Source organism: Trachinotus anak, unplaced genomic scaffold (assembly GCF_046630095.1).
Source record: "Trachinotus anak isolate AG129_WGS33_773 ecotype Australia unplaced genomic scaffold, CSIRO_AGI_Tana_v1 ptg000033l, whole genome shotgun sequence".
Classification (NCBI taxonomy): Eukaryota; Metazoa; Chordata; class Actinopteri; order Carangiformes; family Carangidae; genus Trachinotus; species Trachinotus anak.
In genome coordinates, this window is record NW_027273884.1 from 4,218,814 (window position 1) to 4,507,171 (window position 288,358).

Here is a 288,358-nt window from a genome sequence, read left to right on the forward strand (position 1 = left end):
AGCAAAGACGAACCCACAGCAAGGCCTTGACTTTACTGCTGGCTTTACCCTCACATCTCTCATCAGTCATGCTTTAGTTGCAGCAGGCAGCTGTTTTCAGCAAAAAATCATAATGAACCCACTGTCCTTGACCTGCCCTGCACCAAGTGAAAAACAATGTTAGCAACCCAACATAATGGAGTGTTTAACAGCTACACAACCAGATATTTCCCCCGGGAGTAAATGGAGAACAAATCAGAGATTAATGAGGAGTGAATATTGGGCATACATTCATAATATGGATAGAAACAAGACTCCAAATGATTGATAATGTTGTTCTGTATCTGCTGGGGGTGTAAAAAAGTAACTGTTTGCTACCACATGAGCCATAACAACTGTAGGAAGTGATTATGTCAGCGTTTTTGCTGTTCTGCCCTCCGGTCGGCAAAAATCTGTTAATGCAGGTTTAAACAAACCCAAAAGTGACTAACTGCCTGACCAGCAAAAACACTGAACTGATCTAGCTGAACTTGAAAGATTAGCTCGCTAACCTGCTTGGTTAGCTTAATGGTTGGAGCACATTTTTTAGCAAGCAGCAACTAAACACTAGTACCAAGTACAAAGTTATCACGCATTTGCAATTAGCCAGAGAACGACACAATCACAAAATCACAGAATCCCAACTAATGTCAGTTAAAATGAGAATATTCAAATTTCTTTTTAGGTTCTTGATTTTTGACCACTGATGGAAGCAGATGTCAGATGTCTTCTCACCAGTAAGCGAATATATACATATATTATTATTATGTGATTTGAACATCTAGCCGTCTGCATTTTCAGTTACACACAATGTATCTGCAGCAAATAGCAGAGTAGGCAGCAGAACAAAACCTTATATCTTTATTTGATGTCATGCACAACAACATTACAGCAACATATCCCCCTCCACTTTTTATTCTGTCTAAAAAAAAACACAACACCAGCAGTGGTCCTCTGTTGTCATGGTTCCAGTCTTTAAATAACAGTCTCACTCTCATTATTCAGCCTCAACGAATCCTTTCGCTTTTAGACTGGACTCTCACATTGAATTCACTCTGCAGTTCATTGTAGATTTGATGGAGCAACAGTTTTTTTTTAATCTATGGCACATCAGAAGGCTGACACATTACAGATATTTTAAGGTGTTACTGAGTGAAATTAGGAAAGGAGTTCCTGGAGATAGATAACTACTTGAAGAACACCACTTATTTCACATTTGCATTCAAATTCACATCAGTATTTTACTTTCTGGATCAGTGCATTTACATTTACTCATTTGGCAGAAACTTTCATCAAAAGCGACTTACAAGTGCACTTTAAGTGCAATGCTTATATGGATGACCACAGTCTGGTATTGTGGGTGGTGCTGAGTGATTTCTCCCCTGCTTTGCATATAAATATGTATCTGCTACATTTTATAAACCCTTTTCAGACATGGAATACATACATTTAGTGGCTTTCTGTTATAGTGATGGATTTTTATCAGTCAGACATGTCTTCACATCAGTGTTTGTCATTGCTTCATACAGACTTTGAAAGCACATGGTGTATGTAAAGCATTTGCTGGATATTTATTTATTAATCTATGCAGTTGGCATGGATGAAAGTTTAACTTAAGGAGGCAGCGGGTCTGTTACTGTACTGTGGTTGTACAAGTTTTTTGGCCTGACTGCAACAGCGGGCCAGCCCTATGATCTGAATGGCCCTGACTGACTCACTGACAGCCTGAGTGATCACATTTCCACCATTGGTCAGCTGAAGGCCTCGTCACTGAGCTGGAATTTCTGGCGCAAACAGGTTCAGTTAGGGGTGTGTTTACAGCCTGCACTGTTGCCAACTTAGATGAACTTAGAACAACTTACACTGTGTCTATATTTAGAAGCTTTTTTTTTTTACAAGACTGGGTATATACCTGGTACATGGCTGGACTGTGCATGGGTGCCAACAGGGCGCTTAGGGCTACACCTCTTGTTAGAGGCAGTCTACTTAGCTGCTCTGGTTTCCTGCAGGTGCTCAGGAACTGCAGGGAAGTGGAGGACCGCTTCCAATACACTGAGACTTGCCTTCGTTATGGAAAATAAGCTGCTTTCACTACATGTATCATTATAACCAAAGGAGCCAGAGGAATAACTAAGCATAAAACACACTGAACAGAGAGCAGGAGAGAGGGAGGGAGAGAGAGAGAGCTCTAAACCAAAGAAGCTAGCAGAACTGAACAGCATATAAACAAGGGAAACGCTGGCAACTCAAAAGGAGACAAAACACTTACTGCAGCACAGCAATAAAAGCCCTGTGTGGGGACAAACATGGTCGACGTGCAGCTGCAGGAGAGTGGTGTGGAAATGGCTGATGAGAGCAGTGACAGGTAAATTGATCAGCTGATTGCAATCTAATCATACTTTTCTTTAAGTGTAGTAGCACGCTGGACCACACACAAGGACACACCTAGTATTGTTCCCTCTTTTGTCTTGGTCACACTGCAACATGGAAATTATTTTTAGATCAGTTTTGGCCAGTAACACAGTACTGTGTAACACATTACAGTGATGTGATTACTTTTTTACATTTTGAAATTCAATTATGACATTGCAGGCACCAATCTCAGTGACACACCATTATTTTGACATTTGGTGGTCTGCTTGTTCGCGCTCTTGCTGTTAGATGGAGGGTTAATATCAGCTTGGTGTTCAGTGGGTGGTTCAAGATAGTGTTCTAGGCTGGCTGATGTGCCAAATGTTAGACGCCAGGTATGCGTACATTCAAGAGTCACTTTTTTTTTGGAGAGTTGGAGGGTGTGAAATTACACTTCTGAGGTTGAGACATCAGGAGAATACATAGCCCACTTCTGTGTGCAGTCACTGAGGCTACAGTTGTAACTACAATGTCATTTCCACATGTGTTAAATACAAAAGATGCAACTAGTGGGTGTGGATGATTTGGGATGGAAAACTTGGAATGCCAGAGACACACTAGATGCTGCATGTGTTCACACTGGCTGCTTTTATGGCCGGTCGTGGCCACTGTCAGCTCTATCTGTCTGCATAGAGTTTGCAGGATACTTGAATGTTGAATTTCTCTTCAATTTCAATTAATTTCTGATTTATTTTTGACAGAAAGTGTCCGTAAAATACCACTGTCTCCACATGCTGCGGCTGAAATGGTTATGGTTCATGGTGTCACTTTTGTAATGTAATATTGCTAGCTCTTTTCTCTGTCTGTCCTTTCCACAAGATGCACACATCACATGTGAAAAATAGGCGAGACACCGAATCTCTAGATCATGCGACGCAGCCACGTCAGAGAGATGTGCGTCTCATTCATTAACATGAACAAGACATTCTGCAGCCGCCACGCTCACGTGACACATCCAGTGTGTCTCTGGTCTTAGCTGTCTAATTCATTTCATTCCTTTTTCTAATAGAATAACATAAATGCTGCATTTCTTCCTCGCTGCTAAAGAGGTGAAATTATTGTCACCATAAAAGCCTAAAAACTTGAGTAATACAATTCTGTTTCAGAGTAAAATACAAGTGGCAACCCACCGTGACGTCACCCATCGGTTTGTGAACTGCCGTGTTTTGAAGCCTTGAGTTTGCAATTTGGCCGTCGCCATCTTGTGTTTTTTTGTTTTTTTGAAACCAGTAGAAACTATATTTGAATGAGAAGGTGGAGCTGAGGAGTGATCATTCAGTCAGCTTGGTGTTACAGAACTAATGCTATTATATGCTCCACAGCAATGCTGACACTTTGCCAAACAAATTCATAATATTGGTAGCAGCAAGTCAGTCAATGTTATCATGGTACTGGAGTCGATCACTAATGAAAACGGATATGTAACATAAATTGCATCGCGTTACTTACACATGGAGGAGAAGAAAAGCCAGTTCTCAAGCTGGAGGCCTTCAGCAGCTCATAGGGTTCTCCATCTCAGTAAAGTCAGAGCAGTATTGACTCCATGGTTGGACTGGGGAAAAAATACAGCCTTGTACTGCTAGGACCGCGGTCGACCAAATGAAACTGAAGAGCCAGTAAAGACATTGATGGAGCTGGCAAAAACCTAGAAAACTTTCTAGATGACAGTCCAGCCTAATGGAATTTGAGCCAGTACTTTCATGGCCAGCCTGTCTGTGCTCTGGTTTCTCTCTGTCTTTGTTGGAGGCCTTTTTAGACAAAAAAGTGATTTCTTCAATGGTGGACTTCTGAAATTCTGGTCACTGTCACCTGAAGGCTGCATACTGCACTGTGTCAGCTCACATGTAGGCGGTGCCTGTGTGTTTGAATGTAGGAAGGGCTAATGGTTTAACAGGAAGGACTCATGCATACATAGATGCACCAGCATGTATGCTTTCCCAAAGTGGTTATCAAAACTGAAAATAGAGAAACTACAGCACGTGTAAAGGGGGAGTGACTTCAGTCAGAATCAGAATCAGAATCAGAATTGGAATCGCCTTTATTGTCATTTTACATAGTACAACGAAATTTGAGCACTGCTCCCTTGGTGCAAACAATGGTAATTAAATAAAATAAACAAAAACCTAAAGAGAGCACAAAATTAAAAATAAAGGAGGTATAAAAAGGCAGGTAATATGTACAGATATTTACACGTGGTAAGAATGAAAAACCTGATTATTACACTTTAGGCCCAGTTTTATTGCACAGGTAATTGGTAGTTATACAATGTGATCATCCGGTCATATGGATTTCTTTATGTCTTTGTTGACTGCAGTGATAGCCCTCAGGAAGAAGCTATCCCTGAGTCTGTTGGTCCTTGTTTTGTGTGACCTGTACCTTCGGCCCAATGGTAACAGGTCAAACAGGTGGTTACAGGGGTGGGAGGGGTCCTTGATGATGTTGCCAGCTCTGCTCAGACAGCAAGATTTGGCAATGTCCTCCAGGCTGGGCAGAGAGCAGCCAGTGATCTTCTGGGCTGTGCAGACGACCCTCTGTAGTGCTCTCCTGTCAGCTGCTGAGCACCCCGCGTACCACGCTGTGATGCAGTACGCCAGGATGCTCTCTATGGTGGCTCTGTAGAAGGTCACCAGCAGCCTCTCCTCCAGGTTGTTCCTCCTGAGCACTCTCAGGAAGTGGAGACACTGCTGGGCCTTCCTCTCCACCGCCGAGGTGTTCGCAGTCCAGGAGAGGTCGTCGGATATCTGCACACCCAAGAAACTCATGGTGTGGACTCTTTCCACACAGTCCCCGTGGATGTAAAGTGGGGCCGGGTCTTCTCCGCCCTTCCTGAAGTCCAAAATGAGTTCTTTAGTTTTTGTGGTGTTCAGTTGGAGGTTGTTAACCGAACCCAGTCTATGCTCAGGACATCATTACTCCATTATATCTACTATACTATCTACTAGAATTTGTTGTTTAAAATCTCATTTACAGAACTTTTAAAGTAAAGCAGTCCAATTTATTAAAAATCATCTTGTTGCATTTTTGTACTTTTGATGAAAGAAGGACTTTAGAAGTCAGTATTTTGAGGAAATGACTGTCAATTGAACTTTTTTCAGCATGTGTGATTAAAGATACATGTTATGTTGCAAGCTCTTGGATTTTATCCGTGTCAGTGTTATCTGGTGCAAAAACAGTTCACTCTGGAGCCACTGGGGACAACAACTAGTGTGTTATTTTTGTGGTTTTCATTTTGATATAGAATGCACAATTTCATAGGAATGTCTCATTTTTTGTGTCTGACATTGGTACAGTGGATCTCTTTTATTGTGACATCTTTACTTGAGTGAAAGTGAAACCCATGGCACCATTTTGATCAGTGTCAACCCGTGTAGCTTTCTTTGAGTTTCCTGAAAAGTACTCCGTCGGAGTGAATATCACATCAGTGTTGGCAAGAAAGGCTTCAGTGGTCTCAATTTAACTGGGAATATACAACCACTGTCTAAATGGAATGAGAAACACTTACGTGTCTTCTCTGTAGATTCAACAGTCCATCTGACAGCTGAATTATGGATCTTGAAAATTAATCTGTAAAAGCGGCAAGGCATTGTCCTTTTAGACATTTCTTTTCAATTTGCTGGTCTGATGCATACCAAGCACTCCGCCTTGCCTGCTCAATGATTGCTTTGTACCTCTCCTCAGCCCCCACTCACTCACAGCTGGTCACTTCGTCTGGTTTCTAGGGCAGCTCGCCTCTTTCAGAGAATGTGTTTTTAAATGGCACCACTGGAGACTCTTTATGTCTCACTTTTTTAGTTTTGCAAAGCACTACTTGTTCAATAATGCATGTTCTCCCTGTAAAGGCCACTGCTGGCAGGGGGTGACGAGGTTGTTCTGTCTGGTGTGTTGTGTGATCATGTACTGATCTATGTGTACGCTCCAATTTATGACACACATACTGTAACAGAAGGTGAGACAAAGTTCAGACTATACAAGCCTCGTGGAAGCATTCTGACCAGACCTTAATGATACTTTGGTCTTTGGTACCTTTGGAATTCTTGTGGGGACAAAAAAAAAAAAAACAAATAACAAAAGCTTACAATTGTTAAATGTAACAATTCAGGTTTTGAGAAACAAGTGCATATATTATCTATAAATATATAATTTGATTACAACCAGATCGGTGGTTAGTCTTAAGCCATTCATGCATGAACAAGAAGTGTTTACATTCTTCATTAGACATGAAAAAATAAATATTTTGACATTTTTTGGGTTACATATATTTTTCATACATTTTTTGGCATGTCCACTCTAAATAATTAAATAATAAAAATATTGTCTAGAAAATAAACCAATAAAAAAGAGTGATGCCTACATTTGGCATGTTGCAGCTTCTCACATGTGAGGATTTAATACTTTTCTTTGTCGTCTGATAGTCAACTGAATATTTTGGGGTTTTGGAGTGCTGGCTGAATGAAAAAACCCAATTAGAACACATACTGGGTCTACAGCTGAGGGAAATTTTAATTAGCAATTTTTGCTATTTTATGCTTGATGATTAAAAAAAATTGTCAAAATGATTAGCAGATTAACTGATAATGGAAATGATCTCCGCAAATAAAATTTTTTAATTTCTTCTTTAATGTTCTTGAAATGTACATTAGTTCCTCTGTTCTATCATCTACGAGGATTGGCAATGCACCTTGGGGCACAGAGCAACAAGACACAGACAGATGTACTTCGTTTTTTGTGTGCATGCGACATTGCATAGTAATGCTTGATGTCCACTTTAGTTGACAGATAATCAAATGTAATTGATTGTAGCAATTAGAAGTTATTTGTTACCACTATAATTTTGTTACCTGTAAGAGTCTTCGGTGGGTGGACTGGACAGATATTCCAGAGGTGTGTTGCATACAAGTGATGTACCTATGAATCTGTGAGACCAAAGGATGATCGTCACTACCGTCTAAATAGAATGATAACCTTCGTTCCACCTACTTCTGAGACCTTATGTAAACAAAATCATGCCCATGGCCCCTGAAGCTATAAAAGCTAACCTTGAATGCCTCAGAGTGCTTCTAGCATCAAGGATAGTGACAGTCATCCATCATCTCACAGATCCATAGTTACATCCATAACCACAGCACAACCCCACTGACCGCGAACAGCAGTAAAAGCAAACCCAAGCCCCCAGAAAGACAGGGGCAGAATCAGTACGCGAAAGTACCTTACAGGTCCACACTTACCTCACCAACTACAAAAAGTAATATCGGGTATAATAGAGCTACAACAACAACTTGCAATTAAAGTAGTTCACAATGTATTGCTGTTGGCAATTAGTACAAATAATATGGAGCCATAGCTGGTATGCTAGCTAACTATCTCTGCCTAATAAACAATGCAATAATAGCTTGACACTACCTCTCAATATAATGCAAAGCACCACAATTCACAGGGACACAAGGCACCTGCACTGCACGGGTGATGCATTGACTGGTGGAACAGCAAAAGTAAATCAATCCCTTACCTGTACCTGGTCTGTGAGATGAGAAAGGCAAAGGAGATGAGCCAGAAGTTAGCCCTGCTTTTATAATGCGGTTAGTTACAGGGGGTCATGTGCATGATGGAGTACAAAAAAAGTTTTGTCTCCAGTTACTTATAATCGAGGTAGTTTAGGTTATAATCGATGGAATCTGCATCAACATTAGGTTTACATGAACTGAATGACTTTCATGGTGGAAAATAATTGTGATGACTTTTAAAACGAGTGAGTAAAATAAGCAAAATAACATAATATTCTGTTGCTTATAACTTTCTCTCTGAATGATCACATTGATTAGATCGATAAACAGGTGAGATGTTGTTACTTGCTTTAGGATTTCTGCCAGTTGCTCCCCTGCCAGTGCCTTTTAGGTCAGCTGCAGGATCATCAGCTGCAGGGTCGTCAGCTGGAGGCTGCTGTTCACTGATGTTTTGCCTCCTATTCCAGCACATCTCCCAGCAGGGGGGCAGTGGCATCTGGGGACATCTCTCCCTGCCACCCTCTGCAGCTGCCTTTACTGAGGTGTTCAGGCCCCAAGCGTTGTGCGTCCTCTGTAGCCGAAGTCAGCAGCTGGCTTTCTCCACCTCCTCTTCTATCTCCTTTACAATTTTCTGCAGGTTTGACCCTGTCATGCTGGCACCTTTGAACAGTTGGATTACTGATCCTCCTACGAATCCTAGGCAGCCCATCTCCACAGCGTACATGTTGGCTTTCCAGCCCGTGTAGCATTCTGCTACCAGCTCGGTGTACTTTTCATTTTCTATCGTGGGCTGTTGACATGCCCTCTTCTCATGGGATGGTGAGCTCTACCATCAGGACCCTCTTTCACCATTGCAGACCACATCACGATGTCCAGCTGCAGAGTGGTTGTTGTGTAACTTCTCTCGGGGAGACCAGATGCCTTTTCAGGTTCACCAACATTTGCTCTTTACCTGGCCTGAGTGTATGGCCTCTCTTCTGCGCTGGTGCTTGTGTGGGGCTGTCTGGCATGATGAATGCTGAGATGGAAAGCTTTGCTGTTTCTTTTGTGCAGTTTTCTGCAACCCTACGTCTCTCTCTGGCTTTGGCCAGCTTCATAAGGACTTGGTCGTGGTGCCACATGAAGCGTCCCGGGGTTAGTGCCATCTTGCGTCATCGTCATCATCTTCATCTTCATCATCATCATCATCATCATCATCATCATCATCATCAATTTATGGCCAAAATCAAAGCCCAGTCTTTGTCATGAATTTATGTTCGGTGAGTTTGACAGAAATCATTGCGGTTAAATCATTGTGAGCATGTTAACATGTTAATTGTAACATACTATACATTTGAGAGGCAGACATAAAAAGTTGGGGGTGGGGCTGATACCCCCAAAGCAACTCTAATGACAATAAACTAAATTTCATTCATCTTCATTATAGTTGGGTCTAGGCAAACTAATTTCTCAAAACCTGACAAATGATAAAATTACGGTAAATATCACTAGAAATAAGTGAAAGAATATGTTTTGACGATTTTGGTTAAGCAGTCCTTTTAAAGACTGAATTCTTTGACTGCTCTAGTGCTGTTACACAATCATTGTCATATGTGTACTTCCTCATACAGTAGATGTAACATAACAAATGTTTTTCCTCCCTTTTGGTTTGGATGTCATGATCATTGCTTTGACTGATAATCCTCAGATAAATGTATACTACAGCAGCCAGGAAGCTGGGGAGCAATCATCACTTCATACATTTTGATGAACATAGTTCAACAAATTAAATAAGCCTGTTAATCATTCCGTAAGGAATAAAAGCCCCTTCAGCCATAACAAAAACATAACTTAGTGATTCTTAAGAAAGCCCAGCTGCGGATAATGTGTTCATAGCTCCACTGTTCTGGGCTTTTCTAAATATCATTGAGGACATGAAGGAAAATCAATCATATGGTTGAGCTAGCTTCTTATTCACATTCATTTCTTCCAAATTGCTCTTTAAAATGTCACCGGCTGCAGAGCTACTGCAAGCAAGCAAAATCTTTCCTTGAGGGGAGGATGGGAATAGGATAGTCCATGGTTTACTTTTGGCCATATAGCTGCATTTCCAGCACTCTGAACGCCTGGGGATAACTAAAAGTAAAACTGATTGGGAAGGAAGCTTGTTCTTTGCTTGAAGGCAGGTTTTTTTTTTTTTTTTTTTTTTTTTGGTTGAACTGCTATGCACCAGCTATATATTCACATTTCTCATTAACATATTCCAATTCCAGCATTAGTGTGCATATCCTCAGAATAGAGTGCATGTAAAGATGAAAGTCATATCAATGTTCTTTCATTTATTAATATGCTATTTAATTATATAAATTAGCTGTATATTATTTTTTATATTTTCATTATCATCTTCCCTAATCATATGATAATAAATTAGTCTAATTTGAAAACCTTTCACCTACCTCTGAGCCTGGGGCTGCATGTTACACATTTTACATGATGTTCCTGTTTGTCCCTCCTGAGTGTGTTTCCATGGTCTGGGAGGTAATAGGTTTGACTCACCCACTTGGATACAAGACCTTCTGGTTTGTGCTGTGGTCTGCTCCTGGCTCAGAGTGTCCTGCTCTTCTCTTCATATAGTCAATTCAGATTATTTTACAGGTCAAAGGGTTTTCCAAATTATTACAGAATACAAAGCAACAAATTAAACAATTCACCCTTGCTGGAATATTTTAGGGTGACAACTCAATATAGGCCTATTTCATGGCAGGAAAACCACAGGTCTAAATAATAAAATTAATAACGGCTGAATAACATTCCATTCAGTTTCATAGTCACAATATTGTGAATGATGGCTGGCTGTCACACGTCCTGACTTCCTAGGATGGAGCCCTGGTTACTGTTAAATACCTGTGATTTTTCCCACTGTGACAATTCAAAGTAGCAAGGTTTCCATACTAAACAGTAGCACTAATTTCAACCAAATTTCAACCACTAATTTTTCAGTCGTGTGTCAATAATTTATTGTAGAAGAGGGTACAACAAGATGACATTAAAAAGGTCCAGTCAAGCCTCAAATTGTTGAAAACAATGTTTCATGTATTAATTTAGTTACAGGCTCCATATCACTGCACATGGACCTGATGTTTCCATCTGCTGCCATTTTCAGTCTCTTCAGTGGACATTTTGTCTGAAACCACTGTACTTCGTACAAATCAGCCATGTGTAAAAACTTTTTTGTGATATTTTGTGATATTTTGATATGAACCTGAACTTATTAACTTAACTTGATTAATTGTAGCTGGGCTTCAGCCATGGTTTTGTTTACAGGATTAGAAGTTATAATATACCCTCTGTGCAAGTCTACTTCTTCAGGGCAGACTGGAGGCTACCGTGAGCTGCTCAGGGCTAGCTGGTTAGCAGGCTAACTTCAGTAGAACAAACGACGTAATAAACAAGAGTTAACACTGGCGTTGCTTTCAAGTGTAGACAGCTCTTGGCAAGTAAAGGAATGAAGTTTGATGCTGAACTCACAATATTTCCTCTAGACTGGTAATAAAACAACTGTTGATGCTAACTTTGGCTAAATAGCTCCTTTCAGTCTCTTGTGAACTTTATGTGTTAGATGCTGTAACAGGCTGCACAGGGAAAACTCCCCAGGAACGGGTGTATTAGCACCTGTTTTGGGACTGAACTGGATTTAGGTTTATTGCATGTTTTCTTGGTTTGTTTCTTCTTCTCGCTCAGTCTGTGTGATAGTTTAGGAAGTGTTCTTCGTGTAATATAGAACATGGAAGTTTGTTATGGTTGTGAAAGAATTTGAGAAATGAATTATTTCTACTGTTTATGATGTGTGGTCTCCCTCTCTCTTGCTGAGGTATTATATCCCAGTGTTGAGGTAAAGGGATTGTGTTACAGATGACTGTTCTGTAAACTCTGACAAGCTACTCTAAAGTTAACTTTAAATGCACTGCAGCAGAGTGAACCCACTGCTCTAAGTCATGGTTTAAAAAAACGTATTTCAAGGTAAAGAAATAGCTGAAATTGCTTAAAAATTTCCATAATTGCATTCTAAGCATTCTTATAAAAGTTTAAGCTTGTAGAAGGAATTTGGCAGGCAAATGTCAAATGATGGTTTCATCAACAGCTATTTGCACTGCTGAACTGCTGAGGCTTAGCTATTTGAAATTCCAGTCTTTCACAGCATTTCCCCTCATATTATCATAGATTTCTGTTTTTATTCATGATTAATTCATATGTTCTGCAACAAACACTCTGTTTCTGTAGCTATATAGTCCTGTAATGATAATCTCACCATTACAATCAAATTCCTGTGGAGAGTTTAGCTGAGAGGAAAAGAAACTGTGGGGTTAAGTGTGTATCTGTCCAAGTTAAGATCAGCAATGAATGAAGAGGACAAACCTAAATTATTCATATGCTGACTACCTTTTCATTCATCTCTCAGAACCAGAAAGTGCTTCACCTCTGCAGGAGTTAATAATAGCTCCTTTAAAGAAGTAAAAGAGGGCAGAAGAGTCCAAACTGCTGAGGCTCAGAGAGAATATTAGCCAGTCTACCCTTCACCTGAAGATACTGGACATGCTGGTGTGATTCACCACGCCAAACACAGTCTTAGAGCATGTGGTTTATTGTGTCTACGGCAAGGAATTCACCAAATAAACTATACCATTAATAACGGTTGCAGCTGATGCATTTTTTTTTTAAATGTCTGTTTAAATGCTCTGAATTCCATAGTTGTGACTGAAGGATTATTTTATGATCTTATCATCTAGATTTAATCTTTGATCTTTAATACATCACATAAAGAATTACTGTATCATTGGGGTCAGTTTTGACACATCATCCACCCCACTGTCTGCCACCACCTTTGCTGTCACTCCACTGTCAGCTATCAAATAAAAGTAATAAGAATAACATTTAAAAAATATGTTTGATACCAGTTTATAGATAGGTATTAAAACCCTGTTTCCAAAAAAGTTCGCAAACTGTGTGAAATGCAAATAATAATTACTTAATAATTCAATTGCAAATAGAACAAAGACAACATATCAAATGTTGAAAGGCTGAAATGTTATTGTTTTATGAAAAATATCTGCTCAATTTGAATTTGATGCAGCAACATGTTTCTAAAAAGTTGGGACAGGGTCATGTTTACCTCTGTGTTCATCAGCTCTTCTTTTAACAACACTCTGTAAACGTTCAGGAGCTGAGGAGATCAGCTGCTGGAGTTTTGATAGTGAAATGTCCCATTCTTGTCTGATATAGGATTTCAACTGCTCAACAGTTCGGGGTCTCCTTTGTCGTATTTTCAGTTTCATGATGCTCCAGATGTTTTCAGTGGGTGACAGGTCTGGACTGCAGACAGGTCAGTTTAGCATCTGGACTCTTCTACTACAGAGCCATGCTGCTGTAATACTCTCAGAATGTGGTTTGGTATTGTCTTGCTGAAATATTCAAGTCCTTCTCTGAAGAAGACGTTGTCTGGATGGCAGCATATGTTGCTCCAAAACCTGTATATGCCGTTCAGCATTAATGGAGCCTTCCCAGATGTCCAAGCTACCCAAGCCATGGGCACTAATGCCCCCCCACCCCATAACGGATGCTGGCTTTTGAACTGTGCGCTGATAACAAGCTGGATGGTCCCTCTCCTCTGTAGCCTGGAGGACGCAGCATCCATGATTTCCAAAAAGAATCTGAAATTTTGATTCATCAGACCACAGGACAGTTTTCCATCTCACCTCAGACCATCTTAAATGAGCTCAGGCCCAGAGAAGTCAGCAACGTTTCTGGATCATGTTTAGATATGGTTTCTTCTCTGCATGGTAGAGTTTCAACCTGCATTTGTGGATGAAGCGACAAACTGTGTTCACAGACAGTGGTTTTCAGAAGTGTTCCTGAGCCCATGCAGTGATTTCCACTATAGCATCGTGTCTGTTTTTAATGCAGTGCAGGACCTAAAGATTGTCCCTTTGGCTATAGAGATTTCTCAGAATCTTTTAATGATATTATGAACTGTAGAGGCTGAAATTCCCAAATTCTTTGCAATTTTATGTTGAACATTATTCTTAAACTGCTGCGCTATTTGCCCACGCAGTCTTTCACAGAATGATGAATCTCTCCCAATCTTCACTGCTCAGAGACTCTGCCCCTCTGGGAGGCTCTTTTTACACCTAATCGTCTACTGACCTGTTGCCAGTTAACCTAATTAGTTGTTTGATTAGGTGTTTTTTTTTATTTTGTTTTTTTGTAGCATTACACAACGTTTCCAGTCTTTTGTTGCCCCTGTCTCAACCTTTTTGAAACGTGTTGCTGGCATCAAATTCAAATTGAGCAGATATTTTTTTGCACATCATTGGATTCTGTTTTTATTTACATTTTACAGAGTGTCTTGACTTTTTTGGAAACAGGGTTGTACAAGACATTTTCTGTCTGTCTTGCATCTTGGGAAATTCAGTTTGAAATTCATGCTGTGAGACTGCATTTGCCTTGATCTTACAGCACTTTAAAACTCAAGATGTAAGTGTAAAATGTCTTCAAAAGCTGAAGGAATGTCTCTTCTTTGACAGGCTAAATAAAACATTAATGGCCACAATGCTTTGTTGGCATGAACACATTAACCTCTCCATTGCCTGGGAAACCATTTACTGTGACTATAGAATCAATGGATATAATCAATGTGCATTTGCAGCACTGCATCATGTGGAAAAATCCTTTGTCCCAAACCACTGAGGTTCCTCTTATCATTTGATGTTCAAAGTTATTTTAAGGCTGCCCTCCTCTCATTGCTGAACATCTTTTTGTCCCAGTGTTTTCTGAGCTGTCTCCTGTGGCTAACACCCACTCTGGCAGAGAATTGATAACAGCTTGAGGATTAACTTCAGAGGCGCACTGCGTGTGCTGGGGGTCCCCAAGTCCCTCAGCTAAAGCATGGAGTCAAGAGAGGACAAAGCCTTGTCCCCAGGTGGCAATGGATGTCAAAGAACCAGCTCTGGAGGATACTGATTATTGTTAGTGTACATCCCTGTTTTAATTCTTTTTAGCAGAGCTATGAATATCCGTCCAGCAGTCATGAAGCTATTAATCCTAAAGAAAGATTCATTTTGTCACTTGACGATGCCCAGTATAAATGTCAAGACCGTCAGCTGCAGAAACAGACTATCTGTGGACAACATGGCTAAACATAAAGCTCAAAAAGCCAGACATAGTTTGCTGCAATCATCAGGACTTCAGCACTCAGACATTACGGTCTCTTTGTTTTTGCCACTCTTCTCTGCTGCAGCTTCTTTGTGACCACTATTACTTACTGTTGCACAACAGCTATTATACTTTGTTTTACCTATAGACTCTATATAAAGATGGACGTAGCCTTCGTGACGTCATCCATTGGTTTCTGAAAAGCGGATTTGAAGCCCAGAGTGGGCTGCCCTGCCATCATCATCTTGGCAGTGCCTGACTTCCACTAACTCCCAGCTGATCCAAAAATGAGAGAAGAGGTGTGGCATGTGTGGAGCTGAGACTTTTGTCCATGCTGGTTTAATAACTGTGGCAAGCATACGTTCCCATTAGCATTGTTAGCACAGCTGGGCTCTTACTTGAAGGCTAACCCAAGGCTAATTCATTTGCTGGCTAATTGGCTGAGCTAACAAGCCAGGTATGGTGAGCACAGGTACCTGCTAATTAGTGCTAACATAAAGATGAAATAATACTAGAATTTCAATCACATCAAAGAACAGGAGCACAAACTTCCTCACATTCTTTTAGTCACTCAACTGAACAGTAAGCCATATTATCTGTGCGACATAAAAATCCTCCTAAAGGCGTCAACACCACAAACATGGTCGAGAGGTCACGCACAGTTAGCTGAGGTGACGCCGCGCAGCTAGCAGACTGTGACGGCACCCACCTGTCACTCAAAGCAGCGATGCCCTCAATTATGCAAAACTTTGAGCCTTAATAAAATTTATATGGGTGAGAATAAAATTTCACCCCTGAAGAGTTGTCATGGAGGAAGAAATTAGCAAAAAAGACCAAAACCGTTTTTTGTACCAGGCTGCAAACATGTTTATTCCTGCTGTCAGTTTATGGGGATTGACTGGCTTTTGCAGCCAACCTCAAGTGGCCTTTCGAGAAACCACATTTTTTGGCACCTATGTGTTGGCTTCATTTTTCAGTCCCAGAGATTACCACTCAGTTTTACCACATAACCTTGTACTTTTGCCCAGGTAATAAAGAGGGCATTTTAATGGCAGCAGACAACATGTGTCACTAGTGCTTTGGAGGATACACACAGCACTTTTATATGTAGATCCTGTAGCATGTCCTTAATGCATGTGTTGTCAGCAGAAGAGGAAAACTGCCTGTTATTCCAACTTGGGTCCTCCCCATGTAGTCATACCACATAAATAACCTAAATTTGTTACTTTTATTATATGACATAGTTTTAGCAGTTTGTTAACAACTGAAAACAGTACAAGCAAATGTGTATAGCTCCTTTTAATGAAGTGAATTAAATTTAATATTTGATTTCATTTCAGTGTAACTGTCAGTGACAGAGAATTTCAGAGTGGCTCTGTGAGTTGAAATTACAAGTAGAAGACTAATGTGATTTTTTTTTCCCATTTAGCTGCTTGTAATTACCATCTTAATGATATGGCATTAATATGGCATTAATTATAGACAGTTAGCTAGTATGTGGATTTTCAATTTACAGACACTGAGGGATACCATATATAGAGTGTGATTGGTATCCAATCTGTAGCAGTGCAGAAACCATCCTATTAACATGGTTTTATCTCTGAGCAGTTATTGTTCCTGTGACATTACAGAGATGCATAAACATGAAAGTCACCTTCTAGGCCTTCCGCAGCAACTACAAAAAACAGGCACTGATATCATGTAATTACACACATGATTACAGTAGTAGTACTTCTCCCTCCATATTTCAGAAGCCACTGCTGTCTCTGTGACCTTGGCATGTGCAGATCACAGAGGTTGCCCCCATCGTTCAACAATGGCACAGTCTGTCTCTCTTTCCTTTCGTCTTTTCTTTGTCCTCCATGTCTCTTACATACATGATAAGAGAAGACAGGCAGGTTGAATGTTAGTCTCTTCAAAATGAGGATACATGCATGTTACTGGAAAGAGGTAAATGTCCATGGTCATTGCTCCTAGTGTTAAAGAAGACACCACACTCGGTAATTTTGTACACAGGTAATGGCTATGGAGTTAGCCCTGGTGCCATTAGTCAGCCTGACTAATGGCACCATAATTTCAAAAATATCAGATGGTCTCTGCATCCATCATCCATTGTGACAATCTCAGTCACTGCATCCAACCATCTTCGTTCCCATTTCATTCCTTTTTTATCTGCTTAAAAGACAGATAATATAAAACAGGGACAGAGACTGCAATGATTTAATCTGCCATATTTTTACCCTATGGAAACTGGCAGGAGTTATTCTGTATTCAGATTTCAGTCAAAGAATCCACATTTTTGTTAGTTAGTCTCCAAAGAAAGAGACAGATACAAATACATTTATAGTGCCATCTGCAAGCATTTGAACTGAAGAGAAAGAAATATGAAAGTATATGAGCTTGCCTTGAGAGTCTAACAGAATGTGCTGCTCCTTACACCCACAACTACAGCCAGTGTCACTGTGTCTTTTAAACTCCTAGAAAGAACAGCAATATCATCAATATTCATTATTACTTGCTGTTTGCACAGTTAAATAACTCATTTTCCACAACTGATACATATGATACATGCATCGAAACTACAAAGCTGCAAGGTTTCAATCAGTAGGGAGCAGGAGATTGCCCAACGTCCTCCCCCATATAAGCAAAACACGTGGAGGCTCCATGCATCCCAAATGGCATGACAAATGCTGGTGACTAATGACTAAATAGCCTCATAGACCTGCACCACCTGCTTACTGAGTGAGGCTCATTGATGCCAACACCACAAAGAGTTCCTGCTTGAGGATAGACAGAAATGATTTTAACTGGCACCCTGTAGCCAGTCAGCGGAAATCAAGCTGATCTGTAGAAGATGAATGTCATGGGTAATTTTCACAGCAGTTCTGCCAAAGAACAAATCTGTAAATGAAGTTTTATCTGTAATAAGTGGCTCAGTTATTATTCAGTTTTTCAGAACATTTAATTTTCTGGTCACTCTTTCCTGCTGGTTTCTGCTGATGTCACTGACAGCAATATGGGCAAAAACATAAGCATTTTCAAGAAACTTACAAATTGACAGTGTTGGGGAGTAACTAACTACATGTAATTAAAATAGTTTAACTACATTTTGCAGTGGCTTCCTGGTAGTTCAACTACATTCATATGTGCATTCATTCAGGTTGTCAAATAACTTTTTTGCCATTTTGTGTCATTAACTGCTGAAACTATAAACAATTTTAGGTCATCAGTGGAGAGGCCAAAGCCACAGAGAGTTACTACCTGACACTGAAAGACTTGGTAGCGTTTTAATGTCTTTCAATTCGTTGTTTTGGTTTCACGACCTGCAGTTTTTTATTCAATCTCACTGCGCTCTTCTGGGTCATTTTGACTTAAAAAGGGCATTTAGCAGCTAAAGAGCCAGACGTTTTCACCATGAGTTGGTAGAGAATGAAACACAGCTAAAAGGAGAGTGAATATTTTACTTAACTAAGTCAGACGGACACAAACGTAACATGATGGAAAATTCTACTCTTAATGCTTAACTTGAAATCTCTTCTCTTTCTCACGTTTTGTCCTGTTCGATAACTCAAAAAGGCGGCATGTTGATAGCAGAAAAAGGGAATTAAAAAAAACATGAATTAAAATTGTTTAAGGTTTTAGATTGAAGGATGAGATGAACATATTTAATCCTTCCATTACACAGTGCTCAGAAAAGCAACTCCAGAGATTAGCCTTTACAGCGCGACACTTGGTGTTAGCCATATGCTAATTCATGTTCCTTCTTTTTCACAAGTAAATCACGCCCACACAGCGAAGAAGAGAATACTGCTGGACAAGAGTGGTGGGAAGTGAGCCTATCATTTGAGGAATCTCTAACCCAATTGGCGCTGGCTTTAAATACCTCGGTTTAATTGCTGTGTCATGACAGGATAATTACCACTGTCATTCCAACCATTCAACAGGCCTGCAGACTACTGAGCACTTTTTGCCTGTTGGCATGGTTCTGCAGGGAATTTGTGGGGGCTGGTTGGCAGCAAAATAATGGTAGAATAAAATGAATATTAGAGTACAGGTGGCATTTAAAGATTGGTATGGACATCAAAAGAGAGAGCGATGTATTACTTCAAAGCTCTTCAGCTCCAGCTTTGGGTGACACTTGTTCATTGGTGCTAATGTAATCTTCACACGTTGCAAGACCACAGCAACACCATCCATGTTTCATGCATTTAATGGTTTTGACAAGCTTCAAAGCCAGGCAGGATACGATTGCTCTGAGATCATACCACTACTCAGCATTTGTAAAAGGGATATTTCACAGCTTTCGTGATAGTCGCCCAATCTACAATTACGTTAATAATAGGTTGTTTTTAAGCCTCAAACATTCAACTGTAGTCTTTTATGTTATGTTGACTCTTATAAATACACTGATGCAGTTGTCATGGGACTCTGTAGAAAACCTATGCACACATTATAAATGCAGCGTGTAAAACCTGCATTTTAAATGTGATTGCTAAGCCATGGTGACATTCTGCATGAGTTCATACCATCCTCAGCTGTCTTGAGCACTGCTTTCACATGACTGGCAACTCCTAGAAACACAGAGACAAAAAGACATCAGTTAAAGAATGCAGGGTGCCCCATTTTATGAAGTAACAGCTATGAAAAATATGAAAAAAAAGTGAAAGCCATGTAAATTTTGACTGAAAATATCAGCATGTTTCACAGGATTCTTGGCTGGCATGCTCTTCAGCTGAAGCAGTCCGTGGAGCTGGATGTATTTCAGGTGCTAAAAGGAGAAAGACAGTCATTGATGGCGAGGGCTTTAGGAATGTGCTGTGCACTGCTATGCAGTGCAGTGTAGCGCAGCGTGGAAAAACAAGCTGGTCAATAACTATGTAGTCAATAACCTTTATGATCGTGAACCTGTGTGCCTACACAAAGAAAATAAAGTGTTAGTCACAAAGCAGTGTTTTGAGGATGAAAACCAATGTCAAGTTTACCCTCAACTGTAACAAAATCTAAATATTCTAAAATAATTTTCTCTGGTAACGAAAGACCATATTTGAGCTTTATAGTATATATATGTAACTTGTGGGCCTCTGCTTTGTGTTAGTCAGGAATGATGATGCTGTGAGATCTTGAGATTTCTTTGGAGTTGATCTCCATTCATTCTGATGATGATGAGCTCCAGCTCTTACACAAAGGAAATAAATATAAAGATAAAATGGACTTAGTTTGCTACGTTTAAGCTTGTAGTGTTTAAATGTTAGGAACAACTTAGTTAAACTATGTTAAAAACAAATGCCTGAGCGTGCTGAAATCTGTATACTGACAGGTATATACCAATATTACAGTATTGTTGGTAACAAAAATATACACAATACACATTTAGAAATGATAGGATGGGATAGGCAGTAAAAAAAAAGAAAGGACACAGAATGACACCCTACTCTCCTGCAGGAGAATTGTGTCACAGCATAGGTCCCCCCCCCCCAGTCCTCCCAAAAATCACAAAAGGTAACAACTAGAATTAATGCAATAGATTAAAAGAGGATATGGAGTACCTAAAAAATGTAAATGTACTTAGTTGCTTTCCATCACAGGAGAGTTTGAACGTGCAAAACAGGAATCGAGTGATCAACACTGTAAAGATGAAAAAGTAAAATCCTAGAGCGACAGCATTCTTTCTCAGACACTCACAGCTTAGCACTTTCTCTTATCCTGTCCCTGTTCCTGTTGTCCATATCTTAATCCTGTTTTTGCTTCTATGATACAAACCTTTTTTGTGTTCTGTATTGTTTGTGTGGTATAAGCACTTAAGTTTTTATTCTGCCCTTCTGCAAAAGTAGTGGAGTGCATGGAGTTACATGTTGGATCATTGTTCAGCATTGGTGGAGCCCCATGACCTGTGCTAGATTTCTGCCACCCACTTGCTGCACATCTTTGGCCTATGCACAGACTCAGGACACAAACTCCTGAATGTCTTCTGAACAAAATCACCTCTGATGACCTACTGGTTCACTGTCATGTGCGCTGAGTCAGTTAGAACACGATTCACCTCGCTGTTGAAAGAAAGGTAAAATCATTGCCATGACAGTGTGAACACCAGATACACGAGTTTTGTTTTTGCTCATGAGCACATCTCATTGCGCTGCGCATGATTTAAATAAAACTAGCAGCTATTTGTGGTCCAAATTATTTGGCAGAATATTATTTTATGGTACAGCATGATTCAGACACACAATACTCCTGAACTGGGTTTTAGGAGCTCAGAGTGTTGAGCACAATATTTTCACACTATGGTTCAGATAAAAATAAGGTTAATTTATAAAAGTAGATGATATAGCAATAGAGAAATGCACCGGCAGGGCTGAACTCAGCAGGGTGACTGCAAAAATATATGCTACAGTAAAACAGGTTTTTAGTCTAAGTGAGGCTTGTTGGTTAGAATATAATACCCCTCATCAGGAAACAGAAGCCCTCTGCAGATCAAACAGTTGGTTCTCCTATTTATAGCTTTGGGAGAGAATTGCTACTTTTCACAAATATGAACGGGACTGTAGGTGGATAGGAGCATGGAACTGTGAAAAATGACAGTGCTGCCGTTGCTTTTGCCAAAATACTTTGCAATTTAGGCATTTTACATCCACAACATTCACCTTGATACCCAGCTCTACTCTGATGTTGATTCACTGCAGCCACAGTCTGTCATTTTGTCTTTTTATGTGGACATTAAGTTCATTATTCTGAGAGCTCTTCCGAAAGATTACCCCCATTACAAAATTGTTTTTTTATTCTATTTAGACTCCAAATAACAAATATAAGTTTGTATTGCCATCTAGTGGCTACCTCACGTATTGCAAACAGTATCCTCCCAATCACTGTACATTGCTTTGGGCATCACAAGTCTTGATTGTAGTAGTGAGCATAGCAATATACACACTATAAAAACTGTCTCACTATCTGTTTGAACTAGTTTTAGTTTTCAGACAAACTTTGAGATGTCCCAGTAATGTTTTTTGGTCCAGAACCTTTAAAACAGAGTACCTGCGATTCCAAATGTGACTTGATATTTATTTATGTTTCAATATTATCATATATTTGTTCTTTTTTCCCCTCTGATACAGCTGCACATTGCACACTTAGGATACAGTATGACTAAATTCAAGTTAGTAAAGCAATTCTTTTGACAGCAGAATAGCTTTGTCTTGAGAAAATACAACCACATCACAGGTTATATTTTGTTTGCTATACTATAATATTTTTGATGATGTCTGTGAACAGTAGCATTGGTAAGGATGTCCAGTGGCAGGAAGGTTAAGAGATGATGTAACCAGCCTGTTCTCCTCTCCTCTCATTAAATATTGTTGGATCACTTCAGTACTTTAAGCAAATGTAATATATTAAATATATGTACATATATTAAAAAAATTATATATCAAACAATTTCATATATTATATAGCTCATACAAACATGTATATTTTTGTATATATGCTTTGCTATGTATGAAACAAGAAAAACATATATAAGCATACAGAATTTTTATTCTTATTCATTGTTGTTTTAATAAAATTGCATATATAATCTTGCACCTATCTACATACAGTAGATCAAAAGTCAAACTTTTGGATTCCACTGTATGTGGTCACAACATATAATACCATTATAAAAATTAATCATATATGTATTAATATTATTCATATATGTACACATGCAGATTTTATTATGGGTGTTTCATAGATGTTTTAACTTATATTTCAATATATGAAGAGGATGTATATATGTAACATATATGGCAACATCACTCTTGATATAGAGACATATATGTCACATATTACATTTCTGTATATGTGGAATTAAAGAGCTTACTTGTCTGCATCATAAGATGTGACTATCTTATCTATGTCAGCTACCATATGTCAAACATGTTTTGAAAAATGGCCCAAATCACACATGTAGATATATTATTGCTGTGTGTTTGACCAAACAGTAGGCTGCACATATAAGGTAAGTTCTAACCCTGAGCATGGAGGTTTTTTATTGAGCTTGGACAATGTAGTTTGACAAAAAAAATTCTCAGGTTCACTGGAAATTTTCAACAGCTTTCAACCACATCTTTAAGTCCACTAACTGCTTCCCACTGTCTTTACCAGTGAATAGAGCTGGCTCAAGTGTGATCACATGATCTCATTAACTTCTGTTACATGATAACTGGTATTTGTATATGGGGTGGGGGTGGAGAGATGGACTGAGAAATAACACAGATGCCTTAGAAAAGAGCAAAGGCTCCAAATGCCCCAGTCTCACTTTATGGCAGATAATTTGTTGAACTTTGATGTAATGATCAATATAAACTTAAATAGAAATGTTATTGTTCTCACTGACTATGTGTAAAGTGTCATACTGTTCCAAATGTTTAAATGAAATACTTCACTGCTTTTCTTTTCCTGGTAATGTGATGGGCCTCCCACAAAGTGGCCACTGGGGTTAATGAAGTACAGATTGGAACGTGATGGGAACAATATTTATAGTTTTATTTTTATTATTGCTTTCATTATTCTTAAAATGGAAAACCACATTGTTTATGTTACTCAGAGAAAGCCAATAATGCCACAGTTCATGGCATAGCCTGTCTCTATAGGCCAGCAGTGGTGCAGAACACCAGAGGATCATGGGAGGCATTGTAGTAAGAGCTTTACCGTTCCATGACAATTTATTGACTCTGATGTCACCAAGTCCTTGAGAAGATAATGTTTACGCTTTGGCTCTGGATAGATGGAGTGAAATCTGTGATAGCACACACAGTTCCATCTGTGCGAGGGCCATGCAACTGCACACAAGAAATTCCAATGCTGCGCAAGGTTGGAATACTGAATGGGCAAATCTGGCAGCTGTCCCTGGGCCCACACTTCAGAGACTGGGATGGCCACAGATTGGACAACAATTCACTGTGCGTGAATTATTTATAGCAATTTAATATTGAACATGGAACATTTAAGTACAACTGAAATAAAAGAAAGAGGGAGTCACACATCTGTCTGTGTTTTTTTTTTTAAAATGGCTAAAACTCCCTACTCTTCTGTGGGTCTGCCCCCCCCGGACTACACTACCCAGAATGCACCATTACTAACGTATGTTGGCACGATTGGCTGACGTAACCCCGCCCCTGATACTCCGCCATACGTTGAGATTCTGACATGTTTACCGCAGAGGAGCCCACACCGAGCGGAGTGAAAGCTTGACGAGACCTCGGAGCGGAGCAACAGTGCCATGGCCGCTGTCGGTAGCATGCTCCACCGCTTAGTAGACAGACGCAACAGTTTCATTCACTTCAGAAAAGTCCTCGCACGGTGCGGCAATGGGACCGCGCAGCGGCCGTTTTCCAGCGCTACGCACAAGGAAAATGAAGTTGAACTTGGAGACTCGACTTTAGCTGCTCCCAACTTTACCAGGTCCAGGTCCACACAGGTAAAAGCGACTCCGTGACACTGCCTACAACTTGCCCCTGGTGGTGAGGGTTTCATTATCAATGTATAACCACACGCTAGATACTGGACTCAGCTAACGGTAGTGAATGACTGTCAGGTGTGGGTCTGTGACATCTCCCTGTACAGTTTAGGGGCAAATAAAGACTAAGACTCTGTTGATTACAACAGTGTGGCAGGGCTTTTGCAGGATGACGCCAGCAAATTGCAAGTTTACACCAGTTTATTTGGCTAATTCATCAGCAATAGGATGTAGACATTGGCTGTTTTAAATGCAAGCCTAATTATCTTTATCATCACCACTGTCGCTGGTTCAGTTGTAATTCAATGCTTATGTAAATAGCTGGCAAATAGAGAGTTCAGCAGAGATGAATCACAGGAGCAGATATCATCATGCGCTTGGAGGCATCACTTATTTGTCTAAAGCTTCATGAGGCGAACTTGATTTACTTATTAACACTAACCTTTTGATTTATACCTGAAACAGGATGCGTAGGCCTATTTTTTTGCATAGCAGAGCATAATTTTAACACCACTAAACCTCAAGATGTTATGAATTTAGAGTATGGTAGATGAGGTTTTGTCATTGTTCTTTGTCAGTGTCAGACAGGTACTGTCAGTGCCAAGGTGAATTAGGTCTAGAGAACATGTTTCTGAAGCTTTTTAAGGGCCTTTCTGAGAAGTAAAGATGGCTGTTGCTAAACTATTAATCTTGTATTTTCATCATTAGTTTTATTCACAGAAATGAAAAAGGAAAAGGGAATGCATGAAGATGCAAGACTCTGATCGGGTGCTATGATAGACTTAAGTGTGTCTAACCTACCGCTGAGTCACGTGTTTGTCTTTGTGCTGATGACTTCTGACATAACAGCAGCCCACTGTTGACAGTCAAAGGTCATGAGCGTTTTCAAAGCCACGTGCAACTCACTCTGTGTGACTGAATCATACTTTTACTTAAATGTCGCTAATTCAGGATGATCACATATCCCGTGTTTTACCCAGAATGCAGCACTGGTGTTTTGTATCCTGCAAAATTAATTCAGGTTCAGGGACACAGTTGCAGCCTGAGATTAAGGTATCAATATTCTCTGGCAAGACGTGAATGAGGAGAAAATAAATGTAACAGTATGTTAACAGAAGAAATCTTGAGTTTGATGAAAAAAATACTCCAAACATCACACAGCAGTGCCGCTCTACCCTCATTCTTGGCTATTTCTATTTGTCAGATCAGTTCCACAGTGTATTTTTCATGTTGTCTTTATCCCCAGGAGAAGCTAAGAGACAACAACATACTACCCTTTTCAGCATTCTTGACTGACAACTTTGGCCGGAGGCACAGCTACCTACGCATCTCCCTGACAGAGAAGTGCAACCTCCGCTGTGAGTTCCCACTATGGTGTGATAAAGGTGTCATTAGCCGATGTAGTTTACGCTCCCTAGTGCTTATCCAGGTACTTGAAGACACCACATTCAGTCATAATGTTCCTGCTGCTGTGACTATAACCACCTGTTTTACCGGTAAAGTTAGATTTGGTTATCATGGGGGTGCAGGGTCAGCTGTACAGGACAGGAGTCAAAGATGCTTCAGCGTGGGATATTTGTTTACTTTTGTCATCTGATTGAAGAACAGTCATTATGATTATGACAGTCATTAAGATGTTATGACAGGTTTCCTAAACTGAATGTCTTGTACCTGAAGAGTATAAGTCCTCTTTTTTGTCTTTTTCCTCAATGATGACATATTTCAGTTTTTAAAATATCTTTGAGAATTGGCTCAAATCAACTTCTTTTGAATTAAAAAAAAAAAAAGAAGTAAAAAATAAAACAAATAACAAACAAATACATGGATAACAACATGTGAAAAGATCACAACCACAAATTACACATATTGCTCAACCAGTGATAAGAACACCATGAAGCCATAAACAGAGCCTCTGCAGCTTTAAGCAACATGATTAAAAATTTGAATTGAGGTAGCCACAAATAAGTTTTCATAACGGTTGAGTTTACATTGGGGCACTGTGCGTTGTCTGCCAGAGGGTAAGAGCAAGACAGACAATATTCTCTGTGGCTGCTTGAGAATAAACAGCTCATACATTGACTGGATGGGGTTATGTTCAGTCCTCACTGTAAGCTTCATGGCATGTTATACCAGATGAGCCATACCATGCTGACATCCCATACCTGACTGTGCCTGGTAGAACCAAATCCATAATCCTCTGCTCCACCCCATGCACCCTGTTTGTGCGTATGAGCTGTAATCTCTGCTGTAAACTGGAACACAAACTTTCAGCTAAAGGTGTTGTCCAAGTGAACCTCAGGGTACTTGTAGGGGCAGACATGATTGATTGGTTCATCATGCATAACCACTGGACTAATTGTGTTTTTAAAGGTAAATGGAGACTACAAAAAAGAAATTGAAAAGGATGTGTTAATGTTTACATCTCTAGTTTAATATTTCATATTTACAGTACATCAGGTTGATCCACCTCGGTGGCACTTCCACCTCTAAGCACTCAGTTCCCAAGAGAACCACACCTACTGAAAAATAAGTGTACTCTTAACAATATGTGATGAAGGCATCTGTTGAGTGGCAAATTACATCTTTGATTCCTTGTTAATATTTTACCGCCCTTCCCATTTTCAGGTCAGTACTGCATGCCAGAGGAGGGGGTAAAGCTTACACCACGGGGCCAGCTGCTGTCCACCTCTGAGATACTGACCCTGGCTCGCCTCTTCGTCCAGGAGGGGGTGGACAAAATCCGCCTCACTGGAGGAGAGCCCCTAATCAGACCTGATGTGCTGGATATCATTGGTAAGAAACAAATAAAAGATGTAGTTGATAGGGGCCCGTTGTTTCAGTTGCTTCAGTTGATATTAATGTGTGGTAAGCTCTGTTGATCTTTATTTAGTCTGTCACATTAGTTCAGAATCACGGGTGTGCCAACTCCTGCCTAAGACTGCAGAAGACATGGAAAGCTGTTGTTTCTGTGTTGAGTTGTTTCAACACATGTCATCAGGTGTCACTACATCCACTTAGGATATAGTGACGCTCTTTTAAAACTAGCGATTCAGCTTTTGGTGTCGCAGGCTATGGATGATTCATGTCCTAACTCTGTTGACTACTCTGGAGCGGGAGGGGGGAACACTAGTTTTCCGTGCATGCCTTCAAGTTAAGATGGTTGGAGGGGAAAATAATTTTTTTACACATTTTTTTTTAAAGCTCTGTGCTTAGACTTATGAGGTATTATCATGTCATTTTAATTTTACAGCCTGATTTGTAGGTTAATGGTTACAGCTTTGGTCACTGAGGATGATGTTCTGGGGACAGTACCTCTGGGAGCAACATTAAAGCTTGACATGAATGAACAAAGCAATGTGGCGTGAATAATGCGTAATGTCTTTGCAGAAAGAGGACCATAGGCTGCTAACAGCTAGATCATCAATTATGACTGTCACATGTGACAGGCCATCCCTGTGACCTCACATGACCCTCATTAAAGTTGACTGAAGAGAATAATTTTAATTAAGTGGAAACAGTATTCAAAATTGTGATGTATTGCATTTGTATGTACATGAACAGAATATACATATATTTTTAATTTAATTATGTGTCTCAGGTATGGGCTGTGTGGTCAGTCTGAAAAGCATCCATGACATCCGTTAAAGGTTAGGGTTCGGTTTCACAAAGTTTACACACAGCAAACATACATTTAATGTTTTTCTTCTCTTGGTGAAGACCATTGTCATGTTTATACAGTGGTTTTCACCAGATGGTGTCACTGGAGTAAAACTAAAGAAATGTCTTAGCCAGTGAAGATTTAATTAATGTGTAAATTGGTTGCTGGAAAACATCTGTTGCACCGACCATTGAAAGCGATCAAATATATGGATTAGAAGTTACTGTAGCATCATGAGCCGTAACAAAACTGCTAAAAGCTGCTGCTTTAGGGGATCAAACTATATTCAAATTGAACTACCAGTTATTACTTTGATTTATTCATATGGTGTTATTCAGTTTAGAGTTAGTTAACCTAACCAACAATTAAGTCATCTAGTGTGACATTATTAGCACACTGCTTTGTATTTTGAGGTATATTATATTTATATTTTATTATTTATTATTATTGTGGGATGGACTTTGAAAATCTTCCCAGTTTATATCAGTATTAAACAGAATTTTGATTAAATGTCTGATCAAATCCTTTTTTCCGTGGCCGCCTGACACAATATTAATGCTGAACACCACATATAGACATTTGATTTGTTTTCTATTTCAAATCTTCTAATCTTATTTAATTGTAGAGCTTTGTGCAGCACATTGTTCGACTGTCATAGTCGGGCTGGCCACCAGCACTGGTGCACAAGTGGGCTGTGAAAAACGTTCTTACTGCCCCTGTCTGTCTGTACCTTAACTGACATGCACATTATATAACAGACACCAGTATCGTTGTTTTCACCCGCCTGTACGCTGGAATCACTGTCAACCATATTTCACATTACGTCTTTTACTCTTCAGTCTAAAAGGGTCAAATATTGGCAAGTTAACATTATTGTTGTCAGTTCAGTTGACAACAGCAGGTCTGTTGTAGCACATATGGTGTTTAGAGACCAACAAATTCACTAGTGTTGAAAAGTTTGAAAGTAATGGATATTATTTGCTGTTATTCTTAGTTCTTTTCATCATTGTGCTTGGATTTCCGACTTAGGAAACATGTGCTATGCTATGTTTTAGCATCTTATGCCACCAAAGTGTCTCTAATTTCAGGCACAGACAGTTTCCTTGCTTTAAGCCCTGTAATAAGATGACATTTGAACAGTTGGTGCAACCAGCTCCTCAGGAATGCTCATGTTTAAGTACAGTGTTCAGTCTGTGTCTCACTCTCTCTCTCTCTCTCTTGTTCCTCTTTCTTGTTCTCATGTTTGCTCCCTCTCTACAGCAGAACTGAGGAAGTTGGAGGGCCTGAAAACCATTGCGATAACAACCAACGGCATGAACTTGGCCAGGCTTCTGCCCAAGCTGAAAGACGTCGGCCTCGACCTGATTAACATCAGCCTGGACTCGCTTGTCCCTGCCAAGTTTGAGTTTATTGTCAGACGGAAAGGTAGGGAAAATATCTGACCCATGCTGTGAGACATAAAGGAAGTTGATTGATGCCTATAATGCAACAGTAAATGTAAAGGTAAAATTAGTAAAGGCTGCGTTAAGGCTGCAGTTTTGTTTCTCTGTTAGTTTGGCTCTGCTGTTTCTCTGTCTTTGTCAAATACCACAAGGTATTAACAGCCTGAATCAGTGTATATATGGCTGTTGTTGTGGGACAGTTCCATCAGGTTACAGAAGGAGCCTGTAAGCTCTAAACACACACGGTCATGGACTGGTCTGGAGGTAACAGCAGGGCAGAGCTCTGGGTGGTTGGCTCGTGGACGGTGGACACAGATGGACCGGCTGAGATTAGGAAATGAAGGAGAGGAAAAAAAGAGCGATGGCGTTACTGGTAAAGCAGAAAGCAACTTCTGAGCCAGCCTCCTTCCACAACACCCGATTTCAGTTGAAGGTTAAGCTTTCGGTGCTGAAGGTATAGCCTGAATGAAATCTTGTCTCTTGGCCTTCACAAAGCTTCTTTAGGATTTTAAGTACAACATACGTGGTATTTAATGGCTATTAAGATAATTGTAGAGGACTTAACATAAGCCTCACCTCCTACAGAGCAGCCAGTGAGAGTCTGCCTGGATTTGTGGCTTTTGTGATGAAAACAAATGATGAGTCTGACATTGGCAGTGTGCTGTTAAAAAGCTCTGGCTGCTGCTGAGGGATTAGTTGTAGCTGTTTACATATCAGTGGTTTGGACTCAGATGTTGAAAGGCAGTGAACAGAGAAAACAGAGCTTATGTTGTGAAGATCTGTGAAGCTGAAACAGCCCACATTTCAGAAACCTACTCTTATCTTAAGATTGTTTTATGCCTGCTGTATGGCTCAGTATATCAATCCATCTATTCATTATACCGCTTTCCTCTTGAGGGTTGTGGGAGGCTGGAGTCAATCCCAGTTGACATTGAGTGAGAGGCAGGGTATTACCTGGACAAGTCAATAGTCTATCACAGGGCTGACAAACAACCATTTACACTCACATTCACAGCTACAAGCAATTCAGAGTCGCCACTTTACCCAACCTGCTGCACAGTCTTTGGACTGTGGGAGGAAACTGGAGCCCCCTGAGACACAGGGAGACACATGCAAACTCCACACAGAAAGGCTCTTACTGTGAGGCAGCAGTGTTAACCACTGCACCGCCATGCAGCCCTGGCTCTGTGCATGTTTACCTAAAACTTTGACAAAGTTTGAATTGGTAAAATTGGTGAGATGCAGAATGTATCTTATCCAAACTGAAACATTCCATTATAAATCTGTTTTTTTTCCCAGGGTTCCACAAGGTGATGGAGGGCATTGATAAAGCTATTGAAATGGGCTACAACCCCGTCAAGGTATTTCATTCATCTTTTCAACTTTGCTTTTACCAAGAAATCTTTACTATATGTTAACCTCCCCCACAGTATCATCATGTATTTACTGATCACTGTGTGTGTTTCTGAATCTGCTTCGGTTGTCCATTTTCAACTTTATGCTATGTTTTAACTTATTTCTGGCCCTGTCTTTTTAAGTGTATTTGTTTTGTTTGACCTTTTCCCTAGCACTTTCACAATATGAACAAATCAATACATTATAGGGAGAATTTTTACTGAAAAACAAATATATTGTATATTGTACATTGTAATATTGTATTGATGACTGAAGCATAATGAGAAAGGAAAGGATGACAGGAAGGAGGAAGCTTGATGTGACCAATATTCTCCTTTCTGTGTATATGACTGTTGTAAGGACCATTGTCAGAACCAGCAGTTCATTCATCCATTTCTATACCGCTTATCTGAAACGGGGGGGCCATCACAGGGCCAATATATAAAGAAAAAAAACCACACACTCACACACCTACGGGCAATTTAGAGTCACCAGTCAACCTAACATGCATGTCTTTGGACTGTGGGAAGAAGCCGGAGTACCCGGAGGGAACCCACGCAGATAGGGGGAGAACATGCAAACTCCACACAGAAAGGCCCCAGGCCCGGGGTTCAAACCCAGCACCTTCTTGCTGTGAGGTGACAGCGCTGACCACTGCACCACCATGCTGCCCACAGCTCTTATCATAATATCATAAATCATAATCTGATTTATAGTTTTAATTTTTTTTTATATTGTAATTGTTTTTATTATTATAGTGAGGAACAACATTGGTTTCCTCTTAATGGTAAACTGCTGTGGCAAAACAGTCTTGGAAGATAATTTGTGAATATAATATTTCTTTCATGTTGTGACACTTTGCTCACAACATGAAAGACACTGAGCCGCTGAGCTGCTTCCTGATTTAGTATGTGACTACTTCACTGTGTATCGCAGCTCTATCGCACTGAGCATGGAACCAAACTAATGAACAAACTAACATCTAAGCAGGTTTGAAAAACCAGGCTAGCCTCCTGAGACCTAATGATGCAAGAAGTAAGTGATTCCTGTATGTGTTTCTACTGCTTTATCGTTAGTTTTTGAAATGTATAGAAATTATAAAAAGATGCAGTAACTATTTTATTGGTCTGACAAAGAATCCGTCTCACTGATCACAATGACAGCATATTTGCTAAGATGTGAAGCTGGTTAGATCGATGCCACCGGCTGCAGTTATAAATTCAGCTGTACTTGGCTGTAGTCCTTTTGTCTGGAGTCCAGGGAGGTTTTATCATCAGTATAGTCTGAGTGAGTGACCTTTATTTTACATTGTATATGCAGCAAATTTGTCAACAGAATGTAAATACCAGAGACTGACAAAGGGATGGTTCAGATGTGGAAGAAAACACAAGTGCAAGATGTCTACTGCTGTTTTAAACTTTCACATTCTTCATAAAATCCCAAAGAAAACAACACAGCACCACTCTCAGCTCTGCAAATCACTTCTCCTGAGTTATCCTTTGAGGAAAAAAAATATTAGAAACCAAAGGCAGAAATAATATTTTATATTTCTTGGTTTGTTGATGGCACCCCCTCGTTTTGCATTAATTCAAAGATGTGTAGATGGAGACATTATTTCTATACCGTCAGTCAAATCTTGCATAAAGCAGTAATGTCAGCACTCTGTCACAGGCAAAGGAGGCCGTCACACTGGGCCAAAAGCAGCCTGTTTCCTGCTAAGTCTACTTCTTCTAAGTTACAAACATGAACACGTCTTGTCCTGCACCATAGTATACCTGAGTGAAATCAGTTGTTGTTGGGTTTTCAGAGGGCATTCAGTTCAAAAGAGAAAACTGGTGTTAGCTCACCTTCTCCTCCATGGTAACATCAAGTTACAGACCCTCTGAAATGTTAAACAGGCAGTTTCTCAGAACCTGAATGCTGACTTCCATGGGAATAAATATAAAAAGTTATTTAAAAAACATTTAAATTTTGCTCACACCACTTAACATTGCATATTAATACCACATATTATTTATGAATACACTTTGTCTTTGTTATGATTAAATTTTTTTCTATACTGTCCAAGCCATGTGACCCAATGGTTCTAACTCTTCATGCCCCAAAACATTGGGTTAGCCCCGTATGACAATGGGTATCAATGCTTTGTCTATTTATGAATATTGTTTCTGCAGCAATAATATAATTTTATCAGTATAATAGCTTACATGTCATGTGAAATGTGTGGCAAAATGGCCCGCAGAGTAGTGTGTGTCAGTGTGAAATATTATGGGTGCAGTGCTGAGTGACAGAACTCGGACCTTGAGGTTGGAAACAGCTTCACTAAACTCTGATGCTAATAATCATTAGCAGTGGAGAAAACATTCAGCTGACAGCTTCTCATTTTTAGCTGGTGCTGAGCGCCGCTTTTGCTGGTTAAAATCACAAACTATGATGTAACGCCAGCTGACATTGTATCAGATGGCACTCATGTGAGTGCTGTGTCAGCACGTGTCAAGCACAAGTTATGATGAAAAGGAAGATCCTCCACTCTGTCATACCATTGTACAACCACGAGTGATCCTTTAGTGCCAACAAATCCAACAGAGTGAGGCATCTTCTTCCTAGTGGATTGCATCACTGTTACGTGCCGGAGTGGTGTTTGTGTATCTGTGTGTTGTATTCTTGGCCCCTCCCCTTTTTCCAGCAGGTGAGCCAGCACAGCTGTACCTGATTTGGCAATCAGAGCTGGAGTATAAGGAGCATTGAGGAGGCCTAGTCTGGGTCAGTGGGTCAGATGGCAGCGTGAAGGCTGTGTGTGCGAGTGAACGAGTGGCGACAGCGCTAAGATCATTGTTATCGGCCAGTGGGCCGGTTTGTTGTTGAGTGTACAGGTGCTGGTCATATAATTAGAATATCATGAAAAAGTTTATTTATTTCAGTAATTCCATTCAAAAAGTGAAACTTGTATAATGTATACATTCATTCCACACAGATTGATATATTTCAAGTGTTTATTTCTTTTAATTTTGATGATTATAACTGACAACTAATGAAAACCACAAATTCAGTATCTCAGAAAATTAGAATATTGTGAAAAGGTTCAATATTGAAGACACCTGGTGCCACACTCTAATCAGCTAATTCACTCAAAACACCTGCAAAGGCCTTTAAATGGTCTCTCCGTCTAGTTCTGTAGCTACACAATCATGGGGAAGACTGCTGACTTGACAGTTGTCCAAAAGACGACCATCGACACCTTGCACAAGGAGGGCAAGACACAAAAGGTCATTGCTAAAGAGGCTGGCTGTTCACAGGGCTCTGTGTCCAAGCACATTAATAGAGAGGCAAAGGGAAGGAAAAGATGTGGTAGAAAAAAGTGTATGAGCAATAGGGATAACCGCACCCTGGAGAGGATTGTGAAACAAAACCCATTCAAAAATGTGGGGGAGATTCACAAAGAGTGGACTGCAGCTGGAGTCAGCGCTTCAAGAACCACCACGCACAGACGTATGCAAGACATGGGTTTCAGCTGTCGCATTCCTTGTGTCAAGCCACTCTTGAACAAGAGACAGCGTCAGAAGCGTCTCGCCTGGGCTAAAGACAAAAAGGACTGGACTGCTGTTGAGTGGTCCAAAGTTATGTTCTCTGATGAAAGTAAATTTTGCATTTCCTTTGGAAATCAAGGTCCCAGAGTCTGGAGGAAGAGAGGAGAGGCACAGAATCCATGTTGCTTGAGGTCCAGTGTAAAGTTTCCACAGTCAGTGATGGTTGGGGTGCCATGTCATCTCCTGGTGTTGGTCCACTGTGTTTTCTGAGGTCCAAGGTCAACGCAGCCGTTTTAGAGCACTTCATGCTTCCTGCTGCTGACCAACTTTATGGAGATGCAACAGGACTTGGCACCTGCACACAGTGCCAAAGCTACCAGTACCTGGTTTAAGGACCATGGTATCCCTGTTCTTAATTGGCCAGCAAACTCGCCTGACCTTAACCCCATAGAAAATCTATGGGGTATTGTGAAGAGGAAGATGCGAAATGCCAGACCCAACAATGCAGAAGAGCTGAAGGCCACTATCAGAGCAACCTGGGCTCTCATAACACCTGAGCAGTGCCACAGACTGATCGACTCCATGCCACGCCGCATTGCTGCAGTAACTCAGGCAAAAGGAGCCCCAACCAAGTATTGAGTGCTGTACACGCTCATACTTTTCATGTTCATACTTTTTCAGTTGGCCAACATTTCTAAAAATCCTTTTTTAGTATTGGTCTTAAGTAATATTCTAATATTCTGAAACTGAATTTGGGATTTTCATTAGTTGTCAGTTATAATCATCAAAATTAAAAGAAATAAACACTTGAAATATATCAGTCTGTGTGTAATGAATTAATATAATATACAAGTTTCACTTTTTGAATGGAATTACTGAAATCAACTTTTTCATGATATTCTAATTATATGACCAGCACCAGTATACACGAGGTAGTGGCTGTGTGTTACTCCCTGTGGCTGGGAGGGTGTTTCCGTTTTCTGTTTGTTGTTCCTGATTGTTGCTTTTTTCTTTCCCAGGTTTTACCCGCTCCACCCGTTTCCCAGAGCTCGTTTTGCATTACTGTGAAAGGATTTTGGTTACTTTGTTTACTTTATAATAAATTATCTTATTTGCGACCTTAACTTGGTTTCCTGGTTATCCCTTCTCCCCGGTTTATTTAACACTGTCCCCACTCCCCTGGACGTAACAATCACATCACTGTCAGAAGTGACATTCACCCAGTTGAACTTTTAGTCATATATCAATAATTTCATCTTATAAACTTTATGTTTTTGAACCATGATCTATAGTATCTGGATCGAAAAGCTCATAAGTATCAGGTTGGACTCAGTAAGGGTGGATATCCAGTATTAAAGGACTGGGCTCTGAGTTGGGCCGGGTTGGGTCAGTTTAAAAATGTTCATACCTGTTTGATATTGAGCCAAATACTGGACTGGACGGTATTCTGAGTTTTACCTCTAAATGTTGCTTTTGACTCAGACGCTGCTCAGTGGACCTTAATGAGACTGAGAGAGTCCGTAAATGAGAGTGTAGTGACTCCAGTCCACTTGGTAGTAATGCACATCTGCCAATACTGGACTTCCTTCATGTTGTTGCTCTCAGCTCAGTGGGAAATTGCCCACGGCTCCTCAGATTGCTGTTATAGGATACTTTTTGTTTTGCCAGAACCTGTCACAATGAAAAATATCAGTTCAGCCGGTTTAATCTCCTACATGAGCGGGAAATCTGCCCAACTCCAGGAAAGAGGCCAAAAAGCTTGTTTGGGACATGACTGTTTTTTATACTGGTAAAAGGAAGACAACACAGGTTTTCAGTTGGCCTTTAAAAATATCAGAAACATTACTCCTCCAAGCGACTAGTAATGGATTAGTCCATCAGAAGTGTATTGGCAAAGTCTTGTAACAACTGCAGGCTGTTTTATACAATTAAATATTGATACCTACGTCTCCTTGAAGTCATTTTTTTTTGTCTGGATGCAAAAATATCCAGCTTCTCCATTTGCATTTGCAAATGGCAACATCCTTACAGCTGAGATATGACAGATTTATGAGGAAATGGATGTTCAGCTTAGTAATCAGTGGCTGTGTGCTGCCCTCTGCAGGTCAACTGTGTGGTCATGCGAGGCTTCAACGAGGACGAGCTGCTAGATTTTGTGGCACTGACAGAGAAGAAGCCTCTGGAGGTGCGCTTCATCGAATACATGCCCTTTGATGGTGAGTGCTCACTCCCTGAAGTGTTTTATTACACAGGTCTGAAAGGGCATCGAAAGAGCCATATTATGGTACTGACCATTTTCATACATTATTTATTCATAATTTAGGCATTCAAAGGATTTTAAATATGGAAATTTTTCAATGGAATGTGCAGAGCTATTCTGCCTACAATTCCCACTGCTGCCACAGACTTTGAACTTAAATCATCCATTTGAATATTTGATATATACAGTGATCAGATAACTTATTTAAGAATCAAGTAACACCACTGAAATGGAATTGGTTTTCCTTCGCTCACGTGTGAGGAAAATGTGCTCTGTTCAGTTGTGTTTGCAGAAACAGTACTGATGCACTGCTGATGCAGAGGTGAGTCTTGTGGTGTGCTTTATCCTGCACTGACACACGCTGTCTCTTCTCCTCTCTGCAGGCAACAAGTGGAACTTTAAGAAGATGGTGAGTTACCAGGAGATGCTGGACCGCATCAGGCAGCAGTGGCCCAAGCTAGAAATGCTTGAGACTGGACACACAGACACCGCCAAGGTCAGTGCCCACACTAATACTGCAGAGCCTCCCTTTGCTCTAAAACAGCCTCAGGTCTTTGTGGCATGGATTCCACAAGGTGTTGGAAACATTACTTTGAGATTCTGTTCCATGTTGACATGTTTGCATCGCATCGTTTCTGATTCGTCAGATGCACATTTGTGCTGCTGATCTCCTGTTCTACCACATCCCAAAGGTGTGACTGGAGAGACCACTGAAGTTCACTATCATGTTCATGAAACAGTTTGACGTGACTTAAGCTTTGTCTGAGCATTATCCTGCTGGAAGTAGCCATTAGAAGACGGTAAATTGTGGCCAGTAAGGGATAAGCATGGTCAGTAATAATACTGAAGCTGAAGCTCCTAACCTGTATTTGTATATGTGCTGTATATTTGCTGGAACTCTGGCAAAGATGATTTATTTAGGATCCGAATTTTCCAGAGGAATAAATGAGGATGATGTCAGCATAATGCTGGCATGATGCAACACACTCTTGTTAAACCAGTGTGCATCATTTAGGATTTCTCTGAGATGTATTGTTCTGACATTTGAAATTTTTACTTCCCGTTGGCACATTATTGCTCCTCATCGCATGTAAGTCGTTCAAACTCACAGCTTTCAGAATACACTGTGGTATCTTATCAGCAGACACACATTTGTAGAACTGGAATTATTAGATTGATAAATTAGCATTTAACATTAACTATTTTCTGACAAGTCTTATTTGTGTCCGGGTCTGAGAAAAAACATGAACGGAGGTGTTTGAGGCGAATCACTTTGTCATTGGTTTGAATGCTTGAAACTGTTTCAAAAAATCTTTCACAGGGATATTGGTTTGACACTCGTCTTTGTCCTGTAACAGACATTTAAAGTGCAAGGCTTCAAAGGTCAGGTGGGCTTCATCACCTCCATGTCTGACCATTTCTGTGGCTCCTGCAACCGCTTACGCATCACTGCAGATGGCAGCCTCAAGGTAATGCTACGTTTGATCTGTTAATTAGGTTTGTTTTTGTGACCATCATTGGTTCTCTTTGTAACGTCTTACCTACACCCCTCCCTGTCTGTCCTCTCTCAGGTGTGTTTGTTTGGTAACTCTGAGGTGTCCCTCAGAGATGTCTTGCGCTCTGGGGCATCAGATGAAGAGCTACTGCAAATCATTGGAGCAGCTGTGGGCAGGAAGAAGAAACAACATGCAGGTAGATTTGTGGAAAGTTAATTTATATACAACACAACATCATTTGTGGGGTATACTGACAGATACTGAGGAGCTTGGAGCTTGGCTGGGATGTAATCTCTTCCTCTGTGTCTTTTCAGGCATGTTCAGTATCTCCCAGATGAAGAACAGGCCTATGATCCTCATTGGTGGGTGACACGGCTGTACGTACAAATCTCTCACACTCAGTTCTCTCTCTGTCATGATTTAATTGTGATGGTTTGATCATTATGGGCTGCACCACCAGATTTTTCCCAGACATGAAAATAATCAAATCATGTGTCATTAGTAACCCTTTGAACATTTTTTTTGGAAGAGTAGGTAAAAATGTTTTATGGTCGGTCACAGTTGTGACTGGTGGGATAGGTTTTGTACTGAATTGATGTATTTCTCTTATGCAGTTGTCAAAATTCTTATTGACCCCAACCCTTTTATGAGCACATTTAAGGTCAGTGGTTTGATTACAGGCTGCTCATGTCCACATTTCATGTCCTTGGACAAGATACTGAGCCCCTAATTGCCCCTGATGTATCATCGGAGTGTGAGTGTGTATGCGGTAGAAAAGCGCTGTATGAATGGGTGAATGTGGCTTCAAGTGGTAAATTGGCTTCAAGAAAAGTGCTATATAAGTGCAGTCCATTTACTATAGTTGCCATCAACATGTTTATTTATTGTATGACCACACTGAACAAAGTAAGTAAGAGTAATTGCAAATACATTGATCAATATTAGACACCTTAAAGATGATGTGCATGGAAAATCTGTGTCCTATCTGTTTGTTAACAAACTTTACTCACCTTTTGTGTGGGAGCTTTGATGCAGCCATCTTCTTCTCATGGTGCAACCAGGACGTAAACAACATCCTTTTTTATTTTAATATTTGCTTGAAATGCATTGATAGAGCTTTCAGTGACATTATTATGGGATTAAATGGGTTAATTATGCAGCTGATAGGCGCATTTACATTTGAACTAAAAACAAACATTACAATCTTGTTTCCCTGAACTGTGAACAATTCATCTTCATCTAAATATAAATGTTTGTTGTTGTTGCTGTGCTGTTAAACAGTGCCCATGAACTCTTTGCCCAACAGGCACCACATCCCAGAGGCCTTTGTTTCTGCCGAAGTCACCAGACAGCCAGAGGGCCTTCCCCATTGTTTCCCAGCTTACAGACGAAACGTTCCTCTCTCTACCAGCAGCTCCTCACGCGTGTCGTTCAGGCAGCAGGAGAGTCCTGCACAGAGAGGGGTTTTTGTGCCTTCTAGATTGCACTGCTTCAACACAGGCAGCCCATGTTTGCTGCTCTAGAACCTTAATCAGTGGAGGTGCCCATGTTAGGTCACGTATCAACAAAGAAAAGCTCCATGTGACAGACAACCTCCACAGTGTAGCACCTCTTCACTCCTCTGACTTTGGTAGTGGTCTCACTCTCACCAGTTGTCACACTAAGAATGCAAGTTTTACTACACGCACAAATGACATGAGCAACATTAATGAAGACTGTCTCAGGAAAACACAAGCCAGGGGTCCTGATGCCTTCCTCAGGACCCCAGGAACATCTATTTTTTGCACACTAATGTTAGCCAAAATACATCTCAAACACCACAGTGTTAGACTGTGCCACAATCGGAGGTCCAGCAGAGACCCCAGTGTCAAACAGTCTGTGAGTGATCAGACCAAGACAGGCACAAATGTGTCCAACACTCAGCTTGATGAAACCACCGAAGCCCAGCTGACGCATACAGACGCCCAGGGCCAAGCCACCATGGTGGATGTTGGGGGTAAAGTTCCCACACGTCGAACAGCCACAGCCCGCGCCACTGTCCTCTTGGGCCCCACTGCTTTCCGGCTGCTTCGGGATAACCAGCTGGCTAAGGGCGATGCCTTGGCTGTGGCGCAGTTGGCTGGCATCATGGCTTCCAAGCAGACCTCGTCCCTTATTCCACTCTGCCACCCGCTCCCCTTAGACCACAGCTCTGTTGCCTTTCACCTGGATGAGCCGCAGAACGCCGCAGTCATCACAGCAACGTGTAGCACTACAGGCAGGACAGGAGTGGAGATGGAGGCTTTGACAGCTGTTTCCGTGGCAGCGCTGACTGTCTATGACATGTGCAAAGCAGTGAGCCACGACATCATCATCACAGATGTAAAACTGGTCAGTAAGACTGGAGGGAAGAGGGACTTTCATCGTCATCCTTCACCACCTCCCCTACCAATGACTGAATGAATGACTGAATGAATTAAAAGCATCACAACGATTGTCCCAACTTCCACTGGAGTTGTCATACTTTTCTACAAACTAAACTTCATGCCATCCAAATAATCTGAAAGTTGTTACACTTAAGTTTTATCCCCTTCCTGTCACCGTCTGCCTGTAGCTTGTTTGATTTCCTACTCCACTGACATTGTACCAGTTGAATTACTTCACATGTCACTTATCCCACACAATGAGTTCAAGGTCAAGTGCTTTATTGTTACTTCCATAGGACACAGTTGACATAAATTCCAACAAAATATTGTTCTCCCCAGTGCAACATACACAACAGTTGAAACACCAATAACACTGACCAGCCGCAGTTGTGTCTGTAGGGTCCTCTGTTTTGCCTGAGCGTTCAGGATCCTGATGGCTTGGGGGAAGAAGATGTTGTGTAATCTGGTAGACTTGGCCCAGATGCTGTGTGACCTCAGGAGTGCAAAGAGATGGTGAGAGGTCAGCGACTGGGTCGGAGACCTTTCAGATACGCCAAACTCTGTGGATAAGATAGACATGAATCATGTTATTTGAAAAGTGTTCATATTTAATTTAGCAATGCTTTTCAAATAACCTCTGTGTCATACATGACAGTCTTGTAATAAATACATGCAACTAGTGGAGAGTTCAGAATAGAGGAAAGGTGACAGTGTTGCTTTTTGTCTCTAGAGGGCACTCAAGTATGTTCCACAAGCCTCCCTGGAAGTCTTTCAGTGAACAAACATTGATGAGTGCATTTATCTTAGTCTACTTGGACTTTAGTGGTAGGTCCATTTAAAATGAAGCCCCTGGGCCTGAGGTGGAAGCTGGCACAGGTTGAAGTGGGCTGGAATGACCTGGAATGGTGCCTTCGATTAAAAGTAGGCCAAAATGAATCCGACTGGCTTTACCTTACATAATAAAGCTGGTTCATTTTCCATGTGCTGCAGCCTGTTGTTCCTTCCAGCTCATGTCATTGAGATGCTCATTCAACAAATCAGGAAGTAATGTCGCCCCGCAGCCCTGCCCCCACACTCTGATTGTTTGATCGACTGTGTTCACTGATTTAATGTTAGCTCAGAATGCACAGTACATAATTGTATGAAAATGAGTAATTTATATGATTGTACTGCCTGGTGAAATGACAGCTGATGCAGCTTTCATTGATTGTTTGTGGCATTCAGTTTGTCAGTGTTAGTGTCAGCACGAACCTCTCTGGTCTGGGAGAACTGAATATTGCTATTTTTGTATTATTGCAAATAATTGTGTTCAATCTGCATCCACCTCATTGCACTGATTTTTTTTTTTTTTTTTTTTTTTGAGAAATAAATGCAACTGTTACTCGCTGAAGGCTTGTTTGGAATTTATTTTCCCCTTTTAAAACAAAATATTCTACAGTCTTTTCGGTGATGGCTTAACTTTGTACACTGCACCTGAAACTTGAGTATTTTGTGAAGGTGGTTTCACTCAGTTACAGCATTACAGCATACAGCAAGAAATAGTGACTTGAATTTGATTTGGGCAGCCATTTCTTCCCAGTTTGCAGGAAAATTAGTTTTGCTTCAGGCAATGTGTCTACCAAAGCACAGCGATTTACAGAATTAGCACAATGAGCCTCAGAGTGATGGATGTACCCTCCGACCGTCCCATTGACTGCAATGCAAATTCAGAGGTGATATATCTTTATAAACCTAATTATGTACATTTAGGTAATATAATAATATGTACTGAATGAAGTTGTAATGGTTAAAAATGCTTGGTTCAATGTGACCAATACTTTTATATCTATGTTATTGCTTACATCTTCCTGTCCTTTTGCTGTGACCATGACAAAGTCTTTTCCACACATCGGTGGCTGGCGACAGCAGCGCATTGCAGCAATCACACGCATTTTAGTCAGAAAATGCAGAAATATATAGTTTATTGTGTTGCTGCTTATTCAGTTAATTGTTACCAAATCAGTGTTAATGCTTAGATTAGATTTTGGTGTTTTATTTATGGTTTATATGCCATAGCAGTGTTTGCACTACAACACCAGAAGTGTATTTTGCAGTGTGTGTAAGGGATGGTTTTCTAACTCTACTGTGACCAGTAGATTGCATATTTAACATTTTATCTTTGACAACTTGAGGCACGTATAGAGAATCTGTTCTAATGGTGTGTTTTCTGTTGCAGTTAATGGTATAAGCCTATGATTTTATGTTTTTATGTTATTAATGTATGTTTTTTTTTCACCAACCCGAGCACCCTGAGGAATGGACGCTCGGGGGCAGTGCCTCTCCCCAATTTCCAACACATACATACATACATACACACAGCCTGATGAATTTAGTATATATTTAATGTCTGTACTTCAATTTACAGACCTAAACAAAATGCCTCGTTACTAGAGCTAAATGATATGCATAAAAAATCTTATCGTGAGTATTTTGGCACATGGTACAATTACACTTGGAATAATCTTTTTTTTTAATTTCACTGAACAATATATAAAAATGATTTTTCTTGGCTCTTGTACCAAACAAACATGGTCCTGTAAATATGGAGAACATGATTTGTAGGCCAGGGCATCTCTGTAGCACCACAGTTTATGGTCTGGATCAAAAAACAGCTTCCCCTCAATCTGGATATTGCACTCAGCCATATCTGTCACAAGAGACGTGATAGTCTCTTATTATCAAACTGGCACTCCACGATCCCTGTGGACACACTTTGGTTAATTAAACAAGAGAACTTCAAATAAACCATAATAATCTGCTAGGACTAATTTGATTTGTCAAGAGGTGAACATGTGAGTCACGTACTGCCCTCTGGGTAATGCAGTTCACATAGGGTGAATAGGAATCACCCAGAACCTGAAATGGAGAGAGCAGAAAAGAGTACTGGCAGCCAGTGAGAAGTGCCAGTATGCAAGAAAAAGTAACGGTATTCTAAAGAGTAAAACAAAGAAGTTCCGGTACTGCGTCCAATACCAATAAAAGTAAAAGAAGTGTATTGTGATTACACTTGTCTTAAGGGGGTGGGATTAAAGAACAGCAGGAAGCTGTTTTAATTTTCTGGTGTATTTTCATATGCACTAGTAGTAGTAACAGATAACAGATTAAAGTCTGTTTGTTGGTTTGTTTTTGTTTTGTTTTTTTGCCCGGTCTCCACAGGTTTTTGGAGCTTGAGCCTGATAAAACAGACAGAGAGCTGTGTGGCCGACCCCAGGAGCCGACTACAGGAAGAGCCAGTTCACCTCCGGAGAGGAGAGAAGAGAGGAGGACAGGAGAGGATCGGAGACTGCTTTGATAAATAAAACTTCTTAAATAAATAAGGCTTAAATAACTGTAAAATGTCTTTCGAATTTCCAAGGTCAGGAATGAACTCTGGTGATATAATGACATTTTGAGTTGCCTTTTAATGGGGTCTATAACCATTTTGCATTAGCAAAAAACTCCATTCCTCATAATCATCAGCAGTAGACCGATAATTTTACCAGTGGTTTACTGTTTTATGCTATTTACAGAAGGAAATATTGTGCTTTTTCCTCTACATGTATCTGACAGACAAACTTTTGAGATTAAGAAAGAAAAATATATAAAAAGCTGGTAAATGTCATACAGTTTATAGATTTAAGCAGCTGTTTCTGCCCCTGACTTACAAAAAAGTGTGTATATGGTGGATATCTAAGTGTGGATATCTAAGTTCTGAGCAGAAATTTCCCAGATTCAGAGCAATCTCCAAAACATGAATACAAATGATGATTCTTGTCCTGGTGATTGTCTCATGACCCCCCAGGTTGAAAACCTCTGGACTAAACCTCCCAGCTGTGTAAGGCTGATCAAACTAGCTCATCCTTGAGCATCTACAGTAAAATACTGCTTATGCTTAGTGGCAATGCTGTTTTCTATAATCAATATCAGTCAAAGCTGCCTTTTAACTGCATGATGCACTTTTACTGAGTAGGATTTTCAATGCAGGGACTTTTACATGTAGCTGAGTATTTATCCACTGTTGTTTTGATCGGCCTATTTTTTATTCAAGTAAAGAACGTGAAAACTTGTTCAGCCTCTGTTTGACCTGTCACTACTTGACTTTACCACATCATCTTTAAGCAAAGATGGACAAAGTACACAGCTCCAATACCTGAGTCAAAGTATAGATACTCCTGGTCAAATATTACTCCACAAGTGAAAGTTCAGCCAAATTTTTACTTGAGTTGAAGTACTGGAGTACTTGCTTTTAAATATACTTAAATATTCAGAAGTACATTTTTTGTACTTCTTTTGTCATTTTTATGTTTTATGTATTTTTCCACATTTAGAGAACCCAATGACTCTGAAACAACCTACTGAATGACTGATGGTTGAACCTGTAGAACAAAAAGCTGGTAGCATATGATACTAAAGCTGTAGACATGATGGTAAAAACTCAGTTTAACACAAGGGGCCTTTTGTTATAATTTATTAATTTTATTTATTATTACTATTATTATTGTTATTATTATTATTATTATTACTACTATTATTATTAATATACTGAAGTACAGTACTCTAGTAAAAGTACTCTGTTACTGTTGTCCCTGTCTTTGAGTTGTTTCCAGTTGTGTTGTTGCATCTGCTCCACATGTCCAGGAGGTGACAGTGTTACCTGCAAAATATTACCTCTGCTTTCTGATCTATCTTGCAAGTGAGCCGCCCCTTAAACCTAAGGTCACAGATGGTTGAGAAAGTGGATTTGCATATATATCAAGGCTGAGTCCTCGCTGCAGTGTGCTCCAGATTTCAATCTGCACAGAGCCTTTGCTGTGTTTTGTCTCCTCTCAGAGGTCAGACTGTGGTGGGGCAGAGAGCTCAAGCCCTGTCTCAGATCTAGGTAAGCTCCTGGTCCACTGGTCTGTGTCCCTCAGAGACAGGGGCCAGTGGAGGGTGAGATAACCTGGATGTGAGGCACGATCGGAGTTCTTAATTACATTTACTTTGATAGATCAAAAGAGAAATTCTTTTTCTTCAAACTGAATATTACATTTCAGCGAAATGACACCAACCCTGTTTGTTCTTCTGAAGAAGCAGACGATGGATTTGCCCACAGACGAGAAGAACCAGGAGATGGCGCCAGGCTGTTTTGCTTGCATGAAGTGACGTTTGACATTTTTCACCCTTTGGTTCCTTTAATTTCATGGAACACAGCAACATCTCTACACAGCTCCACTTCTTACACAGTTCCTTGAAAACTGCCTTGTCAAGGTTTTTAAAGGTTTTTTGGGTGTTTTCTAAAATTGATGCCCTCAACTTCGGACCATATTTAATCCAACAGATGCTCCATCACAGCCTCTGACTCTGTAGTGGGAATACGTGCGATCTACATTTTTTCCTCAACTTCATTGGGAGTTCCGTGCGATCTACCTGCACTCCTCTTGCGATCGCCGTATTGGGCACCCCTGCACCAGACATTTGCAACGCCGCAGGAGGCTGGTAGGATTATACACAACAATGCTTCGTGCTGCACTCACTGCCGGAGTTTCTGTGCAGCGACGAGTGTGGTGCCACCCGAGGAGCTGGGTCTGGCGTCGCGTAGAGTGACGTCACGGACAGTCAAAACCGATCTGGGTGTTTGGAGCCGTTCAGACTGAGACGCATCTGTCCAAATGCGATCTGAAACTACCTCCCGAAGGTGGTTTCGATCTGGTTTCCAAAAATCGGATTTCATGTGATTTGTGACTGTTCAGACTTCAAAAGAGCCATCCAGGTCCAATCTGGATGGGCTAAACATCGGATTTTGGCTGGCAGTCTGAACGCGGCCTAAGACACCTGTCATACTGTCAATCAGTTAATCTACACTGAAACATTTACAAAGCATTCATCGCTGTAAATTAAAAGAAAAAAATCTGTGTGAAGCTTAGACTCTGAATAATCATTCCTCATGTTCTGATTGGTCTCATTGATGAACAGTATAGCTGTCACATACTGTAGATGATGTGATATTTCTGAGTGAGGATGACAGTAGTGCAGCTGAAAATACTTTAACCTTTAAAAAAGAGTGTTTGAATGTAGGCTGCAGATAGTCTGAAACTGTTCTAACAGCATTTCAGTTACTATAAATTTATTCATTTATGAAGATTTACACTCGGTTTTAACCTTGATACTTTTTCAACTAAGAATCACCAAAATCATGAAGCTGTTCCTGGGTCAGAATTATAGATCTATCAACCTCTGTCTGATCTGTTTCATTTATATTGTCATCTTCTGCTGCAGCAGAGCTTTGTCCCCATCCAGTTACAGCTGAATAAATATATTTAAATATTAATCTAAGAAACAGTAAATAAAAATCCACTAAATAACGTGATCTAGTGGATGACTGAATAAAATGTGGTATTTTTAACTTATTGACTTTTTTCAACAGCTCAGATTTTTTTAAAGATAAATTTGTTTTAATCTTTCTGGCTCCACTGGATTAAAATGAAGGGCGTGCTCTTTGTCAACCTGTCATCATGGTGAATCGTTGAATCTGAGCTCCTTTGATGATGGCATTTTTTAATTCCTCATGCACGTGGTTAACTCAGAGTGAACACACTTGAGCTGACTGAACTTCCTCAGATCAGCTGTTCTGGAACAGAAAGCTCAAAGTTTCCATCTCAGGGTTCATCAACTCGGTTCAGGGTTAGAGTCAGTTTGTTAAACCTGCTCTCACCCAGCCTGTTAGGATCAAATGTCTGTAGTTCTCTTTACAAACCCATACAAAGTGTCTGTTGCTACAGTTGCTGAATGACCTGTTTATTCATTGAAAACAAGATATACACTGTGTGGAAAAAACCTTTGGAACAAACATGCAGGGGTTACCACTAGAGATGTTGAAAATGTGCTGTCAGGAGATCAGTGGCATCACATTCACACACTCATTATCCACACATTATCATACATGTTATTCCATTATTTGAAAGTCACAACGTCACACCAACACAACTGGAAGCAGCATTAAACAAGTTTTAGCCCTCTACTTTCATCTGACCTCAACTGCACTCTCAACAACTGCCTTATCTGCTCTATGTTTAACCTAATTACAACATTTCTTTCCTTTTAGTTTCACATATTTTACTAATCACTCTTCTTTTACACTGTATTTTTGTTTTATTGCCCTATATTGTTCTGCATTTGATTTATTTCACACCTGTTTTGCCATGTGTCTAATCATCATCAATCATCTTTTACACCTTCCATTTCATTCTCTTGTATAGAAGTGTTTTGAATATTTACTTGTAAATGTATTCATACACTTATACATCTATTTGTTAAAGTTGTTAAACAGCCTGACATTTCCACTCACTAAAGTGAAGCAGAAAACATCTCCAGATCAGCTGCAGAGATGCTTCATACAGGTGCTTCAGGGGAAATGAGTTATGGCTGGAAGACTCACATAACAACGTGTAAGTTGTGCCCTGTGTCAAAAACATTTCAGAGCCTCTTCTTCCTCCACCTGAGCCTGTAGCTGAGTGAGTGTCCCTCTGACGTCCTGACTCCTGCTCCACCTCCTGCAGCCTCGCCTGCGCCTCGCTGCCTCCTCCATCCTTGTTGTTTTAGAAACATCCTGTTACATCCACATCCACCCCCCCCCACCCCACCCCCCACACCCCTCTCTCTCTCGCGGACTTGCGCTCACGAATTTCCCAAAATAAAATATCCATCCATCCCTTCATCCATCCATTTTCTATCGCTTATCCGGGTCCGGGCCGCGGGGGTAGCAGCCTGAGCAGAGATGCCCAGACCTCCCTGTCCCCAGCCACCTCCACCTCCGATCCCAGGCCAGCCGAGAATACCTCCCCTGGGCGGCGTCACCTCCACTGGCCCCTCTCCATGTGGAGGAGCAGCGGCTCTACTCTGAGCCTCTCCCGAATGACAAAATGAAATGAAATAAAACAAATCTTTAAGATCCGGGGCAAAACAGGCCTAACAACGCTTAAGCCAAACGACACATGGAAGCAGCCAGTGGGCCACAGTGAGAAAAATACTCTGCACATATCCGATCATCCATGTGCCCTGTCACAGGCGCACCGACACTTACAGTTAAGAGTTTGGCTACAGATGAAAAGAGTTTATTTGGGTCTAATGATTATCGTTTCTTCCAGACCGCCCCCCCCCCCCCCCCCCCCCCCCCCCCCCCACACACACACACACACACACACACATTCTGTGCCGCCTTTTAGCGTTATTATGACGTCACACTAGGTCAACGTATGGGAATCAAATAGACAAGGTGAATCATAGGACGTGGTAGCGAATGTTATGACGTCACAGTCGAGAAATCAAAGGACAGGGTGAAAACGTCACTGGTGACATCACAAGTAGAACATAGGTCGACTATTTATTTAATTTAAGTAATTGTCTGAAACAATGAACTGTTGAAACAACGAACTGAAAAGTTATCACTGACAGTTAAAGCAAGTATGTTTCAAAACAACTTCAACGCATCTCTGAGCGTTTCAGAGGTATCTGAGGAATCACGTCGCCTGCACGTGTCAGAGGAGGTAGAAATGTTTGGACCACGTGAGCTTCTGCAAGAAGTTCATGATCAGGAAATCAGCTGCTGCCATGAGCACAATTATAAGGTCCAATCAAACATATGGTCGCTTGAGGGGGAGTTAAAGGAGCTAAGGGCCAAGCAGAGAACATTTAAAAAAGATCAGGAAAACCTTTACAGGCTACTTGGTAAGTTGAAGGAGATAAATAACAAGTTGAGTGTAACAGTACTCAATGCAGCCAAGCTGGAGGCTGAGAACACTATACTAGTGGATTTAGGTTGTGAAACTGCAGAAATTAAGGAAGACCTAGCCCAGGTCTCATACCTTTTGTCTGTGGAGCAAACTGTCAGGCAGAAAAATGAAACCTACATAAGCGAGCTAGAAGAAGAAAAATTGGTTGTGAGTCAGAGGGAAAAAAATGTGACTACTGAGCTGACACGGCTTGAATCCCTAACAGAGAAACAAAGACTTGAAATTGAAAATCTGAGGGCTACAAACTATGACCTTGAGCATCCAGGAGAGGACGCTCAACATGACAACTGTGATAAAGATCAGCTATCACAAAGGGTGGTCGATCTTGAACACCTGATAGAGAAACTGCAGACAGAGGAAAAAAACCTGTTGGCAACAGTGCAGAATCTGCAGGAAAGTCCAAGTGATCAGAAGCACAATGAGAAAATGTTAAAAGAGAAGAACACAAGCCTCACTGAAGAGATGGCCCACCTTGAATGTGTGAGAGAGAGAAATCAAGGAGAGATTGAAAGTCTGAGAGCAGCAGTCCGTGATCTTCGGCGCCAAGTGGAGGATGCTCAACAACTTATCTTGAATAAAGATGAGCTCATTGAAAAACAAAACAGGGAAATGTCTCATAAGCAGGAAATGATGAAGGAGTATTATAAACTCAAAACCAGTATGCAACAATTACTCCTAGATAGCAGGACCTGTCATGAGCACAATGCTAAGCTCCGATCAATGGTAAGGGCACTTGAGGAAGACTTAAAGGAGGTAAGGGCCAAAGATAGCAACTACACAAAACAACAAGAAGAACTTCATAAACTGCATAGCCAGCTGGAGGAGCTAAATTCTGAGTTGGGTGTAAAGATACTGGAGGCAACCGAAGTGAAGACTGAGAACACCAAACTGCAGGAGTCAGTCTGTAACAACCAAGATATTAAGGAAGAACTAGCCTGGGTCTCAGACCTTTTGTCTGTGGAGCAAACTGTCAGGCAGAAAAATGAAACCTACATATGCGAGCTAGAAGAAGAAAACTTGGTTGTGAGTCAGAAGGAAAAAAATGTGACTACTGAGCTGACACGGCTTGAATCCCTGACAGAGAAACAAAGAATTGAAAGTAAAAATCTGAGGGCGGCAAACTGTGACCTTGAGCATCCAGGAGAGGAGGCTCAGCATGACAACTGTGATAAAGATCAGCTATCACAAAGGGTGGTCGATCTTGAACACCTGATAGAGAAACTGCAGACAGAGGAAAAAAACCTGTTGGCAACAGTGCAGAATCTGCAGGAAAGTCTGAGTGATCAGAAGAAAATCAATGCTGAGTTCGTGCTGCTTGAATCTCAGACAGAAGAAAAACAGGCAGAGAATGAAAATCTGTGGGTAGAGATTCATGCTCTGCAGCACAATGAGAAAATGTTAAAAGAGAAGAACACAAGCCTCACTGAAGAGATGGCCCACCTTGAATGTGTGAGAGAGAGAAATCAAGGAGAGATTGAAAGTCTGAGAGCAGCAGTCCGTGATCTTCGGCGCCAAGTGGAGGATGCTCAACAACTTATCTTGAATAAAGATGAGCTCATTGAAAAACAAAACAGGGAAATGTCTCATAAACAGGGAATTATAGAGGAGTATTATAAACTCAAAACCAGTATGCAACAATTACTCCTAGATAGCAGGACCTGTCATGAGCACAATGCTAAGCTCCGATCAATGGTAAGGGCACTTGAGGAAGACTTAAAGGAGGTAAGGGCCAAAGATAGCAACTACACAAAACAACAAGAAGAACTTCATAAACTGCATAGCCAGCTGGAGGAGCTAAATTCTGAGTTGGGTGTAAAGATACTGCAGGTAACAGAGCTGACGACTGAGAACACCAAACTGCAGGAGTCAGTCTGTAACAACCAAGATATTAAGGAAGAACTAGCCTGGGTCTCAGACCTTTTGTCCCAGGAGCAAAAGGTTAGGCAGAAAAACGACATTTATATCAAACAGTTAGAAGAGGAAAACTTGGTTGTGAATGAGAAGAAAAAAAATATGATTGTTGAATTGACGCGGCTTGAATCTCTGACAGAGAAACAAAGAATTGAAAATGAAAATCTGTGGTTAGAGATTCATGCTCTGCGGAAAAATGAGAAAATGTTAAAAGACAAGAACGCAAGTCTCACTGCTGAGTTGACCCACCTTGAAATTATAAATCAAGGAGAGATTGAAAGTCTGAGAGCAGCAGTGAGTGATCTTCAGTGTCAATTGGAGGATGCTCAGCAAGTAATCTTGAAACAGGAGCAGCAAAGTACACAGAAAAACAGAGAGATTTCACATAGGCAGCAATTAACAGAAGAACAGAGACATGAGAACCTTCAGGAAACACCTGCTGCAGAACCTCAACAGCTGGAGGCTCTTGCTGCAGCAATGAACCTTGAGCAGCCAGGAGAGGAGGCTCAGCATGACAACTGTGATAAAGATCAGCTATCACAAAGGGTGGTCGATCTTGAACACCTGATAGAGAAACTGCAGACAGAGGAAAAAAACCTGTTGGCAACAGTGCAGAATCTGCAGGAAAGTCTGAGTGATCAGAAGAAAATCAATGCTGAGTTCGTGCTGCTTGAATCTCAGACAGAAGAAAAACAGGCAGAGAATGAAAATCTGTGGGTAGAGATTCATGCTCTGCAGCACAATGAGAAAATGTTAAATGAGAATATCAAGAGCCTCACTGATGAGGTGGCCAAACTTGAATGTGTGAGAGAGAGAAATCAAGGAGAGATTGAAAGTCTGAGAGCAGCAGTCCGTGATTTTCAGTGTCAAGTGAAAGAGGCTCAGGAAGTCCACAGGGATAAAGATGAGGTAACACAGAAGCTGACCCATGTGGAGTCTCTGATGGAGAAAAAACACACAGAGGTGGAAAAGTTGAGGACAGCACTGCATAGTCTCCAGGAAAAGGAAGAATTTCTGAATGAGCAGAATAACATGGTTACAGCTGAGCTGGCCCGGCTTGAATCTCTCAGAGAGAAACAGAATGAAGAGAATAACAAACTGAAAACAGCCGTGCAAGATCTTCAGTACCAGGTGAAGGAGGCTCAACAACTTTTGTTCACTAAAGATGAGTTGATAGCAAAGCAAAACAATGAAATTGCTTATAAGCAGCAAGTGGTAGAGGAGTACTATACACTCACAAGCAATTTGAGGCAGTCACTATGTGATGTTAAGAGCCAGCTGGGGATGAAGCAGGAGGAGGACATACTGGCTGGAATAAAGAATTTCACAGAGGAATCTAGGACCTTTGTTGAAAATGGAGAAAAACTGGAAATGCACGAGGAGCAGAAAGACGAGAGCCTAAAGGAGCTGCTTACCACACAATCTCAACAGCTGGAGACTCCTGCTGCAGAACCTCAACAGCTGGAGACTCATTCTGCAGAACCTCAACAGCTGGAGACTCCTGCTGCAGAACCTCAACAGCTGGAGACTCATTCTGCAGAACCTCAACAGCTGGAGACTCCTGCTGCAGAACCTCAATGGCGTCGCTGTGCGAAAAGGCTACTGAATGTAGGTCTGAATATTGGCATCACCACAGTGGGTATGCTTATTCCTGCAGTTATCCTGACTGCCAGCTGCAGTACAAACCCCAGCTGCTATGACTGTGCCTACCGGCTGCTAGAGCCCTATTGTGACGTCCAACAAGGACAACATCCCTTCTAAACAAGGCAGGCTACATAAACAAATACCAACACCAAAACACACCAGTTTGAATCCTAATGACAGATTCTCTGGTCAATGCTTAGGTAATGTATGAATATCAATGTTCTTGTAATGCCCCTGTTATTATCTCCCCGACACCATCCAAGCAACCCCCAAAGTATAAGCAGTGCAACAAATCAAGAATGCATTTGTGAATCGTACATGTTCAGGGAAATAAAGACTCATTAATTAAACAATAAAATAAAAATAAAAATAAAAATAAAAATAAAAATAAAAATGAAAATGAAAATGAAAATGAAAATAAAAATGAAAATAAAAATAAAATAAAATAAAACCCATAACTTTTAATTTGAAGTGGAATTGAATGTGTGAGGTAAAATTGAAATTTAATATGATACATCAGGGACACTTGATTTATTGTATTGTAATAATGACAAAGATGAAAAGAACACTTTAATTACAAGGGAAAATAGAACACATTTTTATAGAGACTAGTTCATTTTACACACACACACACACACACACACACACACACACAAAGCGGAAACAAGATAAAAATGTGCAAATTTGCAAATACAGTGTAAGAATTGACCCAGTGGTGAAGGAAGGAGGCATGAACTCAAAGCCTTCACCTGGTGCTTTGTTTCATTGTGGTCACCAGTGACATGCAAAGTGAAGTGGTGCAAAGGTGGACTTGGAGCAAAACTGACAAAAATGAAAAAATACAAAAATCACAGTTAATCAGAATCAGAATCAGAATCAGAATCAGAATCAGTTTTATTGCCAAGTATGTTTTCACATACAAGGAATTTTTTCTGGTGATTGGTGCAATTGATCAGCAACAGTGGGGCTCTCTAGCCTTGTTGATAAGGCTAATAGCAGATGGGAAGAAGCTATTTTTGTGGCGAGAGGTTTTGGTCCTGAAGGACCGCAGCCTCCTGCCAGAGGGGAGTGTCACAAAGAGTTTGTGTCCAGGGTGGGAGGAGTCAGCTACAATCTTCCCTGCACGCCTCAGAGTCCTTGAGGCGTACAGGTCCTGGAGGGACGGAAGATTGCAGCCAATCACCTTCTCAGCAGAGTGGATGATACGCTGCAGTCTGTTATTGTCCCTCTCCGTGGCAGCAGCGTACCAGATGGTGATGGAGGAGGTGAGGATGGACTCAATGATGGAGGTGTAGAAGTTCACCATCATAGTCCTTGGCAGGTTGAACTTCTTCAACTGCCTCAGGAAATACATCCTCTGCTGAGCTTTTTTGATGAGGGAGCTGATGTTTAGCTCCCATTTGAGATCCTGTGTGATGGTGGTTCCCAAGAAGCGAAAATGCTCCACGGTAGCCACGGGGGAGTCACACAGGGTGATGGGGGTGGGTGGGGCTGGGCTCTTCCTGAAGTCCACTATCATTTCCACTGTCTTCAGAGCGTTTAGCTCTAGGTTGTTCTGCCTGCACCAGGTCACCAGACGGTCAGTCTCCCACTCATCGCCATCAGAGATGAGTCCAATGAGAGTGGTGTCGTCTGCAAACTTCAGGAGCTTGACAGACTGATGGCTGGAGGTGCAGGCGTTGGTGTACAGGGAGAAGAGCAGAGGAGAAAGAACGCAGCCTTGTGGGGATCCAGTGCTGATGGTCTGGGAGTCAGACACGTGCTTTCCTAGCTTCACGTGCTGCCTCCTGTCAGACAGGAAGTCGGTGATCCACCTGCAGGTGGAGTCAGGCATGCTCAGCTGGGAGAGCTTGTCCTGCAGCAGAGCCGGGATGATGGTGTTGAAGGCAGAGCTGAAGTCCACAAACAGGATCCTGTCATAGGTCCCTGAGGAGTCCAGGTGCTGGAGGATGAAGTGGAGAGCCATGTTGACGGCGTCATCTACAGACCTGTTGGCTCTGTAGGCGAACTGCAGGGGGTCCAGGAGTGGGTCAGTGATGGATTTGAGATGGGACAGGACAAGGCGCTCAAATGATTTCATGACCACAGAGGTCAGGGCAATGGGTCTGTAGTCATTTAGTCCTGTGGGCCTTGGTTTTTTGGGGACAGGGATGATGGTGGAGGATTTGAAGCAGGCTGGCACGTGGCAGGTCTCCAGTGAGGTGTTGAAGATGTCCGTGAACACCGGAGACAGCTGATCAGCACAGTGCTTCAGGGATGATGGAGAGACAGAGTCAGGACCAGCTGCTTTGCGGGGGTTCTGCTTCTTAAAAAGCCTGTTGACATCTCTCTCCAGGATAGAGAGAGACGTTCCTTTGGTAGGGGAGGAGGAGGGGGGTTCTGATGTGGCTCTGATGTGGAGGTTAGTGTCAGGCTTGTCCCACTGTCTTTCAAAGCGGCAGTAGAACTCATTCAGATCGTTGGCCAGACGGAAGTCGTTAATGGAGTGGGGGGGTTTAGGTTTGTAGTTTGTGATCTTTCTGAGCCCTTTCCAGACAGAAGCAGAGTCGTGGGCTGAGAACTGGAGCTGAATTTCTCAGAGTACAGTCGTTTAGCTTCTCTCACCGCCTTGCTAAACCTGTACTTGGACTCTTTAAACTTGTCCCTGTCCCCACTCCTGAAAGCTTCCTCCTTTTGCCTCCTGAGCTGACTGAGCTTAGCTGTGAACCAGGGTTTGTCATTGTTATAACTCACCCTGGTGCATGATGGGATACAGCAGTCCTCACAGAAGCTGATGTATGACGTCACAGCCTCTGTGAACTCATCCAGACTGTTGGAAGCAGTCCTGAACACCTCCCAGTCAGTGCAGTCCAAACATGCCCGCAGATCCTCTATGGCTTCACTGCTCCACTGCTTCGATGTCCTCGCAACAGGTCTACACAGTTTTAGTTTCTGCCTGTATGTGGGAATCAGGTGGACCATCACATGGTCAGAGTGGCCCAGTGCAGCCCGGGGGACGGCGTGATAAGCACCACTGATTGTGGTGTAACAGTGGCCCAGAGTGTTCCCCTCTCTGGTCGGGCAATTAACAAACTGTCTGTATTTGGGCAGTTCGTGGTTGAGGTTCCCTTTGTTAAAGTCACCAAGGACAATAACTAAGGAGTCCGGGTTGGTTCGCTCCACACACAGTATCTGGTCTGCGAGCGCCCGCTGTGCCTCCTGCACGTTGGCCTGTGGTGGGATGTAAACACCGACCAGGATGATTGAGGTGAACTCACGGGGGGAGTAATTGTAATTGTAATTGCAATCAATCACAATTACAGATGTGTGAACACAGAGAAACCACTCAACAATATTTTAATAAATGACTTTGGATTTAAAGGTTCAAGGTTAAAGGTTCTTCAAATGGTTGTGATCACTGCCCATCTGCATGGCCCAGCAAGCTGAAGGCTAACGTTAGCTACCATACCATGTAGATCCTTTTTTTTTAAATAATGAAAAGTGATTTTCTAAAGCCTGAAAACAGAGACAACTGGAGGTGCAGATGTCTATTTGCTCTCAGACCACTTGAATTACAATATGCCTAAAGGTGACTATGGAAAGAAAACACCAAAGAATTACTGCCTGCCCCAGCATTAAGTCAGACAACAACAACAACACACACACACACACACACACACACACACACAATATTGACCTGCCACAAATTTACCTTAAAAACTTTCAAATGCTTTTGTTACACAGATAATTAGGTTTGTAATTTCAAAAACCTACAGTTAATTCATAAACTGTAAAAAAAAAAATGGGTGTCAAACTGGCATGCTAAGGCTTGAGTTAATACTACAGGTCGTACTGATTTACTACTTTTGCCAAGCACAGACAAGGTCATACTCATAAGTAATTAGCGAGCTAATGCTACTAAGCTTGAGTTTGGTATACTTGCCTTGCAGCTGCACCTGTTGTGTGAGTGTGGAACGTCCTTGGAACAATAACTAACTAATGTTACATGTACTGCACATGGTGCCTGTCTGGTTCAAAATTATTGGAAGGTTCACACATTCAGACCATAGATTCAGTCACGCCTAAAATGTCCAAAGATGACCTCTGAAGATAATATCTGAACATGAAACCAAGGAGTATGTGAACAAATATGTCTTTTTTTATTTCTAAATAAGTAGGCTGATGCCTGCCATCTAGTGTTTGGGATGAGAGGGTGACGCATGAGTTCATCATGTGATTGTTGTTGGAGTCTCAGTCCATGAATCCTGAAGAGAACAGTGGAGAGGCCTACATGTCCCTCCATTAGCCTGAGCCAGAGTTGGTTGACCGTTTGAACAAGGGAGCCACGACCACCCCCACAATTCACACCTAGGTGTGAATCAGAGTTTGAAGGTAAACTCAGCACCACCATTGGCCAAGGCCAGGCACTCTCAGCAGGGATCCCCGGTGACATCACTCAGGTGAGAAAAGCAGCACTGTGACCCTCCTCCGCTGCTTATTCCCGGGCACCAGTTACAGTAGAGAGCTACTCCAGCTCTCTCTGTGACCTGGCTGCTGAGAGGGAGCAATCTGCAACATCTGACCTTTTTCCACAACTTCTTAAAGCCCAGGTCACAGTCTTCAACTCGCAGGCCGAGCACACAGACTGCTGTTGTTTGTTTCCTTTTTGTTTTTTCATGTTTCGGATCCGACGTAGATGGCTGTGCAATCAGCTGATCTTATGTTCTGTGAGGACGAGCGCCAACTTAGTTAAGGACGAAACAAAGTCCACCGTCCCTCATCCGTGATCTTCCCGCTGCCGCCGAGGAACTCATCACAGTCACCACCAGGAGAGAGACACGACCCGCCGAGCTCCGGCCGAGGACCGAGCTGTGGAGACCCAGAGACTTTCTGTTCTGACTCCGGAGGACCGGAGCAGCTCACAGTAAGAGGCTGATGTCTGGGCAGAGACACAGTTAGTGTAGTAATTTAACTTATAAGTGCTGCAGATCCTGTTGTTTAGATCGTTCACTGTGATCAGCTTAATAAGCCAAATATCACTAGTTAAAGGACCAATATCCGACCAGACGAACTCCGGTTCTCTGGCTCCGTTATGTAATGGTTGTTACATATGTTACATATGTGTTTTGCCTGTAATTAGTTAGTAACCAACGTTTGTTTTAGTTATAGTTGAATTATAATCGGTTTATTATTATTATTATTACTTTATAAATTCAGTTTTCTGCCTTGGTTTCCGGAGCTCTTTCACCAGAGAAGAGCTCATTAACATCAGAGAAACAACTCCAGAGGATTTTTTTCCTACTTTTCTCGACTCATCTGTGGGATTATTGGACATTTTGGTCAGAGGTCACTGACCGTTGCTCTCGCAGTGAAACGCCGGAGGAGAGGAAAACGTGCCGGTGCGCTTGCGCGTCTCCGCCGGCGCGCACTCCGCACACCGCTCCCAGGTATCTTTCTCTCCAAGGTGCGTTCACTGCCCAACAAACTGGATGAACTTCAGCTACTGGTGCAGAAGAACAGAGACTTTTCCTCATCTTCCGTCCTGTGCTTCACGGAGACGTGGCTGTGTGGATCGATCCGGACTCTGCGCTGGAGCTGACCGGCTTCCAGCTCTTCAGAGCGGATCGCGACACAGAGCTGTCCGGCAAAACCAAAGGTGGAGGAATCTGCTTTTATGCAAACAGTGGCTGGTGCAGAGACGTGACAGTGATCCTGCAGCACTGTTCTCCTGACCTGGAGACTTCCATCATAAACTGCAGGCCCTTCTACTCCCCCCGTGAGTTCACCTCAATCATCCTGGTCGGTGTTTACATCCCACCACAGGCCAACGTGCAGGAGGCACAGCGGGCGCTCGCCGACCAGATACTGTGTGTGGAGCGGACCAACCCGGACTCCGTAGTTATTGTACTTGGTGACTTTAACAAAGGGAACCTCAGTCATGAACTGCCCAAATACAGACAGTTTGTTAATTGCCCGACCAGAGAGGGGAACACTCTGGACCACTGTTACACCACAATCAGTGGTGCTTATCACGCCGTCCCCCGGGCTGCACTGGGCCACTCTGACCATGTCATGGTCCACCTGATTCCCACATACAGGCAGAAACTAAAACTGTGTAAACCTGTTGTTTACAAGAACCTCCAAGAACCTCCAACTGCACCAATCACCAGAACAAATTCCTTGTATGTGGAAACATACTTGGCAATAAAACTGATTCTGATTCTGATTCTGATTTATGTATCTGTGGGCCTATGTGTGCACCTAACTAAAAATACAGCCCTTGAACACAATTTTCCTCAAAAGATAGCAAAGGATAGGACCATATAGCTGAAATACAGCATTTCATTCAAGCTTATTCCAGCCTATATCTGTCACAAAAACCAGTGAAAACCCTGGACCGCTTCAGGAGAGGAGAGAGAGGGACTTCGTTATTGTAAATAATCACTGCCTATCAAATATTACTGGGGAAAATTAAAAGCTCATTACTTAGTGAGAATTGGGCTTGTTTTCAAAAGCACACAAAAATTGGACCTGCGATTACAGGAAACAAGTTCTCTGGACCGAGGAAAGCAAGTTTGAACTATTTGGTTCAAATCGCAGAGTCCACAGACAAACTGGTGAACGTCTTAAAGCACCACGCATAACACCCACAATAAAGCATGGAGGTGGTAGTGCCATGGTATGGGGATGTTATGCAGGTGATAGAGTAGGATATTTGTTTGAAGTAAAGGGTATCATGAAGCAGGAGCAGTACCACTCCATCCTCCAGCATCATGCAGTTCCATCCAGACTAAGACTTGTGGGTCGAAAGTTTGTTTTGCAGCAAGATAATGACCCTAAGCATTCTTCCAAGCTCTTCCAAGCTCTTGCTTTGTTGCAAAGTATACCAATGAAACTATTATCTTTTTTTGTACAAATTTGATATATAACATTCCATCTTCTCCTTTTTTCAGATTAATCCTTCCTGATATGGTGCATTCATAAGAACCTCCAAGTTCTCATGTCTACTCAGGCAGATTGCCTACATTTGAACTTGCAGCCAAAACCGCTGAAAATGAAGCATTGGATCTTTGTAGCCCATATGTTATCATTTAGCACAATTATGTCTGTATGTTTGCAGACACATTGAAATATTTAACATATTCAAGCAGTATTTTTAATTTAATCAAAAGTGAAAATCAAACACATGGAGCATCAAACAGGTTTAAAAAAAACACATAAATGAGAAATCTGGTGAAAATTACTGTTTGAGATTGAACAGATCAAACTGTTGGATTTTTTTTTTTACCTAATTCTAACCTGAACCTTCAAACTGAGTCTTAACCAGTGAGGACTGGCCAAAGTGTCCTCACTCTGTAAGGTCAGTGAGTCAAACTGGTCCTCACAAAAATATACACACACACACAAATCCTAGTATCACCTGAAACTAGTAAAACAGACACAGTATCAGTTACTTACTGTAATTAAAATCCAATGCCATAATAGATGTGACACAATAATTAAACAGCAGGACTCCGCAGTCTTGAGATGATGAGGGATGAGTTACGGGAGCCCGTACACTTTGTTAACAGGGTCACTGTGAAACCGGTGCAGGATTTCAGCACCAGAACATCTCCGGTGGGTTTTGATTAGCTGAATGTGAAGCATCAGATTCTCTCCGCTTATTGAGTGTTGTGAGCAAACAGCAGTGATGGATGGAAAGCCATATGTACAAGTGTCAAAGGGATTTCAAGAGCACTGTGTGAGAAGTCTAGAAGGAGAAGCCAGGTACTCAAGGCTGCATGGATACATTTCGCCGTAAGGAACGGCAGCTGAAGATTTAGGTTTTTTCTGGAGCAGGTGCTTTAACATTGAATTCTTCTTCCCCACCATGACACGGCAGCTATCTGCACCTCACCCAAAACTCTGTAGAACACAGGTCAGAGTGGAGACCACAGCTTCTGCTGTTGCACTATCCAAGTTATTTTTGTTTAGTGTCATACTGACGGAGCCGACCACCACACAGTTGCTTGATAGATGCGATATGCGATGGGCTTTCCTCTTTTAACTACTTTAATCCTACTTTGAAATGATTGACTGCTTGTGAATGGTCCATGTGGAACCTACAGAAAAGGGGAGATGTTGAAGTGTACACCACAGGGACCCTTACAGTATAATTTATAATTAATTTACATAACGTACATGTTGAGTGAGCTCACCTGTCAAAGACCATGAGATTAGATCAAATCAGATTATATTATGCATGTTTGGACTGCACTGACTGGGAGGTGTTCAGGACTGCTTCCAACAGTCTGGATGAGTTCACAGAGGCTGTGACGTCATACATCAGCTTCTGTGAGGACTGCTGTATCCCATCATGCACCAGGGTGAGTTATAACAATGACAAACCCTGGTTCACAGCTAAGCTCAGTCAGCTCAGGAGGCAAAAGGAGGAAGCTTTCAGGAGTGGGGACAGGGACAAGTTTAAAGAGTCCAAGTACAGGTTTAGCAAAGCGGTGAGAGAAGCTAAACGACTGTACTCTGAGAAACTTCAGCTCCAGTTCTCAGCCAATGACTCTGCTTCTGTCTGGAAAGGGCTCAGACAGATCACTAACTACAAACCTAAACCCCCCCACTCCATTAATGACTTCCGTCTGGCCAACGATCTGAATGAGTTCTACTGCCGCTTTGAAAGACAGTGGGACAAGCCTGACACTAACCTCCACATCAGAGCCACATCAGAACCCCCCTCCTCCTCCCCTACCAAAGGAACGTCTCTCTCTATCCTGGAGAGAGATGTCAACAGGCTTTTTAAGAAGCAGAACCCCCGCAAAGCAGCCGGTCCTGACTCTGTCTCTCCATCATCCCTGAAGCACTGTGCTGATCAGCTGTCTCCGGTGTTCACGGACATCTTCAACACCTCACTGGAGACCTGCCACGTGCCAGCCTGCTTCAAATCCTCCACCATCATCCCTGTCCCCAAAAAACCAAGGCCCACAGGACTAAATGACTATAGACCCATTGCCCTGACCTCTGTGGTCATGAAATCATTTGAGCGTCTTGTCCTGTCCCACCTCAAATCCATCACTGACCCACTCCTGGACCCCCTGCAGTTCGCCTACAGAGCCAACAGGTCTGTAGACGACGCCGTAAACATGGCTCTCCACTTCATCCTCCAGCACCTGGACTCCTCAGGGACCTATGCCAGGATCCTGTTTGTGGACTTCAGCTCTGCCTTCAACACCATCATCCCGGCTCTGCTGCAGGACAAGCTCTCCCAGCTGAGCGTGCCTGACTCCACCTGCAGGTGGATCACCGACTTCCTGTCTGACAGGAGGCAGCACGTGAAGCTAGGAAAGCACGTGTCTGACTCCCAGACCATCAGCACTGGATCCCCACAAGGCTGCGTTCTTTCTCCTCTGCTCTTCTCCCTGTACACCAACACCTGCACCTCCAGCCATCAGTCTGTCAAGCTCCTGAAGTTTGCAGACGACACCACTCTCATTGGACTCATCTCTGATGGCGATGAGTCTGCCTACAGGTGGGAGACTGAGCGTCTGGTGACCTGGTGCAGGCAGAACAACCTAGAGCTAAACGCTCTGAAGACAGTGGAAATGATAGTGGACTTCAGGAAGAGCCCAGCCCCACCCACCCCCATCTCCCTGTGTGACTCCCCCGTGGCTACCGTGGAGCATTTTCGCTTCTTGGGAACCACCATCACACAGGATCTCAAATGGGAGCTAAACATCAGCTCCCTCATCAAAAAAGCTCAGCAGAGGATGTATTTCCTGAGGCAATTGAAGAAGTTCAACCTGCCAAGGACTATGATGGTGAACTTCTACACCTCCATCATCGAGTCCATCCTCACCTCCTCCATCACCATCTGGTACGCTGCTGCCACGGAGAGGGACAATAACAGACTGCAGCGTATCATCCACTCTGCTGAGAAGGTGATTGGCTGCAATCTTCCGTCCCTCCAGGACCTGTACGCCTCAAGGACTCTGAGGCGTGCAGGGAAGATTGTAGCTGACTCCTCCCACCCTGGACACAAACTCTTTGAGACACTCCCCTCTGGCAGGAGGCTGCGGTCCTTCAGGACCAAAACCTCTCGCCACAAAAATAGCTTCTTCCCATCTGCTATTAGCCTCATCAACAAGGCTAGAGAGCCCCACTGTTGCTGATCAATTGCACCAATTGCACCAATCACCAGAAAAAATTCCTTGTATGTGAAAACATACTTGGCAATAAAACTGATTCTGATTCTGATTCTGATTCTGATATTATCAGATTAGGTTTTATTTATTAGAATTGACTGTATTATTTTGTGTTGGGCAATGTACACCTCAATTATTTAATGTCTGCTTCTCTTTCTAATTTGATTGTGTTGAAGTGTGTATGAAAACACATTACTATTGTTAATTCTTTAATGTACATCATGTGACCCATCATCAAACAGAATGTGTATTGAAATGGATGTAGATGTATTCTATCTTGTGACTATCAGGGGGCCACTCGGTGCAAAAAGAAGTCTGATTGTATTGATTTACTACCTCTGTAAACTGTTTATGGTCTCAATCACTATTGTTTCAAGTCTTCTTCAATACAACATGATATATATATTTTTTAAATTATGGTCCCATTTAGAGGATAATTATTATTTTATTCCTTGTTGAACAGAGTGATACCCACTGAAAATGCAATCTTTACGCAGAGGTTCACAAAAGTATATATATGTTACACAATAGATTTTTTATTATTTGCATTACCTGTTTCCAAAAAAATCCAGGAGCATCATTGGTTTGAGTCAGTGTGTCAGTAATGTTTCTTTAGGAGTGAACACACTTGATACAGGACACAGCTGTGATGTTTGGATAGTGAGCTTTTTTCTTCCACCAACCAGCAGGTGGCACTTGTGGTGGAGAACTGGTGGACAGCTGACATCATACACTCTAATAAACTAATGTTTGTGAGTGTGTATAGGTTATGTGAGGGACTGGGTCATGATGACCTGGGGTGTGGTGTTCTGGCTATTGTGAATTTATGAGAATTGCCAAGAACATCCCAGAAGAGTGAAATGAATGACCCCAGGAGAAGGGCTGAATGGAGACATGGTGTCACTCCCACGTTGCTATGGTAGAAAACAGGGTGTGGGGATACTGCCAAGGACCAGTCTTATCCTGTTTTGGTCAGATTATAAAATCATGGACCTCTGATCTGTTAGGTGGGTTTTTTCATATTTGGCTGTCAAAGAAGTGTGTCATTGCTGCTGCTGAATGCTGTGTCTCTCCTGTTGTGTTTTGGAGTCTGAGTATATTCTTCAAATTAGAAGTTTCCAACACACTTCAGCCCACTTGTTCATAACTGGACCTCAACCAATTACATCTATTCTGCTGTGTTTGAACTTTTTCTTCATAGGTCTTCTTGTGATGCAGCTCCTTATAGCAAATAAGCACATTTAAAAAAATAAAATAAAATTAGGTTTTATTGAAATATTTAAAATGTTTTTTTAAGAAACAAAGCAAAACAGAAGTTTCTAACTCAACTTCACGTACTTCCAAGGAAAAAGTGTAAAGAGGTAATAACTCCAGCAACATGTGCTGTAAACAGAACTGTAAAGAACTTTATTATTATTATCAAAAACAATGATTGAAGAGATCATTCATTTATTTGAGTGAATGAAATCTAACACTGAAGATAACAGGAATATTACAACAGCAGGTAACTGGTCTAACAGGCTAATGGGTTGATTTATCAGTGCAGGACACTGTCACTTGTAAATGAGAATATTATGGGATACTGCAGAAGAAAATCCCATGATACATCATCCAGTACCTTTGTAATAGACTCGCTGGTGACTATCACACACCATCTACCAGAGGTGGGAGTACTGTAAGTCACACATGTACAAGTCACAAGCAAACCTCAAGTCTTAACCTTCAAGTCCCGAGTTACTGCGAGTCAAATCACTGCTCAGATCAAGCATGAAATTCTGAAGATCAACCCCGGTTTCCATAGTTACATCAGTTCAAAGACAGAGAAGGTTTAGTTTTACTTTAAACAATAATGGAAACTCTCACAGCTGCTTACACTACTGATGTTTGACATTTTGTGCCAGAGTCTGGATCTGCGGAGAAACAAAGTGGAGGTTTCTGGTACAACTTCACCTGCTTCCACAGAAAAAGTCCAAAGAGGCCAAAACTCCAGCAACACTAAACAGAAGAGCTTTGTTAGACTGACGTGTTTCAGCTGGTGGCCTTCATCAAGGTCATCACAAAACATTTTTTAGAGTCTGGATCTGTGACTGCAGCCAGCCACTGCTAGTGACCCACTGAAATACATAAAAACAGTTGCTAGGAGCTTCAGTGACAACAAGCAGGTGAACTCCATCTTTAAACTGCTGCTGTTGGTTGGAAATTCTGTGCAAATCCCATCCAGACCTTCCTATATCAGATTCATACTGACATCTTGTCTTCATGGATTTTCCATAAAATACTATGGAGGACTATACAAAATACTAGAGGAAACCAGCAGGTTATAGTTTCTTGATGCAGAGCTATTTAAGCTGTAAACTACATCTAGACCTTATGCAGGCCAAGAATGTGCTCTGCAAGTTAAAATTAGAATCAACAATGAACAGACTGGGATGAGAAAGATGTCAGAGACACTTCTGCACAAACCAAAATCATCAGAAACCTGAAAATATAAAGGAGTCAAAAACAGTGGAGAAAGAGTGCAGATAGAGAACCACTCCTTTACCACAGTCAAGAGCAGTTCTGCTCTAATTGGGACATCTTATCAGTTACACAGAGGTGAAGATGAGGTTACATTAGTGCACTCATGATGGATTCAAATTTCCCATCAAACTAAGAAGACAAGTTCCAAATACAATCACACTAAAACTTCCCACTGCTTGAGGACAGAAGGTAATTTCAGTGACATTGTGAATATGTATAAGTGAAGCAGAAAGAAGCAGCAGCTCAATAACAATCATACCCCTCCCATCCACATTGTTTGGAAACTGGCTATATCTTCTGATACAGTGGATGAGGAAACATGACTCTCACCGAATGCCTTATATTGTGTGTACTTTTAACAGCAGGAAGTTTTTATTGGCCACAGACTCTAACTGACTGAGGTCTGTACAACTCCCAAACTGTACAACGATGCAGAAAAAGGAGAAAGTAGCAACGCTCCAAAAGCCTCATCCAGTAAGTTGTATATTTACGATTACACATTGCACCATAATGTGTCTTACTATAATGAGTTCACTACAACTTTGTCCTATCTAACATATTGCACTGCATCTTGTGCAGTGTAGTGTAGCTAATGAGGATACAATGGTCAGGGGGAAACAGGCACAAAAAATACATTTCTGAATCTGTCTTTGCATCTTTGATGGTTTTGCTGCTCATTAAAGATCACTAATCACAGACTATACTGTGGCTTACAGCATATTGACTTAAACTATACAAGTTTTTTTTTTTTTGGAAGATAGACCTATATACAGTATATATATTGTGTAATCTAATAACTTTGCATGTTATTTTGGTTTTTTATATGAACACACGCAGATAATTTAACATGTTCCACAATTATAAAAAGGAAACCAGTGTAGCGTGAGGGTTCGATGTGTGGTGGTCTGGATCACTCTTGGTAAAAGAAGCAGCAGGATGGAGACAGATTCACTTTTTAAGCAGCAGTTTACTTTTTTTCACACTTAATCCGCCTCACAGTAACAACACTTACTGTCTCTAAATCAAAGATCGTTAAACTAACCAATCAGAAGCAGGATTCTGACCTCAGACTGAGGTAAATGAAAGGAAACTAGAGAGATGGATTCAGGAGGTTACTGTGACTGTTTTTAAAGATGCACATTTAAATATTCAAACTTGTAACTTGTCACTTAAATATGTAACTAGTTAGCTGTAAACATAAATGTGTAAATAATTAACTGTATAAACACCATAGATATATTTTCAGTAAATTAACACGATTATACAATATGAATTAACATCTAAACCTTAGACAGTGATTTTCTGTTTCTTTATTTTTCAAGGAGTGACATGGAAAATCCAACTGATAATGAAGCATTTCTGAAAGAAATTAGAGAAGATCTGCGAAATAATGGGGCTGCCTCAGCGGCTACAAAGATCCAGGAGTATTTGGATCAGCAGAATAACATTCCACTAAATATTGGCATCACAGGAGAGTCTGGCTCTGGTAAATCCACCTTTGTTAATGCTTTTAGAGTCATAGACAACAGAGATGAGAGGGCTGCTCCTACTGGTTGTGTAGAAACCACCTCACAGTTTAGTCCATACACCCATCCAAAGTATCCCAACGTCACACTGTGGGATCTCCCTGGTGTTGGTACCACCAAGTTTCCAGCTGACAAGTACATGAAGCATGTTGGATTTGAGAAGTTTGACTTCTTCATCATCATCTCAGAAACTCTTTTCAAAGAAAATGATGTGAAGCTCGCTCAGGAGATTCAGAGGATGGGGAAGAAGTTCTACTTTGTTCGCTCAAAGATCGACCAGGACTCACATAATGCAGAAAGGAGTCAGAGAGAGTTCAACGCAGAAAGCACTCTGGCACGAATCAGGGAAAACTGCATTCAAGGTAAGGGCAATTATTTATGAATATTGTAAGCCTACTCACTGGATTACAGTTGTTGAAAACAAACTAATCTTCTTTTGATACTTAAAAAATGTGGCTCAGGACTTAGAGCGGATTGTCCAATAATCAGAAGGTTGGTGGTTTGATCCTCCAGGCTGCATGTTGAAGTGTCCTCGGGCAAGATACTGAACCCCATATTGCCCCTGATGGCTGACCCATCAGTGTACGAGTGTGTGTGTGGGTGTAATGTATGAATGGGTGAGTGAATGGTTGAAGGTGGCTTGCATTGTAAAGTATTTGGGGGGGTCTATTAAACTAGAAAAGCAGTCCATTTACGTTTTGCTTTTAGGGGGAAACACTGTACCCTGAACCCTTGATGAGAAAATTGCACAATGCACAAGGTGAGATTATAGAACAGAAATAACAATATTTCAACAATACTTCTGAAATAATTCCTTCATACATTCACACCCAAGATTTCTGGTTGATAGATTTATTTAAATAGTTGTATCCCTTCCTGTGTATACATTGTGTTGTCTGTGCTGCTTTTTTACCAGTTGGTTTTCCAATTTAAATCTTTTATTATTTTTATATTGGTATATTTTTTTTTCTTTCTCTCTATATTTTCTGATTTTGTATGATCTAAATTTTTTTACACTGAGTTGATCATGTGTTTTACCCCACCTGCACATCCGCCACTTCATTAAAAAACTTTGTGTTGTTTTATATGCATGAATAAATAAATCAAGTCCAGTCAACCAATCTTTCATGTGAAATACTGACAGCTTTTATGATTCCAGGCCACTAACAATTAGTCAGATGAAACAGTCTGAGATTAGAGGAGAAAATCACTTTTGCCTAAAACTTATATGCAACAAGGTTCAAAAGCTGCTTCATTGTAAATATTCATGAGCCAATAAGTGGGCAGCCCGAGGTGAGAGGAGGATTTTCAAATTTGAACAATTTACAATCCTCCACATATGATCCACCTGTCTTTGTGTTGCCTGGAGAAGATTTTTTAGTAGTTTTATGATAAGTTCACCCTCTGATATTGACTTCTTCATCCTCTTTGTGACACAGGTCTTCAAAAACAAGGCATTGAGTCTCCACAGGTCTTCCTGGTGTCCAGCTTTAAACTACACCACTATGATTTCCATCAGTTACAGGAAATCCTAGAGAGAGAGCTTCCTGCTCAGAAGAGGAACGCTCTGCAGCCCGCCCTGCCCAATATCAACCGTGGGATCATCGAGAAGAAGAAAGAGGTTTTAAAGACAACAATAATGTGCCAAGCCTCTATATCTGCACTCATAGCAGCTGCACCAGTCCTTGGACTCTCCTTTGCTGCTGATCTAGCCAGTCTGGTTATTGCCATTAAAATGTACCAAGATGCGTTTGGTCTTGATAGTGAGTCACTGCAGAATCTTGCCAAGTGCTGTGGTGCTGCTCCAGCCAGCTCTTTACTGCTACACTGAGTTTGCCTTGGATAATGGTCGTCAATAATACAGTGTTTGATATGCTTTAATTATAAACCTTATTAACATCATTCATTCTTGATCAGAGCAAAACACACACACACAGAGAGAGAGAGAGAGAGAGAGAGAGAGAGAGAGAGAGAGAGAGAGAGCACACCAGAAAACTACTGCCTTTCACTTGTTAAATTGTTGACATAATATTATGGTTTATATTGGGTTTCTGAAATATGTATATTGTTTTCATGTCTGTGTTATATTCACATACAGAATATACAGTAAAGTCAGCGTCATATGTCAGTCTTGTGTCATGTTGGTGGTATGATGTCAGTATGACTGTCAGATGTGGATCACACGTGTCTGGTTAAAACTCTAGATGACATGCTGCTGCATGGGACACCGTGTGGCTGCTCTAACCTGCTGAAATGAGGCACCGAAAGGAAACCCAACACGCTCCGTGACCAGCACTTTATTTTATCTGAAAACTTCATTTCCCATTGTTGTGAACTTCCCCAAAATAGTTCAGCCTGTAAATTGGTTCCCACTCTGTTGCTTTTCTATGGCATACCTACAGATGGGTGACAAATTAAAAGAAGGAAGGTGCAGTGCCACCACCACGTGTCGTCTTAATGCGCCTTGGCATTGATCTACACACCTCTACTGGGAGGATGAAACACCATTGTTCCCTCCTTTGGTGTTTTGGTGATGGTGGTGGAGAGCGCTGTCTAACATCTCAGTCCAAAATCAGGCTGCGACTGTGAAAAGGCAACAGCCTGTCTATTTTTGCTGGTGTTGCACCTCCTTGGTGTTGCACCTCCTGGCCAAGCCCAGCTTCCTTTGATCTTAGTTTAGAATATGGTCCAGCTTTCACGGTGTAAATAGTTTGTCATTTTGATTTTAAACCAAATTGTTTGCATATTTCCAGGTACATTGTTTCAATTAGAATGATGTCGAATTCACATGTAGTGTGATTTTTTTACGTACATGTGTGTTTTGAGTTATTTTGTTTTGCATTATGGTGGAGAGATACATATTACTTTTGGCGTGTGAAGCCTGTGTTTTCTTCATTCCTGTGAAGGTATGCTTGTTGGAGTTATTTGTCAACTTAGCCTATGTTTCTGATATTTTTGCACTGAAAGAAAATGGATTCATGTTGATGAAATAATGTAATGATTGGCACTATGTTAAGTATATTTTATATATTTTCTATTGTACTTTTAACTGCTTTACGATATTTCGAGTATTGCACCTGTATGTAAAATGTATGTATGTTAGATTGGTAGTCCTTTACTTTACAGGCTGTTAATTATGCAGCACTTGAATAATAATTATGAAGTAATGTGGAGAAATTGCCAAGAAATAGCAGCCAAGTAAAATCTGCAAAGTATCAGTATGGCAAGTTGTTAATTAGCGAGAATTACTGTAAAATATTGGGTAATTGCAGCAGAATAAAGTAGGTTAGTGAGTAATTATATGGGAATTAATTGTTATAAGTACTGTAGTATAGTGTGTAGTATGGTAAAGTATTACCCAACACAAACTGCTTATATAAATACAATGACTATTTGCTTTTTAACAAAACACAAATCCAATGGCATATTTCTCCTAACACATTTGTCATATTTGTGGATGGACACACTGGCACACCAGGAGAGATGGACAGAGAAAAGTCAGACTTCAGCAGAAAGGTTCAGCTCGATTCCTTCATCCTTACTTTTCCTCACAGGATCCACGAAGAAGGGCCTTAGTTTCAATGAACAGGCTAAACTTCCTTTTACTTCCATTTTATCACTGAAAATTAAGCACAAAAAGACAGAATATCCTAAATTCAGCAGAGACGAAGCTCCATTCCAGCACAGCATCACATCCCAGGCTGCTTTAGTTTCAAAATGGATCAGAGATAATCGGCAGTTAGCATCTGTTAGCATTTCTAACAGCAAGCATGCTAGCACTTACTAACTTATGGCTCTGCTAAGGTAGAACAATGCTAACGACATACATGACAAATCTATTTGGAGAACTATGCCATTGGGTCTGTAACACTCAGGTAACATTTAGTCGCCTGTCAATGATGTCATATCCCCTATGCACACGCACCAGTGTTGTGGTTACTGTCAATGTTCTAAATGTTTTTCAATAAAGGTTGAAAAGAAAAGCTCAAGATAGGCTTTTATCCTGATTTAAGCCACATTTTAAGATATACTTTTTACACCTTGGTCGTTTTCAACTATATACAGTTGAAACCAGAAGTTTACGTACACTATATAAAAAGGCACATAACCTTTTTTTTCCTCACCGTCTAACATTAAATCAGATTAAACTTTTCCTGTTTTTGGTCAATTAGGATTACCAAAATTATTTCTATTTGCTAAATGCCAGAATAATGAGAAAAGGATATTTTTAGACAATTTTCAGTCAGAAGTTTACATACACTAAGATTACTATGCCTTTAAACAATTTGGGAAAGCCCAGATGATGATGTTATGTCTTTGGAAGCCTCTGATAGGTTTATTGACAACATTTGAGTTAATTAGAGGCACACTTGTGGATGTATTTTAAGGCACACCTGAAACACACTGCTTTTTTGTGTAACATCACGGGAAAATCAAAAGAAATAAGCCAAGATATCAGGAAGAGAATTGTGGACTTGCACAAGTCTGGTTCGTTCTTGGGTGCAATTTCCAGATGCCTGAAGGTGCCACGTTCATCTGTTCAAACAATTATACGCAAGTATAAACATCATGGGAATGTCCAGCCATCATACCGCTCAGGAAGGAGACGGGTTCCGTGTCCCGGAGATGAACGTGCTTTGGTCTGAAATGTGCATATCAACCCAGGAACAAAAGCAAAAGACCTTGTGAAGATGCTGGCTGAAGCTGGTAAGAGTGTCATTATCAACAGTGAAACAAGTCCTGTACCGACATGGGCTGAAAGGCCACTCTCCCAGGAAGAAGCCATTACTCCAAAAGAAACATAAAAAAGCCAGATTACAGTTTGCAAATGCACACAGGGACAAAGACCTTAATTTTTGGAGACATGTCCTGTGGTCTGACGCAACTAAAACTGAACTTTTTGGCCATAATGACCACCGTTACATTTGGAGGAAAAAGGGGGAAGCTTGCAAGCCTGAGAACACCATCCCAACTGTGAAATCTGGGGGTGGCAGCATCATGTTGTGGGGTTGTTTTGCTGCAGGAGGGACTGGTGCACTTCACAAAATAGACGGCATCATGAGGAAAGAACATTATGTGGAAATACTGAAGCAACATCTCAAGACATCAGCTAGGAAGTTAAAGCTTGGGTGCAAATGGGTTTTCCAAATGACAATGACCCTAAGCATACTGCCAAACTGGTTACAAAGTGGCTTAAGGATAGCAAAGTCAATGTTTTGGAGTGGCCATCACAAAGCCCTGATCTCAGTCCTATTGAAAATTTATGGGCAGAGCTGAAAAGGCATGTGTGAGCAAGGCGGCCTACAAACTTGGCTCAGTTACACCAGTTCTGTCAGGAGGAATGGGCCAAAATTCCTGCAAACTATTGTGAGAAGCTTGTGGAAGCATATCCAAAATGTTTGACCCAAGTCATACAGTTTAAGGGCAATGCTACCAAATACTAATGAAATGTATGTAAACTTCTGTCTCTCAAGAAAGTAATAAAAAATTGTCTAAAAAATTAACTCTCTCATTATTCTGGCATTTAGCAAATAAAAATAATTTTGGTAATCCTAATTGACCAAAAACAGGTGTTATGTCCCTTTGGTGTAGTCTAGGGGTGGACAGGGACAGTAAACAGGACAAATCAAGGATTTGTAATGAGCCAACTGGCAGTTTGATGATTTATTATACAACTTAAACTTTAACACAAAAATACCAAAAGGTTAACAAATGTGGGGGGGAGAAAGGCGAAGGTGGTGTGCCAAAGGAATGAAAATAAATAAAACAAAATGAGGCCTACCTCTAACTACTGTCACTGAAACAAAACACACAAAAGAAAACCTGTCTAATCTGATCTAAAGAAAACTTCCCAAACCAAAAACAAGGGGTGGCACCCACCACTAACCTGGTGTTTCTAGACAAAACAAAACTATGTGGTGAAAATGTAAAGGGTACCCCAACTTACCTATCCTTTCTCCTCACACAAACCTTCAAGTAACAATCTAGTCAACACGACACAACACAGGCAGTCTACTAGGGCTATAAGGGGAAAATGAGAGAGAGGGAGCTCCTCATCCAGGCTCCCCTTTATGTAAACTCCCGGCAGATGATTGGCCACTCGGACAGCCTGGGAACCAATAGGCCGTCCTCCAGTCTGCTCAGGTGTAATCCAGTCAACCCATCAGCACCTAGAGGGAAAACTAGGTGAGGGAGAAAGACAGGAAACAGAGGGAGGAGGAAAACGACAACAAAAAACACTATGCCCCTGCATGGCACGTAACAACAGGAAAAGGAGAGATCTTCTCCTCTAATTTCAGACTGTTTCATCTGACTAATTGTTAGTGGCCTGGAATCATAAAAAGTAAGTAGGCTTACAATATTCATAAATAATTGCCCTTACCTTGAATGCAGTTTTCCCTGATTTGTGCCAGAGTGCTTTCTGCGTTGAACTCTCTCTGACTCCTTTCTGCATTATGTGAGTCCTGGTCGATCTTTGAGCGAACAAAGTAGAACTTCTTCCCCATCCTCTGAATCTCCTGAGCGAGCTTCACATCATTTTCTTTGAAAAGAGTTTCTGAGATGATGAAGAAGGCAAACTTTTGCTCCCACAGACATGACTTACCATGAAGTATCTTGCTGCGCCATGTTAAAGCTTTGTAGAAAGTGTCTGTGGCTGCTTGACAACAAGTAAGGGTGCATCGAAGGGTCAAAATAGTGGCAGCCAGTGACGGTGTAAAATAAAGAATTTTTGGCGGCACGTGATTAACATGATTTTTTTTTTAAACCATAAAAACTAATTGTTATGTGTTTGCTTAAGTTAAAATATAATGAAAGCCTACATTCAGTTCTGAAGGTCTTAGTCCAGTCCAGTTTAACCTGCAGGAGTTTCTAAGGGCTGGTGCAACATGTTTTTCTGCCACAGTGGAAAACAAGTTTATAGCGTCTCCCAACATATTTTAAGGAGAAAATCTGCTAAATAGCAATAATTACAGCAGTCACAGATGGTGAGCGCAAAAAGACTGATGCCTGAAATGGTCATGTCAGAGAAAATATGCGAGAGAAATGACAGTAGGAGAGGAACGGACTCACTACAGTTACTCAATCAGCTGATTGGTGGCCACTAGGAAAGTGAGCGGTCTACAAACATAAATTTAACTTCAGGGTGAGCCCAGGCCAAAGTAACATACATAACATGCCTAACTAGAAACAAAATCCACAACACTGAAACTAACACAAAAAGGTTATAATAGTAATTTCCCTGTCACACTAAAAAAAACAGGAGGAAAAAGTTTTGAACCAAAACAGCAACTCTCACCCACAGAGATTCAGAGATTTACGTACATGTTAAATCATGCCAGCAGTATGTAAGATGGACCACAATTACAGCTGAATGATACAGCAATAAAATGACTCTGTTGTTTCTTAAGCAGCGATGATGTGATGATGATGAAGAAAACTCCGCTGACACCGTCTTGCTTGTATATAAAGAAGTTTATTCCAAAGAAGTCCAGCATCAAATCAAGCACTCGAGATTGCCTGAGAGAGGAGTCGAAGCCAATGTGAATCTCCTCTGAATAACTGCTCTAACTCCCCACCTATATGAGTTGGTTGTCTTCCTAAACCTAAGACAACGTATGTAATCCATACCATAAAAGGCCTCATTCAGAAGGACAGTCATCTTCCAAAACCCCTAGACCTAGGACCAAAAAAGGCCACATTCTCCTAAACAGAGAAGCACCCATCTCCCAGTGCATCCTCTGACTTGGGGCCCCTATCTAAACATACCAAACCCATAAAGTTACACATCCTATAGAGCCCCAGACACTACAACTCACAGGCAGGTTTAGCATGTGAAACAGATGAGGCCTTTTTTTCATCCATCTTCAGGAGCAAATGACAATCACCCAGCATCAGACCAGCAACACTCAAGCTGTTAAAATGGCGCCTTTTTATTCTGTGTCTCGGCTAATGACCTCGGGAGACTTCATTCACAGGGATCCACTGCCTGCTCACATATTAACACACTCTTTTCTTTTCCTATAATTATACACACACACATCCTCACACCCCTAAATACATATTCATTTCTCCCACTACCAATGAAACAAAACCCCACTAAACCACATTACATTTACCACAATAAAATACATACATCTAAACCACCCCACACCAATTTACACTTGGTTACCCCCGGAACTATAAATGGGGTCTATGGGGTCCGTTGTCTGGGGAAGTCTTTTGCCTGAAGACCCTGAAGACAAAGAAACTGGTGAGTAGTTAACACACTTTATGATCTCCCTCATTGCACCTTCATACACTTATAGAACATACACATTACATCAACCATTACATTCTTTTGGCTTAACTCTAAGCTCATTGTTTTATCCATTAAAACATGGCTGCACATTTACTCCCATGTCCCTCTCTTTCAGGTTGAGCTGTGTGGCCCACACAGCACCTACAAGCCAATCAAGTGCATAAAAAGGACAATAAATATGGAGGCAAATATTCTATCAATCAATAGTGCAAAGTATAGCCATCCAAATGTGCAAAATGCAATGTAATCAAATGTATTGTGCAAATCTACAACAAAGTGCTGTTGCTCCTATTAAAGTGCTTGTGCTATGATTGAAGTGCATGTGTTTCCATACCCTAACAGTCAAAAGTGCATAGTGCCATGTTTACAAAGCCAGGTGACAAAGCGCTCTTCGTCACACAGTACCACAAAGTAAAACCAGTAGCTGAAATTCAGCAAACCAAAAGGCTCTAAATAAACCTTTCACAATGTTACCAGAGAGCCATAGTTAACACATACCTCAAATATAGCTCCTAACACACATACATATAGGCAGGCAACAGAGAGAGAGAGAGACCTGAAGTACAGCTCCTCAGCTTCGCCCAATGTCAGCCGTGGGATCATCGAGAAGAAAAAGATTTTACAGTCAAAAATAAAGTCTTAAATCTTAAAGCAGTGACGACATCACCACTGGCTGAAGCAGAAATAACAAAAGATGTGGTTGTTAAGGTATTATCCTTCTCTGCAAGTGAAGCTGCTTTGATGGCAGCAGAGGAAGGATCAAGATTCATTCCAATATTTGGAATCCCAGCAGCAATGACCCTCTCTTATTAAACTTTTTTTTTTTTTTTTATCACTTACTTTTATGTGTTGGATTCTTCGGCCTTGGTGTAGGTACAGTATGTGATCTACTGAGTGCCATTCTAGTGATTACTATTACTACACATCTATATGTGGGACCTGCATTGTGCTATGTTCTTTCCTCCTGCAGTCCAAATTTTAGTATTTTTGGACTTCATAGACTTCATAGATACATCACTCATAGACACATCTGGTCAGATGTGTCTATGAATCCTTGAGTATTATGGACTTCTCTCTAGGTGCAGTCAGCTGCCTGACATGGAGGTGAGAGCACATCAGTGTGTGGTAAGTTATCACTTTCAGTCCTGACTTCAAGCACGTACTGTTTCAGATGACTCTTTTCTCTGTTGCCTGAACTGTAGCACATGTAACATCATGGTGGAACTAGTTTTATGTGTGAAATCAAGGGGAACGGGGAACTGCAGTGCCCTTGCCTCATCTAAACCTTCCCAACCGGTGAAGAGAAGCAGAGTGAATCAGTGAGCTGAAGAAGGTCACAGGAGGAAGCTGCAGATCAGAACAAGACACCTGCTGATTGGACTGATTTTAACCAGGAGAACAGAGTTAGTTTATCACGCTTCACAGCTAAATCATACAAAATACTTTTTCCACATTATCCAGTGGGCATTATGGGCACGGGCCCAGGGGCCCACGCACACTTGGGGCCCAAGCAGCAGTTTGGGGAAGAAAAAAAAAATATCTTTTTTTCTTTTTAATTTCAGGTAATGACATCATGTATAATCAATAAAAAGCACACTGATATTTTTTTTAAGGTAAACAGAGTGATATAATTGGTCAAGTGCAAGTGTGGAAACCAAAGAAAGACTTCCCTTATATATCCTTTTTCGAAATACACCAGGGAGAGGCCTTCCTCGGGAATCCCGATAGTCAGTCACTATAATATAAGTTAGCTCAAGCAGTTTATTGCATACGCAGCCTCTTCCTAATGGAAAACCTCAAAGAATGCTTTGGAAGCCTACCGTCTTATTTCAGACCTAATTGTAGTGAAAGGGATAGTTTGGATTATTTGGCGTGGGGTTGTATAGACAGTGTGTTACCTGCAGTAGATTGAGATCAGTGTGCTTCCAGTTCAGAGAAGCAGCTGGGAGCACCAGCACAGAAGCAAAGCGACGAGTTGCTGTGGATGGGTCAACAGAAAAAACATGTTTCAGACACTTTTAAAAGTTGTCCACCGAAACAATCCAAGATCTGTTTAAATGTACACTTCATTTAGAATATTTCCCTTATTACCCCAGGTACATGTTATCACACATTTTCTCATAAACTTCTGATCATATATTTCATCATATTTCATCAAACATGATATTCTAATGCATAGATTCAATTATTTGATATATCTTATCGCACATCTTAATCGTGTTAGATCATATAACACGTTGCAGAATGTATTTTGATGTTGCCTGATTACTTTATATAACTCTGAGTGTCATCTTTAGTGAAAATAACCACAACATGTATCAGGTTTATACCTAGTTTGTCTGAAAAAAAGTCTCTAAATCTAGCGACAATGTGCCAAGTTATCAACACTGCAGACTGTAAGAACCCCCCAATAGAACCTGTTTGCACTAGAAAATCCAATTCAATGATGAGGTACTCAGCCGATCAGTGAAATGTGAAAGGTGAAATACAGGTAAAACATCTTTGTACATATATGGTACATTACATCAAATGCCACCGAAAGTAAAGGTCTTGTCTGCACAGATCACCATGGCAACAGACTGCGACCACAACTGTCAGAGCAACCTTCTTGAACTACATCCGCTCATTGCAAGAAGCCCTGCCCTAAATACACTTCCCTTTTTTACTTTAATGTCAATAATTACAAACATACACACTAAGCACACTAAGTATAACTTCAGCAAAACCTCCTGAATACATAAATTAAGCATAATACTAAGCATATTTTTATATATATATATCTATACATGCTTATATATTATGGTATGCCGTTTAGGTACGGCATGCCATTTAGGAAATTATTATATATAATATGAAGTTAAGTCTGAATATATGGAATGAAACTTGAATATATGGAATGAAATTTGTATATATGGAATGAAACCTGAATGTATTGAATATATATATATATATTAGGGCTGTCAAAGTTTTGACGTGCGATTAACTGCCGCACATTCTGTGATTATGAACTTTGGCCCACTCCCATAGTTTGGTAAATTGGGAAGCGATGCAGCAGTAATGTTGTGGATGGCGAGCAGAAACAAACCTTCTTGAGCAGAAATGGATAAAGAAAAAGGTCTTTTGAATAGCCAATTCAACCTCAAAGGCTGCATGCAGTACCCTTGAGATTATTCTGGAGAATATTCTTGACAGTATTTGTCATTGTTTTGGATTGTTGCAATAATAATAAACATACATTTGCGTAAAGCAAGCATATTTGTCCAATACCATGTTGATAAGAACATAAAAACTTGAAAAATATCCCGTTAAGGTACATTTAGAACAGATTTTTTTAAAAAAGTGTGATTAATTTGCGATTAATCACGAGTTAACTATGGACAGTCATGCAATTAATCGCGATTAAAAATTTTCATTGACTGACAGCCCTAATCCAAACCTTAGACAGTGATTTTCTGTTTCTTTATTTTTCAAGGAGTGACATGGAAAATCCAACTGATAATGAAGCATTTCTGAGAGAAATTAGAGAAGATCTGCGAAATAATGGGCCTGCCTCAGCGGCTACAAAGATCCAGGAGTATTTGGATCAGCAGAATAATATTCCACTAAATATTGGCATCACAGGAGAGTCTGGCTCTGGTAAATCCACCTTTGTTAATGCTTTTAGAGGCATAGACAACAGAGATGAGAGGGCTGCTCCTACTGGTTGTGTAGAAACCACCTCACAGTTTAGTCCATACACCCATCCAAAGTATCCCACTGTTACAATGTTGGATCTCCCTGGTATTGGAACCACCAAGTTTCCAGCTGACAAGTACATGAAGCATGTTGGATTTGAGAGGTTTGACTTCTTCATCATCATCTCAGAAACTCTTTTCAAAGAAAATGATGTGAAGCTCGCTCAGGAGATTCGGAGGATGGGGAAGAAGTTCTACTTTGTTCGCTCAAAGATCGACCAGGACTCACATAATGCAGAAAGGAGTCAGAGAGAGTTCAACGCAGAAAGCACTCTGGCACGAATCAGGGGAAACTGCATTCAAGGTAAGGGCAATTATTTATGATTATTGTAAGCCTACTCACTGGATTGCAGTTGTTGAAAACAAACTAATCTTCTTTTGATACTTAAAAAATGTGGCTCAGGACTTAGAGCGGATTGTCCAATAATCAGAAGGTTGGTGGTTTGATCCTCCAGGCTGCATGTTGAAGTGTCCTCGGGCAAGATACTGAACCCCATATTGCCCCTGATGGCTGACCCATCAGTGTACGAGTGTGTGTGTGGGTGTAATGTATGAATGGGTGAGTGAATGGGTAAAGGTGGCTTGCATTGTAAAGTGTTTGGGGGGGGTCTATTAGACTAGAAAAGCAGTCCATTTTCATTGTGTATTCACTTAAGTTTTAGCATTTCTGGGGAAACATTGCCTGCATTCAGTGACGGCTTCCCTGCTGAACTGCTGTGTCCACATTCTGCAGCGCTGCTCTTGCCAGCTCCATCATGCTGCAATGAGTTTGCATTAGATAATGGCCATCAATTTGATCAGAATGTTTGATTATTTTCATTGTAACCCATGATGAGAAAATTGTAGCTCAAGTCTTATTCTCAATGTTATTTTGTGTGGCTCACAGTGCGATTACTAACAAAGCAGTGAAGGTTCCCTCAATACATACACCTCACTTCATCAGTGAGCATGTTAGTTTCACTTTTCTTGTTAAAGTCTGAGTGTAGACAACAATCTGCAAATATTACAATGTTAATTGTCCAAAGTGACATAAAAAAATCTTATTGCCTTAATGCACAAGGTGAGATTATAGAACAGAAATAACAATATTTCAACAATATTTCTGAAATCATTCCTTCATACATTCACACCCAAGATTTCTGGTTGATAGATTTATTTAAATAGTTGTATCCCTTCCTGTGTATACATTGTGTTGTCTGTGCTGTTTTTTTACCAGTTGGTTTTCTAATTGAAATTTTGTATTATTTTTATATTAGTATATGTTTTTTTCTTTCTCTCGATATTTTCTGATTTTGTATGATCTAATTTTTTTTTACATTGAGTTGATGGTCATGTTTTTTACCCCACCTGCACATCCGCCACTTCATTAAAAAAAAACTCATTTATATTGTTTTATATGTATGAATGAATAAATCAAGTGAAGTCAACCAATCTTTCATGTGAAATACTGACAGCTTTTATGATTCCAGGCCACTAACAATTAGTCAGATGAAACAGTCTGAGATTAGAGGAGAAAATCACTTTTGCCTAAAACTTATATGCAACAAGGTTCAGAAGCTGCTTCATTGTAAATATTCATGAGCCAATAAGTGGGCAGCCCGAGGTGAGAGGAGGATTTTCAAATTTGAACAATTTACAATCCTCCACATATGATCCACTTGTCTTTGTGTTGCCTGGAGAGGGTTACTGTGTCCTGACATGAGGAACCAAGTTTTATGATAAGTTCACCTTCTGATATTGACTTATTCATTCTCTTTGTGACACAGGTCTTCAAAAACAAGGCATTGAGTCCAGCTTTGAGCTCCACCACTATGATTTCCATCATTTACATGAAATCCTAGAGAGAGAGAGCTTCCTGCTCACAAGAGGAACACTCTGCAGCCCGCCCTGCCCAATATCAACCGTGGGATTATCGAGGAAAAGAAAAAGATTTTAAGGTCAACAATAATGTGCCATGCCTTTATAGCTGCATTCTCAGCAGATGCACCAGTCCCTGGACTCTCCATTGCTGCTGATCTAGCCAGTCTGGTTACTGCCATTAAAATGTACCAAGATGCGTTTGGTCTTGATAGTGAGTCACTGCAGAATCTTGCCAGTAGCACAGGTGTGCCTTTGGCTGCTCTTAAAGCAGTAACGACATCACCACTGGCTGCAGTAGATATAACCAAAGAGCATGTTGTTAAGTTACTAACCTTGTCTGCAAACACTGCTGTCTTAATGGCAGCAGAGGAAGTATCCAGATTCATTCCAATAATTGGGATCCCAGCAGCAATGGGCTTCTCTTTAGCCTCCACCCGCAGAATGCTCAGTATGTCCCTCGACATGCTCGCTGAGGATGCACAGAAAGTATTAAAAAGGGCCCTGGGTTTGTGAGATCATTAATGAAGGGACGGCTAGCTCGCTGAAATGCTCTAGTTTGCATGTGTCCACACCTCCATGTGTCTGCTGTGGTGCTGCTCCAGCCAGCTCTTTCCTGCTACACTGAGTTTGCCTTGGATAATAATAATAATAATACAATGTTTGATATGCTTTAATTATAAACCTTATTAACATCATTCATTCTTGTTCAGAGCAAAACACAGAGAGAGAGAGGGAGAGAGAGAGAGAGAGAGAAAGAGAGAGAGAGCACACCAGAAAACTACTGCCTTTCACCTGTTAAATTGTTTTTTTTTTAACAGATTTTTTATTTAACATATACATACATACATACAAACACAAACTCAACAAACACCGAGGGGATGTATATTATATGCAGTTATATTTGTTTGAAGTTCTTTAAGAGTCCTTTCTCTTTTTTTTTTTTCCAATGACTCATTCATTCATTCATTCCAAATGCCCTCACGAGCATTCCGCGTTAATATAAGTACTTTACAAGTGAGAGCAACAACAATACAAAAAAGAAAGAGAAAGAACATTCCCTCCTATAATACAAAAAATAAGTAAATAAATAAATAAATATAATTAAAAATAAAAATATAAATTAGAGGTGAGTAGAGTCCCGGCATTGCCTGTATTAATAATGACCATCTTTTATCAAACATATCCATTTTCAGCTGTAGTCTTGCTGTGATTTTTTCCATGATAAACACATTTTTTACCCTGTCTCTCCATTGCATTATGTTTGGAGGCTGTGGTTTCAACCAGGAAGCTGTTATTGTCTTTTTTGCTATTAGCAGCAGGATTCTCAGTAAATATTTAAAGCTCTTATCTATCATACTGTCAGGAATTATACCCAGAATGTAAAGTGCTGATTCCAGAGGAAAGTTAATGCCCATAATCTGTTTAATTTCCTTTTGAACATTCTTCCAAAAATCCTGTATTTTTGGGCAATCCCAGAATATATCAGTGGAGTCACCCACTGCTCCACACTCCCTCCAACATAAGTCAGTTGTATTGCTGTATTTCAATGTGATGAACGGAGTGTAAAAGTAGCGCATTTTAACTTTCCAATCAAATTACCTCCATGTTGGACTATTAGTTAGTTTATGTCCCTCTTTAAATGTTTCCTCCCACTCTTCTTCTGATATTATGATATTCGCTTCCAGTTCCCATTTTTCTTTGATATCCAAGTTGTTATCATTGCAATCGTGTTGTAGTCCCTTATAGATTTTTGATATAATCCCTTTTTTTGACTTGTCCTCTGAGAACAACCATATCACTTCCTCTAATTTGGATGGTGCCTTATAGATATTCTCCCATTCCTGATGTTTCTGTAGGTAATCTCTTAACTGTAAGAATCTGTAAAAGTCATGAGCTGGTAAGTTAAATTCTTTTTGAAGTTGTGTGAATGATTTCATTGTTTGTCCCTGAAACATTTGATCGATATATATTAGTCCCTTGTCAGCCCATCTATTAAATCCTGAGTCTATGGTAGATGGTACAAAGTCTGCATGGGTTCTTTGCTATTCTAGTAGCCCTGCCTACAGAATTTGACAGTTTCAGCTTCTTTTGCACTGCTGACCAGATTTTCATTGTTCCCTTAATCCATTCGTTACCCATCCTGAGCCTCTTCCAAGCCTTTTCATTTAAAAATGGAAGTGATTCTAAAGGTGTATTTTGACATCCATTTTGCTCCATCTCCACCCACACTGAATCTTTCTCTGTAGTGATCCACATAATTAAGGCTCTGAGTTGTGCTGCCCAATAATAATTTCTTAAATTAGGTAAGTTCAACCCTCCCCTTTCTTTTTTGCTGAGAAGCGTCTTGTATTTAATTCTTGCTTTTTTATTTTGCCATAAGAATTACGATATAATTTTATCTAATTTTTTTAGAAAAGCTCCGGAAATCACAATAGGCAACGACTGGAACAGGAACAACAATCTTGGTAGTATATTCATTCTTACTGCTTCTTAATGCTGGTAAACATAGTTTTTTGAAGAATTCTTGTGTTTTGGTCTCAGTGAGAGTAAGATTAGGCTCTGAGTCACTATATAAATTTTTATAGTATTCCGCAAAGGCCTCCGCTATCTCTTTTGGCTTAGCCATGATTAAATTTGAACTGGGATGTCTTATTTTTGTAACTATTCTATTTGTTTGAGCTTTTCGCAGTTGGAATGCCAGTAACCGGCTTGCTCTGTTGCCCATCTCATAATATCTTTGATTTATAAAACGAAGCGCTCCTTCTGCTTCATATGTTAAAAGTTCATCTAACTCACGTCTCACTTTTTTTAATTCGAGGAGAATAGAGTTGTTAGATGTTCTTTTATGTTCTAGCTCCAACTCTCTGATTTTGCTTTCTAACTTTCCTTGCTGTTCCAATTGAGCTTTTTTCAACCTGGAAGTTATTTCTATTATTTTCTCTCTTATGACTGCTTTTCCTCCCTCCCATAGAATCAATGGTGAGACCTCGCCATTGTCATTTATTTGAAAGTATTCCTTTAAATTTGATTTTGACAACCTTTTCATCTGATAAGATTGACACATTGAGTCTCCAATACTTAAAGAAGGATTCCCTGCCCAGCTCAAGGGATAGTATGACGGGAGCATGGTCACTAATAGTTATGGACTCCATACTGCAGTCCCTGACTTTATGTATTTCTTGTTTTGACACACAGAAAAAATCTATTCTTGAATAACTACTATGTGGGTTAGAATAGAAGGTAAAGTCTCTTCCTTTAGGATTATTATGTCTCCATGGATCAACAAGGCCTAATTCTTTTACAACATTATTTAATACTCTAGATTTTTTTATGTATGGTCCCCTCTCTGATGGCAACCTGTCTAATCTTCCATTCTGTATGGTATCGAAATCCCCCCCGAAAATTATCATCCCTCGTCCGTCACTGGTAAGTATATTAGCTATGTTTTTAAAGAATGTTTCATTTTCTTCATTTGGGGCATAGATATTTAATATCGAAATAATCATATCTCCTATTGTGCCAACCACCATGATATATCTTCCCATATCATCTTTAATCACTTTCTCTGCAGAAAATGGTAGGGATTTATTGATTAGTATGGCCACACCCCTTTTCTTGCCATATGAAGCATGAAATACTTGGTTTACCCATTCCCTTTTCAGTTTTTTATGTTCATTTGCACTCAAGTGAGTTTCTTGTATTAGTGCGATTGCACATTGTAATTTCTTCAGCTGACTCAATATTTTCTTCCTCTTTATGGGATGATTTAGACCGTGCACATTATAAGAAACGAGGTTCAACCTATTCATGATACTTTAAGATGTAGGCCATCAACTCTGTTCCTCCTGTAAATCAAAACAACGGAGCAAAATGGTACCCAGCGAAAAAACAAACAAACAATACACATCTCCCTCGGAACTACTATACAAAAAAAACACGTGACTCCCAAAATTCACTTTAATTAACCTGTAATGATTTATTAAGCACAAAAAGGCAGAATATCCTAAATTCAGCAGAGACGAAGCTCCATTGCAGCACAGCATCACGTCCCAGGCTGCTTTAGTTTCAAAATGGATCAGAGATAATCGGCAGTTAGCATCTGTTAGCATTTCTGACAGCAAGCATGCTAGCACTTACTTACTTATGGTTCTGGTAAGGTAGCATGATGCTAACGACATACATGACAAATCTATTTGGAGAACTATGCCATTGGGTCTGTAACACTCAGGTAACATTTAGTCGCCTGTCAATGATGTCATATCCCCTATGCACACGCACCAGTGTTGTGGTTACTGTCAATGTTCTAAATGTTTTTCAATAAAGGTTGAAAAAAAAAGCTCAAGATAGGCTTTAATCCGGATTTTAATCATCAGACGTCTGGATTTTAAGTTACCAGAGAAAACTCAGCTCAGGTCCCATCCACTCATGGATGTTCACCCATCAACTCTGAGTTGCCCTGTGTCTGCATAAGAGTGTTGGCCAATCACTGATTTCTAAAGTGAAACTATGAGAATTATTCAATTTTGGCCTAGGCGGCTTCTCATACATGTATGTGCAAGTGCTTAATACCAGGATGTATGTATGTTCAAGTGAAGTATTTAATTTTGGCCAAGGAGGTGTCTCTGTTTCTTTTACCCTCCTGGTCTGTCTGTTTTGGAGAAGAGGACACCTCTGCTGATCGGCTGCCAGTAAAAACCAGTAAAGAGTGACAGAGAGAAGGGGAATAACATGCAGTAAAGAGTCCCGGCAAGGACTTGTCTGCTTGGTGGATTGGCTCTTTGATGGTTTTGCTGCTCATTAAAGATCATTGATCACATACCACACTGTGCGCCTGTCTCACACCCGGCACAAAGTGCAACACAAGTGTCTTTGCTGGTTTCAGACTGAGGCAGTTATAATTTTCCAGTTGTTTAAATAGCAAATACACTTGCAGTCTGTCTACACTGTGCTCCCCTGCACATGTTGGTCTTAAAATGAGGTCTGGTCAGACACACTGTTGCCACATGGCTATCTTGAGACAGTGGAAACTCAACTTCCTCAACTTCTGTTTCTATGTTCTCTGAGGGGAGGCTGATCACTTTTCCACACTTTGAAAACCCCTGACTTAGAGTATATAAGCCTACACTATACAAGTTTTGTATGTTAGTTTCTTTTTTTGGATGATTGCATGATGGCAATCTTACTATCTCACAGTTACAAAAAAACAAAATATTACAGTGATTTTCTTTTTCTTTATTGCATATTGAATCTGAAAAGTTTGACTACTTCATCATCATCTCAGAAACTCGTTTCAGAGAAGATGATGTGAAGCTTGCTCAGGAGATTCAGAGGATGGGGAAGAAGTTCTACTTTGTTTCCTCAAAGATCGACCAGGACTTACATAATGCAGAAAGAAGTCAGAGAGAGTTTGACGCAGAAAGCACTCTGGCACAAATCAGGGAAAACTGCATTCAAGGTAAGTGTTGCCTTTACATCACAAACTCACAGTCCTCAAGAGTAAGGGAAGTCATTTATAATGATCATTGTCCTTATTGAATTACTGCTGCAGGTAAACAAACTAATCTTGCTGTGATATGTAAAAGTAGGGCTGTCAAACGATTTATTTTGTGAAAGTGAAAATTCACTGCAGAATCTGGCTCTAAGTGCAGGTGTGCCTTTGGCTGATCTCAAAGCAGTGACAACATCACCACTGGCTGCAGTAGAAATAAAAAAGATGTGGTTGTTAAGGTATTATCCTCTGCAAGTCAAGTTGCTTTGATGGCAGCAGAGGTAGGATCCAGATTCATTCCAATAATTGGGATCCCAGCAGCAATGACCCTCTCTTTTACTGCCACCTACAGTGTGCTCAATACGTCCCTCAACATGCTCGCCAAGGATGCACAGAAAGTATTTACAAGGGCGCTGGGTTTAAACACCACAGTGTGAGATCATTCATGAAGGGAAACATGACACATTTAAAAGTGTTAGTGTACAGTGAAATGATTCTGAATTATTTTTATTTAGCACTGCATACACATCAGAGTTTTCTAATCTGCTTATATATTAATTCAAACACTGAGTAAATCAGTTTTGTGATGGTTAAAGTCTAATACATTTGCATCAGGCCTTTAAAAGATCAAATACATTGTTCATTGGAATGAACAGAAATTGTTTATTTTGTCATGACATGTTAAATTAAATTAAAACCAAGATATGATAGTGTTAATGTGTATGTAAAGGTATGTGATTCCCCTCTCAGACTCTATTTCCTGTTTGATTTTGTGATCACTCGTCTGATCCTCTGTGTGTGTTGCTGTGTGTGTATATATATATACACACACACAGTCAGTCTGATACAGTCCCATCATAGTTTCATAATGAACCAAAATATTTTACTGTCTGATGGATAAAACCTTATTTGACCCTAGAGCTGTGTACAGTGCATTGATTCACTCAACACTTACTACCACATGTGGAGGCACATCAATGTGAACAGATGTACTTGGAGCCGACCACTTGTGAAGATGCTAATACCAGGTCTGAACAGGGCCCAAGAATTCAGACCCTAGCCATTAGCCATGCATGTAAGGTGTGAGTGGTGGGACAGCCACTGGGGGAGCACAGCAAGAGCAAAGTTGGTACATGACGGTGAAGCTGGTGACCAGAGTAGTTAAGAGTAGCTGAGAAAATAGCAACATAATGAATGCACAGTTTGAGTTGCTTTGTAAAAAAATAAATGCTTGAGCTCCTCAGCTTGTGATACTTTTGCATCTTACCTCTAGTCAGAAAACACTTTAGTAATAATAGTAATTAGACTAAGTGTATTATAAATAACTTTGGTACAGCTATTATAAATGATGTATTATCAATTGTATCTTCAGGCCCATAACAAACATGTAGTTTCATATATTGACTGAAGTGTAGGACATAATAGAAACATCACTGTCTTCTTTGATTGTTTTAGTTATTAACACTGACGTACATTCACTCAGCTCTCCATACTAATACTGGGTGGGGCCTCTCAAAACAACCCCAGTTCTTTGTGGCGTGGATGCCACAAGATGTTGGAAACATTCCTCTGAGATTCTCTTCCACGTTGACATGATTCCATCACGTAATTTCAGATTAGTCTGCTGCACAGTCATGCTGCTAATTTCCTGTTCTACCACACCCCAAACTTGTTCTACTGGATTCAGATCTGATGATGGGAGAGGCCACTGAAGTTCATTGAACTTACTGTCATATTCATGAAACCAGTTTGACACCACTTTTGGACATAATGTGATGCACATGGATAGCAGATAGGCTGTGACATTCAAATAATGATTCATTGGTATTAAGGGGCCCAAAGTGTTACCACATTATCCTACCACTATCAGGCAGGGTGGGTCAATGGATCCATGCTATTGACATAAAATTCTGAGGTTACCATCTGAGTGTCTCCAGATTCGTCACACTGTGCTCAAAATTTTTCAAACTTTTCAAATTGAACAATTTAGTCTGCATTTGTCTTCCTGTTGTCTGGAGAGGGTTACTATGAAGTATATCCTGACATAAGGGACCTCAATTAATCTAATTTTAATTATCTTTGTGACACAAAAGCACAAAGTAAGGTGTTGAGTCTCCGCAGGTCTTCCTGGTGTCCAGCTTTGATCTCCACCTGTATGATTTCCATCAGTTAGAGGAAACCCTAGAGAGAGAGAGAGAGCTTCCTGCTCACAAGAGGAACGCTCTGCTGCTCGCCCTGCCCAGTGTCAACCGTGGGATCATCGAGAAGAAGAAAGAGGTTTTAAAGTCAAAAATAAAGTACCTTGCCTCTATATATGCACTCGTAGCAGCTGCACCAGTCCCTGGGCTCTCTGCTCTGATCTGAACATTCTGTTTAATACCATGGAAATGTACCAAGTTACTTTTGGTCTTGATAGTGAGTCACTGCAGAATCTGGCTCTTAGTGCAGGTGTGCCTTTGGCTGATCTCAGAGCAGTGACAACATCACCACTGTCTGCAGTAGAAATAAAAACGATGTGGTTGTTAAGGTATTATTCTTCTCTGCAAGTCAAGCTTCTTTGATGGCAGCAGAGGAAGGATCATACATCCATTTTCTGTACTGTGTATCCATACAGGGTTGCAGGTGGCTGGAGTCAATCCCAGCTGACATTGGGGGAGGGTGGGGTACACCCTGGACAGGACGCCAGTCTATCACAGGGCTGACATACAGATACAAACAACCATTCACTCTCACATTCACACCTACAGGCAATTTAGAGTCACCAGTTAACCTAATGTGCATGTCTTTGGACTGTAGGAGGAAGCTGGTGCATGGAGAACATGCAAACTCCATACAGAAAGGCCCCAGGCCAAGGGTTCAAACCCAGTGAGGCGACAGCATTAACCCCTTCACCGCAATGGTGCCCTCATATCAAATCAGTTTAATTAAAACTAATAGGACATAACAGGGACTTGTGTGCATACAAAGGTACTAATGAACAGGTTATGTGATGTCCTGCTCGGACTCTTGTATTTATTTCCTGTTTTATTTGTATTATTTTATCTGTCTGTTTATTTGATGTATTATCTTCGTATTTTTGTTTCTCGGCATGTCTATGTTGATCTGTGTCTCATTAGCCTCAGGCTAATCAGTCCTCTGTGTATTTATAGTCCAGCCTCTCCCCTTTCAGTTGCCAGATTGTACTACCTGTTAGTCAGGTTTTCCTGTTACTCATTTGTATTCCACATGTATGGCCTTTTGCTTTTTGTTCCTGACTTTTAGCCTCTTCCCTGCTCCTCACTTGTATTGTTTGCTAGAAGGCTTGGAAGTAAAGACTTTGATTTTGAATTTTGACCTGGTCTCCTGTGTGATCCCTGCATTTGAGACGATTCCCTGGTTTATTATTGTTACTATTGTAAGTTGAGTTAAGTTGTGCCAGTTAAATTTCAAATAAATTGATTACAATTGTTATAAATTGTTACAGTGAAAAGACCAGACCCATCACAGGCACCAGTGACCTGCCTAGGACACCAAGATGACCGGAGATATCCCCGTGTCAACATGTGGTTCGACAAATGCAGGCCTACTTGTAACCTGTAAGTCTGATCTTGAGGCTGCCTTTTGTCCTTTCATCACAGAACAACAGAAAGACCACTGAAGGCTGCTTGCACAGACTCCAACTCGCATCCTGCTCTGCAGTTTAAACCTGACTGTGAAATCCAGGAGAGTCCCAAATTCACATCTCTCCTTGGCAGCAATGTAGGAGACTGGAGTGACACAGCCATGATGTCACCTTGTCTATAAATGTCAGCCGCACAGACTTACCATCGCCTTTCCATTGTAACCGTGCCAGAGATACATGTCGTGTCATAGTGCAGTTAGTCAAAACATTTGTTGACGTTATTGATTTTTGTGTTGCCGAATAAACAGTCTTGTAACTTGAAGGAGAATCCGATTGGTGTTTAGCCCAGTGCAATGTACCGGTACAGTAGGGGACAGCTATCTCAACTCCACATCCACACAAGTTGAAGATCTTGTTGAAAGTACTGCAGCCTCACTGCAACACTAGGTACTGTGGCCCCTCTGAGAAAGAAGGTAGTGAGCCAGAGGAGGCTCCATGGTACAACTCAGAAACACGACCTTTAAAGCAAAATTCAAGGAAGCTTGAAAGGAACTGGCATTCTACTAACCGGGAAGAATTTCTAAAGGCTTGGAAAGGTAGTCTAATGACATATTAAAAAATGCCTTCTTAAAGCCAGAATCTCCTATTATTCATCATTAATAGAAGAAAATAAGAACAATCCCAGGTTTCTGTTCAGTATTGTAGCCAGGCTGACAGACATAGCTCTGTTTAACCATCTATTCCTTTAGCCCTCAGTAGTAATGACTTTATGAGCTTCTTTACAAATAAAATCATATCGATTCAAGAAGAAATTCACCATCTCTTCCCCACAGATGACTCAGATGTACTGTCCAGTTCAGCAGCCTCAGAGTCCACTGTAACTGGTTTATATTTGGTCTGTTTCTCTCTTGTAGATCTCTCTGAGCTCGCTTCAACAGTTTCTTCATCTAAACCATCGACTTGTCTTCTAGACCCCGTTCCAACAAGGCTGTTTAAAGATGTTTTTCCTTTAATCAACGCCTCTATATTAAGTCTGATTAACTTATCTTTATCAATAGGTTGTGTTCTGCAGGCCTTTAAAGTTGCAGTAATTAAACCTCTACTTAAAAAGCCTATTCTTGATCCAGATGTTTTAGCCAATTATAGACCTATATCCAGCCTCCCCTTTATTTCCAAAATCCTTGAGAAGGTCGTTGCAAACCAGTTATGTGATTATTTGCACAGGAATGGCTTGTTTGAAGTTTTTTAGTCATGATTTAGAGTCCATCATAGCACAGAAACAGCTCTGGTTAAGGTCACTAATGCTCTTCTCACAACCTTAGACAATGGACTTGTCTCTATACTTGTCCTGCTCAAGCTTCATGCTGCATTTGACACCACTGACCACAAGATCCTGTTACAGAGACTAGAACATGTCACTGGCATTAAAGGCTCTAGGCTGATTTAAGTCATACTCATCAGATAGATTCCAGTTTGTTCATAATAATAACAAATTAATAATGACTCTTCTATGCATACAAAAGTTAGTCATGGAGTTCCACAAGGTTCTGTGCTAGGACCAATACTAAGTGTAATAATAAGTAATTTTTTACTCTTAAATTCAGACAAAACTGAAGTTATTGTACTTGGCCCCAAACACCTCATAAATACATTATCTGATAATATAGTTACTTTGGATGGCATCACCTTGGCCTCTAGTGCCACAGTCAGAAACCTTGCTGTCATTTTTGACCAGGATTTGTCCTTTACCTCACGTATAAAGCAAGTCTCTAAGACAGCCTTCTTCCACCTGCGCAATATTGCAAAAATGAGACCTATCCTGCATCAAATGGATGCTGAAAAACTAGTTCATACATTTGTTACCTCTAGACTGGACTACTGTAATTCTTTATTATCAGGATGTCCCAGTAATTCAGTGAAAAGCCTCCAGCTGATATAAAATGCTGCAGCACAAGTACTGACAGGAACTAGGAAACGAGATCACATCTCTCCTGTGTTAGCTTCTTTACGTTGGCTCGCTGTAAAATCCTCCTCCTCGCCTACAAAGCCATTAATGGTCAGACACCATTGTATCTTAAAGAGCTTATAATTCCCTGTTGTCTTAACCGACCACTTCACTCTCTAAACGCAGGTCTACTTGTGGTTCCTAGAGTTTCTAGGAGTAGAATGGGGAGCAGAGCCTTCAGCTATCAGGCTCCTCTCCTGTGGAACCAGCTCCCAGTGTGGGTTTGGGAGGCAGACACCCTCTCTACATTTAAGACCAGGCTTAAGACTGTCCTCTTTGATAAAGCTTATAGTTAGGGCTGGCTCAGGTATGTCCTGAACCATCCCTTATTTATGCTGCTATAGAGCTAGGCTGCTGGGGGATTCCCATGATGCATTGAGAGCTCTCTCTCTCTCTCTCTCTCTCTCTCTCTCTCTCTCTCTCTCTCTCTCTATTGTTTGGTTATTGGTCCCCGTTTCCAGGTGGTGCCCTGTATTACTAATTAACATTAATAATTATTTGATTTACTCATGTATTATTATAGAAGATAATAATAAATCATTGTTAATAAACAAATGCACTCCTACCAGACCCAACACCGTGAGCTGCCACTGTTTCAAGAGGGACAGTGGCAGCTCACGATAAAGGCTCTTACAGCTTCTTTTCAACAACAGACGTTTTCTCCTCAGACCTGCCATCCTCCTTCTGTCCATCAGATGTCCCCAGACTTTTTTTGTATGTTTTCAGTTTCATATACTCACCTGTTTTTCTTGTCTGACACACCCACTGACACACCCGTTCCTAGCTTCATCATAAATGCAGTCACTGTTTTAAACCAACACCTTCTCCAGCTCTTATCTGTTTCAGTTTTTTTTTTTTTTGGTTTTTGGATTATCTGGTTTTGGATTCCTGTTTGACTGTACCAGTCTGCTCACGCTCCTGTCTCTGTTGCTTTGTGTACCTGTTACCTGGATTTATTTCCCTGTTGTCTGTAGCTGGATACCTGCTCACCATCTTGTGTGGCCATCTAATTGTAAGCCTGTTTTCACTTATTTAAAGTTACTTCACTGCAAAATTCCTGTGTGTTTGCTTTAGGGTCCCCTCACTGTAATGTTATCAGTAATCCCTGAGCAGTAGCAATAGACTGCAGGTCAGAGAATACCACACTTGATAAGTTCATGACAGAGACAATATGGTGAACTTGTGAATCAGTTTCCACATGTCCTCAGTGAAAACCTTCTTCCATTTTCCTCTAGTACTTAGTATTCATGTTTTGATGAATAACACACAGGTAATGCCTTTTAGACATAGCTCCTAAGCTCCTCCTCCTTTGTCTTTCTTGAAAATCATCTGTTTTACAGGTATCACTGTGGCCTCCTCATGAGGAAAGTGGGAGAACATTATTTGGGGGAAACTTTCCATCACAACAAGATGTTTAGACTGGTCTGTAAGGACTGAATTTAATTTAAGCATCTGCAAACAGTCTCTTCTCATTTAATTATTTATAGAAGGTAAAACTTTCATATAAGCTTTGACATTCAAACTACAATTAATTGGTATTAAGGGGCCCAGTGTGTACCAAGAAAACATTCCCCATACAATCACAACAGGTAAGAATGGTTAGAAATAAGGTGCCACTCTTACGTAACATCATACAGGGTGTATGGGAAATGTAGTTTTAATTTGGAGAAACTCATATTGCCATTGTTAAATTAAAGCACCAGACCTCACCAATCTACATAAAACATGTACAATAGTTTTTAAAATATAAATTTGGAATTGATTAGTATATTTTGTAACATGTTGTCTAAACAGTCCGTTTCATTTATCAATGTTACAGTTAGAGAAAACATGCAGGGCGAAGCTTCATGGCTTTTCTTTTTCCGGAGGTGAACATAGCTGAAGCCCAGAGCAACAGTCATGTCACTCAAACTAATGACATGGGGGGGTGACTGAAACAAATTTCTTGTGTCTTTTCTTTTCTGGAGAGATTTGTTGAGAATATTGCAAACTTTGTGACGTATGACATAACGTATGTTGTCCCCACTTGCGGTACAGATGAGGGATGAGGAAACATCACGGACACTGATTGGTTTAGAATCTCTCTCAATTACAGCAGGTTTCTACTGGCAGCAGGCGGGCCGGAGCTGAACTCTGTACTCCCAAACTGTGTAACGACGCAGAAAGACTTTTATAACTTTTCCGTAGCACAACGGTCCAATTTCTCATACGGTAAGACATATATATACACTTACACAAAATTTGCATCTGTTTAATATTTAGCATTAGCTTTTCTGACTTTCTTGTCCTTATCACTGTGCTGCTTTAACACAGTGCACTATCCTTACGTAATGAGGATACAGTGGCCAGGGAGAAGAGAAACAAGGAGTAGATTATTTTAAATTTTGCATGATTACATTCAGATAAGCCATATTCTACATTTACACAAAGGAAAACAATGCAGTGATGTTCTGTTTCTTTATCTTTCAAGGAGTGCCATGGAAAACCCGTTTGATTATGAACCCATAGAAGAAATTAGAGAAGTGCTGCAGTCCGATGGGCCTGCCTCAGCAGCTGCAAAGATCCAGGAGTATTTGGATCAGCAGAATAATATTCCACTAAATATTGGCATTACAGGAGAGTGCGGCTCTGGTAAATCCACCTTTGTTAATGCTTTTAGAGGCATAGACAACAGAGATGAGAGGGCTGCTCCTACTAGTTGTGTAGAAACCACCTCACAGGTTACTCCATACACCCATCCAAAGTATCCCACTGTTACAATGTGGGATCTCCCTGGTATTGGAACCACCAAGTTTCCAGCTGACAAGTACCTGGAGCATGTTGGATTTGAGAAGTTTGAATTCTTCATCATCATCTCAGCTGATCGCTTCAGAGAAAATGATGTGAAGCTCGCTCAGGAGATTCAGAGGATGGGGAAGAAGTTCTACTTTGTTCGCGCAAAGATCGACCAGGACTCACATAATGCAGCAAGAAGTCAGAGAGAGTTCAACGCAGAAAGCACTCTGGCACGAATCAGGGAAAACTGCATTCAAGGTAAGAGCAATTATTTATAAAGATTATTGTTCTTATTGGATTACTGCTGTTGAAAACAAACCAATCTCTTTGTGGCATTAGAAAATCTTGTTATCTTTTGTATTTGCTTTTCTTACTCACATCCATGTGACCCTGATAAATTGTACTCTCTTACATTCAAATACAATTCCAAATGAAAAACATTAAATTATTAGCAGTGTTATAAATCTGGTAGAACATGACCTATTGGTTGTTTAGATTAGATTTTTCTGCCTTTTTTCAGTCTTTCTTACTGGCTGATTTTATGATTCCAGGCCACTAACAATTAGTCAGATGAAACAGTCTGAGATCAGAGGTGAAAATCACACATGAATGAAAATCATATTCAACAAGGTTAACAAGCAGACACTGTTTCATTGTAAAGATTCGTGAGAACATAAAGAACTGGGCAGTCCAAGGTGGGAGGAGGAGCTTTACCCCCTGATATTGACTTCTCTTTTCTCTTTGTGACACAGGTCTTCAAAAACAAGGCATTGAGTCTCCGCAGGTCTTCCTGGTGTCCAGCTTTGATATCCACCTGTATGATTTCCATCAGTTAGAGGAAACCCTAGAGAGAGAGCTTCCTGCTAACAAGAGGAATGCTCTGCTGCTCGCCCTCCCCAGTGTCAACTGTGGGATCATCGAGAAGAAGAAAGAGGTTTTAAAGTCAAAAATAAAGTACCTTGCCTCTATATCTGCACTCATAGCAGCTGCACCAGTCCCTGGGCTCTCTGCTCTGGTTGATCTGAACGTTCTGTTTAATACCATCAAAATGTACCAAGTTACTTTTGGTCTTGATAGTAAGTCACTGCAGAATCTGGCTCTTAGTGCAGGTGTGCCTTTGGCTGATCTCAGAGCAGTGATGACATCACCACTGGCTGCAGCAGAAATAACTAAAGAGCTTGTCATTAATGTTGTGTCCTTGTCTACAAGCACTGTTGCATTAATGAAAGCAGAGGAAGGATCCAGATTCATTCCAATAATTGGGATCCCAGCAGCAATGACCCTCTCTTTTACTGCCACCTACAGTGTGCTCAATATGTCCCTCAACATGCTCGCTGAGGATGCACAGAAAGTATTTACAAGGGCCCTGGGTTTAAACACCACAGTGTGAGATCATTCATGAAGGGAAACATGACACATTTAAAACTGTAGTGAGCTTCTGAATTTTTTTTTTTTTTTTTTTGTGAAGTGTAATTGTTTATCAAGCACTATTTACAAATCATAGTTTTCTAATCTAGTTGCACATTTAACCAAACACTTTGACGAAGTCAGTGAATGTGATGGTTACTGTCTAAATAATCTATTTTCATCTGATTGAAATGAAGACTTTTGAATGTTCATTGGAATGAACTGAAATAAGTTATTTTGTCATGACATGAAAAATCAGTTTTCCATGTCAGATACCAGGTTAGATAACCCTAACCCTAACACATAATTTCCTCTTAACTTTGCTCTTATCAAGTGAACATATGCAGTTATTACATTATCATGATATATATAAAATGAGCCTCAGTGAAAATGTACATTTGAACTGTTGTGGAAATCTTAATAAGGAATAAACAAACCCATGACTATCTTTGTGGTTTTTATTCAACACAGCTGTAACTAGGCTCATGCATCCAGAGTTCACAGGGGAAGGCGGAGCTCAAGAGGTTATGTCATGGAAAGGGAGCCAGTCTGGATGGTGCATGCCCAAGGCTGCTTTGGGACTGTGCAGCTCAGCGGGCTGGGCCTCTCCTGAGGATCTTCAACATAGGTCTGTTAACAGGGAGAGTCCCGGTCCTGTGGAAAACATCATATCTTGTTCTGGTACCTAAAGTAGGACGCCCAGTCGAGATAAATGACCAAGGAGATGGTCATTGACTTTCATAGGTCTAGATCCACCCTTCAGTCTGTCAAAGTGAGAGGGAAAGACTTTGAGGTGGTGCACACTTATAAATACCTAGGTGTGCATGTGTACAGTAAAATGGACTGGTCCCTGAAGAAATAAATAAATCCACCGGATACTTTCTGAGGCAAAACAGTCGATGGAAACAATTGTGGATCCAGACAGAGGCTGTGCTCTGTCTGAGAGACACAGTAAGAAAGATATTCTCTCTCTTTTATCTTTATCTTTGAGTGACTATTTTTGAATAGCTGAACTCACAGCTCAGTCTTTGTCTTTAATTTATGTGTTTGATGATTTTGCCAGATGACATCGTGGTAATAAAATCAGGATTTGACCATAGGTCAATGTATATTTGAACTAGTCTCGTTAAGCTTAATGGAGGCAGGTCAGTGAGAAGAGCTGCTCTGCAGAGCTCTGTCTGTGGAAGTTAACTGTGGTGGCTGTGAGGGGGGGGGGGCAGGGGCTCATGGGTCTTGCAGAACTCAAATGCAGTTGTCAGTCATTTAAACAGCTTTCAGATGAGAACTGATGCTACTAACCAAAGCTAATCACTTAAAATTTTAAATTAGAAGAAGAAATTTAAAAAATGTCTTTTAAAAAAGGAACTTATCTGGGCAGAGGCCAAAAGGGGGCAGGTGCTGGAGCACCACCTGAGGTCTATCTGTGCATGTACCTGATGTAAGGAAAAGGAGTCAGACCGAAAAGTACCTGTCTGGATACTTGCAGAGAAGCTCGTTACAAGGACATTAAAAAAAGCAAAGATGTTCTTTCCCACTACCACTACCCCGAGTCAGAGGCTGTGATGGAGCATCTGTTGGATTAAATATGGTCCGAAGTTGAGGGCATCAATTTTAGAAACACCCAAAAAACTTTTAAAAACCTTGACAAGGCAGTTTTCAAGGAACTGTGTAAGAAGTGGAGCTGTGTAGAGATGTTGCTGTGTTCCATGAAATTAAAGGAACCAAAGGGTGAAAAATGTCAAACGTCACTTCATGCAAGCAAAACAGCCTGGCGCCATCTCCTGGTTCTTCTCGTCTGTGGGCAAATCCATCGTCTGCTTCTTCAGAAGAACAAACAGGGTTGGTGTCATTTCGCTGAAATGTAATATTCAGTTTGAAGAAAAAGAATTTCTCTTTTGATCTATCAAAGTAAATGTAATTAAGAACTCCGATCGTGCCTCACATCCAGGTTATCTCACCCTCCACTGGCCCCTGTCTCTGAGGGACACAGACCAGTGGACCAGGAGCTTACCTAGATCTGAGACAGGGCTTGAGCTCTCTGCCCCACCACAGTCTGACCTCTGAGAGGAGACAAAACACAGCAAAGGCTCTGTGCAGATTGAAATCTGGAGCACACTGCAGCGAGGACTCAGCCTTGATATATGGTACATATTTAACCAGGTGAGCCACACAGGTAACACTGTCACCTCCTGGACATGTAGTATCATATGCTACCAGCTTTTTGTTCTACAGGTTCAACCGTCAGTCATTCAGTAGGTTGTTTCAGAGTCATTGGGTTCTCTAAATGTGGAAAAATACATAAAACATAAAAATGACAAAAGAAGTACAAAAAATGTACTTCTGAATATTTAAGTATATTTAAAAGCAAGTACTCCAGTACTTCAACTCAAGTAAAAAATGGCTGAACTTTCACTTGTGGAGTAATATTTGACCAGGAGTATCTATACTTTGACTCAGGTATTGGAGCTGTGTACTTTGTCCATCTTTGCTTAAAGATGATGTGGTAAAGTCAAGTAGTGACTAGTATTCAAGTAAAGAACAAGTTTTCACGTTCTTTACTTGAATAAAAAATAGATCAAAACAACAGTGGATAAATACTGAGCTACAAGTAAAAGTCCCTGCATTGAAAATCCTACTCAGTAAAAGTGCATCATGCAGTTAAAAGGCAGCTGAGTTAGTTTGATCAGCCTTACACAGCTGGGAGGTTTAGTCCAGAGGTTTTCAACCTGGGGGGTCATGAGACAATCACCAGGACAAGAATCATCATTTGTATTCATGTTTTGGAGATTGCTCTGAATCTGGGAAATTTCTGCTCAGAACTTAGATATCCACACTTAGATATCCACCATATACACACTTTTTTGTAAGTCAGGGGCAGAAACAGCTGCTTAAATCTATAAACTGTATGACATTTACCAGCTTTTTATATATTTTTCTTTCTTAATCTCAAAAGTTTGTCTGTCAGATACATGTAGAGGAAAAAGCACAATATTTCCTTCTGAACTGTCCTAGAGTAGAAATATTAAGTAGCATAAAACATTCAACCACTGGTAAAAATCATTCTACTGATGATGATAATGATGAATGGAGTTTAATGTTAATGCAAAATGTACACCACATTTAAAGCCAACTCAAAAAAATGTATGTTACTATATCACCTAAAGTCATTCCTGACCTTGGAAATTATAAAGACATTTTTACACAAGGGCCACTGAAGACCAATAGTTATTAAGGCCTCGTTTATTTAAGAAGTGTCATGATGACCATGGTCTCCTTTACAAGAAATCACAAGACAATTCAGTCCCACAGAGCAGTCCCCATCCTCTCCTCTCTACCACAGCGAGCGCAGACTAGCTAGACCAGATGTTTCCAAACTGCGCCGTCACATCCTGTTACATCCACAGCCACGGCTCGTTCCAGCACATCATACAGTGAGTCATGCTTTCACACGTACACATTGCACTCTAATGTGCCTTACAGTGTATATCATCATATACTATAACTATACTATATAATGATATATTATCTAGATGATATAACGTCATACCAAATCTGTTTAATATTTCGCGTCAGTTTACGACGTGACTGTTTATTGCTGTAGTTTTGTCCGATGTAACACAGTTTGCAGTATCCAGCATGTAGTAGGATGTAGACCAACCATGTCAGTGGAAACTTAAAATAAAGGGAAACAAACTGATTATTCTGCTGTAATAAATCTGATACACTGTTTATCTATTGTTAGAAGTGATTTTAAAGATTTTGTTTAAATTTGTTGTATGGAATATAAGCTCTCTTCTTTTCGGTGATCAGCATGGACGATCCATTTGATTCATATCCAGAAATGGAAGAAATTAAAGAAATTAGAGAAGTGCTACAAACCGATGGGCCTGCAAAAGCTCAAGAACATTTACAAGAGCAAGATAATATTCCAATAAATATTGGCATCACAGGAGAGTGCGGCTCTGGTAAATCCACCTTTGTTAATGCCTTTAGAGGCATAGACAAAAGAGATGAGAGGGCTGCTCCTACTGGTTGTGAAGAAACCACCTCACAGGTTACTCCATACACCCACCCCACTGTTACAATGTTGGATCTCCCTGGTATTGGAACCACCAAGTTTCCAGCTGACAAGTACCTGAAGCATGTTGGATTTGAGAGGTTTGACTTCTTCATCATCATCTCAGCTGATCGCTTCAGAGAAAATGATGTGAAGCTCGCTCAGGAGATTCAGAGGATGGGGAAGAAGTTCTACTTTGTTCGCTCAAAGATCGACCAGGACTCACATAATGCAGAAAGAAGTCAGAGAGAGTTCAACGCAGAAAGCACTCTGGCACAAATCAGGGAAAACTGCATTCAAGGCAAGGGAGGTCATTTATAATTCAGTCAGTTATAATTATGATTTTTGTACTTACTTGATTACTACTATTGACGGCAAACCAATCTTGTTGTGTGTATTTGCTTAAAGTTTAGAAGGTTTAGTCACATCTATCTGACCCTGATACAGAATTCAAAATATGACATTTTTAGCAATGATGTAAATCTGCTAAAACATGACCTAACGGTTCTTTAGAGTAGGATCAGATTTTTCCCTGACTTTTCTCAATCTGCCTTGTGAAATACGGACTGGTTTTATTATTCCAGGCCACTAACAATTAGTCAAATGAAGCAGTCTGAGATCAGAGGTGAAAATCACATATAAAATCATATTCAACAAGACTGACAAGTAGATACTGCTTCATTGTAAAGATTCATGAGAACAAAAAGAAACTGGGCAGTCCAAGGTGAGAGGAGGAGCTAACAATGTTAACAGCTTATAAAATAATATGAACACTGACAGGCTCCTAATGAAGGTCTGTGAGGGGGCCTCTCATCTTTTCCAGTCTGAACAATTTAGTCTACTGTGCATATGACAGCAGTACAGGCTGCTGTATCACAAAAATATGATATTAACCCAGAAACTTACAGGCAAAGATGGTTGAGGTTGAGCCATAATGTAATGCTTACCTTGGGCCACCCTATTCCCTGGGCAGGCCACCCAGGGAAACACAAGACCACTGCCTGCATTAAATGTTACTTCCATTGTCCTGGTTCATGCTCAGATGTGGCACAGAAGACATAATTTAAACGCCCCACCAGAGCTCCACTACAACCTCTCCCAGTCATTAGCACTCCTTTTGAGCCCCTTTGAATGGACATTGTTGGCCCTGTAGAAAAAAAAACAAGATAGGAAATTGCTATATTGCTATATCACAGTCTATGCCACAAAATATTCAGTTTTTCCATTGCGAACTGTAAAAGCAAAAACAGTGGCCCTCTCCTTGATTTAGTTTTTTTCAAGGGTTGCTTACCCCTGGGAGATTTTGACTGACCAAGGCACTAAATTCATGTCTGTACTGTCAAAGCAGGTTTATAAGCTGTTGGGCATCGGGAGTGTGCGAACCACTCTTATCATCCTCAGACACATGGACTGACGGACCACTTCAGCCAAACTCTCAAAAAAATACTCCGTAAGTTTGTCAATCACACTGGATCTGACTGGGATCAATCAGTACCTCAGGCTTCCACTGGTTTCTCCCCTTTTGAGCTTCTCTATGATCATGAGGTGAAAGGCCCTCTAACCTTATTGAAGGACACCTGGAAGGGTGAAGAGCCTGTTAATGTTATCTTTTATGTCATCCAGATGAGAGAAAACTGCAGAGGATTGGTGAGCTGGCTCAGAGTCATTTGGCGGAGGCGCAGCAACACCAGAAGACCTGGTATGACCAGTCAGTCCGACAGAGAATCTTTGACCCTTGCCAAAAGGTGTTGGTCATGCTTCCAACCAGTGCTAGTAAGCTACTCGCAAAGTGGCAAAAATCTCTTGAGGTGCAGAGAAAATGTGGGTCCACCACTTATCCTCATCACTCCAGGACTCCAGATCTCCACTCAGGTGCTTCATGTTAAACTTCTCAAGGATTGCGTTCCAGCAGAGTTGCTGCTTATCCATGGTTTGGAGGAGGAAGAGGTGGTTGATGACCAGTACCTGTCCTCACTAACATCAAAATTTGAGAAAGGATTTATCTCACAAAGTGATGCTTCTTAGAGGGGCATTGGATCTGTGCTTCTTTAGGGACCACTGGAGGACCAACATCGTGTTGCCTACATCAGTCGCAGGTTATTCCCCCAGAAGGTACACTATGCAACAGTGGAGATGGAAGCCTTGGCCATTAAGTGGGCCCTTGACTCCTTCATCTATTTCCTTCTGGGGAGGGAGTTTACCATGCAGACAGACCTTAAAGCACTATAATGGCATCACATCAAGTCACAGTTCATCACATCCCACCACATAGTTACAATTAAAGTCATGAACCCCCATGCACAATTTTTTTTTAAAGATATTTTTTTGGGCTTTTGTGCCTTTATTTGATAGGACAATGGAGATTGACAGGAAAGGGGCAGAGAGAGGGGATGACATGCAGGAAAGAGGCGGGCCAGTCGGGAGTTGAACCGGCAACTCACCTGTGAAGAGCATTTGCGCTCATGTGGTATGCCCCCCTTGCAAATTTTTAATAATAATAACAACTTTATTTATATAGCACTTTTCTAAAAACAAAGTTTACAAAGTGCTTTACATACAATTAAAATGATACAGAAATAAAATACAATAGAATAAAATAGAGAATGAAACAAGATGAAATAAAACAATTAATAGAAAAGCCTGTTTATAAAAGTGTGTTTTAAGAAGGGATTTGATGGACTTTTTTTTTGCTGACCTAATATATTCCAGAGGATCTCAGGCTCCGTTCTGGCTCATAGTAGTTTAAAAGGTCTGCAGTATAGCTTGGGGCTAGGCCGTTTAGTGCTTTAAACATTATTAATAAAATTTTAAAATCAATTCTAAATCTTACAGGTAGCTAGTGCAGTTGTGCCAAGATAGGGGTGATGTATTCTCGATGTTTAGTGCCAGCTAAAATTCTTGCAGCAGCATTTTGAACAAGTTGGAGGCATGACAGTGATTTCTGAGTGAGGCAGGAATAAAGTGAATTACAATAGTCTAAATGAGATTAAATAAAAGCATGAATAATAATAACTTTTTCTATGTCAGAGTGAGATAAAAAAAAAATTGATTTTTGAAGTATTGAGCTGTTAAAAACAGGATTGCACTACCCTCTTAACCTGCTCCTCAAAGGTCAGGCCACTGTCAAAAAGCACTCCTAGATTACTGGCAACAGGTTTAATATTACGTGAATAATCGCAGAGAGTGTTGGTAAAATGCTTTCTAACGGTAGGTTTTCCAAGGATTACAATTTCTGTTTTGTTTTCATTCAGCTGAAGGAAATTGTGTGATCTCCAAGCTTTAATGTCCTTCAAACACTTACTACGAGTAAGAATACAAATACTGTTATTTAGCTTAAGGGGCATATAAAGTTATGTATCGTCAGCATAGCTATGAAAAGAGATATTATGTTTACGTATTATGTGGCCAAGTGGGAGCATATAGAGGGGGAAGAGGAGGGGACCAAGGATTGGTTGAGCTGTGAGGAGGAGATCATTGGTCACTTTAACAAGGGCTGTTTCAGTACTGTGTAATGCTCTGAAGCCAGACTGGAACTCTTCAAATATATTATTTTGATTAAGATAAGATAGTAATTGGATAAAAACTATCTTTTCTAAGACTTAAAAATGGAAGCTTAGAAATGGTTCTAAAATTGGCAAGATCAGAAGTGTCAAGGGAGGGCTTTTTAAGTAGAGGCTGAACTATTGCATGCTTAAAATCAGAGGGAAAAGTCCCTGTGGCCAGAGAACTGTTTACAATGGACAGAATAGTTGGACCAACGGCATCAAATAAGTTTTTAAGGAACTTTGTTGGAACGACATCAGAGCAACAGGAAGAGGAACTCATGTGAGAAACAGTATCCTTCAGTGTCATTAATGAAAGTGGATGAAAAGAGTCCAACAGTGCTGTGTTTTCTGAGTTGGCAGTGGTCTCCAAGTCAGAGTGTGAGATCTGGGATCTTATACTGTCCACCTTATGATTAATTATATTAGACTTTATTTTACAAACCCCCATTGCACATACACACAAACACAAATGATGGAACAAAATTCTTAATTTCATAAACATATGTATGGTTTATTTAGTGTTTTTTGTCAGTACATTAGTTCTATTTGTAGCACACACATTTAGTTAACTTTTGTATATTCAACATTATGTTAATTTATCTTAAGTTGGTCTAATTCTGAATTATTTTCTGTTGTACTGAATTGGCAAAAGGATAGGCATCAGGAAGCAGTGGTCCTGCATACAGGAAGTGCCAATAAGGCTGTAAGCTTAGTTTTGGTATTTTGTGTATTTCTTTGGACTTAAGTGTGGTATTTGGATACTTTTGGCTTTGATTAATAGGATGCCTTTCACTTTAAAGACTAACTGTCCCCTTTTGTTGTTAGTTGATGTGTTGTTCTGTGTTTGTTCAGACAGTTGGTTTGTTACTTTGTTACCTTACAGTTTAGTGCTGTTCATTGACCCAGAACTTTACGGCTTGTTCAATCAACACTCAAATTTGGCGGTCACTATTTGTTATACCTTTGCACCGGCGACAGCTAGAAATTATGTTTTTGGGTTGTTCGTCCCATTCTCATGAATGAGCTATCACAGTAAGGCCTTAAGGGAATTTCTTCAAATTTGGCCCAAACCTTCATTTGGACTCAAGTGTTCCAAGAAAACATTCCCCACACCATTACACTACCACCAGTCTGGGCTGTTGATACAAGGCAGGTTTGGTTGAGGCAGACCCCCCCACCCCGAGCCTGGTTCTGTTGGAGGTTTCTTCCTGTTAAAAGGGAGTTTTTCCTCCCCCCTGTCGCCAAGCGCTTGCTCGTTGTGGGAACTGTTGGGTTTTTTCTCTGTAACAAAGTAAGGTCTTGACCTTACCCTGTAAAGTGCCTTGAGATAATGTATATTATGATTTGGCGCTATACAAATAAAATTGAATTGAATTGAATTGAATTGATCTCATGCTGTTGTTGCCAAATTCTGACCCTACCGTCTGCTGACTCAGCAGAAATCCACATTCCTCAGACCATGTTCAAAAATGCACAGTTCTGCTGTTGTAGCTAGTTCGCCTTGAGGTTGGACGTGTTGTACTTTCTTAGATCCTTTTTTGCTCACCACAGTTGTAAAGAGTGGCTATCTGAGTTATCGTAGCCTCTCTGTCAGCTCTAACCAGTCTGGCCACTGGTCAGCAGTTTCAGAACTACACAATGCCCACAATCATGCCACAGTCAAACATTTTTTCCCTGTTCTGATGTTTGATGTGAACATCAGCTGAAGGTCCTGGTCTGTTTCTGCACAATTTTATGCATTGCAGTGCTACCATGTGATTGGCTGATCAGATAATTGCATAAATAAGAAGGTGCCAAAGTGTATCTAATAAAGCGCTCTGTGAGTGTGTCTGACTGTGTTGTTGGTACTTGTTGACAAATATGATGAGTGACTGCCCTCCAGTGGTCACAGTGAGGAACTACAAAATATTACCATTAATACAACAGTAACTGTAATCGTCATTCATATCACCACTGAATCAATACTGATATATTGGTTAGTTAATGTTTGTAGTTTGCATGATACATTTGTTACCAAACAATATGGGCCACTTTACTATTTACTGCATGCTAATGAAAGGTGAGGTACTGCACCTCTATATTCTTCAGTGGGCACGCTGTACCCACCTCTATTTACATTTGGGGTGGGCAGAATATTAGAAACACCAAAGTTTTTTTTATTTTTTTTATTTTGAAAGTCTTCAATGTTTGTATTTGAGTGATTCTGACTTGATGCGGGTGTGGAGCAGTCAAGCACCATATGAAGGGCTGTGTTCATTCTGGGGTATTTTACCATATTCCCCCCTACTGCTTCAGGCAGTAGATACAGGCTTTTAAAATAGAGGAGAGTTCACTTTGGCAGAAGTTTTTGTCCATTCTGCCATAGCACCGCGAAACCCACTGCCTTGATGACTTTGTATAGAGCCTGATTTGTCTATGTGTTGTATGTATATGTGCTAGTGTATGTGTTTATGTGCTGACAAGGAATGAATGTCATCTCTTTATTTCTCTGTACATCTGTAGGTTGTGGTGTGGTTCTCGTTATGTTTCAACTGTACAGGCTGTGAAAGCAAATTTCCTATGGGACAATAAAGACTCTTGATAATAATTTTTTTTTGTGATAATTCAATCAGTCTATTTGTTTTTTTGTCCTATAAAAGATATAAAATTGGAAAAAAAGCAGAAGAATGTTGGTATTTTTCATGATAAATGACTCACACCAATATAATGCAATCAAAATTGTTGCAGATTGATTTGTTGATGGACTAATCAATTAATCAAATAATACTTTCAGCACTATTATAGATTACAAACCACAGAATCCAACTTAAGAGTATGAGACCTCTTGTATTAAATAGTGTAAGCATGTGGAGATCATTCTGTCTTCCTGTATATGCACACATCATCAAGTCTTTGTGTCAATACATCTACTGTACAAGCCAAACACTTTCTTCTCAACAAATGATGGTGAAGAAAAGAATAAACGATCACTTGTAAGGGACAAAAGTTTATTGTAACCCTACAAAAGACACAGGGTGAGAAAAAAATACAAAACAAAAATAAAATTATAGAAATGGAAAAAAAAAGATTCTCATTCTTATACAAGTCTCAAAACTATCCATCATACACGGACCACAGTTTAATTATTCATATTCATATTTTTAATATAACATTTTGTTGTAATGCTGTGTGTACATACAAAATATAGCAAACTAATAAGGCAAATAAATAGAGGTACAATATACAGGAAAATGGAACATTCCTCAATGTTTTAATCTTTTTTTTTAATCTTATCTCAAACATCAAGAACGGTGTACAAAATGCTTTTTTTCCAACTGTACATCTTTCTGTGGAGGATACTTTTTTCCAACCATAAAAATACTGACTCCTCACAATTATACAACCTCTAAAACTGGGTGCAACTTTTCTCAGGCAGTACAAATTGTGTAACAGGTGTGATCCATATTGCAAGCAGTTTTCTATCAAAGGTTAAAGTCAACACATCACACTTTGTGCACCCTTCTTTAGGCATGCATGTCGACGCCAAGTGTCTGATTTGACAGAAATGTGCCCCTCCACCCCCCCACCCCAACCCTTTTTTTTCCACTCCAAAGAAGGTGACAGACAAGCAAGGCTTTAAAACTCAACACACTCACGGTACGTAGGAGTGTCACCTCTTTGTGTGCATGTCCCCGCAAATTCCATCTCTGCCATCCAACAAACTACAGATGTGTTTCCAGTGGTCCAGCCCGAGTCCCCCGCCTCACTCGCCCTTTTCCTGTCTTTCCTCTTCACATCGCATTTTTTTTTTTTTTTTCTTTCTGCACCACTCATTCATTGCACCCTCATCATTTCGGAGGCATCTAAGACCTCAACATGGCGCCGCAAATGGAAATGTCCCATAATAAAAAGTGCATTGAACAAGCTACTAATTTCATTCCTCTTATGTCCATCTTTACACTCCAAAATCAGCCAGTCAATGGCCAAATAAAGATCCAAACATATAACAACACAAACATGTAATAATACTGACAATGTTGCAATACCCCTCAGTAAATAGTCTGCACTACAATACGGGTTAAAGCTCTGGATTAAGAGTTTAAAGGGTCTGCCAAAGTCTGATATACTAACTCTGATTAACTTGAAAGACAAAGGAGCAGAGGTTAGAAAATAGAAGCGCTCAAGTATACATGAGATGCTTGTTAAAGAAGAAGCAATCATGACATTTCCCCTTTAGGACTTTAGGGGCTTTTCTGATTTTTAAAGTGACTGAAAGTTTAAATCTATTTGGTTTATTAATCTCTAAAGTGTGGGTCACACCAGCTTCTCTCTGTTCGAGGAAAAACTGAAAGTGAAATAAACTGCTGGGCTGTGCTGTGTCTCTGTGAAGTAACTGATGCTGGTTCAATTAAAGCTTCAGGGGAAGACGCAGTGGGGTTTTCTCTGCACAGGTAACAGGCACCAGCTCTCTGACGACATGCCACCATACTGAAGTACACCTGCCGGAGTTATTTAGGAGACTGGTGAAGTATTGTGCCTGCAGCTGGGGTCAAGTGTCACATCAAGGTAACACTTTGGAGAGCTGGTTGTAACTGCTTGTGATGTCAGGTGGAACACAAAGGGAACTATGGGAAGCCACAAGATGGCGTCGGTTAGTCTAACTCCAACTGTAAGCCTCAGTTCATGCTGTGCATGTTTTAGAAAGCCACAAGGACCAAAACACGATAATAGGAATGAAACATGTGTGAAAACAGTGTCATAGGCACTTCAAGGTGAAAATGACAATGTGTTTCAGAACAGAGTAGCTGGAAGGATGAATGGACCAGGACTAACTGAGATAGTCACACATTAGAGATACATGGGTGTTAGGTATGTCTGTCAGTTCATTCAGAAATACTAGAAATTCAAAACCGCAAATGATCAGTAACAGAATTCACTTGGAAATGTCTTATTCTTGTGTTTTGTAACAGTTCTGAAAATGCATCATGCACTTATTGAATCTAGTGCATTGGGATATTTTCTATTTGAATCTTCTGTGTTTACTGTACTTGTTAATAGCCTCCTGAATAGCAACAATATTTTATTCTTCCCCTTTAAAAAACTGAACCAGGAGCTGCTGTGCAAATCTAAATGAATCTAAATGCAACACAGCTCCATGCCAGAACATGAAGGTGTAAAGAAAGACCCTCAGCTAGTGACCCAGGGTTAAAGGTGTTTCCCTGTTCTGTTTGTAGATTATTAGAACACAGGCATGAATGGGCCAACAGAGGAGATTCTACACAAGTACACATTTTTCAGTTAGTCCTGCCCTCCAGGACACCTCGTATACAGCCCTATACTGTGCTACAGGAAACATGCGTGTGAATGTAATGGCTAAAGTGGGTTCTCTAAGAACAAAATGAATGACAATCAGGATATTTCATATCAACTTACTGTGCAGTTTGCCCTTTCTCTGCTTACATGAACACGTAGATTCTTATGTGGTGAACGTGTTTGGTTTTAAACTTGACATCCCACTGGAGTGTGAACCCCTCAGCTTACTTATCCTCCTCAGCACCAAGCATCCAACCCACAATTCACCCCAGGATTAGAGGCCTCTCTGCAGGTAAACTACTGTGTCCATCTTCAAGATGTTAAATGTTTTACTGAGGTAACCACATACATTCTGGCCTTCTTCATACCAAGTAAAGACACCTGTATATAAAAATATTACTTTGAATACTCAAAGGAAAATGACCCAAGTTGGTGGAAGCATGTGAGGCTGACTCTTGCCTGTCCTCAGAGTTGCTGTAGTAATGGCCAGATCATCGAAACAGGGTCTAACCATATGTCAACAAGCGTGAGAGAAGCTGGTTTTGTTTTCCATTATGTTTTCTGAGACTGGTGTCTCCCTCTTAGTGTCCTGTCATTGAACCCTAAACATCTGCATCAAGCCACAAAAAGAAGTTTCTACATGCATCAAGTTCTTTGTTGCTTCTTGACTTTGCAGTCACAGACTCAGAACATGGGGGGTGGTCTGATAATACAATGCCAACTGAAATAAAAACACAGGTAGTGTATGATGAACCTTAGTGACAGAGCACTAGTTTAACTTCAGGTTGAGGGTAAAAATCCTCAACTGGACTGACGTCTCTGTCCAGAGATCACATGTTTTAGCACCAGTAAAACAGATCCCACACATACTATGGATGCGAGTCAGTAAAGGTGCAACCTGCTGTGCAGCATCCTTTTGGACTCTGTTGAGAGTCTGTGTGGCCTGCGTTTTATTGCAGACAATGGAGCAGAGTACACAGTGTACACACATTCAGATGTGAAAACTGACAGCTGAGCACAGACAGAGCTTGTAAACTAATTGGAGATTGTGCCTAAGATTAAGTCAGTTTATGGCATTCCTTCATTATCTTCACCTTAGATTAAAGTAATTTAAGAACAGAGTTTTTTTTCCAGAGGGCACGGTGGGTCGGCTTGTGGACAGCTGTGAGTATAAAGTTTGTCAGAAAAGCTACAGTGCAAACAAGACATACAGGTTTGAAAAGGACAAGCAATTATCTTTTTTTTTTTTTTTTTTTTTTTTTTTTTTTTTTACATAAAGCGCAAAATGTATAGAAATTCACTTCAACAGCAATGTGAACTTGCAACACCAACAAATAATGCATTGCGTGTACAAAACCCCAAAATGCCATGAAAACATAAAAAACCTCTACATCTTTGCAATTAGCTTGTCTGCATCTAAATATAAATATATATCAAGGCCTAATTGCAGTATGTTTTGTATTAATACATTTACATTTGTTTTCTCTTGGCTTTGGCACTGGTTCATGCCAGAACAATGTTTAAATCGTTGAAGAGTGTAGCTTGACCTTGTGCTTGACCCTTGTGGCACAGTCATCATTTGTTCAGGTAGATCAAGCCAAGTTGTTGTTCTTCCTTGAGAAGTGTTGTATCCTCTGAAGCTGCAGCTCGGGGTGTGGGTATGTGCTGCCTGGGAATGCTGTGAGCTGGAGGAGGCCATTGGGATGGATCCTCTGTTTTGAAGCCATCATGTATTGTACCTCCACTCTTTCAGAAGCCTACAAAGCATTCTGGGATTTGGTGACTCCGTGTCCTTCTTTGTAGTAAAGGAAGTTCAAAAACATCCATCTATTCTGTGGGTGAAAACTCTCATTTCTGGGGGACACTTGAAGCACCCATGACTGTAGAGGTTATGGCTTGCGTCCCCCTTTCCACCTTTTTCCTTTTTTTTTTTTCTTTTTCTGCCTGAAGTACCTTCATATTCCTTTTTCTACACCTTCTTTCTCTTGGCCTCGCATCTATGTACAGTTTGACTGGTTGATCTCAATTTCCTTTGTGTCTAAGACCCAGGTAGCAAAAAGATGGGACTGCTCCAGCACCACACAACTTACCGAGGAACATCGAGGGGCTCGTGAGGAAAAAGAAGAGCAGTGAGAAACGGAGTGAAATACTGCCAGAAGCTTGAGCACAGTGTTAAAAGGATATGGTCAAAAGACATGGGATAATGTGTCACAGTGGTCTGTCCATCCATCCATCCATCCATCTCATTTGTCCTTCGTCCAGCTCAGATCACACAACTTCCAGGACTAACAGGTTGGAAATAGCTTTACAAGACCAATCAGAGGAGAGTGTTGCATCCTTCAAAATGTCATGGCTGCCCATACATGTCACTACATGTCCAGCCCAGCCATTATTCACATCCTCTCCAATGTCATTGGTCATTGTTGAAGGACCTGGACTAAAGGTGCTAAGAGACGTACACCACGGCAGAATTTAGGTGTCTATTGATTATTTTTTCCCTCCTTCTTTTCCCAGCCTAGTAGTTGACCTTGGTAACAGCTCGTTCGCGGCCGCCGCCCTCCACCAGCTGGTTTACGGAGCGCTTGCGGTTTCGCTTGAACTTGTTCAGGTCCTTGTCGAAGACCTCGCCCGAACGCAACGCTGAGACCAGGTCGTCGAACTCGCCGCCAACCTCATCTGAGGCTCCGCCCTTCTTGGCCCGCCGTTCCCGCTCCCTCTGCTCTTTGAGCTGGAAAGGGTTAAAATGTCTTTTTAGACTTCTCAAGCAGAATTTATGAAAAAAAAGTACCCTTGATGACCAACAACAATTAATTCCTTTTGTGACAACATGATAAAACAAAGTGAGAATCTCTCAGGTTTAGTATGTGAATGTGTATCTCACCATGGCCTCCATTCGTGCCCTCCTCTCCTCCTCGTCCTTGCGTCGCTGCATGTTCTCCAGGTCTTGCCGTGCTTCGCTGAATGACTGTAAGAAGGTATCGAAAATCCCGAAGAACTCATCAGGCTGCATCCTCCCTTCGTCCTCCCCAAAGTGCTTCAGAGATTTGGCAAACTACACAGAAAAAAAACATGTATTTAATTTTCATATTTTGATAGGAAGTGACCAGAAAGCTGGTCTGTACAAACGTACTAGTAGATAAGCATGACTCATGCATATATGGCTGATACATGCACCAAAACCTTAACCATCTGTATCTGACTCTGTTGTTGACTATTGCCTCTTCTAACCCAGATCTTTCATAGTTTGTTTCTTTAGTGAAGTGCCTGCACATGAACATGAGCCTGCATATGACTTTGCTTGAATTCAAATGCTTGTATATGTTCTCAAAAACTGTAGAAACACGAACACACAAACACACACACACACACACACACATGCACAAGGTGGCAGAGTGACCGCATAATTTGACCACCATATGTCCACCCTGTACTGTTCAAGCTGTTCAGTGCTCTGTGCCAGGACAATGCCTGGAGCCAAACCTCTACATTCCTCCATACATAGCTTTGTATTGCAGTACACAGCAGGACACACAGATTGGCCCGGCTAAGCCCCCTTAATATAATGCACATAAATATCAGAGTTAGTTCCTAATAACTGTAGTGACTTATTGTCCTTTTGATTATAAAGCAGGTCTGGGTTTTATATTAATGCTGTGAAAGTATCAAAGCCTCAGTCCACAGAGAAATGCACACAGCCTGTATTCAGAAACTGAGCCTTAAAACCAGCCGTCAGGACTTCTGGAACTTTGTGATGTCACAACAAAGCAGTCACTGCCCCAAGTGCCGCCCACCTGGACCCACCATCCAACCTTGCAGGATTTGGTTTCTCTGAGTGTTTTCCTGAAATCGATCTCAGAAAACAATCAAGAGAGGCTCAGATCCTCTCTTCTGATTGGCTGACTGACCTGAGCCTGAGAGAGGAGATGTAAAGCTACACTGAGATGGTTTTTGGTTCTTAAAACCACAAATATATCTTTCTATTGATATCAACACTTCAAATAAAACACAACTTCACAAAATTTTTCTAAAATGTGTTTAGATCCTTTGCTTTAGAAAAGATAAATGTGAGGTGAGATTAAGATCTTGTTAAGATCTTGTATATTACAGTATGCTATTTTTCCTCAGGTTTATTGAGAGAATTGGAATAACTGAAGTAATGGTAACTACAGTACAAGGACAGTGATATGATCCTAAGGGCCGTAAGGTGATGTATGACAGTTGTCAGTACTCAGCTGTCCTATGTTGGGAGCGGACATTAAAGTGGATCAAGTTAGCGGGATGACGCTGTCCCTGTGTCATTGCTCTACCCACGACCTGAAACCTAGATTGATTTAGTAATAACTAAGTTTATATTAACGCTATGTGTAACCAGCATTACAATAACAATATCACAGTGTAAAAATACTCAACTCCAATCAAATGTTCTGCTTTTAAATGTTTTCATAGTGGAAGTTTGGTAAAAGTGTCAGTATTATCAGTAAAATGCATAGTCATGGTTGAAAGTATTGAAACCCCCGAATTTCAAGTAAATAATTCAGAGTATCTTCAGAACTTAATGAAAATGAACCAATCTTGTATAATCTGATTATTTTAACAAAATGTCTAAAGTTCCTGAACAAAAGGAAATAAAATAATTAAACTTGCAAAACAGTGAAATAATACAAAACTGCAAATGTATTTATGTCATATGCTTTCAGAAGCAAATTAATGTGCTGGCATATCACTTTGTCACAGTGTAACCCAAACCAGTCTTCCAGTTAGAAAGCAGCAGCCTCTACTCCACTGCTCTGTTCTATTCTTTTCTTATGTGGGAATAAAGTGACAGAACACTTCATATCATTCTACTTCATATGAGGATAGTATACTGTGTGTGGTTCTAGTGTTGTGATATAAAGGAGCTGGCGCTCCTTCTGAGGATTCAAAACCATCCTGTTATTATGGGCTGGTCACTATGGCAACACCCACCATCATCTCTCTCTCTCCTGTAATTATGTGTCTGGTCAAATCTGTTTCCTTTCGTCCCCTCGGGTCTGTGCTAAATGAGTAAAAACACACACACACACACACACACACACACACACACACACACACACACACACAAACACGCCACACGCACACAATGAAATGGAGAATATGAAGTCACACAGATTAGCTTGTCTCACACAGACACACACAAACACTGCTGTGCTCTGTGAGAGGTTAATTATCTTTCTCTATTCTTGGTGGAATATTTAATGTGCCCCTACTGAGTTCAAAATCTCTCATATTTGTTTATCCTGGATGTTGAGGTGAGACATTTTCAGACACTTCAATTTAAAGTTGTTAAAAATCAACATATTTTTACAGGCTTCAGATGAGCACATCATGGATTTAGACTTGCCCTGCACTTTTTCCTCAACCACTGCTTATCATTTATTATGCCGAGGTACTATTTCTACTCTGCAGGTGAAATCTTGCTATGCAAATGCAGGTAAAAGAAACCCAGTTAAATAACTGCATCTATTTACAAACCACCTTTTTGGACAGCACACAGGAGGAAAGACAGGGAGCTCCTCAGACAATCAACATGGTTGGATCCATTTGCGCTGAACTTTGTCAAGGGATAGCTTCATGTGCAAGTGAAGAACCCATTAACTTTTGGGGCAGATCAGGATAATTTAATATTAATTTGATGTTTTTGTTCTCTAAAGTCTGGTGTGTGTTGTTTGACAATGGCCTTAGCCGGGGTCTGTATCCTGTGAGTGCCCTTCCTCATCATCCATGGACACTAATCCAGTGAAGACCTTAAGAAATGAGCCAAGCTTGTCGTTCAGGAGTCCTGCACCCTGGAACTGATAACCACCTGTGAGGTGGTAGGGTCAATGACAGTGGACAAGTTAAGTTAAGTTAAGTTTCGGACATTGAGGCTGAGCTACCGACGGAAACATGAGCAAAATGGTGCATATGTGGAGAGAAGACAGGTTCAGCAGAGCTTTAGCCAGATGCTGCTGTACAAAATGATCAAAATGTGTTTCATTTATAACTGTGCTACTTGGCTTTTATCTTTTAATTGGACACATTATCCATGTTGTGGCCTATTAAAGACACAACATGACACAGACTTGTTGATCACATGGTTAAAAACCAGATACTCCACTGACGTTAAAACACTTCTAGGACCTTTAAAATGGACCATACTGCCGCTTTTGAATGCTCCAACCTCTTTACTACAACTCAACTTATACAGTGCATTCAGAAAGTGTTCAGACCACTTCACTTTTTTCACATTTTGTTATGTTGCAGCCTCATGCAAAAAAAAAAAAATCATTCTTACCTCATCAGTCTACACTCAATCCCCCATAATGATAATTTTAGACATATTTGTAAATGTCAGTGAAATATCGCATTGACATAAGTATTCAGATGCTTTGCTAAGACTATCGATCAATTTCTCTTGATCGTCTTTGAGATGTTTCTACACTGATTGGAGTCAATCTGTGGTCAATTCAATTGATTGGACATGATTCAGAAAGGCACACGTCTATATAAGGTCTCACAGCTGACAATGCATTAGAGCAAAAACTGAGCCATATGCAGGAAGGAACTGCCTGCAGAGCTCAGAGACAGGATTGTGTCAAAGCACAGGTCTGGGGAAGGTTAAAAAAAATTCTGCTGCATTGAAAGTTCCCAAGAGCACAATGGCCTCCATAATTCTTAAATGAGAGAAGTTTGGAACAACCAGGACTCTACACAGAGCTGGCTGCTCGGCCAAACGGAGAAATGAGGGGAGAAGGGCCTTGGTACAAGAGGTGACCAAGAACCTTGTGGTCACTCTCGCTGAGCTCCAGAGATCCTGTGTGATGGCAGAAACTTCCAGTTTGATGAAAGACCTCCAGAACTAATGACATTCCCATCAGCCTCTGCTGTACTCTGTGGTTAGTTCAAATTAGGAAATGTTAGCATGCTAACATTTGCACATCAAAACATGGCACATGAATATATTAACAGTATGATGATATGATGTACATTGTCTGCTTACTGCAAAAAAAAAATCCTCTTTCTAGTTCTGTGTCTTAATTTCTAATATTTGTAATATTTCTTGTCATGTTAGACATTATTTGCGTTTTTGTCTAAATTAAATCCAAGCTGTGTGGTGAATGCAGCCACATTCAGATCAATCTGTATTTACAACTGCATGAGCCTGCAATGATAACACAACTTGGACGATAATAAAAGCAGACATTACATGTAACTGAAATACTGTCTGCCTGCCAGGTGGGAAAACAGTTTTAACAAATGGTCTGAGACAAACAACAGCTCAGTGTGCTGTGAAAAGCAGTTGGCAGCGATGTGAAGTCTACATAATCTGAAGCGAATGGGCTAAAACGTGCAAAGACACTGGTCATATGAATGATGAAATGAATGATGCAAAGGGAGATTGATGATACTCATAGGTGCTATTTCTAATGCTCCAACCCATCTGCTAAAAAATGTTTTATTATTCAAATTACTGATGGGATCAAGAATGTTTTTATGCTGCATTTACCACTGGTGCTCATAATCTTCCCTTTTATCTTAATATTTCCCTCTCAACAGCACATGTGGGAACATGAAGCACTCCCTGCTCTGTTTTCTGTTTCGAAACTCAGCTGTTTTGTTCTTGGATGGAGACAAAGTCTTGTATTGTCTGCGAACATGTTGATGTGAGGGTGTGTGGACGTGTTGTTAAGTATAAACCCAACCAATCTCTCAGGATAAAAAGAGAAATCCCTTCTCGCCTCTGGAAACCTCTGTCCCAATAACCCACATAACCGTTGACAACTGTAATCCTTTGTAATGTATGTAGTAGTGTCTGGTGAGACACACACACACAGACATTAGTTGCCATGGAGCTTTATGAGCATCAGTGGACTGCCTGCTCTGTTTAGTCATCCTCCTGAAGACCGAAACGCAGCGTGCACACCCACACTTCCATATTTGTATTCCACTGGAAACCTGACAGAGCGTCAAAGAGCCTTGACAAGCACTGAGTTAATGCGTCAGACTCCCCATTTACCAACCACACGCACACACGCAGTCACAGACATACAGTTGTGTTAAGAGAGGTGTGTGTTCACAGTCTGGGCCGGTGAACACAGGTTCTTTTGTTTTACAGCAGTAACTAGTGCCCTGCTCCAACACTTCTTTTCCTGTGACGTCCCAACTGGCCCGTTCTCCCTGCAGTTTTTTTTACTGACCTCCTCCTTGACCAAATAATTAAGTAAAGAGGAGGCTCTACATGGAGCCCAATGGCTCATCCTCCTGTCTTCCTCTGTCACAGCAGTTTGGACACATAGCTTCATTCAGTCAGTTATGCTCAGGACGCTAAATGTACAACACAGCACCGAAGACCTGCAAATTAAATGACACGTTCACATAAATCTTTGCAAAACGGTCTTACTTTGGGATTCCTGCAGTCCCACTGATGTCTTCACCTTACATACTTCCTACCATACATCAATACATGAGCCAGCAGGGTTCAAAAGGCCCTTTGTCCCCTTTGTGGATTTAAAACACTAACTTTTAAAGAGACAAACACACAGAGAAGACGTGGGGGGAATCGCGGGTCATCTTTCAGTGCTGGGTTTCCCCCCTGATGCTGCTGAAGTCATCACACTGGACTAAGAGGGATGCACAGAGGTTTCACAGCTTTTCCCTTCAGTAATTTGTCATCCTCTTCCTCCCTCCTCTCTGTCTGTCTGACATGAAGGCTCCACAGTGGGGACTACAGCAAGGGGTGAATTAAAGCCACCCACGTGGACAACTTACACTTAAAGTACAATCCTCTCTCCCATTCACAAACACTGTTCTCTGCACGTCTGAGTGGTTAAGCAGGTCACTACCTTGTCCTTGGCTTCACTAAGCTGGTCCTCCAGTTCAGAGAAGCTGAAGCCAGCCACAGTGATGAAGTCACCGATCACAGCCACAAACTTATCCCCACGTTCCCTTGTCCTGCTCTGCTGGTAGTGGAGCTCCTGGAAGGGGGGGGGCAGATAAGAAAAAAGATCAGTCAACTTACTTCAGCTTTCTGTGAAGTACAACATGTGTATGTGAACATAAGCCTTTGTTTCTGTGTGTGGCAGCAAATGTGACACTTGGCGTTCGGTGTGACAGCGTTGCCAGCATTTAAACACCTCACCCTGCTGCCCATCTCTGCCCAGCTTCAAAACATAATTACAGACAAGAGAAGAACCAACGGGAGGGAACATGGACGACAAACGCACAACAACTCACCGCCTCGAGTGCCTTTAATCCACTTTTGATATTGTGCACCTCTTTTTCCAACTCAGCCAAACTAAGAGAAAGATGAAAAAAAAAAAAAGAGAGAGATATGGAGAAAATCTTTTATATCGTTTTTCCTTCAAGCTTTGGGATACAATTTGTGTCCTAATTTATATAAGAAATAAGAATATAAGAATTTCACAACATTATCTACTAATCATGGGAGCATTTTTTCATGCCAACTACTGGCAGTACAGCAATAGTTAAAATCACATGCACTCAGGACTGTAATAAAACTACACAGATCTGGTGATTATTTACGATGGCCATTAATGAGCAATGACAGGTTGTGCCCTCACTTGACTTTGGCAGCCTCCGGTACGCTGCTGAGGTCCTCCTGGATGTGCAGCGTGTCCGGGTAGTTCTTCTCAAAGATCATGATCAGGTAGTGCAACATGGTGATGTTCCTGTCAGATCAAGTGAAGGCGTGAATACAGAATCAAGAAAACTTCAACTGAAGTCATCTAACGTTATCTTAAATTAATTTGATGCTGAAAAATGGCCAAATTCTATGATTGTGAGGCAAAATCTGAAGGTGGAAAGAATTTTCTTAAAGGTACCGTATTTTACACTTTGAGGGTACTATTTCTAAGTTTGTGCTGTTTCCATACTTTCAATTCAGAGATGGACGGATATTTCACTTTATTTTCCAATTATATCAGCTGAAAGATCACATCTATATACTGCAGAGAAACCATGCTCATACTATCAGATCAGCTCTAGTAACAACAGGTTGATAAGGTAATCAGAGAAGAGTCTCTGTGCCAAAGTTCCAGAAGTCCTGACGGCTGGTTTTAAGGCTCAGTTTCTGAATACAGGCTGTGTGCATTTCTCTGTGGACTGAGGCTTTGATACTTTCACAGTATTAATATAGAATCCAGAGCTGCTTTATAATCAGAAAAGACATGGAAATCTCACATTTATACAATATAGGACCTTTTAATAATTTATATAACTGCTATCTACAACAGACATTAGAGAAACTGCAAAGGATAACTGATTTGACATCTGATTCATTAATGACACTAGGTAGAGGTATGATTTTTTAAAAATGTAAAATCTATCAGTGGTTCTAGGGTCATGTCCCCCATGACCCACCTGTCTATGCTTGACTTGGTGTCAGCGATCTTGTTGAGGCTGGAGACCTTGAAGCCGTAGGCATTGCCTCTCTGGCCCTTGTTCATGAAGTTTCCAAAGGCCAGCACCACCTCCAGCATCTGAGTCAGCCGCTTGCTCCGAACCACCTCCCTGGATGCATTCAGGATGGCTGGAGGAGAATGGAGAGAGAGAGAGAGAGATAGAGAGAGGCAGCTAGAAAGATCATACAGTTGGTGACACATGTGTATGCACTTTGCTTAGTGCATCGCTTAAACTTCCATCTTACATAATAAACTGGCCTTTTTCCTTTCCCCCTCCCACCCTCTTTCTCCCATGGGCACACATGCAAACTAAAGCGTCAGCTGTATGTGGCCCAAAGGTTCTCATCATTTCCTTCAGTTTTAACATTCTTCATGATGATTGATCAATATTCCCCACAACAACTGGGCAGCTCAGTGGGGAAACCCATGAAACTCTTCCATCCATCCATAAAACAGCAGGGGGAGGGGAATATGGAATATTCCAAACACAACCCCGTGCTGTCACCCCCCCCCCCCCCCCCCCTCCCCCCACCTCCCCACCCCCCACCCCCCCTGAGAACAGACTTGTCTGGCAAAGTGCAGGTGGTTCCCCCCCTCTCCACAGAAGAAACCTCAGTGTGAATGTGAAAATCATTAACAAAATCCATATTGTTATTGTTACAGTTCCCTCTGCTGTGATACAGCATGGGAACCATTCTTCTGGCTGTGCTGACAGTGTTCTGTTGGATGCAGAAAAGCTTGGCTGCACACTGCACTGTCTTCTGAAACCCTTCTTTTGAACATGCCGGGTGGTCCAGGGAAACATGCTCCCATCCAGAGTATATGACAAAATAGCATGAATAATAAAAAGAGATGAGAACTCTATTACGGGCATCGATGAACAGTGTGGTCTGGGAACATTTGGATCAACAGCAAATATTCTGGAGGCTTGAATCAATACTCAAACTCTCCGGATTACACCACTGCTGGTATGTTCCTCCCATCCCTGGCAGCCAGTACTGTATGTCAGAAGATGCGTTGTGCTCATCTGAGGGGAGAGTGGATAGACTGCCTGACAAAAACATGTCAGTCAGCACTCACTGCGAATCAAACACTGCTGGCACAAATAAAGTGATGTGCTCATCGCAGCTCAGAAAGGCAATAAGGTCACCAGAGAAACATCTTCCAAGGAGCTGTGGCTCAAACAAGCGCTACGACAGCTCAGTCATGACACACCAGTGTGCACACACGTCTCACTGGGAGCCTTTTCCCTCAGTTTTTGAAAAGAGCTACAGTGTTTACGAGAGAGGCTCTCCCCTCTCAACATGGGCCAGCTTTCCAAAACAGCCTCCCTGGTAACCTGGAAGCTGCCTTGCAGGGAAAAACTGCAGAGGGCCAGTATACAGTTGGCCACCCGCTCTCACCATGCACACACACGTGTACACTCAACACACTGAAGGGATTTCACAGGGCACCGAGAAAAGCATTGGTCAAAGTGCTCAAAGCTGAGTGTTTGAAACTTTTTTTAGTTAGTTTGTTTTTGTGCTTCTGGGAGTGTAACTCTGCACAGCATTCATGTGGCAAACCCATAAAATATGTTCTTCAAAATGTTCCCTTCTGCTCCAGTTGTGTGTAAGATTTAAAACCATATCAAAAGCAAACTGTTTTAGGGCAGTTTTGATCAGAGGATCTAAACTAATGTCAATATTCAAAGGGAAAGCTGCTGCTATTTTAATAGTGTCTACAAATTACATAAATAGACGAGTAGCCCAATAGTTCCCCCTAAAGTTAATCTTTAAAACAGCTGCAAACATCCCTCAGGAGAAAATACTGCATTTGTTGTGGTGGATTAATGACACATTTAACATGCAAATGAATATTTCCAGCAGCAGGAAACAGTATGTGGAGTCAAAATAAGCTACAGTGTATGTGTTCATAGTAACAGCAGTGTCCCTCACTGATGTGTATGTTGCAGTTCTTGGACAACAATGGAGCTCTATGGCACAGGGAAGTAACATATATCCGACTTGTTATTATTATCAATAAATTGTTGGTTTTGGTCTTTTCTTGGGTTTGACAATAAGCAAAAGACTGAATATACCAGTCTAATGCTTTAAAGCAGTAGTGCAGGACTTTTATATATCTCAATGAATGTCTGTTACATTCAAGCCAAATGAGTCCACACAGTGCTGATTAAGCCTGTCCGGCACAGGTAAACCTCTCTGTGTGTCACTGTTTTAAATCTGGTGTCTGTGGTGACTTTCCCTTGACGGTGCACCGGTGCTGATGCCTTTTACATCAACCAGCAATGATTGGTTTGCCAGAGCTGAGGTGGGAAACAACTGTACTGACGGAGACAGAGCAGGCTGTAGCAACTAGGAGTATGGCAGAAAAATCTAGGGAGCGATCGATGGTGAGGACAAACAGATTACCACTGGTATGGCTTTTCCCCTTTGGAGAGTGCTATTTGTGTAATTACTCTCACTGCCAGAAGGGGGAGATAAAAGTTCTGCACTGCAGGTTTAATGAGCGACCACAGAAAGTTTACTTCTGCTTCCTCTGCCGTTTAGTGACTCACCTTCAACTTTAGGCTTGGTTTCACCGAGACGCTCTGCAAACTTCTTCTTAAAGAACAGAGCCTGCAGTCGGTGCTGGTAGTGGTCAATTCTGGCAAAGAGAAGAAAGGAGGAGAAAAGGAAAAAAAAACATAAAGGGAGGTGAGTTACATTTGTCTCCAGGGGAGTGTTAAGTTCAAAGCTAGAAGTCACCCAATCGTACAAAACTCCCTCTCTCAGTTTTCACAGGCCTTTTATCATCTACTAGGCTCCCATCAAGCTGCAAAGTTGACAAATGGGTTTGTTAGACTCACCCAAAGGTTTACCAAGGGAGGGAGTGGGAATTTCAAAGAGGGCACAGGGATATTAAATAGCAAAAAAGGAAATAACTTAATCCCAGATGTATTCCTCAGACCAAAGGAGATGTGGTCACAAGGAAAGAAAGTGGACATGGGTAATATTTCACGAGAAGGGAAATAAAAAGGTTTAATTATCTTGTACAAACAGAACAAAGCCACTTATTTAAAATGTCTTCATGCTCATGTGAGGGCAGCCATGACTTCTTTTCTCAGCTAAATGATGAATCACTCTGAAGTTTGACGCTTGTTCTTGGTTCCAGCCTCACTTGACTGCTTCATTCTTGTTGAACACACATTGTGCTTTTAAATATTTGTGCTTGACTGGCTGATGTCTTGATTCGGCACAGACTGCATAGACTGTCAGACTCTACGCGATGCAAATGCATTACATGTGTTTTAATCACAGTTTTGTGTACCTGCTCATTTCAAAGAGGAAGCGATCGGCCCGGGCCATGCGCTCCAACTCATGTTTGTGCTCCTCCAACAGATCAATGTCACTTTTCTCTGGGACAAACTTCAGCAGCTGCAAAGATACAAGGACATTAATCTCTAATCCGATCTCTGCAAAACATTAAAACTACACACTGCAATTAATTGAAAAGAACAAAAAACCCATGAAATATTTGAGATTGTTTCCTTTCTGCTTCCTTGTCACTTTGACTGGACCAAGTGCTGATGAGGCAAAGTACCTCGAAACCCTTTGAAACCTTTTTTTTGAACAACAGAAAAAAAATCTATTGTCTTGCCCTAAGCCACAGATATTGTTTTTACCCACCCAATCAGTCGTTATTGAGTTGATGAGCCCTGCTGCTGCACTGCTGTCTTACCTGTGCATGATCATTCATCAAACACTGAAACTTACCTGCTCCAGCATATCTTTGGCCAGCTCTTCTCTCTCATCCATCTCTAGGATCGCCCTCTTAATCTCCTCATTGCTCATTTTTAACCTGCAAAAGAAAAAAATGAATTACTGAAACTTGTTTTTAATTATTAAATATTTTACACTTTCCCAGTGTTTTATTTGAAGTTTCAAAATGCCATCTAAAGACCATCTAAATGTCATTTTACATCTCTCTCAGGCTAATAACTCAGATCTAATAACAACAGGTCTGTGAGCCAATCAGAAGAGAGGCTCTAAGCCTGCTTTGTTGTGACATCACAAAGTTACAGTCCTGATAATAGTATTAGTTCTGAGCCATGGGAAATCATGCTGCATTAGCTGCTAGCAGTTCCTGTTATCATTGTAACCATCAACATACAGCTACAATGAAAGGTCTCATATTTTACACTTCCAGAAAGGGGTAAAGGAAAATAGAAGACTAATGATTAGTTTTAAGGCTCAGTTTCTGAATACAGGCTGTGTGCATTTCTCTGTGGACTGAGGCTTTGATACTTTCACAGTATTAATATAGAACCTAGACCTGCTTTATAATCAGAAACACATGGACATCTACCTTTAGACTGTATGGGACCTTTTAATTAATTACTGCAAACACATAACACAGAGCACTGTGAGTGAGCTGACACTAAAACTCTCTGAATACTGGTCTGATCCAGTGTCATCCCCAGGAGCACTGCCAGCTGTTTTCAATGCATCTGATCAGTGTTAAGTGTGCTGGGTTGTGATCAATAGCAGCATTGTTAGTCTGTGCATCAAAGCTGTATTGACCAACTGCTGACCCCATTTGGATCTAGTTTGGACCCTTGGGTCATTTGCTATTGACACGAAAGTGAGTTCAGAGACCATGCTTCAATTCTGTCAGACACAGAGAGGCCTCAGAAAGCCTGTTTATTGATCTGCGGAGGGGCGATAGGATTCAAATCCTCTAAAGAGCTTTGGGTCAGTTAGGAGAGGTACAGTACAAATGGTATGTTGTCCAGTGGGTCTTAAATGATAACAACTGATTCCAGTTCAGATATAGTGGGACCCTAAGTCCCTTAGAAGGGGAGTCAATTTTATGTATCTTTAATTGATTTTATATGGTTTTATGTGGAAATTGCAATACTTAAAAACAGACAGAACCCTGACTGAAATCTGAACACTACTTCCTGAGATGCATCCTCTCCTGGGCAATGCTTTTTATCTGTTTTATGGCAGTCACTTCCTTTCAGGGAAAAAAAAAAAAAAAAACATAATTCAATTACACTGACAGATGTCCTCGTGTGTCTATTAAAAACACATTTCCTGTACCAGACGTGAGGAGCACCTGCCTCAAGCGGCTCCACACTTGAGTTACAACTCAATCTCCTGACCCAAACACTGCAGTGCCACTTATTCCACGTCAGCCTGTGCATTGGGCATCTTTTCACAATGATAATCTAATGAACAGCTGGTTACATCTGGGTATGATGTAGCATAATAAATCACACAGACTGGGACCCTTACTTTGAAAGCAGGATAACACAATTTTGTGCACGTCGACCATCAATGACTGAAAGCTCTTTGACCTTTCGTGTGCTGACGTATATGTCGTCCATAGAGCCCGTCTCTTTCTGCAGAAACATAAAGACAGAAACACGTTAACTTTGCAACATAATCCTGTTTATGTGCTCAGATGCAAAGCCTGCACAATGAGACCTCTCCTCCTCGCATCTGTTTGACATCTTTATCTCACTGAGAGTTGACATGACCCCTTCCACGCATTTAACATTCTGTTAATTTGGAGCAGATATAAAAAAAAATTTAAAAAATAAAAAAAAACTCCAAAGAACCAAGGCCAGTTGTTACTATAAAGTGCAGACAAAAAGACTGCACTCCAGCCAAATACTTTTGTTGGCCTCAGGTCAAGTTCCCTGACCTGCTTTTGCACTGACTGCCTCTGTCAAGTGTTATGCGTCAATTCTCAGAAGCCATAATGCATGCCTCATTAAAAATTATAAACCCTGGACTGCATCTATATGAAAACACGTTTAAAAAAGCCGTGGAAATGTAAAAAAAAAATAAAAATAAAAATAAAAATCATGCCAGTGCGAGCTGAAAATCTAAAGCAGGTCTTGGGAGAGGAGATTTTTTTTTTTGGGTGAGTCACAACTGCAAACACAATGCAGGCAGGCCTATAAACCTCTCAGAGGAACAGGAAACACTGTTCAAAACTGGATTCAGGCCAGTCAGATATTTTCGTAAGCTTCACACAAATGTAGTAAATTAAAAATCCACAAGGGGAAAGAATACATGTCTGAGAAAACTGTTTGGGGCTGCATGTTAAACACATTCTATTTATGGTCCGAGCCGGTTTCCTGCTCGCCAGAAAATGTCCATTTCGAGGTTGCTGGGTATGACGTATGTAAAACAGATGCGGCTTGTAAAGAAAGTGTCATTTTTCCATGCCCGCGTTGACCCACGTTGCCTGGCAGGAGACTGAGATTGGCACTGGGTTAAGGGGACAACTCCCATTCACTGGGCTTGCCAAAGCCCTCTCTGCCCACGCGCTACAGGCGGCTTTGCCAGCTTGCGTATGTACACTCAACCCAGTGTAACAGGAGACTAGCCCCTTCATCTTTTATAGCAGTTATTAAGTGGCTTGATTGAAATGTAGCCAGGTGTTTTTATTCCTCTTCAACATGAGTGTGACGGCTTTTTTAACATGCAGGCTTTACCCGCTCAGTTCATGAGGGACAATTATCACAATTGAGTCAATGAAAGATGATGATGGTAATGATGATAATCAACACAATAACTAAGATGAAAATGGAGATGGTAATGAACAATAAGACAATGATGATGAAGATTAATGTTCCATTTACGTTTGGGGTTGCAGCACCAAGGGAAACTGTCCAAGTCTACAGCCAACCAGCTATGCACCCTCTTTCATTTGCTCTATACTCTACAGTGTTAACTCATATAGTGGAAAGAAAATAAGGTCTTTAGACCTGCAATGATTGATTTCTAATATGGTAAAGTAAATGTGTTAGCAAAGACTTGTTTATTTACACATAATACACACACAGAGCAACATTATCATTCATTGGGAGTCACGTTTTAAAGCTACCTGATGAATGTAAACCTTTTAGCTCTGTTTTGGTCTTCACCAGCTCCTGAGGAAAATGTTCTTTGGCAGCTAAATGCTCCGCTATGTTCACCAGCCAGTCACTAACTTTGTCTGCTGTTTGGTGCTGGGCAGGTAGCGTCGATTGGGTCGCCTCTGCTGCTGGAAATGATGCTAATGAGAGCAGTGAGACTTAAACTCAAACAGTAACGTTGCGAGCAGTGAAACCAAAACACTGAACTGAAAGATGCTAAAAAGCTCTGTAGAGCTGAGGGGAATTGCAGAGTGATACAAAATAACTGGACCGTTGGCTGGCTGCTAAGTTGCGGGAGGAGAAGGTGACAGAGCAATGAAGGTTGCTAACCATGAGGGGGGAAAAAAAGATGCTGGAAGACCTTTAACTCACCTGTTTGAAGGATTGGTTAGTGAGCAGGTCCTGCCCAGGCAGTCGGAGAGTGCAGAGAGACACAAAAAAAATTGAAAACACATGCAAAGATTAGCACTTCAAGCAGAAAGGGTGGTGGCTAGAGCAAAGAACTACAACTATGCACACTACAAGCTGTAGCTGGGAAGCCCTTTGTGAGAAACACAATAACCATTTACTGTCCAAGTCATCAGGAGCTCGTGAAATCTATAAATCTGAAATTTCTCTGTGTTGCATGGGAGAGCAAAAAAGATTTTAAACTCTGTGCTATTTTGGCTTCTGTCTCAAAGAGGTCACAGTTGTTCTAATGCATTCGTTTGATTGCATCTACATCTGCCCTGACATGCAAAAACAAGAACATGAAAAATGAGTGTGGTAACTAATCCTACAGAGGGCAAATGTAAACAAAAGTCCATTTTGAAAGGAGGACCAATGACAAGCTGAAAAAAGCAATTATGCCATGTATAAACTTTGCAATATTGTCCAGTTGAATTGAATCTTGCTCCTGCCAAATGGAACGGAGTTGTCAAAGCCAGGAAGATCTTGGGTTTTTTATGTGGCTATATCCATAGAGATCTGCATTTAACTGCTGGGCTGTGCCAATAAAAACCTGCTCTGTATAAATAAATACCCACAGTAAATCAGTGTCAGCAACAGCCTCAAATGACCCATTACTCTTAAATAAAAGCCTGCAAAGAATAGTTGTGCTTTTAGCTGTCAGGAGGCTTTTAAGCATGGCAGTAAAATGCATTATACAAGAATTCAACAAGTATAATGCCTTCACAGAGATTATGTATTGCTCTTCCATTGAGCCTTGAAGACCTGCTTTAAACTGTGATTATTAGAAACTAATTAGAGCACATTAACATTCCACCCATTTGAGGTGGTGAAATATATCAATTTATGCAATTGATAATAATATGAATATTGTCATATGAGAAGAGGTATGTAATTAGTTTGTGGCACAGAAAGAAGAAGTTGCTATGCACTGTATGGTATTGCCCCAAAGGCGTGCACACTGCAATTATCCTATTAGTTCCTGGTTCAACATGACTTAGTGAACGGCCTCTTTCTTACTGCACTAACTTCAGGAAACAGTTTCCTCTATCGTTGCTACTCGTGACTTCAGTGGTGTTGTGCTGTTTCCTCTGTGTTGCCCAGATTCATGAGCCCATGAAGACGCGGTCAGTTCACCAGTTCTCACACAAATGCTCTGCAGATACAAGGGCAAAGCTTGAGCTCCGTGGCATCTCTACAGTAAGGTGTTCAGCAGTGAACAGCAGCTCCTGATAGCCTGGAGCTGGACTCTCGGCACTCTGAAGAGTCCTCTTACAACATCCCACCACTCAGCCCTTCACACACACCCTCACTTATACACACACATTAAGAAAAATCAAGGCAAACTTCAAACTTCAAATACAACTCTTACTCAAGTGAGGTATTCAAACAACAGGCATATAATGGATTTCCATATGTTAATGTCGCCAGAACAAACATACACACACTGAACCTCAGAAGTCATACAGCTATATTCCAGAATACTGTTATCCACTTGCAAACAAATCCAAACCTGCTGTCTCTGATAGGCTGAAAACATCTTCTCTATGTCCTTGAGGTCGAGAATCTTGAAAGCTCTCAGGTCATCAATGTCATTCCAGATGGTGCCATTGATCACATTCTGGAAAGGGGTAAAGGAACATAAGAGATTAATATTTTAACACTGACTAACACTGAGGGTACTGTTTCCAAGTTTTGTGCTGTTTCCATACTTATTCAAATCAAGGATGGACAGATGTTTTGACTTTATTTTGCAATCATATCAGCTAAAACAGCACATCTGCATACTGCAGTATAACTATGCTCAAACTATCATAACATCTGTAGGCCCTAAATCTCTGATGTAAAACTGCAAGAACCCTTTATGTTAAAGGTCCCATATTTTACACTTTTCCTGTGTCTTATTTGAAGTGTTGATATCCATAAGAAGATATATTTATGGTTTTAAGAACCAAAAACAATCTTGGAGTGGTTTTACATCTCCTCTCTCAGGCTTCTCTCTGAAGCTCTGGCAACAACAGGTTGGTGAGCCAATCAGACGAGATGGTCTGAGTCTCTCTTCTGATTGGCTGACTGTTTTCTGAGTGATCAAATAAAATTATAGCAGATTTCAGGATAACACACTGGGAAACCAAATCCTGCAAGGCTAGATGGTGGGTCCAGATGGGCCGGGCTTGGGTCATGCGTGAGGGTGGTGGCTGCTTTGTTGTGACATCACAAAGTTAAGGAAGTCCTTAGGGCTTGATTTAAGGTACAGTTTGTGTGCATTTCTTTCTCTTTACAGTATTAATATAGAACCTAGACCTGCTTTATAATCACATGAGACATATAAATCTCACTTTATACAATATGGGACCTTTAAGTTAGTGAATTATTTTTAAAATAATCTTATGTATTGGACAATCGTGGCTTTCACAGTTGCAAAGGGACATTTTTTTTTCCTTCAACTGAATTAAAGCTTTTTAATGTTTTCACACAACAGTTAAATAGTTTAGCAGTACAGATGTTCTCAGTCTTCTCTTACCTCTCCTAGTTTAGACCAGTTGAAGGACTTCAGGGGATGAGAAGGCTGAGGGATGGACTTGGAACGCATGGTGGTCGCTGAGTTGAAGGAAGAGGGAATCGGGGGAGGCGGGATTCCAAAAATGGGAGGAGCTCCCGGTGGAGGAGGCGGGGCACCAGGCGGGGGAGGAGGTGGTGGAGGAGGCGGGCAGCTAAAGGGTAGCGGAGGAGGTGGTGGAGGGAAGCCACCAATCATTGGTGGCGGAGGGGGTGCAACGGGCCCGCCAGGAGGTGGAGGAGGTGGGAAAGACACGCTGCCACCCTATTGGAGAGGACACAGACCATAAAAGATAAAGTTATTATACAAAACAAAAAAATCTAAAGTTATGTTACATGCATTCCTTTGTGGAGGCTCTTGTCCAACAAATGAATTCAAGTGCTGTTTTAAATATCATAAAGTTATACTTAGAAGAGAGGCAAAACCATGAATTACTGGATAAGAAGACAGATTTATTAATTTCTTTGGGTAAACTGTGGGAAAATGGAAAAAGATTCATGTACATTCAGTATCAGTGGTTATTAATAAGATAAACAAAGACTTATTACAGAACTATATATTACTGGCTTGTACTGTGTGTTGTACGTCATATTGTGAGTATAAAAAGCAGGCCTGCTCACAGCTATGTCATTGATGCGTGACGACAGGTCCAGGACTTGCTCCCTGGCTGAACGCAGCTCAACGCCCTCACGCTGTAGCTTGTCCTTCATCTTGTTCAAAGTCTTCATCATCTCCTCCTTTTCCTGGGTCTTTGTGTCACACTCCCGCTCCTTCCTCTCTAGTTTCCCTAGCAGCTCTACATGATCTAAAGGGGAAACAGGAATTTGTTCACATGATGCGGATTCACACGGTTGTATTGAAAAAGCACAATGCATTTGATGACGCATTTTCTCTTTGAACCTGCAGTGTGTTAAACAAGTTTTACCTTTCCTGAACTTCTCTGCTTGGTCTCGCCACTGTTTCACCTCATTCTCATTGACTAACCTGTGAAGCAGGCAGACAACAATGAGAACCAACACAAAAACAATCAGATAAACTGAGCACAGCCTTGCACAAAATGCTTGCACATAGGGGTCAACTGCAGTCCAACCAAGTCACGCCTCCACATTTTGAGGAAATGTAATCATTGGATTGGAAATCCCTTTGATCACTGATGATAATGTTTGACTTTCTTTTTGTGAGCCAGATTCATCACCGCCATTGACTGGGTTGGTGCAGATTGCTCTTTTAAAGCTGCATAGTAGTAAATTAGTGCTAAAATAAATCCTACATGACTGAAATTAATTATACTTAGAGTTATGAATCCTGGCACTTAGTTCTGCAGGAGGCTTGAGGTTTAACAGCATTACATTGATGTCCCAATACAAAACTGAAATCCAATAGTGAGGAGTAAGTGTTTTTGATAATGAAGCAATTAGAGAAAGGAAAACGTGAATGTCCATGTGAAAAATGAATGAAAGCAAAGTGAAAAGATGACTGAGTGGTATCTTTTGAGAAGAATAAAGACTGGAAAGTGAAACCTTGAGCATCGATGGTAGCCACAGCTAGAGTTGAGAGAACAGACATGTTTCAGTGTCACAGAGTATAAACAAATAAAAAAGAGAATGAGCCACTGAAAAAGGATTGTGCTGAGGTCCGGCTGCCAATGAGGGTAAAGTGACTTCACTGTGGTGATGATTCACACATTAATGCTTGTAATCAATTCACACGAGGAAATCTAGAAGGCCATTTAAAAGCAAATTGGTCATTAATCAGATTTAGGTCTTCTAAGTGTTTGTGTTGGTGAACAGGGCTGTCTGAACTTGATTACAAAGTCAGTGCTGTTTTAATCACAGTTCAAGCAACGATCCGACTCATTAAAACAGAAACACACAATGACTTTATTGTTGACTCGTCAAATAAAAGCCTCGGCATAGCTGTGGAAAAGTATGATTTGTACAAGAGCGCTAATTTTGGGTCAAGCACACGTGTGATTAGTCAGATCCGTCGTCATGGTAACCGCAGATGATGAATGACTTTGTCTCCCGGTTGTTTTAACAGTTGTTTTAACCCGCCCCCCCCTCCGAGGCGGCACGGCACAAGACTGTAGGTTTGCACCCGTGAACTGTCACGGTCTCCGGCACTGAGCCAAAACTATGTGGGAATCTCAGTTTACACGCTCTTTTTCCAGGCATAATTTACTCTAGGAGAGTTTATGGAAACACAACAATTCTTTGGCAGTAGCGTAAAGTGAGGGGGAGGTTTTCACCACTGTGATGAATCTGCAGCGGACGGGAATGGACGTCCGGGCTTAGATACAGCACCCAGGTTCACTTTCTGTACGCTACTGGAAAGAATTACACTCAAGTGTGCTGATTGCACAAACAATGGTGGCTGAATTAGTGAACAAATTAGGAGCTGGCCGGGGCTAAGGTTTTACCACGCAACATTTTTTATGGTGCTTTCACTGCTGAGACTAAACACATTCATCTTCATCATTGAACCTGGTTCAGAAATCACAAAAATGAGGAGAGTAGGAGAGAAACAATATGGTGAAAGAGAAGAATGACAGCACATCATGAAAGAGAAACACACACGTGTATTATATGGACAAAGCCCCAAATGCCATCTTTTAACACTACCTACACCTAAGTCCAGATTAATCCCAAAATTCAGTGAAACCCAGACCACAAAACCCAGCAAGTGTCAATGATCATTTGGAGACGAATCTCTCCATGTTGTCTCCTACATGAAGCCAAGTGACTGCTTCACTGCACCTAAACATGGCTGACTTGGCCGGCCTATCCTCCTTAATGCGATTAGAGCAATTTCCTTTTGATCTTCAGCTTCCACTTTCATGCCAATTCACACTCGGGGCACGGCTTCCACCGAGCCTGCCCGCGGCCCCATGCTGCCACCTTCACTTCACCTGACCTTCCTGTGCAGTCACATTCTGCACTCCCATCACTGGCACAGTTGCTCGCAAAGAGAAATAGACAGACTGAGAGTGTTAAAAGTCTTATTACACATGATGACTGTAGATGTTTCCCTACGCCAAAGCTCTGATGCATAACTCATGATATTCCACTGCCTCTTTGAAGTGAAGTAGAGTTTGTGAATTAGAAGTGATGCTGATTGGACGCATTAACCACAAGATTTTTCCAGAAATGAGAGCGTGTTTACAGCTTCAGAGGATAAGGGGGAGCTTTTAAAAAGGCATGGAGAAAGTGTTGGAACTACAGTGCATTTACAGTAACTTTCTCTTACACTGGTGTGAACTACAGTATAATGTTTGGCCTGGATCACCTCTCACAGTACAGTAATGTCTGAAGATGGTGAACAAACACGATAATGATTCAGATAAAGTATCATCCCTGATATACATTCACGTAAATGCAACAGAAGAGGAAATAAACTGTATGACCCCTTTGAAGTGTGTAGTTTGGTTGAGGATAATGAGGTCGCACTTACATGCGAATGATGTTCTTAACGCTGAAGTTGTCCAGGGGGGCGATGTCGGGGTCCTCTCCCTTGTCGTCCTGTAGGACTATCTGCTGGAGGATCCTGTCTAAGAGCTGCCAGTGCTGTAGGCTGCCACCACCACGCTTATCTGGGTGTGAGGTCAAAGGCAGAAATAGTGAGGTAATCCCCATAAGCTTGTATGTGTCCAATATCAAAAGTCGGATTGAGATGTAGAACACACTCCAGATATGATGAAGGATTTTCATGAAAACCTGTGACGCGGCTACTCACAGGGCATCTGCAGGGAGTGCTGGAGGATGGAGAGGAGGTGGGGGTAGGCGTCTGTGTGGCTCAGCTTCTTCTTGATCAGCTCAAACATGGCACTGGCACTCTTAGTATCTATATGGGCCTGTTAAGAAAAAAAACATAATCACTCTTGAATGGATTTTAAGTCCGACAATTGCTCTGGTTGACTTCTGACAAATAGAGCCACACAGGCAAAATAGTGCAGTCTCTGATGTCAGGGTCTGACAACAAAATAGACTGTTGTCACTGTAGATTACTCACCATATCAAATCTTTTGGCCAGCTCTGAGTCATCCTCATTCCGCACCATCTCAAAGAAGTCCAAATGTCTGGAGAGAGAGAAATAATAGTCTGGTTAAACACAATGGGGTTGAGAGAACCTCTTACACAAACCCCCCCCTAATCTCCAATAACTCTGTTTGTATGTCTGCCACTGAAGGTTTGTTCATAAGAGGTGTAACTGGGAGTTGGAAACATGAGTGACATCATGACTACCCACAAATGTGAGCGCAGTTTTGTCAAAGGTAAATGTCAATTTTCCACATGTCAGGTTTTAGTAAGTTCAAACAGAAACAATAAACTACGTACAGAAAAAAAGGTGTATTTAATAATAATAACAATAATAATAATAATAGTTGCTATCATTATTGTTTAACCTCTTCACATAAAGCTGTATTATTTTCTCTGGTCTGTAACACAGAACACACTCACTGAGGTGGATGACTATGTTATCAGGTTTTATTCTCACCTGTCCAGAGTGGCGTTTTCATGTTCTCGGAGCTTGTCGATGACAGGCTGGATGCCCAACATCAAGAACTCGTACCTTAGGTGGAGGCGAAACTCCAGGTTGTCCTGGAAACACAGTGTGTGAACTATAAGACCACATGCACAAAGATTTGTCACAGGAAAGTCGTGTGACCCTTGTCACTTGCGTGCTTCCCCCTCTGAGAAAATACACAGTCTGTGTGGGTGGAACACAAGAACACTTCCAAACAGGTAACTGCAGCTTTAACAGACATGAGTAGACTTTACATGCAATATTACAATCACCAGACAACTCACTGACACACAAAACACATTCTAATTGGGAATAGTTTGACATTTTGGGATATACAAAGTTAGATGAGAATATTGATATCACTTTGATCACATTGGCATCACGTCAGCGGTAAATATGAAGCTACAAGCAGCAGTTTAGCTTAGCTTAGCACATAGAATGAAAACAGTGGGGAAACAGCTAGTTTAGCTGTGAGCAATGTTGACAAAATCTGTTATTCGGTTTGAGTTTTACAGTTGCTGGTAGGTGCATTTTATAACAGTTGGACAGATGTTGGTCCATGTTTCCAGTCTTCATACTAAGCTAAGCTAACTGGCTGCAGCTTCATATTTACTGCACAGGGGTGTCAAGCAACCAGAAAGTGAATAAGTGCATATTTCCCAAAATGTTGAACCTTTAAGTTCAAACTCTTTAACTGCAAGCTAACAGGAGCTTTTCACACTAAGACTAACAACAGATATGGAATTTTTTTTTTTTTTTTTTTTTTTAAAACTTAAGCAGGTTTGTTGTTTTCTTCCGTGGCATTTTCACCTCTGAAATACTGAATTTAACAATCAATATGATTCCTTTCCAACTACATTCAACTAAGGTTTGTCTATGTTTGTTGACAGTGTGACTCTAAAAAGGGACATATGGGTGTTCATGCAGACCTCCCCAGCTCCAGCGTTCAGCACAGCATTGATGAAGGACATGATGGCTGTCTTCAAGTTGACCTCGTCTCTGTAGCGGCCTGTACTCCTGTCCAGCTCATTCAGCAGTGTCTAAATGGTCAGGATAGATGGATAGCAGAGAGTTAGCAACTCTGTCAGAGACAAAAGCAACGTGTCACTCAGGACATTACAAACGTGAGTCGCTGTAACACAACACTGAAGAGACCCAGGTTACACACGGTGACCGTTCTCACTCCTCACGCCCATCTCTCTCTCTTACACTGACCCCCGACATACTTCAGCAGCTTAATCATAACTCAAACCAATATTCAAAGGCCTCATAAGTTCTGAATCACTCAGCTCCTGTGGTGTTAACTTAGCCTGAGGTGGCATGATTTGCACACACCCCGAGGGACGTGTGAGATGTGGCTTGTTGACTCAGTCCTGCTAGTCATTAGAGCATTACACATTCCCTGACCCCCATAACTTTGGATGTCCTCACCTGCCTTTAATATGGCCTGTGTGTTGACTTAACCCAAGGCCGAGAGTCTGAGGCCCTACAGCACGAGTCTCCATCTCATCAAAATGACCATGGTTTGATTTGTGTGAGTATTACTCTGAAATATTTTGTCTCCCCTATGTCTCCAACAAAGGCTCCTTAAGTATTTTGGGAATGTTTGACGTAGATTTTTATTGATACTGTTTTATTTTTTTTATTTGATATTATCTATTTTCATCTTCATTTATTTCATCGTCATTTCCACTGTTCTCATGTTCTTATTGCCTTGTTTGGTTTTATTTAGTTTTGTAAAGAACTTTGTATCATTGTTAAGAAAAGCATAAAAGTTAATTATAAATATTAGACATGACCCACAGAACGAGACAGCTGTTTTCACCTCTAACACTTCAGTGTCTCTCACCTGGAAGCGAGTCCTCTCTGCAGCGTATTTCTGGTAGTGTGCCATGGCCTGCAGCACCTTCTTGTGTCCGTCAGGCACCAGGCACACCGCCCCGAGAATCTCCAGCACCGCCACTTTGGTCTTGATGTTCTCCGTCCGCAGGCTCTGTGAGATGGTGTTGATGCTCTGCGGGTGGGCCAGGACGTGAGCACGGCCCTGTGAGTTGTTCATCAGGGCCTTGATGCAGCCGATGACGGAGGTGTGCACACGGCTCTCTGACGTCTCGTAGTCCATGCTGCGCAGGAAGTTGAGGAGGCAGGTGAGGCCATCCAGCTCTATAAAGCGTGTGACAAACCTGATGGAGGCAGCAGGGGAAAAGAGCACAGATTAAGACAAGTATAATAGTGGTAGAATAGGGTGTAAATAAGGAATATAAAGGGCAAGCACTGCTGCAGTTTGTGAAGATGGTGGAGCACTTAAACTCTGTGTCAAGGCAAATTTCATGGATGTTTGTTCATTTCCATTTTGTTCACAGAGTGACTGATGTATTTAAAGAAATATATGCTGGACAACCCTGGTTCTCATCCAACTGAAGACCACTCCCAACTCTTCAAATTAATCATTTCATCCATAAAACCAGACAGAGAGTTTACAGCCAGGCTAACAGCACTGGGAGGCTGTGCTTGGAGCTATAATGCTCACAGTAGTTGATGTTAAGCAGGTATAATGTTTACCATGTTTGCCATCTTAGCTCAGCACATTATCATGCTATGATTTGCTTATCAGCACTAAACACATAGTACAACAGACACTGATGGGAATGTAGAATGTTATATTAGATTTGCAGGTATTTGGTCATAAACTAAAAATTTCATCTGAGACCTTCATTCTACGAGGACCACAAAGGTAGAAAATTTCATGGCTAACCCTCCAATAGTGACTGAGATATTTCAGTTTTGACCAAAGTGGTGGACTGACTGACAGACCAACTGACAGACTGGCACTAACATCCAGTGTAGCTGAGAAGAGTAGGAAAAAATGCTCATTACAATATCCCAGAGTCTAAAGTGACATCTCTAATTTACTTGTTTTGTCCAACCAACAGAAAACCAAAGCAAATTAATTTAATTTACAAAAATACAGTATGATTTAGAAGTTGAATGATGATTACAGCAGTAGCAGTCTTCAAAAGAGCTTGATATTGTTCTGTTGATGAAGCATTTCATTAAAAAGGCACTCCAGTGATTTCAAATAGCAATTCCAAAAGGAGGGAAACTTACTAGAGACTGCTTATAATTGAAGCAGCAGAGGCTGAAATTTCCTGAACAAAAACACTGAATCCTATTGTTCCCATAATGTAACACATAACATCTCCCTGCCTGGTAAATTCCCACATTTTCCGAACTCCACATTGTAACACAGGCTAACTAAGTAACTAACCCACACATTACAAACAATACAAACTTTAAGATTTCACACTCAAAGGTTATCCAGGTTCCTGCTGACAACCCTCATTATCTGAACTAATTAGAAGGCAGTGAGTCATTAACCTCTCTGGGAGAGAATGACAGACAGGACATGTAAACACTGAGGGATGTCACATCCAGTGAGCACACTGTAGGCTGTATTGTAAATGACCTTCCCACTCACTAAGATTCCTGATAGTCCTCATACATTATTTCAAACAAATGAGGGCTTGTAGGAAGAAGAGAAAGCGGGAGAGAAGAAGAGAAAAGAAGGACAGAGTCAGAAAGTTGAAGAGACTGTGAGGAAAGGAGGGAGAGGGTCTGAGAGTTGAGATTTATTGCTCCTCATTGTAACAGATACATAGTTTTGATGTCAGAACTTCCATCCCCTCCCACTGCTGTCTTGGCTCAGGAAGGCATGGAAAAAACATGATGCAAAAATGTCAGTCATCCAATTATTATCCTATACTCCCCTACATACAGGATCAATCCCAGATCTCCAGCAGAAGTATATACATACACAGGCACTCACACACGGACTTTACCTGACACAACCAGTAAATCTCTCAAAGACATATAATCCACCGATTCCCAGCAGCGCCTGGATGAGATCAAGAAGATCATACTCCATGCATGCATGCATACAGACAGCCATCCTTGACAATGCATTGAAATCACAGAGAACACACACAACCTTTCAGCAGACAATGTGCTTCTTGTTTGAACACAGACACTGCAGTCTCAGCCTCCACTCAACAATAAGGTGGCGAAAAAAAAATAAATCCAATATATTAGATATGACTTGATTCAGATGTAAAACAGACACTGGAACTAGAGCAAGGCAGGACGGATCCAGCTGTTAAAAATACTCATCTTATAATGGTGACAAGTCCTTGGCTGGCAGAGAAGCCAGCGATGGTCATACGCCTGTCTGTGAATTGCGGGGCCACCTCACAGGGAGCGAGGCTTCAGACTGGAGGAGAAATCAAGCTGAACATTCTTGTGATTAATGTATGGAAAGCGGAGGGTGAGAGATGTTGTTCTTGGAGCCCGGGTTCAAAAGGGTGGACGGGATTCAAGGCTTCACTCGTTGCCTTTTCATTGCTCTGCTGGTTTGCCGACAGCTTGCCAGAAACACATACACACATGCACGAACGCACCCTATGCACCTTGAACTGCTGGGAAGTGGAGGGACAGACACATGCACTTTAAGAAAAGTTCACACAAACATACGTGCCTGGCTCCTTCAAGGATATTCAACAGTAACTAATCCTGTGTACTGTTAACAAAACCTTGTAAGCTGACATCCAGCTATTCTCTCTCCTCCTCCACTTGAATCAGTGGATCCCATCTCCTCTGACTTTAGAGTCTCCTCTTGTCTTCTCCTATCCACTGACATTCACGCTCAGCCGAGTGGCGTGCAGGCCTCCACTTTTTCTTTTCTCTTTTTTTGGAACAACCACTGCATTCTTGAAAACCCGCTGGGGTTGCGTTCAAGACAGCGAGTGCTCGACAACTGCTGCATACGATATGAGCTCAGGCAGAGCAGAACAATACAGAGGCCGAGCCAACCACACACACACACACACACACACACACACACACACACACTAAGTTCTTCACACAGACAAAAGAAAGAAGGGAGGAATAAAACGTGGAATGAGACAGGACTAAACAAAAGTGACAGTGGAGCAAAAAATGGCCGCAACGGGTGTTGAGTCGGGGGCCAAGGATGGTCAAAGGTAATGTTAGGATAGCTGCAGATACCTGAGATATCGACTTTTTTGACATCATTAAATGATTACCAATATTGCGAGTGAGCCATATTTAAAGAAACCACAAGGGTCATGTAATTTCCATTGATCTAAAAAGCGTAAAAAACCCCTCAACCAGAGGCAGACAGGACTCTAAATGAGCAGGACAGTGTGGAAAACTAATCCAGATGCTCAAATTTAAATTCAGAAACTCATTCCAACCAAATGGGCTGTTTGAGGTTTTAGCTACAAAGGCAAAACATTCTGCCTCTTCTGAACTGTGGATAACCTCCGTATGGCAGACAGTCGGTCAAGAGTTCATTCCTGTCGCAAAGCCTCACCACGCAAACTTATCAAAGTGCAACACTTCCACACAAACTCGAGCCATCATGTGCTCTCTGCCTCTCTCCTGTCCTTCCTTTAATCACCACGTCCACACACACTCGACATCTCCTTCAAACACCCACTCACCTACCCAAAGGCACGGGGACACACACATTCATTCACACACGTCTTGTTCTGGTATAAAGGGCCAGAATGTGGACGAGGGCCCAGGAGTTCCTTCAGGGGTGCCATTTGGAAGAGAAGTCATACAATATCACCACGGCTCTCACTCAAATAATTTATTGATGTGAGGCCCAGTGTTTAACTGTGGTAAAATAAGGGCTGAACAAAGGGCAACACACTTATTTAAGGGTAACAATAAAATCCCTGGCCACAGTGCACATATGTGATGTGTGTAGTATATCACAGCAGAGAGGGAATGGTTCTTATGGACGGGGTTTATCATTAAATCCACAGGGAGCAGTTCATGAGTGTGTATGTGTCTGACGTAGTCTCAAGTGGGCCATGTGGCCGTAATGGCTCCTGTGTTGATGAAGCTCACAACAGACATACAGAGACATTCATCAAATGCATGAGTGCTCTGTTGGCAGGCACTTTTATCCAAAGCAACTTACAAGTGAGGGACAACACTAAAGCTTCAGTGCAGTAGGAGACCTTGGTGAGTAAGTACAAAGTACTCCATCTACTCATTAAGAGCAATGAGATCAGGAAAAGAAGCGCACTGAAAGTACATGGTAAGTACTAGTTAGGAATGTTAAGGTGTTAGAGGTGTTAGGAGAGGAGGTGCTTTCAGAAGAGATGAGTCTTCAAGAGATTCTTGAAGACAGAGAGGGACGCCCCTGATCTGAAAGCATTCGGTAGCTTGTTCCACCCTCAGTGAACCACAGACAAGAACAGTCTGGACTGAAATTGCCTTGTAGGAACGCAGTGACCAAGAAGGAGCATAAGCTTGTATGAATGAGTTCAAGTAGATGGTTGCAGACCCAGAAATCACTCTGAAGACACACAATAGTGACTTGAATCCGAATCAGGGGGCCAGGGGTAGACAGTAGAGGTCAAAGAGTAGCGGAGTGACATGTGCCCTTTTAGGGTGACTGAAGACCAGACATGCTTCTGCATTCTGCACCATCTGTAAGGGTTTCAGTGTGCGTGAAGGGAGGCCTGCCAGAAGGCCACTGCAGTGGTCGAGATGAGAGATAACCAAGGCCTGGTCCAAGAGTTGGATGGTGGATGTTGGGTGGTTTTCTTATGTTGTATAGTGCAAAGCGGTGTGGCCAGGAGACAGATTCAGAGAAGGATAGCTGGTCAGCAAACACGGCACCCAGATTTCTCAAGACCTTGGTTGGGACATAGATACAGCGTTTTAACAACTAAACTAGACAAACTTTTTACCTCCATGTAACTCGGTACTTTATATGTGTGTAAGTGGCTCTAAGCAGGACCAAAGAGAATGTATGTAATTAGATGAAAGGCCAAACCTAACAGGGATTAAAGTAAGGGCAGAGTATAGCCCCTGTGCTTCACTCCACCATTTTCCCACTATCCATCTGTTTATTGCCATGCCAGTACAAACCTCCCTCGCCGGCAGGATCAGTCTCTTTAAACCTGCCTGTATCTACCCACCTGGCCCTCTTTTCTCTCCATTTCCCCCCTCAACTGCTCAGTAGCAAAGGGTGAGAAATCTGCTCTCTGAGAGAAGCAAAAACACTGCTCGATCCAAGACTCTTTAAAGGTGTGATACTCCGCTCCCCCACTAATGTATCTGGTAATATGTGAAAACAGATATAAAGTTCACTCTCTGTTAAGCTGAATCTTAGAGAGATCCGGCGGCAAAATGTTTTGAAGGATAATATTTGCATGTGGTGGTAGCGAATCGTCCAAAGGGTTATTGACACAGGAGCAAGGGGAACGGCTGCAGTCAACTGAAGTCAATATTCTTGCTGGAAGAGACTTGCAGAAACAATGTCCATGAGAGCTGTCCTGGGAAGCACTGCAATGCACTACTGACATGAGTTTGGGACCGCAGTGCATTCTGGGCCAGCACAGCCTCAGTGACCTCCAGGAAAGCCTCATTTCCTGTCCTCGTGAAGTTGTTTCATGACGGAAATGACAGTGATTGAGGGGCGTGATGCCTTCGATACTAGAATGCCCACACGGCCCGCTCATCAACATGGGCATAAACATCAGTGCAGATGTGCAAATGACCCTGTGGGATTACGTAAGTACACTTAATGGTGTCATTAAAATGAGTTCCTACAAGAGAGTAAATACTTCAGTATTTGGAAGCGAAGTTGAAATGTGCACCAGACTGTACAGGTTTGATTTGACCACACAGCCGCCTGCAGTGTTTGCATATTGGCCCTCAGATGCCCCACTTGAGTTACGACTCAGCTTTATGTGAGTAAACACACATTCCCAACATGATGGTTTAAGCTCCATTTGACAGCTGATAAACTAAGCAATAACTGCTGGTGGAGAAAATGAGATAAGCTGTAAATTTAAGTGAAAGAAAATTCCAGCCATTTTTTCCAAATGTCTCCTTTATATGGCTGTTTATAATTAATCACCTTGATATTTGAAATAAGACATCTGGGCCATTAAATTAGTTTAACGATTATAACAATTAAAACTGTTTCTGGTAAAAGGCAAAAGTAGAGCATCACTCAAAGCAAGGATAAATCTGCCTGCTGACGCTGCTCAGCGACAGCAGGCAGATTCCAGATTCCAGATTCCAGTTGTTCTAAAATGAAAAGTTGTGATTTAATTTGTGTCGTGCCAACCTTGCTGTCAACCTGTCTACTTTAGTTTACATTTAGTACATTACCCACAATGCTGTTGTCATTGTGGGTGTGAAGTTATGACAACAAGTTTTCACTTGAGAAAGCAGATACACATCTCAAAGCACAAGTCTGACTGTTGTTGTACAAGTAGATCTATGAAATGTTTTCTGTCTACGTTCCATTGCAGCTGCACTGGAAATATGATAATACATAATTTCATTTGACCATGAAATAGAATTATCTTAATTTTCCTCAGTTGTGTCTAATTTCTGCTTCTTCGCTTGTGGAATACTGAATTCTTTACTGGACACCTCTTAATCCTTAAGGCCCTGACATGCATTTAAAACCTGAAGAAAAAAAAATTCCACACTACATACAGTAATGTGGGATCACAAGAAGATCTCCATGTTAAGGCATCCCAAACTAAAAGGTCAGGTACCTCTACAGTTTGCATTAGTTTACTCTAAACTGAAATTTGCACATTGGAGGGTTATAATGAGGTTGGATTGTTGGATTGTGCTCGTATCACACTCCAAATACAGTAACATGCAGGAGAACACATGACCAGAACATGTCACCTTGTCATTTCAATAGCTTATAATCAGCCTGTGGGTGAAAGTGACAACAGTGGGTGGCTTGTTGACAATGAGCTGCTTTTGTGTGCTCTGCCTGGCACCCTGCATGCCCACAATGTGTTTGGGTCCTGTGGCCCTGCAGAGCGGGCTGAGGGCACAAGGGCACCTCTTCACAACCAGACCCAGCTGCCTCTCTGAAATGCCAGAGGGAGGGATGGAGGGAGGCCAAAGGCAGACATCAATCAAAGCTCAATACGCACAGACACAACCATGTCTCACAGAATGTGGCCATAAAGACAGTATAATACACACAAAGGGACACACTGACACATAAAGGGGATTCTTAGGTGCAGTGCTAAGATGTCCCCGGGACATCTGAGCACAAAGCGGACTTTTTGCCATAGCCACTCATTTGTCACAGAGGTAGGACATTAACACTCTGCCCAGGCTTTTCCCTGAACACCCATATTCTGTGGGACACACCTGCTCCCCACACCACGGCTATCGTACTGAAAAACATCTGTGTGCTAAAGAGCAATAACTCACTCTGTGAACAGTGTGGGTGCAAGTGCATTACTGAATAGTGTTGACTGAGTCATTACAGACACCTCTGATGAGGTAAATGAAGTACACTAGAACATAAAACAAGCTGTGAATGAGTGAGGGAGAAACACAGTCAGAGCTGAACCTGTAAACTATCAAAATATCACAAAAAAGATGCATAAACATTTAAGTATCTGGCACTATACTAGATTAGTTATTGTCCCTTTCCACAGACGGTCAAAATTCAGGAACCTATTTTTTTAATGATGTACCATATTTACAGTTTGAACTGTCTAAACCACACAATACCTACAGTCGCAACCGAACAAGGTAGCATCCACAGCTCTGCCTCCCTTAAACCACATGCTCAAACTGCTACCATGCTATTATTACTTAGTACAGCCTCAATGCCTTCACCAGGGTTACTATTAGAAGAACAATAGCGTGCTAACTTACCTCTACCTAAACCTAAAATACAGTACATGTAGCTATACGACTGGGCTTTTATTTTCTGACTGTGACTGTCTAAAATAGTCAGTTTTCATAGTTTTGGTGCACAGGGCCCATGTAACATATTTATAGTCCCCATCTGGACTGGGTGAGAGAGGAATCTGAGCAGGTTTTGGTGGTAAATCAAATTTAATATTTAATAAGTGTATCCCCAGTTTTCTCCCCTCATTTAAAGAAATCCCCTGGTCTCTGGAACAAATGAGTCAATTCTAAATTACTGCTTTTATTGAATCGTAAATCATACTCATTTATCTATAAACTTACGACACTGATCCTGACAACACCATCACCTCCATGGTAAATCTAAGATGTTCAGTATTTTGTTCATCACTTTACCAAAAGAAACCATCAGAATGAATTGACACATCACAATATCACAACAACATGCAACATTATGCATTTTTCCCATAGATGCACATTTGACAAGTTCATTGTCTTAACATTATAACTGTACTGTGATTTTTTTTGTTTTGTTTTGTACATTTTTTGTGATGGATGTTGTGATGTAATATTAAATATAGCTACAGCCAATTATTGTGGGCTTTTCCACACCCACATTCAACTGTTGTGACTTTTTTTAATCTTGTATTTTAGTTAGATATCATCTGTCAATCTATTTTATAATCTGTGTTTCATACCAGTTTCTGCTGGTTGCATTTTTGTTATGTTTGTTTTATTTCTGCTAAGCACATTGAGTAACCTTTGTGTATGATAACTTGCTAATTTGCCTTGCCTTACCTTTTACTAATGATATGGACCTGTACAAATAACACTTACATTTGGCCATTCGTAACCCAGATGAAGGCATACAGTAACATCAGTAAAAGGCTATGAATACTTTCAACAATTTCAAAATGATCAACTTTTTGTATAATCCGCTCAAGAAATGTTTTACTATGAATATATGAGAATGTACACTGAAGAATGTGGAAGGGCTGGAAACAGCAACTTTTCAAATGAATTCCTACCTTGTGTCTAGACCCTAGAAGCAGCTCCTGAACAACCTTGTTTCCAGGCACAGTGGTCTGATACCCTTACATTCACAGATACGAACACAATCATGCAAACACACGTGTCCTAAAAACACACACAACCCAGACATGACCCAGACACTTGGGCTGTCCTAGGTTTTTGTCACTCTGCACATGAGCTCTGTCGCTTCATAGCCTCCCTTGAGAAAACTCAACACCCTCTCTCTGGTCCAGACCACAGCATCATACAACTGGCACAGGCTGATAGACATCTCCGGAGGAGCTGCTGACGGGGGGGGGGGGGGCAGTTTGTATTAGTGGGTTGTACAATGTCCTTGAATGTGGTGAGTGATGCCTAACAGCTGCTGATGGCCATGACAGAAGAGAAACTGATCTAAAAATATATATAATTTGGTGGTATTTCAGTTGGAAGTTCGGTAAGTGGGCCGCTTTGCTGCATCAAAAGACAGACTTCATGGAGTCAATCTTTCCTGTAGCATGTTATATCATTAACTAAATTTAATATGTATGGCATTACTTCAACACGTAGAAACAGTAGAAACTCATGACTGAAAATGATTGAACGTTGCAGAGCTCTGAACTCACTGCAGCAGAGGGAAAGGTCAGGGGGCAGGTAGACAGGGAGATTCACTCACCTCATGGGCTGAGTCCGAAGTGCCGTCTTCAGATCTTCTACCACCTTGTTCCTCATTTCCATTTCCTCCTCATCAAAGGCAAACAGGGTCTGCATCTGCAGGGATGAAGATAGAATTTAGTGAAAAAACAACTGATTGATATTCCTCAATTATGGCTTTACAGTAGGTGCCAGTGAACACACTACCTACTGGCATGAGTTCTGTATTTTTCACTTTTAATGAATAGCTTTTCATTGTTTCTACTGGTTTAACACAAGAATGTTAATCTTAATTTGGCAGCAATACGACAGCAGCAGTACACATTTCCTCCTCTTTACAAGTAAATTGACATGTTTCAATTAGCACGTACTGTATAATCAGAGCCTCATTAGTGAGCTAGTGTTTCAAGCATCAGAAATCAAATAGATCATGTGTATTTTCCCCTTCAGTTTAATTTTCCTTTTAAAGAACCGTTTGAAACTACAGCCTGCAACATGCCAAAATAAGTCATCCTGGCAATTAGCTCCAATCAAGCTTTCAGCAAATAAGGTAAATCATAAAAAACACTTAGGCCAGCAGTAGTGTTAATGCATTTCTACATCACTAACAGGCTTCCATCAGCAACATCAAAGGGCTTCTGTGTTCCCATTAGTCAGGGCCACAGGGCTTCTGTTTAGCCTCTCCAGGCTTTTTCCATGGCAGCACACTGCCAAGTGCTAAGGTTCAAACAATGAGTGTTTCAGCAGTGGAGTAAGCTAGTCAAAGTGGCTGCCCATTAATTTGCTTGAAAAATATATTTGCTCAAACATTACCCTGTTTCCCAGCCCTTCCACCTTTAAAAAAAACAACAAAAAAAACGTGCAAGTCAAAGCTGAGTGCAAATATTTCTTAGCAAGAACAGACTTTTTTCAACAAACAGCACCCACATAGCGAACTAAAGCCACCCCATGTTTGACTACCTAACAACAGCTCTGGTCCGTCCAGTGTGTGAGAGTGTTTAATCTAGAAACAGCGCAGTCAAAACATCCATCGTGTCCAGATGGTTCTTGCACCCTGTGCCAAGAAGTAAAGGCTCTGGCTCCAGTTTCTCTCAACGAATATGTTCATAGTCAATGGGAAGTTGGACACAAAAAGTGTTGGGGAGGGTGAATGATTTGGTCGTGCTGCGAGCCAGTTCACCGTGTCAATGAGTCTAGCCAAATGGCTCCTTCCTACATCTGCTATTTGTAAGCTCATTCTAACCTGTGGCCAACATGCACATAAGGATACTATTATAGCCGATTGGTAAACCAGCAGAAGGTACTTCCCTAAATCCTTATAATGGGAAGTGCCCCCCAGAGCCAGAGCTGTGCCTTCAAGCTAGTCGTCAGCGCATCATTAACTGAGTGAGTGATGAGTGCAGTTCATCAAAACCTTAATTTGGACCATGTGCGTCACTGATGCGTAGAGTAAAAAAAGGCATTTGTTCAAAAATAAATGTAGGTAAACAAGATTATTTTCACTAAAGTGGTCATGCAGAGTCAGTCAGAGGCAAAAAACCTAATAAAGCTAACATACTAGCTGAAACCTGGCGATTATCCTGTTTTTCCTGGGTGGCTAGAAACAGCTGACATTGTATAATGTGTGATTTACTAGCCTTTCATGATAAAGTGGTCAAACTTTTTTACATAATGATATTTACACAGCATTTCTGGTAGCACTTGTCAAGTTGAACATTAGCATCATCAAAACTAGCAAGTGCTTCCACTTGAGTGTGATCTTGTTTTGTCACATCTAAATTAAAAGCGGGAGATAACTTCAAAACACACTTTGCTTCGGTTTGACTGAAGTATTGATTAATCTAGAGTATAATTCTAACACAGAACACCAAATATAAGCTTTAAATGAGATATAGGACATTGAATTTTTAATTAAAATTACTAGTGTAAATAAATAACATTAAAGGTCCCATATTGTATAAAGTGAGATTTCCATGTCTTTTTTGATTATGCAGCAGGTCTAGGTTCTATATTAAAACTGTGAAAGTGTCAAAGCCTCAGTCCACAGAGAAATGCACACAGCCTGTATTCAGAAAACTGAGCCTTAAGATGAGCCATCAGGACTTCTGGAACTTTGTGATGTCACAACAAAGCAGTCACTGCTCTCAGCCATGCCCCAAGCCCCGCCCACCTAGACCCACCATCCAACCTTGCAGGATTTGGTTTTTCCTAGTGTTTACCTGAAATCTGCTATATTTTTATTCGGTCACTCAGTCAGCCAATCAGAAGCCAATAAGTGGAGCTAGAGCCTCTCTTCTGATTGGCTGACTGAGCTAGAGCTCCAGAGAGAAGCCTGAGAGAGGAGATGTAAAACTACACTGAGATGATTTTTGGTTCTTAAAACCACAAATATATCTTCTTATGGATATCAACACTTCAGATAAAACACAGGAAAAGTGTAAAATATGGGACCTTTAAGGCAGATTTCTTACTGACTGACTTGCTAACTGACTGGTCAATATGGCTCCACAGTTATTTTTGCATTTTGTAATGCTGATTTGAGTCCTTTTTTTGAGGCTGAGAAGCTGAAAAAAATGCAATAGCTGAGTTCTGTGTATTTCCTCACATTACTATTTGGTGAGAAGCCTCTCCCCTCACCACTGTGTTGGATCTCCTTTTCTGTCCATATACAGCCCTATCCAGGTGGGAGCTCTGAAGCTCGGCACACTAGCTGGGACACAGCAGGGCTACAGTAACTCTTGTCTGAGTCATGAGGACATTTGAGTTATCACAAACAACCTCGGGGCTCTGACAAGGTTTTATGAATGAACATCAAGATGCTGGTTGTATAGTAATCTCTCTGGGCGGCAAACGAAAATGAGCTCATCCAGCTACTCCGCTACTGTGGAAGGGCTGTCCCTGGTGAGCTCGCCTGTGAGCCAAGACATGAAGTCATGGACAAGCAGAGCACCTCCAAATTTTAAAACACTCTCTTGTCAAGATGCTGTCTGGAGCACTGTGCTGGAGAAAATGGAAAACTCTTAGTGGGGGCAGAAAAATGAGTCAGGAAGTGGAGGAAATTGGCTGGAGTTATGGTGAATAAGGGAGACCCTGCTAAAGTGGGGCTCGAACAAGAGCCCACTTGTACAAAAAGGGGAACAGAGACTCCAAAAAAATATGTTTCTCAATAAGTTATTTCATCTATTATAAAGTCATAAAATCTGAATCTTCTTTATGCAAGCAAAACCAATTCTGCCAGTGACATAATATAATATCAGTTGCTTCCATCATGAATCAGTTTGCTTTACCTTTTTTCTTCAAACAACTTTTTCCCCCAGTAGTTGTGCAATTATTCACGCTGACATTTTCTAGACCACAGAAGAAAGTGGAAATATCTCACACTGGCACAATTTTACATTTGCTTTACACATTTTAAAACTCTACATACTATTCAGTAGACTATAAACAAATGATTTGCAAAGGCTCAGTGTCTTTTGCAGTAGATACAGTAAAAAAAAGCACAGCAAAAGCCCTGGTGAATTTAAAGTTCTTGTCAACTCACAAATCAGCACTTTCCCTTGACGTAACTTAAAATATTGTGTATGTCTATGCGTGTGTGTCTGTGCAGGTGTGTGCAGGTGCGGTCTGCCCTTTAAGAAAATGTCAGAAAAACTGTTTCTCCAGACTTCGACACTCAGCTCAGGTACAGTGGAGCAGCGTTCAGAAGTAGCTCACTGTCGTCCCCTGAGTGGAGGCAGTAAACAAAAACAGCTGTAAAAATAGCAGCCTTACCCATGGATTGTTAACACAGACGCGTTTGCCAGAAAAACAAACAAAATGGCAATAAAGAGATATTAAATTTTGGCTCTATCTTTAAAGTGGTCTGTTTAAGCTATGGTTGAACAGTTTATCTAATCAATGGCCTGGAAAGACTAGTAAATGTATTAAGTGCTGGTCTGCTTGGCTCTGTGACTGATATGAGGAACTCTTGCTAGAATTGCAAGGCTGTCTCCACCAATGACTTGCTAGTTGCTAAATTTCATGCTTACATGTCATCCTTTAAGAGCAGCTCCTAAAATGTCACATTTTATGATCTCCAAACATCTGGGAGGCAACTTGTCACCCACGTAAGGACTCAGGTTGAGAGGTCACTGGCACAAACCAGTCAGAGGCCAAATGTACAACCAAATAACACAACAGACAAACAACAGTAATTGTATAAAATGATACTGAGATCATGGTAGAAAGTGGTTTTGTTATGGTATCATGTTGTTCTTTATTGGCAGCCATTCAGGCTAGAAATAATGAATATTGCCATCTTGGCTTTGCTCTGTGTCTTTGACAGTCATTCTCACTGACTAAAGTGCTGAGTGTCTAAATAGCCTGTTTGTCATCACAGTGTGTGTGAATGCTGGGGTCAGAGCAGAGGAATGTGGACGTGCACATATAACAAGCAGCCAGCAGGGAGATGATAAAAGCAAGCCAAGAGAAAAATCTGGGGGAGAGTGACTGAACAGTGAGTGACCTCTGAGTAGTAGTCAGACGCCTTAAGTAAGTAAAATATACTGTTATAGCAGAATAAAGTTGGCAGGGAATATTCAGTAATCTGGGGACACTCAGAGTGTGACTTACAGCAGCCATGGAGTTGATGCGGTCAATGTAGTAGTCGGGCCAGCTGGTGGCCAGCTTGTTGGGGTCCTCTTGCTCCTGTGCATGGACACAAAGACACACTGAATCAAACACAGTAGCACTGACAGTGTAGTACAGTGTAGCTTGCATAACATCTGCTGTAAGTTTATTTAAACCAGTCAGTATCAAGTGGCGTATCCATTCTGCTGGCAGCATTTTCAGTTGACATGGAGGCTGCGGTACTGGTTGCTAACAGCAGGTAATGTCACCATTCACTGAAATATGTTGATTTTTAAAGTTATTAATTCATTATCTACATCCCTGTGTTGCCATTTTTCATGAATGTCACTAGATAGAGAACAAGCTATGTAATAAGATGATACCCCCATTCTTACTCCTGCCTGCTAAACTCCGATTGGTCGGTTGTTTTTCCAACTTGGAGAAGCAGCCATCAACGAGCCCAACACCAGTTCTATTTGAATGTTGTTTGAGGTGGATGGCCATTCAGTTTTTTCCTCAGTGGATGATTCCTCAGGATTTTGCTGACACCCTGACCTTTCCTGAGAACCTAATTGGGACTTTAGTCCACGACAAGATATATAAAAGAAACAGATTGGGGGATTTACATGGAATCTGCTGTGAATATTTATGCTTCTGGTAACCCTGTGGCCTTTCCACAGCGGGCTACATCAGGCCAAAACTTCTTGTGCACCAGAAACATCTAAATGTAATGGGGCCAACTCCTGACATTTATGGTCTCCAGGTGACCATGCCTTTCCTTTTCCAACACTGTCTGTTTTCCATGTTGTTCATTATGTCCAACTTGTGCTTGTGGATTGTAATGAACACTTCAGCCTCTACGGGTTGCTGTGGCTCTCTGGCTTTGTTTCAAAAGCAATTCTGCACAGAAGATTTATTTATTTTATTTTCATACTATTTCACTTTCCTAGCCTCATCCTTCCGCTTTCTACCTTCACTCCATACCTCAACATGCACACAGAGACTAAGCGGATCAGGCAGTCCAGTCCATAATAACTGGGTCACAGCATCTCAGACTGTTCACTTGTTTCAGCTTTTATTACACGGAAAAAGAAGAACTGCCTTGAGGAACAAAGTGCACTCCACAATAGTTTTCAAATAGCTCTGTCTGAGATCAATTTGTCCCGACCAATCCGAGGAAGCGTGATGCCACAAGCAACCAAGGCACAGGGGAATACAGAGACCATGTCCCACGTTCACATCTGGTCTTGTTTAGCTCAGAGCGCTGGTGGAGCGTTCTTGTTGTTCTTGTTACCATGTGCATGTCAGAGAGAGGTGGAAAGTTACAGTATGCCACGATAGGTAAGAGAGGAATTCTTTGCCAGTGCTCTCAGTGTATCCTGAATCTCAACACATCTCAAAACTGTAACCTCTAATTCAACCAGACCAGGTCAAAACTTAATTTGCAATAAAGCTGTTCTCATTCACATGGTTTTCTGTTTTTGTTGTCAGACAATGGAGCAAGTATGAAAGAGTTACTTTGACGCCATGTATGTCATCTGATAAAAATCACCAAACAAAGTTAAAGACAAAGGCTGTGCTGTGTAAAATGATCACTCAGAGAGAAAGTCAGAAGCTGATTCATGTCTATGATCAGCTGCCGTGTGGTCAATTGAATGAGATGCACAGAGAGGTGTGTCTGCGGAGGGTAAGTCCGACCTTGCACTAGCAGGGCAAAACTGGCAACTGTCTTCTACAAAGAGCAGCTAAGGTTTGTCCAAAATGTCACTAGATTTGTCGTTAGGTGATTTATTGAAAAAAAAAAAAACACTCTAAGTGGTAACACTGTTTGTTCACATCAAATCATTTTGAAAGATCCAATGGAGAATCTCAAACACTCGACTGGCCGACCAATGGTGTAACCGTATCATTCAGTCAGTTATTCAGTCTGTCAGCCTGCGACATTTGCGTTTATATGGCTGACCCCACTGTTGCAGTCCATCTCAAATATTGAGAGTATTTTTTTATGCCTTATTTTCAATAAATGCAGTGGAAACACAGGACCATGACTGACTTCAGGGTTCAGAAGACTTTATTTTCTTCTTGGTATGTCTCGTATTGAGTGCTGATCCATTATCACAGACGCTAGAGACATTCGAGATTTTCAGATCCCCTTCCTAAATAAACCTGCCAAAACCTGCATAAAGCTGTGGGAGCAGATAGCTTGAGTTAGCTGGATCCATCAACTGAAATGACTCAAAAGACTGTGATAAAGGAAACAAACCATTCAGTGGCAGCTCATCTGTTTAGAATAATAATCACACTTTAAGAGTTATTACATATGATGCTCCACCAACAGATTATTTATCAAACTATGTTGCAGTCATCAGTGGCAAATTAAGCTCTCTGATAGTTTACACTACTCTCTGCAAGTACTATAACAACTTCATATACTACAAAGGCATCCGTGCTGCAGCAAGAGCTCATGAAATCGCTCTGTGTACCTTCCTGATATGGAAAATCAACATTTTATGCCACCTAATCCCTTTATTTCTACAACATTGCTTCAATATTTATATGGTGGCACAACACAGCAAACAGCAAACAGCAAATTACCTTTTCTGGTAATTAAGCCAGACAAACTGTGGGACCAGGCTGAATTGATTGTCCCCAGACATAAAATCCTCTCAGTATCTCCAGTAACCCAATGAACTTCACATATAAGTGAGCTGCAGAAAGAGCAAATCCACTGCTTTAAGAATCATATACCCTCAAGAAGTTTCACAACAGACTGTTGGCTTGGTCGATGTGGATTTCAGTCCTCGTAATGACCATTGTTTCTGATCTGCAGCGCTCTGTGCCAGACTTTGAGCTCAAGCTAAATGGCTAAACTAAAACAAAAACAATAGAACTCACTGTACTACTCAGCTTGTGTTTTCCACTATGTTGCTGACACACTCAGGACGCAATGCCAGACAGATCCTGACGCTGAGATTAACAACTTAACTGCCTCTCTCTGGCCCCTCAGCAAAATTACAGCCCCTGACACACCCTCACAAACATGTCGAGTCCAATGCAACATTTACCCTGGCAGTTTCATGAGCCGAAGTAAAGTACTGTAATTATCTTCTTGTTTTGGGACAAATGAAAAAATTATTACAACATGAGGCTTGTTTTGGGGGTCCTACTCATATCAGTCGGCACACTTCCTGTATATTTGCCTTTTAAATGGAATTTCCAAGAGCTGACGTGATGCTAGGTTTGTTCTTGTGTGCCGCCTGCTTGATCAAACCTTTTCTGGGACTTAATCACAGCTGATGACTGGTATTAAAATGTCCCGATAAGAAGCCAGATTCCATAGAGTGGAGCCTGTTATAAATGAAAAGTGCAAACAGTTGACTTTGGATGTGAATGGAGAGTTTGTGCTTGTCTGAATGTGTGAGCTGGACGTACTGAGAGCTCTTCGACTTAAGGTCTTCTGGGTGAAAACATTCCAGTCGCGTGCTCCACTGCGACAGTTTAAGGTCAAGCCCATCATTCTATTACGGCAATTACACACTTACACCACACTGTACATTCCTCATGTCTGGTGACATTAAATATGATTTACAGTCTGGGTTGCAGCAAAGGAAGACTGGAATCCCCAACAGTGTATCAGCTATATTTCTTTAAGGTGCTCCTCTCATTACAAACATCTGTTGAGGGATATATTGTTTCTGTGAAGGCCCAAATACCTGACTAAAGCCAGAGTTCAAGAATATTTCCCTGTGTATTTGGCAGGCTACTGCGTACAGGGGCACCTGTTGGAAGAGTGGATGAAATTACATATTTCAGCTCCCCTGCTGTCAAGTAACAAGCTTGTGTCAAAGACTTCAAACCTGCTGATAAGTTTCACTGACAATGATAACTGAGCTCACAGGCTATAAGAGTCCTACACACATACAGAGTACACTTTGAGTCATGGTTTCAGGAGCAACAGGGGGTAGAAAGCCTCGGTACTCCACTGGCCACAGTTCAACATTAAGCACTTTGAAGTGCCATGGGAGGTTTCTACTGTTTGTTTGACTTGATGCCATGCCACAAGCTGCTGTGCCGATTCCAGGTCCCTGCTATAACATCCACACCAGCTTAACTCCAACCCCGCTTAAAGTGCAGTTCAACTGTTCTGACTGAATCTATACATTAGCTATCAGTGATATGTTTCCACAGGGTCTCCATTTTCTCTGGCAGTTGGAGGTCTTGTCAGGTTTCACATACTCCCATGTTCCCATGTGCTCAGAGAGGCCCAGGGGGACCCTGGCTGTGATGTGGGGAGGCTCAGGAGCCGTCCAACACATGACAGCACCCGCAAGTAGCACAATACTGGATGAGATACCCTATATTCAAAGACCACTTCATGAACAAAGGAGAGAACTGCAAAAGACTGTATATGCCCAGTCAGAGGAATATGTATTTGGCAAGAAATAAAATAAGTCTGCAGAAGAAGAGCTGAATTTAGTGTAGCCAGCGCCTAAAGGGGCTATTTCCACGTTTTCTCTGCCCCCGAATGTGGTTTCTTGCCGAGGTTGTCGCTTGTCAATAGTTTCCACCATCGTTTAAAGTACAAGACGTTATAATGCCCCAGCTGCCACCCCCTGGGCAATGCTATGTCTTCAGAGCAGGTTAGAGGTTACAATGAGTCACTATCAGAAAGTGACAAGGCGGGCCGGGGCTAGCTGGTTAGCATGCTAACTTCAGTAGAAGACATGATAACTTTGGCCTTGCTTTCCACCACTGGAGACAGCTTTTGGCGAGTAAAGAAATTAAGTTTGATGCTGAACTCACAACTTTTCCTCTAGACTGGGAAGTAAAGAGCTGTTCATGCTAACGTTAACATTAGCTATGTAGCAATAGCTTATTAATTGGTTAATTTTTCAAGCAAAAATAGTGAAAAAATGCCAAACATTGTTTGCTTCTGGCTTCTGGCTTCTCACTGGATTTGCTGTTTCTTTTTTATATATCACTGAACACAATATTATTTCTTTGTTGTTGTATTGTTTTTTGTTTTGGACTGTTGGTTGAACAAAACATGACTGAAATTTCAGAGACTTAACAGGTTATGGAAAAAAAAAGAAAAATTGACAGAATAACCGATCATTGCAGCCCTAATTCTGCAAATTGTTTCAAACTCCTCTTATAGACAGTACTGTGCAGCAGTTACACTAAAAGTAAAGGCAGGATGCTTTCAAAAATAATGCTAAGAATGGCTTTTATTTACCAACTAACTTCATACGAAGTGTACTTGGCATGTGTTCCAAGCATCTTGGAGAACAGACTGGCTGAGTCATGTCGAGAGCTGGATTCTGTGGGGGACCATCTGCTGCAGGATTCCTTGTTTTTCCTGTCACGGAAGTTAAATCATGATGCAAAAATGACTCTCTAGTGAAACGTGTGATTTGTCCAGAAACAAAGGTATAAATAGTGAAATATTTCAGGTGCAAGTATCAAATCTGTCACATCCTGTGTAGTACAGTAGAGAAAGCAGCACATGGGGTGGCCAGCAAATACAACAGCACTTTATTACAGCTAGACATTGGGATGCATTAGCTGTCAATTAAGTCAATATTTTCCCCCATATTCTCCGCTCCAGCTGCCACCACATATATTCCCATCTGCGCAACGAGGGAGACGTCCGACATTCCAAAGAGCCAGCCTCTCTGCGGGGAATATTTATCTATGGAAGCCGGGATATAAAGTCTCACCTAGAGAGGCAGGAAATGGACAGGATATTGAATTCTGGAAGATTATGTAATGCTTGCAATGTCTTGCAGGTAGCTAACATTACACAAGTTCTAGCACCAGCTCAAGCAGAAGTCTTTGCCTGGGGTCACATTAGTTTAAGTGATGGGGATACAGCACATGTGGCTAATAACTGAAGACATATGCTTCTGCCATGTTAGGAGAAGGCAATGTAGGGGGTACACATATACCATCAGCCAGCTCCTGTTAAGCCACGTCACTCCACTCGCAGCATCTGAGATGAAGACGTGGCTCAACGATCTCAGGCAGTGAAAGAGATACAGAAATTTCGGATCAGTGCTATTTTTGTTAGTGTTTTGACACCAATATAGGGCCATATTGTGTGATAAGGGGCACTCTGTGTGTGTGTGTGTGTGTGTGTGTGTGGTCGGTGGAGCGTTGCTAATGTGAGTCAGGAGACCCTGTTTGGCTCCCAGCGCCAAACGATTATCAGGAGTTATTAGATATTACATCGTGTTCTTTACCTGGGGGCTGCTGGATGCAAGTCCTGCTTGCAAAAACAAGTATACACACACACACACACACACACACACACACACACACACACACACACACACAACCATCCTCACTCACAGGCGGGAAGGCAATACACTCATACAAAGATTTGCTCATGCCATCTGTTTCACTTATACGCTACACACATGTACAACTGTCACTTCATTCTCACGCTTACCAAGAATTAAGTCCTCTCTCTGTCTTTCTCACACACCAGCAAACACCCTTGGTTGTAGCTGACTGGGTGGCAGAGATCAGAAGTGCAGATACAGTTAGTTTATGTATAGTCTGAAGACTTTCTGGTTAGTCATGGTACAGAGACACTAATTCCCTTACATCACAGCTGACTTGATTTTTCTGTGAGGCTTGTTTGTATGAGTGTTCATCAAACTCTCTCAATCACACAAACTAATCTTAAATTCAGACTGATAAATGCTCCCTGTTCATGAGGGGGCGCACGAATGTGACATTTGATCATTAGCATAATCAGCAGCCCTAAAACTGCCATATAAAGCCGCCTGTCCCACTTTTTGTGTCGAAAACACTCACAAACAAATGTCATGACTGCCTACCTTCAAGTCCTGCTGTCAGAAATCAGCAAACAAAACCAGAGCAAATTTAGCGCAGTCAGTCACATAAGACGACCTTGGACAATCTGTTAGCCCTGCATTGTGACAGAAGCAAAGAGGGGATAGTTTTGTCCAGTGGCCCACTAAAGTGACACATATAAGACCACAGACCTCCATCTGATGAGATTTTTACTTTTAGATGTTTTAGTACAGAAAGATATCCATGAATATAACATACATCATACATTCATCATACATTGTGTCCTTGTGTTACTTATGGATTGAATTATTTGCTGGGAACCCCCTCCTGGTCAATTATTGGATACAATGACCAGCATTTTACAATATTGCATTTTTATTATTATTTTATGATGAACAGAATTATTGATATTATTTTTTTCATTATTTTTTTTTTTACAAATTGCCAATAAAATCATTTGAATTTAAAAATTTGCTACTTAGGCTCTGATGCAGCCGCCCATGCATTCCTGCAGTCACCACACTGTGGTCTTGAGCAATGTCCCTCCAGCAGCACCATCTGACTGGCTAAATTTCACAAGTAATATCCGATCAATGCTGAAAGCTACTGGTACCCAGACGATGGAGCTGTGTGTCAAAGGTAAGGCAGCAGATATTGCAGAAGTTGCAATAAAATCTCACAATCCCCTGGCCAAAAACCCAATGAAGTTGGACAATAATGTCCCCTCTGTGCCCGTGTATGTAGCCAATTCACAGCTAACAGTTTGGCACCAATAACAGTTCTTCTGCTCTTTAATGGCTAAAAATGCAATAATTCTGCTTTAATACCTTCTAAGCTTATATCAGAAAGCTGGAAGCCATATTGGATTAGAACCACTGAACACGTCTTTTAAGTTCTAGTGAAAAGTACATCTGAAAAGTCAATTTGTGAACAAGGTTGTCTAACATGATTTTATTAGCCTAAGAAGTGGCATCATTTTTTCATCTGAGCAGGAAGCATTTAGTTCTTCAGTTTATGTGAAAACGTAAAAATGGACTGTGGTAAAATTAACTTGGCAAAGGTTAAACGGTTTGCAGTCAATGTGGTGGCCAGTTTGTTTTACAGGTGAACAAAGTTAGTTTGTCCCTTTGTCGTGCCCTCGGTGGCTTCCTCCAAGTGTTATCCAACCACAACAACTGGAGCAGTCGCTTGGCTGGAGGAAACAAGGGAACCAGTGTTTGTCGCTGACAGGAACGGCTGAGGGAAATTCTGCTGTCCACTGCTCCCCATTCAAATCACTGTCATGCTGTAATTCTCAGGAACACAGGGGAAGTATTGTGTGGTGTATGAGTGTGTGTGTGTGTGTTATGTCTGAATATCCTGCAAGTGCGCGATTTCCTAAATATATGGTGGTTCATGTCTGTGTGGGTATTTGCATGTGAGGACAGTGTTCATGCCTTCGTGCTAGCGTACTCACACACAGACATACAGGTTATTATCCAATATTGCATGCCAGTTGGTTTTTTTTTCCTCATTCTCCATTACGCCGCCTTTATCCATGAATGAGGGGTTTGTTTGGTTTTTCCTCCGGCTTTCCGCTGTGCACTGTTACCCCAGTTTTGCTCTCCATTTCCTGGCCTAGACACATGGCTGTTTTTTTTTCACCTCAGTCTTAGAGGAAATGATTTCTGACTGGGAGAGATGAGGGAGGAACGACAAACTAATATATCCTACCTCTGAACCCGGCTTAGGTGCACACTGCAAACCACTTCGGTTCCAATATACCCAGGCCACTGCCAAAATTTTGTTTCCGCTACCTTCTGCTAAAGCACAAAGAGTCCTTATAAACATCTGTGGTTGCTTCAGTGAGATATTCAATCACTGATAGTGGGGTATTATTGAACTTGGGCCTTTTATGTGGGTTCACATGTGCTAATGCACATTCTGCCAACAATTCAATCCCTTTTGATACTTTGCAATGTGTTCAAGGAGCATAGCACATTGCAAATCCCACAGTTATCGTAATGTATTAAAACAAAGATTATATCTCCCTCCTGTATTGTTTTTACCTGAGTTCCATTTCATTGTAAACTCTTGTGGTGCTCCAGCTTCCATCCTCGCCTTGACATCCCTCTAAACACACCACAATTCCACTGCTCTTCTTTTTCCTAGTAACTCAATACTGGCCTGGATACAAGTACAAACTTTTACACGTGCAGGTGCGCACACACGAGTGCGCACACACTCACACACACAAAGCGGTGTGTGTTTACTCCTTTTTAAAAAGGTTGTCAGAGCACATCACATCAGCTAAGCTGAGCCCGCATGCCTCAGAAAGTGGAAGGAGGGGTCTGATCGTCGTCCTGCTTCCAACACAAAAACCCCGAGCCAACAAACAAATTAGCAAAGAGACACAAGGGAGGGCTTATGACTATTTATTCAATTTGCTATTGAGCGAGAGAGGGGGGCTGAATTCCCCTTCTTCTACAAGCACAATGTCATTTCCTGGTGGATATTTGACCACAAAGTGAGACCAGAGTTGTTGTGGAGAGACACGCTGAAGGGTACGACGAGGACGGGAGATATTTTGGCGAGGCGAGAGGGGTGAAAGAGAGGGCTAACCAGAATGTTCTAGTGCTCCCATGGTATGTTGACAATTCTTAAGCAGCATGAGGAAATTGCTTTCTCCAACGTGGGGAGGGAGATTTGGAAATCGAGGGCCTTGAAACAAGAGCTGTTTGTGTACTCTGTGTTGTTTACATGTGTGCAGCGTATGTGCATGTACAATATCCCACTTGCTACAGCATATTGTGCAGCACGTATGAGCTTATGTTTACATCAATGCAGAAGTGAAAAACTGGAGACGGGGCAGACTGTGTGGCTGAGATGATTCAAACTGGGTTCTGGTAAGAAGCGGCCCTTCAATAACATTCACTGCTGACAATTCAGCTCTCAACTGTGGGTTCAGGCAGCCAGTCAACAGAGGGCCAGCCAGAGATCGGAGCTGATGCACGATTCAGTTCGGAGGGGAGAAACTCACCTTCTTCTTGCTGCAGTAGATTTGCCATTTCTTCTCATCAGGCAGAGCGAACATGGCCTCCCTGTTCTTATCCGTCAGGTCCAGTTCATCCTGCAATGACAAGGGAAGTTGTTTAAACCATACATTCAATTCAGTCATTAGAATGAATAGAAAAAGAAAAACAAGAACTAAGAAAGCAGCAAAGCATTTTAGCAACGGCTACAGATCCCTGGGGGAGTCAGGTTTACATGGTGTCATTTGATTGCCCAGCATTCCCACTACCTCACTGAGAACTGGTCTCCACAGACTACACAGCACTGTTTTTGATATTCACCCTGCAGCTCTTCTCAATTCTTCAGCTTGGTACAAGGAGCCTCCTGCACCTTTTGAAATGCATATGAACCCAGGAAATGAGTCTCTGCGTGCCAGGGAGGGAAAGTAAAGTCTTGGAAAAGAGAGATGGATAAATCAGAGTTAAAGAAAGAGAGACGCGTTGATAGAAAGAGAGGAAGGTGTTGAATGAAGCAGAGAAAGGAAGCTATGTGGTCCTGGAAATGGATCAGCACAAAAATAAAGTAGAGGAGAGGGTGAGATGCTATGGTGCCAGGGCTTTGTGTATAAGCTCACACTAATCTCATCATAATGGTTTTGCTACCATGATGTCAGCCAGAAGTGCCGGGCCCCCCAGGGCCCCCCAGAGTGAAGATGGCTACCGGTGCCAGAGGTGGGGCCCCTTAAAGCCGGCCAGTAGATTCACAGGATTTGTTTTCATCTATTCAGCTGGACGGGGTGGGCTGAGGTGGCCCACATTCCAAGCGTCCGACACTATGAGGAATGACATCATCGCTCACCCAGTCCTTTCAATGGGATAACCAGCAGCAGCTTTACACAGAGACCCTCACCCAGAGGGGGTCCACATCACCTGCCTCAACAAACGCATGCCGCTATTTTTTGTGGCTCTGTACGGCCTTGAGTGCCATCATGTGCCAGCTGAACATCAACCCTCGGACTCTGCACTTCAGTCTTTACAGATTTCAGCTTTGGCTTGGATCACAATCCTCTCTCCACATCCTGGAGGTTAGAAACACGGGCCTAGAAGCTAGCTCATCTCTGGCCCGTCGCCTGGTCACCATCTAAACTGCTGCTGTTTGGAAGCGCTGATACTGGGAGCTGCTGGGGAAATCAGTGAGAATGAGACCCCTGGATCTGGACCACATGGGAGTTGAGCCTGACAGCTGATCCCTATGCTCCTTTGTGTTCTCTCTATTTCCCCCCTGCTACTCCTAAAGCCTCTCAATTTCAGGTCTTATATGTTGGGGTGAGAGTGCAATATACATGAGCAATGAAATTAGGCTTTAGGTGTTGGCAATGTGCATTCTCCAGGTTAAGAGAGTAGGTAAGCTAACCCTGGACATTTTCCTTTTTTTTAAGAATTCCATTAAGAAATGGATAAATGATTACATAAGGCTTTAAGGTGGCAGGTTTGGCTAAGGGCTAATGCATCTTGAGAATTGAAAATGTGGACTGCATGTTTCATTTAGTCATTTTCAGGTAGAAGAGGCACCATTTGAATCAGAGAAAAGGGAAAAGAGAGATGAAGTCGAGGATGAGGACATCGGGTGGGTGGAGGAATGTTCCTTCCATGCCAGCCAGAGAACTTTTCACTTTCCAGTTATGCAATATCCACCATCAACCCTTCCACCCCCTACCTTCAAACTGTGCTCCAATACCACATCCGCATCACATGGCCTCTCCTCATGACTGTTGTAACACCCAAAAAAAAAAAAAAAACCCAGTCCCTCTCTCAGTCTTCCAAAACAAAACAAAACCACTTTCCGCTTCGCTGTGTAAAACCTTCTCTTGATGTGCCCCCGTCCTCCTGCACCAGCACGCTCCAGTTGGGAATTCACATAAACCAAAGCTAATATTGTTACACCTGCTGCTCGAGAGGGGGAAAAAAAGCATACCTAGGTCCTCTGAACCCTTCCTTTCATATTTCATCCAGAACTGCCTATCGAATAATGTTACAAATTAAAAAAGGGTGCTGGGAGCTTTGACTGTCATGTCTGCCGCAGACTGACTGACCTTCTCTGTCACTCAATTTCCTGCTTCTCAAGACTGGTGGGCTTCTCAAATGTGCCGAGATAATTCAGAAGATATGGCGGCGACACGAGAGCTGGAGTCAGTGAGTATTTAATGTCAGACACTGAACAAACAAGATAAAACACGGTGATAATGGGTGAAGATAAAGGTGTGCTCAGGCAAGTGAATTTTTGCCCTGCCTTACTTGGCCATTTGGCTCTTTGTGCAGTTTGTATTATATATCAATTTACCAGCTGCTCAGCTGTTAGCAGCAGCTAGCTAGCTAGCAACTTAATAACCAACCATTTATTTCCCTCCAATTTCTCCCATTTTCTCTCATCATTGTACATTTATTAATGTGTCCAGAGTGAATTTGTGAACATTTGAGCCTTTCCATTGACTTTGTAGGAAATCCTGACAAGAATACATCAGATTTGTAATTAATGGATAAACATGACACTGATATCAGGCTTGTTTTCTCACTCTCAGAAGGACAGAAGATATGTGCATTTCCAAAAATCTCAAATTATTCCTCTAAATTCCAATATTTAGCTTTGACCTGAGATCTTTTAGGTGAAAGTGAGCAAACCAATTACGAAATGCATGATGTACTGTATTACCACCACCTCCGCCCAAATCCCTCAACCGTGTCAACCCAGGGATTGTGATGATGAAGACATCTTAGCACATTTGCTCCCAATCAAGGTTTATATGGTCACATAAATTCATTTACATGACACAACTGGAGTCAGATGACATAATCAGAAGCAGAATCAGAATCAGTTTTATTGCCAAGTATGTTTTCACATACAAGGAATTTTTTCTGGTGATTGGTGCAATTGATCAGCAACAGTGGGGCTCTCTAGCCTTGTTGATAAGGCTAATAGCAGATGGGAAGAAGCTATTTTTGTGGCGAGAGGTTTTGGTCCTGAAGGACCGCAGCCTCCTGCCAGAGGGGAGTGTCTCAAAGAGTTTGTGTCCAGGGTGGGAGGAGTCAGCTACAATCTTCCTTGCACGCCTCAAAGTCTTTGAGGCGTGCAACATGTCTGTGGGAGATTTAAATATGTATCCACACCACATGGAGAGGGGGGTGAGTCGCAGTGAAACATTGGAGTTAAGTCAGAGAAAAAAAAACTAAAAACCTCTTCAAAATGTGTATCTACTCCAGGAGCTGACTGGCTACGTGCATGGGGACAGAGGTGAGCCACAGGAGAGGAAGCAGTAACAAGTCCTCCCACCTGAGCGACCTTATAGGTTGTTTGGTTCTTTCGGATACGACCGACAGGAGAGTACCAGACCTTCATCGTCATGGTAGCAATAACAAACAGCCACGGGTTTGGTTACATTTTGGCATAAAAACAAGTAAGATTGTGGTTTGGGTTACAACAAGTACTTTGTTAAGGTTAGAGAACCTTCATCGTCATGGTGACAAAATAACATGTGGTTCAAGTGTGTGACTGTTTGAAAAGAGAAATGAAGAGTAGACCGTGTGACAGGCCTGCGTTTTGGGTTTGACCCATCCATCCTCAGAGTGGGCTGCTTGAACACACAACATACAGGGTCGTGTGTGTGTGTGTGTGTGTGTGTGTGTGTGTGTGTGTGTGTGTGTGTGTGTGTGTGCGTGTGCTCATACATGCATGCATCTGAAATAAAGGAGGAGGCAATCAAAACTGACACTGAAATGTGAGGGAAACAAAATACAAAGGAAGAAAGAGGGGTCAGTGAGTGAGTAAGTGGGATTGACTGGTCTCCTCTGCCAGTCACTGAATGAACTGAACAAAAATGTTGTCACACATTTTTCCACCTAAATGCAAAATGTGTGTGGTCCAAGACTGACACCCTTTCACATCCATGTGCAGAAGTGGCATTTCCACATGGATATGAATGTCTTTACCTCATGTGAAGTCTTCTAGTACTAACTGAGAGGGTCAGTCTGGCGACATACACTGAATATATATATATATATATGGACACCCTGTGTGTGTATACATACATATTCTGCAGCAGTCTCTGGACGAGACAGGAAGGCAGAGGAAAGACAGGCAAGATGGCAGGAAGTCATATGAGGTCTCCAGGGAACCAACAGGAAGCTGTAGCTGCCATTATTGACCCAAACGAGATTCAGTGAGTTTCTCTTTCCCATTGTGTGTGTGTGTGTGTGTGTGTGTGTGTGTGTGTGTGTGTGTGTGTGTGTGTGTGTGTGTGTGTGTGTGCCTCACTAGCCTGACAACTACTCCTGGAGTTTTTCACAGAAGTCAAAGAATGAGTCTGAGTCATTTACCACAACCAAAAAAAGAACTAAGACCAACGTCTTATTCTTATGATTTGGTAAGAATGGATTTAGCCGCTTTACATCACCCTACAAATCCCACCCACAGACACACACACACACACACACTGGTGTCACACCACTTTGCAGCATTCAGATGAGTCATAGTATCCTCTCTTTGATGAGTCAATCAGTAGCCGTTGCTAGCCTACTGCCTCTCCCCTCATCCAAATTCGGCTTGACCAGCTCCATGGTAAGTTTGGCTCAGGACAGTGCGAGCTGGCTTCACAACAGAGGTAGGAAAAGACTATTAGAAATGGGAAGCCACACAAATGCAAAGGAAGGAGGGACGGAAAAAGAAAGGGAAGAGGGTGCATCCCAGGGTGTACACTGGAGAGAACTCACTCCCAGTGGCTCAGAGGGTGGAGAACATTTCCATTCCCTCTTGTTACGCAACACATTTTTGATTTGCGTCCGCCTCGAAAGTCACGCGGGACGGAACATTAGGACAGGATTTATGTTTTAAAGAGTACGGCTTTCCTGGAAGCACACGATGAGGTTTCAAATGAGAGAGGATAATTTTACCGTCACCGTTTTAAGAACATAATTTACATGCTACTAAAACAGAGACTGGGAGTTGTGTGGAGTGGACGCTATTAAAGGCTGTTGCGTACAGATGCAGTGTCTGACACTGGACAGATGGACCACTGCCACAACTGTGGTTGGAATCAAATCATCACAAATTACGGGACGGAGAAAGAAAGACTGAGGCTCCCACAAAGGGAAAGAGACAGGTAGAGCAGGAAAGAAACAGAGGGCAGAGAGGACACACACATACACACTTAACTGATGTCTGCCAGTGCTCTACTTGCCAGATGTTGGGCCAGCAGATCTGACTCAGTTGTGCCAATTTGGCTAAATGTGCTGTACATTATATCCTCTCTCATCTCAACTTGCTGCAGATGGCTGAAAGACCGGGTCTTCCCTTTTAGTAATGAGAGAGACACTGGGGACTGGATTCATTCGCTACCTGTGCTGTATGCAAACAAACACTGCCGTGCAGATGCTGAGTCAGACTTCAGCAGCTTTCCTTCCTCACAACTATCTGCAACTAAACTGAGCTACTGTATTTAACCCTATTCCACAGTGCCAATGTGTGTAATTCAATTAATGTCAATTCAGTTTTATTTGTACAGCACCAAATCATAACAAACATTACCTCAAGGCACTTTACAAGGTAAGGTCAGGGCCTTACAGTATCATAGAAGGAAATCCAACAGTTCCCACAATGAGCAAGCACCTGGCAACAGTGGAAAGGAAAAACTCCCAGTTTGCTTTTCTCTTTTTAAAAAAAAAAGTTTGTCTGTAGTGAGTCATTTGCATTGCGTAGTTCAGGGTTCAGACCCTCGCAAATGTGTCAACACATATGTGACCATGTAAATGTCAGTCTGGTTGTCCCCTAACAACCTCACACTTTGGGTTCTCTTTGATGAAACAGAAATTGCATTTGGTTTACCAAACCGCTACCAGTGAGAAATGTACCCAAGCACCCAGATGCCATTTTCAAGTAACTCAATGTGAGACCAACTCCACACTTGATGATGAAATGTTATTAGCAGGGGATTGCCTTGATGAACAAAATAAAGCTGTCATTGTTCTTGAAGCGCTGCCAAACTTCACACATGGCCTGTATATCAACTATGCGTGCAAGCTTTGAAACACGGCTGGAAAGAAACTGCTGCGCCGCGATCCGAGAAACAGAACCCAGAGCTGCAGCACATTTGCTATCAGGGAACCAGATGCAAATGTGTAGTTTAATTGATGCGATCCATTAGCCCCTCTGATGTGGTGTTTGTTCATTGTGTTTAAATCAGTGGCGATTGCTTCCAGGTTCATTTCCATGGGTTTGTCAAGTTCATTATCAGGCACACCAGGCTTTCATATAGGTTTACGGCAGAGTTGGGACCAGCTCTGTTCTTCAGACTTTGAGATGAGTTGTTGCACATTTGGCAGTGTTTACCAAGGATGGATCCCACACATGCTTATACTGCAATATTAGTTTCGTAAGATACACACCAAGGACAATCATCTCAGTCATCTCTTTTGCATTGCTGCATTACTTATTCAATGCCCATGCATTTTGCATGAAATAGCAAAGTTAGTAGAGGTTGCTTAAAGGTTATAATTAGAGAGGTCGGTCTCCCAGTGAGTTCACAGTTGGTGTGGAAAGTGCAGTTCTGAGACACCAGAACTTGCAGTTGTGTCTCTGGGAGGAGAAAATGGCCAAATTATATGGGATAAATGGTACCAAGTTTATTACCATGGTAATATGTCTGTTTTTTGCATTTAACTGCTATCATTCAAACCTCTATCTTCCAAAAAAAGTGCTAGGAACAGGCCTATCACATTTAATATTCCAAGCAATGGCCATGATAAACTTGACAAGTTACAGCTGAGGATTTTCTGGCTAACAATTTTTCACATAATGTTCCTGAGGCAGGGCAGCTCTAAGTTTTTCCCTCCACTAACAGTTTAAGTGGAGAAGTGTGCCCTGTGCAATCTCTAGACACGGTGGAAGACCCCATTATGGACCTGAAGACACGTGGAGGTGGTTATACTCCTCCGTTTGGCCCTGATCTGTCGCTCCCACACCAGAGGCTCCGTCAAGTCTCATTCTCCTCCTCAGGAAAGACTTTCATAATAAAAATCCCCATCTCCCGTTTCCATGAAAATGCACTATGTTATGTTATTTCCTATTTTTCTTTATTTCCTCCCCTGTGGCACAGGTCTTTGCCTCCCTACGCCGACGTGCTGCTTGTGTTACAAGCAGTGTGCACAGACTGAGTGACTGCTCAAGGTCTGATTGTACAGATTCTTGGACGACTGGTCAAATGTGTCAGCATGTCGGCTGCAGGATCAGTAAAACAGATGTGAAGGACCAATGGCTTGGCCAGATGACCATCGTTAGGTAGAAGCAGTTTGCGCACTGGTCATCCAATCATAGCAGATATGAATCAAACTGTCACAGGTTGAGTGATCATCTCATCACTTTTCCCTTTGTAAACTTGCTAGCACGATATTTTTACCTTTAAGTGTTGCGTTCAATGATGACATTCTGCAGTGGAGCAAAGACAAGATGAACCAGAGCCCAACACAGTCATTACCCCAAAGACAAAATATCTAAGCTTGTGCACGACACCATGAGATGTAACCGTCCAACAACCATCTTAAGAATGATCTATTCACAACATGTGGAAGGGCCCAGATCCAATGAGAAAATGCCAAATCCTCTTTCTCTCCAGGGTCGAAAAGCTGCAAGTCAAGGGGTTTTGAAATCTGGGACGAATCCTTCTGCTCTGCTTCTTCCTCAGCTCATGCATCTGTGTCAGTTTCATCATAAGCTCAGATATTTACCCCAAAATAAGCTGTGGGTCAATCAGTCCTCTCAACCGTGAGGACTGCTGCAATTTGGCTAAGCGCTCCCATATGATCAGCATGTTTCTGCTTTATCCCTGCGATGCACATCTCTGTTTGCTTTTCTGAAAGTTTTCTGCATGTCAAAACCCAATTCATGGAAGCTTTTGTCAGGCCACACAGGGCATCTAGTGTGTCAAGTAGCAACCTGCTGGTCCTTCAGAACTAAGCTGCAGTTACTATACAGCTGAGAGGGCATTATGTCATTCCAGTCTAGATATACTGAGGCAACACTGCGGCAATCAGTGTTGATTGCTCCAATCCTAACTTTTAATTTTCTCTAATCAAGCCAATGAATGTATTGTAACTACTGAGATTTAATGGTTTGTGCATTACTAGTGATTATAAAAGCCTAACAGAGAATTTAGGTTCAACTCAGGTCAATTAGCAGGAAAAAGGGGGAAGGATCACCACTGGGAAAACATCTGCCTTGATAACAGTGAATTATTTCCTACCACAAATGGAATTTCACTTAATGTCCTGAATTGATTTTGACATTTGGAGGAGTGATATATCCTGCAGCCAGTGGAGTTTAGCATTCCCCAAGACTAAGACTCGACAGCGCCAGAGGCAGCCCTGTACTAATGCTGCTGAACACATTGTTGAGAGAGGGAGACGGAGACAGAGAGAGGAGCAGGAAATCTGAGGTTGAGGGAGAGCGACAGAAATATTGAGCCGGAGACAGACAGGACTGAAACAGACCAAGAGACAGGAACTGAGGAAACAAAGAGACAGAAACAGCAAAGCCCTGTTCTTCAAGCAAAGCCAGAACCAGTTTGCATGGCAGCTGAAACCCACAGCAGACTTCTCCAGTCTGACAGCTGTGCCCTGATCCCTCTCCACACCATGGGCACATGCCAACACAGCCATGCTTGTTTGGCACCACTACAGACCAACAACCTTTGCTAACAAGTGTGATGTGTGCACGAGACGGGAACTGTAGGAAAAGGGTGGGCTGCAAGTACTGGGAAAGATGAGCTTCTGAATGTGTTGAATGGAGTGTTGGTGGCAGGGTTGGGGCATGGCCTCATCCAACCATCAAGGCGGCTTCCACACGACCCAATCCCTTCCAATTCCCGTCCCTAATCCTGTTTGGTCGGGACAATGAGCAACATGCTAAAGAAAAAGACTTGGTCTTCTCAGTATATGGGAAAAATAAAAGTCTTTCATTTATATCAAACCAAAGTACTGTTTTGAGCCAACTTCATATGTCTTTCTAATGTTTTCAAGTATTTCTGTTGGGTGATTAATTCTCCCCTTAGTGCAAAATTCACAACAGCACAGAACTGCATTACCCTGAAGCTGAACAGGCTCATTAACATTTTAGTGGATGGTAGCGGGTACATATAGAGATAATCCAGCTGTTTTTCTATTTGTGTTGAACCTGTGCAGATGTGCTGCTAGAAGTTCCAGTCTTACAGGAATCACTAAGTATTTTGCAAACATTTCCCCAGTAACCGTCTAAGTAGCTACACTGCAACTGCTAACAGGCAGTTAGCTCACAAGGGAGCTCACTGTGAGCTAACTGTCAGCTGATCACTTAGTGTGACTGTAACTGAAAAAACACAAGGGGCTTTTGAGTATATAGCTCAGAAGTAATAATTCCAAAAAGTTCCAAAATGTTTGGTGTTAAGGCCCAGGCCCAGAGCTAGCCTGTTCAAATATGTGTGAAGATCACACCATGTTTACTCACCACCAGTTCGGAGAAACGTGCATGCAGCTCCTCAGCAGGGGGCATGGGGGCACTGAACTCTAGCAGCTGCAGGGGCACGCTGTCCTTCAGGTTGATCTCCGGGGGCTCGCTGCTGCCGAAACAGCACAGGAAGCCCAGGCCCGGCCGCGTCCTCTTCCTGGGGGGCATGGTGGCTGTGGTGACACAGGTGGTGGAGGTAGCACTGGACCAGGAAGGTAGAGGAAGGGGCCACGGGCAGGGAGGGGGATTGGAGAGGAGGATGAGGCTGCTATCTAGGGGGCATGATCTGGAAGAGAGAGGAGAACAACAGAGGGGGTTACATAGAGACAACGCAAGCCGGCCTTCAGAATGACTTGTAATGACTTTCATACACTTAGACAGCCTGTCTACACACCCAAGATCTGCTTGGTGTTTCCCTGGAAAGAATTACATGCAGTGTACAGGAAGCAAAGCAATTTATGTTTCCAGCAGCTCCAGCTTGTTTGGAAAAAATACAGGAAGATACACGAGCAGCAACAGCCACTGTGGACAAACAATGGAAATATGCTGCTGAAAGAATCTTCAAGAGAAAATACAAGCAACAAGATATTACAGTACTGGAAAGAGTGATTAAGAAGCAATGCCTGGAAAGTACACTCACAGGAATGCTTCACCCAAGGGGGCCAACCAGTACAGATGACACTAACATCAACAAGAACGAAGCAGCAAGTGTAAGACTGTTAATAACTGCTCATTTCATATTCTTTATTCCCTTCACTGTGTCCATATGAGCCAGCAGAGCACAGAGGCAGCAGGGGCTGCCATCCTACCCTCGGCTCGACATCGGTTGCTCTTGTGTCTCCACAAAGAAACCTCTTGTCCGTGAGGTACAATGGTGCCGATGCAGTGTGTGTCTGTGTGTGTTGTTTGCGCAGACATGCTCTCAGAGCTGCCCCAGCAGTGTCCTCACTCCTTCAATGGAGCAGACACTGTGTATATATATGTGTGTGTATGGACAGTAATGAATGACACCCACTGCAACAGGAGCAGAAGACTGAAAGGGCCGAGACGCCCCGGAGGATTTCCTCAATGCTGCGAAAAGGATATGGGTGGTCTTCACAGTATGAATAATACACTCTTTACACTATATTGTGCCCTATCAGGCATACACACACTTACACAATGTGAGCATACACCCACAACGACTCACACAGTTGCAAAAATTTAGTGCATTTGTGAATGAATGCCTTTCAACTGTGTTATGCAAATACCATGGACGTGCACATCCCACAGGAATATTCCACCAAGAAATCAATTCTGGAGCCGTTTATGTGAAACGTGCACAAAGTTTCCAACAAGAAACACAGAACCACGACCAACACAGAAAGATTTTAAAAAAACAGCAAATATAAAATTTTATGCCTTTGTTGATATTTGTACATAACCAAACGAAGCATTAAGTAATGGCTCCCGTCTGTTTAATATGGCTGTGAAAGTCTGACTTCATTTTCCACAAGAAGCCACAATCTACTACATCTTGACTGAGCGTAACTCTCCGCCATCGCTCTCTCACACATTTGTTCAGCGTAGGAGTTCTCACTGCGCTGTCTAAAAATAGCCAGATGGTAAATTCTTTATGAATGCGCTGGGCCCTCAACAGGAGCTTAAAGGGGAAAAAATGAAAAGAGAAAACACCACATTTCCATTTTGCCCTTTCGTCTTTTGCTCATTTACTTTTTCCGCTTCCTTGAATCTGCCTTCCCTCTCCAGGCGGGAGAGGCACAGCTACAACTGAACTGCAGGCCTTTTTAAATGAAAAGTTTTCTTGGGTATTCTTTGAACATGAGGAATCCTTGTGCATCCATCGGTGGACTTCATTTATGACAAGTACTGTGTCTTAAATTATTCTGTATAAACACCTTTAAATATGGGAGCTGTTTCATAGTCATTGCATTAGTGTGCTGAGTGTCAATTACAGCACGTGTGGCATCTTGTATATGTGTGGCTGTGTGTGCTGTTCATTCGATACTGTACCTACGTGTGTGTTATGATAGCCGAGGTGACAATTTCCCCCACCGCCCCACCCCTGGTGGGATGAACCTGCTACAGGGCTCCAGGGCAAGAATGAGCTATGGGCCCCTACCGATCCCCACTCCCTGTGCATAGTGAATGTATCCTGTTTCCTTTACAGCGAGTACCCTTTACGCACAATGGACATGGCAAATTGCAAATAGTATTTACATTGTATTTTTCCCATGCAGAGCCACAGAAACTGTAAGCCTGTGAGTTCTGAGTGGGGGGAGGGGGCAGAAACACAAAGAGGGAATTTTGCATTAAAACAACTTTGGAAGATTGATTTGGCTTGCTCAGACCTCATATCAGCTCCGCCCCCCCTCTCCTGTAGTACAGTGATGTTATGAAACCCAGTGTGTACATAGTGTTGTTTTAAGACAGTCTTGAAAAAATGTGAACTGCATGGTTTCAGTTGAAAATGTGCTTTTGTGGTTATCTTACCAACACTGGCTTCTCACTGACTTATTTCTGTGATATAATCATATGTCAAGCAGTCAATCAACAGTCAGCATCCAACATTTAATGGACAATTGTTGTTGATAATGCAGTACTACACCTGTGCTTGGTTGTAACATTGAGGAAGGGTATCATGAATAAATGAATATGATAAATGAATGAACTGAATTAATCCATCAATCTGATCTTAATTAATATGACTTAATGTTAATTATCATAAACCAACAGTGGTAGTTGCTCACCCAGGTAATAACCTTGTCCCCAGTATCTCTATCCCTACAGAAACAGCCTGTCAGTCTTGAAATTGCAGCAAAGCCTCAAAATTTGGTGTAAACTGTCCCCTGAGCTGTATCTAGTATCCCCCCCCAACAGAGGCCTGGTGCTAACGGCCTAAGACAACTGTGTTCAGCTAGATGCAGAGATGCTGCATTGACTGATATCAAACCAGATGTGACTGAGCATAGCATGCTGACCGAAACTGCACAGGCGGATTATACAGGTGTATATGAGCCATTACTGTGGTGAGTCTGTGAGGAAAAAGGAAACACCAGAGCACTTTAAAACAATGAGAGGACAGACTAAAAATAAAACTTAAGAGACATAAATCATGGAAATTTTTTTCCTCACACACTTTCACTTGAAAATGCTCATACCTCCTCCTATTAACAGTGAGAACTTTTCATTGTTTTATTACCATAGGAGAAAGTATGAGCTGGTGCCAAATCTTTGTGGGGTTGAGTTAGTTATTGTTACTGTGGACAGCCGGTGGAGCCGAATGGAGAAGAGCCCTCTCTGCAGGGGTTTTAAAGCTATTCAGCAGAAAACACAACCTAAACCTCCTGTCCAGTGTCTGTGTGTGTATATATATATGTGTGTGTGTGTCTGCTTCTATCTTCACTCTCCCACAGAGCCCCACGTGCGGCCAGTCCTCACTCAACAGCAGTTCTGCTGGCCTGCTTCCAGTCCATGCCCATGGAAAGTAGGCCAAGGAATCCAAACATACACATGCCCTACGTACACACTGGAATACACTATCTATTGTATATACAGGGAGATAAAAGGAAGCCATTATTGTGTATTTGCATTTGTAACCTTTATTATTCTCTGCATGGTGGAGTTATCTCCCATCACTTCACCCCTCTCTCCCACTCACTGTCATCTCCCATTATTCCTCTTTCAGGGTGAATGCAGAGACATTGCCTTCGTCAACCCCCCTCTGACAGTAACATCTGTCATTTCTCCTTGTCACTTCTGGCATTTCCTCGTATCATCTTCACTCCCCCGTTTTCTACCCCTCTGTTCTCTCCCTCTCTGCGCTCACGGTTTCCCCGGTCCAGAAGTTGTACTTCTTTTCTGTCAGTACATTTCATGAACGATACAAAGATGGAGGCAGGACATATTTAATCTAGCTCAGCCTAAAGTAGCCTTGTAACTGATGATGAAAAAAAAGCTAGCCATGCTCTGTCTTAAGTGACAGGTGCCAGGTTTAGTGCAAACAAAGAGAACAAATCCAAAACCTGTGCTCACCAGTCATATCTGACAGTAGTACCAGGGCGATGGACAACTGTTGTTGTTTTTACAGTTTTATTAACATGTAAATGAGACTTCAACAGTGCTGGTATAGCATCGTTGATTCTTATTAATATATAATGATTGTAATTATTATATTATTGTTTTTTATATTTCGATGCTGCCACTAATCAGCAGTTCAAACTAACGTGTGTAACAATAAATCCATAAATGAAGCATTGTGGTGCTATAGAGACGCCCCGACCTACAAATCATATTCTCCAGATTCTCCAAAGCTACATGCTTGTTTTGATACAAGTCCCTGCAAAAAAATCATCATTTTTAGATTTTTCAAGTGAGAATGAAATGCAAAAGCTCCAACTGAAATTATGACTTATATTGCAATCGATCAAAAAATAACTGCAATATGATTTTTTTATTTAAGCAAAGCAGTGAAATAAGGGTCTGACTTGGATGCAGGGCAGACTGCCAAAAAAAACCCAAATAAATGAATTCAATATTTATACATTTTTGAGATATGAATATGGGTCCAAGTCTAACGGAAACCTGAACACACGTACATGCAGACACACAAAAGTCATTGTTTCCCCTGCCCATCAGTGGGAAACAGATGTATGAATGGCTGTGTTGTAAATCACAGGAAAAGGAGCCGTCACTGAAAGGGTTAAAGTTGGTGGCCCTCAGTAGGCTAGTGTTAACGTGTGTGTCAAAACAGGTGATGCAGAAAGAGGTGGGTGGACGTCACTGCTAACTGCTTATCATGATAGACTAGAATCTCTCTCTCAAACACACGTTTAGCTCGTCCCCTGCTTCCATACAGTTGCAACAAACACACTGTACTGTCTGTGCACAACCACACAGTCACATGTTCACACGTCTCAAAATTCAGACACACCCACTCAAGGTTCAGATGTAAGCACATGCAGTATTTTCATACTCACACACCAAGAGCCCTGAAGCAGAGAGAGGAGCCTGCTGGCTGCTGTGTGTGTTTGAAGGGTCTTGGAGAGCAGCCGAGCAGAGAAAGAGAGACAGAGAGATGAGAAGGAGGCAAGGGAGGGAGGCAGGGATAAAGGGAGATACTGCTGCCACTTCTCATTCAGCCCACTACCTCATCTCCTGATCCACAGCGCCGGGAAGTAGGTCAGTGGAGGAGGAGGAGGAGGGGGCAGCAGTGAGGAGAGACAGGCTGCTGCTGCTGCTGGTGTGTGTGTGTCTGTGTGTGTGTGTGTGTGTGTGTGCAGGCCAGTGGCAGAGGAATAAAATAGAAGAATAGCATAGCAATGGGCAGATCAGTCTCTCAAACATCTGTGCCTCTGTAATTTCAACTCTCTCCCCAACATCTGCCACACACAGTGACAAACACAGTGCTTTTAGAACCAAACCCCCCCCCCCCCCCCCCCCCCCCACACACACACACACACACACACTGACCAATTCAAAAAAAGCTGCATCATTCACCCACTGCCTGTCCTTTCCTTTGTCATTCTGCACATTACCCTCCTCCTCTCTCCTCAAACTACAGCTACTGCAGTGTTATCCTGCATCAAAATGCATCTTGCTCACCATCTTCTCCTCCGTGCCCCCCACACCCCCACCCCACCCCACCCCACCGCACACCCCAAATACTTCTACCTGCCCCTTTCTTTCACACTAAGGAAGTACTCTTGGCATCTTCTTCCTATTACATGGATAGATGAATGGATTCCAGCTCTTTTTGCCCAACTGACGCCAGCTGGATACACAGAGGGAAAGAAAGGAAGTCAAGACTCTAGCGTAGGAAGAAAAACAAGAAGCAACAATAAAAATGGTGGAAACAAATAACATGTAGATCAGGCAAGAGAGGCACTGGATAAAAGATCAGAGGCAAGCCTTCAGCACATTTTTTTTTTTTTGTTTCTGGGTTCTACAAAATGAGGACCATTCCTCCAGAGTGCTGGGTCATAGAGGAGGGTGGAGGCGGGCTTACATAAGCACATGGCACCAGAGATGGGGAAGCAGCGCTATGCTGGCACAGGCAGGAACATGATGCCAAATGGAGAGCAGATTTAGGGATTGGCATTGTTTTGGCCAACTCTTGGCATTCAGCTGGTGAGGGTGGGCACGCAACTGATTAACTGATTAAGCCAACTGTGTTTGATGTGAAAAAATTACCAGGCAACTATAATCCTGAAGATTTCAGTTTGATTTGTCCCGTTGATTTGGTAACATACAGTGGAGCAGCAAGTGGAAGTATCCACACTTGTATCAACTACTGGGGCAATTGCAAACATGGCTTCAACAGCAGCGGACTTAGAGGATTTATTACAGACGACAGTCATCCAGCATGGTAACACAGAGTGTTGTTTCCCTCGTCCGTCCATACACACTTGGAATCCTGTACAGGAAAAGCCGACTCCACCAGTAACAATGAAGACTGTTACATAAAGCCAATTTCACAATGTAATTCACTGAATGGCCTTTGTTGGAAAACTCCCACGCCTTAAGCAGAATTAAAGATAGGGTGTGATATAAAGAAAATTGTAAGGCTTTAATTAAAAATTCCTACTTTCATTTCTACTTGAGATCTTGAGATTTACACTCTTTCCTCAAATTGGTGCAGACACCCACAGCAGATGAAAATCTAAATCAGAATTTAAGAGTAAAATCCAAACTGTCTTCTGGACCAAAAAGCTTCGGCACCTGCAAACATGAGCATCCTGTGTGCGTCTCCAGAGGTCCTGGTGCAGGATTTCCAGGTACTGAAGATCAAATGTCTGACAAAAGTCATCTGGAGATGCCAACACAATTGTGTTGTTTTGGCACATATCAGCATGCCCCCCGTAGTTGTGGGCAGTCACGGTTATGTACTGGTATGTAAAAATTGCATGTGTCCTTTGACGTGGAAGTGAACAACTCACTCTCATTAATTTGACATGAAGTAACTGTTCAACCCAGCCACTGGACACATTGGAACCATGCCACCCTTTGGATACTGTTGCCCCAGACATGCCCTCTCCAACATGCCCCTACCCTCCCTTCCCACTGTCTGCCTGTCAGGCCAATGAGTAATGGTCCTACCCTTCAATTCTCTTCCCCTCCCTGAAAAAGTTGCTGGCACCAAGCCAAATCACCTGGGACACTGAAAACTCATTCTCTCATGGATCCCATAGGACCTGTGGCCCACCCACAGGCATGCTTCTTCCATGGGGAGGCCATGTACACATCATACATCTTACCCTGATAGGGTTAGAGGCCACACTGTGCTGCTAATCAGTTCCAATAGTGCAAAATACACACTTAGGCACACATAAACTTTTGTACTTCTACATTTATGAGGCCCCTTACCCTAACCTCACCCCCAAGGTGTAAAGCTCAAACTGGACCTCACAATGCACACCCATACAAGTACACACACAAACACACATACACACAGACACACATGCACACACACACACACACGTTACTGTTTATTCTTTCTCACACCAATTAAAGTGATTTTATTCATCCATCACTTCCTCAGTTACATGGGGTTTAGCACCGTGGGCGGTCAGTTTACAGCAAATATGTAAAGAAATGACAATACATGATTGATCTGCAACAACTGGCATGACTAATAGACCAGTTCCATTCACGCTCAACTTAGTCTACACATGATAAATGCACTGTGCATTAGAAACACACGGCGCAGTGCACCACATACACTGTGACATGCATTCCTAAGGTATGACATTACCCATCTATTCCAGCACAGGTCTCCCTGGTTAGCAGTGAGTTACAGCTTTAGCTGACGGTGGAAGAACTACCATTATTTCACGGTACATTTGCATTCCTGCGCTCCTTCTCAAAGCGCACATTCTGCTCGGGATTTCATGAGAAATCACCTGCCGTCCAACATGGCTAAAGTGGCTTTCTTGTGAGGACATTGGACATTGAGCTGGAGGGTCTGGTTTGGACAACTCTGCTGGAGCCTGAATGGGTGGGCTAATGCAGGGAGGGCTCATTCTTTCAGCCTGTGCAATGTTTCCTCCAAAATTTCCTCCATTAGCCCTGGAGACCATGCTCTCATCTGATCTTCAAGGGGACAGTTATTTTTAACTATGACAGCATGGTCACTCTCCGGAATATTCACGGCCCCTTTGATTGGCACAAACTAAACCGATGAGCAGGAGGAGAAATAAAGCAGGGATTGTCTTACAACTTAATTTTTACAATATAATATGAAATAAAAGTTTGCTTATAAATAATTGGTGAGTAATAAAGATAAGCAGTTCCCAAAACTGAATTCATGGGAAGTATGCTCAGGCTCCATCTGCAGACACTAGAAGGGTTTACGGCAGTTACTGATAAGAGCTGTCTGTGCTTTTATGCCTACGTGCATCTTCCAGGAAAAGAGCCAAACCCACCCTTCCCTTCACACCCCCACTCTTTTTAACCATTCCTCCAACCCTTCCTCGTTCCTTTGCTTATGTTCCCCCTCAATCACTTCCTTGTTGTCCTGCAATCAGATAGGGGGAAGCTGCGAAGATGAAAGAGATGAAAACGTATTCAACTGTTGAGCAGGCTTTCAGTGGCTGTCTCCAGGACATAGTCAGGGGTAAAACTGTTGGTGAGTCACGAGCCCAAGCACCAGGAGACCTCATGAAATGAATGAATGAAATGATACTTTTGAAACAACATGAGGATGAACGCCACACAAATAACAGTTTCTCGTCACTGTGTTTAACAAGCTTTTACAAAAGCAACAGAACAATGTCGGTCCCATTGGGTTGCCGTACAGTATAGAGCCAGCACTGTGCATAACATAAGGAAGAAATGAGTAAGTCAAAGTACCTCCATTTAAATTGACCACAACGACAATTATTATTAATTACTTTAATAGCTCATGGTTAATACAGTTGCTTAAATATTTCCAGACTGCCTCGAAGGCAAATGCAATCACATTCGGACACAGAGGCATTTTTCATTTTCTTTTGTTTACAAACAGACAGAAAATGCAAGGATGGTGTAATTATGTGAAGTTGCTCTTGGTTTGCACCGTGGTTACCGGTACAGGAGCACAGAGGAAAAATAGCAAAGGTTGTTCAGTGCTTTTCATACTTGTCTACTATCTCAAACTCTTTGAGACACTCCCCTCTGGCAGGAGGCTGCGGTCCTTCAGGACCAAAACCTCTCGCCACAAAAATAGCTTCTTCCCATCTGCTATTAGCCTCATCAACAAGGCTAGAGAGCCCCACTGTTGCTGATCAATTGCACCAATCACCAGAAAAAATTCCTTGTATGTGAAAACATACTTGGCAATAAAACTGATTCTGATTCTGATTCTGATTCTGATTCTGATCTATTGTCATTCCATCACTGCAGGACAAGTCGTCTCTCAATATCACATCACAAACCTTTAATATGACAACACTGGAGAACTCCCAGAGGTCTCCCTGACTTATAGCTCCATTCAAAAACATACACAAAAGGCACTATTGGTTTTAATGGGGCCACAAGGCCCAGAAACCCACCTCACCCATAAAGAGGAAATGCCTCAACTAAACCACTGGAAAAAGAGGAGGAGGGGGGATGTTTCCAATCCTCCAGGGATGTCATTAATAGCTATTTAATTTAGTTTGATTCATTAAGAAAGACATTTCCTGGTGTGAGGAACATTCATAATGGCACAGACCATATGAAATACCAGGGGGTTGTTATAACTGTGCTTTTAGGTTTTTTTGCTGTGATCAAAAAGCCCCATAAAGCGGTGTAAACCCCTGAGTAGCCAGCCCCATCCATGCACAGTTACAATTTGAAGCAAACTATTATAAACATGATAAAACCCTTCATACAAGCCACGGACCACAGACACGAGTTGCAAGAACAACTGAAGCCACCAAGGGATTAGCACAAGTTTGCAGACAAACTGGGTAGAAAGCTCTGTTTGGGAGACACTCTCCTCATGCTTTTTTGTGCATTTTTGTTCCACCTCACTTAACATCGTTTTTTTCTTAAGGCTCCAGCATGCATATATTAATAGCTGCATTCAGAAGGTCATCCACATGTTGCACAAGGAAAGTCCACCAGTTGCTTCTTGGGACCTTAATATTAAAGATGTGAATGTCGACCCAGGGAGGAGGTTGTACCAAGTGGGGAGACTAACATCAGAAGCACAGACCCACTGCTGACCCACTTTTCCACAGGCCAACAGGCCATGACGAGTCACATCTCCGCTCATCAAATAGACCGGATCACTGGGATAACTATGCTATTAATACTGGGAATGAGAAGAAAGTCGGCCATGCCACATTCCACAGGCTCCAACATTCCCACATATTAACATGGCTCAGAATGAAATCCAATACTTGGCATCCCTTTCTCTCAAACCCCAAAGCGCTACCCTGCCGTCTCAAATCTTTTTCTCATTTCATATGGGAGGGTCGCACCAGAGTCACAAGCTCCCAGTCTATCAAGAGATGTGTTATTATATGTTTGGAAAAAAAACTTTTGGCTCAAGTACAACCTCAGAGCTGGTTACAATGACTCCCAAGAGGGAAGGGATGCTGGACTTCCCAGAGACTTTGTGTTCCTCAGACACCCGAGAATCTTGTCTTTTTGAGGGAATAAACTGTTTCCATGAATGCAGCGCATTCGTCTAAATAACACAGATGCTTGGGGAGCTCCAGCTCATCTGGGTGGTTATTTCTGAAGTGTTGATATCCATAAGAAGATATGTTTGGGGTTTTAAGCACCAAAAACCATCTCAGTGTAGTTTTGTATCTCCTCTCTCAAGCTTCTCTCTGGAGCTCTAGTAACAACAGGTTGGTGAGCCAATCGGAAGAGAGGCTCATGAACTGGCTGATTGTTCAGACTAAGTGATCCAATAAAAATATAGCAGATTTCAGGTAGACACTCAAATCCTGTGAGGTTAGATGGTGGGTCCAGGTGGGTGGGGCTTGAGGCATTACCAAGGATGGTGACTGCTTTGTTGTGACATCACAAAGTTACAGAAGTCCTGACGGCTGTTTTTAAGGCTCAGTTTCTGAATACAGGCTGTGTGCATTTCTCTGTTGACTGAGCACTTCAATACTTTCACAGCATTAATATAGAACCTAGAACTGCTTTATAATCAGAAAAGACATGGAAATCTCACTTTACACAATATGGGACCTCTAAAAAACATTGACACACTGCTTTTCATTGATTCCTTCCGATAAACACTTATGCTAACAACAGCTTGTACTGGTCAGCGCAGCAGTTCTCAGTTTGTCAGGTTGCCATTGTTTGGCTTCTCGCTCTTTGCACCAAGGTTTGAATATATCTATCAATGGATTGGATTGGATGAATGGATTGGGGCAGTCCATATTGTATATTGTTAAGCTATTAATCTTGCATGGGTGAGAGGTCAACAGCTGCAGCACAGAGGACAGAGGGCTTCTGGGTAATGTCTGGAATGCTCTTCTGGGACAGTTATAGCAGCACAGATAGGGACAGCCCTGTGACGTGACCAGCATTTTTTTTTATTTATTTTTTTTTCATATAGCCTGCAGTAATACTGCACTGAATTGAGGCGCTGTGAAAAGAAGATATGCTTACACATCATAAGCCCAGAAAGTGTGTCACTGGCACAAATACAATAGTGCCATTTGACACAGTGTGGGGACTTCCAGCAAAGGAGCAAGAGGAACAGCAGCCTCCCTCCTAAAATCTCCCTGAGTTTTGTCCCTAAGACACTCTAACTGCTCTACGGTAAATACTACGTGATGATAATCCCATCAAAAAGATCAGATAGTTGAATTTAAGCAGCTTTACAGACCTCATCTCTCTTTCTCTCTGTCCCTATCCTAATGAGGAGGCTGTTGAGCTGCCACTCAGCAGCAGGGCTGAAGCGATAAAAGGCCGAGCGTCGCTCACTAACTCTCCCTCGCACTCCCTCTAATCCTGAGAGAGCAGTTCATGCATCCGTAATGGTCGATAAAATATGAAAAGCCCTGAGAGTGCTGACGGCAGCAGAGGGTGTGTATGTAGGGCTGTGTGCGAGTCCTCAACTTTTGTTAATGTCCTCCGAACACACTGAATCTTTTAGCAATGTCACTCTGCTTGACCCCCCGATGCACGTGAGTGTTTGAGGATTTCCAGCCAACTGGAGAGTAAGTCTTTAATGTGGTGGAAATGGATACTATCTTGTTCACAATGCAAAAAAACATCAAAGAAAAGACATGGCTCTATGACTGTGGAAATGAGTTTTGCCTCTGGTTCATCAACCTTCAAACACAAGCCATTGAAGGGAATTAATTACTTTGAATGTTACAGAAATAATGTTTGTCCTATGCCCTTTCATACCACTACTGATCAGCTATTTCAAAGTCCAGCCTCTAGAAACAAATTCACAAATGCTGAGGTTTCTTTTTGGAAGGTTTTCCATCCATAAACCACTAGACTTAGGCAAACCCCAAGTACTGTAGGCACCTCTAACCAACTTCACAGGTGGAAATTTGGAGGGCTGGTGCTTGAACTTTCACCACTGTGCTTTTGACACAACATGAAGGATTTACAGTTCAGATGGCAGCCTCTCAACCAGGATAGGCAGTGCTTCCACACTGGAAAGGAGGTTTCACAATTTCTTCATAAGACTAAGCCTGGCAGATTAGGACAGGGTGTTTATGTTGGTCTGAGCTGCCATGGAGTATTGGCTTCGCTTGAGGGAAATGTGGAAGGTCTATTACAAAAAAATGACACCAGCATCCCAAGCAAAAACAAGCTGCGTTTAAGTGGAAGTCTGCTTTCCCAGTTCCACTTTGGGTTGAGTTGTTGCTGGGAGGAAATGTACAGCATATATGGAATGTCTGGCTGCCGGGCCACAACTTCAACGAAAGGGCTGACTGTGTGATTGATGAACATGTGTGATTGGCCCACGACTAGCACCCGAAATAGGCCTGGACTCATTACATACGACACTGCCCCATCCTCATTCAATTCCTGAAATGCCAAACATTTCCTGTATATGTTCAGTCCTGGACATTGCAACTTTTTTGGTCTGAACCAATACAGCGGACCTCAACTCACTCCTCCAGCACCCAACAAGGCTGAGACCACATCCATCCTTGAGCCCATGCAACATTTTCCAAGGAAAATGGAACTCCAAACAATCTGAGCTAAAAGTGACTCCAAGACTAAAACCAATATGCAAAAAGCCTCGCTCATACAATGCACAAGCAAACTCAGGGGTAGAGCTAGGCATGCTGTCAACACTGCTGCAGAATGAGCCCAAATACAACAACTACAGATGTTTCACAATACAGTTTTTGCTGCTGTTTTTGATTTTTAAAAAAAGCAAAGTAAACTACAACAACCCAAAGATTAGGAAACTTTATCATCTTAGTAGGATTAGAAGCCCCTGTTGCCCACCAGCTTCTTTCTTGCTCAGCGTTCTACTGCCTGATGTTTATTTTATTGGCTGCAGTAGTCTGTGTTTTCCTGACTGGTTTGATGCCGTGCATGGACAAACTGGGTTTACACTTAAACATCTGTCTCCTGCTAGGTGAGCAGCACTACAGTGTAGCTATTACTCACAATGACCAGGAGGAGTTGCGGGTATCAGTATCAGGATCAAATATCTCCTACTTACCCATTTCAGACGGGCTGCCCCGAGAGATGGATCGTCCCTGTGTCACGTCACTTGCAATGGAAAAAATAAAGAGTCTCTCAATAAAGCAAGGTTGGAAGGAAATTTTAAAGCATTCCTACATCCTCTGGCTTGAAACCTCTCGTTTGGCTGTTCGGAGTACGTGTTTCATGGCCAAAATCCACGAAACACAAGTCTGACGATGTTTCCCGGCTGAAGCTGCTGCGTTTGGTCTGCTCCCCCTCGCTCAGCTACTGAGCGCAGCTCTGGATTTCAGCTGACTGTGCTGGGAGCTGAGCTGTTGACACTGTCCCTGCTCTCTCTCTCTCTCCCCCTCCCTCCCTCTCTTGCTCTCTCTCTCCCTCTCTCGTGTTCTGCCTTTAGATCGCTCGTCTCCCCTCCCCTTCTGGATTCCAGCCCCAGTATATGACAGCATCCATGTGGATGACCACGGGGAGGTGACGGATTCTCTGTGAATGCATGCGTGCATCTACAGTTTGTATGTGTGTATGTGCATCTGCCTGCTGTGCGAGGCCAAGGAAGAGGGCAACATGAAAGGAAATGACCCCTGGCGGTCTGTGCCTCCCACCCCTGCCTGCAATCCCAACTCCACCCAATGCATTCGCTTAGTGGGCAGACAGAAAACGGCTGTGGATGGGGGGATATCAGACACGACGCCCAAAGGAAACCCCTTTTCCTGTCATGTCCTCTCATCGCCAACACCCACATAAAAAGCACACACGCCCCTGCAAGCACACACACACGCCAAATATGGGATTCTCCATTAGGAATTACCCCTAACAGGAAAAGGATTTCCCTCAGGTCCAATCAGTTTTCATTGAGAAGAAGAACGGGATGCTTGATTGTACAAAGTTGTATGGGACTTGTCAAGTTCACACCATTAGCTCAGCCCACATGAATGTGTGCGTGTGTGTTTGTTTGTGTGTGTGTTGAGGAGGGGGTAAGTCAGCTGGAACGCCACACCACAGGCTCTGTGAAGTGGAGTTCAAGTATGTTGCTGTGATTTCATGAGGGGTCTAGAGATTAGCATCAAGATCTCAAGGCTCCCACTGCACTGACCTGGACACACACACACACACACACACACACACACACACACACACACACAGACAACCTGTGACCCCACACAGAAAAATCAGCAGAGGGAAAAAGAAAGTGCAACATTTCACCACAGCACCAGGGTAAGAGAGCAAATGGACTCATTTTAAATGGAAGCACATCTCCTCAGTGTGTGAGGAAGAATGTCTACATCAGTCATCAAGACCTCAAGACATCAGTGACAACCTCTTGACGCACAGCTGATCGATCAATACAAAGTCTCTGGTATTTCAGATTGCCACACATTTGTACCTTTTCCTGCCCAACACTCTGAAGACAAGGGTCAAATGTGAACTGATTTCATACTGAGTCATCTTATCTGTCTGACTATCATCTGACTGCTTGTCTGCTACACCGGTTGGCTGAGGTGACAGCTTGTCTGGTGGTGAGTTCTGATCAATGCTAGACTATTGATTCCAGCCGCGGTTGTATAACGTGCATATTACTGTAGATAAAGAGCTGCAGGCTGGATTCTGGCAGCCAGACGTTACTGCAGAAGTATGCTCTCCATTTGTTTCTTTCTTTCTTTGACTGACACAGTTATATCTCATGACACTGCACTGTAAATATGTTTTGGACAAATCAAGAGATGCAAAAAAAAAAAAAAAAAAAAAGTACAGCGGAAACTGCTCATAGTGACCAAAGTCACAGTGATCAATCGTTGATATGGATCAAAATGCTTGTGACAGATCTAGGGCTCAACAATTAATCAATATCCATACCCCAGGGGCTGCAATTTTAGGTAAAATGTGTCACAACATAAATGAAGCATTGTGGTGCTACAGAGATGCCCCGGCCTACAAATCAAACATCACCTCCAGAGTAACATGCTTGTTACAACAAAAATCACGTCACCATGCTCATTTTTATGATTTTTTTCAGTGGCAATCAAACGCAAACGACCATTCAAACTGAAATTGTGACTCATATCACAATATCTGACAAAATAATCACGATATGATTTTTTTTGTACATCATCCTAGACAGATTCATTCCTATACAAATGCTGTTTGAAGATTTTCTGGTACTAATCAATTGAGTCTTTTCATACATGACTAAAAAAAGAAAACAAAAAACTATTGTAGCCGACTACTGGGAGCTGTCATACGCTGAGGCTCTTCCAACGTATTTGTTTTGGAACTACAGTGTGTAATGACCATCCCTGCCCACTGTCCTAACATAAGTTCACTGAGTGTGTCTGTGTGTGTGTGTGTGTGTGTGTATACACGTGCGCTTGCTGGCGTGCCATGTGATATCTTCACCGCCGTGGCTCAGTGAGTTATTTTGCCCTCCTGTTCGTGCTTTGCTCGTGTTTTGGGACTTTCACAGTGTCTAACTATCGCCGCCGCTCTCTCACAGCAGCAGGTGTGTTTCATGAGTGGAGTGTGATGCTTTCACCCTGATCATTCAGACCAGGCTTGGAGCAGGAGAGGGCCACTGTGCAGTTTATGTTATTTTGTCTATAAATCAGTAAATAGTGAAGCTGTTTCATTGCTTTATATCCATGTAATAAATATACAATGGTAATCTGCATGAGAAATAAAGACAAAGAAAGAAAACTGGTTGTAATAATCACCTGCTTACAGTAAAAAATTTAATCTGATCACCATAAGCAGGTTCCACTGTAAACTTGCATCTTACAGTTGGTGTCCAATGCAAAACAGCTCCATAAAAATACCAGTGCACATAAATAAAAAGGAACAATCTGTAAAGGAGGACCCCAAAAGAAAAACACACAAACTGGAGCCATTGATATGCCAGAGAGTAGAGAAAGGGGGAGTCATAATACCATTTGTCATCCGTCTCTAGGGACAGAAGACAGATGACACCACGTTGCCTGGGTGCATTCCTGAGCGAGCTCTAGGGACGCATCCATTAGCCCGGCTCTTAGAACAGAACCAGCTTATCTCCATGACGCCCACTTCCCCTACCGCTGCCTCTTTCTTTCTCTTTCTGTGCAGCATCACAGTGTGCAGGTTTGCATCACTTCTACTCTCTTGTCCTCTCTGGGGGGGAATATCTCCATCCCCAAAACAAGAGACAAAGCTCTGAGGGAATGAGCTCGAGTGTAGCAAAGTGCTCCTCCGCTGCCCCTGTATCTTCCATCACAGCCTGGGAAATTACACCGGCTAATTGACGCAAATTGAGTGGGCTAGGCATGTCTGCGATAAACATCATGCCTCCTTAAAAAAAAGAGGGAAAAAAAGAGAATGGGTCCACCTTTTCTTTTTAAGAGGGTATGTTTGTTTTGGACAACATGCATCTTTGCAGAAAGAAAGAAAATAGGAGGTTACACACTCATGGACAACTCCACATGTCACCGTGTGTGCCAAGGAGAGGACCGCAGATCATGGCCTTTACAGACTTGGTTTCGCTGAACTCGCACAGCCTCTGGGTAATTCCTTTAAACGCCAAGTGAGGTTGGGATTTCACCCGCAGTAAATCACACTGGATGGCAAATGTCATGACTGATAAAAGCAGCTGCAGAGCATGTTGAGTGAGACTGACGCTTCAGGTAGGGTGCTTTCCTCTTTGCAGATCCGTGCGTGGTGAAATGACAGCCTGCCAGTCACCTGTCAGTCAGCCGACTGAGCCCCTGCCCAAACCCCCCGCCATCCACCGAGGAAGCGGATGAAAGACTCCATTGAGCTTTCCAGGCAGCAAGCTTTCATAAACAAATATTCACCACCACAGTAACAAGTGCAGGATCAATCACCGCCTGGCTAACAAGTGCTAAATTTAGTCAGGGGGGTAGTAAGAGGGAACTTGGCTCTCAGTGATGAGTTGGACAAAAGGTGAATGGAATATTGGACAAGAAGAAGTGGGTCACCCAAGGTGGTCTCCTTCAGGCTCATAAACCACACTTTCTCCTTCAGACCTCTCACACACAGAGGCAGTCGATGTGATAACAGGCGAAGGAACAGCTGGGGGAGAGGCCGTAAAGTGTTTCAAACTGCACATACTGGCATCTGGAGAAAGTCTTTCCAAGGGTTGTCGTGGTGAGTCCTCCTCCGAATCGGCGGCTGCCAGAGCTAACATGGCAAACAGTCATGTTTTACGACGTGTTGTTCCATGATGTATTATTTCGGGCTTCTTTCGACCAGGCAGCTCTCATTTAAGTTTGTTTTGTTTAGGCAAGGAATTTCTTGTGACAGCACTTTGCACACAACCATTTACTTCACGCCCGCACAGAGATAAATTGCCACTGAGAAAAATACCGCCACAGTACAAAGCCTGAACTCTTGACAGCATAAACATGAGGGCACATTTTTATACATGGTCTAATTGTATGTTAGCTATAAATCATGATAGAGGGGAACACTATACTATCCATCTTTCAAAAGCCTGCAGCGGAAAAGTAACCTAATGACAGTAAAGCCATAAACCATAAATGTAATTTTTGTCACTATGTTCTTATGGTGACGTTCTTTCCTGTCTTCATTATTTACACACCTCCTTTATAAATCCTTACTTTCTACTCCTGGGATACACTATGGCTTTAACTCTTTTCTCTTCCATTGCAAATATGTGACAATCCAGCTGCTTTTTCAATCTTAACCGAGAGTAAACAAGTGTTCCAACAGGATTACGAGTCATTTGTACTGAGCGCTGAGCACTATTGGGGTGTTTATGCAAAAGTACTGGGCATCTGAATGACTCTTTTGTCCCGGAGGCAGACTGGGCAGGGTCAGAGGTCACCCAACTGCCTGCTCCCACAGTACCTCTGCTGTCTGCCTGGATATGCGCCAGCTAAATGCTGTCATGTTTGGACAATGGTCCTGCTTTCCGCTGACTGACTCATGACAGCTTCATCATGTTAACCAATGATGTAATGCCTTGATCTTTGGGTATGAAGGCCGTCACTATAAGACTTTGAATAATTTTCGAATAATTTCATCTGATGGCAGACACATTCAGATTTTAGAAATATGAAAGCAAAGCACAAAGGCCCCAGATGAACTCCATACTTTCATTATAATACATCACCTCTCAGCTCTTCTTTTGGCTACAGTGAGACCAGGTGTGTAAACTGTAAAAAAGGAGAATACAGACTGGACAGAGAATAATGATGGGAAAAAAAGACTAGCGGTAATACTGAAAGGAAAGGGCCTTGCTCTTTTTCCAAATGCTCCCATTCAAAAGCAGAGTTTATATATCCCAGTTGTTATTACACAGATGATGGGGGGATTTCTCTGCACAGAGCGCAACTTCAGCTGTACAACTGACATTACAATTTATCACCATTTCCACCTCGCCTCAGAAAGTACTGATCTTTTCAGGACCGACTCCAGAGTGAGTTCCCTCGTAGCTGAACACACACTGACCCCAGGACTAAGTCCTCTGTCTGAGCTTTTCCAGGTGTGAGAATGAACCTTCTTAAAACCCATTCAAAACAATGTAAATCAAACCTTCACGTCCCTCAAAAGACATTGCATGTGCCTATGTATGGTGGAGCATGTCTGGGGAGTGTTATTGAAAAGTTTATCCAGTTCTAAACAGTGCAGTTGTATGGAGCGAACCCCCCCCAGACTCATATCGTCACGCTACACACACACATGGTCATGGCTGTCACAGTGTCTCCATAGAAACATCTGGGAGTCATCTGTTGTGCTGAAGGAGCCCCCCACCCTTGAACAGGTGGGTGTCTGCACCCATGGCCTCCTGGCCTTTTTCTTGACTCTTGACCTCCTGTTACGGGTGGAGAGCTCTCCGAACGCAGTGGCAGACAGTGCTGTCTGAACAGCCAAGGTCATGTTACCTTAGAGTGACGGGGGCCAGTGATCGGGCTGTATTTGTTGTTGAGTGCAGAAATTGCAGGCTAGAGCTTCAAACAAACACGCAAATTTGAATTAGCTAATGATAGGCCATGGCTCTGATGATTAGCTGGCGTCATTTGCGCAGGAATAAGTAAAGTAAGCAAAACACAGTTGTAATTATGGATTTGTATAATGCTGCGACAGCAAAGGCAACAACTGACCAAACCTTTGAAGCCACTGTGACAAAAAAGCTGTTCTATACTCTCTCAAAAGATTTTATCACAAACCAGAGGAAGTGGATTGTCTAAAAATAGCCCACCAATTTTGCTCTCAAACCCTTTGGTCTGGCTTGACCATAATGGGTCCAACCAACCCAGCTAAAGCCTCAGTTTACTCTGAGCTACACTGCTGAAAATAAATCACAACTTTTTTCCTAATCCGTCTCTTTCTCTCTCTCTTTCTCTCTCTCTCTCTCTCAGTAGATGTAATGCTTGGAATGATGACCGAGCTGGGTGTTGCACTGCAGAGAAACTATCTTATGAGCTCTCCAGAGATGACAGAATACTAACAAATACTTCCTGTTTATCTATACAGTAGGTCAGAACAGTGTGTCCTGAGCCGCTGCTCATTCCAACACAAATCCAGCGGTTATCACGACTTAATGTTGTAGGAAACATGCACCATTTGCAAAAGTGAAAGGGAATAAACAGCCAATTTAAGAATAAAACAACCACATCACTTCCAAAAACAGAAACACCTTCAGCCACATCCACGGATCAATCACAGCCAAAACCACTGCTGCAAATATGAAGGATTCCTCTCACAAGCATGAAACAAATCTGTGGAGAAAACTTGCCAGGCCAAATGAGAGTTGACTTTTGACCCTGTAGCATCACTCATGCACACGTGCCTCGTGTTCTATCTAACCACACAGAGAGTTTGTCTGTCCAGCTGCCTCTTATTTTGGTGGGAAGAGTCAGACACGCTACCACACTGATTTACTATCCCCATAAGTTAAGCAGCCCTTTGCCACATCCTGTCCTCCAGCTGAGAGGGGGCTCCCAGTAAGGTCTCCTGCGGTGGACTGTCACATGGATTACGCTCCTGTTTGCGGGATCAACACGTTCCCTAAGTGGCTGAGAGCAACATACTGAGACAAAGGCTTTGTTGAGATGCAGAGTTTCAGGAGTACTCCAGCAGTTAAGGCTGATAAGCAACACTCAGCCCTGTCTGCAAGAAGCTGCAAGCACATATGTACACAAACCAAGGGGAGGTGGAGATTAGCTAAATTGATAAGAACCCAATCTTAATTCGTTACTCCATTCTTTCCCATCTATGTCACAGCACACAAAGAGATATCACAGCTGCAGAATAATACTACCCCCCAACCCCCCACCCCCCCACCCCTTCACATCTGCTCCTGTGCTACACTGCTTAACTGTAGAAAGAACATCTGAAGAAAACTTACAGGATAATTCTGGTTTAGCACAACTTGGTAGTTTTGTAATTTTTCGCATCAGTAATATTAAATTATTTGCTGAGCAAAGTCTGATGGGGCATAAAATATCAGGTTTGAAACAAGCCTGCAGGTTTAGCAAAACTTTTTTGGAGGAGAAAACACAGGTGGGCTGTTCAGTTATTACCCAAACTGTCTGCTGGAAATCGCAGCTTAATTGCAGCTGCACACAGTTTGCCTGAATTGTCAGCCACATTACAGGGTTCACTCACCTTGACTTTTACCTCCAGACTTTGTCAAGTACAATGTGAATATAACTGAAACCTAAGTTGTATTAAACTCATGCACTGAAATGTCACCGTGCTGATGTTTGATGGTCTGATTAGGCTCGACAGAGTCAGTGAATGGTCTGACTCGGGGGGGGGGGGGGGGGGGCACATGTGTGTCTCTCCTCACTGGTGTGTGTGCAAGAGGGACAGTGTAAATACCTATAGCACCATGCTGGGTGGAGGGGTGTTGGTGGGGCAGCAGAGGTGGAGGGGAGCGCCACTGACGGCAGGCATTGTGCGCCAATTACCCACAAGAGGGGTGAATGATGGTGTTGATTAAAGGCAGCCGAGCCCGGGGCAGGCTCCCGGAGCGACAGGCGCACGCTCGGCACCGCGTGCCTCTGAAATCCATCTGACAAGCTGGTCCTGCACACTTGTCCATTTTCTGCTGATAAAAGTGCACACAAACACACATCCAAAGCACTTGTGAAATCAACAAATAAACAACCCTCTCCTCATGAGAAGGCAGGCTCAGCATTGTTAGTGCTCATCAGCTGGACTCCGACCGCTCAAACACACACTCAGGCTTGTAGCGCTGAACCGATTAGGACTTTCCATCGATTCAAACGATTCCTTTAAACCTGAGGCTGATCCTGGTTGAAAAAGTAAGGCCACATTCAGACAGACAGTAGCCGTGCATGAAGGAATGCAGCTATTCTTTTCATTTATTTGAATGGAGCCAGTCGTTCATGACTGCTCATGTAGCGTTCCTTTTTCTTTTATCACAAAACTACTCTCATCAGTTTTCATGTGTACAACAATTTCAAGGAAAGACAAAAACCTTGTCCCCATTTGAACAAATATTGTGTATCACCTCCTAGAAATATAAACTGAAAATATTTTTTGTAGTGGGGCTGGGCAACATGACTTCAAATCAATCATTCCATAATTTTCAAACGTTTCCCTCAATTATGATTAATAAACAATGACTTTGACTCTCACACATCGTTGCTGCATCACATGATCTAGAGACTCAGCCTCTCGTCTAGTTTTCATGCATGATGTGCGGTTCCCAGAAAAAGTAGAGTGAAGCCCTGTTGATAGTGATACTGACATCATACAAGCAACATTACAGAAAACTGACACCTTTCACTAGGGTTTCAGTGTCTAGGCTGAATCTGAATATGACACAGACATAAAAAAATATAAATATCATTTTTTGGGGAAGGCAGTATTTTACCAGTGCGCTGTCTATCTGTCTGTCTGTCTGATCACATGTTCACAAAATGCTTCAGGTCTGTTTCTAAAACTGCCTCAGCTCTCTCTGTCTCTCTCTCTCTCTCTCTCTCTCATTCTCACATTCGAGTATTGATGCCCGCTTCCGTGGCCTACTCTATGTGGCGAGATAGCGCTGGCAGTAGCAACGACACAGCGGCCGGCGTGAACACACACATACACTCATGTGCGAGCCGCAGCTGGTCGGCGACGCAGCCGCCACGCACACGCAAACACAGACAGTGTGTTCTGAGCGGCAGAATTTCAGTGTCATTGCGTCAGTGACATCACCAGCTTCACTGTAAGCGAACGTGGACTAACGTTACTGGGACAGGGCCGAAGCGTTTGACTGAGCACAAGTCAAACGCTTTAGATACTATTTCATTTAATTGCCCTGCACTGTTTTGTAGAAACGTATTTGCTCTTTTACCTCTGCCAGAAAAGTGGTCCTCACAACTATAACACAAGCACACATTCACAAACACACATCCACAGCATCCAGCATCATCGAAGTCAAGACTGTGGACATCCTATAGTCACCATATACTGTATTCATTCAAATGCAGTGCAGATGTTTCCTTACACATGCTTCAAAAATGCAGCGCATTGCAATATGAGTGCAGGTTATGGGTGACGAAACGCGAGCAGCTGTCCTGTTTGTTGGGCTAAAGAGGATGAAAACCTTGACCCCTGTAGTACAAATCTGGGTTAATCACATCTGCTCTGGCGGCGTACAATCAACACACATTGTTCCGATTACATGCTATTTAAGTTAAATGGTCAGGTTGGGCCTGGAATTGTTGTCCCATTGCACGCTGCAACAAAAATGTGGGTCAGCATTTTTTTTCCCTGCAGCTTTTCCTCTCCCTGCATATTAGTTTCCTTCGTAGAACAATGAGTCTGACATTTTTTTTTTCCCTACCGAGACAGTAAGAACTGTAGTGAGAACCGGCATTATTATGACCACAACGGTCACTGTGGTGCAGACCGGTTAACTCGCCTGCCCTCCAAGATGCAGGGTGTGATATGAAACAGAACTCAGTGACCTCGCTGCACAGCATCATCTCTTTGTTTTAAACACAGCCCAGAGCAGCCGTTTCAATAATCACGAGCATTGATTGAGGCTGGGTTGAAAGGAGCAGATCGATGGGAGAGCAGGAAAAAAAAAGGGGGGGCTCGACAGCAACTTCATGCTCTTCCACTGCCAACAGCCTCCGATTTGAGTGGCACTGTTCCTCAGGGGAGCCAAAACGGCCTACTCAGCTTTGGCCTAGTGTTCTAGTTTTACCAGAGACAACTGTGAAAAAAGGAAAACAAGCCAAGCTGGAGAGGTGTCAAGCAACGGTTCATCCGAACTCCAACATAAAACCACAGCTAAAAATACCCACAGAAAACGATCTGACAATTGATGCCATAACATTTGAAGCTTTTAAGCAAAAGTGAAATCTAATGAAAAAAAAAACAAAAAGGAAGAGAAGATAAGTCTGGGAAATGTACTGCACACCGCTGACCAGTAGCCAAAAGCAGGAGACAGATTTATGATCAGCATCTGTTTTAATACTTTGTCAACTGAGTTCTGAGTGAGGTTGCGTGTACAAGTGCGTGTTCAAATGTGCGCGACACAAATGAATCACAGCAGGGTTTCTTTCCTCCCTTGTGTTTCACGGGGCCAGACCAGCAGGCCCCTGATCAGCAGACCCCTTTCCTCTTCCTCAGGCTCTCGGATGGAATGTCAGGAAGGCGAGGTAATGACGGGCAGGGTGTGTGTGAGCGTTTTCATTCATGTGTTGTACTTGGGTGTGCGTGCTTGTGTTCAATGACACTGTGAGAGGGCAGATTTCTGGAGATGATGAGTGGAAAAATTCAGCCATTGTTGAGAAAATTCCTTGAAATTGATCACATTTCATTGTTTCCATAGCATCGCAGCTCCTTTTTTCTTGCTTCCCTTAATTTTCAAACGAATACTTGCAAAAGAAGTGTGGGTTGCTCAGACCTCAAAGATTTTGTTTATCTCTGGCCTAAAAGGTGGAAAATGGACCGGATAGAAAAAAATAAGGCTTCCATTTGCTTATGTGGCTCCTGCTCCCCACTGAGGGTGGCGGGAGAACCATCCAAGGGGCGAGAGATAAAGAATGCACAAGATTTCCTGCCTCGCGGCACAGCGTTCCCCAAACATCAACCAGTTTATGTACTGCGGCCCGTCGCCAAGGCAACCTGGCAGCAAATCAGAGCGCAGCACAAGAGTAGTGGTGATCCAAGAAAGAGAAAGAAAGAGAGAGAGAGAGAGAGAGAGAGAGAGAGAGAGAGAGAGAGAGAGAGAGAGAGAGAGAGAGAGAGAGAGAGAGAGAGAAGGGGCTGTGGCAGTTTTAGAAACAGGCCTGGAGCATTTTGTGAAAATGTCCTTTTTTAAAAACAAAAATGATTCATACAAGATACTTTGACAATGTTAAATATTTTTGTGTATTCTCTCCCTTTCATCTGTGAATTCTGAGCTATAACAGTAAATTACAGACTGCTCTCATTTATGGCAATACCTTACTGGTGGTTAGGTCAGTACTTTGCCTTTAAATTGACTTAGCAGGAGGTCCAAAACCCATACGCCTACCCGCTCAAGGCTTCTGGAAAATCTCATTTAATTCTCAATGACTAATTGGATTCGAGTTATTATTCCAGCGACATTTTATTGAGGCCTTTAAGTTGATATCCACAGCTCAGCTTCGGTCACTCCCTCTGCCTCTTGGTATCTCACAACCACTCAACTTTCAGCACTACAAACAAATATCACGTCCATATTCCTGTCATATCAAGCCTGACTTCTGTGCCACTGTAAAAGTTTAAAGGCAGGTTATTGTGCATTTTAGGGATTATGTTTGTCAGCGCAGCAGGTGTGGGCTGGGGGTGGGTGGATGGGGAGGTGGGTACGGGTTAATATAGCAAGATTTGATCATAATATCTTCAAGTCGACTCATGCTACACGGCACAGCTAATCCCTCGGGCTGCTACACAATGTGATGGTAGGGGCTAAAGAAAGGGGGCTCAACTGTGAATTGTGTGAAGACTGGACTTTAAGAAGCTATTTTCTGGATGGACCTGAGGACATATCACAGGATCTGATACTGCAGAGAGAGAGAGAGAGAGAGAGAGAGAGAGAGAGAGAGAGAGAGAGAGAGAGAGAGAGAGAGAGAGAATGCCTGTTCCAGCATTCAGTGTGTGCCTGACTGAGTCACATGGTTTGGCAAACCAATCAGTGTCTGATGGGTCCCCATCACTCCATTGCTGACAGGGTAGACCTCTCAACACACATGTGCTCAGAGATATTTTGCAGTTTTCTAGATCTGCAGGTCTGTCACATTGACTCCTTTTCTTGAAAAGTGTCTTGAAAAACCAAAATCCACCCTTATCCTTTAACTCATGGCAAAACCAGTCACAGCAACCCCTGCCAACAGCACATTAGCAGAGAGGAACACAGGACTACATAACCACATTAGCGAAGAACTTTAAGCATGGGAGTGAATTCACTCTAAATGACTAATTAGTCCATGGCACGACTGGAAAGAACTTGCATCATATGCCATCTGGCAGAGTCAGTGATGATACTTGAAATGAAAGTGAGCAGAGTCCCCTGCTTCAGTTTTCCAACCCATGTAATCTTACAAGTGCAACAAACGAGTTTGCCCTGACACAAAAATATAAACAACCCTCATAAACACAACGCACGCAGATACAGACGCTACCCAAAAATAACCTGCTCTCCATGGTTGCTAGGACATCGTCGGGTCATCTGAGTTTCCCCTGCTGGCTCCTGTCATTTGTTTACCCCCACACTTCCTGAATGCTGATGGCAGATAGTCCTCTGGTTTATACAAGTGGAGGGAGAAGAAAAACAGCACACTGCTCTGAGAGGCTGCTGTGCAATGCAAAGGAGGAAGAGGAGGAGGATTGGGGGGGGGGGGGCAGTATTTTAGTAACCAAGGGAACAGCAATGAGGGAGTCACCTGATGTCCACATGTGATATTCTCCACGAGGGAGTGATGGAGGGTATGTCAGAGGATGATGACGACGATTTTAACAGGCTTCCTTCCCACCTCCGCAAAGGAAACCTAGAATCTACACAAGTACCTGTGTTTTGCATCAGGGTGAGCAGATGAGAAAAAGGGGGTGTTTTGACAGTCACGGCACACACACTGAAAACACCACAGAGCATTAGGTTGGGGTTACTGTTACAGGTGAGTGTAAGAATAACAGGAGTGGAGGGGAGAAGGGATGGCCTGGTAGTGCTTGCAGATGATGGCGAACACCCACAGATGCTAAATCTGGAAAAAGGACACAGTTTATAAGGCAGCACAAATAAACGCCTTGCCTTTCAACAGCCCATTTGAAGTTCACTGCCAGTGCAAACCTGCGCGAGATCAATCTGCCTCTCCGGAGGGATAAAAGCAAAAGGCCCCATTTCAACAAGCCTCTCCAGAGACAGACCCCTATTCATACAGCCTCTGAATGCTTTAGTTGTTGCCAACCACGCGGTTTGTCACTCGGTGAAAAGGAGTTTTTGAAAAGAACTTGCTGGGGATGAAGGATCTATGGCTCAGGTCCACTGTTCAGCTGGTGTTTGTCTGTTTAGTTACTTGATAGCAAAAAGACAAAACCATTTGTCATTGTTCCTGGATCCTTAACTGCACTCACTCATCCATCTCAAAGCTCAAACACAATGAGATGGCAGTTAGCTCAGATGATGTATTAGAGCCTGGGAGCGAGCCTGAAGAACACAGTAAAAGTGCCTGTCACAGCTTTCTATTCTACTTATGAGCTCTGAATAGCAACCATAAAGTCATGACATGATTGCAAAGAAATGCGTGAGAAGCTACAGATGCCAAATTTAGCAATCCAAAAGTCTTAGCAAGAATTATGATGGTGTTGAGCTTATAAAATGTTTTGCTGTTTGGTAATAGCCTTTGGTTTTAATCAGAGCAGGATCACTTGGGAGGTTTTGTATGTATGTATTATATGTTTAACCCATTTTTTGTTCTTCAGGTGAAACAGTTTGGCTTCCAAACCCTGAAGATACAGTAGATGGATAGACAGAATATCTAATAGTGATTACTGGTGAATACTCTGTAGTACATTTCATTTTAAATCTCTCATTTACAAAAGTATTCAGATCCTTCATTCAATACTTTATAGAAACCCCTCTGGCTTCAAGTCTTCCTGGGTAAGTCTCTAAAAGCTTTGCACACCTTGGTTTGGGAAGTAAAGTTTATGCCATTCTTCCTGGCAGATACTCTCAAACGGCATCATATTGGATGGGAAGCGTCTGTGAGTCTGTTTTATTCTTCAGCTCATTGTCGTGCCAAAAAATGAACCATCGCTCCAGTCTCAGCTTGCATGCTCTGTATTTTGCTACATTCATCCTTCCCTCAATTCTGTTGACTCTGCTGAGAAGTACCTCCATTACATGATGCCGCCACCACTGGAGCCTGGTTCTGCCCAAAGAGTTCAGTTTTTATCTCATCAGACCAGAGAATCTTATCCCTCATAATCTCAGAGTCCTTTATATGCCAGAAGTCCAACTGGGCTGTCATATGCCTTTTACTCAAAGTGGATTCCATCTACCGCTCCACCCTACAGGCCTACAGATTGACGGAGTTCTGCTGAAATGGTCTTTCCGTCCAGCAAGTTCTCTGATCTCTGCAGAGGACTTCTGAGGCTCTGAGTCTTGGTCACCTCCCTGATCCAGGCCCTTCCTTGTCACTCACTTTGGACAAACAGACAACTCTAAAAAAAGTCCTGGTGATTTCAAACTTCTTCCACATCATTGAGCTGTGCTCCTGGGAACACTCAAAGCTTTGCAAATGTTTTTATACCCTCGTCCTGATCTTTGCCTCAAAATCATTTTATCACAGTGCCTTCATGACTTGTGTTGTTTTTCCTGCAGTGTGAATTGTGGGAACTTATTTACATGTGTGTACCTTTCTAAACTATGCCCAATGGTTTCAGTGATCCACAGGTAGACTCTAATCAATTTCTAGACACATCTCAAGGATAATCAAAGCAAAGAGGATGCACCTGACCACAGCAAAGTTTTTGATTTTTATAAATGCACTTTTTCATCAAGGATTATTAAAGTGTAGATTGATGGGCCTTTAAAATTAAAATTAAATAAATTGTGCAAAAACTAAAGAAGTCTGAATACTGAACACATCCATCACACCTCTGAAATCGAGGGTGGAGGCAGAAGGCTTGTTTTCTGACAGCCTGTCTTATCTTTAGTAAAGAATGACTATTTATTTGTTGGTCAGCAAAGAGTCGAACACAAGTGAACCAGTGTGGAGTTTAAAGTCTGAGTCAGCAGTGCAGTCAACAGTACAGTGGTTTCACACACTGTACTTTTGACTGTACTGTGGGAATGACACAGAACCTGTACTTCAGGGGAATCCCATGGAAAATAAAACAGGACTCAATGTGAAAATGGAAGCAAATCAATGCCAATGGCAACTGAAGGTATTAAAAAGAAAACTGACATTTCACGCCACAAGCTTTGTTTAATGAGATAACTTACTCAGCCAAATGACATATTATATATATATATATATATATATATATATATATATATATATATATATTTTTTTTTTTTTTTTTTTTTTTTTGTTCTTGAACCAGGTCTCATTAGCAAAACTGCAAACTCAAAGCTATAAACCTTACCTATCACAGGTTCAATATCCAGCTTTGGAGCCAGAGCACATTCTGCAAAGGCAGCCAACGTAAACCCACAACAGTGTGGCTCACTCTCAAAAGTCTGTCACATCAAGATCCATGTCTCGATCTCAGCCCCCATCTGAAGTGAGTGGGGAGTGCTTTTTGCCGGGCTTCTTAACCAGTGTGCGAAAAACCTGAATGATCTCCTCCCCCTGAAAAGATCAACTGTGTTGTTGAGCCTAAATATCAGGGAAGGGGCCCGCTCATACGAACAGCTTAGACAAGTTGTTTGGGACTGACAGACGGGGCAGAGAAATTCTGCTACCACTAGAGGTTGCTGGGAGGAGAGGGGCTCCAGAGCAGTGGTGGGGATCAGCCTCTCTGAGCCTGGAGGAGCCCAAGGGAAAAGGCAGTCCAGAGAGCGGGGGACTCTCACGGACAGTTGAGAAATTTTCCCACAATCAAACACACAAACAGAGCCACACAGGGCAGCGAAAAGGACCCTTGTCCACGATGGAGACAGAGGGAGGGAGGGAAAGAGGAGGACGATTTGATAGTTACAATAACACAGCCTAAAGAAATATGTGCTATACCATATCTCTTGTGAAGAGGCCCCTCACGGTGAACATACTCTATAGACAAACACTGTTCTGTGAAGTGGTCCAGACGAGGACTCAACATTCCTCCAAGCATGTTTAACCTGCAGGTAACCTTAAGCACATTTTAGAAACCCAGAAGGCCGTTATAGGTCTCCACCACATCAGTTGGCCAGACCCGCACAGTTCATTGGTAAATGACCTCATTAAGGTAATCTGTTTTCAGCAGAATCCACCACTACAAATCCCATCTGTCAGGCATTAAACCGGGTGTCAGGCCACTGAGGACATCTGGATTGTTGGTGTTGAGGAGTATAGGCTGATTTATGGAGGATTTGATCCTGGGAAACCAACAATGCAAGATGAAAACTCAAGGGCTGACAATCCAGGTCAAGTGATTTGTCATCAGTATGGCAATAGGGACCAATTCTACTCTGTTTGTAAGCAAAGGAAATTCTCAAAGAGGAACTGGGTGAACTTCGTCAAAACAAAGCCACATGAATGTGGATGTGGATATTGAATGCCATTAAGTACCCAACCCAGCATGTCAAGATAATTGAATCTAAAGCACACAATGACAAAGTCTTTGTAAACAAATCAATTTCCTAGAGGGCCAGCCAGGCAGTTGAATAAGGCCACAGGTCAAAGATCACCTTTGACCACAGGAGTGAGACGTCTATTCTGAACAAATCAGCTACTTTTCCCAATTCCTTAGTGCAGTTCTGACGATTTCAAAAAGGAGAAAAACCAAGAAAATTCACATTAATCCTTTGAGGATACACCTGGTTGATACAAAAGCAGAACCCAACAGCTGACGGCTTTGTGTTTGGATTCTGCAATGTCTGCAGTCAAGTATTCAATCATGTATCCCACTGTCTTTGACCCAAGCCAAGCTCACACACTCTTTCGCTGTGTGATTGATGTCCTTCTACTGGAAATCTAAAGGTTACATCTTGAGAAAATGTGGCATGCAAGCCTCCTTTTCGAGTGGGTCGGCAAAAGTCTTCAAACTTCCTTTTATAGAAGTAACCCCCGGAGCTGGATATCATAGCCATTATAAATAAGAAGCTGGAATGCAGAAGGGGAAAAAATAAACATCCAAGCTGCTGCGTTATCTACACCCAGCTGTGCAGTTTAGAGGCCAATCCTTGGAGATGATGTCACGCTGGCATTGTGTTACTGTTAAAATAGCGTTCCTGTAATTTGTGTGGACACTAATTCATTCAAGGAAAGGCAAGCAAACGCTAGTAAATTCAGCCCTTGAATTAAGGTCACATAACCTTCACTGAAATTGTTCCACAAAGCAGCAATTGCAATGAATGCTAACACTCCCGTGCTGAAAGTATCAGTGAATTAATCGTAAACTCAACTGGCCCAGTGTGAATACAGGTATCACTATGAAATGATCTACCTACATGGATGAGTCTAGGGCATCCAATCGGTGGCAAAAACAGGTCACAAGATCCAATCAGAGCATACAAGAAATTGAAAGAAATTTCTGTGGGTACTTAAATGACCTCAAGGTGTATTTATGGTTTAAATACAGTAGTACCATGGAGTGAGGACCAACGGAGGAACAGCTCCAGGTTCAGCTTTTCAACATCAAGTCAGAGGTAAAGTGAGTGCGAGAAGCAGAGGTGAGGGGAAACACGCAGGCGAGAGAATACAGGGAGACGCACTGGAGATTTGATAAACGATTCCACATGTGCTCCGGATCCCAAGTGAAAGAGCTGCTTTGTGCTCAGCGAGGTAGCACGCGCACAGGTCCCGAGTTCTGCGAGTAAGGGGTTTGGTAGCCCGAGTCTCAACCCTCCATCCTGCAGCCTATTTTGACGGGAGCTAATTGCCTGTGACTACATGGAGACAGGGGACCGAAACAACCGTTGCATTGAGTTAGGTTTGCGTGTGTGTGTGTGTGTGTGTGTGTGTGTGTGTGTGTGTGTGTGTGTGTGTGTGTGTGTGGGTGGGGGGGGGGGGGGGGGGGGGGGGGGGTAAGAGGGTAAAAGGAATCAAGATTGGGAACAAGCAGGGAGAGGTGGGGGAAGGAAGTGAAGACATATTAGTATACTCTGAACCTGTATTACCCCCCCCCCCCCCATGTTAAATCACTCCCAGTAATGGGGAAATAACTCCTCAAGACATTAAAGAGGTAATCTTATGTGAGTATCAGCTCCCTGTGTTTAGCCCTGATATGAGTGAAAAGTCAATCAACCATCCATCCTGTGCACTTAACACAAAATACCACCTTTACTGTGGCCACAATGCATGGTGAAACAGAGTCTCAAATGGCCTCCTAATTTATACCAGTGATGGAAACATGCAAGTCTAATCAGGTAGTCAAGGCACCAAGCTACTGTTTCCAACAACACTACAGTGGCATGAGCACACAAAAGCCCAGCTGACAATGATACACTGTGCAGAACTGCGAGGACAGGACTTGAGGTGTCTATTCTATAATAAAGTTTCTGGGGTTTATTTGATTTTAATTAACCACATGATTGCATAACACCTTTTTTTGGGAGGGAGTGGGCATGTGTGGTGAGACTGAGAGGAAATAAGACTATGGGGACACATTTGAGGAGGAGGGAAAAGGAGGGGTGGTGGAAGAATGCAAAGTGTCCTGCACTGTTTTGTTTTATAGATCCCATTGGAAAAGGAAGTTTCCTCCTTCAAGGAAGAGGTGTGACACATGAACCAGTGATGTTGTTTTTTCCAGTCAATTAGGGCAAATAGATTCATAGTAGCTGCACAATCACAAGGCTAGCGGTGCGTTCATCTCACGCTTGTCACTGACACAGCAGATATCATTTTGATCTATTTTTTACAATCTCTATTTTTGATTTTTATTGTCACATTTTTATACACGTGCAATCGCATCAAGAGGCTTAATTTACACTCCAAGTCTTTTTCCTTTCCATGGTACAGTGATTACAGTGCATACTGGGCTCAGAGCACTTCCAAAACACAGGTGACCTACAACTCTGAGCACATCCTGTGCAGACACAAGCAGCATTAAAGCTGCCGCTACTGCTTTGCTAACATGCTGCCCACACTACACTACACAAAGCAGGTAAACCTGGGAGATATTCAGATTACTGGGATGAGGTGCCGGCACATGTTCATTAAGATCATATCATAGACAGCTTCATGGGTAAAGGCCATGCTGATCTGATGCAAATGATTTCTAGCATACCCGGGCATTCCTGCTACGCTGCAGTTCCTCTCCAATTCAAGTTCCTTAGAGCAGAGAACAGCCTCACTTTCTGTATGGGAGAAACAGACCAGAGCCTGTTGCAGGTCCTGCACACTGATCCCCTGTGGCCAGGACTGGGCTACAAAAAAAAGCTGAGCAAAAGCTGAACTCAGGCCATCCCTTCAAGTAAAAGAAACACTGAAGAATCTGTCATCGTCTATCTTTTTATTTTGAGACAAGATCGTCTATCTAAATCTCCGGTATTTAATGTAGCGTCCCCATAAAATCAACCATATGACCTTTGTGCATTTATCTAGTTAAACTTCCAAAACTTAAACCTTTAATTTTTTTAATCTAATCTACCAAAAAGCAGTGCAAGTTATTTAAATATATAAACAGGATTATGATCTCAGTTCTCTCACAGTGAGCGCTGGATGTGCCCTTAACTCTCCTAGTTTTGAGGGTGCTTCTGTGCACATGTACAATTTGTGCCTCACGGTAGATTTTAAAGTCTGACAGCTAGCAGTAAATGTACTATTCATTCACACACACAACATGAGGCCCATTTGAAGAAGCACCCTTCTTTTCAGAGATTTGACACTGCATATGCAAGTCTAATTCAGGGTGTAAAAATACAGATGCCTCCTGCTGCAAAAGAAAATGTGTAACCACATCAGTTTGACTTTTTTTTTGACATGCACTCAGAAATGAAAGTGCTAGTAAAGTGCGAGAGGTGGGATGACCACTTGTGACTGAGGACTGAGGCAACACTGTGCCTGGTATAGAATTAAACACTCCACACAGCTAATTACACCCAGGCGCCTTCACTCTGCTTCACTCTGCGCCAGAAACTCTGAACAGATACAGTAAGCCAGCATGCTGCCTGCCTATCCACCGCACAAAGAGGGGAGTGGGCTGCAGCCAGGAGGGAGTATGCATGTGCTGTGGCCACTCAGTGTGTTAGTGATGAGTTAAGAGTAAGGAGGAAAAAGAAGAGCCTGCAGCTGGCAAACTGACCAAGTTTTATCAGGCGAGACTGGGACAAAGCCATTGTCTTGGAATGTTACGAGGTGAACTGCAAGGGTGCAAGTGATGATCAGTATCTACTGCATATTGTCCTATAAAAGTCACGTTTAGAACACATACTATGCATATCTAAGATCAGACTGCCTTTACCAAATCATACAAGGAACCAGTGAATTGGCTGCAGATATGCATTTACAATAAGCGCTGCACGGAAGATGCAGCCTCCCTGCAGCAGGCACAAGCCTCCAGCCTGCCTCAGCTCCTGCCTCATCCTGCCCGCCACACCAGATTCTCACCTTACTGCCCCAGCAGGCAGGAGCAACTGCCAACCAAAACACCTGGCCTTGGTGGAAGTGAGTAAACCTCCACCTCAGTGGCTGGTTGGGAACAATGGCCCTGTCTTTTCCCTACTGGCACTCCCCCCCTATGGCAGAGGAGCTTAGACTGGGCACTCTGATACCTGGTAACACACATGCAGCCACCCTGAGCTGAGCAAGGCTTCCAGTCATCCTTCTGCCCACAGACACATACAACACGCGCACAAGCAAAAGTCCTGTACCTTCCACTCAGTCAGCAGGGTCACAGCCAGAGGCAGAACACCTCAGCCCAGTGGCCTTGTTACTTTTGGATATCAAACCTATTTTTCTTCCCTCACTCCCCTCTGAAAACACACAGGTAGCTGGATTATGCACTATAATCAAAACAGTGGACCTAAAAATACTCCGGCCAAATTGCTGGAACAGCTGCTCTGGTCAGACTTGAGAGTAAACAGACAAATATCCCTGTTTTATATTTATGATTTTACATGCACGAAGCTGAGTCTGTGAAAAAGCTTAAAGCGTATTAAAAGCTCAGTGGACTTCAGCTCTGCTTAGAGATATACAGCCGGCTATAGTGCAGGACTTTTCAATAAATCCATCCATTGCTGACATCCATTAACACAAGTCAGGGGTTCAGTGGGCAGCCTATTGATGCATGTAAAGTATGTGCATTACACATTGTTAAAAATTCCTCCAGCAGCCTTACATGGACAAATCCTGCAAACCACTTACTCCCAATGGGTTAGCATGATTAAAATGTCATTTCTATGTCATAATCCACCCCAATCCTTTCACCCATAATCATTAGTTTTATTTTTATTTTTTCTCTATTTTTCTTATTTCTCTGAACTGCTGCCAAACAGTTAAGAATCACTGTGGCTTTACTTGATGCTCCCAAGCAGCACAAGGCTTGATCCAGTAGGAGGAATGTAGCAGATGCTAAGTACTCCTTAAGCAAAGCTGTGTGGGTGAGGAGGAGGGGATGATTTTGTGTTTAGCATGGTGCTGCGCTTGTAAAGCCTCAACAACTGGCCAAGAGGACCCAACGCTGCATCACTGCCAGATGTTCAGTGAGATTAAATAGCTCTTGATGCCTTCCCATCCCATAAACTGACTGGCAGCGTGGGTTTTAAGAGGTACGGATGCCCTCAAGAGTACAAGCATTTACCTTAATTCTCCTGATTTGAAAAAAAAACAACTGCAGAACAATGTGTTTTTATTTGGAATGAAACAATTTAGAAACCGGTGTGAGACTCAGCCGGCAGCAAACGGCACTGTGCAGATTCCTCTCTGATATCTACACAGCCACGTTGTGAAGACACATGTGTTTTGTGTTACACAGAGAATATTTTGACACGCTGATGTCTGCGTGTAAAACACAACCTGAAAAGTTCCTCTGGCCAAATTTAGCTCAGGAGAATAGGAATATCTGCCCTCTGCAAGAAGCAAGTTATTTAATCTGATACTGATCCTAACAGTCACAGTTATATATTTCTTTATCATTTATTATCACTGTTATTGGTGCAAACATTAAAATATCTTCCATGGAGGTGATATAATTCCATTTAACAAATAAATTTAGATTTAGTACTTTTTTTTTTTTCTTCAAACTTCTAGTTCAACACATTGACATTCCATTTTCTTCTGGAGAAGAAGCAGGAGTAGCTCACTAAGACTACAAACCTTTCACTTGATTTGCACAAGACTTACTGGTAAGACTACACAACAAGCCTTGTAATGAACAGACTGTCTTTACTTTTTTTTTTCTTTTTTTGCGGTATGACAGAGCAGTGGAGGCGGCGCAGCGCCCTCTTTGGACGGCCGCAGGAACTCACGTCTCCCCGCTCAGCCCAGCGGCAGCGCAGCCGCCCGACGTCCAGGTCAAAGGCACTGCGCACCATGCGAACGCGGTCCAGCGGTAGAAAAACATGTTGGTGCCACTAACTGATAAATGACAGCCTAACATCACTGTCACCTCATCTGCAAGGACAACCTGCCAGATGCAGGCGCGCTGACATGCGCAAACCGCACAGAAATGACCCAGTGCGCGTCTGACGGCGGTCAATTACGTGTCTGTTTCAGGCGATATTAAGTCATTCATCATTTCCCCGTTCATATCGATGCCGTCAGCGGACTGTCAGGCTTTAAATCAGCTGCTGGGTCTAAATTGGCAGGTTGAGGAGTAAAGAAAATTAAAAAAAAAAAAAAAAACACCAGCCACACAAATCATATTTTCGTCTTAAACCGTAGGAGCGGTGGTTAAACCTTATTTTAAAATGGACAGTCAGCCAACGCGGCTGACCCCGCCGGTCCTTCCATCACTCCCCTCTCCTCTACATCCAGACCTCAACCTGGCGACGTCCAGCCGACGGCTCCCTCTGCATCCACGGCTGCTGAGGGGGAAGCCGGGGTGAGCACCATCAGTGGTGCCGCTCACTTCAGCTCGATGTGCGAACCAGCTGTCAACTTACCTTCCAGCTTCGCCGCGGAGAAACGGTCAGTGTGCGTTAGTAATAATCCCTTGCCGCTGTCACCAGGCGAATGCGAGGCGGAAAATCAGTGAGTGAGGGCTGGACAAACAGAGAGCCGCTGCCCCGCGCTGCCGACCGTACGAGCCTGCTCATTCAGCTGAATGATAGTGGAGAGTGAGGGAACTGACATGTCGGTCAAAACAGCAGCACCACGCCCCCCTCTTAAAGCTACCGCACTCAGCCTCTCCCTGTGTGTGTGCGTGTGTATGTGTGTGTGCGTGTGAGTGTGAGTGTGAGTGTGCGTGTGCGCGCCTCTGTGTGTGTTGAAGAAGATGTGAGCACAATCAAAATCAGACCACACTGTTACAAGCCCCATTGCCACTTCATTAATGATGAATTACCCTGTTCATGTTTTTATTGCCACCAATAAATAATCCAGCAGCCAATGACATGTTGCTCCTGTGCAGGTAAAGGGCAGCTGCAGCTGTGCAATACATTTCTGAAAAGTAATATCATAACCTGTTCGTCAAGTAGTTACCACAAATCCTACCCCAGCTATTGTGCAATTAGTGCGTCTACAAGCAGAAACACACTACAGATTTCCTGTTGGCCTCGGAAATACGTTTCCCAAACATAATGTGAAGGTCTTGCTGCCCCAGCTGCTAAGCATTTAATCCTCTGAAATATGAAGAAACAGTATGACTGGCTGTGTTTTGATCTCCTCGCAGCCCATAATCCTTCATTAATTGCAAATTCTGGGCATCCACTTTGACCTGGGCTCAAACGTGGACATCAATACTAATTCCATGTGTTTGAGAATGAAACAAACCCTGCTGCAATGTTGAGCATTTGAGATAATACCTCAGCAAGAAATTTGTTTGCTAAAGGTCAGTAAACAGGACTGAGTGTTGCTGAAGTGAATTGGATGGCCTGAACTGAACTCTTCACGATCCGTTGTTTGTACCCATGAACTGCAAAATGGTTCACACGGTGGAAAGTATGCCTGGCTGAGTGTAACTCTGACTGACGTCTGTCAGGAAACATGTTCAGGCCGTGAAGAAATATGTTTAGAGCCTGGCAGGTCACCAAGGCATAACCAGAGCAGTGTTTTCTGTCAACAGATGAAGATAATGACTTCATAATTTACTTTAACAAAAAGCCACAACAACTTAAATTAGCAACAGAAATCTTTTTTACAGAAAAGGTTAAAGGGTAATTTCAACACTTTCACACCTGGAGTTCCCTTTTACATGTCGTGAGGACTAGTCCACAGCCTGTGATAATAGTTGTACACGGACTGCACTGCACTTATATGGTGCTGTTCTTGCCTTATCGACCAATCAAAGCCCTTTACACTACAAGCCTTCACCCATTCACACACACATTCATACATCACATCCAGACACCGATGGAACAGCCATCAGGGGCAACTTCGGGTTCAGCATCTTGCCCAAAGACACTTCAACATGCAGACTGGAGGATGACCTGCTCTGCCTCCTGAACCGCAGCCGCCCAATGTCTATAACACCTTCTGTGGCTCTGCGGGAAGATTTTATTGCATTGTGGGAAATGTAGGATCTAGCTTTTTCGGAGCAGCTTTCATACAAGGGACTAAATGCCAGAGACTGGCCTGTAAAAAATGATCCCATAGGTTGTCTGTGATTGCCATTGATTAAGACCCACGGTTGTGTTTATTGGTGAGCAGCCTCTAGTAATTATGACAGGAGTAAAGGAGGAAGTTACATGATGTACTCTACTACTATAGAGCGACAAAGTCCTCATTAGAAGGAGGAACGTTGGTGGATGATTTTCACACAGGAAACTACTGTTTGTTTCCCACATGAAACTGACAGTCAACATTGTTTCTTTTATCCATGACCACTCCACAACCTCAACTGCATGCATAATACTGACAAGAAAGGTCCTCTAACCTTAAGGAAGTATTTTGGTTTAACCCTAAAGCACAATGTTGTTGCTGATTGGAGGAACCCTTTAACGAAGGCATTTAGCTAAAAGACAGCCTTTAATTTCTGCAGGTTAATGATGAGGATGCTGTTTCATTTGCTTACCATACATTTGCATTTTGTCTCCATAAATATGACAGCAAATTAGCAGTCCAAGCAGAACATTAAAAAAAAGGTGCAGAGAGCAGTGCTGACTTGCATGATTTTCATGTCATTAATGTAATTGAAAAAGTAAAACCTTCCCGGAAACCAGTTTTAGATGTTGATTTTACAAGTTGCCTGCACCAACACTGTGTTTATATGGTGACAAAATGAAAGTTGAAACAGCACTGCTACCTGCATTGTTTGGCATTCCTTAAATGCCTTCATGCTATTAGTCAGAAACACTCTCCAAAGCTGTTAGCACTGCATGTTGCTGATTTGAACTCTTCCTTGTTCTTAATAATCCAGAGCAGATAATATTCTCCATAACGTGACTTTCAAAATTTAAAGATACTTGGTAGCTTCAGCATTTATCACAGAGTGATTTCACTTTCTCGGCAGATATAAATGTGTCAGCTACTGTAAGTGTCAAAGTTTTAAGATGGCATGTGTGTGTGTGTGTGTGTGTGTGTGTCTTTCATGAGCGGACAGACAGAGTGGAGCTGTTCAGTAGCATGGCGGCTTGGCCTGTCAAAGCCAGGATGACATTATCCAGAGGAAGCCAGTGATTCAGCCCCTGGGAGAAAACCAAGAAGGAGGCCTCGATTAATCTTTTCAATTTGGCAAAACTGGGGGGAGGTCAAATCTATAATCCAGAGCAGATAGTATATCATGGGGGAGTTAGGTTTTTGTCAGATAATGATACTCAGTCAGTAACTTTAACCTGAGTGTTTTAGCCTGACCCCCAAAACTCAGCCAGTGAATTAGAGATGGTGAAATGTGGACACACACACACACACACACACACGTGACATGGTGCCAGGAGTCAGTTCAGACTTATCTTAACCGCTCTGTTGTCTGGAGGGACAAATATCCAGGGACAAATTGTATGACATATAACATTATATAATTGACCCGCAGTGAACAGTGTCTTTAGAGATGGTACCGCAGATAAGTATTTTTCCAGTAAGCGGGGATATCTGTCCAGGTTTTACACTGACCTCAGAGAGACTAGTGGGAAACAGACACAGACGAAATCATTGCTCAAATACATTTGGAATTTTTTCAATTTTGTAAGACATGAGGAATGCTGGATTTCCAGATCTTGTAAGAGAAAGGGCCACTTCTGAGACTGCTGGAGTGTCCAGGCAGACAAATCAAGCACGCCTTAAACCATTGTAATAATTCTAAACTACATAGCCTTTATATCACTGCTCAGCTCTGCCACAGAAAGCCAAGACTAACAGATTTGGTTACAGGAGGACTCTCTGAGTGTCCATCAGACAGGAGCCAGGTTGTTTGCAGGCAGCTGACAGGGCTGCAGATGTGAAAATATCCAGTCAACACCAGCATCTCAGGGGTGTCTGGGAGAGGAGAAATGGTGCTAACTGAATTCACACATGTCCATTTAGTGCACACATACACACAGATGCACACATGAAATTGTGTACTGTGAAACTTGCAACTCCACAAGTTTTGCACACAAAGAGCAGTTTATATGTCACAGAGTTATGTAAAACCTTTGAGAAAATAACTCCTGATAATGTCATCAGGATGTTGCCATCAGACTGGGCTTAGAGACTTCAACTTGTGAGAGAGAAGCTGTGTTACAAACAGGGGGGGTGAAGTTTCAAGGACCAACTAGGGAGTTGCATTATGGGAAGTGTAGGGGATTCAGGGGCCACATCATTTGAGGGTTGCATTTGAAGGCAAACTGATTGCGCCACACCGGCGCGACTAGGCTGTCCCATTTCAGAGGCTTCATCAAATGTGACGAGAAATGCGTCTTCCAAAGGATACAGCTGGTGATTTTTTCTTTCACTGACGAGCCCCCCAACCCTAATTAAAGTGCAGTGCTTCATAGCTGGAGTACACTTTTAAAGACTAGAGTGGGACCTCTTTTGGAACTGTACAAATGTAAGCAGGTTCAAATATTCAGGTCAGGCTGTCAGACATTATAAGTTTTGTGAAAGTTTTGTGGGAAAGGACACAAAACCAGCAGCCTTAGGTACAAATAACTGTGGGTTATTTAAGCTTCATTAAGCTCTGAAGCAAAAAATTACATTTAATCTTCAATTCTTAATATTTATCTGGATCAAAGTAAAGGAGCGTGTCCATTCACTCTGTGGGTTGCAACTGCATGATATGATGGCTCTCCACATGCAGGATTGCTTGTCAGATCTACTTCCTGGGATAATGCCTTGGTGCCCTTGACCCAGGGCACTTACAAAAAATTGCCTGAGTAACAAGCCAGCTGAATAAATGACTGAAACGCTCAATGCAAATGGGGAAAATTGCTCTGGTAAGTGTGTCCGTTCAGCCATGGGAGTGATGATGGAAAATACAAGGGAGCTGCTGTTGGGGGAACGACTTCATGCAATCAAAATGACAAATCTTTGTCTGAAGCAGAATATTCCTGAGCATGTTTATTCACAGGTGTGGTCAGTTTGCTGAAGAGGTTTGCTCAGGATATAAGAAAAAGAATAAGAGCACAGTAGATCACTCTAGAATGAAGGATTAAATGGGTTAAAAGCCACGTTTTGGTATCTTTGCCAATAAATAGAAAACCTAGCCACAACCTTATTTTACTAAAATAAGTATTCTGGTATGAGTCATTTGTGAATGCTCATCAGATGAGGCTACAATTAAACCCAAAAACTAAAGCAATCAATGTCTCTCTAGACAAAATGTTGACATCTTACACTACTGAAAACATCAGTCTGTTTTGACCAGGGCTGTAGTCAAGAAATACTGAGGTCAAAGGTGCCCCCAAAACATGCAAAACTATTAATCCACCATTTATTGGTTCCCTTTAAAGGCACACACTTGCTAGAGAAGCAGGCTGAAAGGCTAAATGTGGACAAAGAAGTGACAGAGCAGCACCTACCCCCTCCCTCCCAACAGGTCAGGCCAGGGTTGTACAGGCAGCTTCAAGATGTAAATGCATGCAGCTGTTTGAGTTTGAGCAAGGTTCTCAGTGAAACTTCCCTGTATGAATAAAGGAATAAAAATATGCTATATACAGACAGTATACATGTTGTAAGGCTACATATACTGTAGATATAGACTTTTTGAATTTGTATAATCCTTAAATTCACCAGGCACCATATAAGTGCTAATGTGTCACCTTAAAGGTTTCCTGTGGAGTTTTTGTCCTATAGTAGAATGATGGAGCAGTTTTTGGTCCCAGTGGAGGGGCCTGACTAAGAGCTATTGTCAAAATCCTAATGGAACAGCACTGACAGAGCTGCAGCACCTCGCCCCAAAACATGGGAACCTGTGGCCTCCCAGGTCTGGCTGGGAGAGGCACTTGCCAGCGAGTGTCTGGTGGCCGGGTCTTGAATCATGGAGCTGAGTTGGGCTCAGCCCAAAACAATAACATGAAGCTGCTGTCTTGTGGGCTCAACACCCGCATGGATGGGTGTTAGGATTGGGTGTTTTGCAAGCTGGGTGACGGGCAAAGGCAGGGACCTAGGTGTGCCGATTCCTGGCATTGAAGACTGGTGCTAGGGACATGGAATGTCACCTCTGTGATGGAGAAAGATGAGGTGTCTGGGATGCCCTGAGAGACAGAGTGAGGAGCTGTGACATCTGGAGGGAGCTTGGTGTGCTCCTTCATGTTGAGAGAACCCAGTTGATGTGGATCGGGCACAGGATTAGGATGCCTCTTGGGCATCCTCCTCTGGAGATTTTTCTGGGTATGCCCAAATGGAAGGAGACCCCAGGGTAGAATCACAAGTTGCTGCAGGGATTACATGTCCCATCTGCCCTGAATACCTTGGGATCCCCCCAGGAGGAGCAGGAAAATGTTGCTGTGGAGAGAGACATCTGGTATATCCAGCTTAGCCTGCTGTCTGGATAAGTGGAAGAAAATGGATGGATGGATGGATGGATGGATGGATGGATGGATGGATGGATGGACATAACATCTACAGACAGACTATATGTACCAATATAAATGAGAGGTAGTGCTGCTGATGTTTCAATACAGAAAGGACAGAGGCAAACCATTTCAAACACTGGGAAGCTGAAAGCCACTGTCACATTAATTTACAGAGAGCTTCCTGTTCCTCCTCACCTGACATGTTCTGAACCGTTGACCTGGCTGTGCTGTCTAACACAGCACAGAGACCCCCTATTGTCCACTAAACTGCATGCTCTGCTGCTTTTTGTCTAACCCATACTGACGCACGTACACAGACATGCACATAGTATCTATTTCCTCACCCACTCCACCGCTCCTCTTTCTGATGGAGGCTGAAAGACAGAGGGAGAATGAGCAGCTCAAAGTCATGTGTATGTGTGTATGTGTAAGAATCAATAAATTACCACTCTGCTCTATTTCTGGATGTGTATGTCTACCTGGGCTTGGCTTCCGATTATCCTTCATCTGCCAACTCATCTGTGCACCTGTGACTCATCAGCCCATCAACTACACCTGAAGCAGCAGCATATAAGCCACAGTCCATCACTACCTCTCCTAGTTTTTTCCCCAGTGAGACTTCCTTGTAACCCGTGTTGTGTTTTCCCTAGTTGATCCAGTCTGTCTGTGCTTCAGATTGTCATCTCTGGACTTCCTGGTTTGCCTGTCACGCTCAGCCTTTATCTGTCTCTTGTGCCAGGCTCCAGCACAGACCTCGACCGTTTCCACGCTGTTCATTACCTGCCCTGGCACTCCTACTCTCGCCACCGCCTGCACTGCTCCACCATCTTGGATCAACTGAATTACCAAAGCTTACAATAAACTTTTACTGTTTTTTTACTTTTACTCTTCCTCTGCCTCTGAGATTTGGGTCCACACGTTTAAACCTGCTCCCTTTTAAATTTCCTGGCTGTTATCAAAGTCTCTTTACATTTGCCTTTAATTCAGTCTATGTTGCACAGCAGTGGAATTAATACTGTATCTCTGCTGTTTATGTTCAAACTGATTGTGTGTGTGTGTGTGTGTGTGTGTGTGTGTGTGTGTGTGTGTGTGTGTGTGTGAGTGTGTGTGTGTGTGTGTGTGTGTGTGTGTGTGTGTGTGTGTGTGTGCGCGCGCACATGTACATTGATGTTGGCAGACATTGATTACCAACAACAGTTAGTGAAGAATGGAATTTGCTTCGCCCTTTGGGTAACTGAAAAACGAAAACAAAATAAAGCAGCATCCGCACACACACGCTCTGATCTCTTCAGTTTGGCCTACTTGGTAGTGACACATTCCTAGTAATCAATACACAAAGTCATTGTTGCTATGGAAATATCCTCAATGAACTGTCCCTGTTTCTATTTGTGCCACAGATGCTATGATACAGTGAGACATGACGACTGCTGGACTCACACTTTTTGCATTGAAAGCATTGTGTAACCAAGTGGTCAACAATCATAGCAATAATATTTTCAGCAGAACCGTGCAGCCAATCTGACTTTCCAGCGCTTTTTCAACATCAAAAATCTTTTGTGATGTGAGCATGGATTGGCCTTGTCAGGTGTGACACATCATGGGGTTGGCCGTGGGTAACAGTGACATAACGCAGCTTATTGTGTGAGGAATGGCATGTAACAACAGCAGCCTAATGCACAGTCCTGAATAGCACTTCAAAGGCAGCTGAGTTCAGCACTGCAAGGTATTTCATTGTAATTCGACCACGCTGCGGAGGAGAGGAATTTGGATGCTAGAATCCTCCATGGCAGCAGGAATTCAGTGGACCTACAGGGACTCTCATGTCAAATTCCCACTCAGACCATTACAGTCAGCCTGAAAGCGTTCCCGCCATGCTTACATAACGCTGTATGTGTGCTGAACCATCACCTGGGCTTGGCTTGAGTTGGGAAGTGAAATTGGACAGAAAGTTGCTGGCTCTGGTCAGTTGTGGCTTGGAAAAAGGTGAAGAAAATGGATTTACTGTAGAAGTTCAGCCAGTGTTTCCAATGCCTTACAGTTCCTTTAGCAAATACGTTTGTCATTCCAGCTACAAATATTCCTCTAGTGCTCTTTCAACCCTGTCTCTCATTTCACATCAGTTTATTTTCTCTCCATTCCTTGACTCCCCATCTCTCTTCTCCTGCTACTTGACAAGAACAGAAACTCACGAGGAATTTCCAAAATAACTTAACTTTTGTTTTCATTATACACATGTTCTCGCTGTTTCTTTCCTGTCCTCTGTGTTCTTGCCTCTCCCATCTGCTTGACAGTTGAGAAGTGAAGATGTGGGCTCTGTCAAACCCAAGTTTGTTCTATTTATACTGTGAAGTCAGAGTGGTTAGCTCTGTATTCAGAGCTCCAGGCCATGGAGGGAGGGCCTAATCCACCTTCTTTCCCCGCCACCAAGTGTCACCAGGCCAGCAGGACCGCCCCGCCCAGTCCTGTCCCTGCCCACTGTCCAAGCTCCTGACCACATGCGGCTGGGCTGAAGTGATGGAGTGGATGGAATGAATGGGCAGGAGGGAGGAGAGGGGAGGGAGAGCCACTAGACAAGCACACACACTTTGAAGTGTATGAGAAGCTATAGAACAAGCAGCAAAACCTGGTATGTGGTCATTCCCTTCATATCCATACTTGTAAGTGAATAACTGCCTTTTCCATCAGTGCAAGTTGAGAAACATCTTTTCCAAAAGATATTTCCAGAAAAATGTACACAAACATCTGAGGAGAAAGGAAAAAATAATGACTAAGGAAATGTTTTAGTAGTTACTTACACAGATTGCTCAAGATGAATTCCAAGGGTCTAAAGTAAGAGACAAGAGAGATTTCTGGGCTGCAATCAATGAAAACTCTTGACATAATCTCCATTATGTAAAGATGGCCTAAAAATTGCACATTGCAAAAAAAAGTGCCAATCACAGAAGTTGCCATAAAAGGAAAAGGTATGCATCAGATTTTCCAGGCAAATGGATTTGTTGTACATGCCAGGAATAGTTTAAGAACTACTTTGATGAGTATTTGTCAATCTGTTATCAGGAGGCCATCAGAAACAGTTATGTGATAACATAATATTTACGGACAGGAGGAAATATAAATCAAGATAATCCTCATGAGCCATTACACAGCAAAGGCACTAGAGGGAACTGGGAGTTAAAATGTCTTATCAGTGGATTTTGATTATACTGTTGCATTTAAATACATAAATCCGACAAAATATTTCTTCAAGGTCAAACATTTGTCTTTGCACTCGATTTTTATTTAATCTTTCTTTAAGATGACAAACAGTTGCCTGGCAGAAGCATTTTCATGATATGGCTTTTTTCTCTCCTGACTCTGGATTGAATTTTACATTTTCAGATTGCCACATGGAAAGAGTTCACAATATTCTGCCTGTGGAGAAACAGAACTTATTTACGGTGCAGAGCAAAACGTTCCTAAACAAATCATTCAAACGTATATAGTTCTTAGTTTCACATTTCCTGGAGTCTTCTTCGTGCTGACAGATCTAAAAAATGCCAAATGTCACCCTGTCCATGACTTCTTGCTCATCCCAGAGTCCATCCCACAATATTGCTGGTCTTTGAGTCTTGGAGATTCATATACAGTATTTCAGGAATGCAGACTGAAGTCTGATATGCCTGGGCCTAGCAAGCATAACAGAGGGCAGAAGCCTCAGAGAATAACACATAACCAAAGCCCTAAAGAATTCCCTTGGACACGGCTACAAACCAGAAAACTGTGCACTTGAGGGGAAGACAGGAGAGCTGCTGAAACCCCAGACTTAAATAGCACAGACTCTCCTGCTGGTGACTGCCTGACATAGACACTCAGCACTTTGGTTTGTGCTGCTTCTGGACAGAAATTGTACTGTATACTATTATATTTTAGCATCACACACTCATGCAGATGTACATATTATGCACACAGTCAGTTTGTATAAGTAAGTCAAAAGCAGCTGAGACATGGTGTTAAATCTTGAAGACGTTTTGTCACAAAGCCGCACTAATCAATATTGTGCACTAACAGTGAATCATATTAATGTGTATAATACAAGAGAAGTCACTGATGGTAAGAGAATTATCATCTCACACTGCAGTTCCCTCATGTTGCTCTTTAGTATGTTTCAGCTCATTGTTTTTTTTTTTTTTTTTTTTTTTACTGTTTCAGTTCAGTCCCACTGCAGTCGCCATCTCCAGTGACAAAGCCCAGTAAAACCACTGTGCAATACCTGCCCCTCAGCAGACAGCAGACAGACAAAATTAGCAACCACCTGGTGAATACAGTGCTAGCTACTAAAGACTCAGATATTTCCCTCAGTAGTAGAGTATGTGGAGACCAAAACAGAACTAAGGGGAGAGTGAAATAGTGGAATTAAATCTGTCAGATGGCCAGACACCCAGCTCCTAATAAATAAAAGCTAATGTTGCCTGGCAGACTGCTGGGCATGGTCAGGACAATGTTATGTTTCCAGCCTGTTTTGCTGCACTGGGGTGGCCAAAAAATAAAATAGAATAAAATAACTGCAGCTTCAAAGTGGCTCCTTCAGTTCAACTGATGAGGAAGGATCACAGGCATTTAATATCTCATCATTACCACATCATTACATATATGTATATATATATATATATATAACAAAGCCTCCCCTCTGATTGGCTGACTGTCACCAACTGATTGGCTCCAGAGAGAAGCCTGAGAGAGAAAAAACTACACCGAGATGGTTTTTGATTGTTTAAACCACAAATATATTCTCATGGACAATAACTCTTCAAATAAAACAGCGAAAAAGTCTGAAATATGGCACCTTTAAGCAATCTGATGTCTTTATTATTTTAATGTACAGTATGTTAATGTAAATTGTAATGTATGCTATTTCTACTAAACTCTTATTGCTTCTACCATGTAGAAAAATGTTAGGACCAGTGGTGGCATGTTAAAAATAGGATGCATACCCCCAAACCTGCATGTATAGGTCACTGCACAGACTGACCCACTCTCACCACAGTAACAGAATATAAATGTTTCTGTTCAGTCACTTTGCAAAAGCTGGTGTTCAAAACCTTTTCCCAGGCTGACTTGATATAGCTGTGTAGGATTGGTGTGTATAGATGTTACAGAGGCTGCAAGGTAGTAAGAATTCAGTATAACTGAAAGTGGTGTTATGTGGTGTTATGTGTACATCTTCTTGATAGTTTTGGTCCCCATGTCCAACTTTTAAAAAACATGATTTTCCATTCACCTCTGTACATCTCCTGTATGTGTGATGACACTTGGCAGCTTACAGTATAAGCAAGGTCACATAGCAGCAGGAGCTTGTCTTTAATCGTGCCTTCGGTTGAAGGAGCATCTTGGCATTTTACCACTAAGCCTCTGTGGCCACCCTCAGACAGAACTGGGACAACACACACACATACACAAACACAGGCAGTCACAGAGCAGCGTATCAGGCTATGGAATCTATCTAACCTCAACCACTAAGCTACTGAAAGGCAGCTACTTAACTGAAGCATCATCTTCCCCTGGTCTGTAATGATGGCCTGGCCAAATCTAAGCCACTCCGTTTGAAAGGAGTGCCAAGATGCCCTCATGAGGGAATGATTAGCCAGGAGCTGTGGAGGGTACAGTGTTTACAGCTCAGTGGAACGGGGGTGTGCACTCACAACTGATGTTCACATTTACAGTTCATACCCACACATACATACAAATGATCGCAAACAGAGATACGGAGAAGCACAAATACTCCCACAGCCTGTTTGTGTACTGCTTGTGCTTGGATGTCAGGCTACCGTTGGAGCTGTAAGCGAGTTTTGGCAATTACCATTGATGTCTCATCCACTGTGTTTATCTAATGGGGCTGGATTTTATAACCAGTACAACTCTACCTCCTCCTCAAAAAGTGGTAGTTCAAGGCTACACGAGGCTTTTCAAGATGAGAGGTTGTATTGTTATTCAGTGGTGACTAGGTGATATGATGGCAAAGTACGGTACATGACATCTAGTTCAAGATCATTTGTACAGCTGCTGGATCAACTTCTTTCTCTGTCTGCTTTTCTGTTTGGGCCGTTTTTAGATTGTCTTCACGTCACACTTTGGCACGATGCACCACATTTGATCCTGCTGTAATAAGACATGCACTGAAGTGGTTACCAGGCCATCTTACAAACATCCAAACAAAATCACAACCACTAACCAAACCAAACAGTCTGTCAGGAGAGCACTCCCAGTCAGGCTGAACTCCTCTGACGCTGAGCACACCTTTTTGATTAACTGCCAGGCCAGGGCTAAGAGACAAAGATGTCGAACGCTGGCAAAGATGACTGAAAAAACAGGTTTTCAACTTTGCTGCTGGAGCGCAGGTTGTTTTTACCTTTAAGGCTCTGCAAGTTTTGAAATGTACTTGATTGAAGCAAGTAGTCTAAACCTTTATCTGTTTCAAAACAACAGTCTTTACTGTACCTCACTCCTTTCAGAGCTGATGAAGCATGTATCCGTGTGAGTGTGTGCGTGCTTGCACACATGCATGCACTTGTCAGTAAGTGTAGTCATCATCTGCAGTGACAATTATGTTGTGACACATACATATTTTTTAATTGTCACCTGATCTTCCTGTGAACCCAACACGCATGAAAGAGGAAAAAAGTGTCAGAATTACGGAAAATCCCTGACAGCGATCTGAGATTTTACTTTTAATTGCTTCACTTTGGCAAGGAAAGAAGCCAGTGTGGTTTCCATGCATGTAATACTTTGAACAAAAAGAAAATGTTTGTCATTTATGTGTTGAGGGTAAAAATGTCTTGCATCCAGATCTAAAGTCCATCTCCATGTGTCGGACTCATGCAGTACAGTCGGTTGCCTGCTTTGGGGTGAAACCACAGCTATGTCAGTTAAAGCTAAAGACAACACATGGACCAAAACAGGATATTAAAAAAGAGTTCACAGCTCCCAAACAAGCCCAGTCCAGCCCTTGGTTGGTGTTTACTGCAAGCACTTTTCTGTCAAGGAAACAGATTTAACTACACTGTATAATTGTTTTGTAGAAAGTGGACGTGGCTGCTTCCTTCATTCATGGACACTTTTTTGAAAAAGCTGCATTGAGCACTATGAAAAGTATGAAAGCTCATACTTGATGTCATGTGATATAATCTACATATTTGTGAATGATTTCTGCTGTCATTGGTTGTTATAGCCTTCATGGGAAAAAAAAATCATCTTCTTTTCCATTGTAAAGATAGAAAGGGAGAAATAGAACATGTAGGCAAACAGGATTTCTGCAAACATTTAGTCTTTGTTATGTGTCATATACCATGACAAAAATGCCTTATAGATAAAAACAAGATCACAATCAGATCACTTCAGGAGCTATGAGAGAAAAAAATACATGTGATGTCAACATATGGGCAACCATACAGTATAACTTGATCCTCTTGTCTGTATATAATGAACAACTTTCTATGTAACGCATGAACATTATGAAGGGCCACAGGAGTACCAGCTGCTCCAAAACAGGCCAAAATATGTAGTGAATGCATTTAATAGCTCATTAAATGAAACTGAATAGTATTTCCACATTCAGAATATGTGGCAAAGAGGACATCGTTTTTGTTTTTTGTTTGCTTTTTTTAACAGCCTTTGCTCTTGGCTATAAAGTGTTCCAGTTGCAGCTTGAAAATTCAGCTCAGGTAACCTGCTAACCTAACAGCTAAACAGCTTTTACTACTGTACTTCTTTTCTCTGGGCTAATTTAGCAAAATGACCTGCAGTATATTTGCCTGAACATGCACCTGGAAATGACTGGTGTTCAAACTGGTTTACAAATCTGAAGTGCTTTCGACATGTTTTACAACAAAACTGAAATGAATTCTTTTTAGATAGTTTATAAAGTCAGTTCATACTATGCTGCCCGCAAGCTGCAGACCTCCAATATGGCGGCCAGAGTGTGTGTTACGCCACCTGAAAGCCCTGACAAAAATGTTGCCTCTTTGAAGTTGTGTTACTGCTGCAGGGTGCCACTAACACAGCTTATGCTCAGCCGTGTGTGGCTGGGAGTACCTGCTTGTTGGCAGCTTGAACCGAACGCCTGGTAGCACAGCGTACCGCATCGCATGTGAACACCAACATGTCAGCAATAGTCGTCTGAAAGAAAGCATTTCCCTCTCACAGAGGCCTTGCCCATTACATAACACAAAATACCCCAAACACAGTCTAACCTGAAGGAATGCACGGTTGCATGTTACACCACTTGGACCCCATGTGAAATACATCCTTTCCAATTGGTTGTCCTCACACGATCCTTTCATGAAGGCTCATGTCTGTGTGAGTGGACCAACTGTTTAGGTTCCTAATAAGTTATGCATGGAATTTTTACCCAATTTTACAAGTTAGGAAAACATTTGCTGTGTAAACAAGGACTAGAAGGCATTAGAGGACACAAACAGGGACTATTCGGATTTTTTTTAATAGGAGGTTTATAATTTTTGTTAAATTGAGATACAGAAGGTATTTAATCATGATTCAACTAAATGTTTTGCTTGGCTAGTTTTAATTTTGGCCAACTCATGCTCTCATTTCCAAGTCAAAATCCATAACACAGACCAGTCACGGAGTTATACTGCAGACACATCCACACTCCTGTATAATGCCACTCAGTCTTAACAGCAAACATGATATATTATTATCTACACATTCAAACCATTCAAACTGCCCTCTTAAGGCAGCATGTATAATCATGCACAACACACACATACTTACATCTCTAAACAAGGAACCACACAAGAAGTATTTTCTGTGGCACCAAGGAATGCACTGGAACAAACATGATACATTCTCCTGAAAGCCACCATGAAACCAAGGAGCCCTCCTGGTGCGCTGTCTGTGCAGCTTGGGGGTAGGCCTCCTGGTGGGCTATATTTGGGGGACATCCAGGGTTCAGGTGAAATACCAGAAACAGCGTGACACACACACACACACACACACTGAAATTGGAGACAGGGTCAAAGCCACCAGCCCCTACTTCACCCCACCCTCCCAAACATAAGACATATGGTTTGGTGTAAATCAGCTGATAAATGAAATTGTGTTACTTATGAAATGTTGAGATGAACATGTTGTATTTTTTGTTATGGTTCCTTGTGTAAGCTGCTGTACTTTTATGTAACCTCTTCCAGTGTTTTTGTAGGCCTTATATGGTTCAGGTAATATAAAGTGGTATAAATCAAACTGCAAGGTCAACTTTAACCACAACATTAACATTTACCTATGCTACAGATCTACAGGTGTAGTATGATGTGTTTATGTGCATATGTGTGTGTGAGCTTGTGCCTGAATGCAAACTGACATGTGCTTCAAAGGACTCTCCCACTCCCACTTTACTGTATTTTTGCCCTGCTCTTAGCCCAACATCACATGCAAAACATACACACACAGAAAAAATGCAGCAGTCTGGTCTCCTTCATTTCTCATTTTAATACACGCTGGTTTCTCTAATCTTTCATTTTGAATTCTGGCTTGAAGTTGATCAAAGAAGTTGGTTATATTCTACTTTTGGTACTTTTGCTTATATTAAATGTCTATGTCTTTTTATGTATACTAGGGAAAGCAGTTATATGACTACCACACACCATTTCATTGTTTCAAATGCAGTCAGTGCTAAATCTGGCAGCTGGTTGCACCTATTTGCATTATGAGTAACTGCCAGCGGCCGAATGTGTGGGGAGTGCCTACAGTACTGAGTACACCTCTGTCAATATAGCCTACCTACTAAATGAGTCACTGAACCCACTGTGACCTTTTGTCTTGAATATACAAAACACCTGCTTAGAGGAGAATAATAAACATCTGTAGAAAATAGAACAGCCATGAATCCCTACTTTATTTTTACTTCTGACAATGTATTTAATGTTATTCACATGCTCCCACCTGGCTCTGACTCATACCATCAGGCATTTGAGGAAAGAAGAGTAAGAGAGGCATAGATGGAGAGGTTGATTTACACTGAAGGATCATCTTCACGCTAATAGACGATCTTTGTCGAGAGAGGTGACCTCCGTCACCCAGCAACCAGCTACAACAAACTACAGAGACAACAGCAGCAAAGACAGCAGTGATAAAAATGCTAACGGTAGCCGGCGAGCTAACAAGCTATGTGTATCAGGACAACCAAGCAGACTTAACAGTTTTCTTATTTTAGCGGAAAATGGTGAAACAGACGATACAGATATTTGGTCGCATCAAACCCACTAAGAAAACTACGGCGGTAAGTGGGCAACTAAAACTCAATATTTGAACACAACTCAGAAAATATTAAAATTGGTGCTAGGGAGGATATGTATTTGAACTAGCAAATGTTGTCGTTATATTAACGAGGCCTCTCTGAATATTAAGCATGCTGGTTTATTATCTCAATTTATAGTCGACACTTTATCTCGAAATAACAGGTTTGAACTCCTAAAAAATACACCTGTCTGGACATAATACTGTTAAAGTTGAAATCACATATTCTGTACCTTGCATCATAGGTTTTTCCCCTATATACATTTAGGCTTGTCATAGCAGGAAAAGGACAGGTGTACCTAATAACTTAAATAATAGCTCTTTTAAATCATTGAAGTGAACAGAAATGTACAGAATGAGATGCAGTCGTCATTAATTCAGTTACAGCACACCTGTGCGTTTCTTGCTATGACATCACAAAATAGCTTTTGTGAAAAAGGGGTCTTCAGAAACACAGTGAGATGGTCATACATAAGGTTTTTTTTTTTTTCATGGTTGTCCCCCATAACTGTTTTTCTGGCTGAATGATATGTAGGACATTAAAACTGTTGTATAAGAGTCTGTTCAAGTAAATATCTTCCCAGTGACAACCAGCACACTATCATCTGTTAAACTAATATAGTGTTTGTTCTGTAAAGTCTGTCACAGTCAGTAAACTGAACCTTACAGCAGTATAAGATTTGTAATTCTGGGGGACTGTCAAACAGTGGCAAACTTAAGCAGCAATATCACCCATCCTACTAGTGGTTATTTTGCAATGGAGTACACACATCACCTGCCATCAGATAAGGGCTGTCTTTATTGGACACACATGTTAAGAAAAAAAAAAAAAAAAAGTCAGTTTTCATCAGAAACACTCCTGGTAAAGTGCCTTCTTCTCCCTAAAGCCCAGTTTATTGTCTGAGCACAGCAGCTGATGGAAGATATAATCAAATTACTTTAACTGTTTCTGTTGCAAACAGTGTCCAGCAAAATGAAATGAGCACAGCTACCTCCTTGGGGCTTTTTGAGGTTATACACATGTCCATGTATAGACACCACAGCAGTGGTGGTCAGGAGAAAATACTGCAGGCACGGTGACAATGAAAAACAATCCAATCATTTAAGCCTTACTCTATCTTTTATTCCTGAAACCATGGGACTTGTAATTGCATGTGTCCATTGAAAACATATGTCAAAGCTCAGAGGAGGAGGGGTGTTTAGATTGACCCACCCAACCTCACTTTAAATGTCCTTCACTGCTAGAGCACAATCTATATTGGTTCAATGTTCCACAGTTTTTCTTGTCTCCCCTGAGGCATGGCTTTGGCTTTGGCAAGCGGAGGTGAATTTGCAGAGCTTGTCTACACTGTATGCTGATTATTATTGGTTGTTCAGTTCAATTGCTTTCCAAAAGATATATGCTTCATAAACTCATTTTTTTCATTTTGGGGCTTGAAATACCCAAACCACAAGTGGCCAAAGTCGTATTTTAGACCTGACATGAATTGTCTTGTGTTAAATTACATTGAATCTGTGGTACCACATACCATAACAACATACAAATCACAGATTTCACAAAATGTAGTGGACTGCATATTCCCCCAAGCATTCTCTAGTGGTAAATTAGCCCTCTGCCTTGTCCTGTTTTAATATAGACTAGCCTATGGGCCTTGTTCTGCTGTGGGCTGACTCTACTGTTGTCTCTGGCTCCCTCAGGTGTACTCTGTGGACAATGAAGAGCAGACAGGTGCTTCTCTGGAGTTTGTGGTGCCCAGAGACCTGGCTGATGGCTTTGTTAACAACAAGAGGGAGTGCTACAGGTTCAGGTAGTGTCTGAGAGCACTTTCCATTTGCTTCATTTCCCAAATCAGTCAGCTAATTTGTCCTAAGTAAATTTAACTGTTCTTTAACTGGTCTTTGAAATGCACTGTAATAATTTTAATGTTTTTTTTAATCTACAAAATATACTTCACTCTGTCATTGACACTGTAGAGTCGTGATTGAAGTGAAGACTGTTCTGTCTCTTTCCTGAGACAAATTGATGATTTGTTTTGTCTTACAAAAGCACCAGCAGCTTTTTTTTTATTTTTATAGTTGAGCAGAAATAAGATGAATTAGAAATGTAACTACATGCCTATCCATATGTAGTATTATATCAGTATAATTAGCCATTGTCATCTGGTCAGTGCAGAACATCAAAACACTGGCCATCTCTTATGTTTTACCAAAACTGGGAAAAGCAAGAATCTTGCAGATGATAAATTCAGATCTTAATTTCACAAGCTAACAAGTTAAGTGATGTAACAGAAAAAAACATCAACGTCGCATAAGAACTATTCCCATGAATAATTCACCCACCAGTTCTGTCAGTACAGAGCCAGAACATCTGTTTAACGCTGGTGGTGAAAGCGTCAGCCTTATATACCCTCTGGGCAGGGCCCATGCCACGCTTCCAAGCCCTAAATTCACAGTTACAAAGTCAGACAGCAGTGGACACTGAGAGCCTTTGAAAACCACAGAGTCTTATAATAGCCTGTGGAGGTTCCCTTGTGCCCTTATAGAAATAAAATTTCCACATTTAACAATCTTCCTGGGCGGATTCCTCTCACATCTCTCTCATCTTTCTGTGGCATAAAACATGATGGGTTGAGACTGCTTGAGAAAACAGAATTACTAAACTCCTCTACATTTACTTGGGAAATTAAATAGACTGTTTTTTGTGCTTATTTAGTACTGCTGTGGGTAACAGTGTTGAGCCTTCAATATTTGAGATAAACCAGCAACATCCATTTCTACTGTATGTCATGTTAATAAATTAAGTAATAGACGTATGGTCTGATTTGTTGTGTTCTTCCAAATGTGTCATGTTGATGCTGTCTTTGTTGTTTTCTCTTTTGTCCAGGTTCCAGAAAGTGTTTGATCAAGCAGTCAAACAAGATGAGATATTTGAAAACATTGCCAGGCCAGTTGCAGACAGGTAAACTCTTACTGACACTGTACTTTCAAGTTAATGTTTGTTTTAATGCCACGTTATTTTTAAAGTTTATATAATTTCTTTAAAACTCTTTGTCAACCCTTAAAACTACAACCTTTAATTGTCCCATTGACATATCATATATTTGAAAAGTTATCAGTCACCACCTGTGCCCAGCAGTGCTCATCTCTCCATGTTGTGGTCGGGCCACACAGGCTTTAGCCAGCCTTGTTGACAGGAAGTCAGTAAAGCTCAGCTTTCTTTAAGATGGAAATGGAGGGTGTCTGTGATTTTTGGCGTGCTTTACATACTTAAACCACTAAGTGGACTGAGCTGGCAGGCAAGATGGCACACTGTGCCACCGTGAGTGTGAGAACATTTTCAAGCCACAACACAGAACTACTCTAGATATTGTAGCCACTCACTCAGTTTGAGCGGTTTTGTTTGTCAGACAGAAGAACACATTCATTAGATTCACCTGCTGCAGTATCTGGGCCTCAAGATCAACAGTGCAAGTCATTTGTTAATACCACTCAATTTAATGAAAATGAGTGGTGCACCAGGGCCCATACTAAAATCTTAATTATGTTTTAAATCTCAATATGCACACTATATCACACTTATTTGAATTGTCAAGTACAGGCTCATAAGCACATTTTCTCATTTGGTATCAATATAATAGACTAGACCACAGTCAATTTTAGCCAATACAGCAGCATATGCATGCATCCCTACAAGATTTTTATAGATGAATCTCATCTGGCTTTAATTTAAAACAAAATTGTAGTTAGTATAAACCCCTACGCATTCAGTGAATCGTCACAACACTACATTTTTTGCATTTACATTTAATTTTTCCGTCTCCTATTCAGCAGAATTGTGCCTCAGTGATGAAATTCCTTGCTTCTTTGCTTCAAAGATACTTCTAAACAATGTTCACTGCATTTTAACAAAGCAAAACTCTTACTGTGTCTGACAGATCCTTACCCCCTGCCAAGACTTAGTTTAAATCAGGACTGGCTTCAAAAGAAGAATCAACCAACAAAAGAGGGAATTTACTTGGAATTTCCTGTGATTAAATGTTGGTTCTGTCATAGATATGTGAACAAGGTTCTTCCTCTTTTTCTCCGTGCCAAATGCTGTCCTCCTGGCTCAGTCTGGCCCAACCATCTCCTCAGCATTCCACTCCAGTCCTCCTACTCACAATAGTGGCTATTTGTGGAATCCCACAAGTGTTTTGTATTATCTTTGCTGTTAGGAGACATATAAACAACATGGTGAGACGTCTGGATCGGCTGACTAAGGACTTGGATATATTTGACCTGACTCACATGGGTTCACTGACTTGGGTATTAGGTTGCCCTGCCCAGCCAACCCTTGAACAGTTCACCCTTTGTTGTGGCAGATGGTAAACATCAGGTTAAAGAGTTTCAGTCACAACCAGACTGTGTCTTGCCATATCATTTTGAGCTTGATGTCTTTTGGTCTTGGATATGACTATAATGTCTGCAGCCTAGAGGACGCTATTCATCTCATATAGCCATGACCATGTCTGTCTTTCCAACCAGAAGTTTCTTACTCAGCTGTCAGTTCCTTGACCCCTCTGCAAAATGCCAGTTTAGACAAAGTTTTACCTTTGTAAATCTCATGTCTTGTTACAGAAATCACAAACAGAATCTAATTTGGACTGACAGACTGTTTTACTTAAGGCCCCTATTGTCGGGAAACATTTATTCAGGTTTAGTCAAGACTCACTTTGAATCGCAGAAGTTTCGCTGTCACCACACAAAAATCCAGTTTCATGCACACAGGCGCCTATCCTCTCAACTAGCAATAACTGTCAGGTTGTTGTTTTGGTTGGTACTCAGTCATACTTGGCGCACTTTAAGTTTAGCCAAAAGCTGTAACTCGTTTACTTACACACTAGTCTCTGTCTCTGCTGTGGTGTAACCGAAACCAGTCATTTCAACCCCAACACAGTAGTTTAAAAACAAACCAGCATTAATAGCTGCAGGAGAGGAAGAGCCAATGAAATGATGTTGGGCTGGCAAGGCAAACCCTCTATCTGCATCGTAATTCCATTTCACAAGGCTGTGAAACCTGCAGCCCAAGTTCAAAGAAGAATGGGGGCCTGTTCTCTTTTATCATTAACTGTGTGACCTCAAATGTTTGGACATACTGCTTCTCATGAAAAGAAGGACAAGGATCTTCTATATGATGAGTTGCCGATCACCAGGGAAGTTGAGGTGTAAACAGCAACAAGCACTGGGAAATGCCCAAGCCTCAGTAGCAGGGCCCAGCCCGCATCATTAGTACTGGCATTAAAGTAAACACTGAGCCTGTGTCTTTTCTCCCGCTGCCAATCACTACCATGACTCACGCTAGATTAAATGGACACTCAATGGCTGACTAACCAACCACCATTCTCATGAGTGGACGTAGTGTTTTATATAAACTGACATGCAGTTTTTTCCTCTTGCCCTTCTCATGCAGGGTGTGGAATTGTACAGAACACAGCAAGGGAAATCCACACAGTGCTCAAATACTGGGTTGGCAGTTGCATTAGAATAAGTGAGAGGCTTAACTTTTGTTTATAATTCATCTTGAAAAATATAGCGAGAAGATATCCTTTTCCTTGCATTTGGCAAGTCAGAGAGAGTTTATCCTTACCTTTTATCCTAGCTCATGTGTCAGAGGCCCCTCTGTCATTTCATTTTTTCTTTCTGGTTTATTTCCAAGACTACAGAACAGAGGGTTTTTTTTAATGCCAGTTTTTTCTACCTCTTATGAGTGTCATCATCTTGGATGTTAAGTTCATTCATACAGAACTGCATACCATTGGTTTCCATTGCCTTGTGCACGTGCAGAAAGGCAGCTCAGTGCCAAACCAAAATTTACCGGGCCCTGCCTAGTTGAGTGGGTTTGGGCCATTTCCTTCACTCATACTCTGAGACATTTCTCCCTCACCGGCAGATGTCTGCCGCCATTGCAGCTCTCCACTCACTGCCATCTTTTCCTGTGGGTTTGAAGTGTCAGATTGAATTCACTCAGACTTCTGGTGTCTGCTCAGGGTTACACTTGATAGTCCCATGCACTTTTGCAAATTAAGATGGTGATGTCATAGGAGGGACTTGATACAAATGTGCAACAATATGGTTATATCCAGAGTCACAAAGCCGCCTGGTTTTTATAACATAATATTTATGTCATTGAGACTGTATTTTAGCTTTAGCTTTGCACAGTCGACAATGAGTTATCCACAGACCCACTGCTGTTGTCTGGTTACATATATTCAGCCTTCTTTAAAAAGTCAAAAATTGGATATTGAGGGACATTTGTAATTTCAATGAAACTGTGTATTGAATCTGTTTAACTGCTTCTTATATGAATTATAAAAAATAGTATTATGTGTTTCTGCATTATCTATTTTTGGTTCTTTACCATATAGCTTATGCTCTTGGTGTTCTTGAACTTGTGTGTTTGTTTCTGTATTTCCATCCATCCATCCATTTTCTATACCACTTATCCATACAGGGTCACGGGGGGCTGGAGCCAATCCCAGCTGACAATGGGTGAGGGCAGGGTATACCCTGGACAGGATGGCAGTCTGTAACAGGGCTGACATATAGCGACAAACAACCACACACACTCACATTCATACCTTTGGGCAATTTAGAGTCACCATTTAACCTGCTGTGCATGTCTTTGGACTGTGGGAGGAAGCTGGAAGGAACCCACGCAGATATGGGGAGAACATGCAAACTCCCCATAGAAAGGCTCCAGGCTTGGGGTTCAAACCCAGAACCTTCTTGCTGTGAGGTGACAGCGCTAACTACTGCATCACTGTGCCGCCATGTTTCTGTATTTGCCAATTTGAATCATTAGAACAAACCCCTCATAAGTCTGCATTCTTGGGAGTGTATAAATAAATGTCCATAAAAGGAGCTTGTGGAAAACAAGTACACAACAGGAAATCAAGTTATCACAAAACAAGTCATGGGATGAGCTTGACACCAAAAATAGATATTTGACAGTATGAGGTATGTTTGCTGTTAAGATTACAGTAGATACTGTACATGTTCCTAAGGGTCAACCACGGATCTCAGGCAGGTGTTAAATGTAGACCTTGAATATTAACTATGATTGGTTTATTTGCCTAAACTAGTGTTAAGGGGTTTCTCAATGTCTATTCTGAATGTGTGTGTGTCTGTGTAGTGTTTTGGCTGGCTATAATGGCACCATATTTGCCTATGGCCAGACAGGCAGTGGGAAGACCTTTACCATCACAGGAGGAGCTGAGCGTTACAGTGATCGAGGCATTATTCCCCGCACCCTGTCCTACCTGTACGAATGCTTCAGCCAGGTCAGCACAGTGTGATTTACCAGTTTTCTTTTAGTTGATTTAAACTTTCAGTTTAACTGGTAAATACTGACCATACACATACATACAAGCAAAGTGTAAATTAGTATCCCACTGGATCTCTCCCGCATCATTTTATTCCTGTTCATTGCTTATGCCAAATGCCATCTGTGTGTCTGGTCCAGTGTTACATACAACATTTTTTGCTCGACAGGACAGCAGTATGCTTTATACCACACACATCTCCTACCTGGAGATCTACAATGAGATGGGATATGACCTCCTGGATTCCCGCCATGAAGCCTCTCGACTGGAAGACCTACCGTCAGTGTGCTTTTCTTTGCTTTTGCTACACTGATGCTTCAGGAAAACAATTACTTAATAAAGTGTCAACAATTAGAGCCATACAGTGTAGTGTATATTTCACTTTTCATAGTGACACTCATGTCTAATTTTAAAGTTGGAAAGACCAATCACCAGTGGGTCCATTATTCTCCTAAACACTTGTGGGTTTAGCTGAGCCTTATTCCCCTACAGCCATTTGTCAGCCTGGCCTGGAGTCACTGTGTGGTGAAATGTGGAGACTCTAGTATTTACCACCCCACTACCAACTGCCAACTGACATAATGAGACTGTGGGACAGCAATGGATGTGGTCAACCTGGTGGCAGACTCTGCCATTGGAGTGGAGAGCAAGATGGTCATGTGGAGAAATAGTTTTTCTTAGCCATTCACTGCTGCAGCTGGTCTGAGGAAAATTCTTTTTCATATCCATCTCCCTCTTTTCTTTATGTCTCAGGCCTTTGCGACTGTCTTTCTCACCTTTTTTTATCCTGCTTTATTTGCTATTTCTTTGTAAAAAAGAAAAAAGAAAAAAGAAAAGTCCAACTGTCTGGAGGTTTGACTGTATATGATCTTATTTATCTATTTATTTATTGCCTGTTTTTGTAATAGTCAATCCATATTTAATCTCAAAGTAGACTTTGGACATCATTGTGGTACATCATTTTGGTGTTGGTGCTGTATTTTCTTGTACCAGTTCCATTTAAGTTTTTTTCTCTCTTTTTGCAGAGGATCCAGCTCAAGGTTTAGATACCCACAAATCACAGTCTTCTGCAAATAGACAGTGCCCGTCGTTAACCATGCTGTGGCTACACTTGCTGATTCAAGGACAAGCTGTGGCACTGACAAATTTTTCTCTTTGACTGTTGGGTTGCTTCTCTCTTCCACTGCCTACAGTACCCTGCTTCTTTCTGACATTCTCCTCTATTTTTTTCTTGTTTTACTTCTTGTCTCCATCTGTGCATTATTTCCATCATGCATTCAGCTTTCCACCCTCTAAATTATGTTGTAAATTCATTTGAGATCTATATCATTTTTTAATTTTTTGTAGAAATACTATAATTAAACCTTATTTAAGGCTGATGGGGCTATTTAGGAAAATAACCCTGTCATGACACAGCCTTTAATCACATTAAGATTAATACTCCTTTATCACACCACCTCAATTACCTACACATGTTGAGACAATTATCTACATGTGTTTTCCAGTCATTCCCTTGTCTTTGACATCTCAATCCGGTAGCCATACTGTCACAGCCCTGGTGGCGTGATGGAAATGATGTGGTGAGATCACAGGAGTCGTTTCAAACCCATCTGTTCAAGCACACTGTTTCAGAGTGCCTGATGTGGGTAAAGACAAATCACCTGTTTGTTTTCAAAACCAAGTCCTGCCTGTTATCAAGTTATGAACCCCCGGACAGATAAAGCACATGTGTCAAACTGGGTCACAGATGTAGTTTGTTTGGATTTAGAGCTGAGTGAGGCCGAGGAAATGGTAGGAAAATAGATGACATAACTGACATAATTAGTTTTTCGTAATTGCTTCAGTTTACTTGGGTTTAGACTGGATTTGCCCTTCTTTGTCATTTTTTATTAATAATCTCAAGTTTATTTCAAGTTAAGTTATTAATCAGAAATTTCCTGAAGTTTTTTTTTTTTTTCCAGAAGAGTAGTAATCATGGAGGATCCAGAGCAGAACATCCATCTCAAGAACCTGTCACTGCAGCAGTCAGCAAATGAGGAAGAGGCTCTAAATCTGCTCTTCCTGGGTGACACCAATCGTATGATTGCAGAGGTAAGAAAAAGGGTAACAACAGACACACAGCAAAAATGTATAATATAACTTCCACTCTTTACATCACACACCATCAATGCAGTGTTCTTAGTAAGGATTGTAGACGGTATGCAAAAACACATAACCACTCCTAGTGTAAGTGGCATAAAGGGTTTTTTTTTTGTCCATAAAGGCAATATGCATTCTAAAAGCTACCTTAAGACCCTTCTAAAATATTATTTTGGTCCCCTGTGGTCCCTTTTACCATGTTTTTCCAAGTAAAACCAAGCATTCTCTCTGTAATTTCTGTTTATGCTGCGGTGTTTTTTTCTACACGCAGACACATGGACTCCCCACACTGATGAGACATGTGGTGGGTCAGCTTTTACTTTGCAACCTGAGGTTTGGAGCTCACTGATCTCACCTTGTTTACTCTTGTTGCTAGTTTGTAAGCAAATAACAGACAGTAAAAGTGAACTGGATAATCAGGTTTTAATCAGAGATTTGTTTTTCAATTCTGACAAGTATTTCAAAGTCAGTTTTTGATGTGGTGGGGATTCTTCCATGAAACAAAACCATTGCAAAAGAAATAATTATGGGATCTTAGATGGAACTTCTCTGGAACAAGATATGACAAGGTATGATACGTAGTATACTGACTGTTAATTGTTGTAGTGTGTGAGAAAATGCATCCGCCAAGTAATACACATATTCCACTAACATGGCCCATTACCTGAACAATATTGCATTTGTTTGCTTTTGCCCTCGAGGACACACTCCCAGTGTCCACTGCTGTAAAATCTGTGGGAATATGTCAGTGGAAAGACAATCCTGGATGTTACATTCGTCTTAATCAAGCAGTGAAGGCGTTGCATTCAGCAGGGAACACCCAGCATAGTCCACCCACACAGAGACTTTTGTGAACTCATGCTCACTGGGACTTTTTTACAAGAAGATTTCTCTTGCGTCTGAAGCAAACAAAGAACCATCGTGGTTAGTTTAGCATTGCCAGAATCATCCCAGAAGTCCTTGCTCCTCATAGACCTCTATTAAAGTGAACAGTAAAGCTTTCTTTCTTCTCTTGCTCGCAGCCATGTGGATAAAAGATGACACATCCATTCATGCAACACTCAGCAGACCATGAGCTCACTTACTTTGAGACCTGGCAATCCCCTCTGCACTTTTATTGGACAGGAAATAAAATACACCTTCTCAACTCCTCACCCTTCCTTCAACCTCATGGGGAAACTTTTCCTCTCATCTGTTTTTTTTACTCTGCAAATTTGTTTCTTCTGAACACATATGGGGATGCACAGGCTGGACCTTCCCCCTCCCTCTACATCCTAACCGCCCCCTGAACTTATGGTGATCAGGTGATCTTGAAATGTTTTGAGGTTTGTAGCAGTGGGTGCAGTGTAGCACCCACTTCAACACTGTGTATGGTCAGCTTGTGGTCAGTTTAGAACAGAGGAGAGTAAAGGAAGTGATGACAATGAGGTTGCTTTGTCCTGCTGTTTTTCCACAACTAAGGCATATTTTAATTCCCCTTTGTGGACACTACTCTGTATACATGCACATAGTTTGTGTATATTTAGATAGACATAATTTATTTGATTTGCTCTTGTATGTATACCTTGATACTGACAGTTATTCTAGGACTCATAAAAACCATCTGGTGATATCAAAATGAACTTATTATGGTTAAATGCACATCTCAAATCTTACCAAAAGTGTATCTGCTGATGCTCAGTCTTGATAAATGCTGTGGTAAAAAAGACACAATAGCACATAAGAGCCAATCCAGTCAGTCAGTCCCTCTATCTATGGGAAGCTGCCAGTGTATTTGAGAACTGTCATCTGTGAGTGTTGGTTTTGATTTCCACTGCAGCGCTTGAATTACTTGTACAGTACATCACTTTATTTTCTTGGTGCATAGGAGTTTCCTCTAGAAAATATAATGTTATTACTCTTATTGCATTATCAACTAATATACTGACTGTATATATACTTTCTCACACTAATGCTATTGGTATACACAAACTACAGTTTACTTTAGAAAGTATTTTGTTGGAAGATCAACAATATTCACCTATCTCATTCTGAAGCATATTACAACTAAGTATTTTTAGATTTTAAAACACACTTAAGCAGATTAATTCAATTGTATTTATTTATTTATTTATTTTTATTTTTTGTTGCATGCAAGAAATTTGTATTTCTACATACTGATAACTGTGCAAAATCAACAGTTGATCACATTGGCACATTGTGAGAAAGCTGGTGCGTGATTTAACACACTAATAGTGTTTAAAGATGCCTGCTGGGTGACTGGGAATAGAATAAAAATACAGCACAGGCTACTTATCATGGTTTTACAATCATTTCATAGTAAGACTTACTGTGAAACTAAAACAGTCTGGACCCTCTATCCCTAACCTTGAGCCTTTATGCAGTCCTATTAGGTATGTGATCCCCTACCATCTAAGGGCAGCTTCATATTACTTTAAGGAATACCCTGTGGAGCAGGCATGGACGTGTGCAGAGTGAAGGGAATTTGGATTGAGGAAAGAGATGACAGCAGTGGGTTAAGATTGTGAAAGATCTTTCATGAGCTTTCATGACCGAAACAGGCAGGTGTTGGCACATGTACGCCAACAACAAGTCAGGGTCAGAGCACCTTTTTAGAATGAATGACCTGGAATGTCTATGATGGTGTTTTCAAGCAGAGAGAAAAAGTGAATCATGCTGTATCATAGATCAGTGACAAGAATCTCAGCCTTGATCAGAAGCTAATCCAAGTCAAGATGAAGTGCATCATCAGGGTGTTACTTACAGCCATCTACAAGTGTTTAAGCTATGGCACATACAAAAGAAAACAGGAGTCCATGATCAGCACTTTGTCAGTGAATGTCCATTTCCTCTGTTTATTCTCTCAGGGAGGACCCAATGAGTAACCCATCCTCCTCTAGTTAATAAAGCTTGTTTATGCACAGTCTAATTCTGTCTCTTTCTGGTCTCAACCTGACTTCTGCTGTTCCAGTGAGCATCTGAAAATCAACCTCAGCTTTTGTAAAGCACCAACATGTGTTTACTACTCATCAGTTACACATGGTGTGGCTTTGATCTTCAAACCAGCAGGATCCAAAAAAAAAAAAAAAAGAATCAAAGGAAAATGTTTTTTGTTGTTTGAATATGGGAATACTGCAGATGGAGAATAAAATTCCCTGACTTTTTTGTCCACCATGTGTACCAGTTTTAGAGGATTCAGAATACTCTCGCACAAACCTAATTGCATCCCAACATTATGGCAGTATTTTCTGTCACTACCTTACGCTGTTTCTTTATTTCATCTCCAGACTCCCATGAACCAGGCATCCACCCGTTCACACTGTATTTTCACTGTGCACTTGTGCAGACGTGAACCAGGCTCAGCCACTGTGCGACGCTCCAAGCTCCACCTGGTGGACCTGGCCGGATCGGATAGAGTTAGCAAGACTGGCCTGAATGGGCAGCTGCTCACTGAAGCCAAGTACATCAACCTCTCCCTTCATTACCTGGAGCAGGTAATGACTGTTGAGACTTTTTTTTCTCTATTTGAGATAATACATTGTATGGAGAATTTAATGAGGGTAATATATTTGATGTGAAAAATGAAATCCTTTTTTTTGTTTTATACATTTTATTTCATGTGTTTCATTTTCTGTAAATGATTTGACATTAATTTATATGCATATCCTGCTGATTCATGCATCCTTATATCTTCAACCTGCCATGTTTTAAAAGTCCCATATTGTATGAAGTGAGACTTCCATGTCTTTTTTGCTTATAAAGTAGATCTAGGTTCTATGTTGACACTGTGAAAGTATCAGAGCCTCAGTCCACAGAGAAATGCACACAGCCTGTATTCAGAAACTGAGCCTTAAACGAGCTGGCAGGACTTCTATAACTTTGTGATGTCACAAAAAAAGCAGTCACCTCCCTCTGCCATGCCTCAAGCCCAGACCACCTGGACCCACCATCCAACCTCACAGGATTTGGTTTCTCTGAGTGTTTACCTAAAATCTGCTATATTTTTATTTGATCACTCAGAAAACAGTCAGCCAATCAGAAGAGAGGCTCAGATCCTCTCTTCTGATTGGCTGACTGACCTGTTGTTACTAGAGCTCCAGAGAGAAGCCTGAGACAGGAGATGGAAAACTACATTGAGATGGTTTGGTACTTAAAACCACAAATATATGTTCTTATGGATATTAACACTTGAAATAAAACACTGGAACAGTGTAAAAATGGGACCTTTCATCATATTTAAATTAATGTTAGATTTCTGACTTTGATCAATGGTTATCTTGCTGCTAGTGTAAGAGCAGTAATGATAGTGTTAGAAAGAGTAATGGCATTGTCTTTCAGACATTAATGTGTGGCATTTCAGTTGCTACTCCCACCTTTGTCTTCATTTACAATTTACATTGCTCTCTTCCACAGGTGATCATTGCTTTGTCAGAGAAGAACCGCTCCCATATTCCCTACAGAAACTCAATGTTAACATCTGTACTTAGGGACAGCCTTGGGGGCAACTGCATGACCACCATGATCGCCACTATGGCAGTTGACAAGAGGAACCTTGATGTAAGGATGGCCAACCCAATGCCGTGTGCAGACACAACATTCTGTTAGATTTCCACATAGTGAGCAGAAATAGGGGTTTGGAGTGAAATCATGTTATAGGCCGGTTGGTCTTGCTAGCTAGACATAAAATACTTTATTGCAGTGTTGTACAGTGTATTTTGCTTCATAGAAATGAATGGAAAGCAGTGCAAATTAAATATAGATCATGAACATTTTCTTATCTTTCCTTGTATTCAAATGGGCAAATGTATGTAATGAGTACTAAATTAAGAAGAAGCAATTAGGAGTCATAGTTGTTCCTCAGAGGGAAAAATATGAAGACATTTTTAAAACTTTTTTCTTCAGGAGTCCATCTCTACATGCCGCTTTGCTCAGCGCGTGGCTGTCATTAAGAACGAGGCAATATTGAATGAAGAACTGGATCCTACCCTGGTGAGACAGCAAGACATGGCACTTCCACACTCACTACAAATATCATAACTTAGCCACACAATCACACCACAGAAGCATGACTTTAAGGGCTGTTTCATTATGGCCAGACCCTCCTCGTAGCTTCCAGACCTTAAATTGATCAGCGATTGAATTGCAGTCAGAATCCAGCTCCTAAATGTAACAAAGTGTACCCCATCATGTGCTTAAGTGTCATCTTTAGGTTTCCCAAACAAGATTAGTTTTTCCAGTGTCATACAGTCAATGTGAAGGAAGCAGTTTTCCACCCTCAGCACATGGATGTCTGTCTGTCTAGAGCTATTTAGTCTTGTTTGCATTCTGTCTGTCTTGTTCTCATTCTTCCAATTGTGTTATGGCATATTTTATTCCAATATCTCTCAGCCTTTTGAGAAAAAATCCAGCTGGAGACAGGTGTGAAGTGTATTGGCTGGATATTATGTCTTTACACGTGTTTATCCAAGGAAACATAAACTGAACACATGCAGCCACATAGAGCAATTCCTGGCCAGATGGTGTAGATCTGAGAACCTATAGTAACATTTTTAAAGTAAGAGAGGGCAGTCAGTTTACTTTCAGTAATTTTATTTAGTATCTATATACCATGATGCCATTGTTGTTTTAGTAAGAGGAGTAGGAGATGTTGAACTTTTGGTGAGAATTAGTCCTTGGATTGTTGCAAAATAAGTGGTTACAGAGGCCACTCATATGCAGTGCAGTAGGCCTTATACATACTTCCATATCTGCCTTTTATTACACATTGTAATACATAGAGAGTAATAAGAAATCACTGTGTGAGCAGTTTAGCAGGTTAACCCTTTACACTGGCTTCCCTACTTCATTTTCTCCCTTTACAATCCTTGTCACACCTTCCCTTACTGTAGTTTGCCAGACAGCATACCTGGTAGTTTTATAAAGACCCTTTGGGGGATATACAGAAGTAAGTCATCACAGCTATATCTGCTTCCTCCCTCCCACTGAGATCTGCATCAGGATCAACTGCTACTGTATTACTGCTACTGAGACTTGGCTGGCCACTTGCAAACCCTACAGAGGTATTTTTAAGAGAGTCTGCGGCCGGCCCAGTAATTGTGACAGTGTCTGGCAGCTCCCAATTGGGTCCGGCACAGTTACAGCTCCAGGAAAACCCAAACTCCTTGGGCAAACTTCTTGTCTCTGTTTATGGCTTTTTAGTGTGTTTCTCATTTTGTTCGTTGCTCCCGTCTCACTGTCTGTCTCTCTATATCTCTCCTTGGTTTACTGAGAAAAAAGCAAAGCCAGCAGTGCAGTTGGCACATTAGAATGATGTCATTTCTTAGTGGTTTGGGGTGACACTTAGACTTTTTTGGCCTTCCCTGTCTGAAGGCACACAGCCTTTCAGACATGCTGGCTGTGGTAATTGATTTGAAACCTGGAGTTTGCTTTTCACAATCTTCCAGTCAGTGTTTGCTACATCATTCAGACCACACACTGCCTTAGTGGTCCTATACTGTAGCCTACAGGCTGCAAAATGCAATTCTTCAAAGCCTGAACAGCAGGAAACCAGCCAGACCAGACAAAACATTTAACAAGGCTCTCGTGGACAGGGAAAGAATGAGGTGCTGAAAGTGACCTGTGATCACAATGAAGTCAGCCGCAGTGACCACACCATATAAGGCCCGTTCTAGTAGCCCCTCTAAGAGCACTAAAATCAATCTTAATCCTCCCTCTAGACCAGGCTGATCCTGGTTGGCAGTCGCCAGAGGAGATTGTCAACAATTACTGTATCTTTCAAGATACGTCCGACGCCTCACAGTAGCTTTTGTTATTAAGTGTCTCAACCTGAGCATTGTGTGCAGGAGTGCTCAGTTTTTACGTTGAGCTGACTTGACTTACTTATTTGAAAGGGTCAAATTAGTTGATCTAAAGGTGTTGTTATGCAGTTAAGCAGAGGCTAACAGGAGGCTGAGTGACCCGTCTGAACTTGGAACGTCCCTACACTTAAATATATACTTAACATCTTGCTTAAGAAGATAGCTCTGATTAGTGCATAGCTGTGAGTCAGTCTGAGGCCTGATTAAAGCCCACCAGAGAGACATGTTCGGCAAGCGGGCGTAAAAATTCCAGTGGGTGGTTTCTCTCCCTCGGTCCTTGATATGCCTCATCTAAGTGGCTGCCATTTGTTAAGACAGAAGGGAGCTATGACAGGAAGCGTAAGTGTAGTAATGTAGTGCAGTGCAGTACAGTGTTCCTTGATTTATTCTACAATGAGTGCCAGGCCTAAATGTTGCCATGCACGGAACACAGCCCATGTGTTAAGGTGCAGAGGGACTCTATCCCTCCTCTTCTTTCATCAAAAGAGGTCACATAATAACAGCCTTTTTGTCAGAACACATACACAATTGAGGTGTAATCTGTGGTTCTACCATGGTGCTTATAGATTACTGTGGGTGGTTTTCAGCACAGAATGGATGGTATGCTTTCAAGAAAAAGAGGGATAATTTAAAGGTAGGACTATACAAGTTAGTTTAATGTTTCAGAGTTAATTATATAACATGTTTATATTAAACACAGACAAACACGCAGTGTTGCTTTTCCATCACCATAACAATCTGCATGTTGCACTGACATGGGTTTCCATGCAATCTGCTGACATCATTGGTCACGTGTCCTGAGTCAGTTTTTATTCAGAGTATGTGGAAGTCTGTGGTGCTGTGGTACCAGTCTGGGCTTGGTGCTCTGAAATAGACTGCACCATTCTGCTGACCAAAAACTGGTGGTCAGCGTTTGAGGATGCAGCTGGGAAAGTTACATCAGACCATGGGTTCCAAAAAGGAGATACAGGGAGCGGCTCTGGTGAGGGATGGTCAGCTATGATGTTCACTGTTAGAACATATGATAGGGGGTGGATTAGGGGTGAAATTTTTGTGAGGTTAAGTGGCACCCATCCAAAACCACACTGCAGGTCTGGTTCTTCTCAGTCTCTGACTCTCTGACTGGTTTTGTCTTTTCATCTCTCTGCTAGAAGAGGCAATGCTTTTCTAAATTGGATCATTTAGTCTGACCTTTGACTTTGATTTAGTTTTCACGGACCTTTGGCTCCCTCGCAACTTTGTGTCAGACTGTGTGTGTGTCACTCTAGCACACAGTCACAATTTTCTGTTGTATTTGCTTTCCCCCACTGAGACAGTTCCACTCTTTCAGTCTGCTTTAGTATTTTGCAGTGTGGTCAAATTCAGTGGTGATAGTTAAGTGAGATTTATACTGAAGTGGGTCATGTGAGAAAAAGAACAATTGCCGCTTGTTTTTTTAGGTGGTTTAGTGTGTTGTTTTGTGGCGTGATTTGTGCAGATTTTTATTACAACTGGTCTGGCTTCTTCTCAATAACCACACCATCCATTGATTTTGGTGTTGGCCAGTTTCCCCTACCATTAACATATAATTGCACATCTCTATTTAGATGTAAAGTATTCCACTCTTGGACCAGTTCAGTTTTCTCAAGGGATGTGGCACATGAATAAATGCCAATTTAATATCTTGTATAACTACCTGCAGAGAAATCAAGCTGTTGCTTTTAATTAGGCTAATCAGTCAGTAGGGGTTGTTCCATCAAAATAAGGGTGCATGTCAAGTGGGCGCACCTATAACCTCTAGCTCCAGGTGTAGGCCCAGAGATTTAGGATTTAATCCCACTTAATAGAGCAATGAAGAATTAAATATGAAATCAACTGTTAATGATGCAGAAAACCGACCAGCAAGTAATGCATTTGTTGAATTAATCAGCATTCTATTTCCAAAAAAATAAAATTTGTCTATATAACCTGCCACTTCCACCTTTATACATCTCATTAAAACACACAGCACAACTAATACACCATTTTGAAAAGGTTCTGTCCCATCAGAGGAGCTGTTATTATCAGAATCTGTTCTTTATAGCTGTCCCTGCATATATGCAACATCAGTATGATCTGAGCTCACTAATCCTTTAGGGGCTAGCTAGACCTGTGCATACATGGTCTATTGTTGTGGGCTGTTGTATAGGTTATATGTCATCAAGACCAGGACTTGATCTGGATACATTTGTTTTGGGTGAATTCTGCTTTAATGCATCAAGTAGCTTCTTGTCATATATTCTGTTTAATCAAAATGGCACTTGAGAGCCTACCTGTGCTCACCAGCTACAGTACCTGGGCACATATTAAGAAATGTATTGTGATCAGTTTTCAGTGGAATGATGCTTTAGGCTGTTTATAAAAACATTGTCTCCTGATCACGATTTTTGGCATTAGACACTTGTGCTGTTCCTGTTGTTCATTGCAGCAAAGACGTCTATCTGTGTACTGAAAAAGCTGTGTGTGGGCATGGTGAGATATTATGCTTTTTACATATATAGTAACCAGACCCGAACAACAGTTACTAACAGCAACCAGCCTGTTGGCTCAGTGTGCAAGGCCTTAACCTAACACGTGTGCAGGACGTGTGCAGCAAGAGGTTTTATGTGTCCTTTTTCTTTTGCCACCGTAGCTGTTGAATACTATTTTATGTTTTGCTTCTCGCATTTTCTCACTGGAGCATTCAGTTGTCTGGAATCACTTAAGTATGTCCTCAAAATGCATCAGCAAGATAAACCACAAGATAATTTTCTGAGGGATTGTCTCATCAGTTGGCAGGTGCAATATATTGTCTGTCTGCATCTGCATGAGTGTAAGTGTGTCTCTTTTTGTGTTTTTTTTAATATGTGTATGTGCTCTGCTTTTTGTGTGTGTATTTCAGCTAATAGCACGTCTGAAAAGGGAGATTGAGTCTCTGAAGGAAGAGCTGGCCATAGTGACAGGAGAGCAAAGAGACAACCAGCTGACTGTGGAGGAGATCCAGAAGTACGTCCCCTGCTGTCCCCTCATTCCTCATCTCTTTAGCCAGTCTCTGAACATTACCTGCACATTATGGACTGTGATGCTATCTCCAGATTTACAGATAATAGATAAGGGGAAGCAACAAATTTGTCCAGAATTAAATCAGAATCTAGAGGAGCTCACAGCCAGCCTTTTGATCACAGGTATATAGTATGTATGTTTGTGTATTTGTGTATAATGATGTGACCTCAGTGAGCCTCACTGGACAGTGCAGACCTGTATAGTGCTGTGATGGCCCCAGCCCTCTAGGATGTTTAAAACATGCCTCAGATCCAGGAAGAGAGCAGATCTTTTTTTGGACTCAAAACCCAGAGATTCTTGAGCAAATATATTTCATGATTTATAGATGTTTGGACTTTGCCTAAAGTGCCTACATAACTTATGCTGTTGGCTATGCATTGATGCTGACTTGAAGCCTGATTAACTGAGGTTCAACCAGATCTAATGCAGTTTCCCAGGGCCCTGCTTCAGCCAGGACTGCTTTATTTCTGCTCTTAGCTCAAATGGCAGAGGGACCCTGTCAAGTAGGGCCAGAGTTCAGCCCAGAGGTTCCCCTGAGGGCTTGACACATCCAGTGCTGATGTATTTACCGCGCCTTGGCCCCATCAGCCCGCCTTTTTATTATTTCCTTTCTGCCCGGGTGATTATCCTCGATTTCCCCTGTTTGTGGTCAAACTCACAGAGGGAGCCTTTAATGATGTCTGTTGTGACCGCATTCACTGGACATGCTGACTTTTATGTTACTGCCTCTCTAGTTTATGCCTTGACTCATCCCCATTACTGAGTGATTGCACATCCTGGTTTATTTGTTGCTGCATTTCCAAATGCAGATTTTTGTCTCTCCAGAAGTCTGCTGAAATGTGCTGCCTTTGGTGCTGTATCAATCCATTTCCATACAAGTCAATTCAAATTTGTTTTTCTAAATACAATATTAGTTTGCTAGATTTGCTACATAACATGTTGCGTCACATCTTGGAAAAGCTATTTGGAAACTATCAAATTGTGGCATTTGATATTTACAGATGATATTTTTTCTCTTACAAAATATTGTACATGGCATTGAAGGGCATTCTCCAAAATCCAACGTGTTTCAGGGGCCTGAAACAAGACCGCTACGTTTGTTTTAAGTCCTTTGTCATGTAAACCTAGCGTGTTTTTCTGCTAGACACGTTACAGCGGAAAATAAAAACCGCACGCTGTTGTGCCTACATTGGATCCGTCTGGACCATTGCCTGCTGGTCTTTTCCAGTGGCTGGTTCCAGAGCGTGAAGAACCAATGTTTGGACTATCATCCAGTGATAGTTTATCAACAGGCTGGCCCTGCAGAGCTGGAACACACATTTAAGTAAATAGTTTTCTTTGACCAGACCCACATTTTAAACACTCCTCAAATATAGATCTTAACTGTTTGAGGACCTGTTGAGCTTGTGCTAAGTGTGATGGAGAAAGATTATAACATGGAATGTGGAATAGGTTTCAGCTTTGGTAGGTTATCACGCTGTCTGTGTACGTGTGTTTGTCTCTGTGTCTGTGTGTTTAGGTTAGAAGAGCAAGTCAAGGGCTTTCTGGATGACCTTGATCCAGGTGCGACACTGTCACTGGGACCAGATATGAGAAAGGTCCAGTACTGTTTCTCCCTGCTGAAGGTAATATTCACAGTTGTCTCTTCATGTACAGTATGTGAATGCATGTCTCCCTGTACAACTCCATCTGTGTCTGTTCTCTACATAGGCATCATTCCCTTATATTTGTTCTCCCTTCTTCTTTCCATGATAAGATCCACCATGCTACCGTAACAACAAAATATATTTTCAGTTCAGGTTACTATGCTAGTTAATGAAAAAAAAAGATTCATTTCTGATAACTGGTTAGTTGGGAAGTGTTTTTTGTTTTACTGTGAGAGTGTGTGACCAGAGGTAAGAGTACAAATCTGATCAGTGAGGTGTCAAACCTGATCTCTTCCTCACATTCCCCTTCATCCATCAGCTCCACTGTGACCAGATGACTAATAACTTCTTCTTCTAACTAGCCCCCCCTACTGTCCTTTCCTGAGAGATGCTTTACTTTGGAATTGACTTAAGTTTCCTTTCCTTTATTTGTGTTTGTTGTTAACACAACTGAAGATGAGTCTCATCAGATTGCACAATGTACTAACTTACTTACAGGAAAAGCTGAAGGTTTACATGATGTATTCCTCAGGTTTAAGCATAAAACAACTGGAAATCTTGTGCATAATACTATTCATTACCAATCAATGAAAACATACTTTTGTCTGGACAAAATCTCAGATATTGGAATGTCTTACTCTGCGCGCTGGCTAGAAAGTGAAAATATTTGGAGATCCAGTGATACTGTTTCATCCAGTGCAGTTGTTTTTCCCATGACCTGACTTAAGTCTAGACATTTGGTGTTTTACAGTTATTTGCCACCTAATTAGATGCAAGGTGTAATGTTGACATGTATTTGTTAATTTGTGTATTTAAACCAGATCTTCTGAAGAATTTGCACCACAGCTTGAAAACTAAGCCTCTGCCTTGGTCAGAATAAACAAGTCGTTTGCCGATGTCACCTTGGGACTCAGGGACCTGGGACAGTGATGAGGATAGACATATACAGCCGTCCTCAAAATTATTCATACCCTTGTTAATTTTGTGATTTTTTATTTTTGCGATGAAACTAATGCATTTTTGTCAAGTTTGTTTATGAATTATATGTGACCAACAAGTGAAAGAACGACAACAATACACAATTCAAGAAACTCTTAAATTCATGGGTATTTTATTGTCGGATTACCAAAAAATGCCATGTTCAAAATTATTCATACCCCTGGCAATATCTCAACAAAAATGTCCCAAATGTGTTCATCTTTGTCCCAAAGTTATTTCATGATGTCTCATTGGAATGAATACCTTTTTTGTTGACCAAATGTTAAACAAGGTTAAAAAAATAGCATCTTTCCAGAAGAGTATAAATAGTGGGAAAGTGTTCAGGTCATTGTTAATCTCTGGTCATCATGGTAAAGAAGAAGGAGCTCAGTGAGGACCTGCGTCAGCGTCTTGTGCAGGCCCACAGTGAAGGAAAGGGTTACAAGGCCATTTCCAAGCAGTATGGTGTCCCTGTCTCAACCGTCCAGAGCATCATCAACAAGCACAAGAGGTTCAACACTGTCAAAAACCTCAGTGGGCGTGGCCGAAAGTGTAAGGTGTCCCCCAAACTTGCCAGGAGAATCTGCCGAGAGGTCAACACCAACCCACGGACCACAACCAAGGCCCTAATTCAAACCCTTGAGCAGACAGGGACAAAGGTGTCACGGTCCACCATTGAGCGAGTTTTGCACAGAGGAGGTCTCCATGGACGTAAACCTCGGAAGACGCCGCTGCTCAGGAAAAAACATCTGGTAGCTCGCCTGGCCTTTTGTAGAGGTCATCTGAAGCAAGATCCCAGCTTTTGGTCAACCATCCTGTGGTCTGATGAGACAAAACTGGAGTTATTTGGCCATATGGATACCCAGTATGTCTGGAGGAAGAAAGGAGAAGCCTATAGACCAAAGAACACTGTGCCCACTGTCAAGTATGGTGGTGGAAGCATAATGCTGTGGGGATGTTTCTCTTCCAGTGGCACAGGCAATCTCGTCAAGGTCCAAGGTATCATGAAAAAGGAGGATTATATCAGGATACTTGATGAAAATGTCAAGGAATCTGCTGAAAAACTCAAGCTTGGCCAAAACTGGATGCAAGACAATGATCCTAAACACACCGCCAAGGTAGTCAAGAAATGGTTCAAGGACAATGACATCAGTGTCCTGGAATGGCCAAGTCAAAGTCCTGACCTCAATCCAATTGAGAATTTGTGGCATCACTTGAAGACCAGAGTGATGGCGAGGAAACCAACCAACCTGACCCAGCTTGAGGCATTCGCCAAGGAAGAGTGGGCCAACATCCCACAGGAGACGTGCAAGAAGCTTGTGGACACGTACAAGAATCGTCTGGAAGCAGTCATAAAGAATAAAGGCTATGCCATTGACTATCAAATAAAGACGATGGACTAGGGTATGAATAATTTTGAACATGGCATTTTTTTTGGACTCCGTTAATAAAATACCCCAGAAATGATTTTTTAAAATTATTTTATATTGTTGTCATTCTTTCAATTGTTGGTCACATGAAGCTAAAACACAAATTTGAAAACAAGCATTTATTTCATCACTAAATGAAAAAAATCACAAGAATCAGCAAGGGTATGAATAATTTTGAGGACGACTGTACATGTACATTTCATTATCATACATTTCATGGCTAATTATTGGATCTTGGCAGTAAAGAATTTGTCATGTATGTATTGTTTATAACGGTGACGTCTGGACATAATTTTGTTTTGGCCGTATGCCTAATCCACTGACAATGTGTCATGGACACTGCCATGGAAAAAGGTTTCAATTGCATGTTGTTTGCAGAATGTTGGGAGAAAACAACACTTCATTCAGTTTTTGTTTCTGGAGAAAGTCAGAGTGGTTATAGCTTTTATTCAACATTTGTCAAACAGCAGCCGATGGCTGCTAAATGAGCATAGGGAAAACACTGCACTGCTCACACTGTTCCTGTGCTCTGGTTTGGTTGGAGTTGGAGCAGTCACCAGAAGTAGTTCCAGATCCCACTTGAATGTCTGTTTATCACTCCTTCAGTTTGTTATGATCCACAAACTCTATCCCCTTTTCAGTTTACATTCCTCCGAGCATCACCCCAGTCACACTCCAGTGATTCTGTAGGAATTTGGATCTGGTTTAAATTTGATTTCCCTCTTCTTTGTTCTCAATGCAGGCTAGCTCTTCCACACTCAGCTCTCCGCTTCTCATTGTTTCATGGTGATGAACAAATACCAGAATGCGTGCCTGTAATTTTAACTTTTCAGCACTGCAAGCTTAGATGTGCAGTGTGACCTCAGTGATTAAGCACTTTATGTATGTTGTTGCACTGCAGTGATGACATGAAACTGACAGGCTATTTTCAAATCTGGAGACCATCAGCCCAAGCTCCAGTGTCTTCTTCAGTGTGCCTCCATACATGGCCCCCAAAAAGTCTGGGACCAGCCTCATCCCTCTGCTTTATCTACTCCATGTGGAAAAGAAACTCCAGTGCTTTAACATGTTTCCCACCTGTCTGTAAAGCTGGAAAGTCATTGAAATTTAGGACTTATATTGCGGACATGGAAAAGAGTGGAATTAAATGAATGTTTAGGGAATATCACAGGATTTATAAGAGCAATGCTTTTCAGGATTACTTTCCAGGTTCTTTACATTCATGACATTAGGTGGTAGTTTATATTGTAGATATTAACCCAGCAAATAGCAGATCCAGCTGTAGTAGAAAGCAGGCTGCTTTTTCCTCTAAAAGTTTACTGAGCTGTGAGTTTAGGTCATTTAACTGCATAATAAAGACTGTTATTTAGATACATGGTTTGGTTGAATGCAACTTTCAGCAACTAGTATGGACAAACAGATCTAATTCTTTCAAATATTTGAATCCATATCAAAAACGGGAAAATGGATTTTCTCTTAACTGACATTAACAGTCATTTATGGTTTTTGTATAGATAATGATTCTGGACAAGCAACATGGTGGAAACCAGTGCATTCATGGGCAAGAGTCACCAGCAGCAGCGAGAGATGAAGTCATTGAAGACAGCCACCACAGTGCAGCAAAAGTGGCCAAATTAAAGGAGCTACTGACTCAGCGTGATAATGAAATCAGTATCCTTTGACATGGTGCAGTCAGACTTTGTCTAACTATGATGACATACCACATGACTACATAGGATGTTTAGTCTAGTGGTCAAATTAGACAATATGTGATGAGATCATTTGTGTGATAATCTCATCTCTGTCTGCATGCTTTAGTATACTGATTGACTGAGACAAGTTCCTGCCTCCCACTGCAGACACCCTGTGTTTGATTCCTTGTAGCTGTATTTCAGGCTTTTTTGGGTTACTTTAATTGGACTCTTGTCCCTGTCACTGCACCAGCGACCCCAAATGTACCTGCACATTCAGTTCCAGTTAAAAGAAGCAGCTGACAGCACTAGGAAGCAGACTGCAGTTTACACCCTTCTCAGATGAACAGTGGTGCAGACACAAGGAGTACAGTGTCTATGGAACTGGCAAATAAAACTGGGAACAATTTGGGAAAAATCTTCAAGAATAAATCTAGTAAGATAGGTCTCAACATAAATTTAACTTTGTGACTGCATACAGGCTCACATGTTAATCACACTTTTTATCCTAAAGTAAATCTGCCTGAGTTACTGCATGGTTGGATCACAGTGCTTTACAAACATAAGTTAGAAAATGTAAGTAATCTTGCAATCAAAGCCAGCATGAAATGTTGTTTTACTGTGTATGTTCAGATAGATCTTCATCTAATGACTTCAGTTAATCATAATTACTATTAATCATAATTATTTTCATTTGAATATTATATTTCTAATGGCTTTATGGGATTATTCTTCCCTCAAGCCCTCTTGCTGTGGCCTGTCATTAGATCACAGCACATTAGTCGGAAAATTGAGATGTCTGCTTGATTATTTCACCACAAAAACCTCAGCTCTCCAAAAATAAATAGACTATTATCATGCAGATATTTCACTGTAGTATTTCTTGGATCATGTATATGTAATGTGAAATCCTCTCCTCTTTGTAGTTTTTCCCTCTCAGAATATCATATGCTGGTTTGACTGGCATGATGCAAATGTAATTGCCAAAATTTCTACAGTGCGTGTTTAAAAGCACATATTTCAGCAAGTAATGCTCTAGTGACCATATTGCTTTTATGTTCTTTCATCGTGAAGCTTGTATATAAGGTTGCAGTAGCCCAAATTGTCAATCCCTCAGTCAGGGTGGTCTGTCTGTAGCATGCAACACTATAGCTATCTAGATTCAGACCATTTCTAGGACTTAAGTTTGTGTCTGCTAGCTAAATCCCCTTGGTGCTTTCTCTGTCTGTATAACTGTCCAACCCCCTCAATCTACTCTACTAAAACCTTTACTGGGAGGAGGCTTTGGTTTCTGTTCAACAGACCTACTGTTCCCAGACTGATGCTCTCTCACCGGGTTAATAATGGGAGAGTTCCCCGTAAAACAAAAGTGTGTATCCCTACCTCGTTGTCTCGTTGTCTTTATAAGAACTGGCTTTAGTCAAGTGTTCAGATCTCTGCCTTGGAACTCAGATCTGTTTTACATCCAAAACAAGTGTGCTAGTTTTTTTTGGCAAACAATATAGAGAATGCAAATTTGAAAGCATTTACAAAACTGGGGCTTTATTAACCACTCATTCCTCAGTTTTCATTCAGTTCATGTGTCGATGCATTGTGTTTTGGTAAAATATTATGTGTTCTGTAATCACCAGTGTAAAGCCCACTGCTGATGCTGGCCAGAGCTCACTACAGTTCTCATGGCCTTGTCAGGGTCTGTTGGGTGTGTAGGCCTACATGCTGGCCTAATGAAGTGCCAGACTTGACTACAAGATATTGCTCGTATGAAGTCACTGGGTCCTTAGAAACATTAGGATTCTACCTCTGGAGGTTCGAATACACTCCAGACTTCATGTTAATCCTGCTAGATAAGATATCTTTTTCATTTTGACCTGATGGTGACACTGGTCAAAAGGTAAAGTTTTCACCAAATTTTCTGAGGACCATGACCATCCATACCACTTTTAATGACAATCAGGACAGTAGTTACAAGAGGCCTTCCAAAAGACATGTCAGAATATGTTGCTTGTAACCTCCCTCCAAAACCAACATGTATATTTGTCTTATCTGACCCCCCCTATCAGCAGGACAACATCATTTGTCAGTGTGGTCCAAAACAGTAACAAATCCCTGTTGCAAAAATAAAACTGTTTTATTATCTTACATCTTTGTTAATGTTTATGCACAAAAAGGACTCAGTGAGTAGTTTATCTTAGTAGTACTTTGTCACTTGAATGTAAACATACATTATTTTGCTATTGTGTTTTTCCTGAAATTACCAATGTTGTTTCTTTGGAGGATGGGCTTGTGATTGTCAAGCTTGTTCTAAGCCTAAATGTTGGAAAAACTAAATCCTCAGGCCAGGGGCAAAGACGTAGTAATGACTAGAGACTAGATGTCCTCTGTTGTGATAATGGTTCAAATTCTCGTTACTAGAAGAAACTAGTGGATTTGCTATTAGTCGCTTCGCTCCATAGTGTTTGCTTTGTAGAAACCTATACTACTAAAACTTACCTCAAATACTGTAGAGGAGGACAAAATGTTCTTCCTTAAGTTTTTTTATTACTCATAACAAGCTATTTGTGGCACCACCGAGACAGTCATTGCATTTTTGCCAGCTGTGGTAATTTTAAAGACTTTTTCTTGATGTCCTATTATGTCTGTTTCATTTTACCGTATAACAGGAAGTGACAAGAGGGATGTGGAGAGATTGAACGGACATCATGAGCTGAGTCTGACAGCATTTTGAGTGCATGGCATGTGAAGCAGCTCATAGATCTAACATTTAACCCCCAAGAGAAATCTTTCTTCATATACTACAAATCTATGGTCGTATTCAGCATGAATGAAGATATCAGATGCCAGGGATCTCAATAATGGAAAAACCTTGTGAACAACAGTCTGAAGTAATGGCTTGTATGAAACAATGACAGAAAACCCACAGAAACAGTCATATTTTTTCTATAAAATCTGGCCTCTATAGGTCATTTGGAATTGTGTCGGGTTTAGATTTTGGCAGTGTTATGAAGACTGCATGGTTGGTTTCCTTGGAAATTGCAATTGGAGACTCGGCTTCTTCATGTTATTGTTCCCACTGACATCCCCTTTGTATTGGCTTACAGGGATATAAATTAACTTTCTCCAGCTCCTTCAAAACTATGTCCATTCATCATCCAAAATAATGACAGTCTGACTTTTCTTTCTTTGAGCATCCCAGATTATCTGCTGTGGTGGTCAGCAGTTTCACTTTGGCCACAACTACATGTCTGCGAATCTCATGATAGACCCATGCTTGAAGAGCAGACTAATGTGTTGACTTTAAATTATGGGTTGTGATTAGGCCATCAAACACACTTATTACAGTGGAAAAACAGGAGGCAGGAGATGGATGAATATTTTATGAGACTATAATCTTTTATTCATGCAGGTAATGTATATGAGGATCAGGACTGAAGGTTAGACAGGCTTTTTTTGACAAGCATAGTTATTATAGTTAGCTAAGCTTTTGTCCCTTCACCTTCTAACCTGTGACAAGCTTTGATTTCTTGCTTTTGTTGACAACTTAAAAGCAGTTTTGGCAGCTGTTTTGTAAAATATCTTGGTCATGTTTTTCTCTACTTCATAGAACGCTCTGTTAGCAGTGCTGACAGGAAAAAAAAATGTCTTCCCCTGTCTCACCAGTGGTGGAAACAGCAGAGAGTTCCTTATACAGTAAAAGTCACTCTACAAGAAGCGTAGCAACCAGGCGTCAATTTGATAATCAAATTTGAAAGTGCTGAACGAAATTGTGCCAGCTGAAAGCAGTTTGAGTAGGGAGTTGAGTTGTAGAGTGTGGAGTTGGAAGCCAAGTACAGTATGTGGAGCAGAGGAAGCGATTATAGTAAATTGTCCAATGCACAGAGTCATTGCATATGGAGAAGTGAAACGTGTCATGGCAATAAAAGTATGAACAAGATCTAAGCAGCAGTTTTGCCTTTCAGTCTTCTCTTGCAGCCACTCAGTTAGTGTCTGTCACACTCGCACAAGTGCAACCAGACGTACACACACATCTACACTCAGACTCAAGTAGACAAACACACACAGCCTCATCACTGGGAGAAGATTTGTGGAATCTTGGCCTGGTCTCCGCAGCCTCTCTGGCTCCTCCTCTCTCCACTGATTCATCCCAGACCGTGACATCTCCCCGAGCCTGTAAGGTCAGACACTGAGCACATGTCAGCACGCTGCCATTATTAAAAGCCCACAAAGAAGCCTGTTGCCTGTAGGAAATCATTATGGATGCTGCTGTACCTTCTTGTCTTCTTAGAGTATTTTGTCACCTTAAGCTACCTTTCATAGCAACTCAGTCTAACAGTAACTTTATTTTAAATATTTGGATATTAGCTATTCTTATATCATGAAAAGTGTATTCAGTCACATTCACATTAATTAATCATACATCCAATAATGACATTAATCCTTTTATATCCATGCATCCATACACCAACTTCTGCCCAAAGAAAAGACTTAACTCAATGCCTATAGGTATTCTAGTTAAGATGTTGAAGAAGGAGAAGAAAAAGGCCCAAGATGCTGCTGCTCAGCTTGCTAACATCACCAGTGGCCAGAGCCAGGCCTCCCAGAATGCCTCAAGGTTGTCATCAATGCCACTGTTGAGTGAAGACAGCACAGACACCATCTCAGCCAACCATGGAGGACGAGCAATGCAGTACATGAAGAGAGGTAGAAGCTTTATTCTTTTTTTTTACTTGTCTTTCTCAAGAAAATTGTTGAAAATATTTTGAATTTTAAATATTTAAAGTAATTTTGAAAGATGATAAGGACGCTGCATTAAAGAGTTGGTAATTACCAAAGTACTTGGTAATTAATGACTTAATTAATGAATCTTAAAATTACAACTAAAAGGTTTCTAGACTGGACTTTGCCTCCATCCGATACTGTCATTTCTTTGTCATGTGTTTTTTGTGAGTTGGGTGAACAAGCCCTATATGACTGCACTATTTGAGCAGCATGGTGGCTCAGTGGTTATTTCACAGCAAGAAGTGTCAGGTGTGAACCCCACCTGGGCAGCTGTGGCCTCTCTGTGTGCCGTTAGCCTGTTCTCTCTGTGTTTGTGAGGGCTTCCTCCCACCCCAATACACATACATTTTAAGTAGAAGCTGAGGCTGCTTACTGCTACAGTAAGAGTAAGAGTGGTTCAAAAGCATTGCATAGGGACTAATAAAGTACTGTATAAATAAAATAAAAATTTCACAGATGTTGGCTCTATTAAACGTGACAGTCAGTCATTCTGTGCTGGAAGAAGCCATGAATTTGTGATAAATTAGGTGCTAAGAGTACAGTCAGTGATCTCTCTTGATTGGAATGTGGGCAGCTCATTGTGGCCAGAGCTGCTGATTTTCAGCGTGTCTACTGAGGTTGCCTGTCGGGTATGACAAATCCTTTATTTCTGGATTTTACTACATGACAGCTGATGTCCCAGAGCCCCCAGACTGGCTTACTTCTAAACAATGTCATCAGTGGGATTGCATGTATTTAGGAGTTTCCTCTGGAGGTCATTCAAGTGGCCCAGTGCAGTCATGTCAGCAAAGCAACCTTAGACAGTACAGTATATTAAACCTGTAATTTGTTGCTGATGAGTTTAAAACCTATAATACTCAGTGGAACATGAAGTAGAGAGTATGGGCCAAGATGCTGCAATGTAAACACAAAAGAAACTGTTCAGACATGACAGGGATAACAAACCTGGATCACTACATTTGACAAAATGTTTGTTCCATTTAGAGGCAGCATGTCCACATCAAATGTAAATGTTAAATACCTCTTTGTTTATATCATTTTACTCTAATATGAGAATATATATCTCTAAACATGCTGGAGGATATTTGTGCATCTTTTATATACATGAAAATTACAAATATGATCTAGTTAAAGAGGGGTCTGTTTTTCATAGATCAGATCCAGTAACTAGCAGATTACTGTGACATGTGGTCTTGAATTGAGTGTCATCACAGTGTTGCAGTTGGTTAGGGTATGTCCTTGTAGCGTTGCCATTGCACATCCAAAGGCTTGGATAATAATGTCACTGAAGAGAAAGACCCAGAAATAGTAGAGTAAGTGGCAGAGATATCAGATTGCAGCTTGTCCTGGATGGTCAGTCTACTTATAGTGTTTGTAGAAATGAATGTTTAAATGTTACAGGAATGTGGTGGTCGCTGAAAGTCAAGCCAATCAGGCTTTGAGATATGCTCCCTACCCAGTGGCAGCATTTGTTTGGCTTTTCCTGTTTAATTCTGGTTAAGTGAAGCCTTAAGTGTGATGATAAACCTGAGCCCTTATAACGAGCTTGGTTGTAGCCATCAAGCACAGTAGTATGAGCCAGCAATTCATCAAACTGAGGCTGCGCTCCTGTCTGCGCTAACCACAGCTCCCTCATCCTCTTCGACATTTTTGTGTAATGGTGCCCAGTGTGGTAATAAGGCCAGCGAAGGGGTAATTGCAAACAGGGTCTCTGAAGGAAGATTTTCTTCAAAAACAAACACATGTTTGAACTCAGTCCAGTTAGAATTAGTAAGCGAGTAAGTCATTCATCGAGGGGACAATGAGGTCCACTGTGATGGATGGCTATAAAGCTGCGGTTTACAAAATCACTGATAAATGATGCACCATATGTATTAGTCTCTCAGAGTGGTATGTGATCTAATATGATGACCCAGATGAAGAATCATCTGGTTTATCCCACTAGAAGATTTGCTTTCACCTGGCCCTACAGTTGATCTTTTTTTATTTCATTCTTTCTCTGATTTCATGGGATGTAATGCCTGCCATGGATTCCACTTCCACTTGGTTGACCTGTGGCTGAGGCATCTGCTGCTTTACAACCACTTACCCCAAAAGCTCAGACACTGGAGATAAACATTTGATAAAGTAGCCTTGATGTGTTCTTATACATTGTAGCTATACACAGATACAGTCTTTGCAAATATTCACTGATTATTACATCAACACTGCAGTATAATATATGATCTTTAAAGATGGTTTACTTTGTGGAAAAAGCATACATGACCTACAGTGTTTGAGTTGGTCCAATTTCTTGAATGCACTCCACATAGATTAAGACTCAGACTCAAACAATGACATATTAAATGTCTGTTTAATAATCAAATGGGAAGTCACAGGTCATTTCTGTCAGACTCACAAACACAAGTCATTGTGAGGAATCTTCCTGGCTCTGACCATAATACTTGAGTCACTGAATAAACGTTGCACAAAGTTACTTTTGGCAAGAATACCCAAAAAGTCAGCAATACCGCTGACATTTTCATTGCTGTTCCCTCCCACATTGAGTGACAGGTTATTATTTAGCTTACAAATACAAAAAAAAACTGTTGACCTGGTGGAAAAGAGGCCCTTCGATGATCCTGATTATCACACTCTCATTTATGAACTGCTAACAGCATGGACAGTGGGTTCCAGTGAAGAGCTACAGCACATGATTCTAGTAGATGTCATCAGGAATTGTCACTTAGTTTGAGTGTTACTGGGAATCCATATTAAAGATGTAAGCAGTGCATAAGCACAACTGTAGCATCCAGTCCATTCAGTCCACACTGACTCAGACCTACATTGGGTCATCTCTGTCCTCAGAACCAGCTGTCCTGATAACAGCAGCTTCTAAGTGGCTGTCCAAATTGTCTTCACCAGACTGACAGCATGCAGAAATTTATTAGGCAGATAGTTTTCAAATGGGTTCCAGAGTTGTTTATTTTTTATCCTATTTCTCTGCCAGTTTCACATGCCAGTACACAGACTTGGTCCTGTGGAGATGATTTGACTTTTATCATCACATCTTGACAGAATTAAAAGTTTTGTTACTATATGGGTTGATAGAATTATATAGTAAGTCTTAATTAATAAGAATTAATGTATCAAGCGAAGAAATTGTTAGTTGGAAAACAACTCATAATTTGGGAGTGTGTTAATCAAAATAACTGTAATTTAGAAATTACATTGTTTTTAAAAAGCTGGTCAAAGAAAAAGAAAATACCATCCATTCAGATTCAGACAACTTTATTAATCCCAAAAAGGGCAATTCCTTTGTAGTTTACCCAGTCCATACACACAACTTCAAAACTCACAGGCAATTAGTTATATGACAGAGGCAACAGATCAACATACACGAGTCAAATACAAGGGAACAATAAGCAGCAGTAAAAAGTGTGAAAAACTCCTCAAAGTTCCCCAAAGACTGCGTCACTGGATCCCCAACTTATAACTCTCACACACAGGATTTCACATGTAGGGTGGACATTAAAAAACACTTAAAAACACAACAGACCAGTAGGCTACTCGTGTCGTACACTGTGAAGTGCCCTGGAAATGAAATGATGTCTTTGAGTGAACCAATTCCATCTGTGAAGTATTGTAAAGTCATTATCGACATGTGTGGGCATGGGGAATCAAAGAGAAGCTTGTCTGAAAGAGACTGAAGTTTGACCAAATCTTTACAATTTCAAGATCTACAGCAGAGATCATTCCTTACAGCCTGGGAAACAGGCTGGGACTGTAATGCTTCTGTGAAGGCTAAACACACTTCTCCTCAGGGTAATGCTTGACAGGGTGTCAGTACACCAGTTTTACACATTGTGACTCTTTGACCTGCAAAGTGAGTGAATCACTCAAGAGTGCTCCCATTTGCTATGGTTGCTTTAATTGTTCAACTTGTAGGGCAAACGCTTCAGCATTGTAGTTTAGTTGTTTGTGTTGGGACTGAGTTTAAAGATGAGAGTGCTACAGTGGAAAATTCCCCAAATATGACAGTGACATATTGCATGACCTAGTGTTACTAGGTCATGTTGTAAGTTCTTGAGAAAAATGTGAAATAATCAGCTTCGCTAGGTTCAATATTGCTTTGAGTAATGAACAGAGATGGTGTTAACAGATGACATCACCCTCACACCAGACTATACAATAACTAAATTTGGTACTTTTGCCAACAATATTGGTACTGTATATTATTGTCCAATTTGTTGTGGAAAACTTGCTACCCCTTCAGAAAAGTTCCCAGATCCTTCAGTTCCCTGCTAACAGTTACACGTCCACTCTGGAATGTTCATCCACTTTTCTCATACTTCATGAGAAATTTCTGTTTCTTTCTGCTCTGTTTGCAACCAGCAACTCTATCAGCTGTTAAGCAGCAGGGAAAGCTTGATAATGTCCAGAGAGGCTCTGCACTTTGGGAAGGCTTTTAAAAACACACTGAGCAGTTCCAGAGATCAGAGAAGATCAGAGAGGACACTTCTTACACTTTAGTGTGTCTGACTCTCATAGTATGGAACCCTGGAGCACACCTGGTGCCCGGGATTGATTTAAAAAGCACCAGTTAATACCGTTGCATCAAAAGTTTTAGCAAGACGCCATTACAATCAGTTACATATTGAATTTTTCTTCTGCAAAATATTGGGAACACAAAACTGACACAGTTTGTACACAACACTGTATTATATATCATATGTTTCACATCTGGAGTGCCAATTTTGTGTGACCCACTTGGAGATTCATAACCAAACTATATATGCATTAGATCATTGTTCTTTACTCTGCCCTAATTCAAGACAAATGCACTGCACTTATCTTTTCCTCTTGCTCAGTGGGTCACTGAATGTTTATGTATGTTTTAATTCAGGTTTAAATGGCGGGCCGTGCTGCTGTAGCCAACAGCCTCTATGGTTACAGGAGGGTAATTACTTTCCCCTGAAGATTAACTGTAAATGTAATGATGATGACCTTTCCATGGAAACCATTCATGCTTACTGAATGGCGTATAATCAACTCTACTCTTTCCATAGTACATCTTTCTATACTGGGCTTTTAGCTTTGCAAACAAAATAAAACACAGGCATGAGGGAGTTGTTTGTTCTGATGGCCACTGTCTCTGTTGAAGCAGTCTGCACACTGTACAAAGATTTTGATTTCCTCAAACAACTGGATTTCTACTATGTGTACTGTAAAACAGACTACTCTGAGTCGGAGATGTCTTTGTGAGTTTTTCTATGGTTAATTTATGGTCTACTTTTAAAGGTACAGATGTACTGTGTCTTCTTTCTGTGCTCTCTGAGATTGTTTTTATAGTGTAAAAAGATGGCTAGTGACTGAACAAGGTGTTCCTGTTGTAATTCAGGCTGGTGACTACGTCTTGAAAGGAGACTTGAGACTCACAGGGAGTTAGATCTTAATGTAAATCCTGCTGCCATGTAATGAGACGCTGATGATTCTAACAGGCCCTCCACACACTTTTTGTCATCTTTACCAGAGGCCTGAGACTGAGAACAGGGACATCTTAGTAAGTTGAATACTGTCCCCTACAGGAGGCCACAGAGGCAACATGCAAGGTACCCAGAAATATTACTCTATTTCTCTCAAGCAAACAAATGCAAACAGTTAACAGTTGGTATCAGACATTATTCTTCAACAAGACTAGGTCATAGCCTAGTAGCTGGGCTTTGCAAAATTAAGGGTTGTAATTGAAAACTGTCATGGAACCACTGTAAACAACTACTTTGAATGGAAAGTAGCTAAAGCCTGCTGGAAAAGTTGCTAAATGTTACTAGATTATGTTATATGCTAATCAGCATGTTCATAATGTCATCATAACATCATAACGTCATTGTGATGTTTTTTCCTTTTGCCAAGTGTCGGCCAGTTTCAGCCCTTTATCTGTTTGCTTCTCTCCTACTGTCTGTGCTCATATGTACAGTATTTTAATATAGCTGAGTTTCCAATAAAGCTGTTCTCATTTACAGACAACGGAGCTGACTGAAACCTAGCACATTTAGACTACATGTGAATGTGGCAGTCACTTCCAAGCCACTTGCGGGGTATTACTGGCCACTGTCTTCTTTGAGAAGTAGCTAAGGTTTGTTAAAAAAGTCACTAGATTTGTCACTAGGTGCTTTTTGTCTGGATGCAACACTGGGGCCAGCCCTGTAAACATGAATGACTGACTTACTAACTGAGCAATAGGGTTGTGTGATCATGTTACCCCATTGGTCAGCCGCATGCCATGTGACAGTCATGAAGTTACATTACTGGTCAGCTGGCCAGTGTTGGAGTTTCCCCACTGGTTGTTGCTCTTTCAAAATGAATTGACGCAAACAGTTTCTATTGTTCAGCATTTACCGTCTGTAGTGTTGCCAACTTAACGCATTTGTCACTAGATTTAGAGGCTTTTTTTCAAAAATCACCTAGCCTGGACATCTGGACAAATTTGAGCTTTTTTCCTTAGAAACAAGTTGCCTTTAAAACCCCACGAGCGGGAGGCACCGCTCTCTCACTTCTACTCTGTTCATTGAGTGGCAGAGAGGCAGATGTAGGGACAGAATAAGACAGATATTCTGTCACCTTTAACTTTCTCTCTGAGTGATCATTTTACAGGTAAATATAGCTGAAATCACAACACACTCTTTGCTGGTTAGATAAAGCAGCAGCTTGGAATTTACTTCTTGTTAACATGTAGTCTTAATGGGTTGCATTTCAGTTACTATTTTAAACTTGTCCCTTCATCTGATAACAGAAACAGAAAAAAAACTAACTAACTGAGAACAGCTTTATTGGAAGTTTGACTTGACTAATTTCCTATATATGTGAGCAGAGAGTAGGACAGAAGCAAACAGATAAAGGGCTGAAACCAGCCGACACTATGCAGAATGCAAATATGACATGATGATGTCAGTTGTTTACAGTGGTTCAACAGTTTTAAACTACATCCTCAACTTTGCACATTGACCATATGTGGTCAGCCATGTACCAGGTTTTGATCTTGTTTGAATAAATATGGGGGGTAAAGTCAGTAAATCAAGCAATAAAGGCGCTAAGTTGGCAACACAGTCTGTAAACACCCTCTAAAGATGTAATAGAAACTGTTTGTGCCAATTCATTTTGAAAGAGCACTGAGCAACATCCAACACTCGACTGGCTGACCAGTGGTGTAACTTCAGCACTCAGTCAGTCAGTCACACAGTCTCTAAGGCTGGCCTCGCTGCTGCGGTCCAGTCATACATCACTTTGCTGGTATTTCGTTTCTAAAACTGGTTGAAACAGCAGCAATATTCACAACACATACCTCCCATGTAAAACCTCTGTGGTTTGTCAGCACGGAAAAGAAGAATTAGGAAAGTTGGCCTATGGTCCATGTGATCTCACTACCCCACAAATTATTTTAGTACAACATAATATGATGTCATATCACTCTTAGATATTTCTGGAATGTTGCTCTTTACAAGAGTCAAATGGAGAAACCCTCAAGCTGATTTGTTGAGTTTGGCTCTTGCAACATATGCCTGTGAGATGGCTGCTGGTTTCAATCAGGACTTTCCAAAAATAAAGAAACAAAATTCCTAACTGTCCTACAATTAATCTCACATGAGTTACTGTCTTGTGTATGTCTTTGGTTAGAACAGCTTTGTCACAAATGTCTTATTTTAACAAGAGTGGAATTCATTGGAAATATTTGTTTTTTTCCATAGAGCAGGAACTTTTGCAAAGTAATTCTGGTTTGTATTCCATTATAAGATTAAGTAATACACAATCCATTGGAGCCTTGCATACAGGGAAAAATGTTAGTTCATTGAAAATACAAAACTTGTCTTTGTTATCTCCACAATTACTTGTTTTTCCAAAATTTGAATTTGTCAGATTGAGAGAGAGCTTTGGTAGATCGATCGATGTATCTCTGGTTGTTTTAACTCCAAATGCACATGGAACCTTCTAAGAGTCAATGACAAGGCCATTTTTGCACAGTGACCCTGAGAGCTCAATGCACTGTAACTTAAGAAAAGCATGCAAACAGACAAAACACAAACAAATTCAGAAAAGAACTTTATCAATTTGACGTAGATGTGTTTCCAGGGGACACAAAAAGGTGATGAACCCAACTGAGATGCACTTGCTTGGATGTATTATAATACATTATATTATAATGTATAATACATGTATTATAATACATCCATGCACACCTGTTCAGTGTTTTTAACCTCAAAAATCACAAAGCATTGAACAATAAATACATCCCAGCCAGGTTCATCACTTTTTTATTGTCCCCTGGAAACATTTCCATTGTGTTGTGAGTATCTGCAGCGCAGTTCTATATTTGGTTGTGTGTATTTGCAGGGAGAAGATAGGTTTATTTCACAGCAGATACTGTTGTATATAAAGGTTATGGCTGTCATGTCCTGCTCTGCATCTTAGGTCATGTTTTAATTTTTTTGATACATCTTTTGGTATATCTTTTTATAAACTTCCCGTTTTATTTTGATATCGCTAACTCCCCATCTTGTTTCAAAATTTCTTCTTGCCCTTGTGTGTTTCCCACCACTATGATTGTCTGCCTTGCCCTGATGTGTTGCACCTCTGTCTCATTGTTTCCCCTCTATTAGTGTATTAAGTCTGCGTTCTCCCTTCCCCTGGTGCCAGTTCATCTTTGTCCTTTGGAGTCAAGTGTTCCAGCCTTATTTCATAGTGCAGTTAGTTTCTTTGTGTATGACCACTGCTCAGTGTTTTCAGCGTTCCCCATGGATCAGTCTGTCAGTCTTGTATGAATTGCTCTCCAGTGTTTCAACCTTTGCTAAGTAAAGTGACTCTGATTTTTAGAAACCTTTGCCTGAGTCTGAGTAGTGATTTTGAATCCTTGCCTTGAGATGATCAGTTTATGACATTACAAATGTCATGCAAATTACACATTTTGTTGAGTATAGAAGAGAAAAGAAGAAAATTAAACCTCTACTGCAAACACCCGGTAAACTGAGCCTTTCTTCAAATGTTAATGCACCTAGCTTTTATTTCATGATCTTAAAAAAGGTTAAAAAAAATAAGCAGTATTTTTAGCATATGCATCAAAGCATTTTTCTTTTTGTTAAACCATCATAACTTAATTAACTCATTAGGCTTTAATTGACTTATTGGGATTTGTATGAAGAACTGTCATTAGGAATTGACCACTGATGACAGAGTTTGATGAATTTTCTCACTCTTCAAACCTTGTGATAACACTCAATGGGCCATGGGCTCCTCCAAGCAACTGACTCTGGAAATGAATTGAACAATGTCTACAAATCAGATCAGGTTATAGAAAGATAGCAAAGCTTTTAAAGCTTGAAATTTCCACTGCCATTGTCATTAAGTCATGTCATTAAAAAATGCCAGTTAAAGGCTACTATGGATGTAATTATAAGCTGTGGAAGACAAGGAAAACATTCAGATAGAACTGCATATCTGCTGGGCAGAAAGGCAAAGCAAAGATTCATATTCATATGATTCATATGACTGCAAAGGACCTGTAAAAAGGTTTAGCTGACACAGGAGTGGTGGTGCAGTACTCCACTGTGCAGTGTTACCCCCACCAACATGGAAGAGTCATCAGAAAGAAACCGTACCTGTGATCTTATCACAAAGGTCAGTGTCTGAAGTCTTCAAAGCAACATCTGGATAAGCCAAAGTCTTTTAGGAAACAAGTGTCGTGGACAAACGAAGTTAAAACTGAGCACAGGAAGAGTGGGTGAAAATTCCTAAATCAAGAATAGACCAGCTCTTAGTTGGCTATTAATAGTGTTTGTAAGCTATATCTGCCAGAAGGGGGGGTTGCTAAATACTGACATAATCAGGTAGCCAAACTTTTCTACATTCCACAATTTTTTTTTCAGTTTTTATTTAAAAGTTCAAGAAATACAAAGAAATGTTCATCACCATTTGAAGAAGAGGTTCATTTTTGATGTATGTTTGCTGCAGGGGTTGTGTTTACTTCTTTTCACTTAAAACATCAACAAAATGTTGAATTTGCCCAAAATATTACTCACAACTCTATTTTGGCATATAACAGGTGAACAAGCATGGGTGTAAGTAGTGTAAGTGTAAGTAATTTCTGGAGAAATTGCAGTGAGAATGCTGCTGCTGTCCTTTGTCTATTGTGTCCTACTTAAAAGTTAAAGCTCACTCTTTCTCTCTCTCTCTCTGTATTTATGTGTCTGTGTCTGACTGTCTTGGGTTCTTTCCTTTTATCATTTGTTTGTGTTTTCTCACCACCAAGTGAAATTAACTGTACTGTAACTAAACTAGTATTTACAGTTTTAGAAGAACGTATAGTGAGAGTGCTTGCACAGCAGTCCCACCAATGAATAATAATCACCAACACCTTCCAGTTACTGTAGGTGAGCCAGTTCCTGGGCCCTTATTACATCGTGTAAATGTTCAGTCATTTGCAAATGTTGTAATTTTCAATTAAATCAGATGTTCACAGTTTAAAAAATAATAATAAAAAAAAACTTACGTTATCTATGTTTTGCTTTATTGCTTTGATCCAGATGTGTAGCGCTTTAATAAAGATGCTCATTATGTAATATTACTGGCCTATAAAAAATAAATTCGACAGTCAGCAGGATGTTATGTCTAAAGTCATGTTGTTTCCTTACAAGTTAGGTAGGGGGGCATCCTCTATGTAATGCTGACATGTTCAGAACTGCTGTTTATGTTTGTGTTTATATTGTCTCTAAACCTCGAATGGCAGGCTAATAGTCATTCAGTTTTGTAATTAGTAATAGGTGGGAGGTCAACTAAATCAGTGGGACTCCGGCTCGCATCTGGCTGCCAGATTGGAGTTGAGTACCTGCTGATGTGGGAACCTAGACCTGACAAAATTTCCCATAGTTAGTAAATTTATTTCAGTGGTATGACAAGCACAGAGTCTTGTTAGGGTGGTAGTCTGTCTGGTAGAAATTATTGCAGCAAACGTCTTCAGCGTGGACCTGGAACACTAGCTTCTAATTATTAGAAGTATCAGAGCCTCAGTTCTGAATTTTGTTCCCTCTCAGGTCCACAGCTGTCTATGGGAAAGCAAGAGGCCTTTGAGACCTTCATAAGGGACCATGAGGACTATCTGACCATTGAAAACAACAAAACCCTACTCAGACAGAGGTTGGTGACCAGTATGATAAGTTGTTAGACAGTTGTGATTAACACACATCCTGACCTTGCCCAAAATTCAGACAGTCATGTGCTACAATATGAGCATTTTTTGCACATTGTCATACTGTACGTATCATTTGAATTGAAGTGTAACTTTCTAATTCTCTGAGCGTTTTTCAGCTTTCTATAAAGCTGGAAAATGTTGTCCCTTGGCCATTAACATAAACCATTGGTTTTCATTAGCACCTACAGGGGCTGCCAGATTTTATCAATGTATTGATTTGGTCTGGAATCAGAAAACATTGCAAAAACATGCCAACAGAGATATGGTGTGTTAAAGTTTTTATTTATACTGCTTTACTGCAAATTCTTTATAGCCTCCAATATAAAAAAGATCTTATTGCATTGTGCATGCTTATTGTTATTTTAGCAAATTCAGTTTTTTTTGTTTGTTTTTTTGCTGCCCATTAACATGTTTTATCTTGTGAACAGGTCAGCTGAGGCCAAAAGAATTGGGGAGCAACTGAACGAAGCCAGAAACAGAATCAGTAAGTTGTATCAACAGGTTGAAGTTGCCTTCCTGAGATCACATCACATTTAGGAGCTCATCTTCAGATTTTAGATTTCACTGTCATCATCACCTTCATCATCCTAACGGCTAACAAGACCGTGGCACAAGCCCTATGTTGAATGCTGATCAGTTTTGTTAACGTTCTCCGGGTCCCAAATGAGACCAGCCTACGTACCTGCCTGGAAAACGTTAATGAACAGATCACTGTTGGAGTTCTGTCTCCCTGGCACGTACAAATGTCGTTCAGCACATTCCTCAACTTTTCCAGGACTGAGAGGCGTTCTGAATTCCACCCACCTAGTCTTCCAACCTGTACTTTTTACTAGACTGTCTCAGGCTGTTTTATGGCAACTCTTTAAGCACACCCTTGTGTTCTTCTGGGTAATGTCCTTGACAGGTAGCCTTACTATGCCAAAATGAGGCCTGGCATAAACCCTAGCTTTAGACAGTGCTGAGTGATTCCAAAGTTTACGGCTTTGGTCCCAAGTTTCACTGGTGTGCTACGTGCATACATGTATATATACTAGTGTGTGTTAATGCTTTGATGGTTAGTTTATCAGTCTGTTAATTGCTTAGTTTAATATTTTAACATGTCATAATCAGTTTCTTCCACAGGGACAGTGAAAGCATCAGTAAGTGTAAATGAGTTCACTGCACTTTGGTTGAATTTTCCAGCAAGCTCAAAGTGAAAAATGTGTATTAGGGCTCGATCTGGTTTGCATTTACTGTTGCAAGCTACATTTATGAATTTCCCTGGACTATGTGTGTTTGTGGCTCATTACACACATGCCACTGAAATGGATAGGTTTACCTCACACCAGTGCCTGGCATCATGGCTGCCTCAGATCACGCTTGGTGGTTTGGTAGCAGTTGTCTGTTACCCTCAAACATGCCAGTATACATTTATCACCCTTGGAATTTAATTTTTTTTCTTTTTCAGGACCCAGTCTGTGAGGTGCTGACACAGCCATATCTCAGACTTGCCATCACACAAAAATGAGTTCTGACACCATGTAGATTATTAACTCTTCAAATGTGCTGTGCAGACATCATCAGTGTGTGGAGAAACTAGATTTTGACTAATTTAATACAGTTTTTGATGAGATTTACTAACCTAATTCTTCAGCCTATTCAAATTTGGAAAAATCTCCAAAAAAATCTTAATGCTGTCAAATATTATTACATTGTTAGGTGCACAGAGCTGCATTCTTCCTAGATGAGAGACAGTGTTTTTAGTGGAAGGTGGTTGCCTCTTCTGGCTGGAAAGTAGAACCATAATATTTAGTTCACTATGTTTCCTTGCCATCTTGGACGCCTTGCTTGGAAATTTTACACTACCTTTGTCTCATGGTTAATGCAGAACATGGAAACAGTTAGCAGAATATAGACAAAAGTGTTGTGCTGCTTTTTCTGATGGATGTACCCAGCATGAGGGTCAGTAGTAGGAGAGAAAGGGAGAGGCGGTAGCCCGTGGAGACATCAGTGTATAAACATTTCCCTGGTTTACAGTATTGTTCTTGGCCACAGCATATGGCTTTGGAATCCAATCCCACTGGAGGAGCATATGTTCTGAGCCCTTAGGTCCAAAAAGTGCGAGCATATATATTTATTCAGAGGGATCAGCGATGCACATCTTCTAGAGCATGAAAGGTGTAGGGCAGCTGGAAATGAGCAGCATCTCTCGATTTCTCTGCCAGATGTGAAGGGATTTATGCAGTACAGTCCTGGATGGAAGCATCTGGTATCTGCGTTGGGACCACTTTCATCTGCTCACCTTTGCTGAAGTGACCCAAAGACCCAAGGATTTTGAGAGAGATTGCAAGGAAACTCTACTGGAGCCTAAAATGTATGTCACTGCCAAGAATATTGTTCCAAAGCACTTGAGAAGGAAGGCTACAGGAGGAATGTAACTTCATTTCTGCTTTGGATGTGGTCTTTTTAACCAACAGCCACTAGATTAAACATGACTGTTGCAATGATTTACTTGCATCATGTTATCAGCTGCTCATCAGAGTAGTTTATGTAATGTCCTTGGTTTAGGTTATGGCCCGAGACAACACTTTCCAATAAAAACACACAACATTGAGTCCAACTCTCAGTTTAGTATTAACAGCCTTTTATATGTTTCCTTTCCTTTCCTTCAACTCTTGTAGTTGTAGTTTATTAGTCAAATGATTTTTGTGACTGTTAATATTTCTGTCCAGGATTTTCACATTAGTTTAGGCACTTAATGATGCATTCATTCTTCATGTACACTTGAATCATCACCCACTCAGATACTGAGAAGCTGGCGAGCTTGTATGATGCTTGGATCTTGAGCTCACTGTGGTATTTGTGCGGCATATCACATTTAACCTCCATGCCACAAAAATCACCAAATATTTATTGAGGCTTGTAGCTTGAAACCGGTCCTTAAAGACGACAGCATGTCTCCTGATGATGTGGGGGGAAACCCTGCATGGTTTGGAAGAGGTTGTGCTGTTGAGCTCACAGTCTTGTCCTGGGAGGGTTATAGAAGCACTGAAGTGTAATGAAGGATTGCAGTAAGCACACCGCACACCACTATTACTTGACACGTATGCAAATTTATCTTAATGGAATTTTTCTTGTCAGTGGAGCTCAGAAATGCTGTTAACTAGCAATCAGTTTTGGTGCTTCCAGTCAGTGATGTTTGACTCATCATACAGATATGTCTATTTTTAGTAGTATGTCCAGCAGCAACAATGTTTATGTCACTCACTCATGTTTAAGATTATTTCTTTAGAAGATTGCACAACAGAGTTGCATAAAGTACAAATGTACTTTGCATAAAGTACATTCATTTAATACAGAGGCCCTGAGAGCTCAACGCACTGCGGCTTAAGAAAACATATGCAAACAGACAAAACACAAGCCAATTAAGAAAAAATCTTCAGCCATTTCACAACATATACGCTGCAAATACACACAACGCAAGCAAACAGACAAATGTGTTGCTTGTGTTTTGTTTATTTGCAATCTGTTTTCTTAAGCTGCATTGCGTTGAGCTCTCAGGGCAATTTAGAGCAAATTTATTGTATCATGATGCTAATGGCTTGGGGTAATGCTGGCCCCATGTGCACCATATGTTGCTGTGACGTGCTCCCTGCATGTCAACATGGCAACCTAATGGTATGAATATTTCTTTATTCTTTTGTGTTATTATGAAAAAGGGAGATTATACATCGGTGAGTGGTGGCTTGTTTGTGAGAGTTGTGTCTGTTAAGAAGACTTTGTCTTCCTACATGACCATGATGGAAAGCCGCTGGGCATCTCACTTCATTTACATTCCCAGCTACTCCACCAAATGTATGAAAACACATGGCTCCGTGAGGGGCTTCCAACCCTGGTTCATACCCTATAGTATGTGGAAAAACACTGCCATCACGAGCACATTATGTCCTTGTGTGTCATTTATTATGGTTCAGATCATCCATTCACGTTTACACCGTCAACTGAAACCCCAAATTGTGGTCTTCTAATCTTTGCAAAGAGTTTTGAAAGATTAGCTGCCCTGTGTGTTGCATGGGCATATTGCAAACTGCTTTAAGGCACTCAGTGGTGACCTGCTGAGAGCTGATGTTAACTTCAACCTGAAATCTGTAATGATAATAATGTTATACAGAGGACTGAGCTTTACTCAAGGTCATTTCAGCAGGACAGATGTTTGTCTGAAGTGCTTTCAGTGCCTTCATCTTCTCTTTGACAAAGCAAGAGCTCTAATCCAACCATGAGAGGCGTTGCATGAAAAGGTGTCTCCACACACCCTTTTTTTGCAAAACCATACTTCATCTGGTTTTCTCATTTTTTAGATTGGCGACAGGATCATATTCCAGCAAGAGATACAGCACAGCACCATGCACATGTGTATAAGACCTGAGGGTTTTCACTGTGAACACACCACAGAGAATACTTCCATTCACTTTACCATTCAGTCTGCCTCATAATTGTCCTGGTCATTCAATTATCTGACACTTGAGCCATTCTCTTTGATCTCAATGTGAAATTATCTCCATTTGTTGCCTCATCGTAAATGTATCCGGGAGGGTTTTATAAGTCAACTCATCTGCTGTAGACAGAAAATACCTCAGATATGTTTTATACAATAAATGTTTAAGTCCATTTACTTTATAGTTGCCCTTTGCCACTAAAGCATTGCATTACAAATTCAGTATCTTTATTAGGGCAATTAACTGCTCCTATTAGGGCAAGAGCGACAGAGAAAACAGAATGACAGACAGATTACTTATCCATATGTCACCCCAGGATTACTGTCACTTCTTGGCTCACTGGAGTCACAAGAGTTCATTTTGAGGGCTGTGCAAGTGTGTAACACAGCAGTACGTCCGTTCAGACAACGATGTGCAGAAGAAAAAGTTCATCAGTGCAAGAACTGTGAATTATTTAAAAGAAGTAACAATTTGTTTGTGTAAAAACAGTTCAGAGACAACAGAAAAAAAAGCTCACTCAAAATATCTCAAAGAAAGGATGATTAAAGCTGATCTTTTACACACAGTAGTTCACTTGTTCACTTGGAGCTGGAGCACCAGATAAAAAATATATTGTGAATGGCTGCTGCTGAATAAAAGAGGTGTCCAATAAATCTATATAACCAATAAAACCTATATTATCTTATTACAGATGTGCGTATCAGTGTATATGGCAGCCAGTGAATTATAAAAAACAAAACTCCAGAAATGCCAAATTACTGTAGGTGTCAAAATAACATAGTTTGTCCACCAGGGAGCAGTGACAGCTTGATTTTTACACTATAAAAGTCCCACTCAATTTGCATGTGTCACACTATTTTAAAAATAAATCTAAGTGATTCAGGTCGAGATTGTTTGTTTATGTTATGTATTTATGTTGAAAAATGATTACTATCAGCAGATATATTTTTAACTGCCACATGTCAATATCACTATTAGTCTAAAAAATCCAGTCAGGCTACAGTTTGGAAGATGTTTAGATGCACTTTAGTGGGCAAAGCAGACTTATATAAGAACTGTTTTGCATGGCAGGGATTTGAGAACATGTGTTTTTTTAAGTATATTTCTTGTACAAAATGTTTTTAGAATAAAAAAATCTAAATCTGTCTTTTGCAGATGAGTTGAAGAAGCAGTTAGAGATGCGGAGGAGGCAGAGGGCAGCTCACGGTAAGGTCGAGCTGACAGCGGGTGATCCAGAAACAAAACTTTAACCAAGTCTCAATAGAAATACAGCAAAATATCCAAGTCTACCCACACCAACAGCTGAACAATGCATGGACACTTGAAGCAATTAAATCATCATGTGCAGAATCTCCACATATTGTTCTCCCGCCTCCTTGTAGAGCTGACAGTAAGTGAGAATCCATGTTTACACTCTGACAGTTGGCTCCACATCCTTTCAGCTGAAAGGATGAACAAAGCTGTCACAAGTGGAAACTCTTTTATCATCTTTTGATATTGAACTCCTTGAATGACGTGGTAAACATTGTGAAAACATTGTGGGTTCTCTTGAAATGTATGTGAAGCTGTGCCCACTTCAAAGCCTTTTCAGGGGGCCTCAGTGACTGAAAGCTCGATGACCAAAGACTGGGCGGCACAACTCTGAGACTCCTTTATTTACTCTTGTCTGACTGTTTTGATCAGTGACATAAATGCTTTGATGAGGAAATCTGGTTGTAAAGCATACAAATATGCTCAGACGCCAAAGGCTTTTCTTGTTATTTTGAGTTCCGCATCAGAGAGTGCTTCACAGCAGCCTGGCTTCTATTATCCAGGGCCAATATTTAAAACGTTGTCTTTGAAGGAAATGCTCTCACACATACACAACACAGGCATACTAGCTTCTGGATTTAAAACAAAAAAAAACATGACGTTACTACAATACGTCCACATTTTTATTTGTCTTTAAAATAGTTGTCATGCTTTCTGCTTGTCCAATCCTACTGTAGGTGTGATGGGGAATCACACAGAGGCTGAGGAAGAAGTGGACTCAATGGAAGAAAACCTGTGCAAACACATTGAGCAAGAAAAGAAGGCGTGAGTGTAGTGAAAGGGTATTTTAATGTATTACCACAATGTGTTTTCATGGTTTCTCCCAAAAGATGAATTTGGTGCTAATGTCTCATGTCAGTTACAAGAGTACCATTGGCCATCTGAAAGCATTGAGAACAGAGATTGAGCACCTGCAGCTGTTGCTGGAGAGGACAAAGGTCAAGCTCCAGAAGGACTTCCATAAGTGGTGGAGCCAGGAGACATCTACTGTGGAGGTGACTGGCCTTACCTTCCTCTATCTCTATCTCTATCTATGTCTGCATGACAACACCACATAAAGCTAACAGCCAGGCTAACACGTCAAACATATTTCTGACATTAGACAGGAAGGCTTCTCGCTTCATTTCTGTCTCTGTATTCATGGATGTTTTCTTTGGTGAGTATTTGGCCTCTGTGGACATGTTAGTGTGTGTCGGGTGATGTGCATGTGTCTCTAACTTAAGAGGCTTTTATGGCACCAGTGTGACTCTTGCAACCTCTGTTCAACATCATGCTGAATGGGCCCTGGTGGGAAGATATGTAGGAGGCAAATACACAGAAACACATTTTTACAGAGTTCCATGTGACCCATACAAGGGCAACAGCATCAATACGTAGTCTCAGCAGTTCAAAATCTTAACAAGGACAACATGTTCATGAGGTTGCACAGCGACAAAGTGGGGGATAGTCAGTGAGTCAGTGTTTATTTCAGTCCAAAATAATAGTATTGTGTTTGTGCTTGAATACATAGGAGACTTGTACAATATGGTGACAGACCGTGTTTAGAAAAGTTTCAAGGGAGAGATGAGCAGAAAATTCACAAATCATGAGTAATGCTGATTTACATAGATCTCTGGACTCACACTCACACACTTCGCTTGGCCTTGCTGGCTGAAAAAGCAACCACAAAGATGTTAAGCAGCAACATCTGACCAGCAGACACTGCTAGCTTCTCCTCTTGGGAGTTTTTACTTATGAATGGAGAACAATATCTCACTCACATCTGAGCAACATTTGGGAATTTATTACTGAATGACAAAGAGGAAGTCTGACAGACCTTACATGTGCAGTTTTGATCTGTCCAGCAGGAAGCAGCCTGTTTTCCTCACCAGGACATATATAACAGGCTGGAGCATTTATTGTTCTGTTTTAGACAAACAGTGCACATGTAATGGATTAAACTTTGAGTTAGGGATATGATGGAGCTAGAGGACACAAAATACCTTAGTTCCTCTCTTCCCTCCAGCTGCACACTGCATATGACCACATGGTGTTGAACTGTCATCAGCATGGAATAGTGTTTTTGCTTCTTAAGTTCTCCATAAAAATCTCATTGATTTTTTTTCAATGATTGTGACAAAGGAACCTGAGTCAGAGGCCACAGCCAGAGGTCACACAGGGTCACCAGGTGGATACGTGCAGCCATCTTCACCCGGCACTCCGGGATTTGGGTGAGACACTTTCTCCGTGATTGATGTAAAAGCTGACTGACTGTGTTTCATCTGTCCCTCCACTTTTCCATCCCAGTAGTTGTAAATGAAAACCTATTGACAGTATGGATGGTTACCTTTAGGTGTAGTGGTCACGCCATGAAGCACTATGTCCCTGCTGAGCTGAGCCAACTGGTTACACGGAGAAACACCTTCCCCTCAATGACCCATTTCTGCTTAATTCAATGATGTTATTTTTGCCTTTTCGTTTGAATGCCACTTGATTAAGGGCCATTAACCTGCAGCTCAGTGCTTCTAGCCATTGAACAAATATTGAACAAATGTTAAAAGGTACCATCACTGTTTTTTGTTTTTTTTTCACTTCACCAACCCTGGTGATATTAGTTGACACTGTCATTTGTCACTCAGCAATGATACAGTGTGTAAACATCTTGAATACCCAGACTGCATCAGGGTCTCTGCAGGTCTTAAGGAGCATAAAAAAGCATCACATTCAGTTTCCTTTAAAAAAAAAATCCAATAAATTCTTAAATATTATGAAATTTAGTTTCTCATTAACATTAAGTTTCTCTTTCTAGCTGTAGACATTCATGTTAGTTATAGAATGTTTTTGTCGTTAGTTGCGAGGTGTATATCTTCTGTTATACACCTCTAAACTAAAGGTGGGATTTCTGTGACAGTGGATTGTTCATGTAGGAGGCTGTTCAGTCTTTTTTTGTGGTCTTTCAGTGACATCACACTTGTAGCAAGCACAGCTGTCGCTACAGCTAGCTACAGTAGCTAGGAAGAGCTGATAATTGGCTAACGCTCACTCTAACAAAAACTTGAGTGGATTAATAATTTTTAATTCATCCATTTTTGCCACTTATCTGTGTCCAGGTTGCATTAATGTAGTTCCAGGGATGATTATTATGTGCTGCTGGGAGGTTCTGAACAATATGATATGGTTATTAATAATCCTAGGCCATATTTTCCCTACTTGTTTTCCGTCCATCATCAAACGGGTATTAATTTTTAAGGTGTATTCTATGTGGCAGTAAAAAGTCTTAAATTTATCATGGTAAACCCTGTGGAAACTCTGTGTAAGCTGCTTTGCATTGTTGCTCTCTCTTGGGGTTAAAGTGTTGATGATACTAATAAAACAACATGAGAATGACACCAGTGAGATACAGTGTGCACATACTGTAGAGCCCTGAGTTTCATATGGACATTATTCTGTCACCTACAAATCTGTAGCGTTCTTCTGTTACGATCTACATGAGACATTTTCTTAACTCATATAGTGAACCTGCTCTGAGCAGCACTGTGAGAGACCGCCCAGCAGACCGAGACCCAAATCCAGACTGTTCCACTTCTTCAGTTCACGATCTCAGGTGCACCTACCTTCACTTAATCACCTTTTTGTTTCCTAAAGGGTTCTGTTGGATTATACAGTATGTCACACTTTGTTCTAATTGTCATGACATTGTAATTATTGCACTTTTCTGAATTTCAGAAGCTTTAACGCCAAAAGCGTCCCTCCCTTAACACCAGCTGCGGCATGGCATGATACATCCCTGGATACGAGAGTGACTGACTACAAACCCTCATCTGAGTGGAGGTAAATGAGGGGCAGGCTGGTTGGAAATGACGGAATGGCTTTGAAAACAACAGATAATATTTTGTATGACATTATAGCAGCTAAATTCATCAAATTTTCAGCTCTCTAGGCCTTTCAGTTCGTGGCTGAGGAAATGAAGTGGGATCTGTTAAAATAAGATGATGCATATTCACATTTCTTAAGTGTGTGCCCAAATGCAAACAATACAAAAGCATGTCCGATGTGTTTGCAGTAGTCCTTAAATCCATACATACAGCTGTGCTGTGTTTTCTCTCCACTTATGAATGTGGCCGTAAATTTCTTTTGTGAAGTAATGTCTCAAAACTCTATTAACAAATCAAAGCCTGAACGCTGCTGCTGAAACCACCTTTTCATAAGCACAGTAAAACATTCAGTGCTTTACATAAATGCTTTTGTTCGTCTCCACCAACCACGTGTAGCTCAGAGATGCCGCTGTTTCATACAGAGGCTCTATGGCACTAGGGGACCGGCTAACTGCTAAGGCTGTTAACTTATTGCCTTTAAGCTCATGGAACAAGAACAGTTAACACATTTTACAGCAGTGGTGCACACATATACAGTATATGTACATGTACATGTACAATAGATGTAGCACTTAGTACTTACGCCAAGGTTTCCTACTGCACTGGAGCTTTAGTGATGTCCCTCACCTGTAAGTCGCTTTGGATAAAAGCATCAGTCAAATGAGTAAATGTAAATGTAAACACACACACACAAACATCCACAAAGCAAAATATTGATGGATTGTTGCTGTAAGTTAGAGCAATCCTTATTTGTGTTACGGAAATTGTGAACAGTTAATTCTGATATTATCCTACATTAAACATCCTAGGGCCCTTTCTACCACCAAGCTCTCCTCATCCTCTATTCCCCTGACCGGAGACCAGCAGACCGACGCTGACATTCTGGCCTTTGTCAGAGCCAGGCAAAACCTGCTCAACAGAACAGGTAACCCACACACACACACAAAGCAAGAGCCAGTAAGAGCAAAGCAGCTTCACGAACCTCTCATACGACCTGCATTTTGCAATCAACACTGCCCTCTGGTGATGTGACTCCCTACACCACACCGCCTTACAACAAACTTTATGTTTGCATGGATGTATTTTATTAAGCTTTTGAGAGTCATATTTAATTTGTTTTCAATGTGTTCTATATGTTGTTCTATATTAGAAATTACCTGCAAGACAGTTGATAAGCCACCAATTATAAGCTGAAAATGCTTTTTCTGGTGCACGCCAAATAGAGAATTTCTTTTATGGGCAAGAGCCCATAATTCAGTGTTTCTTACACACAGAGGTCGCACAAAACCCCCTCACCCCCTGAGAAGCATCACTTTATCTACCTTCACAACTGTGCTTGTGTTGCTTTAAATGGTTCCGTCTCCTGCTCTCTCTTCTCTCCTTTGAACCTTGTGTAGCTGCTGCTTAGTAAAGTGGACTTGGCTGGTCTGTGGTTTACCACTACAAATACAGAAGGACTGAGGTCTGAGGAACAGAGAGAACAATGACACCAGACACACAAACAGTCTGAGGAGGCTGAGGAACACATTTACCACTGAAAAGTTCTTTCTTTCTTTCTTTCTTTCTTTCTTTCTCTCTCTCTCTCTCTCTCTCTCTCGCTCTCTTTTCCCCTCCTCAGAGGGAGGAAGACTCATTTCATTCCTCTTTACCTGTGGCATTATTACGCTGTATAGTGACTGTGTTTTGACATGAGAGCCCCTGTAATTGGCTGTTTGGTAACCTCTGTGTGATGATACCCCTCCTATCAAAACAGCTTTTAAGTCACCAGTGCATGCTGGGAAGTGCAGGGAACCTGGCATAAAGAAACAGACAGCACAATGATAAATAATAGTTTACTCAGGATTTCACTGCAGTTTAATGCAGGGGTTGTTACTCTGGAAAATAAAGATTTCTTTTATTTTTTTTAGGGACAAAGAAAAGTACATTCTTCTCTCTCTCTCTTTTTTTTTAATTTATTTTTTTTTACAGCTAAACAGTTTCTATTTTCTTCCTTGTTCAAATACTAGATGATCAATCTGGCTTGTGCTTTTATGTATTTCAGGCCCACCTCAGAAGTGATGTGAAGCTCTAAGGAAGCATGCAAGGCCTGAGGTTATCATCATCTCACTGACACCACATCTGTCAGGTGACAAAATGACTGTGTGTCATACATGAGTATTGACGGACAATGAAGATGTGAGAAAAATTTGTCTCAACTGGGTCCAAACATATCCAATTTCTCATAAAAAAAACTCCTCTGGTCACACTTATTGAACTCGTGAAGATGATGTCATTGATATAAGGGGCAGCAGTATAAATCACAGCCTGCACTGGCCATTTGATCTGAACAAATGTTGTCTCAAGATATGAGAGGAAGGAGCAGACAGAAGGAAACCAGTCGGCTCCAGTGTGTGTTTAAGGATGTAATAAATCATGACTTTCAAATAGTCACAGGAAGTTTCAACATGCACAGTGACAAATACATTTCATATTTCTGTCTGCTTTCATTTTATTCTACGGCAAACAGTTTTTCGTAAAATATGAATAGATGTATTTAATGTGTACAGTATTTTGCCTGTTGTGTTCACCTATTTCTGCTCTCCTGTTAAAATGTAGTAATTTTCTTACATCCGCTCAGAATTTGAATAAAAAATAAAGCTGCATAATGTCAAGAACCAAAATGATTGTTAGATACCATTAATGTGTTTTACTGCAGAGCTTCATTTGTAGTTATTAGCCTTTTTTATGAGTTACTGTTCCAGTGTACTCGGCCCAGACATGCTCCCCTCAGTCCATCATGTCTGATAATCTGTGCTCTGTTGTTGAGTGCCAAGAAGGATATTAGGACAACTGGGACTCTTGGTTGTGTCAGTAGTTACAATACTGGAATACAGTCCATCAGCATTCAGATTTATTCCACATGATACCAGTAATGATATACTGTAAATTCCCCCCTTTGGTTACATCCTAAAGGTTGTAATGAAGAATTGACAATGTCTCTCCCTGAAATTTGTACGTGTTGCAGATTAGATTGAAGGTGGAGCCTATCCCAGCATGCACTGTGTAGGTGGCAGAGAAACACCCTAGAGAAGTCTGTACGTGGGCTTCCTTAAGATACAATATTTGAAATTCAAATTGGGTTTCGAACTTTTTTTGCATGTAGCATTGATTATTGAGAACTGAGGTGAGTGATCATTTATGGATGCTCACATTCAATCAAGCCTTAGGTGTGACAGGTTACTTTTGTGAAATCTTTCATTTTATCTCCTATGCACACCTCTGGTGTATCTTCTGAGAAACTGACAGATAACACAGTTTTTACTATGTCTACAACCACTTCACATGAATATTAATTCCAACAGACAGTAAAAGAGTCCCAGTTCTCCTGACGTTGTATCTATTCACATCAGCTGGAAATCAAAGTCTACCCATCCATCACCTTGGATCCGTCACTACCCAAACAGGTGATGGCCTGCCAACATTGGAACAACCTGTTTGCATGGCTTTGCGTTGATTTGTTTGACAGATGACAAGCAGCTGCACAATTTGCATCCAGGCTGAGTTGCCTTGGAGAAAGAGTCTTCTTTGGACAAGTCATGATATCTGTTATTTCTCTCAGTCACATTAATAAATAGCAGTGATGCCTTATTCCACACTGTATATCAACTAGCTTAGCTTAAAGAAGTAGCCTAGTGTTTCCTTCAATACAGGGAGGACACATGGCTCAGTGTTTTGCTTTTTCACCATATCCACCATTCTAAAACACAGCTATAATTGTCAATTAATACAGTGTTATTATAAAAACATCAAAGTTAAAACAATGACACAATGGCAATATGGCTGCTCCCCTCAGTCTTTCGGAGCTTCAGAGCAAGTTGTTGTTTTTTGGGGGTTTTTTTCACTCCCCCCACCCTTGTTCTCAGCAAAAGAGCTCTAAAAGCCCACTTTACACTACCTGCTCAGCACCAGTCATCAGACAGTCACAGTTAGCGACTAGCTGGCGAACACAGGAGCATTAAACAGCTACAGGGCTGGATGTTTCCCTCAGGAGTTGGTAGAGAGCAAAACAGAGCTAAAAGAGATTGAATATTGGACTCACATTTGGCAGGTGGCCAGGAACAGGATTCCAAATTATTGATAATGTTGCTCCGTAACTGCTGAATGTGTACAGTAAATAAGATACTGTTTTGCTACAATAAGAGAGAGTTCACTGTGTGAACTTAAAGGTGATTACATATATCAGATTTTGCACAAACAGTGGACTCAAATGCACGAATCAAGATGGTAAGATCAAAAATGTTTACTTCAGTTCTGGGTTCAGTCCATAAGTAATCAGTCCAAAAAGAGGCAGATTAGATTAGATTAGATTAGATTAGATTAGATTAGATTAGATTAGATTAGATTAGAGAGTCTTTATTGTCTTTATTGGGACAATTTGGTTTGCCCTAACCTAACAGTAGTGGACACAACCAATACAGATCATGAATAAAGTCATGCAATAAACAGATACATAAAACCATCTAACATACTGTAGATTTCATCATAACAAGTTATAGTAAGATATGAAGCACCAACATTCCATCAGTATTTGTTAATTGCAATGACAACACCAAAGGTATCAAAAACATGAGGATAAAAACAGGATCCAAAACAGAAAAAAACTGGTCCTAAACACCAGGCTACACAAGGAAACACAAGGGCTGCAACACTAGACTCACTGTCACTAAGACGAACTGACAGTTCTTTTCAGACAGAAAGCAGTGACTTTGGGACACCAATCTACCAGAACAGCAAAGTTTCTACATGATGATGATGATGATGATGATTATAGCTGTAGTTTTTGGCATCTACTCTACAGTCTATGTTTTTTTTTTACATTCTTTCAGACAGTTTTTAATATTCTAGCTTTATAAACACTGAAACCATAGAAGTCCATTAGGTTCTATCTTTAGGCTTCTTTCAACTCTTTGGTTTATGGCCCATAATCAAGTAGTGCTCTCCACACCTCTCCAAAATGTCATCTCCTTCCTCTCCATCTGACCATAAACTTGCCTGGCTCTTGAATGTGGTGGAAACCACTGGTGATTGTTCTAGCAGACTTCCGTGGGTTAGAGAAATTCAGCTTTTAAACTGATGAGATTTTAAAGTGTCCGTACTTAATTGAATTAAATTTATCTCCTTTGACATGTCTGAAACCGTGGCACCAGTCATTATTATTTCAACAGCAATTTCTGTAAAGTATGTGAGGACATTAGGAATCCAGTCATTTGTGGCTGAACTACATTTTCTTTAGGTTTCAGATGCAGAGAATAAGGTTAGTTCCCACAATGCAGAGCCTTATTGAAAGATTCAGCATTAGCACTCTGTAATTGAGGGTGCGCTGCAAACCAACAGCAGTCAGGTAAAATATTAACCTTTGTTCTGCTGACAAGATGCTGCCACCACTTCCTTATTAGTGTAAACAGTTGAATGTGTGTGTGTGTGTGTGTGTGTGTGTGTGTGTGTGTGTGTGTGTGTGTGTGTGTGTGTGTGTGTGTGTGTGTCCAGATGTCACGCTAATGGCGAAGAGGAGTTTGATCGTTACCCAAGCAACCCATAAATCAGTGGCCAACATCTAGGGCAATCTGTCCAATCAGAGTAAGTGCATTGAGGGGAGATGTTTACCCACCCAGTCACTGTCACCCCAAGATACAGCTTTACCAAACATCAGCCATTCTTCATGTTGCTGTGATTTAAAGCCACCTTTAAGGACACTCTAATAGCTGCTTCTCATTTACTTTAAATACGTTTTTGTGTCACTTTTTCCTATTCCTTCAATTGAAAGCAAATGCCACAATCTGCAGTGATGGACATTTTCTCTGGGGGACTACACATAAGATCTGTGTATCTGATTGTTGGTCCTTTCTGAAGCCAATAACCTTTCTCCTGAGTCTGAACAACATCAGCGTTTTTGCCTCTTTGGGTGTTGGGGGAGGTTGATGGCGAGGTTCCAGTTGGACCGGGTCAAAGTGAGCCGGACAGCAATTTTGACTCTGGCCCACTTCACGTACCTGCTGGCCGGGGCCACAATCTTCCAGATACTGGAGCGAGAGGCTGAGAGCAACAACCGCAACCACTTCCAACTGGAGAAGCTGAATTTCCTGGCTAATTATACCTGCCTAGATGGACCAGCCTTGGAGAAGTTTGTTCAGGTTTTCCATCAGTTTCCTCACAGTTCTTTAAGGAATTAAGGTTTGATAAATGCAATGGAGACAGCAGGATATGCACATTTATAATGTATGACAAATCTAGATTTCTTCATATCAGGCCAAATTCGTCAGCTTCTTTTCATAGTCAGAGTAGTAAAATATGCTAAAATACAACTGGTCAGTCTTTGTCAGTGTGGTGATTGTGGTTGGTAAAAGACCAATGAACCAATGAAAGATCAATTTTATGGTGAGGTTTTACATGATTAGGTTAGTTAAACAGCAATAAATGGTATGACGGTAATCTGACCTAATAAATCAATATGTGTGTCAAGATCCAAAATACTTAACTAAATAATTACTGGAGTGTTAACATTAGTGAGGTCCATTGAGCCTAACCTTATTTTAATATTTTAATGAATGTTTTTGTGCTTTGTGTGTGTGTGTGTGTGTGTGTGTGTGCGCAGGTGATTTTGGATGTCTGGGAAAAGGGAGTGAATCCCTCGGGCAACTCAACAAACCCCAGTAACTGGGATTTTAGCAGCTCCTTCTTTTTTGCAGGCACAGTAGTCACAACTATAGGTGAGCATTTTTACAAATTCAGAAATTTAACTGTCGTTTTTTGAGGTAATCAGCACTGCTGATGACATATAATCTGCTTCACAGGTTACGGCAACCTCTCCCCTAGCACCGTGTCTGGTCAGGTGTTTTGTGTGTTTTACGCACTCTGTGGGATCCCACTGAACCTAGCCTTCCTCAAACAGCTTGGGAAGTGTCTCACCGTCCACCTGGGTCAACTCGAGAGGGGGATGGTCGCAGTTGTTCCCCACAAGGTACTGATGGATTCTCATGGATCACCAGATTATTGAATATTATTAACATTATAACAAATTTACTTTAATTTACTTTAATTTATTTATTTGCTTGAATTTTTCCTTCTTAAATACATTTGTTTAATTGCTTTAATATGCTTATTATTAGTTTAGGTTATTTTATTTATTTCCATTTCAGCTGTGCTTATGTGGTCTAAAACCTTTCTGGTGTCCTGAATAATTTGACTGTGTCATATGTGCTTCTATTATTTCATATTTTGTTGTGTCTCACTTGTAAAGAGTTGTGTGAAAAACACGATAAAACCTGTTAGGTAAGACACATTGCCGCGCTCACATTGCCATGTAACCTAAGTTTGTCGTACTTGCATTTCTTTCCCAGCAAACAGTTGAGGCTCTGGCAGTGAGTTTATTCTTCGTCAGTGGCAGCCTGCTGTTTTTGGTCATCCCTCCTCTGCTGTTCAGTTATGTGGAAGGCTGGACGTTTGGCGAGGGCTTCTATTTCGCCTTCATTACACTCAGCACTATTGGTTTTGGAGATTATGTGGTGGGTGAGTAGAGAGAGCAAACAAGCACAAATGCTGTGAAAAAAATCCCAGCAGTCACCTTTTTTTCAGCTTTGTAATTTTACTAATCTAAAAGCAGGAGAGCATTTGTACACCTGTCAACATTAAGAATTAATGTGCGATGAACCTCACATGTTCTGACAAGGTAATGTCAATTCTTACAGGGACTGACCCGGGCAAGGAGTACATCTCTCTGTACCGCAGCCTCGCAGGCATATGGATCATTTTCGCCCTTGCTTGGCTTGCTCTTATCCTCAACATGGGAGCCAGAATAATGGAGACTGTAGTTGTCCTGACTCACCCAGGCTTTGAGAAACAGGAAGAGGAAGAGGACGTGTCGCCCAGTAAAGTAGACGACACATCAAAGATCTGACAGTGGACGGTAGATGGAACAATCTTCATGTAGTGTTCACTACGTAGAAGATACTATGTGTGATTGTTTTCTATACATATTATGATACACGGTGCAATAAGAAAACAGATGTAGCATCATTTTATATATTAGCAAAAACTGCAGATTTATCCATTCTTGGTTCAGGGCCTGGATTTATTAAGCTTATAAGAAGACACCACTCCAGGACATTTCATCTCTGAGCATGAGCACTGAGACATCCTAATCAAGTGACTTACTTGTACTGACAGTGAAGTGTATGAAAAACCTTTGAGAGCAGCTCACAAGTGAGTGTGTGATTAGTCACATGCACTGTGGATATCCAGTTAGAGACAAGAATGCCTTTTTTTTTTTTAAAAGAATTCATATGAATCTCACATAAAAAATGTGAGATCAGAGGGTTATCTTAGACGAAACTCATTAGCTATTAACATCAATTGATTGTATTTGTTAGGAAACTGACTGAAGTAGAAAAAAAATGGAAACCGAACTGGAGCAGGAATCAAATTGTGCTGCTGTTGGACAAAGAACATCAGAGAAAACAAACAATTCAGTTCCACAGTGACCACCGCAGATGATGAAGATGCAAAAAAAAAATCCCAAAACAAACAAGCAAAACAAGTAGTGTATCACTGTATTAAAATTTCCAAATTATTCTTATTGCTTTACACATCATGTCCACTGATATTTTGTATAGTTGTGTTTGCTCACCTCTGTTTTTGTGCTGCAGCTGTCTGGGATCTGTCTAGGGTCTGAGCCAACCTCAGAGACCTCTGCTCTTAAATTCAAGAGAAATTTTTAAGATATAAGAAACTTGAGAAATAGTTTTTATTCTTTAGTCAAATGAAGGAATTAAAAGTGAATTTATCATTTTTATCTTACAGTTAGCATTTTGATGAATATGGACCTATGAGAAAAGTCCCAGTAAGAAAACATGTGTATAGTCAGGTATTACCTCAGGTAGGAGTCCTGTAATGTTTTTCCACCCTCAGGTAGAACAGTGAATAACTGCTGAACTATGCTTTGGCGTTTTGTACTTTCATTCATGTATTTATTGTATGTTATCTAACTGCATCATTAGAATGCTTTAATGTCACACTGTGCGAGTGTGCACACACATATGTGTATGTTTATATGAGTCCACATCTGTGTCTGTGTAATGATGGTAAACTTCAGTGCATGGAGCACGAACGGTTATCTTAGACAAACTCATTAATCAAGATGGTGATGTGAGGAGACCTGAGAGCACACAGGACTGGACCCTGAAGGGCAGCTGGAACTGAAGAGGCTTTTAGTGCGTTCACTGAAACTGGCCAAAAAGGTCCTGAAGAATGAAATGCAAACATAACTGAAACTGAAATAATGTTTGAAATAATTTTTCTTCAGTCCAAGAGATCTCCCCCAGAATCCACATATAGCCTACTGCAGCTGATCTTAAGGTGGCTCCTGCCATGACTGGGCAAAGTCCATGATCTCATAGACAATGGTTCATTTTGGGCAGATACTCCAGTCCAACTACACCCCGACCTTTGCTGGTGTCTCTCCCTCCTTTGATTTTGTTCCACCAGATTTGCATGACAGGCCATCGGAGTGATTCAAACAGTAGCGCAGGTGGAGTTTCATTTGCCTGCAATGCAAGGAAAGACAACAAGCCAAGCAGTTAAACACTCTCACTCCTCACTGTTCCTGGCTACACAGATTAAGGTGCTGAACTTGTCTGGAATCCAGAGTTCTACAACGGAGCTACGATGGGAATAAAGGAAATGTTCAGTTTGGCCCGGGTGCCCTCCATCCTCTTGCTCGGGGTGGTTTACGTCACCTACGTGCTGATCGGCGGGGTGGTTTTCTGGAAGCTGGAAGGAGATCTTGGACAAAAGGACATCAGTCTTTTACTGTTGAACAAAAAAAATCTGCTCATGAAGTACACCTGTCTGAACCAAGAGGGCCTGGAGGCAGTGGCTCAGGTGAGACACAGAGAAAACAAGAGGTTAACAGAATAGAATCTCATATTCCTTTCTCAGCTTCTTTTCATTTTCAAAACAGTCATACAAGCAACACAGTTACATATGACATCTTTTGCCAGGAACTTTTTAAGATGCAAATGTGAGGGGAGCATATCACATTAGCAGTCGCTAAATCCCACTAGTACCTATGTCTGTAGGGTTGCTTTGGGTTATACTGAGAGACCACTGTATTTACATCTTAACCACAATCCTACTCCTTTTGCATTTTTATATTTCTGAATGAGGAAATGCCATCATCATGAATTATTCAAAGCAAACAGAAAAGATCAACCGTGCTGCTCCTTGGCTTCACATCACGTGAAGTTCTGGATGTTTTTAAGTAAGTGGGTCACTATGAGTTTACAGCAACACACATCCTAGAGTCTGTCGTAGGGATGTACAGTGTGTTGTTTATAATGCGTCCAACAAGCTGGTGATTAGATCTGTGTTCACTTGAGGGAGCCAAAATGGGAAAAAAAAGTGTAAGAACTTCGAAAACAAAGAGTCCTGTTTGTTGTGTATGTGGCAGAGAGGCATCTTCCTCCATGCAAATACCAGCTTCTCCTGCCCTTCAGCAGCGGACACGCTGCTTTGCCTATGTATCTTCCCTGATTTGATTTACACGGAAGCAAAGTTGTGAAATCTTCTCCTTGGAAACTGGAGTTGGAGTTTTTTTTTTTAAACCTTGAAATAAATGCCACAGATAAGCATGTTGTGTTTCACGCTGTTGACAAAGAAAGAAAAACAACAGATTGGTGATAATCCTGCCAGGAAATGTGAGCAAGAGATTGAGAGAAATGCTTCAGATTTGCACTGTGGTAAAACTACACATAAAGGTGGGATGAAGACAAGAAATCGGATTTTATTTGAAATAAGACATCATTTACTAAACCTGTGTGGGATTCAGAGGTGTTGCATCATAGCTGATAAATTAAAAAACTTAGATAAGAAGGTCATAGGTCTCAGATTGTGATGCATGTCTAAAGTGGAATTTCGCACATTGGTGATGTGACTCAAGCTCTGTCTGACACAGTGCTGAGAAGGCGTTTCTCTATGTCATGCTGCCAACTGTAGTGTATTGAGTGTGGTCTCAAGGTCTCTTGAGGATCAGTGTGTACAGAAGTTACATAACTGTGAGTCTGACCCAGGTCCACAGAAGATGACATTGTTTTATTTGAGTTTGTTTGAGTCTGAACACAAGTGTTACCTTGTTTCAATATTTAATTTGTTTTTCAGGTTGTTCAAGATGCATCAAAGGCGGGCATTAGTTTGAAAGGCAACCACACCTCGGATGGCTTCTGGAAATTCACCAGCTCAGCTGTGTTTGCTGCAACTGTGGTGACAACTATAGGTTAGACATTAACAGATTTTTAAAGGTCCCATATTTTACACTTTCCCACTTTTTTGATGTTTTGATAGCCATTAGAAGATATATTTGTGGTTTTAAGTATCAAAACCATCTCATAATTTTACATCTCCTCTCTCAGGCTTTGCTCTGGAGCTCTGGTAACAAAGGTCAGTGGGCCAATCAGAAGAGAGGATCTGAGCCTCTCTTCTGATTGGCTGACTGTTTTCTGAATGATCGAATTAGAATATAACAGATTTCAGGTAAACGCTCAGAGAAACCAAATCCTGTAAGGTTGGATGGTGGATTCAGGTGGGCAGGGCTGGGGCTGTGGCTGATGGCAGCGACACCTTTGTTGTGACATCACAAAGTTCCAGAAGTCCTGACGGCTGGTTTTAAGGCTCAGTTTCTGAATACAGGCTGTGTGCATTTCTCTGTGGACTGAGGCTTTGATGTTTTCACTGTATTAATATAGAACCTAGACCTGCTTTATAATCAAAAAAACACATGGACATCTACCTTTAGACTGGATGGACTTTTAATCGTGTTCGAGCCAACAGAATTGTTCTTGCAACCTAAACACATAAATTGGCTTTAATGTGGTCAATAAATCATGTGACCAGTTTTAATTTTGTGTTGACCAGTTTACATCAAAAATTGTATTGTCATATAATAAAATGTATTCACAAAAATACACTTGTACACACACAATCAAATAATTAAATATGGTATGAAATATATACTGGAATTAAAAAGAAAGTAATCAATGTCCAGGGAAATAGATAAAACAAAGTCATAATTTTTAAGGGGTGTGCATAGCTTTTAAGATGCTGACTATGAACAGCAGCATCCCAGGTTTGAGTTTGATGAGGACTTTTATTGCATCTCCCTCACCCTCATTCCCTGTCATCTCACCACTGATACTATTTTCATTAAAAAATAAATAAATAAAATAAAGTTTAAGTCAGTATTTGCAGTACCATTCAATACACAAGAGTTTTAAGTCACATTAAGTTACACAAGTGTTTTAATTGATTTTATAAGTGTCTTTGAAGATTTCCGAGCATGGACCTGACTCTTTAAATGACACACTGTGTTTAAGAAGAGCTCCTCCTGTCCACAGTGCCTCTTCCTCTCCTTCCACCACACTGAGATGAGATGCTAACAGCTTACAGTTTTGCAGGTTATGGGAACATAAGTCCAAGGTCTACAGCTGGACAGATCTTCTGCGTGTTCTTCGCCCTCTTTGGGATCCCTCTCAACTTGGTGGTGCTCAACAGGGTGGGCAAGTACATGCTGGTAATAGAGAGGAACATTTCCGACTTCCTTGAGGGGAAGACCAGGAGAAGGGTGAGGAGATCTTTAATCCCCTAGTCTTATATCAAAGTATGTTTAAGAGGACTCCAGAAATCTTTGTTCTTACACATTCAAGTCTTCAGGGCAAGACTAACATCACTGCTCACTCCTTCCACATCTCTCTGCAGAAGTGTACCCGCTTTTTTGTCCACCTGGTGTCTTACCTGTCTGGAGCAGTTCTCTTCTTTATCATGCCCATGACTGTATTCCAACTACATGAGGGCTGGACCCACTCCCAAGCCATCTACTACTGCTTCATCACCCTCAGCACTATCGGCTTTGGCGATTTTGTGGCAGGTACAGCATCATTATGATCTGAGGGTCAAGACCATATTCTTGCATTTTCTTGCATGCATCTTCAATGCATTTTGTATTAAATGAATCTCTCTCTCACAGACAGTAATCCAGACAAAGTATACCCAGAGTGGTACAGCGTCCTTATGGCCTCATGGATCTTCTTTGGCCTGGCCTGGCTAGCCCTGCTTATTAACCACTCCATCGACATCCTGGAGCGGCTCAACACCCACTTCAAACAGTGGTGGGGTGGACAAAAGCAGGGGGAAGGGCCTGGTAACGCAGAGGGTGACAACCCTGACACACAAATCGAGGAGGATGACAAGATCGAGAAACCTCCAATAACTCAGTAATCTACAAAATCAGGTGAAGATATCAGTGAGTCGACCTAGTTATAGAATGATCTGTCTGTACATCAGGACGTGGAAAACAGGCATAAACTATGAAATATGGCTAAGCCATAGCAGGGTGTGTGTGTGTGTGTGTGTGTGTGTGCGTGTGTGTGTGTATGTTATCAGTGATGATTTAATATGTGTCTGCGCTGTGATTGGTCTCGCTCTCCGTAAATGCTAAAGGTAAGATATTGACTCATTTTTGTTGAGTCAGGTTTCTTTGTTTGACACACACAACATCCACACGCTGTTTAGTCTCTTTCGCACTTTGTTTCCCAAACTGTAAACAAGTGACTCTTGTTAATCTGCCTGCTTAAAAAAAAAAGGTGTTTCAGATTAGTCTGAGGAAAAATACCGGGACAATATTTACTTTGCCCCATGTATCTGTCTATGGGTTAGTGGTCAGTAGAAAAGTGCAGTCAGTCTGTTGCTCTTTGGCCTCTCAGTGTGCCCCCCCCAAGCAAGCAATGTCATTAGACTACCTTTAATATTTACCTGTTTGCTTTTATTATATGTAACAAATGTTGAAACTCTGTGACAACACTACTTACATTGTTTATTTTTTATTTATTTTATATATGTCATAGAGTGTTCAAGTGGGGTGTAGCTCATTTATGCCACTCATCTGTGCTGCACTTAGTTTTATAGTCACTAGGTGGTGGTACTGTACCTACCCTGAAGAAAATAACCATTCAAACCAAAGGCAAAGCAGCGAATGCACTGTATATTACACTGTGTTCTAATCATAGAAACTATATTGATCACATCCTCAAGCAAATGCAGTTCAGTAACGAATAAAATAATTTTTCTGCCATAAAGGAACTTCTGTTTGATGTAATTTCTTGTGATTTCAACATCATTAAATAAGTGTGTTCAGTGATGATTTCATTATGTGTTTGTTTTAGCTGTCTCCTTCTTTTGACACCAGCCCGAACTGAAATAGCACAACACAGGACAGAGGAGCAGTCGAAGGTACACTCGTCTATTGAGGATCATAAATCACAGAGGAAGTCAGGCAACGCTGAGGAGGAGTGAATGACAAAGACAGACGGCAGGCAGCAGGGAAAAGAGAGTGGAAAATGAGAATTGTGCTGGAGGGATGGATAGCAAGAAAAGAGAAATGAAGTCAGTGAAAAGAATTAGAGGGGGGTGTTTGAGGGAGAGTGCAAAATTCCAGACAGCAGAGTAAAGCCATAAAACTCTATGGATAATAAGGAAGGATGAAGAGGAAATAGAGTGAGAGTGACCGTTGTACAACAAAATGCCACATGCCTTTTTGGCCACGGTTCAATGAGGACTCAGCATGTGTGAGAGGGCTGGTGCCTCTCACTTCTCCTGTCTAATCAGCCAGTGGTTTAACTTGCACACTGTCCACAGCAGGACAAGGCTGTCCACACATAGTCAGGACAAATTGAAGTCCTGACTATGTGTGTGATCATCATCATCATCATTATCATCATACCTATCTCTGTTTGATTTACACAAGGAATATTGT

The 288,358-nt window shown here is 41.5% G+C and overlaps 8 protein-coding genes and 2 pseudogenes across 18 annotated transcripts; 9 read left to right on the forward strand and 1 right to left on the reverse strand.

Moving 5' to 3' along the window:
• The first annotated feature begins 24,266 nt into the window (after positions 1-24,266).
• mocs1 (molybdenum cofactor synthesis 1) lies at positions 24,267-41,163 on the forward strand. Of its 2 annotated transcripts, none has more exons than XM_071471253.1 (11): positions 24,267-24,570; positions 25,856-25,967; positions 27,235-27,402; positions 29,528-29,692; positions 31,009-31,070; positions 36,736-36,847; positions 37,275-37,387; positions 38,250-38,360; positions 38,463-38,583; positions 38,702-38,749; positions 39,694-40,867. In XM_071471253.1, exons 1-11 carry the CDS (start codon positions 24,373-24,375, stop codon positions 40,827-40,829), a joined length of 2,346 nt encoding a protein of 781 aa, XP_071327354.1. In that variant the 5' UTR covers positions 24,267-24,372; the 3' UTR covers positions 40,830-40,867. The 2 variants fall into 2 exon arrangements, with proteins under 2 accessions (XP_071327354.1, XP_071327355.1); XM_071471254.1 differs by having other exon boundaries at positions 24,306-24,570; positions 38,702-38,764; positions 39,694-41,163.
• A 7,892-nt stretch (positions 41,164-49,055) lies between these two features.
• On the forward strand, positions 49,056-53,593 carry LOC139614246 (uncharacterized). Its single transcript, XM_071471436.1, has one exon. The coding sequence runs from the start codon at positions 49,255-49,257 to the stop codon at positions 53,251-53,253; it is 3,999 nt and encodes a 1,332-aa protein (XP_071327537.1). The 5' UTR covers positions 49,056-49,254; the 3' UTR covers positions 53,254-53,593.
• Positions 53,594-65,513: 11,920 nt separating this feature from the next.
• Positions 65,514-69,185, forward strand: LOC139614014 (interferon-gamma-inducible GTPase 10-like). Its single transcript, XM_071471081.1, has 3 exons — positions 65,514-66,302; positions 67,151-67,716; positions 68,794-69,185. Exons 2-3 carry the CDS (start codon positions 67,158-67,160, stop codon positions 69,183-69,185), a joined length of 951 nt encoding a protein of 316 aa, XP_071327182.1. The 5' UTR covers positions 65,514-66,302; positions 67,151-67,157.
• A 9,929-nt stretch (positions 69,186-79,114) lies between these two features.
• LOC139614221 (interferon-inducible GTPase 5-like) lies at positions 79,115-83,288 on the forward strand (annotated as a pseudogene).
• Positions 83,289-86,482: 3,194 nt separating this feature from the next.
• LOC139614015 (interferon-inducible GTPase 5-like) lies at positions 86,483-89,604 on the forward strand (annotated as a pseudogene).
• A 3,525-nt stretch (positions 89,605-93,129) lies between these two features.
• Positions 93,130-96,971, forward strand: LOC139614220 (interferon-inducible GTPase 5-like). 5 transcript variants are annotated; one of them, XM_071471405.1, is made up of 5 exons: positions 93,130-93,353; positions 93,682-93,763; positions 94,437-94,552; positions 94,812-95,374; positions 95,869-96,971. In XM_071471405.1, the coding sequence occupies exons 4-5, from the start codon at positions 94,819-94,821 to the stop codon at positions 96,504-96,506; spliced, it is 1,194 nt and encodes a 397-aa protein (XP_071327506.1). In that variant the 5' UTR covers positions 93,130-93,353; positions 93,682-93,763; positions 94,437-94,552; positions 94,812-94,818; the 3' UTR covers positions 96,507-96,971. The 5 variants fall into 5 exon arrangements, with proteins under 5 accessions (XP_071327506.1, XP_071327507.1, XP_071327505.1 ...); XM_071471406.1 differs by lacking the exon at positions 93,682-93,763 and having other exon boundaries at positions 94,379-94,552; XM_071471404.1 differs by lacking the exon at positions 93,682-93,763.
• Positions 96,972-111,304: 14,333 nt separating this feature from the next.
• daam2 (dishevelled associated activator of morphogenesis 2) lies at positions 111,305-206,620 on the reverse strand. 4 transcript variants are annotated; one of them, XM_071471109.1, is made up of 26 exons: positions 206,452-206,620; positions 169,653-169,938; positions 160,156-160,245; positions 150,318-150,392; positions 145,729-145,823; positions 136,150-136,483; positions 135,230-135,340; positions 134,271-134,374; positions 133,785-133,851; positions 133,509-133,626; positions 133,227-133,365; positions 130,702-130,760; positions 130,397-130,581; positions 129,741-130,040; positions 128,730-128,837; positions 127,142-127,171; positions 125,136-125,242; positions 123,612-123,696; positions 123,166-123,272; positions 122,414-122,502; positions 119,816-119,984; positions 119,017-119,124; positions 118,670-118,730; positions 118,279-118,410; positions 112,299-112,469; positions 111,305-112,145 (listed from the first exon to the last, which is right to left on the reverse strand). In XM_071471109.1, the coding sequence occupies exons 2-26, from the start codon at positions 169,818-169,820 to the stop codon at positions 111,933-111,935; spliced, it is 3,225 nt and encodes a 1,074-aa protein (XP_071327210.1). In that variant the 5' UTR covers positions 169,821-169,938; positions 206,452-206,620; the 3' UTR covers positions 111,305-111,932. The 4 variants fall into 4 exon arrangements, with proteins under 4 accessions (XP_071327210.1, XP_071327211.1, XP_071327213.1 ...); XM_071471110.1 differs by lacking the exon at positions 206,452-206,620 and adding an exon at positions 183,280-183,561; XM_071471112.1 differs by lacking the exons at positions 127,142-127,171; positions 206,452-206,620 and adding an exon at positions 183,280-183,561.
• Positions 206,621-222,345: 15,725 nt separating this feature from the next.
• kif6 (kinesin family member 6) lies at positions 222,346-279,182 on the forward strand. 3 transcript variants are annotated; one of them, XR_011686908.1, is made up of 24 exons: positions 222,346-222,709; positions 224,425-224,534; positions 225,611-225,685; positions 229,898-230,045; positions 230,257-230,366; positions 232,049-232,178; positions 235,514-235,720; positions 236,640-236,783; positions 237,129-237,215; positions 241,983-242,086; positions 243,663-243,768; positions 247,712-247,868; positions 252,389-252,586; positions 263,725-263,827; positions 264,311-264,366; positions 269,513-269,563; positions 270,346-270,433; positions 270,528-270,663; positions 271,790-271,878; positions 273,162-273,251; positions 273,374-273,478; positions 274,332-274,447; positions 275,564-275,647; positions 279,049-279,182. XR_011686908.1 is itself a non-coding variant. In XM_071471310.1 (23 exons), exons 1-23 carry the CDS (start codon positions 222,650-222,652, stop codon positions 275,578-275,580), a joined length of 2,487 nt encoding a protein of 828 aa, XP_071327411.1. In that variant the 5' UTR covers positions 222,346-222,649; the 3' UTR covers positions 275,581-277,020. The 3 variants fall into 3 exon arrangements, 2 of the variants coding, with proteins under 2 accessions (XP_071327411.1, XP_071327412.1); XM_071471310.1 differs by lacking the exon at positions 279,049-279,182 and having other exon boundaries at positions 275,564-277,020; XM_071471311.1 differs by lacking the exons at positions 222,346-222,709; positions 224,425-224,534; positions 279,049-279,182 and having other exon boundaries at positions 225,667-225,685; positions 229,941-230,045; positions 275,564-277,039.
• Positions 279,183-279,479: 297 nt separating this feature from the next.
• LOC139614148 (potassium channel, subfamily K, member 16-like) lies at positions 279,480-281,459 on the forward strand. The gene is made up of 5 exons (XM_071471313.1): positions 279,480-279,692; positions 280,154-280,268; positions 280,353-280,519; positions 280,899-281,067; positions 281,247-281,459. Exons 1-5 carry the CDS (start codon positions 279,480-279,482, stop codon positions 281,453-281,455), a joined length of 873 nt encoding a protein of 290 aa, XP_071327414.1. The 3' UTR covers positions 281,456-281,459.
• Positions 281,460-283,213: 1,754 nt separating this feature from the next.
• kcnk17 (potassium channel, subfamily K, member 17) lies at positions 283,214-287,719 on the forward strand. The gene is made up of 5 exons (XM_071471312.1): positions 283,214-283,437; positions 284,713-284,827; positions 286,005-286,171; positions 286,306-286,474; positions 286,574-287,719. The coding sequence occupies exons 1-5, from the start codon at positions 283,222-283,224 to the stop codon at positions 286,822-286,824; spliced, it is 918 nt and encodes a 305-aa protein (XP_071327413.1). The 5' UTR covers positions 283,214-283,221; the 3' UTR covers positions 286,825-287,719.
• Positions 287,720-288,358: the final 639 nt, after the last annotated feature.

Excerpts from the sequence above, each read along its gene's own strand:
- mocs1 (XM_071471253.1), top strand. The coding sequence starts at position 24,373 with ATGGCCGCTGTCGGTAGCATGCTCCACCGCTTAGTAGACAGACGCAAC. Across the intron at positions 37,388-38,249 it reads GACACACAGACACCGCCAAG|ACATTTAAAGTGCAAGGCTT; the intron begins GTCAGTGCCCAC and ends GTCCTGTAACAG. Across the intron at positions 38,750-39,693 it reads CAGGCCTATGATCCTCATTG|GCACCACATCCCAGAGGCCT; the intron begins GTGGGTGACACG and ends TTTGCCCAACAG.
- LOC139614246 (XM_071471436.1), top strand. The coding sequence starts at position 49,255 with ATGTTTCAAAACAACTTCAACGCATCTCTGAGCGTTTCAGAGGTATCT.
- LOC139614014 (XM_071471081.1), top strand. The coding sequence starts at position 67,158 with ATGGAAAATCCAACTGATAATGAAGCATTTCTGAAAGAAATTAGAGAA. Across the intron at positions 67,717-68,793 it reads CAGGGAAAACTGCATTCAAG|GTCTTCAAAAACAAGGCATT; the intron begins GTAAGGGCAATT and ends TTTGTGACACAG.
- LOC139614220 (XM_071471405.1), top strand. The coding sequence starts at position 94,819 with ATGGAAAACCCGTTTGATTATGAACCCATAGAAGAAATTAGAGAAGTG. Across the intron at positions 95,375-95,868 it reads CAGGGAAAACTGCATTCAAG|GTCTTCAAAAACAAGGCATT; the intron begins GTAAGAGCAATT and ends TTTGTGACACAG.
- daam2 (XM_071471109.1), bottom strand. The coding sequence starts at position 169,820 with ATGCCCCCCAGGAAGAGGACGCGGCCGGGCCTGGGCTTCCTGTGCTGT. Across the intron at positions 128,838-129,740 it reads ACTGGTCTAAACTAGGAGAG|AATGTGATCAATGGCACCAT; the intron begins GTAAGAGAAGAC and ends ACCCCTTTCCAG. Across the intron at positions 118,411-118,669 it reads GATTAAAGGCACTCGAGGCG|GAGCTCCACTACCAGCAGAG; the intron begins GTGAGTTGTTGT and ends CCCCCCTTCCAG.
- kif6 (XM_071471310.1), top strand. The coding sequence starts at position 222,650 with ATGGTGAAACAGACGATACAGATATTTGGTCGCATCAAACCCACTAAG. Across the intron at positions 230,367-232,048 it reads TCTCGACTGGAAGACCTACC|AAGAGTAGTAATCATGGAGG; the intron begins GTCAGTGTGCTT and ends TTTTTTTTCCAG. Across the intron at positions 271,879-273,161 it reads CCCGGCACTCCGGGATTTGG|TGAACCTGCTCTGAGCAGCA; the intron begins GTGAGACACTTT and ends TAACTCATATAG.
- LOC139614148 (XM_071471313.1), top strand. The coding sequence starts at position 279,480 with ATGGCGAGGTTCCAGTTGGACCGGGTCAAAGTGAGCCGGACAGCAATT. Across the intron at positions 279,693-280,153 it reads CCTTGGAGAAGTTTGTTCAG|GTGATTTTGGATGTCTGGGA; the intron begins GTTTTCCATCAG and ends GTGTGTGCGCAG. Across the intron at positions 280,520-280,898 it reads TCGCAGTTGTTCCCCACAAG|CAAACAGTTGAGGCTCTGGC; the intron begins GTACTGATGGAT and ends TTTCTTTCCCAG.
- kcnk17 (XM_071471312.1), top strand. The coding sequence starts at position 283,222 with ATGGGAATAAAGGAAATGTTCAGTTTGGCCCGGGTGCCCTCCATCCTC. Across the intron at positions 284,828-286,004 it reads AACTGTGGTGACAACTATAG|GTTATGGGAACATAAGTCCA; the intron begins GTTAGACATTAA and ends ACAGTTTTGCAG. Across the intron at positions 286,172-286,305 it reads AGGGGAAGACCAGGAGAAGG|AAGTGTACCCGCTTTTTTGT; the intron begins GTGAGGAGATCT and ends ATCTCTCTGCAG.